Source organism: Dermacentor andersoni, chromosome 3 (assembly GCF_023375885.2).
Source record: "Dermacentor andersoni chromosome 3, qqDerAnde1_hic_scaffold, whole genome shotgun sequence".
NCBI lineage: Eukaryota > Metazoa > Arthropoda > Arachnida > Ixodida > Ixodidae > Dermacentor > Dermacentor andersoni.
Window position 1 is genome coordinate 106,334,963 of NC_092816.1, and position 242,560 is coordinate 106,577,522.

A 242,560-nucleotide genomic window follows, 5' to 3' on the forward strand; every position below is an offset into this window, starting at 1 on the left:
CCGAGTGGTGTAGCCTACAGGACGTTTATAGCGCCCTGCATTCTCTCTCTCTCTTTCTCTTTGTGTGTGTGTGTACGTGTGTGTGTGTGAACAAGCAGCTGGTGTCTAGTCATTGCTTATATATGTGATGATTGATAGCTTATGCTAATGCTAATGCTAATGTGGGTTAGGCGATCGGCGGCACGCATAGAAATGTACACGCCGGCGCTTCTCTGTGAACAATTTGGCCCGATATTATAGCAATGAAACGCGCTGACTGCAGTGAACTTACCATATATTGTCCTCCTGTGCCGCACATTTGCCCGAAATGTGCCGAAAGCTTATTTTCACCAGAAATAAACGCAATCTGTCATTCAGCGGGGTAGATGGCACTCATCCAGACAATTTGCTTCGGCACTCGCTTCGGGCTTTTTGCGCGTTTCACCATGGCGTTCCGTCTGCTCTGCTAAAAATTGTTGCGCAACTTAATTAATACCGCATCATCTGCGACTCTTGCACTGGTTATAACAAAGTCAGTATCTCTGTACAACGAAGTTAAGGTATTAATAGTTAATACGCACTTTGCATCAGCCGTTGTAGGTATACATCTGCGTTTCTTATACTTTCTTTTTGTTTATATTCGCTTCGGAATCCAAACAAGCAATCAGTTCAAGTTAACAAGCTAGGCCACTGTGAGACAACACGTTAGCAGGATCGCCAGGTTGCTTCAGACGAGATTACAGTTTTATGGCAACAACACTAAAAACGCGTCGTTTAGCATAAAGCTGCCCTTGCATTGTTGCGCGCAAGATCATGATTATTTGAGAGTCTAAAACCATTAGGTTTTAGTTCAGCTAATAAGTGTCGCTGTTCTTCGGCAAGCTAACCACTCCACACTGAAGAGCGAAATTAAATTTTAGCAACCGCCTTTGAATTCAGTGTAATGACATCCTGCGACATAGCGACTGCTGACATAGCGACTAATGACATAGCGACTGCTGTCACGCATGATCGTCACACTTAATACCCTATTCTAACTTTACTTCATAGCATCGAATCAACACGCAAAAGCCCACGATTTACTTGCAAGGCAAAAATAAATTCGCCCTCGTGGCTTCAGAACTAGACCCGCTACCCACAGTGGGCTACCTTGGGCGCACCTTTCCCAAGTGACCCCCAGGGTGATTTCCTCAACCGCAAGAAGATTCCCCGTCGCACCAAACGAGATTTAATCCCACCGTGTGCATGGTTCAAACCTCCTATATAGGCAGCCTTATCCACCAGGAAGGAGGTGGTGGTTTGCCTCATCGTTCACCAACTCCTGGCAACATCTCCGTGGAAAGCTTGATGCATACCTGCCCACATTGCTCAACTTCAGCGTCCGCGGCTACAATCAAACACCTACAGCGTAGATGACTTGGCATAAGACAGATCCGGCAGCGGTAGCTGTCAATAGTGCGCTCTCATCCCACGAGACCGCCAGGCTATGGTTATTGGCTCCATCGGACCAACCATCGAGCACTACTGATGCACTACATCGCCGAAATCGGCCTACATTTATACATTTATCGTCTATGTCGTTGGTAAAAACTTTCAAATAAGAAAAACAAAAGAAGAAACACCTCAGCCGGTCGCGATGCGAGAGTTGCAGTTATCGCGATTATCATGATACAGTTATTGTAATATGGAGTGATAAGGTGTATGCCACTTCTCAAGGATACTCCCGCCACCTCGTTCACGTTGCGTGGTATCGCAGAGATGGCGGAGTGATAACACATCGCGAAAAGTCGTCAAAGCGCCGCCTTCCCGTATAGCTGCGACCACATCATTTGTTTAAAACGAGGTAAAAGTGCCTTATGTAAAAACGAGGTAAAATGCCTTACTCCACGCTGTGGAAGAGGTTTGGGGGAATAACAGAGATAGGATGTGAAGAGGAAAGAGGGTGGAAGTATGGTGAATATGACGAGGGCTGCATCGCATACCGTTTCCGTGCAACGCGCACGTGCACACTTCACAGCACAGCATAGTCATCCTCGCGGGCAGAGGTAGAAGTTACTGCAGTGGTAGCTAGGAGACTGTCTGTAGCCGTCATGGTTTTTCCCGCTGTTAGCGCCACTGGCATATTTAAACCAGACAGTATCAGCTGCAGGGCGTCGATTGTTTGTCGCAGCATGGCTTTGATGACAGAGTCCGATGGTCGATATCTGAGTGCACTGTCCTTGATGGCGCTGTCAGTCAAATGCCCGTGTGCGCGGCGGCAAGCGTGACCGTACATTCAATTCCGGGCTTGCGCGGCTGGCTTGAAGCAATGATTTGGAGAGATCTACCGATGCCGATTCAACTACCTTCTGCTGGACCTGACGAATTGTAAACAGGGAGCACTCGTTTGGACCTACACCTTGTCTACGCCGACGACGCTTCTTATTTTTTTTTATTTACAAGTACTGCTGTCTCAGTATCTGAGACATAGCAGGAGTGAGTACAGAATAATAATAATAATAATAATAAAAATACAATTAGAAATACTTTCAACAAAATTCACCAGAATACAAGAAAACATTAACAGAATACATAATTACGCAATTCTTTTTCAATATGCTCAGTACCGAGTCTGCGCAGAGACCCATCAAGTTTATTCCATAAATCCACCGTCCGCGGAAAAAAGGAAAACTTAAAGGAATCAAGATTCGACCTGAAGGGCACAATGTTCAGGGGATCAGATCGTCGAGTACAGCGTGCAGAAGCTGCAACAAAAGAAATCGGCGCCAGAACACTCAAGCCGGTGTGAATTATCTTATGAAGAAGATAACACGATCAGAAGTACGCCGATGTTCGAGAGATTGCAACGTTAAAACGTGCGCATGCGAAGTAGGCGAGAATTTCCGGTCATAGCGACAAAAAATGAACCTGATTGCGTTTTTTTGGACAGATTCTAACATCATAGCTATGTCGTGCTTGAGGTGAGGTGACCAAACAACCGATGCATATTCTAGTATGGGCCTGACCAAAGTTTTGTACGCAGTCAATTTGCATTTTCTTGATGAGTTGCTTAACGTGCGCTGGAGATACCGAAGTTTTCGCGAGCCTTACTGCAGATTATTTCAACATGCTTGCGCCATTTTAAATTTGATGTTAGAGTTACACCGAGGTACTTAAACTCCGTAACATGTATTAGACTGACCCCGTCATTAGTATAAGGAAAAGAAAGGGGCTGTTTCTTGTTTGAAAAGGTCATAGCTACAGTCTTTTTTAAGTTAATAAACATTTGCCAGGTTTCACTCCAGTTACAAAACAATGAAGAAAACGTTATTTAGCGCAACCTGATTATTATCATCAGAGATGGTGTAGATAACGCAGTCGTCTGCATACATTCTAAGTTTAACTTGAGTATCGCCAATGATTTCTGCTACGTCATTTATGAAAATAATGAACAAAAGCGGCCCCAGCACCGAGCCTTGCGGCACCCCAGATGTAATCTGTACCTCTGACGACTTCGCGCGGTTATACGTAACAAATTGAGAGCGCAACCGTAAGTAATCAGCTATCCAATCAACCAGCTTGCTGTCACCAAAAAATGTATGAAGTTTAACTAAAAGCTTAGCGTGGCAAACCAAATCGAAGGCCTTAGAATAGTCAATAAATATGACATCAAGGTGTCCTCGGCTCATAAGGGAAGAAGAAATGTCGTGTTAAATTCAAGCAACTGCGTAACAGTGGAATAGCCAGCACGAAAACCGTTCTGCGATCGGGAAAGAATATTGTGGGCATTTAGGTATTCCACTTCTCCGGTGTTGCACTGACGCTGCCACCTCCTTGTGGGACATACTTGTCTTGCTCATTTGGGTTCAGCATTTTTATCTCCCTTTTCTGTTTGGGACAATCCTTAGAATTGGCCTCGTGCGGTCCATCGCAATTCGAGCGCTTCATTTCTTTTACTGTGCATGAGTGTACGTCATGGCTGCCGGCACAGCGGAGGCCTGTCTGGCCTGTCCGTACAGCGCTTACGTAACTTAGCTTTAGGCACTTGTGACATTGTAGTGGTCGGGACACATGAGGACGCACCGAGTGTCTCATGTATCCCACCTTGACAGGATGAGGTGGCGTGTCTCCCTCGAAAAGAAGCTTGACGCTTGTCGAGCGACCGAAAATCGACGACCTTCACTGTTGAAGACAGATGCCTTTGTAGCTCTTCGTCGTGGATATTAATCACGACATCGGAAATAACACCTGCCCTAGTGCGGCCACCGTGCACGATGAACGACCTGATTTCTATGTGTCCTAGTATGCGCACGGTTATAAATTTTTCCAGGGGCGGTCTGCGTCGTATACTTCTACTGTGTCTACGCTTTTCTTGGTGTTGAAACGCACTTCGTTAATTCCTTTTGGAACCACATTACCAAGGTCTGTGAGTGGTGCCGCCAAGGTCCGCCGTCCGCCGCCAAGGTCTGTGAGTGGTGGCGCTGGCTAACACTCCCAGGGATCTACTAGTACACATAAATACCCAAGAAAGTGGATGGGGAAACAGCGCCGCGGTAGCTCAACTGGTAGAGCATCGCACGCGAAATGCGAAGGTTGTGGGTTCGGTTCCCACCTAAGCAAGTTGTTTTTCATCCACTTTAATTTCCATTAATCTATCGTTTCTGTATTTCATTTATTAAGCACAAGTAATTTCCCCTATGTTGTCCTTGGTGTCTGTGTTTGTTGGCTTCTTATGATATGACTAATAAAAATCGGGACCCTCGGTTAACCCTCTCTCTTCTCGTTTATTACATAACGAGGGTCTCGAATCCGGCAACATTGATGCCTTCAGGTAGCATGTGTGGGTTTATTGACCAGTTGCCTTCACCCAAAAAGATCACGTTCTCGTGACGCCTGCGGCAAGAAGACGTTCCACGTCCACCGTCAAGGTCTTTGAGTGGTGGCGCTGGCTAACACTCCCAGGGATCTACTAGTACACATAAATACCCAAGAAAGTGGATGGGGAAACAGCGCCGTGGTAGCTACACTGGTAGAGCATCGCACGCGAAATGCGAAGGTTGTGGGTTCGGTTCCCACCTGCGGCAAGTTGTTTTTTCATCCACTTTAATTTCCATTAATCTATCGTTTCTGTATTTCATTTATTAAGCACAAGTAATTTCCCCTATGTTGTCCTTGGTGTCTGTGTTTGTTGGCTTCTTATGATATGACTAATAAAAATCGGGACCCTCGGTTAACCCTCTCTCTTCTCGTTTATTACATAACGAGGGTCTCGAATCCGGCAACATTGATGCCTTCAGGTAGCATGTGTGGGTTTATTGACCAGTTGCCTTCACCCAAAAAGATCACGTTCTCGTGACGCCTGCGGCAAGAAGACGTTCCACGTCCACCGTCAAGGTCTTTGAGTGGTGGCGCTGGCTAACACTCCCAGGGATCTACTAGTACACATAAATACCCAAGAAAGTGGATGGGGAAACAGCGCCGCGGTAGCTCAACTGGTAGAGCATCGCACGCGAAATGCGAAGGTTGTGGGTTCGGTTCCCACCTGCGGCAAGTTGTTTTTTCATCCACTTTAATTTCCATTAATCTATCGTTTCTGTATTTCATTTATTAAGCACAAGTAATTTCCCCTATGTTGTCCTTGGTGTCTGTGTTTGTTGGCTTCTTATGATATGACTAATAAAAATCGGGACCCTCGGTTAACCCTCTCTCTTCTCGTTTATTACATAACGAGGGTCTCGAATCCGGCAACATTGATGCCTTCAGGTAGCATGTGTGGGTTTATTGACCAGTTGCCTTCACCCAAAAAGATCACGTTCTCGTGACGCCTGCGGCAAGAAGACGTTCCACGTCCACCGCCAAGGTCTGTGAGTGGTGGCGCTGGCTAACACTCCCAGGGATCTACTAGTACACATAAATACCCAAGAAAGTGGATGGGGAAACAGCGCCGCGGTAGCTCAACTGGTAGAGCATCGCACGCGAAATGCGAAGGTTATGGGTTCGGTTCCCACCTGCGGCAAGTTGTTTTTTCATCCACTTTAATTTCCATTAATCTATCGTTTCTGTATTTCATTTATTAAGCACAAGTAATTTCCCCTATGTTGTCCTTGGTGTCTGTGTTTGTTGGCTTCTTATGATATGACTAATAAAAATCGGGACCCTCGGTTAACCCTCTCTCTTCTCGTTTATTACATAACGAGGGTCTCGAATCCGGCAACATTGATGCCTTCAGGTAGCATGTGTGGGTTTATTGACCAGTTGCCTTCACCCAAAAAGATCACGTTCTCGTGACGCCTGCGGCAAGAAGACGTTCCACGTCCGCCGCCAAGGTCTGTGAGTGGTGGCGCTGGCTAACACTCCCAGGGATCTACTAGTACACATAAATACCCAAGAAAGTGGATGGGGAAACAGCGCCGCGGTAGCTCAACTGGTAGAGCATCGCACGCGAAATGCGAAGGTTGTGGGTTCGGTTCCCACCTGCGGCAAGTTGTTTTTTCATCCACTTTAATTTCCATTAATCTATCGTTTCTGTATTTCATTTATTAAGCACAAGTAATTTCCCCTATGTTGTCCTTGGTGTCTGTGTTTGTTGGCTTCTTATGATATGACTAATAAAAATCGGGACCCTCGGTTAACCCTCTCTCTTCTCGTTTATTACATAACGAGGGTCTCGAATCCGGCAACATTGATGCCTTCAGGTAGCATGTGTGGGTTTATTGACCAGTTGCCTTCACCCAAAAAGATCACGTTCTCGTGACGCCTGCGGCAAGAAGACGTTCCACGTCCGCCGCCAAGGTCTGTGAGTGGTGGCGCTGGCTAACACTCCCAGGGATCTACTAGTACACATAAATACCCAAGAAAGTGGATGGGGAAACAGCGCCGCGGTAGCTCAACTGGTAGAGCATCGCACGCGAAATGCGAAGGTTGTGGGTTCGGTTCCCACCTGCGGCAAGTTGTTTTTTCATCCACTTTAATTTCCATTAATCTATCGTTTCTGTATTTCATTTATTAAGCACAAGTAATTTCCCCTATGTTGTCCTTGGTGTCTGTGTTTGTTGGCTTCTTATGATATGACTAATAAAAATCGGGACCCTCGGTTAACCCTCTCTCTTCTCGTTTATTACATAACGAGGGTCTCGAATCCGGCAACATTGATGCCTTCAGGTAGCATGTGTGGGTTTATTGACCAGTTGCCTTCACCCAAAAAGATCACGTTCTCGTGACGCCTGCGGCAAGAAGACGTTCCACGTCCACCGTCAAGGTCTTTGAGTGGTGGCGCTGGCTAACACTCCCAGGGATCTACTAGTACACATAAATACCCAAGAAAGTGGATGGGGAAACAGCGCCGCGGTAGCTCAACTGGTAGAGCATCGCACGCGAAATGCGAAGGTTGTGGGTTCGGTTCCCACCTGCGGCAAGTTGTTTTTTCATCCACTTTAATTTACATTAATCTATCGTTTCTGTATTTCATTTATTAAGCACAAGTAATTTCCCCTATGTTGTCCTTGGTGTCTGTGTTTGTTGGCTTCTTATGATATGACTAATAAAAATCGGGACCCTCGGTTAACCCTCTCTCTTCTCGTTTATTACATAACGAGGGTCTCGAATCCGGCAACATTGATGCCTTCAGGTAGCATGTGTGGGTTTATTGACCAGTTGCCTTCACCCAAAAAGATCACGTTCTCGTGACGCCTGCGGCAAGAAGACGTTCCACGTCCGCCGCCAAGGTCTGTGAGTGGTGGCGCTGGCTAACACTCCCAGGGATCTACTAGTACACATAAATACCCAAGAAAGTGGATGGGGAAACAGCGCCGCGGTAGCTCAACTGGTAGAGCATCGCACGCGAAATGCGAAGGTTGTGGGTTCGGTTCCCACCTGCGGCAAGTTGTTTTTTCATCCACTTTATTTCCATTATTCTATCGTTTCTGTATTTCATTTATTAAGCACAAGTAATTTCCCCTATGTTGTCCTTGGTGTCTGTGTTTGTTGGCTTCTTATGATATGACTAATAAAAATCGGGACCCTCGGTTAACCCTCTCTCTTCTCGTTTATTACATAACGAGGGTCTCGAATCCGGCAACATTGATGCCTTCAGGTAGCATGTGTGGGTTTATTGACCAGTTGCCTTCACCCAAAAAGATCACGTTCTCGTGACGCCTGCGGCAAGAAGACGTTCCACGTCCGCCGCCAAGGTCTGTGAGTGGTGGCGCTTTCTAACACTCCCAGGGATCTACTAGTACACATAAATACCCAAGAAAGTGGATGGGGAAACAGCGCCGCGGTAGCTCAACTGGTAGAGCATCGCACGCGAAATGCGAAGGTTGTGGGTTCGGTTCCCACCTGCGGCAAGTTGTTTTTTCATCCACTTTAATTTCCATTAATCTATCGTTTCTGTATTTCATTTATTAATCACAAGTAATTTCCCCTATGTTGTCCTTGGTGTCTGTGTTTGTTGGCTTCTTATGATATGACTAATAAAAATCGGGACCCTCGGTTAACCCTCTCTCTTCTCGTTTATTACATAACGAGGGTCTCGAATCCGGCAACATTGATGCCTTCAGGTAGCATGTGTGGGTTTATTGACCAGTTGCCTTCACCCAAAAAGATCACGTTCTCGTGACGCCTGCGGCAAGAAGACGTTCCACGTCCGCCGCCAAGGTCTGTGAGTGGTGGCGCTGGCTAACACTCCCAGGGATCTACTAGTACACATAAATACCCAAGAAAGTGGATGGGGAAACAGCGCCGCGGTAGCTCAACTGGTAGAGCATCGCACGCGAAATGCGAAGGTTGTGGGTTCGGTTCCCACCTAAGCAAGTTGTTTTTTCATCCACTTTAATTTCCATTAATCTATCGTTTCTGTATTTCATTTATTAAGCACAAGTAATTTCCCCTATGTTGTCCTTGGTGTCTGTGTTTGTTGGCTTCTTATGATATGACTAATAAAAATCGGGACCCTCGGTTAACCCTCTCTCTTCTCGTTTATTACATAACGAGGGTCTCGAATCCGGCAACATTGATGCCTTCAGGTAGCATGTGTGGGTTTATTGACCAGTTGCCTTCACCCAAAAAGATCACGTTCTCGTGACGCCTGCGGCAAGAAGACGTTCCACGTCCGCCGCCAAGGTCTGTGAGTGGTGGCGCTGGCTAACACTCCCAGGGATCTACTAGTACACATAAATACCCAAGAAAGTGGATGGGGAAACAGCGCCGCGGTAGCTCAACTGGTAGAGCATCGCACGCGAAATGCGAAGGTTGTGGGTTCGGTTCCCACCTGCGGCAAGTTGTTTTTTCATCCACTTTAATTTCCATTAATCTATCGTTTCTGTATTTCATTTATTAATCACAAGTAATTTCCCCTATGTTGTCCTTGGTGTCTGTGTTTGTTGGCTTCTTATGATATGACTAATAAAAATCGGGACCCTCGGTTAACCCTCTCTCTTCTCGTTTATTACATAACGAGGGTCTCGAATCCGGCAACATTGATGCCTTCAGGTAGCATGTGTGGGTTTATTGACCAGTTGCCTTCACCCAAAAAGATCACGTTCTCGTGACGCCTGCGGCAAGAAGACATTCCACGTCCGCCGCCAAGGTCTGTGAGTGGTGGCGCTGGCTAACACTCCCAGGGATCTACTAGTACACATAAATACCCAAGAAAGTGGATGGGGAAACAGCGCCGCGGTAGCTCAACTGGTAGAGCATCGCACGCGAAATGCGAAGGTTGTGGGTTCGGTTCCCACCTAAGCAAGTTGTTTTTTCATCCACTTTAATTTCCATTAATCTATCGTTTCTGTATTTCATTTATTAAGCACAAGTAATTTCCCCTATGTTGTCCTTGGTGTCTGTGTTTGTTGGCTTCTTATGATATGACTAATAAAAATCGGGACCCTCGGTTAACCCTCTCTCTTCTCGTTTATTACATAACGAGGGTCTCGAATCCGGCAACATTGATGCCTTCAGGTAGCATGTGTGGGTTTATTGACCAGTTGCCTTCACCCAAAAAGATCACGTTCTCGTGACGCCTGCGGCAAGAAGACGTTCCACGTCCGCCGCCAAGGTCTGTGAGTGGTGGCGCTGGCTAACACTCCCAGGTATCTACTAGTACACATAAATACCCAAGAAAGTGGATGGGGAAACAGCGCCGCGGTAGCTCAACTGGTAGAGCATCGCACGCGAAATGCGAAGGTTGTGGGTTCGGTTCCCACCTGCGGCAAGTTGTTTTTTCATCCACTTTAATTTCCATTAATCTACCGTTTCTGTATTTCATTTATTAATCACAAGTAATTTCCCCTATGTTTTTCTTGGTGTCTGTGTTTGTTGGCTTCTTATGATATGACTAATAAAAATCGGGACCCTCGGTTAATCCTCTCTCTTCTCGTTTATTACATAACGAGGGTCTCGAATCCGGCAACATTGATGCCTTCAGGTAGCATGTGTGGGTTTATTGACCAGTTGCCTTCACCCAAAAAGATCACGTTCTCGTGACGCCTGCGGCAAGAAGACGTTCCACGTCCGCCGCCAAGGTCTGTGAGTGGTGGCGCTGGCTAACACTCCCAGGGATCTACTAGTACACATAAATACCCAAGAAAGTGGATGGGGAAACAGCGCCGCAGTAGCTCAACTGGTAGAGCATCGCACGCGAAATGCGAAGGTTGTGGGTTCGGTTCCCACCTAAGCAAGTTGTTTTTTCATCCACTTTAATTTCCATTAATCTATCGTTTCTGTATTTCATTTATTAAGCACAAGTAATTTCCCCTATGTTGTCCTTGGTGTCTGTGTTTGTTGGCTTCTTATGATATGACTAATAAAAATCGGGACCCTCGGTTAACCCTCTCTCTTCTCGTTTATTACATAACGAGGGTCTCGAATCCGGCAACATTGATGCCTTCAGGTAGCATGTGTGGGTTTATTGACCAGTTGCCTTCACCCAAAAAGATCACGTTCTCTTGACGCCTGCGGCAAGAAGACGTTCCACGTCCGCCGCCAAGGTCTGTGAGTGGTGGCGCTGGCTAACACTCCCAGGGATCTACTAGTACACATAAATACCCAAGAAAGTGGATGGGGAAACAGCGCCGCGGTAGCTCAACTGGTAGAGCATCGCACGCGAAATGCGAAGGTTGTGGGTTCGGTTCCCACCTGCGGCAAGTTGTTTTTTCATCCACTTTAATTTCCATTAATCTATCGTTTCTGTATTTCATTTATTAAGCACAAGTAATTTCCCCTATGTTGTCCTTGGTGTCTGTGTTTGTTGGCTTCTTATGATATGACTAATAAAAATCGGGACCCTCGGTTAACCCTCTCTCTTCTCGTTTATTACATAACGAGGGTCTCGAATCCGGCAACATTGATGCCTTCAGGTAGCATGTGTGGGTTTATTGACCAGTTGCCTTCACCCAAAAAGATCACGTTCTCGTGACGCCTGCGGCAAGAAGACGTTCCACGTCCGCCGCCAAGGTCTGTGAGTGGTGGCGCTGGCTAACACTCCCAGGGATCTACTAGTACACATAAATACCCAAGAAAGTGGATGGGGAAACAGCGCCGCGGTAGCTCAACTGGTAGAGCATCGCACGCGAAATGCGAAGGTTGTGGGTTCGGTTCCCACCTGCGGCAAGTTGTTTTTTCATCCACTTTAATTTCCATTAATCTATCGTTTCTGTATTTCATTTATTAAGCACAAGTAATTTCCCCTATGTTGTCCTTGGTGTCTGTGTTTGTTGGCTTCTTATGATATGACTAATAAAAATCGGGACCCTCGGTTAACCCTCTCTCTTCTCGTTTATTACATAACGAGGGTCTCGAATCCGGCAACATTGATGCCTTCAGGTAGCATGTGTGGGTTTATTGACCAGTTGCCTTCACCCAAAAAGATCACGTTCTCGTGACGCCTGCGGCAAGAAGACGTTCCACGTCCGCCGCCAAGGTCTGTGAGTGGTGGCGCTGGCTAACACTCCCAGGGATCTACTAGTACACATAAATACCCAAGAAAGTGGATGGGGAAACAGCGCCGCGGTAGCTCAACTGGTAGAGCATCGCACGCGAAATGCGAAGGTTGTGGGTTCGGTTCCCACCTAAGCAAGTTGTTTTTTCATCCACTTTAATTTCCATTAATCTATCGTTTCTGTATTTCATTTATTAAGCACAAGTAATTTCCCCTATGTTGTCCTTGGTGTCTGTGTTTGTTGGCTTCTTATGATATGACTAATAAAAATCGGGACCCTCGGTTAACCCTCTCTCTTCTCGTTTATTACATAACGAGGGTCTCGAATCCGGCAACATTGATACCTTCAGGTAGCATGTGTGGGTTTATTGACCAGTTGCCTTCACCCAAAAAGATCACGTTCTCGTGACGCCTGCGGCAAGAAGACGTTCCACGTCCGCCGCCAAGGTCTGTGAGTGGTGGCGCTGGCTAACACTCCCAGGGATCTACTAGTACACATAAATACCCAAGAAAGTGGATGGGGAAACAGCGCCGCGGTAGCTCAACTGGTAGAGCATCGCACGCGAAATGCGAAGGTTGTGGGTTCGGTTCCCACCTAAGCAAGTTGTTTTTTCATCCACTTTAATTTCCATTAATCTATCGTTTCTGTATTTCATTTATTAAGCACAAGTAATTTCCCCTATGTTGTCCTTGGTGTCTGTGTTTGTTGGCTTCTTATGATATGACTAATAAAAATCGGGACCCTCGGTTAACCCTCTCTCTTCTCGTTTATTACATAACGAGGGTCTCGAATCCGGCAACATTGATGCCTTCAGGTAGCATGTGTGGGTTTATTGACCAGTTGCCTTCACCCAAAAAGATCACGTTCTCGTGACGCCTGCGGCAAGAAGACGTTCCACGTCCGCCGCCAAGGTCTGTGAGTGGTGGCGCTGGCTAACACTCCCAGGGATCTACTAGTACACATAAATACCCAAGAAAGTGGATGGGGAAACAGCGCCGCGGTAGCTCAACTGGTAGAGCATCGCACGCGAAATGCGAAGGTTGTGGGTTCGGTTCCCACCTGCGGCAAGTTGTTTTTTCATCCACTTTAATTTCCATTAATCTATCGTTTCTGTATTTCATTTATTAATCACAAGTAATTTCCCCTATGTTGTCCTTGGTGTCTGTGTTTGTTGGCTTCTTATGATATGACTAATAAAAATCGGGACCCTCGGTTAACCCTCTCTCTTCTCGTTTATTACATAACGAGGGTCTCGAATCCGGCAACATTGATGCCTTCAGGTAGCATGTGTGGGTTTATTGACCAGTTGCCTTCACCCAAAAAGATCACGTTCTCGTGACGCCTGCGGCAAGAAGACGTTCCACGTCCGCCGCCAAGGTCTGTGAGTGGTGGCGCTGGCTAACACTCCCAGGGATCTACTAGTACACATAAATACCCAAGAAAGTGGATGGGGAAACAGCGCCGCAGTAGCTCAACTGGTAGAGCATCGCACGCGAAATGCGAAGGTTGTGGGTTCGGTTCCCACCTAAGCAAGTTGTTTTTTCATCCACTTTAATTTCCATTAATCTATCGTTTCTGTATTTCATTTATTAAGCACAAGTAATTTCCCCTATGTTGTCCTTGGTGTCTGTGTTTGTTGGCTTCTTATGATATGACTAATAAAAATCGGGACCCTCGGTTAACCCTCTCTCTTCTCGTTTATTACATAACGAGGGTCTCGAATCCGGCAACATTGATGCCTTCAGGTAGCATGTGTGGGTTTATTGACCAGTTGCCTTCACCCAAAAAGATCACGTTCTCTTGACGCCTGCGGCAAGAAGACGTTCCACGTCCGCCGCCAAGGTCTGTGAGTGGTGGCGCTGGCTAACACTCCCAGGGATCTACTAGTACACATAAATACCCAAGAAAGTGGATGGGGAAACAGCGCCGCGGTAGCTCAACTGGTAGAGCATCGCACGCGAAATGCGAAGGTTGTGGGTTCGGTTCCCACCTGCGGCAAGTTGTTTTTTCATCCACTTTAATTTCCATTAATCTATCGTTTCTGTATTTCATTTATTAAGCACAAGTAATTTCCCCTATGTTGTCCTTGGTGTCTGTGTTTGTTGGCTTCTTATGATATGACTAATAAAAATCGGGACCCTCGGTTAACCCTCTCTCTTCTCGTTTATTACATAACGAGGGTCTCGAATCCGGCAACATTGATGCCTTCAGGTAGCATGTGTGGGTTTATTGACCAGTTGCCTTCACCCAAAAAGATCACGTTCTCGTGACGCCTGCGGCAAGAAGACGTTCCACGTCCGCCGCCAAGGTCTGTGAGTGGTGGCGCTGGCTAACACTCCCAGGGATCTACTAGTACACATAAATACCCAAGAAAGTGGATGGGGAAACAGCGCCGCGGTAGCTCAACTGGTAGAGCATCGCACGCGAAATGCGAAGGTTGTGGGTTCGGTTCCCACCTGCGGCAAGTTGTTTTTTCATCCACTTTAATTTCCATTAATCTATCGTTTCTGTATTTCATTTATTAAGCACAAGTAATTTCCCCTATGTTGTCCTTGGTGTCTGTGTTTGTTGGCTTCTTATGATATGACTAATAAAAATCGGGACCCTCGGTTAACCCTCTCTCTTCTCGTTTATTACATAACGAGGGTCTCGAATCCGGCAACATTTATGCCTTCAGGTAGCATGTGTGGGTTTATTGACCAGTTGCCTTCACCCAAAAAGATCACGTTCTCGTGACGCCTGCGGCAAGAAGACGTTCCACGTCCGCCGCCAAGGTCTGTGAGTGGTGGCGCTGGCTAACACTCCCAGGGATCTACTAGTACACATAAATACCCAAGAAAGTGGATGGGGAAACAGCGCCGCGGTAGCTCAACTGGTAGAGCATCGCACGCGAAATGCGAAGGTTATGGGTTCGGTTCCCACCTGCGGCAAGTTGTTTTTTCATCCACTTTAATTTCCATTAATCTATCGTTTCTGTATTTCATTTATTAAGCACAAGTAATTTCCCCTATGTTGTCCTTGGTGTCTGTGTTTGTTGGCTTCTTATGATATGACTAATAAAAATCGGGACCCTCGGTTAACCCTCTCTCTTCTCGTTTATTACATAACGAGGGTCTCGAATCCGGCAACATTGATGCCTTCAGGTAGCATGTGTGGGTTTATTGACCAGTTGCCTTCACCCAAAAAGATCACGTTCTCGTGACGCCTGCGGCAAGAAGACGTTCCACGTCCGCCGCCAAGGTCTGTGAGTGGTGGCGCTGGCTAACACTCCCAGGGATCTACTAGTACACATAAATACCCAAGAAAGTGGATGGGGAAACAGCGCCGCGGTAGCTCAACTGGTAGAGCATCGCACGCGAAATGCGAAGGTTGTGGGTTCGGTTCCCACCTGCGGCAAGTTGTTTTTTCATCCACTTTAATTTCCATTAATCTATCGTTTCTGTATTTCATTTATTAAGCACAAGTAATTTCCCCTATGTTGTCCTTGGTGTCTGTGTTTGTTGGCTTCTTATGATATGACTAATAAAAATCGGGACCCTCGGTTAACCCTCTCTCTTCTCGTTTATTACATAACGAGGGTCTCGAATCCGGCAACATTGATGCCTTCAGGTAGCATGTGTGGGTTTATTGACCAGTTGCCTTCACCCAAAAAGATCACGTTCTCTTGACGCCTGCGGCAAGACGTTCCACGTCCGCCGCCAAGGTCTGTGAGTGGTGGCGCTGGCTAACACTCCCAGGGATCTACTAGTACACATAAATACCCAAGAAAGTGGATGGGGAAACAGCGCCGCGGTAGCTCAACTGGTAGAGCATCGCACGCGAAATGCGAAGGTTGTGGGTTCGGTTCCCACCTGCGGCAAGTTGTTTTTTCATCCACTTTAATTTCCATTAATCTATCGTTTCTGTATTTCATTTATTAAGCACAAGTAATTTCCCCTATGTTGTCCTTGGTGTCTGTGTTTGTTGGCTTCTTATGATATGACTAATAAAAATCGGGACCCTCGGTTAACCCTCTCTCTTCTCGTTTATTACCAAGGTAGGTGTTAAGAATCTGTCTGTGTACAGAATTTAAATTCTTAGAGACGTCGAGCGGCACAAAAGCAATCTTGTAAGTCGGAGTAGGCGGTCCGTTGGGGCCCTGCTCACTCACGTCTTTGGTTGCCTTGTGGTATTTTCTCTTCAGTCGATTGCCCTCCGCGACAGTGTAGCCGTTGTCGGAGTACATTGGCTCGCTGTTGGAAAAGGGGGAGCCGGGCGCATCTCCATGTTTCACGTGGAAAGCCTTACACTATATCCCTGCGGGACACAGTGCGAAGAGGCGTGCCCGACGCAAGCCATGGCGTGCCGTCTGTCATCGTCTCGGACGCTTCTCGTCCAAGAAGCGCAATTAAGCCTCCACTATGACAACTATCGCAGCAAGGCCAAGAAGCTACGGTTGCTCAGATCACTTCCGGTGCAGCTCCGAAACACAAAGCGACAATAAAATTGGTATGATTGTGTCGAATGAAGGGCGGGCGACGGTCACACATCGCGCGCTTGACATGGGCAGTCACTGATCGTACTAGCGCAAAGACGACAGTGCAAATTATAAAAGATTTTCTATGCCCGGCGACAAAATATTGCGGGGCAGGAGATCTGGGAAAAAGCTGAACATCTCCGCAACCTCACAACGCAGTCTGGTATTTGCTTTTCGGGCCTCGACTAGAATATGCTAACAACATTGTCGAATACAGTTTTACTGGCTACTGCTACAGGCTGCTCGGAAATTGAACGTTCTCTGAGATCCCGTGGTCCGTAAACGTTTGTCGCCGGATGCACATTATAAAAAAAGAAAGTCGCAGTTTCGCCCGAAAGGCGAAACGTCGATTGCGATAGCAAATTTGTAGACAGCCATACGAAGTAAGGATACTAGTTTCATCGGCCGTATAAATTTGGAAACATTCGCTTACTGTAACTAAATTAACAAGCATGGTGTCAACGCACACAGGCAAACATGAACACATCAGATTCGATGAACGCGGACACTCGCTGCCAAAATGCTGACGTGAGGAGGCGCGGCAGCAGCAATGAGCGAAGTGACCTTCGTGCTGCCTATCGCTTCAACGCGCACTGAGCGGCGAAAACACAGCACGCACATACGTATGTAGGATGTCCCACGTAACTCTAGCCAGACTTTAAATATGTCCAAATGCAACGTAGCTGGACAGAACCAAGGTAGTATTTGCCGTCTCTTGGAAATACTCAGATTATTTTTTACATTCCACCTAATTACATAATCAATCTTAATTAATGAACTTCTCAAATATTATAATTTGATGAAAAGTGTCAATGAGAAAATTGTAGAGCAAGATGAAAAACTCCCAATACAGCTTTCTGTTGCTCTATACATGCTACAAAAAAGTGTTTTTCCGAGCGTGAAACAAGCCCGCTAATACACGTAAAGTGCCTCGAGCGGCCAGTCGAGCGGCAGTGTTGAGGGTAATTGCAATCACAAGATTGTCTGTGATAATGTGACTGTTGTCGCCAAGGAAAACAACATGTCATCCCGGCGGGCTGCTAGAATCGCTAATCATTCAGTCGACGCCAGTTACGATGAACTGCACAGCGGGGCCTACACCTGCCATTTACGCACGCTCGTTACGTCACGTGCTGGCTACATAAGTGACCACAATTTCATGTTCAATTCAGTGAACAAGGAACCCGCATGTGGTTTCGAAACGTCAGATATTTTATCAGACTTGGTCAGGGACCGTGATTTTCCTCATTCCATGCCTGACCAGATGAACTCTCGTCGAACCCTTGATTACGTTATGGTGTACTACAGGTTTTCTCGCTCAATTCAATCCAAGCGCCAGTCAATTTAATCCGAGAGCCAGTCAATTTAATCCAAGCGCCAGTGATTTTAATCCGAGAGCCATTCAATTTAACCCAAGCACCACTCAATTTAATCCAAACGCCAGCCGAAATAATCCAAACGCCAGTGAATTTAATCCAGGCATAACGGAATTCAAGAATCTTTGCATTTCAAGACTTCTGAAAATTTGCGAACATATTATGAGTTAATACCTTGCAAATGAAAGAGCGAGGTGAGAGACCAGTAGCTATCCTGCCACGTGACTAACGACAACTTTTGGAAGTTTTTATTTCTACTTCGTTATGAAAGCGACACAGCAGATGACAATTCTCGAAATAGATTTAGAGGAAACGTCAGCATGAGTACGTTGAGTTAATGATACACATGTGATTTGGTCATGGCTATCAAACGAAACAATAACGAGTGATTCGATGATAATTACTAGGCCCTCGCCGGGAAGCTTCTGTCGCTAGCGGATACGATTCACTATTCTACTGCGATATACGCAGCCTCTAATCGAACACCTTGTCATCGATACCACTAAAACACTTATGAATAACATTTATTTGCATAATACACCCAACTGATGTGGTCGAGCCACTAGTGAGAACAAGCGAAATATAATGCGCAGTTCAGGGTTCTCGGTGCTTTGCACAACATAACTCCATATATAGCCAATGAAATGCAATGAAACGAGTGACTCACAATGCCTACTATAAACTCGTATGCTTAAGTCACTGGTGAATATTATTCACCTATTTTAATATCACTGAGGCAGCTTTCACTCGTGAGTGCCATCAGTAGTATCAATCAAGCTGTAGCAAGATGATCACTTTTGTGTTACCACTGTTAACTGATACAGCCGAGTTTTTAGTAATCACTAGTGATGCGCTCACTGCGATGTTCTCCAATTTTCATGCAGAATAGCGTCATAGATATGAAATGAAATGTCATTCAGAAAACGATTCAATAACTATTGTTCCTTTACTATAGGAGATACTAATGGCGTTTTTCACTGGTCGATTCGGAGCAGGATTTCTTGCCCCGCGGAAACGAATCCGAATTTCACTGGTCGGTCTGGAGCGGGTTCGCGCGTTCCACTGGTCGTTTCGGATCAACACGCTCCGCGCCGGATCGCTCTCACATGCTCCGCCGCCGAGGCGCGGATTCGGGCGGAAAGAGCTCGCGTCACTTCCGTCTTCATGCGAAATCGGTACCCGGTTGGTACGCACAACATTGCGTTGCTTCGCAAAATGGCTGCGTTCGGTGCTGCTGCAGCCCTCGCGTTTAGCGATAAGAGCGCGGACGACAGCGATTACGAAGTGACGCAGGTGCTGTACGAAGACTTCTATGCACGTTGTCCATGCACAATCCTTGCGGGCGTGACATGAAAATGACGGACTATGCGACTGCCACGGTCAAATTACACACGGGGGACGGCGAGTTTGGTTGCCGTGGAAACGTACAGAACGGAAGTAGGGCATGGTTTTCGGAACCGGTTCGTGCGATGTGTACGCAGACTTCCTGTGTGATCCGCCGCGGAGCGTTTTTGCGCTCCGCTGGCTGATTCGGATTTGTGAAACCCGAGCGCTCGCTCGAAGATTTCGGCGGCCGCTCCAGATCGACCAGTGAAAAACGCCATAAGATTGATTCACTAGTGATGAAGAATAACTTTGTGTAATGTGATGGTCACAGCGATCATTCATGCCCGGCATGAATGGTATAAATGAATATGTCAATAAATGAGAGTTTTAATCAGTCAACGTTGCTAATTGGCATCACAGAGCCATTTTCAGGGTGTTAACTCATAATGTGTTCGCAAATTTTCAGAAGCCTTGAAATTCAAATGTTCCTGAATTCCGTTATGCCTGGATTAAGTTCACTGGCCTTTGGATTATTTCGGCTGGCGTTTGGATTAAATTGAGTGGTGCTTGGATTAAATTCAGTGGCGCTCGGATTAAAATCACTGGCACTTGGATTAAATTGACTGGCGCTCGGATTAATTGACTGGCGCTTGGATTGAATTGAGCGGGAAAACCTGTGGTATGGGGCAGTGTGTCGACCGTATAGCAAAGCAATGGGAGAACCGGGGAAGCTTCTGCGATGACGGCACCAAATCGGCGCTCCGATCGACCAGAGTGCCTAGCGCGCTGAGTTTAAGTATGTTGTGCAGAACCTTCTGCATTTATAAACTCAAACACTCTCAAAACACAATTGAAATTATTATAATTTGCAAAAAAATAAATAATAAAGATTGTTAGGATACATCAATAACGCCATCCAGGCTTGCACGCTTGCAACCACAGATGACGCAGTGTTTCTGATCTTCTGCTCAGTGTTAGGGTTGCGGAAGACAAACACAGGCTCGTCTCCTCGTTCCATTCGGTTAGAACGCATTTGCCTTTGCTGTCAAAGTATTTCGAAACATGCGAGGATGAAAAGCGCGCAAGCAGCACCTGCACTGTGCCTGGTGGTTGCATGGAATTCCTTTCATGTTGACGCAGCCAGAAAAGCCGTCGCCGGGTTTTACCGAAGAAAAATGTGAGAATGCTGTGTGACGGATGCAGTTACCATCGTTTGCATATTTCGCTCCGCAAAAGGGTGCCAAAGGGCAAGAATACAACCACTTGTTGTAATCGTTGTGTAGGAACCGCGGCGCGCACGCACGCACGCACGCACGCACACGCACACACACACACACACACACACACACACACACACACACACACACACACACACACACACACACACACACACACACAAACAAGACATTTACAAATCCAGCGCTTGCCGTGCGCGTAATTAATGCTAACGCGGAAGGAAAAACCGCAGCAAGCAATCGGCGAGCTCCGCTGGGACATGCACCGAGACACCTATAATTGCCAATCCCAGAGGCCCTGTATTGCATCATTGTGGTTCCGCTTGCCAGCAATGATTTGATGCTACAGCGACAGATGACGCTGCAGTAGATCGGAGCAGTTCAGCACCCCAGGCCGTCATCGCAAAAAGAGCCGCGTTTACGCTTCCGGACGACACACTGCCCCATTCCAGTACACCATACAACCACCATACTCACGTTTCAGTAACGCCCCAGTCACGGTTGCCGATGGTTGCCTATGAGTATTAGATCTCGAAGGCTATGATTTTGAGCCTGCTTGCACCGAAAGTGATTGTGGTGCCAGAAGCACGTCATGGTTATTCATGGTCGTATGTTCTTTGCAGCCATTCTTGAGCATCTTTGTTTTTATAAAACTCGTATATCTATGTTATCTTTGTTACAGGAACAAGAAAACTATGAAGAAAGTAGGAAACCATATCAAAAATTTTTTACTGTGGGTAGTCAAAATAACCATTTACGTCGCTGCCGCCATAAGTTAGCCTTGTCGTGGCTAGTTAAGGCAACTTTGGCTACAGCTCTGGCCATTACTTCACAGATGCTGCACTGCTTCACAACAACCCCATAATCATCGACATCGCTTCACAAATAAAAAATGGCGTTCCCGAATGTGTTGGGTCATTCTTCGTTTCCTCAAATCGGCACAGATATGAATTTATTCGCTCCCCCTGACTTGAGTGACGTTGTTCCCGACTGGATGAGATCTGAACATTCAACAGGGGTGAGCGTCTCTCAGCCTATGTGATCGAGCGTGAGCGTATTTGCTTTCACGTGTGTTGGTTGCATGAGACGACCGGCGCTCGCAGTGACATGCAATTCTGTCAGAGCTTATCTCCCAAGCTCAGGCACCTTCTTTCTTTTTCTCGAACTTTTCTATAAGCGTGTTGTTTCTGCGTTTCAGACAACTGTTATTGCGGTGGAGTTTGATGGCGGCGTCGTGATCGGTGCGGATTCTCGGACGAGCACAGGGTACGGTTTCTCAATCATGCTTGTTTTGCTCTTGCTGTGTGATCGGTTAGACTAGACGTGTGTAAAAAGGTTTTTGTGTGTGTATGGTATATGTTGTAGCTTAAATTAATTTGCGTGACAAGTTGAGTAGTGCTGCCATATGTGTCGCAAAAACAAACCTTAGTGGCAACACAAACCGAGCGTAGTCGCGTTGATGTTGCTTTGCTTTTGCTCGTGAGCTTCAGCACTCGCCGAGGAGAGCTATCTCTCGAAAGGACGGAAGAAGTGTAGAAGGTAGAATTACTGCTTGGCTGCCGACTTCGCATTTTATTCGGATAGACTACTTATAGCAGCTACCACACAGGTCGCATAGTCTGAAGGCGGTTTGGTGTGCGTGACACTGCAGGAGCTACGCGCGGCAGAGCATGCTGGTCGCAATCGCTGGTCTTACTGCTTAAGTAGAATATGATAGAGGATTGGGCAAGCCTGTGTGTTAGCTTGCTTCATCATCATCTTCATCATCATCAGCTGCTTTGAATTTGCTGCAGCAGCACAGGGACCTCTTTCACAGAACACCAATTACTGTCGTCCTCGATCAGTCGAACCCACCCTATGCTTGTAAATTTTCTCGACCATATCACTCCATCTATCACTCGACTATTATGTGTCTGTTCCCTTGAGACCCACTCTGTTACTGTATCAGACAATCGGTTACATATTCATTGCATGACGTAACCTGCCGAACTCTACTACTCCATAATGTCTACTAGAATTTCACCTTTCTGCTTTTTATATCTATGCCACAGTGCCATCTTCCTGTCTCTTCATTTTTGGGCGCTCATTGCATGGTCCTTGGGTTGCTTTCGAACTTCTTTCTTGGCCCCTAATTTTTGGCCTTATGGGTTGGTACCAGGTGAATACATTGACTGCATATTTTCCATTGCAGTGATATCAATCAGCTCTCATGACTTCTGTTTGCCAACCCTCAATTGCCTATAAAAGTACTTTTGTCCTGATGTGGGTCCTTTTTTACCGATTAATTTTTATCTTTAAATGTTCCTTAGGCATGTCTTTAATCTAAATCGGTCTCTTGCAGTGCTTACGTGGCCAACCGTGTCTCTGACAAGCTGACACGTGTGACAGACCGAATCTACTGCTGCCGCTCGGGTTCCGCTGCAGACACACAGGCCATTGCGGACATAGTGACTTACCACCTCAGCTTCTACGAGTGAGTCACAATTCATTCTTCAGACTACATTGAGGCTTTGTTTACAGATGAAAACAGACAGCAACATTTGACTTGAATGCAGAATGAAGCTTGAATTATGCTTTAATCCTTTTCTTTTTTCGCTGTCCTCATGTCGTTTTAAAGGGACCCCGAAATGATTTTGACAGTATCATACAAACGTACTGAGTCATTAGGGTAGGTCCTTCTGATCATTAACGGAGACATTTAAGCACTTCGTGTAAAACATGTAATTCATTACAAGGTTTTAAAAATGTGCATAGCTACTGATCACAGCTGCGCTGCTCGAGTTTTCAGCCACCCCGTCACCATTTACATAGCGGGCACGTGCCACTTCAGTTGGGCGAGCTATCCAATTGGCTACCCATGTTGTGTTACTGATCATTTTTCCAATCAACTTTATGGTGAATAAATGTTGTTTGTAATAGTTGGAATGTTGGTTAATCTCTCTCTACAAAAGGAAAGTAACAGATAGAGAATACACGACAGTTTATCGCTACACTTAGGCACTTTCGGCATACAGCAAGTGTCGTCTGCATGTTTTACATGCTTCACATTGATGCAAGCTGTGCAGTCAAAGTTGGTCTCAAAGTTCCTTTTCATGAGGGCCATGAATCTTTCTAATCTCGTTGTGGGCTGCAAATCTAGCAATTGTAGACAGGTCAAGCTGCAACATCACTTCCCTCTGCAAGGCAACAGGTAAGCGGAGTCGCTGCAGTGCATTGGGCTGCTGATATCCGATATATGCTAGGATCTATGCGTTTGCGGCTGTCACTTCATGGTGGAAGATTACTACCTCAATAGAAAATTTTAGGTAAACGCAGGCAAACTGAGCGTTCTGCAAGATAGGCGGAGGCGCAAACATGAGTGGCCTGTAGGCCCCTCACATTTGGTCCTTTGTTTCAGGTCCTTCGTTTAACACAAGAAAATGAAGTCGAAAATATCATATCAGTACTCCTGTTTGCACAGCTTTAGCAATATGGTTTTTGAGCCATGCTTGAGTTTTGGAATGTTGTACAGCAGTTCGTTTTCTAATTTGAATAATAGTGACAATTCTATTCTCATGTCACAGCTTTTACAATCCCTGTGTGCATAATTACTGTATATACTCGTGTATAAGCTGCTCCCATGTATAATCCGCACCCCCCACTTCCGGATGCAAAAATTTGAAAAGAAAGATACCAAAACATGCCAGAAATGTGCCTAGTCCCAAAAAGTGCTACAAGATGGTGCCAGTTAGTTTTTCCCACTCACCACATGCCATTATCATCATCGTTGCCAGTCTGCCTAACAGACCGAGTGAAGGCTTGTCGAGCCGACTGCCGAACGGACTTGGCCGTGATTCCTGGTGGCTTGACAAATATGCTGCAACCGCTCAATTTTTTAAAGTCACGGGGATATCAAACGCCATGGACAGTGCAGGACGACCAGCTTTGGTAGCGCGCCGATGAGACGAGCTCGTCCGACAGTGGCGAGAGTACCGATGAGCTGAGCTTGTTTGAGAGTGATTAGCTTGAAAGTGGCAATAAATAGTGAAATAAAATGTTGGTATCTGTCACCACTTTTTTGATTATCCAACCCAGTAGTCACAGTGCACTACAGTGTGTTAATATGTAGCACTGCACTGCACTACTGCAAGTAGTACAAACCTGTCGTTGAAGGCATTTTGGGAATGAAGAAGCATGTTTCGGAGCAGGACTTGAGGCGGGGTAAATAGTCAGTACAGCGCCAGGCTTATGCACATAGTCATTGTGGAAGATTGGACTGCGCTAAGCACGGTGAGTTTTGTTTATAGCAGGCATGCTCTAAATGAAGCAAGAAAATCTGGCTGCTCTTCAGTGAGGTCCACTTCTGCAGCTTATTGACGCCAATGGTAGTGAATGAGCACACTAGGCAAGCTGGTGGTCACTAAGAAATACCGTATTTACACGAATGTAAGTCGACTCGAATGTAAGTATCAACGATATCACGAGACAGGAAAAAAAAAGGAGAGCATGCCTGAGGGCGCATTCGATAACAAAAATTTATTAGTAGCCGACATGGTCACTGGACTACTCGTTTTCACTAGTGCCGTCATCGTCGCTACGGTCCCACAGCACGTTGTCGTCCAGCGAAATTTCACATTTGGCAAACGACCGCACCACAACATCTTGTGGAACAGCAGCCCAGGCCGAATGCACCCAACCACACGCAGCCGTCAGGGAGGCTCTTTTGGCAGGTCCGGTCGGCATAATTTCGCGGTCTTCTGCCGCCAGCCACTCGTTGTACTCATGGCGGAGAAGGTCCTTAAAAGGCGAAGATGCGGGCTTGTTTCATGACCATGCCGCACTTCAGTGCCAGGGACCGATCACGCAGTTTAACGACGTACGCCGCAAGCTTAGCCTACAGCTCTGGAAAGCGTCCAGACTTCGGCATGTGGGAAATTCCTCACTTTCCGGCACAGGTGAAAATTTCGCTTCGCTGCAGGCGCCACTCGCACCACCCGTTCAGAAAGATCGAACTTGCGGCCCGCTGCACAGTGATTTGTTTCTTAAGCATAAAGGATGGCAGCCCTCTTGAACGCTGCTGTGAACCAGTGCCAAATGATTAGTGGGCCTGGAGCACTCATGACGACTGAGGAGCATAGAAGTAGCACATGCAAGGCGCAGAAGACCTTTTTTTTTTTTTGAAAGAAAGGGCCCAATGTAGAAGAAATATGCTAAAGTAAAGCTCTTGCTTGGGCTAGTTGGTTCATGCTTGAAGTAGTAAAGACAAGGCGCAGAAGACTTCAAGCATGAACCAACTAGCCCAAGCAAGAGTTTTACTTAAGTAGCACATAGCCTGCAGTCAAGTGGAACGCGTCAAACCAGTGCCTTTTGTCAAACTATAGAGAAAGGTAAGCGCAACAGGGAAAGAGAAACCCGCGAGCGGTGTCTGCTCCTCTATGAACTACCGATACTCCCCGCAAGCGCAGCCGTTCTGAGGGTGCCGCCGCGCATAGAACAGCGACGCTTCCATCAACTATCGACACCCCCCCATGAGTGCTGTGTCAATGCCTCCTTTACTAGATGCCTGCCGCGTTGTCCGGTAAACTCGGTCCCGTGTCCTCTCCCTTTTCTCGTCTCCGTGAAAAGGCAACGAGCGCCTCTCATGGCGAATGCCTGCAACTTAGATCACGTGCTTCGGCCTCTGAGATTACCATGGCATCTGTTACCGTCTCAAAGGCCTGCGATAACGCTCGCTAACAGACGCCTGCGCATATAACGCGCCGGCGGAAGCATTCAGGCGCCGCTGCCACATCCGCCGGAAGTTGAAAAGGCAACGAGCACCACCTCACAGAATTTACGCTGAACTAAGGGAACCACCGCTACAATGGGAAAGCGAGCAACGCGGCGGGCATATAGTAAAGGAAGCATTGGTTGTGTGCACTGTAAAACTCTCAAAAATGTGGAAAAATTCTTCCGAAAAGCGAACAAACACGTGGGATAGCGAACAGCTACGGGTAGGGCCATAGAGCAAACATAAAATTGTAACTACCTTGTAGCTCCCGTTCTTTTCACTTTTTTGGCCGTGCCATGTTTTGGTTTCGATTGTAAGTCAACCACCCCACTTCAGATTTTCAAATTTAAAAAAAGTGGTCGACTTACAATCGTGTAAATACGGTAGTATAGGCCTAGGTCGCTGGCAGTCGGATCTAGGACCGACGGCCTTTGTAATCTGTCTGCAGCTCCTAATAAAGTGCCTATATTCATCAACATCTGCACAATTATGGCATTTATAAGTGACAATGCAATTCATTTTCCCAACACCATTGGTAATAATGAAAAAACATGCTAACCAGGTGAGCCGCTTCACATAGATGATTGCTACGTGGGCTGCACTGATCACTTGCAAGTCGAAATCGCGCCAACGATTTTATTTTACGCAATGTTTTATAACACGCACACTTTTTGAGGTCACTTTATTTTATAAGTTATTTCAGGCCAGAAACAAATCGTAGCCGATTTTTGTGCCGCCGTCAATGGCGAAAGAGGCCAGCATTGCCTGCAGCTGTCTGACTGATGCGGCAGTTGTGTGACCTGGTGCGGCCACATCCAGCGAGTTGGTCACGCATGTGGCATGCAATCCAACACCGCATGCTGTTGGAACCTGTTCCCCTTATCGTGGAAAAAATTATGCATCACTCTGCCCATTCCTGAATGTGTTAGGCACAAGTCAACGACGTTAGTATACATGCGGCATTGTACTGTATTTGCACTTCATTGGTAGTCAGTGCAGCACAGCCAAGCACATAGTGATAGTGCTGGAAATCTTCCAGTGGACATGACAAAACTGTTGCAGAAACAGGGAGAGCATCCCAGTATGAGCAACAACTGAGAAGAGCACATGCAAGAAGCATGGTAGCCAATGCAAACTCGTGATGTAGCGTTGTCTCGGTTGTTTACAGACCCAGTGTATTGATATCAATGTTGCGAGGTGCTGCGCAGTTGGCTCCGCGCATGTACCTTAAAATTTATGTTCTTAAGTCACATTTGCCCATTATATTTCGTTGCACATGTGTGTGTGTCCCATAACTTGATCTCACAAGTTATCTCGACTTCAAGATGTTGTGTCAGTACTCCTTCAACCTCTAAAGCACACAGGCCTCTTCATGCAGAATGCATCATGCTCAACAGACTCCTTGATTTACTTGGTTTGATTTGGCCATTGCGCATGTGCCATTGTGACAAAATGTTTAGAATACTCAAGTATCGATATATATATCTTTCGTACCTTTCTGTGCACTTTGGGGTCTCAAACATGCTCTTTGGATAAAGAAATGAGAACATAATAGTGCAATCAAAACACTTTTTATTGTACCTCTTATGCAGCAATGCCAGCTAGTTGAATTACAGCAAATGGAACATGCCGACATGCACTCATTAATCAAGTCTGACTCACTGCAACAGGATATTGAGTAAATGTTTGCCCCATGTTATACACCAATGCCTAATCGTTAGCATGTGCAGTCACGCGAATGACAGCATGTTTGAACGATCGTGTTTGTCCATCCCAGTGCCCTGCTCCAAAGCCTCTCACGGGACAGTCTCATGAAGCATGTCAGATGGCCACGTGTGACCCAGACCCTAAGCCAAAGAATAGAAGGCTCGTTCCCTTTGCGCCCGAGTATCCACACCACCAAGTAGCACTAGCAACAGAATGCTAGCGGCATCTCTTGTACTGCTGCACAGCTACCGACTACTGGCGGCACACAGCTACACCGAGAAGCCAGATTACAGGAGACATGAGAGCCATTCGGATAAAACAACATCAGGGGACGCATGACAGTCGAGCATCCCCACATTCCCCCAACCCTAAATTGCATACATACTCCGGCAAAACATGATACACTAACACAATGTGTGCATCCCAATAACACAATGTGTTATTATTGTGTTATGTTACATCACACAACACAATGTGTGGGCAGGTTGTGAGCCGACAGAGGTGGACCAGACCTGCCGCACGCATCCCCATTGCTTGGGGTGGCTCAATCATTGTCCGGCGCAGCAGGTGGCAGTGCAGACGATGTGCAGATGGCAGCAAGCCAGGGATGACTCCGCTCACACTGCCTACACTCCACAAACACTGAAACAAGGGAGGGCAATTCTGCATGCACATCATCCATGTGGTACAATGTTCAATTAAACTAGCAAAATATTGAGCGGCTACTTCTCGTGAACAAAGCTTGCTTTCTTTAGCTGAACTAGTAAATTCAAATTATGCAAGGCTAACAGAATGAGCAAAGCAAAGGGTGACACCTCAATGCCACAGTTCACCTAGTTGTGTCGCTCCACATGCGAATTGAAGCTCAGAAAAGCCTCTTGCTTAATGAGTCACTACTTGACAACGACCTGCATCCAGAAATAACGCCCAAAATGGATGTAAAACAGGCATCTCTAAGAAGACGTCAGCTTTGTGAGGTGGCCCTACCCCATTGTCTGCACACGGCATTTGAGCAGACGGCACCCAGTGTCCCAACCAGTGTCAGGTTGCAATTCTAGATGGCCCATAGTGGCATCCGTGGCCTGCGATCAACCGGCTTCCAGATTCAAAAAGATAGAAGAAGCTATTTACATAAAAAACTCAGACCACCCACGAGACTTCCTTGCTTACTCACTTCAAGCTTGCCAATGCTCTCCGGGTGCTAGGCCTCGCTCTCTCAGAATGCAGACCATGTGGCTCCTGTAACGACCAATATTGACACACATGTACTTGTTTATCTTTATCGGGTGACCACGTTTCACCGCCTAACAAATGTTATTGCACAGCGCAGGATGCGCCTGCATGTATCGGAAGTTTCTGGAATGTTATCGATGGTTCCATCTACTGTCTGTCACGGAACCTTGTGTAATATGATTGCATGTATATGCGATGTGAATAGTGTAGAACTTTGTGGAAGACACGTGGGTCCCAGCACTTACTCTGGAACATTCGACGACTGATGTATAAAAGCCTACGTGCTTGAACCACAGATCAGATTTTAGACGATCGCTGAGTGTGTTCGCCGCTATCGTTGTTCTTTGAGTGTAGCCTGCTTTTGAGGGCACAAGTTTGCCCAATAAAACGCTAGTTTCGTTAATCACAATTTTGCTGCCTTCTTCACTGTCACTACTACGTGACAATATCTTCCTAGAACTGTGGAGAAGGCTTAGCATAACGACAAGTTCAAACGTGCTACAGCAACCATCGCCTCACTCCCAAAAAAGCGTGCCACCAATGGTAGCGATCAACGTCCATGGGAGGCCTATGTATCGGTTTAAACAGAAGTTTTTTTCGAACCGAGCAAAACCGTCAAAACTATCATCTGATGCCCCAAGAGCTCCACATTTAGCAGCAATTGTTGGGTCTCAAATGTGCTTTTGGGACAAAGTAACGACAGCACAGTAGCACAAACAATCAAAAGGGTATCTATTATGCTTTTTATACACAAATTGCAGATAGCCTTACAACCAATGGAACATTGCAACGGGTGCTGACGAATCGAGGAAGTCCGACTCACTTGAACAGGATATCAAGCGAGTATGTTCACCCCATGCCAGACACCACTGCCTAATGATTCGCGTGTACAGTCACACGAATCGTGGCATGTTTAAACAATTGTGTTTGTCCATCTCGGTGCCCCGCTCCGAAACCTTTCGCTGGGCAGTTCCATGAAGCGTGTCAGCAAGCATGCGACAGCAAGCTAAGGAGGAGAATGGTCGTTCCCTATGCGCCTGAGTATTCATGCCACCAGTTATCAGAACACTAGTGCCATCTCTCGTATGGCTATGCAACTATGTACCGACTACTGGCGGCAAACGTGCAGCATGAAGAAGCCGAATTCAAGGAGACATGGGAGCCATGCAGAGAAAACATCATGGGGTGCAAGTGAGTGGAGCGTCCCCGCAGCACACATCTGTCATTGCCAATTTTCCCTCAGCAAGCATCACGCATCGCCATGAGACATATCCCTCTGTGCATCCACCAGATTCGGTCTTTGCATTTCGGCATATCTTGTAAATGGTGTAGTGCATAAATATAAATATAGAATTGGCATGAAGTTACATGTTGCATAGGATGAAAATAAACAAAATAGTGTGCATCTTCATTAGTTATATAGTGTTCATTTACCACTTCACTAAAGCTTCATTTCAAATACATGTGTATTGGTTCTGCACATTTTTTTTTTCTAGTATCGTATCCTTGTGTTGGCTTTCTAACAATAATGTTCATGGTTTTGCTTAACAATTTGGTGCACTGGCTTTCCAATGCTACAGGATGGAAACTGGCCAACCAGCCAAGGTGGAGACGGCCGCCAACATTTTCCGGGAGCTTTGCTACAACTATCGTGATCAGCTGGTGGCTGGGATAATCTGCGCGGGTTGGGACCGTCAGAATGGTGGCCAGGTAAGAAGCTTATTGGTGTATTTGTCAAGGATTGATGGTGAGCTAGTCGCACTCTCCGAACCGGAGGGGATGGGGCGACAACAAACCCACCCCGCGTGCGTTTACTGATGGTTCGACTGCTGACCGGCGATAAGGTCCACGCCTGATCGACCGTGAACCAGAGGCATGAGACGGAGGGCGATGTGCAACACACACATTCAATTTAATAAAACAAAATCATGCGCGAGACATAATGAAAGGAAAAGAACATACAACTACAGGTAGTGGGTCCTAGCTCGCGGAAGGCGTGCGGGTCACACAACACACGCCCTGACGCCACTCGCGCGACACTAAGCCCACCACGTGGGAACCATTAACACTCGCGAAATAACAAAAAATACGCGACAAAAGTGAAAAATACACGTGACAATAAACGCGGCAAACCCTACACTAACAGAACATACAATAATTAACACGCGATGGATAAATAAATGAAAGATGAAACGCGATTAAAAAAATACAGTCCGGCGGAAAGTTCTGAGAGATGTTGAACACGTGGCGTGGGCTTATCTGCGGAGTGTCGAGTAGGGCATGCCTGACCCCAGTAAATGTGTCTAACACACATCATCTCCCACTGAAAATGCCTATTTTCGGCCTGCCTCAGGAACATCTTAATTTAGGAAATGGTAGCTCACAATGAATTATTACAGTATTTGCCCGATCCTAATTCATCTTTTTTTCTTTTTCAAGAAAATTCGGCAAAAGCTTTCTTGCACAGTGTAAGCCGATCTGAAACCAACCAAAACAGCATTAGTAAGGCCTTATTGGCACCTGTAGGGGTGAGCACTAAGGTATATATTGCACTAAGCTATATCTTGTCTCTCTGTACGTCCAGGTATACATGGTTCCACTGGGAGGCATGCTGTTGCGTCAGCCTGTGGCAATGGGTGGCTCAGGCAGCACCTATGTGTATGGCTACGTCGATGCCAACTACAAGCCTGGCATGACCAAGGAAGAGTGCGTCAAGTTTGTCACAAACAGTAAGTTTGCTGAGCATACAGAGACGTGCGTTTTTCCCTTAATAGAGAGGTTTAGAATAGGGGCCCCAAACATTTGGGGCACCAGAAAAATAGTGTCGAAGCTGCTGCGTATGCGCGAGACACAAACTGTATGTGGGCTTTGCATCGGGCAAGCTATTTCACTGATTTAGAGGGAGCCCCAAAAGCTGCCGCAAAAGATTTGCATAAACAAACATGGCGGCACCCATCGAAGCAACGTCTCTAATCTAGCACCAAACTGGGCTCGATTTGTGGTACTGCATGAAGTTCGCAAGCTAGAAGTGACTGCAGTTATTGCTTTCTCTCAACTAGCGTGCGTTATGAAGATTAATTCATTAGATGCTACTGATTCGGAATTCGATTGTGGATTTCATGGCTCAAAAGCCTAACACGACTTAGCTTGGCTGGTGAAGGCACGTAAAGTTTGTTACTCAAAACTAAGTGCAACTAATTGTTTGCTGCTAAAGAATAACGTCTAAATTGTAATTAAATGCTAAAACATGAAAGTCATAATTACTATTATAAAATGGTATATTTTATTTAATTATTTCTAATAGCTTTTCTTTGACGCCGTAGTGGTGCTGTCAGTGCAAGACGCTATCCGCAAATGCAAAGCCCTATTCTAAAACTCTTCACTCCTGCATGCCTCACCGCTAACACCCGCAAAGCTCTTTGGGGCCCCAAACTATTGGGGCCCCTATTCTAAAGTTCTCGATGTAAAAAAAGAATCACTTTCGCTGCTGCTTGTGCTTGCTTGAATTTTCAGCAAATTGCATGTTATGGTCCGAATAGTTCAGTATGAGAATGTGCACTGTTACATGCCTGATTGGTCAAAATAAAAACATCTCAGTGCCCTTCCACTCTATGAAGTAGGATGACCAGCGAAGCTGTGTATGTGGGGCCCTTAATGGCGAACTGCACCTCCGCCACGGGTCGGCCCGGAATTGCACCATCTTCGGGATCGGTCCACATATGGGGAATGCTTAATGCCGGCTTCACCTTCGCCGCGAGTCGGCCCGGCATCGCGCTATCTTCGGGATTGGCCCGCGTACAGGGAGTGCTTAACGCCTGCTTCACCTCTGCCGAGGGTTGGCACGGCATGGCACTATCTTCGGGATGGGCCCACGTATGGGGAGTGCTTAACGCCTGCTTCACCTCCGCCATGGGTCGGCCCGGCATTGCACTATCTTCGGGGTCAGCCTGCGTACAGGGAGTGCTTAACGCCTGCTTCACCTCCGCCAAGGGTTGGCCCGGCATGGCACTATCTTCGGGATCGGCCCAAGTATGGGGAGTGCTTAACGCCTGCTTCACCTCTGCCGGGGGTCGACGGGCATGGCACTATCTTCGGGGTCGGCACACGTATGGGGAGTGCTTAACGCCTGCTTCACCTCCGCCGAGGGTCGGCCTGGCATGGCAATATCTTTGCGATCGGCCCAAGTATGGGGAGTTTTTTGCTTACAACACGAAAATTTTTTTGGAGGGTAAAGTATACAGCTTCGCTGTAAAAAGTGCGAATGACTGTTGCAAAGAAACCCACAATCATTCGACATTGCAGTGCAGTTGACTTCTGTGCTGTTGTCAATAGTTGGATATTTGGTGCATGCTTTGGCCATACTTTTGTGTACATGTAGTGACAGCATGACAATAGTCGCAATACATACTGACCAGGGCAGAGATAATGCAGCGATTTCATTCCGATACTTCTCTTTATGCACTTTGTCAGTGGTCTGAAAGGCGATCCACTCCCATTATCAGCATAACTGGCCAGATGTGAACGGTGGATGATAATAAATATATAGAATCCTTATACTAATTCTGGTCGAACGCAACCATTTGTATGCATAGCACTGCATCGGCAAACTTAGGCTATATTCTGAAACAATCGCTTTCGCAGATAATTTCACTTTCACAAGATTTGGCGACTAGTAATGAATGCGTCGTCGGGCTACTGCATTCCTGGCTTCTGGCACTGATAAAATGGTGGACGTTGTGCATAGTATGTTGTCACTTGTAGGTGCCACTGCATCTGGGCTTTAGTCACAAGAAATTATTTCAAAATATGATGGATTACGATGTCTTTTTTGTGGCCACTCATCAAATAAAACTTATTTTTTGGTGAATCCATATTTAAGAGTCTGGAGTATTCAGACCCTATCGAGTCTAAGTTATCAGTCCGCGATTGTATGTTAGCATAGTGGCAAACTTCTCACGACAGTTTGCTGCCTGTGACTACGTTGGTCAGCAGCGAATGTTCATCATGGCTGCACAGTCATGTCTGTTAGGCCTAACCAGCACTGCTTCGCCAGATGGCAGTCGAGTTAGCTTTGCACCTAGTCAACACATATTTATTCGGAATACCCATACGGCTCTCATAAAGCTGAAAAACCACCCTGCCAATGAAAGTAAGAAAGTTGGAAACAACCTGAAAAATTCAAGGGCACTTAAGTATTCCTAAATAGATGAATGCGAAAGCATTGTGACATCTTTTTGATTATGCCTCAACCTCGTTCGTGTACTTGCGTGGTTGTCCAAATAAGCCGGGCACAGCTAGCGACTGAGAAGTCGAAGTGAAAAGTTTGTCCATCGGAGCGCACAACAGAAGTCATTGAAATCACTTGCACCGACTGGCAGCACCATGACACAGGGCGCTATATATAGACTAGCCACACAGTTGCTGCTTCCTGGCAACTGCAGCTTATGCAGCCGTAATTTTTACCGGGAAACGCTTGCAGCGAACAGAATGCGCAATGGCCAGCTTACTGGTTATTTTTCTTTCTGTCCCCCGCAATGACGCTGCCATGGATGAGCGGAGGTATGCACCACCTGGTGGTGCTCCAAGGAACCCAGCAGCCCAAGCGGCTCGTACCTCCCTTTGATTGGCTGTGACCACGACTTTTTGCAGCATCTCCAGCCATGCCGCCAGATTTTCCACTTCATGAGCCATATAAATGCTAACTTCCTTTGCAGCTGCCACATCTCTGACATCGTGCGTGCAAATCATGTCTCATTCGTTGTTATACATTCGTTCTATAAAAAACATTGAAGGATCGTGGGGATGTTCTAATAATCAAGCAAGTCCAAAAATTTGGTTGTTGACTGTAATGAAATTCATCTTTAGATTGTCTTGGCTTTGAGCCATGTAAATGGCAATGCACTTTGCTCACCAAAATTGAGGCTGTCGATAGTTCATGTTTTGATATCTATATTTGTTTGTTTGAAACACTTAAAAATTCTGAATACCGAAATTCGAGTAAAAGCAATTACGAAATAAAATAATACAGTCGAACCTCATTATAACAAATCTGAAGAAAGAGCGAAAATTACTTCTTTGCTTCCATCAATGCACTTTTCTATAGTATATGCTCAATGGTGTGCACAACTTTAAACATGCAAAAAGACAGCTTTGCAGCCTTCTGAACCACTATGCGGCCACGTATGAGATTAAATTTTAATAAAACTATGGCAAAAGAATATTCAGCCTGTGCAACGACTTCTTAGTGCCTGACGCAATGGCCTTTACAATAGTGGCCTTCTGTTCTTATGTGATGGTCTTTCGCTTCTGCTTTCCACCTGGCTTGTTCATATAGGCTGTGTTCCAGTACTCGCTGTACTTTGTGTGCTTTTCTCAACTTTTTCTTGTCGCCGTTAGGTGGCGTCGCATTGCAGTAGCATCTTCCATACGTCTTCCAGACAGTTCGAAATATGTTCCGTTACATGACCTCAAAGCTGTCTCCTTAACTGTTTACGTAGACTGTCTTCGATGCTTTACAGCACATAAGCTGGGTGAGTCATTGCGACGGGCTGAAAAAACAAGTGCTGTTTCATTCCAATATCAAAAGTTTGTGAAGTTTCACATGTGCAGTGTCGGCTCGTTGTGTGTCAAGTGTCACGTAACATGTTCGCAATATTGAAGTTTTCCGCAGCTCAGAATCGGAACACCCCCGTTGTCTTGAAATCAGCAAAACAGCAGTGGACACTGCCAAGGGGGGTACCACCTGTGAGGGAGATAGCAAATTTCTCTTTCAATTGCAGTCATGCTTGCATTTGGCTTGTCTGTTTTCAGCGATTGCCCTGGCCATTGCTCGTGATGGCAGCAGTGGAGGTGTCGTACGGCTAGGAGTGATCACCAAGGACGGAGTGGAGCGCATGGTTCTCACAGGAGAGGAGATTCCGCAGTTTTACCAGGGATGAGCTACCCCTTTTCTTTGTATCTGCTGCTCTCGTGGAGTTCAATAAACCTGTTGTGCTGGCCATTGTCTAACTCCTGAGCGAGCATTCTCGCAGGCTTAAAATTGCTGCTTCAGAGTCACTCCTCGTCTTCACACCTACACTCACGAATAGCCTGGCCATTGAATAAGAGTAATCCCAAAATAAAGATTTCTTTTTCCCAGACAATTTGCATGACCAGAGGCTTTGTGTATGTGCAGACTTCACTTCTGTATTATTGTGTTAGGTAACGTGCAAATCCTATGGACAGCTGTCAATGTCCTGTGGTGTGCTTTACAACTACCGTACAGACTCGTGTAAGGTCCACACTTCCTTTTCACAATTTTGACAAGGAGCGGCCCTTACACGGAACCGAACCTTTTAGTCAGAATGGTGTCGGCGCAGCAGGTGACTTGTGCACAACCCGGATCCAGTGCATCAGAGGTCAACGCGGAGCTAGTAGTGGCATGCGGAAGTACGCAGCATGAAAAAATTTACCAACTTGTGCGTGGCATCGGGGCACTGAATGCGATTGCTTCTCCTGGAAATTTTTTTCTCTCCAAATTTTGGGCTGACAAGTTAGGGGTGTGTCCCTTACATGAGTCTATACAGAACACAAATCCTGTGTATGGAGCACTGGCGACAAGACTACATCAGTGCAGACCCAGCCATCATGAGCAGTAATGTTGAGATAATCTGTCAACCTCAACTAGCAAACTTGTGCATTTGCTTACCTCGGAAAACAGATCTGCAGACAGGATCAGCTTTCACCTCGCTTTAGCTGCATAACAGCTTGTGCTTCCTGACTGCATGGATAATTTCATTGATATATATTTTAATATATATTTTATGGGACCATGGGAATACATTTAAACGAACAAGATGAATAGTGCCAGTGTTGTGGTACATTCGGCTGGTCCCTACTGCGCTCCAACTCTAATCGCAACACTGCGGAGCGTGCTGTTGCGGTCAGTTGGTGTGTGGTAAGCGAGGGAACTACCGTATTTACTCGATTCTAACGCGCACCTGTTTTTCGCAACCAAAAAAAGGAGAAAAAGCTCTTGATTGTATTGCGCACCCGTTTGCTGTGACCTAAAAAAAAAAAAAGAGTCATTTAGAGTACCGTGCACCTCATTCTTTCGTACAAAAATACAACTTTCTTTCATTTGGAAAAAAACAGATTTACTCCCAGTGCCACTAAATTTGCGATAAATTAAAGAAGTTGCAGTTTCGCCCAAACGGCGAAGCATCGATTACGACAGCAATTAGTGGACAGCTATACGAAAAGTAAGGATAGTAGCTTTATCGGCCGTATGAACTTTTAAACATTCGCTTACTAGCTAAATTAACAAGCTTGGTGTCATGCGCACATAAGCAAACATGAATACGTCTCACTCAATGACCGCGGAAACTTTTTATCAAAACGCTGGAGCGAGCAAATGCCGTAGCAGGAGCGAGGGAATTGACCTTTGTGCAGCCTCTCGCTTCAATGTGAACTAAGCCACGAGAATACAGCATGGTGCTCCTAGATGCGTAGGCTTTTGTCTCCGTCGCAGATCGCTTTCAAGATAGGGGCCGTGTGGCCGCGCCGTACTTAGCAGCCGCCGGTGTAGAATGCCTCTCCTGTTTGCGCCAGTCCCACATGCAAGTTTCGAGAACTCCGAATGCCCGTGATGCGGCCCTATTTCCGTCCGTCTCCGTACATGTGATAGCTTTCCTTTTAATTGCAGCATCGTGATGAACTCTGCATGTCTTTGCAGTCGGTACTTCCATGCTGATAGGGCAAGTAGAAAATGGAAAGACGGACGGTGCACTAACTTAAGCCGAAGGAAGCATTGCCTAAGCACCCGTACTGCAGCACATGGAGAAAGCTATGGCAGCTAGGCTCGAAGCACGTAGGAGGCAGGCGCCCATATTGAAATGCCGATGACCGATATGGTAACGCAGATTTAGGGTCGTTCTTGATTTTAACACACACACAATGTTTGGACCCGTTTTATCGGAAAAAAGAAAAGTGCACGTTAGACTCGAGTAAATACGGTACTCTCGGGGTTTGCCGGCACCAGTGCACCAGGCTTCTAGTTTGGAGGCCATGTGCAGACTTCTCTGCAGCACCAGGTGGCACAGCGTTTCCAAAAAGAAGCACGAGAGAGCAACCAGGGCACGTTTCTCAGCATTCACATGCACCGGCGCACCGTAAATTTTTTTAGTCATGCACGGGTTTTGCAGTAGTGCTGCTAGATGCCGCCAAATGTTATCGGGGAAGCACAACAGAGAGTTCTGCTGCAGCACATGCCTAATACATAACTCTTTTCAGCGGTAGCAACATGTGTCACTATATTGATTTAATGCTAAATGCACTACTATCGACAGTCATGTGATGGGTTTTACGGATCTTTATTTGCATAGATTGCCTTGCGGCATGTTTGAACGAAATTTGGCACATCTGAATACATTTGTCGCAATAGCACATAACAACCACATATGTGCTCTGGCAGGTTCGCCAGAGAGAGAGAAACTTTAATGGTACAAAAACGCACCGGTGTGCTCCCCGCAGGGAGGTCTCAGTCATGGGTGGAGCCCTCATTCCAGGACCACGTGAGCCGTAGCCACCCGGCATGCTCTTTTGACCTGATAAAGCTGATCCCCGGAGTTGACACGGGACAGCAAAGCTTCCCACAGTTTTTCGTTCAGGTGTAGGTTACACTGCACTGCACTGCACTGAACTGGCATGCTCGTGCAGCATGGCCGGTTTATTGCATTCCACAACACCGCCTCGTTTTGTGTGAGTGGCTAAGAATGGGTGCACACCCAGTGGCAAAAATATTTAAAAAAAGCCATTGAATGTCGTGCACTATTCCATTTGGAAATCTGTGTACTTTAGAGACACTGTACCTATTGGCTGACATTACATCTACATACAGTGCCCAGCGACGCAAACGCAATATTCTGAGAACATGGTGACCAGCGCTTGTTACACCTAAAGTCCTTTAAACTTTGTAAAGTAGTGCCACATTTTGACGAATGCCGCCTCCTCCTCGCGCACTCTGGCCGAGGCCGCTGCCGCGTCGCTATTGGTCTAATAGCATCACGTGGGCCCTTGCGCCTTGCTTCAGCGCCATTTTTGCTCGAGAAGCGTCTATGTAGTGGTGAGGAGTGCATGTTGGTGCCGTTGCTATGCTCAAGCAATGTAGGTGGCGCCATGGTCGAGGAGAGAGCGCAAAAGAGAGGAGAAACGAGGAGGAGTGAAAGCGGAGGAGGAGAGTGTCACTACTTTACGAAGTTTAAGGGGCTTTAGTTGAGCCACCGTTGGGTGCCAGGAAAACGGAGCTGATGCACTGTGGCATGTGAAGAGGGCAAGAACATTTGTGAGGAATGGTGGCTGCATTCGACACCCCAGCACTTGCCACTGGTGCAACAAGTGCCAACATCCCCCTGCTTGGAGTGTTGCGTTTGAATTGCTGAGAACTGTATTGGTTTTATGTTGCTATGTAATGCTTGATTACACAAAAAACATGCCTGCGATGGCACTGCGCTGCGAGTCAACATTCATTGCTACATAAGCCAGTTTGATGGAGCTTACTTTTATTTTTATTTATATATTTTTGTTTAGAGAATACTGCAGGCCCATGCAGGAGGGGCTACAGTACAATAGTAAAATCCAAGCAGGACAGTGATTACACACCCACACACACAAAAAAAAGGACAAGTACAACAATGTCATCACTTGAATACAAGGCCTACAAATGGAAATGAAAATGGCCTAGTTCATTCGCAAAATCCGGGGACAGAAAAATACTTTGGGTAAGACAATTCCATTCTGATACTGTTCGTGGGAAAAAAGTGTGCTTCTGTAAATTTGTTCTAGCAAACAACGGCGCTAGAGAAAAATCATGCGTGTGGCATGTTCTCCTCGTAGAAATATACTGGATGCAAGAAGGTAACGTAAATTTGTTTTTCCCAGAAAGACAATTGTGAAGAAACGTGATGCGATTAAATTTTCTGCATGCTTGCAACGTTTGGATATTATTTTGTATCATTATAATGGAGGGACAATCTTGCTGTCAATATTTTCCATAAGTGAATCTGACTGCATTACGCTGAACCAGTTCCCAGTTGGCTGACATCTTTTTTAGTGAAAGGGTCCCATATTATTGAGGCAAATTCCAATTCGGACCTAACGCAACTGTTATAAGCTAGGAGTATGACTTTTATTATGCATATAACGTATAACCATATAGTATCTGGCAATATACTGGCCCAGCAGGAGCAGCCACATCAAACCCAGGTGTAGGCAAAGAAAGTGTCGCTTTAGATCTAGATAAAGCTATTCTTTTAATCTCTTAGTAAAATCTTGCCCTTTGCTACATGGATGGTGTAGGGCGCTCAAGTAATTGCCTATTGAGTAAGGGTGCCTGAATAGTGAAATTTCCAGGTGCCTGAATAGTGAAATTTCCAAATTAAATGCAAATATTCAAGTAAAATTACTATTTAATCGAACATAGAATATTTTCTCATTTCTTAAGCAACATGAAATATTAAATTTGCATGAAGTCAGTACGGCAAAAAAGAAATCGGGCTTGTACAGGTTGTCTCAACTATCCTGCACCAAGTTCTGAAATAACAGATTATTATACGCAAGTAATAGCATGTGCGTATTGTTTAGTGTCTTATTGAGAAACTGCAAAAAATGTTGAAGTCCTTCACATCAAATTATGTAATCAAAAGCAATTATCTAACATTGTAATTGCTCTTATTGTCAAGGTGTCAACTACGTGTTTGTAAAGGATCGTAAGACAAGTCACAATGAGGTGTTTCCGGCAAGGTACAACGTTATGTTTACTTTTTTTGAGCATGCAGAGACAGACCATGACATGAAAAAAACAAAAGTTGGAGGACGCTTAACCTTTGCCTTTAAGAGTGGAATGCGATAGCATTCAGAGACCCCCCCAACTGCTTTTCATGCTTCCCGGCAATTGTAGCTTGTGTAACAGTAATGTTTACTAGGAAACGCTGGCGGCGAACGCTATGCTCGAAGGCAAGCTTTCTCTTAGAAACGTAGCCTCTTGCGTGGGTTGATCTGTTATCGTTTCGCACTTTTAATACATGTAATATAAAAGATATGCGCTATGTTTTTTCTTTTTCATTACATTTGTTTGTGGGCTGCGTTTCTCAGAATTCTCAGGAACGACTGTGAGGAATGAAAGACAAAGTATGAGCAACTTTGGTGATAGAAGAGTGGCTGGGTATGCGTGGTTTAAAATGATCTTTACGGAAAAGATGGTCGACACCGGATGGGGCTCACTGGATTTTCTGTGACATGGGACCTATAACGCTATCGCATTAGTACCATGTGACTGCACCCCCGTGTGCATGGGATAGCAGCACCATCAAACAGTCTCAATGGGAAACCAAGTTGCTCAATTCACTCACCATTCAGGGCAGCACATTTCCTTGATCGTGATCTTGCCGGGAGCTGTTCACATGTTGCGGAAAGAACATGCGTGCTGCCATTACTGCAACTCGGCCCAGTAAAGGATAAACAGCTTCTTTTCGCAATGGGACAGCTTGATGGCACTGCTATCTCGTACGCATCGGTGCGCAGTCACATGGTAGTTTTATTAGTCTGTGGGCTTTCTCTATTTGCTGGAAAAAGTAAACGCATGGTGTGTACCCTGCTGGAAGCAACTCATTTTGACTCGTCTTAATGATTCTCTAAACTGTCTCATTGACATCTTGACAACTGAAACAAAAAGTTAGATCATTACTTTTGATTAAATAATTGGATGTCAAGGACAAAACATTACAGGCAGTTCCTCAACAAGACACTCAAGAATATGCACTTCATCTTATTTGCATAGAACGATCCGTGTTTGTTTTAGAACTTGGCACATGATAATTGGCGCAACCTGTACATGGCACATGCATGTAATGCCGTACACAACTGCCTGCATGTCTGGACAACCGACAAGCCTGTATGTGATAAACACCTGCTTTCAATTATCTAGAGCACCATGGCATTTAGGGTAATGAAACAAGAGAACAGCCTTTTACCAAGTGAATGTAGTGTTCTCTTCACTGAAAGGGGAAAGGTGAGATACCACAGCAACCACACATTGCTTTAAGGGATGCAAACATGCTGAAACTTGCCAAATAATAACGTTGAACAAATTCACATAAAGTCTGCCTAAAGGCAAGCCATTTTTTTTTAATGACCAGAAATTATTGAGCACAAGTTATCAGTCCCATGCATCTGCTCAGGAACTGGTGTCCCTACGCAACAGTGACAGCTATCCCCGCAGCAAAATAATTTGGAACAGTTGTCCCATCGATCATTTTATCTTCCTGGAGACACAAAAAAGTGCTTTTATCTCTTATATATTCAAGAGAACCAAATATTCGACAACTACAAATAGTGAATTCTCTAATCAAGTAGCAGGGACTATTCAATTTGTATTCAATATTTATAATATTCACACACCTCTACCATTGAGCTAGCACGAGGAAGCGGGCAAGTGCTATTAAAGACAGACCAAATGCCAATTCCTAGAGCCCATTACACTTCATGTTTACTGATACGCTACTGTTTTTATTATTGAGTAAAGGGAAAATCAGACATCCACCCGTTCGTAGCAATTGCTACAAAGGAAACCCATACGGGTTCCTCGAAAGAAAAACCTCAGAGTTGAAGTTTATTATTCCTTACATAAAGCTAACAAACTCTGCATAAAAATTTTGAGCATGGTGCAATGCTCCTTCTGCCTCAAAGCAACACCTGAGTGTATAACCAGCGACAACGGTTCACACAACAAACCGTTTGGACAATAAAGTTCATCTCTCTTTCTCCCAAGTTTGTGTAAAATCCTGCATGTAACACAGCTCGAAGAATAAAGGGACCTGAGGGGCTTGATTCCTTTTTAGTTAGAACATACAAAGCAGAAATCGTTCCACATAGTAGCATGTACCACACGGTGTTCTCATTGACTTGAGCAAGTTGGATCTGCTTCTATGAATGCCCAATACCAAGGTGTTCTTTTGTCTTGCTCGACCCTGCACAACTTTAACTGACCAAGTGCTATTTAGTTAACCTTTCTCAGTGGTGTTGGTTCATAGTCCTAAAATTCTCATATTAATCTTATACACTGCATTTTATCATACAAAAGCAACCAATTTAACTTTGTGTGTTGCCAACTACATTTAACTAAACCAGAAATAATTAGTTGCGTTTATGAGTGTCTAGTCATTTTGCTCGTTTCACTGTTCGCACAGGTACAATCTCTCACTTTAACTTAGGAAATCACATTCTTAGTGAACACACGTTTCCACCCAGCTGGAGTTAATACCGCCGAGTATCTGCATATATTTTCCATAAAACTTATTCGTCCTATCAACGTCGGAGGTCATCGTGGTTGTCGGTGTGTGGCTGCGTGTTCTGTGCGCCGACCCCGTGCTTGTTTGGCGTCCGACGACCTGCACCGCATTTCGCATCCGAAATAGCCGGGTATGACAACGCACGTTCACGGGCTGCGATGCGGCAGTCAATATTTGCGCAGTGCGGGCACAAAAATTGCAGGAAAAGAAATCACTGCCATCGACGACAGCTGCGCAGAAAGGTTCATTCCAGTTGCGCGTGTCGCACTTCAGAAACGGCAGGGCAAGAGTGCGCCGCTAATTACGAGCACAACACGTCGCAGGCTTTGTCGAGAGGCACACTCTCCATCAGTTCTCTTATGTCCTCCACTTTCTTTGTGACTAAGTCCATGAACTCGGGCGCACCCCTGCTCCGCACGGCAATACGTGTAGGATGCACCGCGAAGTCGTCGTACCACAGTTCCAGCCGAAGAACGCCGCTGTACATTTCGACGGTGAGCGCTAGGTCCATCCTCACGAACGTGTAGCTGCCGGCGGTCTGCAGTTTGCGGCCGACTAGGCTCGACGCATGCTTGCGTTCGGTGTCTTCGATCTGCTGTCGGCGCAGTACGTGCGCCTTGAGTCGCTTCGGCAGCTTTGCCAGGGCTTCCTCCAGAGATGACCTCACGATGTCTTCCCATACTGCCCAGGCGATGGCCAGTGGCAGGCGGGTCGCTCGGACTCTGTGATGCTTGTCGATCGTGCACTCGAACTCGTGGCCGCCCATGTCGCACTTTACCTCCAGCACGCCGTCTGAAAATGCGCGCAGTCTCAAGCCATGTACCCGTTCCTCGGGGATATACGGCTTTTTCAGCTGACTTGTGCTAGCCATGCCTGCGCTCGAGACGAGTAGACTCGCTGAAGATCAGCGCTGGGCCGACGTTACAGGTATGTGCGCGAATGCGAGAAGCAAGCATGGCAGTACGAGTCGATTCACGACGATCATGTTCACTTTATAACATCCGCAAGTGCACTGCGACAGAGAAATGTAGGAGTACCGGTGAATTTCACAAAAAACCTTGTTTTGTTGTTTTTCCCGGTGCGATTTGTTCTTTGGAGCGGCTCCATGCGATGGATGGATGGCGGCTACACCCTTTGTAACGAGCGGCAGCTGGCGCCACCTAGCCTTTTACTCCCTCTCCAATTTTTTTTTTATATCTCCTTCCCCTTGAACTTTATTTTCACTTCCTCCTCCCCCCAAAATAAATATCTAACATAGCATAGAAAACATTAGCTCCCCGATTTATGGTATTATCTCTCCCTTGACTTCCTCCACCAATCCTCTAGCCTCCGCTTCGTTACTGCCGTGCACGCTTTTCTCGTCTATTTGCCCTCGTTCCCTGGGAAAACCTAATGCCCCTTCCATATCTGTCACTGTTCCCTCAGCCAGAGTATGGCGAAGTTCTGCGCATCTCAGCACTATATGCTCTGTGGTCTCGATTTCGGCTCCGCAAAGTGCATAAAAGGTCCACGTCTTCAAATTTAGCTCTGTATGTTTTCGTTTTCGAAACCCCCGTCCTAGCTTCGAATTACTGAGCTGCCCCGCGACTTATCAAATAAGAGCTCTCTTTTTATTTCCTGTTTTTTTTTGTCCTATACATAGCTAGTGCTGGCTTTCCGAGCATTCTTTCATCCCACCTTTTTCTTTCCGTCTCCTTCACCTCCTTTCCCACACTAGAACTAGTGGCACAGTAATCTTGGCTTGGCACAGTTATCTTGTGGTGGTACCGCAGCTCGGATAATCACGTTTGTCCGTATAGCAGCAAATAAAAACGAGGCTTTATTGATCAGAATGAAGAGAACTCGTAATTGTCATAGCATTGGCGCCCGCCCGCAGGGAGGCAGGTGGCGTTTTCTTATAGGGTGGGGAGATCAGCGTCACTGACACACAGTTTAATTTTCGTTTTCGTTCAGGGCTGCCCACAGCCAAAATACTGCACGCCATAGTACCCACGACGATTTTTGTGTTGTTGTTGTTGGGCAAGATATGAATGTCGGGCTTCAGTTTTGCAAATGCAATACTGCCGCTTAAATTAGTAATTAAAACTTTATAAAGCTATCTTTTGTTACTTGGGACGTCAGTCATATTTTCCACGAAGCCTTACAGTCTGACAGAAGATGTGCACATGCGCTTATCACAAGTTATCAGTGCAGCACCCTGTGCTACTTGGTACAGAAAAAACAGCGTGTATACGTGCTGCATTCGCGATCTCTGGGAAAGAAAGCAAAGGAGAGGGGGACCCGGGGAACGTGCGCGGTATCCAAGGCGGCTGTACTGGTGCTGAAACCCGGAAATTGTCGATGTCCTCGCCTTCCTTACACCTGGGGGGGGGGGGGGGGGACGACAGAAGACCTATGGGCCCTGGGTGCCAGACGACCTAGCTACGCCACTGGCAGCACAATACGACTGCGCAAGCGCTCAGTCACGTGGCTTCTTCATATTTCGCCGGCTTTCTTTGCAACCCGAAAAAAATGACTACGTGAGACATTCCATAAAGGAAACAACTCTATCCATGGTTTCTGCAGGAGCTCTACAAATCTGCGTATCGTACTTGGGGTCCTCAGCCAATAATTAAAAAGTTGGGCAATTAAACTTAATTAACGAGTCATGGGGAAAACAAAAGATTGTCTGAGTTACTATAGGCTATTGCGAATAGTATGCGTTCGGTTTAATTCGCTTCCGATGCGCCTTCAATATTTAAATTCTTGGCTCAAGTTATGCACATACACACTAAAACCACTCATATCTAATAGTCTTGCCACATCCAAACTACTAAAAGCTATAAAGACTTAACGTCCGGCGCGGTTGCACGTGTTGAAACACGTGGCGCGAAAGGACGCTCTGACTATCCTGCAAAAACAAATATACGCGAAACACACCCGCGCACATGGAAGAAAGAAAACTAGCCAATTACTATTTAAAGGCAAAAAAATCACCAAGTTAAAAACAGAAGCAAGCTCAAAGCATGCAGAAAAAAAAAACATGTTTTCATCGCTGCCACGGTGCCCAGGCGAAACACGTCCGTCAGCCACGAACATCACCACAAACCTTCTTTTGCGCCACGCTGCACCATCTAGTGGCACGAGAAGCCCGCGCGTTGCCTCTGAGCCAAGGAGCATGGCGAGCCGGTGCCTGCAAACTTTGCAAACTGTGAGAATTGTTCCTTCACTTGCTGCACACTCAGTGGCACATACTCATGAGACCCAAGTTGTCGAGAGGTTCATTGAAGTGCGCCACTGGCGTAGCGCGATCGCTAAGGTGTTGGCATTAAAGGCGTTCACTGAAACGCAGCGCATACCTACACTGCATCTGTGACGCAGCCTTGATACGATCTCGACCGGGTGAGGTGGGTCTTTCACTGCAAGAATCGGGACACGACGACGAAGGCGTGCATCGTGATGATGAAAAAAACTAGAATGTACTCACTTCATCGGTACATGGCTGTGTCTCTATACGAGTCTCGAGCAGTTCTGATTAACTTGGGGGCCAGGACGGTCTTAAATAACCCCTCGCGATCTTGTGGTCGTTGATGTCTTCTGGGAAAACTTGGGGAACTTGTGGAAGTATCAACGCCTTTGTCAGGTTGTGAAGTCGACAAGCTCTTCCCCTTCGTGTCTTCTCCTTTTGGTCCTCCCCTTCGTGTCTGCTCAGGGCATTAAAGGGCAACGCTTTTTCGGGGAAGAGGACAATTATGTTGACGTGGGAACGCCAGCTTGAATCTTTGCCACGCTTGAGAGGCCGAAGTCCAGGCTTATCCTAACATCCTTTTCTGGGATGAGGGAAATCATCTCGTCATGGGAACGCACGCCTGAACGTTTCTCACACTTGACAGGTCGATCAAAACAGCCTGCTAATGTGTAGGGTTGCTGTCCTTGAGGAATCCTTGGGACGTGGGTTTGATTCTGCTCAGTATTGGAGAAACTTCAAGGATCTTTCTCGTCATTGTAGGCTGGCACATACCTAGTGTCAAAGACATTCCTTCAAGAGCAGCACACACCTACTGGCAACCCAGCAACTCAAATTGGCATCAGAGGTTCTTTGGAGAACAGCACGGACTGAGTGGCACATATTCCGTACTCCAAGGCGGCGTCAAAGAGTTTCCTCGAACAGCGGTACCGGAACGACTCATGTCCCCACAAAAGAGGTTCATTGAAGAGCATCATGTACGTATACATTGCCACATACTCGGCAGCCTAAGTCGGTTCAAGGGTTCGTTTTGAACACTATTTCCTCAGCATTGCAGCTCGATGCACTACCCTTTCGACTACGGACTGCCCATTGACCTTGGTAGGTGGGAAAATGGTTAGATAGATAGATACATAGCCCTCAGGAAGTGAGTGCAGTGCCCCAGAGCATTTTTAGCTGCGACAAAACAATATTTGTTAACGTTTTAGAAAAAAGTTCAGTGCCCTTCCACTCTGTGAAGAAGGATGACCAGTGAAGCTCTGTATGTGGGCCCCTTAATGGCAAACTGTACCTCCGCCGCTGGTTGGCCCAGTATTGCGCAATCTGCGGGATCGGCCCAATGTATGGGGAGTGCTCAACACCTGCTTCATCTTCGCCGCCAGTCGGCCCGGCATTGCACTATCTTTGGGATCGGACCATGCATGGGTAATTCTGAGTCTACACATGGACACGACCCTGGGGAAACTAGCCCTTAAGAGCTTCGCTGTAAAATTTGTTACGTCTTTGTATTTTTTAATTAATTATTGACAATGACGAATGCGGGAGCAGTGGCACGAGCGTGTTCACCCGGTAGCACCAACGAGCCAGCTGTGGAAGACGACGACGACGCTGGAGCCAATCCTGATGATGATAGTTTTGTTTCTACACATGGACACGATCCTGGGGGAACTATCCCTTCACAGCTTCGCTGTAAAAAAGTGCAGGCTACAGAATGTGTCCAACAGCAGTAAGAAATTTTGAGGCATCTTCTACTTCCCGTTGTAACACATTGCATGCAGTAATGATGCAATGATGAAAAACACGGAATACTTAAATGTGTTAATGTGACATTGCACGTATGGCCGATCAATCCTTTAAGAGTACTGCGAGAGTGTCGACTGGTCGGCCAGTCAGGCCTTGAAACGGCGCAAAGCCACAACTCTTTATGACCTCTCTTGGTCTTGCTGATGTGGTTGCTTCGAGTCATTATAAGGCACTGACTGCCCAACAAGCAGTTGCTTGCGCGGTGCTGTTAAAGAATTAGATGACTGCACATATTTTTTTTTCACATTAGATTACAAAGATTTGGTGGTTCAGCACTTTTTTGATCAAGTTTCACAGCAAGACGGCATTTTTAAGTCTGTGTCATGATACGCCTTGTGGCACCTTTGTGAAAGGACAAATCACACTTGTCGCAGCCCTCACCATTGGAGAAGCCAGCCACCACATAAGCTATATTTACATGGACTTGACAAAGGTAGGTCGAACCTGCTTATTGGGGTGAAAACTGGTCATTGGGTTCATGTAAACGCTAGCAGGTTGAGCTGAGCGAGCATCAAGCAGAGTCCAATCAACTGCAAGGGGTGGATTGACATGTCCAACCCACTAGGCAAGATGCATGTAAAATGGAGTTGGGTCTAGAAACTAGACTCCTGACTTGACCCACTTGTGTAAGGTTCATGTAAACAAACCTATAGATATGGAGAGATTCTTCTGCTTCTCAGCAACTAAAGATATTGAAAAACGAGATGAATAAGTATGTCACTTGTTTTATCAAACAATATGGACCAAAATGTGCATTTCTTCACTGAATTGTAGTGAAAACAAAGCCGCCACAAGGGCTTAATCCTCTTTCAAACTTCTCAGAACATAACACAGATCACTGTACACTGTACATGAGGCTCACAACTTAACTGACACGGCACACCTTCACAGGTTAGCAAGTGTAACCAGTGATGCACAAAAGATCAAACCCGAGGCGTTGTTGTTGAGTTAAAAAAATCTTTATTAAAGAAAGAACTCTGCTGCGCACATCCTATCCAAAAAGACGTTTGTGTGAGTATAAAAGCCTAGCTCGTCATTGTCTTGTGCATACTGCATCCGGCGCAGTCAAAGAACTGCAGAGCAACACAGCCACTTATTCAAGCCGAGCCAGCACCTCGCTGCACGTCAGTGAGGACAACTGTTCAAGACACTTTGTTGCGGCAAATGTGCATGCCAGTCAAGCATCACAGTATGGAAAACTCGCATGCATAGCCCTTGGTGCACTAGAAACCATTGTTTAGTAGTGTGCTGGCAAAGCGAGCTCATCAACAAAAGCAGAGCGGTGCAACTTGTCTTTTTTTTTTTTTTGCCTCAGTTGCGCGCTCTACCCGTACACCTTGCAAGCATGAGCGACTTCAAATGCGGTGTAATGTAGTGTTACAAGCTCAAGTGTTGTTTCATTTCAGGCAATCGAAACGGTCTTTCTGTAAAAAATATTTGTCGTTACATTTGAGAAACAATACAATACAGCTTGGACAGTTCACTGGCAATTGCCTTTTCTTTACTTACTGAACAACTTTTTATTTGTGAAATCAACGTTCTCATCCTAATCTTGTGCTTCAGAGACACTTGCATGTGTCTAAATTTTGCAATAAAGGCAAGGACTGAATGTGCATAGTGATGCAAGTGTGAATTATTCGCGGCACTCTTTCTGCAAATTGCAGACCATTTGTGAAAATTAGGTCCCGATAAAAATTAAGTCGTTTACTTCAGGGCTTTCAACATTGTTTCATAAAAAGAGATTTGCCCTTGCTTAATCCACTAAGTGAACATAGCAAGCACAGGACAGCTGAAATCGCTCGCACAGGCTATGGGTGCAACTTCCACGCTCAGCTCTCTATATTATGGCCTGTAATTAACTGTGTGTGTGCAAAACGTTATATATTGCTTTGAACTACCATTAAAACAAACAAAAAGAATCCAGTAGACGGGACTCGTGGAAAAAATGTGGAAGATAAAAATTATGTAACCAAGATCACAGACACAGCTTGCATTGCTGACTAAAGTGGAATGTATGCCCCCACCCAGGATGGATGTTTCAATGGTTAGCAAGATTCATCCTCCTGTCTTCCAGGGGCAAACCTCCAGAACAGGCAACTCATGTGTTCCTCAAGCGGAAACTGCTTGCAAACTCTGACAGTCAGACAAAATCAACATCAACCTGTTCAGCTGACCAGCAAGACCTAAGATTGGGTCATATTGTGAAATTAGTCATGTTTCATTATTCTGAAACCAGGTAACTTGGCTCGCCTGCAACACTGTTTTAAAGCTCTCTAAAGGCACCTGTCATTTTTTGTAGGCGTCTACATCTGAGCACTAGGTAATCTGAGCCAATTTTCAATGCACCATCGGGGTTAAACAAAGTTTATATAGTATTAAAGCAAAGCATTTTTTAGAGGAAGAGCCTTTGCTTGGAAGAGCCTCAGCGTACATCTGCTTTAATGTCGCCACTAACATCCTTTGTTAGCAGCTGTCTCAGCAACACGGCTCAGTGACAATTTGGTGTTTTTCTCTCTTTCTTTTGCTTATTTGAAATTAGTTCTGGATCTGAATACCAACAACTATCTTACGCATGACAGGAGGCACAGCAAGGTCTAGAGCAATAACTTCATGGACGCAAGAAAATATATCCGAAGTGCCCCCTCAAAGTGCACTAATGAGCAACACTAAATTAGTATGGTCTGGTAAACTACTGTCTTTTCTCATAATTATGGGAGCAAATTAAAGTCCAGCAGCCCCTTTCAGAAGTTTGCGCTGTAATTTCAGCCATGGTAAGTTAGTATGACATATCAGATTTCAAAGTATTTTCTCGTGGTTGCACCGTTTAGGTGCCGGAAATGTTTTTGAAAATTGCTGAGTAGAGGCTTTGGCTCATTTGAAGTGCAATGTGGTCCTTCTTTAACAAAATACTTTTAACTAGGCCCGTGTAGATGCCATCAAAATCAATAGGTGCGAGAACTTCAAGGTGGCAGTGCCACTGGTTCTTTTTGTTGTTCCATCTTTTCTGGCTTACCAAGCCTCTGTTCACAATAAGAGTGTCCGTTTCTCCATTGTAGGAGCATAACTCACTAATACAGCTTAACAGGGTAGTTCCCTAGTTTCCCTTTAACAGCAACAACAACCACATGGGGATATGAAAATAATGCAAATTAATGAGTATGCCGACTCACTAACTTCCTTTGATGCAGCCATATCTGCTGATTTAGTAAAGTGGAGCACAGTAGAAGCGACAGTCCTGAAGGTAAACTGAAAACCCCCATGCCTCAAATAATAGCAGACATTCAAGCAGTAAACGTCTGTTGAGTGTCCCAAGTGCTCGCACAAGAGTTCTCGCATGGAAGAACCTGACATATAATCAATACTGGCTCAGAAGGTCAGCTCCTCAGAAGGCAAGCAGTTGCTGCTTTCACTTGCAAGCCAGGACCAATTCAAACAAATGAATTGGAATGCAATGTGGGAATACTGCATGCTTCTGCAGAACCAAAAGAAAAAAAAAAGAAGAAATAAAGAAAGAAAGGAAAGACATTGTAATACACTTCATAACCACTGACCAAACTCGCTTTGGAAGCAGCACAAATATATCGCTAAGGTATTGCTATAACATGCACACAGCCCCTAAATAACAACGAAAAAAGCTTGGGGGGTGGGGGGGGACCTTGAATGAACACAATGTAGCCTACATACTCTATCTGCGTAAACGAAACTAAATGTAATCCGTTTGTTCAACAGACGGCATGAAATGTGTGTGCACCAAAGCTTAACAGCAGCAAGTGCTGGTAAAGGGGTTGTATTCTGGAACGATCACCGCTTGGCTATATTTTCGCTTTCAAGTGGTGCAACTCTCAAAAGGAATGCCTGCGTGTTTACCGGGTGCACACCCCGACATTGCCACGCTTGTTGTGGCCATCATGTGGAAAGCGATGGAGGTGGAGCAAACGTGAGAATAATGTGGGCAGGAACCACTATTGCCCAACGATTTCCTTTTCTTTATCGGTCAATTTAGCCACGCAGTGCAAACTGAAAACGGTACCTTATTGAGCAATCGTTCCAGAAGGCGGATCCGAGTCTTGTACAGTGGGAAAAAACAACCACACGGAATAACAAAAAGAACACATCTAAGGGAATATGACGTGAAAGAAAATAAGGGACAGCAGGGAACACTGAAAGGGGAGGCAAGATGGGTATTTTGTGCAGTCAAGGTTGCACTGACTAGCCTGGCACTGAATTCCAGCAGGTTGCTAAAACTAATGTATGGCTCAAAAACACAGGATATGTATGTGCAAACAACCTATACATGTGGGTAAACTAGTGACGATACAGCTGACTAATGTAGACATAAAAAGTCCCGCTGCTTCTGCAATGCCAGTAGCCAGGGTGTTTCTTTACCCTACTAGATTATCAAACAAAGCTCTGTTTTACCATGCTCCAACTGTTTTTTTCCGTGTTGATCATCAAATTGCTGGGTTGCCGCCCAAAAAAGAGACAACATATGTCAACAGGATGACCCTGCAGGCTGGCTAGAGTTGGCAATTTGCTCCTCGCAAAGTGATGACATGCGCACTGTATCTGCAACAGCAGAATGGTGCTTAACGACGACCAATTCAAGCTGCACATTCCAAAACACCATACCGCTGATTACCCTTCACACTTGCTACAAATCAGGCTAACTATCATTGTTGGCTGCCTCAATGCTGATGATGTCAGGTTCACCAAAACAATGAATGAAGCCGCTTTTATGAAAGACTCGTCCAGGTACAACCAATCTGGATGTAATTGGCAAGAACCTAGTTAGCTGCAAACATATGAAATGGTAGTTTAAATGGAAGTGCTCAGTAGCGTTTTGTTCTTTGTAACTGCTAAGTCACGCCCGGTTCTCAGAGCTTCTGATAGCCTTCATTTCCCGGTTAAAGCATTACCATCGTGCACCAATTAGCACTGGTAATACAAGCATGCATTGAGCTCTCATGCAATCTGGTGGTGCTAAATGTAATGGTGGCAGTCACCACATGCGACTTTAGCGTTGGCACACAGATAGAAAGCCAAGAAGACTTTTTTTTAGAACAATAACAACGGCATGTTCAAACTTCAACAGAAACGAAAACAAACCACAGCACGCTCCATCTGTCTCGAGACGGGCTTACAACGCTAAGCAGCATATTGTCCGTGCTAGGCATATTGTTCTTGAGCTGTGAAATAAAGCAAGACGACTCCACTACATGCAACAAAAATAAAAGATTTGGGCAGCGGAAAATGTGTCCATCACCAGATCTGCTCATGGAGCATCCAGCTGCAAGAACATGGCAGCTCGCGAAATTTCCTTGCTGAACAAAAAAAATCGATGCAAAAGCAGCACCTGGATTATAGATTTTGACCCCAATTTGAATTACGTTTTCTCAAACAGCTAAACCACGTACTTCTCCCAAAGGGCATGGAATTGATATAAACGAAGGCTTATATCAATTGGGGAGTTGGGGAGACTGACGTGACATTTTCAAAATGTCCCAATTCCTAATTTGGCCAGTGCAGGCACCTGGCCCGTGCGCATTACCTCGGGGCTGATGGCGAGCACACTCACCATTCAATGAGTGTGCATCTTAGGCACACAGCCATACATCACCTGTCAAAACAAAGTATGACAGCCAGCAAACGGAGAAGTGGATGCAAGACAACTGCTGCAAGTTTGCCTCAATGCGATCGAGCAAGCTCCTACTCAGTCTGACAATGGAAGCCATAAGAGAATCAACAATAAAATTTCACTGGTGAAGCACCGTTAGATCACCTCTTGACCCATGACAATCAATGTGGGGGGGGGCCAACGATGGTGCAACTTCTTTACTCTGTATACTATCTTATCTCAACGCTAGCCTGAACCCACATCGATTGCCACGTGCATGCATCCCTAGAATTTAAGATTCGAATGCTCTAACCTGCAAGCGTTTTCCAGTGCCTCAGCAATATGGAAGAAACAACTCGAGAAGACAAACTCGGTGCTGGCTAAAAAGCGGGCAACAGCAGTTGCACGCACAAGCTGCGGAGGACTGCCATCTGTGCCGGAATTCGTCGTGGCAGCAGAGGCAGCAGCAGCAGCAGCAAGGTGTGCGCAAAATTGTCCAGCGCCTGGAGGACGAGTGTGCCACCATCATCGGGTGGTCGAGCGGTTGGCTGTGCTGTTGGCCTCGGGCTGACCGGACAGTGGCATGTCGCTGCCGTCCACGATCCTCCGGAAGAAGTGGTCCTCGTCTTGAAAGACGTACGGCTGCCGGTTGTTCTCGTAGAGCAGGCCCAGGATAATGTTTAAAGCCGATACATCGTACCTGAGAGAGGAAAGTGCAACAAAGTGATCAGCAGGTGTATCTGTATGCATTTAACCCCTCATGTGCCGTGAGAATTAAAAAAAGAGTGTGAAAAATGCTTAGTCTTTTTCTAAAATCTGCACTTACATCTGTTATTTAAAAAGAAATACGATATGAAGGATACTTATAGAGCTTTTCCTGGTCTTGTTGCAAAATATAGCAAAGGACATTGTGTATTATTTATTCATGTGGCAAAACTGCCAAGGTAGTTCAACCATTGTCATGACGAGTTAGCTTGTTATTGGCAATAGGGTTTAAAGGCCAACTGCAACAAAATTTTGGACAGTGTAAAGTGCGTAGTTTTAGACAGTGTAGACAGATAGATAGACAGCGCACTGAGAACTAGCGTGGCTTCCCGATGTGGCCTTGGAAGTGAGGTGGCGCCCATGGCAGGCTGAAAATCTTGTAAGCCATGGTCTGAGATATGCACCACATCCGCTAACTGTCGTCTGCTTAGGCGCTATTTAAAGGGTGTTGAAGAAAATTTGACAATTACCAGGCCTGCAGTTATGCCAAGATTGTTTTGATAGCACAACCATTTCTAACGAATTTAGACAAAGTAAAAGTTTATTGCAGTTAACCTTTTGTTGTTTTCAAAGCAAACTGTGATAATGTGCATACAGTTAAACCTCGACATAACGAAGTCGGTAAAGATGGCAATTTGATTTGTTATATCAAAATTTCGTTATACTATTGAAATATGATTTTTTAAAAATGCAATTAAGTACAGTTGTCAGTGAACTTATATTATACGGAAGCGGCTACAAAATTTTCGAATTAACAGGCAATTGAAAACAGCAAATTTGAATGAGAAAATAAATCTTTTATGTTGAACTCGAGAGTCGGCAACGAAAGGTGTGGTTTCATGCCGTATCGACAATATCTTCGTATCGGCGGTACATTGCGAAGCCAACCATGCTTTCCTGTCCATTCCTTACCAATGCTGATAGTGTTGCGCGCAGTGGGACGACCCCATTGCGAAAAGCACCGGCAGTGGAGAGTGAATGCTTCGTCTGCCTCTTGCTTCAATGCATCTCCGAATCTCGAGATTATGCAACCTCCAGCACTAAACACGCTGGAAGAATGCACATGATGCATAAGTCTTTGCACGCGTGGCAGATTACCGTATTTAATCGAATCTAGGCCGACCCCCTAAAGTCCGAAGCCAACAAAAAAATATATATTACCTCGAATGTAGGCCGAACACGAAAAGCGAGGACAGCGTTCACAAAATGCAAACAGCATTTATTGAATCTAAACGTGCAGAGCTTATTGAACGTTGTCGTTGCTGCTAGACTTGTCGCTGTGTTCCTTGCCACTGTCACCTTCAAACAGTGCACTATCTTCGGTACCGTCAAGCGCATTAGATATGCTGCACTTTTTAAAGGCGCGCATGATCAAAGTACCTGGGATATCGCCCCACGCTGCAGCTACCCAGCCCGCCAGCTGTGACAGCGATGCACGTTTGATGCGGCTTGTTGCCGTTAGCATGTGGTCTTCGTCAGTCAACTAGTCCGTGTAACATTTCCGCAGACGATCCTTGAAAGTTTTGTTGATGCAGACATCAAGTGGCTGCAACTGGCTCGTCATGCCGCTCAGTATGACAGCGAGGCCCGTGTTCGCTTGGGCGAGCGCAGCCTTCACGTTGTCGGTCAAGTGCCCACGGTAAGAGTCGACGACAAGGAGCGAGTTCTTTGTCAAAAGGGCTCCTGGACGCCGTTTCCACACAATCTTAACCCGCTCTTCCACCATCGCACCTGTCATCCACCCATTCTCATTTGCCCGCACAATGACATTTCTTCGGAAAGTTTCTCAAGCAGGTAGTGTCTTCCTTTTAAACATCATACAAGGAGGGCGTTTATGTCCATCCGCTGTGCAGCACAGCATCACAGTTGCGCACTGCTTCTCGTAGCCCGCGGAGCGCACCTTCACCTTCTTGGCACCCTTTTCATTCACGGTGTACGCCACTGGCATATCAAAGTACACAGCTGTCTGGTCGGCGTTGCCGATTTGCCCAAGGTTGTAGCTTGCCGCTTTTCTCTTTTGCAGCACATAGCGCTGAAAAGCTATCAGCATTTCTTCGAAATCACTTGGCAGCTTCTGGGTGATTGAAGTGCGACGTCGGAGGCTGAAGCTGAAGCGCTTGATGAATTTCTGAAGCCAGCCCCAGCTGGCTTTGAAATCCTTTGACGTTAGGCCTCGCTCCCTCGAAAGTTCCCTAGCTTTCGCTTGGAGCATTTAGCAGACCAAAGAAAGGCCGTCACCACGAAGTGGTGACGGCCTTTCTTTGGTTTGCTAAATGCCATCCTCGTTGCGGCACACGCAAAAAGCTGCTGTCGTTGTCCCCTCCAACGACGGATGTTTTTCTCGTCGACGCCGTAGTCCCACCTGGCTTGAAGGTTCGACGATGCCTCTCTGGCTATCACAACTTTTTGCTTGAAAGCGGCACTGTAGTGGCATCTCCTGCTTGTTGCCATCGCGATAACACCAAGCCGCACACCGGTACGGCCGACATGACACAGGTCAAAATGGCGACCTCGCTTGTGTAGGGTTGGCTACTGGCATGGCCAGTAGCGGCTGCGATACTGACTTTTCTAGATGGCGCTAGCTATGCACCATATTTAGCAGTTTCAATGAAAAACTGCTGCGATGTTTAATATCCTCGAATCTAAGCCGACCTTAGAGTTTGGAATATGATTATGTGAAAAAAAACTATCGGCCTACATTTGAATAAATACGGTACCTCTAAAACAAGGCGCACAGGCTGCGTATGCATTCAGCCCCACTGGTAGCCATGCGCAGCCATGGCCGCGTTAGAAAAGCAGATGCACGAATCTATCGTTTCGCAGGTCCCTTCGTTCTAGAGGCATTTGCTCTGCAGGTGTTCGACTGTATTCTGAAAGAACAGAAATCTGTATACTGGCGGTTGTTGGAATCCGGTGCTGTCTGTGTTCTCATTCATTTCCTATGTTGTGCTGTTCAAATTCAAGATGATCAAGCCTGAATTCTGATATTATCATATTAATTTCTTGACAGATGTGCACATGACGCCTTGGTGAAGAAAAATGTTCCAGCTAAGGGAGTGATTGAGTGTCCTAATATAGGATACCTGGAAGATGCCTAGCCATTTTGAAAACTTGCCACAACAATGATGACAACTATCGCCTGTACAGCGACAGTAGTGAATGCACTGTGCCACATTGCCTATTTTTTAACCCTTTCGCTGTCACCGACGTACCGGTACGTCATCGCGCTTCCCCCCAACGGTGTCAGTGACGTACCGGTACGTTCTCTATCGTGCGTTCAAAATTTCGCGCCTGAGCGCAAAGCAGGCGCTCCTGGATTGGCCACGCCATCTGTTGACTCTTTCTACAAGTTCGTATATTCGCCCCGACCTGTGTTAGTCCATGTATTGAAGAGTACAGTGCGACTGCCACTACCCACTTTCTCTTTGCTGAGTGGCGCGGTGGCTCCGCGTTCGCTGGATCATGCGTCGCGCGCGTGTGGTTATGGGTTCAAGGGTTGTTCTGTAATCTCCGCTGGTTTGAAGGTTTTTATTTTTCTTCTGTTGGTGTGCATGCTACAGGGCGTCAAGTTCAGGCGCACGTGCCGTTGCCTCCCCAAAAAGGGTGACTCGATTGCTGCTTTCGCTCTCTCGCCGCACCCTCGCTTCCGACTTGCAGCAGTAAACGTAAAGCCCTTCGAACTTTGTTTAGCCTTTTTCCATCTCCCTCTGTCTTATTGATCACGCAACGTCCCATTTCTCTCCGTTGCGCGGGCGACTGAAAGCGCATCCTCCCTGCGCGCGGTTACTTTCGGATGGCTCGGCGCGCGGGACCTTCGTCTGCTCATGGGAGCGGTGGCTGAATTCCGATTCAGAATACGAGCCGAGCTCGGATTCGGACTCGGACAAAGTCGCATGAGAGGAAGAGGGTTCCGCATCGTCAGATTCGGATGTTGAACGGATTTTATAGTCAGGCTGATGATGATGATGATGTTTACTAACAACAGCTGCAGAACACTGAAATGTGCATATTGCGTTGACTATGTTATTTGTATACCAATCATAATCAAAAATAAATTGCTATGTTCATTCCCTGTTATGCTCGTTCCCTGAAACCAAGCCGACACTGGGGGTGCGTCACGGCCAGAAACGCCCGACAGCGAAAGGGTTAATCCTTTAAAAGCTCTGAGCTATCTTCATGCAGGATAAGCCCTCGAAAGCTTCAATAACACAGTGTGATTATTATTGCGATAGCAATCATATGGACACTCCAATCGAGTTTTTGCCATCGCCATTGCCATGGGGTTTCGCATATATTTTAGTATGTGTATGCTACATGCTTATCCCTGCCGTATATGCGGGTTATATTGCTATACTATTCAATCACTAACATTGCTAATACCAGTTCTTAAGTCTTTGGCTAATTGGCTAAATTATTTGTCAGAAATTTGAGAATGGCAGCCCGCAAGCAAATTTCACGAGACATAACATTCACAGTGCATGCCTTTTATCGTAAATCTTCTCAGACTATTAAATATTGAAGTTCAAAACTATATCAGTGCTAAAATCTGAAAGCGATGCAATTTTACTGGCTCAACTATTAACGGGCAGCATAGTAGCACCTGTACAATGTCATTACAGGCCCTACATGGCATATTAAACCTTTTAACGGTGCCAGAAGTTTTGGCACACTTGCGTATGCCACGTCCACATTAGTTGGACCTGCGTATAGTTAGAACAACGTCCGGGAAGTTCAAGAGCAACGCTACACCTTGCTATCGCAGCCAGTGCTTCTCCCTTTAAGCGAAACTGCCAATTTCTTTTTTTTCCTTTCGTTGATTGACAATGACTAGCCTTGGCTAGGCAATGCATCAGCCCTAACATAAATTATAGGGCATCGAAAATTCCAAGCATGCTGTCTTAACTCAAATTCTACATTTACTCTGTTTTCTGGCACGCCAAACTCTCACTCTATGGAAAAGTAATCTTTTCGCTAACTCAAAGTGCTATTCTACTGATGTAGCTCAAATGACATGCTTTTTTCCAGTGTACATTGCAGAAATCCTGCTGCTTTGACTTACCTATGGCATCCGGAGTACCGGTAGAGAGGTTTCTTGTCAAAGCGACAGCCCGTACTCTGGGCCCCCACAGGAGTGATGCAGTCTGCCACCAGGGCGCACCGCACCCACGGCAGCATCAGCCGACCCCGCACCTGCACACCGCAAAAGTGCAACATTTCGATTGGTGTGGGAGGAGGACATAACATTTATTAGACCCGCAGGAACTAAGACCCCCAGCCCGGGCCTCCTTGGTAGGCTCAGGCCTCCTGGCTTAGCACATTTTTAATGCGCTGCAACAAAAACAGCCACCACAATCTTTCAAACTTCCGTAGGGGGAGTGGTCCACTCCTCTCAGCTGCCGGTATGCTCGTTTGGAGGTAAGCTTGAAAGAAATATGTGTTTGAAAGTGGAGGTCATAGTGAGGTGTTACAACCCCAGGCTGTACACCAGAAGGAGGCACCATAATGTAGGGTTCAGAATTTAAATTTTGACCACTCGGGATGCTCTAAAGTGCACCGGGACCTCAGCGCGCTGGTCTTTATGAATTCCACATCTATCGGAATGCAGCTGTCATGTCAGGGAATAAAAGCCCCGACCTTGTGCACCCCCGGCATACTCATGAAACGGCATCCTAGCTATGAGTTTATGCCACAACAATAAACTGACACGTACACACTCTTTGTTTCTTTCATAGTTCATTCCTGGCTAATGCATCTGCTTCGCCTAACTTGATGGCCCACCCGCACCCCTTGGCAATGCCACTAAGCGTTTTCAGTTTCCACTTCAACTTGACTATATTGATGGTTTACCATACTTTCCCTTTTGCGTGACTGGCATCCAGTCCACTGGCCTTAGCAACACGCATGGACTGACAGTGATATCTTCGAAAGTGATCTAATGACAATGCAGCCTCAGGGCGACTTTGGAATTTATATAAGAGTTTTTAGCTTCACAGCACGACACCACCATCAAGGACATTACGAGCACCATTAACCAGACTAATGGTTTTGCACCACCTGCACCGGCTGCTGCTATTAAAGTGCCGGAACTGAGCACAGCTGCCTCTTAAGGCCTGCTCATGGGTTTTCACTTGAAAGCATTTCCTGGCCTTAAAGAATGCAACAAGCCCCCAATCCACTCCCCGCGAGTGACCCAAGAGAAGGTGAGGGTAGAAGGGGAGCGTACCTGTGGTGAGTCGAACAGAAGAAGCACAGAGGGATCAACCATGCGCTGGAAGAAGAAGTGCTCGCGGGGCGCTCTAAGGAACTCAAACATGCCCAGGTGGGTGAGGGCCGAGGTTGGTTGTGGCTGGGAGGCCCAGGGCGCAGCCAGCCCCTCGCGCAGTGCCCGGCCCACCACCCGGCGTGGGTCAGGTGCGCTCGTCAGCTGGTAGTCCGGCTCCACCCACAGCACGCCACCAGACTCGCGAACCAGCTCCTGTTTGCACATAATTGTGGCATGCATATACAGTCAAATCTCGACATAACGACTCACGTGGGACTGCCAAAAATCGTTATTTTGAAATATCATTGTAATGAAAAACTTGCGGTTATAAGCCAGTGGACAAACCTAGGAATGAAAAACCTTGGCAGTAGATGCGTGTGCACACAAGCATACTCTCAAATAAAAATGTTTCACTCACTTCGACACTGCTTTATTTGAAGGAATCTGACTTTCCTCTGGCGCATGCAGCATGCATGACCGATTAGGAATGCGTCTACATCTTCCACTTTGTGCAATACCTCATCGGGTACGTCACTGCACCGGGCGATGAAAATGCAAGCTTTGTTCATGTGCACTAAAACATTAATGTTCGACACAGTATCATCTTCTGTGTTCTGTGACCCACAGTCGTCTTCCTTCGGGTCATCGTCGTCACTGAAGACGTCGCGAATGCAGTTAATCCCTCCGCTTATCAGGTCCACCGCCGTTAGTGCTGCACTGTCGCTCCCCAAGTAGTTGTCGAAGGAAGAGACAGCGGGCAGCAGTTCCGCAACCACGGTCCACAGGTCTCCTAGGTCGTCGGTCACCTCTGGGTCATCATCAAGTTGCACAGGCGCTTTGACAAGCCCTGCTTTTCGCCAGCAGTTGCTAATGATGGATGCCTTCAAGTTCCACCAAGCTCCTGTGAGCATTTCCGCTGCTGACAAATATTGATTGCAGTCGGCTGCTTTAGGCGGAGGTTAATAATCAACCGCTGCACAAGGCGCTTATGAAATTCTGCTTTCAGATTCTTTATAATGCCCTGGTCTAGAGACTGCAGCAAGGACGTGTTGTTTGGGGGCAGAAACTGCAAGTGAACATGCGTCAAGCGAACATTCACAATGTGAGCAGAGCAGTTGTCGACAACAAGTAGAATTCTTCGGTCATCCCTACTCATTTGGTCATCGAGTTTGGTGAGCCACTCGTAAAAGAGTTCTCTGGTCATCCAGGCTTGTTTGTTGGTGCAATAGTCGTACGATGACGTTTTTCATGCAGCGAAGCTTCGCGTACTTGCTGATGACGAGCAGTTTAATTTTCTTTGTGCCTGTTGCATTGCAGCCGAGCAGGACTGTCACACGAAGATGCGACTTCTTCCCTCCTTTGCACTGCTGCCCTTTGAAGTGCATCATCCGGTCTGGCAAGAGCCGATAAAAACATGCGGTCTCACCCGCATTGAAAATATCTTCAGAGTACGATTCAGCCACCTCTACAAAACTATCATTGTGCCAGGAATCCGCGCCTTCTCTGTCAGCAGCCTTTTCCTTGCCCTAGACTACCTGTCAAGTTATTCCGTTCCTTTAGTGGAAACGAAAAAGTCAACCCGCACTGGTGTCGAAACCAGTTATTTCAGGTGCATCGGCAAATTTATGGGTTTTTTCTTGGAGTTTTGGGCCAGACACGGGAACGTTTTGCAGTCTGGCATCTTTGAACTATGTGAGAACAGCTTAGTCCACATATTAAAGTCCTCGGAGTGAGCTGCGATTCCTGGTGAAGCTTGACAATCTTGCCTCAGTCTTTCAACATGGTCACCACGGTCGATGGGGAAATGCCACGCTGTCTGCACACATCGATTTGCTTTTTCCCTGCGTCGATTTCCTGCAACACATCCAATTTGCCATGCAGTGAAAACTGCTTTCGCTCCTTCTTGGTGCCGTCGCTAGCTGCATTCATCATTGGACCTCGCGTGAACATTGCCAAACCTTTGTTGTGAAGTTCTTGGTGAAGCTTATAGTGAAGCTGTTGGCACTCGACATGGTGATGATGATTGCTACTGCACTCGCGGTTTCTGTTTCATGTGAGAGTTGTGGCACTGTTACTTTTAGCTGAATTCGTAATACTGATGTTCCTCAATTATAAAGGGGAAAATAAACTATGTGCGTTATTCTGAAATATGCGCTGTATTAAAATTCATAGTTCTGAAATATTTTACACTGAAAATATAGGCAATCTGGTGGGGATTTTTAAAATATTCATAAATTTGAGAAATTTGTTAATGTGGGGTTTGTAGTAACGAGATTTGACTGTACATATACCAAATTTTGCGCAGAAAGAATTCATTATGCAGCATAACCTCATTCATACATTTTGGGGTAAAAAAAAAATAGAAGAAATATGTACTAACTGGGAAAATGTATATGATCTGAAGTCACTAAATAATTTGGAAGTAGCTCTTCGTGAACCAATGACAAAGGGAAAGAGGGTTGGATAATGAGAAGAATCATAAGATACAGCTATAGGATGCTTTCTCACGACTTTGGCAAGGAGAGCAGCATTTGACTCATCACATTAACCTTGCAGAAGTATCCTGAGATTACTGCACACAGAAAGACATGCCCAATAAGTGAATTAATTCTATCATATTCAAAATTATAGAAGGCAAATATTGACCTACACGACAAGCCTGGGAGTGGTGATGCGATACTTTCAAACACTTTTTTGATTACTACATGTTTTCTTTAATACAGCTGACTCATTATAGATTATTATAGCACATAATTGAAGAATCTAGTTTGTCATCCCATATACAGTAGAACCTCGTTGACACAATCCTGTTCCGTATGATTTCTCGGTTCCAATGTTTGCAATTGAGAACACACAAAAAAAATGATGAAATACAGTTACGCTTCTTTTTTTACTGCTTAATACGTTCTTGGAAAACATGATTTCTCGGCACCAATGTTCAGTGCATTACCAAACTGTGACCATATGATACGTTTCCCAGCTGCTGGATCCCATGTGAACAAGAAACAGCACAAGGCATGCGTAATCTAGAGTAATAGATAGATAGTTGCTAGGGCAGTTTTCTCGCAGTACTCGCCTGCCCCTGTCACGTGAAAATACCAGCACGTAATCAGTTTTATCTTCTGGTACCAGCAAATCTCGCGAGTCGCCGCATATCACATTCACAGCTATTGCCGCCAACTCTATTGTGATAAGCATCCTCACTTATCTGTTTTACAGCGCTTGTAACATAGTGCTGTTGGAAGGGATACTGCACGCTTTTAACAGGCAATAACCCAAACAAGGCTCCTTTACCTGCTGCAGGCAGCGCGGTGTGAGTGCCATGTTTCACTCACTCTGGCGGCATTGTATTGTGGTGGCGCTCACCAACTCGATTTCACTCGTTTTTACAACGCCATCTTAAAACACTACATGGTGGTGTTTAAAAGATGGCAACTATGACGTGTTTCCAGCTCCTGAATCGCTTCTGGTGCATGCAGCCAGCAATAGCATAGCTATCGAGATCTGTTTCCGTCGTCCATAGAGAGCCGTCGCTGGAGCGTGGATTTGGACAGCACCTATAATAAAAGGACAACATGCGCCTCTGGCTGCTTGGGCCCCACCAGCTTGGTCCATGTCAGTGTTGATTCATGCAATGCTTTGTGTTGCATATATGTATGTCAACTGCAGTTGAGCTTGCAATATCTTTTAGTGACTTCAGGTCACACGTTTTCTTGGTTAGTATGTTCTTTCTCAAAATTTTTTTCAGAGACATATGAATGAGGTTCTACTGTATTATGTTACGTGACAATGGTCAATTTGCTTGTGCTCTCACTGCTACGAACTCTAGCAATTAATATGGTCAAGTAGGATGCACTTATTGGCTACTTGTGCAGGTTCCACACAAGGCACATCACCTCGTTCATGCATAAGATCCTTTCAAATGTCCAGAGTTTTAACGAAGCACTGGAATGCCATCATCTCTGGCTGTTTACATGATGTCTTGGACTGTACTGCCCCTGTGCAGCTTACGTGCTAAAGTTGCATGCCAATTTGGAAGTATGTCTGACATTTCACAAGCACATAAAACTTGCTGTCACTACATGTACTATAAATGGGAAAATGTTGGCGCTATGTACTTACTAAAGGGGTCCTAAAACACTTTTCCAACTAATCATAGAATAACAACACTATCAAATTATGTTGGCTCACAAACCTCCTACTGCAAGATTTTTTTTCATCGTTCAAACACAAGCGAAGTTAGACATAGTCTTTGTCTCTTTTTTCATTTCTACTAGAGCACTGGAAGTTACACAGGGGAGTAAGCAAGGGGGTGCAGGGAAGCAATTCCATGCTGGCCCAGCCCAAAGGTTGAACGTGAGACAGCTTGTGGTGGCACCCCGTGATGGCCGCAGTATCTACGCTACCCTTTTCAACCTCGAAGGTTATGCACGGCAGATGCAGCAATGCACAACTGTCGTATTTAGAGCGGCAATAAAAAGATTAAATGGTTTTTCTGTCTTTCTGAGATTGCAGACATACTAGACATCTTCAATTGCTTTAACTCATCCAAATCATCATCATCAGCCTATTTTATGTCTACTACAGGACGAAGGCCTCTCCCTGCGATCTCCAATTACTCCTGCCCTGCGACAACAGATCCCAACTAGTGCCCACAAATTTCCTACATCACTTCACCTAGTCTTCTGCCGTCTTCGACTGCTTTTCCCTTCTCTTGGTACCCACTCTGTAACCCTAATGGTTCAACTATTATCTAACCTGCGCATTACATGACCTGCCCAGCTCCATTTTTTTTCTCTTAATGTCAATCAGAATATCGGCTACACCCGTTTGCTCTCTGATCCAGACCGCTCTCTTTTTGTCTCTTAACGCTACGTCCCTTTTTGTTTTTACCGCAAGTGAGCGATAATTGTATCACACAGAATGTTCTCGCGATCACGAAATCAGCGAATAGCTGTTGTGGGGCCCAGCTGCTTGCGATGACGCCACATGACACCACTGCGGAAGTGACAGCAAGCAATTTTTAACTGATTTTGGCACAGTGCAATAATATTTGGCTCAAATGTTTACAGAAGCCTTAATAACAAATCGGCAATGTTTTATTACATGTTCAAAAAGTGTTTGAGGGTCCCTTTAAGGAGACTATGGGTAATCACTAGATAAGCCTGCATGGGCAGATAAATCTTTAGTAATTCTACATTTGCTTGATGCAATGAGATGGATAACTACTTAAAAAGAAAAGATGAAAACCAAAGAATCTTTTCTTTTTGAATTTTGCTGATAAGCAGCTGCCATCTTAGGAAGCCAGCAGTATGGTGCAGCATGCCCGTGTCAACACACAGCCCACTCAATACAGTGCTTCCAACAAGGTGCATAATGTGAGGATTCATAAATGAAACTTATGGACAGCAACTCTAAGTGTAACTATTTTAATGGGCAATTGCACAACAAAAATTTAACAATATGGAATGGGCTCAGAGAATGACAGAGGGATTCTAACCAACAGTAGTTGAGCAAGGAATGTCGCTGTGGCAAACGTTTCAACAAGGGGACTTGTCTCCGTCAAGACTCAAACAGGACAAATACCTTAATCAAAACGTTGGCTACAGTGACATTCTGTGTGCAATCAGAGTTGATCACATTTAAGTCTCCGTCTTCCTGTGAACATCTGCCTAGTTTAGACTGATTCTTCCTCATAAATGTATGCTCGAAATGCAGTAATTGAAAAGCGGATTAATGATTTCTTTTTGTCATAATCATTTGCTATGCAACTTGAGCCGGCACACGTGTAAACCTAGATGTAAAGGTGGAAATGCACTGTCTGTCCAGTGCAAGAGATTTCCTTGAAAAATCCGTTTGTGTAAAAAAAAAAAAAAAAAAAACACACACACACTTTATGTATGTGTTTGGGTGCACATGCATGCCATGTATACCACACGCTTGCCAGTATACTACTTTTCCAGTTTTTAGATAAGACAACTAAGTACACACACCTTCTGGATAGATACGGCACATGGAATCAAGTCTTAGGACACAGCATAGGACCAGCTGCTTTTCGCATTCAGAGTGTAATGGAAACAAGGCATACCTATAAAGCCACTTCAGTAAATGACAAATTGATATTTACAAGAGACAGGGACGGAATAAAGAAGGAATGTGCCTCACCTGAATTATGATTGGCCGGTAGGCATAAATTTTGAGGTTGCTCACATGAGGTGGGTAGAAGTCAAAGTTGAGTGTGCGCAAGGTGCAGTTACTAGAGTTACACATGTTTTGTGCCTGCACAGAGGAAGAAGGAAAACAAGTGCCAACATGAGCAGCTTATACTGTGGAAAAAAAGAAACAGCAGCAATGAGGCAGCACGAAAGGCAGGAGAACAAGAAAAATGTTTGGTCTATTCATTAACAAATTACAACGGCTTGTTTAAAACAAGAACACAGAATAAAGAAAACATGACATAAAGCTTTTAGGCACAGTCCTTGCTTTTTACTGCAATAGCAATTATATAGCCACTCAGGACACATTCACGCCATCTGCTTTGCAGCAGCCGTCATGCTCTTACAGGATTGACGATGCAAGCTTGGCATGCATACGAAAGGTTAGAAGGTCTCCAGAGGCACGAGCGATGTGCAGTGTACTTGGCTGTAGAAACAACCTAGCCAAGAGGACGCACCATCGCAGTCCACTCAATCGGTGGAGACAACTATGTCGGGGCAGCATTTTGCCTAATGCTGCTGGCACGAGCATTATGCAGAGGCACACTAGCATTCCAAGTCACTATGTGCCTACCGCACGATGGTGCACACACTGTCCTGAGTGGAATGAACAGTAACCATCAAGTTAAAGCTATCTAATCCTTTCATTGGGTACTGACAACATTGTCAAACATTGTCAGTTTTCTGTTGGTCTCGTCTTGTGCATCGACAAGTTTCAATGCGTACAGCATCACTGGCAGTGCTCCTCATCATGCCAGTGTTAAGACACCTGGAAGCTGCCAGGACATAGTTAATGCTCTGCGGCAGCAGCTAACTCGCATTATTGTTACAACACCATCCAAGGAGCAATGCTAGACCCTGCTATCTGCTTTCAATGCTTCGGCCCTACGGCAAAACTACCAATTTTTCATTCTTGCCCAAATGCACAGTTATATGTACGTACATCATGTATGTACATACATACTCAGCACAACAAGCATGGCAAAAGCTATGATCAGCACAGGGGAAACAGCATGGAGAGGATGAACCACGAGAAAATGCAAGTAATGACCACTGGCTGCCAGTACGCAGACAGTGCCTGTGTTGTGCTGCTTATTCTCGTCGCTTACGCTGTCTGCCGGTACTGTTTTTCTTGCCTCGGTAAGAATGACCAAATCCCATAATTTCAAGATTTAGAGTATGAACAGCAACAAGTGCACATGGCAGTAGTGTGACGACAGAAGGCAGGTTTCCTTCATATTCAAGAGGTGATCTCCAGTGATGAAACAGGAGAAAAATGTTGACGAGTCACAAAACACCGTGCTGCTTTCATATAGTGAAAATATTTACTTGCACTCATGCTTGCAATCATGCACAGCTGTTTCTCACTCTTGCCAGAAATATGCCATTTCAATGCTGTGCACCCAACAATACAGCTGCTTATGCTAATAAAACTGCTGACGTCACTCCTACACAAACTAAAGAGTACATCAGAATCAACAATAAGTAATAGCGGAAAAACTGTGGAAAATACTGACTGTGAGCAGCTCAGCAGTGCCAAAGTCCAGAGCATAGACGACCACAGAGTGGTCAGGGAAGTGTGCCTGGCAGGCCTCGAGGAAGCCTGGCAGCCGTCCCAGCTGGTCGACACCCATGGCGGTGCCTACAACAGGTGGTAGTGGACCACTCTCGTTCGCCATGAGGGCAGCTGAGGAGGGGCCCCCCTCTGAAGGTGTGGCTGGAGACAGCCCCAGGTGCAACAGGTACCGCTCGAGCTCCTGAGGATCACGCTGCTCAGGAACAACCTGAGTGCATACCACACAAAAGAATTGACTCATTACTGACTGACGAAGCAGGGTACATCTCAATTATGAATATATAATTGGACAAGGACTTCTTTCACATACACTGACACCTCAAAGAAAAAAGAAAAGGTAGAAGAGGGGCTGGAGGGACATCTGCTGTGGACAACTGAACCGTTCATAGTTATGACCTTCCATACACAAAGACAAACCAGAGAATGAAAGTCAAACAAGTGCGCAGCACGAGGGTTCAACACACAGCAGATAGCACCAACTGAACGCCCAGCATTTGTCAGGCTCAGTCCCACAGATATGACCGATTCATTAAATCCAGCGGTTTCACTAGTTCAGAAATAAACAAGGGTCCCGAGTTTGATGAGAAAGCACCTGCTGGAGTTCAACATCAAATCTGTTTACAAATTGTGTTACTAAAACCGGTTACTAGAACATATCAAAGTAAAGCTCTCTTTGCCTCCTACTCCAACTTTATGGGTACTGGATGCTGTTTTGCCAATCACACAACATGGGGCTTTGGGTATGTGCCACTGCGTATGTGCCCAAATAGACAACTGGGGTCATTGGACATGTGTAATCAGGCATTTGTCACTGGGTATACATCTGCATAGACAAACTTGGGCCACTGGTTAAAGTGCAACTTGGGTATGTGAACATTCTTGGCCAATCCCCCAGAATGGGTGTGCGTCACTGGGCAGGTGTCCAACGACACAAGAAGAAAAAGAGGCAAGAAGTGAGGACGTCGACAACAGTAAATTGAAGAACTTTGCTCCAGAAAAGCGATGAAGTCTGTCTCAAAAGTAGCTGAGGTGGAGAAGGAAGGGAACAAAATGAGACCAAGGAATGCACTGAGTAAAAAATGCTGAGCTACACAGAAGTGAAGAAGGAGAAGTGAATACATTTCAGTAAACATCAAGAAGCTTCGATTATTACCAATTCTCACGTATGCGTGGAATCAGCTGATTTTTCTTAGATTGTATTACAAACTTAAGATTACAATATTATAACCTGCGTCATTGGTTCTAATCTTGCACACAGCTCTCACCTTGAGGTTTTTGAGGTTGCTGAGCTGCCGGTGGGTCTCTGAGACGAGCCCGTCCAGGGCGGGTTTTGGGTCCCCATAGAGGCAAATGAGGGTGCTGGTCACCACAATGCAGGCCAGCAAAAGAAGGAAGCTCTTCGCCCGCATAAGGCTGCATCCGCAGGCGCTCGCCGCCTGACGCCAGCGCTCAGCTCCAGGGCACCAAATGATGTGTTCTCCCTAACTAGGCACCAGTACGTTGCAGGGGCTTCTACCACTGCCCCTCAGCCGCACATCCTGCACATCCGGGCAGTCACTATCAGTCTGCTGCCCGAGGAAAAGAAGGAGGTCCCACACACTTATTTATGGACACAAACAGCGCTTCATGCTCTGGTGAAACTTGGCTGCAACTCTGCCAAATACCTGTGCAATTTCTAGGCAAGGCATGCTGTCTCTACTACGGAGTTTCTCTTGGCATACTACCACGGATTCTTTACGAGCAACACGAAACGTGCATTGCATTTTCAAATTTGTCAAGGAGAGCCAAATCGAACACACTACAGTGTCAAATATGACGCCTATGACAAAGGGAGCAATTACCCAAACTCCTGAAGGACGACTCTGCAATTTCAGGTGCCAAAAGTCCTACATAGAAGAAAGAGGGTGATCCCACTACTACAGTTCCTTGTAAACGTATTGGTCTTATATATTCATCCTCAGATCAAGCGTCTGCTGCAAGCTACACAAATGTATTGGGAAAGTCAAGCTGACAAGCCAAGGTCAATGCTAACGACCGTGCACCTGGCGTTCGTCAGGCTGTTCTTATACTAAGACAGCGAACACACCTTTGGCAAGTAAAAACCGAAAACAATGACGATGCGCCAACTGCCTTTCCTGCTAGCCCGTTGCAGGCCGATTGAGAAGAGAATATGAAGCAGCTTGATAACGAAGAAACAAGGAGGCTGACAGGGGAATTCACGAAGGCAAGGTGAACCTTACTTGGAGCGCTGAGCTCGCAGCTTTTCCAACGGGCACCGGTGCTAGTAGTTTAGGCGGCGCAACGCACGATCCGAGGAAAAGTGATATGGGCAGAGCGCCTGTTCAGCGCGACCGATACGACCGACCGGAACACCTGCTGAGCTCCGAGGTGTGCCGCCGACACACTTGAAAGAGCCGCTCCCCACGCAGCTGCGCGCTCTCGCTCGCGCTAAAGACGCAAGGCACCCGCGTTCGCGCACGGCCGCGCTCTGCCTCGCGGTCACAGTAACCGTCATTCGCTTGGCCCTACGAATTCTGGCGGTCTCCCAAATTCTTGCCGCAGCATGCCAGGCGCGATATTCAAGCCAATACGCGCTTTCGTAAATGCAGAAAGAAAAGCTTACATTCAGATCTCTGGAGCGGCGCCCTAGTTGTGAAGAGAAATTTTCTTCGCGCCTGGCCCTCGCTGTACTGTCCTCGGTTAGGTTATAAATAGCTGTTTTCTGCAACATCTGTCACCCTGCTAATCGGGTCCGAGGAGCTGGTGGCGCGCTCGGACAGTGATGCAAAGTATAAATAGAATCCGCGCTGCAAGCACCGTCCCTGCTCCAGAAATCCGGTCGCTCTAAACAGGGCACTACAGGGTTGAGAAGTTTCGTGACTGACGTTTTCGTGCTTCTATCCGTGCGCAGGGAAGCCACTGTAAGCCGTGGAATGTTTGAGCCACAATGAAGCTTTGGTCCAGATCCTAATCGATGTGTTTGCACGCATTTCCTGTCAGCGGAAGTAGGCGCGCGATCGAGGAACGAACGCCGAGGTCGATCGGCGTGCTTTTACGACACAGCCACACGACACATACTACTCACTGGAGGTCAAAGCTAGTGAAATTGTGCCATCGTATGCGGCAAAAAAATGTAAACATGGGCCGATGTTTGCGAAGTGATACGAAACATGAAAGTTGGTTGCGCCGAGAAACAAGCAACGCGTAGTTGTAAATCGAATGGCTCACGAGTCACCTTTCAGCGCGAACGAAGCAGACTGGTGGTCAGGAAATTCTGTCCGGACGCTTGAGGCCAGGATGCATCGGTTTAAAGGCGCCACAGCTGACTTGAGCACAAGTCCAACAACGCCAGAAGTCACGCCTTTTTCGCCAACGTGAAAATTTTACGAGCACGGGTTGCTCGACGCACCGGCAAGACACAAACCAGCGCCTCACAAAACGCCCACAAAGCGATCCCGCAGTTGGTGTCTCCCAAAATAGGTGCCGCCACAACCGCGGCAGAAAGCGCCTCGGTGCAGTAAGCTGTTGCGCAGAAAAATATGTGGCCTCCGAAATTACAAACATCATGTCGCGCGCAAAGTGACAGTCCCGGAGGCCTCATCACAGTTTCTGGGCAGGGTGGTGACACGTCCGGTTGTGTCGCCATGTTGTGTCGAAACACGTAAGGGAGCGCTATTACGAACAACGGAAGATTAGGTTCTGCGCTCGCTGACTGTTTCAAAATTTCTCACTTTCGGCGGTGAACTTCCGTGAACAACAGATCGGCACATTCCCGCACGGCACCCTGCTACAAGCCATATATAGTGCGATCTACACTTACAAGTGTATGGGAGTGTGCGCACAGCCCATCGACACCACACATAACCGGACCAACCGTTGAGCAGTGGGAGACCCAGCTGTTAAGCCTGAGCCGTGACAAGCAGCACTGTCTGGCGAGCAAGGCCAAGCTATCGGCTCAGGCCCACGGCATCCTGAACTAGGGACGCCGCCCACTTCGGACGACTCCACCAGCTTATTTTTGCAAATAAAGTTTGTACGATTACGTGCATAGCAATATTGACATATAACTTTAAAAACGGAGGTGGAGCGCTTACCGTAAAACAAAACCAAAATAAGTTTTGAGCCGAGCGGATGGCTAGTTGTTATTACCGCGCTTTCACTTGCGTTCACCCAATTAGTTTCCCCCCCCCCCCCCAAAAAAAAAAGTTGACGCATATGGTGTGTACTTAAGGATGTAGAGGTTCTCCTACGGAACGAATGACACAAATTTTGACCGTGAAGTTGCAGCTGCGTGCTGGCGTAAAATATATAGGACCAAACAAGGTGAATAAATACGGCAACATTACCTATAACTCAAGATACTGTAAGTTCATCGAGATACAAGTCATGCGTGTGAAACGTAAGAATTATAAAGAGCACGTGGCCACAAACAGTCTTACATTAGCAGAGATACACTCTGCGAATGTCAAAAAGCAACATGGAGGTCGCTGTTTCCATCACTGTTGTGACTGCCGAATTTCAAACGGGGCAAAATGCAAGAACGCTTGTGTTCTTAGATTTAGGTGCGCATGGAAGAACCCCAAATGGTAAGAATAATTTCGAAGTCCCTTACTGAGCCTAATAATCAGATCGTGGCTTTGGCACGTAAAAATACGGAATTTATTATTTTTAATAAGTGAGAAACAAGAGCAAGGCACAATGTACGTTCTTAAAAGACTGATAAATGGATACCGTCATTGCAGCCATCTAGCCTAAAGTAAAAGCCAATGAATTCGGCTAGTGAATCTTTCCTGCCTGTAGTATAGTACAATATTTTCTGCCTGTGTAAGTATACAGCACCTAAATATTTAGCTAAAAAGCCCATTTGCCTCACGTTCTTTTATACAACGACCCATGATGAGGACAGCAATGTGAGAAAGAGAAGCGTCGTGACAGATTTCAGTAAAAGAAAGGGAATGTTTATTGCAAAAATATGTAGCTGTCGCTTGAAATTAGGAAGGCCCACTAAGCTTCAACAAAAGACACTCCCTCATTAGAACAGGAATTGGCCTCCCTGGTGCAGTATTCAGCCACTACCTCCCTCATGACTCCTTCAATAAACCCATGGCCCTTAGCCCCCAGCAACTGCGGAGCATCTGACCAAGGCGGCGGTCAGACATGCAACGCAGCAGAGGGTGCTAAGAATCTCTGGACCTGGATAGACTGCCACTGGAAACTGAACCTGGCAACATTCAACACATCAACACTCTCCAGTGAAGCTAACTCAGCAGGACTCTTTGAGGAACTATCAGGCATTATAGGGGATATTACTGGCCTTAGTGAGGTTAAAAGAACTGGTGAGGCTTATACAGTGCTGAATAACGGCCACGCCCTCTGCTATAGAGGACTCACAGATAAGAAACAATACGGGATAGGATTCCCAATCCATAAGGACATAGCGGGCAACATTGACGAATTCTACAGCATTAATGAGAGTGTAGCAGTAGTCGTAATAAAGGTAAATAGGAGGTATAGAAAACAGGTAGTACAAGCCTACGCTCCAACTTCCACTCAATATGATTAAGAAATAGAACAGTTCTATGAAGATGTTGAATTAGCGATGAGAGGCAAACTTAGTATAATGTAATCATGGACGACTTCAATGCAAAAGTGGGCAAAATGCAGGCTGGTGAACAAGTAGTTGGCAACTAAGACATCGATTCTAGGAACACTAGAGGAGAGATGTTGGTAGAATTCGAGGAGAGGAATACGCTCTGAATAATGAATACGTTCTTCAGGAAGCGGAGCAACAGAAAGTGGACCTGGAAAAGACCTAATGGAGAAACAGCTTAGTGCAGGATGTAGAAGTGTTAGGTAGGGTAAACTGCAGTGATCATAGGTTAGGGAGGTCTAGGATTTACCTCAATACGGAAAGAGAAAGAGTAAAATTAGTAAAGAAGAAATAGGCCGAACTAGACGCAGTAAGGGCAAAACCAGATCAATTCAGGCTGGTGCTTGCAAACAAATATAGGGATGAAGATAACATAGAGATAATGAACAAAGCCGTAACTAGACTGGCTTCAGAAGCAGCAATTGAAGTAGGAGGTAAGGCACCAAGGCCACCAGTAGGCAAGCTCTCCCAAGTAACGAAGGACCTCCTAAAGAAACGACAAAGAATGAAAGTGTCCAACTCAAGAGGTCAGATAGAATTCACGGAACTGTCAAAACTGATCAACAAGGAGAGAGTAAGGGATGTTCGAAATTATAGCGTAAGAATGACTGACGAAGCAGTAAAAAAGAGCCCCAGTATGAAAACCGCGAGAAGAAAACTTGGCATAGGACAAACCAAGATGTATGCACTGACCATTAGCAGGGTACTACCATCAGCAATTTCGATGATATAGTAAAAGCAGCAGAATAGTTCTATACTGGCCTGTACAGTACCCAGAGCAGCCACGCTACTTCCATTCGATGTAGTAATGAACAGGATACAGAGATCCCTTCTATAGCTAGCGACAAATTTAGAAGGCTCTTGCAAGACATCAACCGGGGAAAAGCGGCAGAAGAAGATGGAATAACAGTCGATTTAATCAAAGATGGAGGAGATATCATGCTTGAAAAGCTTGCGGCCGTTTATACGAAATATCTCACGACATTAAGGGTCCCAAAGAACTGGAACAATGCCAACATTATACTAATACACAGAAATGGAGGCGTTAAAGAATTGAAAAATTACAGGCCCATTAGCTTACTCCCAGTATTGTATAAAATATTCACCAAGGAAAGTTCCAATAGAAAAAGGGCAAGACCTGACTTCAGTCAACCAAGAGAACAGGCGGGCTTCAAGAAGAGATACTCTACAATGGATCCCATCCATGTCATCAATTAGGTAATCGAGAAATCCGCAGAGTACAATCAGCCTCTATATATGACTTTCATAGATTATGAAAAGGCATTTGATTCAGTAGAAATACCAGTAGTCATAGAGGCATTACGTAATCAATGAGCACAGGAGCCATACGTGAATATGTTGGAAAATATCTACAAATATTCCACAGCTACCCTGGTTCTCCACAAGAAAAGTAGAAATATACCTATAAAGAAAGCGGTCAGACAAGGAGACACAATCTCTCCACTGCTATTCACTGCATGCGTGGAAGAAGTATTGAAGCTATTAAACTGGGAAGGCTTAGGAGTGAGGATCAATGACGGATATTTCAGCAACCTTCGATTTGCAGATGACATTGTCCTGTTCAGCAACACTGGGGACAAACTGCAACAAATGATTGATCGAGTGTGAGTGGGGTTGAAGGTTAATATGCATAAGACAAAGATAATGCTCAATAATAGCCTTGCAAGGGAGCAAGAGTTAAGGATCGCCAGTCAGCCTTTACAGTGTGTGAAAGCATAAGTTTACCTAGATCAATTACTCACAGGGGATTCTGATCATGAGAAAGAAATTTACAGAAGAATAAATATGGGTTGGAGTGCATACGGCAGACATTGTCAGATACTGACTGGAAGCTTACCACTGGCTATCATTGAAAAGAAAGGTGTACAATCAATGCATTCTACCGGTGCTAACATATGAGGCAGAAACTTGGAGGTTGATAAAGAAGCTTGAAAACAAGAACCGCGCAAAGAGCGATGGGACGAAGAATGTAAGGCGTCAAGGGTAAGAGACAGGAAGAGAGCGGTGTGGATCAGAGAGCAAACGGGAATAGCCGATATGCTAACTGACATTAAGATAAAAAAAATGGAGCTGGGCAGGCCATGTAATGTGTAGGATATATAAATGGTGGACCATTAGAGTCACAGTATGGGTGCCAAGAGTCGGGAAGCGAAGTCGAGGACAGCAGAAAACTAGGTGGGGTGATGAAATGAGGAAATTTGCCGGCGCAAGTTGGAATCGGTTGGCGCGGGACAGAGATCGCAGGGAGAGGCCTTCGTCCTGCAGTTGGTGGACATAAAATAGGCTGATTTTAATAAAAAATAGGCTGGTGATTCTGATGATAAGTGAAACCGGATGAAAACAGCCCTGAAACCGAAAATGTAGTTCAAGGCCGCTCACCAACACGTCAACCCGCCTGAAGCCACAGGACGCCATGCACACAAGCATGGGAACATTGACAAAGTGAAGCTTAAGTTATAAGCTTTTCAACACGATAGCGTTAACGATCGAGCCCGTGTGGCAGAACATCCGGCGTTTCGCGTCGGCGCTGGACGTCGCTTCGACAAAAAGAATTTCGAACCACGCATACCCAACAAATTCTCTACCACCAAAGTTGCTCATATCTTGTCTTTCATTCTTTACAAAGTTATTCCTCGGAATTTCGAAAACGGCAGCCCACAAACAAATGTAATGGAAAAAAACACCGACAGTGCATGTCCTTTTGTTAGTTCTTCTCAAACTGAAATATTAAAAGTGCGAAACAATAACTGCAGATCGATCCACGCAAGAGGCCGCATTTCTACCAGAAAGCTCGCCTTCGTGCATAGCGTTCGCAGCCAGCGTTTCCCAGTAAACGTTAAGCTGCAGTAGCCGGGAAGCATGATGATGAGAAGATGTATTTATTGAGGGATGGCTGGAAGGCCTATAATGGGGAATAGGAAGAGGAGGGGGGAGGCCTATTCAGAGCCGTCCTAGGAGCTGCGCGTCCTTGGCGAAAGCCAAGAGCGAGTCCAGAATGACTCTGTCGGAATCCATCGAGCCAGTTGCCGGTCTAACCCACTCCTCGTAGGACGACACTCGCACCGCCCTCAGGTGGTGGTCCCGCTGCTGAGCGCGTCGCTGGCACTCCCAAAGCAGATGGGCTGCAGATGGCCTTGTGGCCATCTCACAGTCAGGGCACCTGTTTGGGGCCTGGGGTGCTTCTTGGTCCGCGGAGGCTGTGGGAGGGCCGGGTTCCTGCGATGGAAGGGAGTTGGGAGACGGAGATGAAGGGTGTCTTTGCCGGCGTGGCCGGTACTGCCGCCACCGCTCCAGCACATCCGGTGTGAGGACGAAGCCGGAACGAGCCTATGCAGCAGCACGTGCCCCGACCTGGGAAGAGCCGCGGGAAGTGGGTCTGGATCTGAGGGCATAGTCGCACGGAGTTCCTCTTGCGTCGGTTGGCTGCTGCTCTCAGAGCTCTGTCTGGGTCATATGGGGCTCCATTTGTCGTGCTGCTTGTGCTGGTTGTTAGGGTTTCGGAAGGATCCCGGGAGACGACACGGTTGGAAAGAAGGGCGCGCGCCGCCTCGTGGGCTCTCTTATTTCCCTCGATGTCCTGGTGACCAGGGATCCAATGAAGTGTTGCAGTGACACCGCGGGCCTCCGCACGCCTGAAGGCTTGCTTGACTAGGAGTACTTCCGATGATGCTGTGTGGCGCGGCTTGCAGGCATGCAGCGCATACTGAGAGTCGGTGTATATATCGATGTGGTTTGCTTGAGTGCGTGTGTTTGAAACTCTATCTAATGCCCAGACTATTGCGCGGAGTTGAAGTTCCGTTGGGTCGTCGGCATCAGCAGTTGTAAAGGTAGAATGTGTCGCACAAGAACCCACTACGTGGTAGGCGACTGCTTCCTCGCTGGTGCGTGGGTCGAATTAAAGCTGCGTCAGTGTACACTTGTTCATAGATTGGCGGTGCGCCTGCCAGTTTCTGCGCATGACGCGCAACGAATGCTGCCCGGCGGCGCGCATGTCGGGCGCCCATGTTTCGGGCCGTTGGTGTAGTGTGGACGACAGCAATGTCATGCCACGGTGAAATGTCGGATGGCAGTTGTAGTAAAGTTGATATATCCTTTCCCATGTAGGCCAGTAGAGTCCTGCCTTGTCTGGTGTGCTTCAGGCGTTTCTCGTGTCCTGCCTTCGATGCTTCGATGATTGCATGGAGGGTAGGCAACTTCGCATAGCGATGTAGCTCCTCGACACGTGTGTGTTTCGGGAGCTCTGTGATAACACGGAGAGCTGATCTGTGGAGTACATCTAGCTGTACCCAATGCCGAGCAAGCAGGTCATAAGAGCGTGCTCCGTATATCGCTCGGGATGTCAGCAAACCACTAACAAGTTTTCGGCATACGTCGGTACCAGCACCGCCCATGCGGAAGCAGATTCGTTTTATGAGGTGCATAGTGTTATGCCATGTCCGACGAAGGTCTGCGAGCGACGCATCCGCTGTGCCTAGCTGTGTGGTCAATGGGTATCCCGAGAACGCGCGTTAATTTTTCCGCTCGCTGCAGCGTTTAGCCTCCGAGAGTGAGCGTGAGGGCTGCTTCGTCCTGCGTTGAACGTCTGATCACCACATAGGTTGTCTTCTCTGGAGACCGCCGCATGCCGCATGCCACTTTGTGGCAGGTAGTGGTGAATAACATCAAGTGCCGCCTGCAGGGTCTCCTGCTGGTCGTCAATTGGTCGTGACACAGTCCATAACATAATGTCATCTGCGTAAATTGTGAAGCCCAGTTCGGAAATAGCCTCCAGTCACTCAGGCCTATCATAGTCAAATTGAAGAAGAGGGGTGAGAGCCTGGAGCCTTGCGGGACTCCCGCCATGCATGGGTAAACCTTCCCGACGTCTACCCATATGGAAAAAGTGCGATCTTGAAGGAAGGAACGCACAAAGTTTAGGGGGCGGCTTGTGATTCCGTGTCTCTCAGGTGCCTCGATGATTGCCTCATGCGTCACAGTGTCAAAAGCTTTACGGAGCTCCACCGCCACGAGGATGCTCGGGTGGCGGTTTGCGCGACCGACTGTCTTTAGACGCAGTGCACCTTCCCTCACTACGAGGGAGGGAAGAGGAAAGGTGGGCCGGTCTAGAGGGCCAATGCAGTAACACAGCGTCTCAATAGCGCTGGCTACCACGAGGAAAGAATGGCAGAAACTGGCACGCTTCGCTTTTGTAAGTATAACTTGTTGCTATGCGACAAGACGCACGCGAAAAGCAGGGCGTGGGCATAGCACGCGCGTGCGCTCGTGCTATTTGACGTGTCGCACGCGCTGATCATCTCGAAGAAATCGTTGCCGTTTGGCGTGAAAGAAGTATATGCGTGCCATAAAATAAAATTGTGGCCTAATAATTACAACATCGGGATGTTGTGCTGGAAGAGCTAGGTTTGATCCCATCATCGGAGACAAATTATTTTTTAAGACATGGTGCTCTTTGCTGACTTCGCACTGGTTTAGGGTATCTTAAATCTGGGTATACTGTAACAACTTTCACTAAAACAAACAGCCCTTTCGCGGTGTAGAGGGTCGTAAAAGTTATCAAAATGAGGCATCAACGATGCAAGAAGCGAAAATCACTCGCGGAGTAGATAAAAAGAATGGTGCGGGCATGATTAGTGATGATATAGTCGACAGTTAACTTCACTGCACCATAGACTACCTATCTTTGGGATCGGCCCACCTGGCCCTTTGGTAATAAAAAAAAGAGAAAGAAAGCGTCAATTATGTGTCAGCGCTTAAGGAGGCAACGTCGACGTCATCATCGTCATCATCATCAGCCTACTTATATGACCGCTGCAGAACAAAGGCATCTCCCTGCGACCTCTAATTACCCCTGTCTTGCGCGATCTGATTCCAACTTGCGCCTGCAAATTTCCTAATTTCATCACCCCACCTAGCGTCCTGCCGCCCTCGACTGCGTTTCCCTTCCCTTGGCACCCATTCTGTAACTCTAATGGTTCGCCGGTTATCTATCCTACGCATTACAGGGCCTGCCCACCTCCATTTTGGTGCGAAAGCGTCAAACGCCCCATTGAGCAAGAAATCCTGCGTCTATAGTCTGCAGCAGTGAAACGGCACCTAAAGTCGCATTGGCTGCGACGCCACGTCACGAGCACGCCTCGACGAAGCAGAGTGGGCGAAAGAGTGCAGATTTTTGGGTTAGTTGGTTCGTTGCATCAATTGAAGCCATAGCGCTGGATTGACACGGGCAATAAAGACGACAGGACACATTGTCGTCTTTCGCGCACGTCCTGTCGTCTTTCTTGCCCGTGTCAATCCAGCGCTATGACTTAAATACATGGGCGAAAGAGACACCAGCAGGCGCGCTAGCGCCCCAAGCGTTGTGTGAGGGGAGAGGGCATCATCACCGCGACGCCACGTCACCCTCGCTCTCGGAAGCTGGCGGGCGGTGTTCTAACCAGCATCACAGACTGCTGTTGCTTGCTGGCTCGGGAAGCACGTATACCGCTATGGTACATTACTTGCCGCGCAAAGGACCGCTCAACGGCGTTCAATCGGACATTAATGCTTTCGCATTCACAACTCGTAAGAAGTGCTTAGGTGTCCTCGGATATTTTTTCTCGTCGTCGACATAATTGTGCGTAAAATACTGTGCAAATAAGATACGAAATTAGTGAATATTGAGCAGGAGAAAGAGACAGACTTGAGAGATATCATCAACATTTATTGATCGAATGATTTGAACCACACTGTACGTCGACCTTGCCTTCTTTAGCGTCGACACTTGGTTGACTCTTTTTTACGCGTAGACCGGTCTGTGAAATCGGCGAGATTAGGTTTGAAGCTGCGTGGGAAGAGGCTGCCGGAGGAGAAAGGTGCCTAAAGCCCCTTGATTATATCAAGGGATCTTAAAGGTGCCTGGAGGTGCAGAAGAGAATCCGCGCGTTACTGCCCTTTCCGTTTGTGCATCGGTGCCGCGGTGCTCACTGTGCATGTTCGCGGCGTCCCTTCTTTGCATGAGTAGCACTTGCGCTTTCCCTGTAGCCCACCAGGCGTCGAATCGTCGAGAACGACGTATAGCGTCACCCGCGACCGCGTTCGCGCCCTTTCCGTTTGTGCTTCGACACCGTGGTGCTCGCTGTGCATGTTCGCAGCGTCCGTACGCTTGCACGTAACTCGCGTTCATGATGTGAAACGTCACTGAAACTTTTCAGTGGCACTGGCATCGAGTGACACTCTTGTTTCTTGCGCAGCGCTCCCGGTTCATCTCCTGAGACGACCGGGGACGAAATTAAAAATAAATCAGAAAAAAAGAAAAAGTGGTACAGTACAAAATCCATGGGTTTCATTATAGATATATCAGAGCAGAATTTTAGTTACGAGTTACTGAAGTGTCTGGAATAATTCGATTAACTAGAAATCACTGGTTACCGCACACTTAACGCGCAGAATCGCTCGCTTGCTCGCAACAGCTGCGCGCCCACGCTTGTTACATGCACCGACGTCAGCTCTGGAGAGGGCACGTGAGGTGCGCTTTGTGCGCCGCTCGCTAGGGGGCTACGCCCCGCCAGGTGGCGCGCGCTGCGCTTCCTCCTCGCTCTCCCTCGCTCATCGCCCGCATATCGTGCCAAGGGAAAGATGTTCGCTCGCTTAAGTTAAGCAACACCAACCTCGAGGTGCGAGATCAGGGTCGCCCACCATTTCTTATCGAATAAGTCTGGAATGATGCGAGACACGAAGCGACCTATATGACACACGCACCTACCGTAAAGCGCTCAAGAACACTAAACATGTGCCAACCCGATGACCCAGACATGCTGTTAATGGACTGAAACCATCGCCAACCTGTTTTATGGGTCGAAAGCTGCACTGCGTATTATGAAACCTCCAATGTACCTCCGATTACCTGTTTGGCTCCCGTCTCATTTGTTTTTAAGATAATACGGTCATTTATATGCAAAAGCAACCGAATAAACAATCTGCGGACATCGCATATGCTCTTTATGCTACCACCGGTTACTACGGACAGCCACAAAGTACAGGGTGATATTTGCGCGCAAAAAAATGTTCGGCCGCTGCCGCTGTGAGAAAGATACGAAGGAGTATCCACGTTCAGGGTCGACATCGATGTATTTCAAAGCGAATAGCTCGTGGTTGGTGGTTGGGAGGTGTGTGGTCTTTCACGGTCGATGCAAAGGGCGCGTGATCTCGCGCAACTGAGCTGCGAGGCGTGTTCGTCGGCGAAAGCCCAACTATAGCCCTTTGAGACGCAAGTCCGGCCGCACGAGTTGTTTGTGGCCTCTGAAGGTTTAGAAGGTTTATATACTGTGGTGGAGTGCTTGGGAAGGACAGCCCCCTCTCCCCCCTCCGTGCTCTTTCCCGGTGGCGGCTGCGAGAGAGGACTCCGTCGCGAGAGGAGTATGAAGAGAAGGAAAGGAGGTTCTCCAACGGTGCTCGCGCCGCTGAAGGCACACACATGTACGGGTATCGGCTTACATGAATAGCCACCTATACTATCGCTATAGGTGCACTCGATAAAACATGCAACTTGGATATCCTTACTGCAACTAAATATACGCCATCCAGTGCATCATTCCTTCAAGAAAGTATTAGCCTTCTAGAAGCGTTCGGCGATTCGCTTGCATTGACAACCACCGTGGATGGTTTGTGCTCAATTTTCCCATAGCTCCATTCTGTCGTTATCTCTGTATATGATATGTACCTTCTTGTGAATTTGCCGGGGACACTGAGCATGCGCGGCGTCGTACAGCAGGTGCTCAACTCGTTGTATTATTTCACCATAATTTACCATAATACTTTACTATCTTTTTCCCTTCGTTCCCATTTACCCCAGTGTGGAGTAGCAGGACAGAGACACGTTCCTAAAGTCGACCTCTTCGCCTTTGGTGCCAGTAAACTTTCGTCTATCTATCTATCTATCTATCTATCTATCTATCTATCTATCTATCTATCTATCTATCTATCTATCTATCTATCTATCTATCTATCTATCTATCTATCTATCTATCTATCTATCTATCTATCTATCTATCTATCTATCTATCTATCTATCTATCTATCTATCTATCTATCTATCTATCTATCTATCTATCTATCTATCTATCTATCTCAACTTCTGCTTGCGGTACCGCGCAAGTGTTAGTGTTTCCTCTTAGAGTAATTAAGTTAGACAAGTATACCTTTGCGGAGGAAACGTCAGTTCCAGTGACATTTCTTGTCGCATTTAATCACTTCAAGCCTCCATCTTGTTAACTGTTGTCTTTTTTGAAGTATTTAATCGTTGTATTTTTTTCAGCGCTGCCAATGATAGGACACATAGCCAGGATTCACCATGCCATATTTCGCTAAATCGTAAAATAACACTTCACCGAGGTTTCACAGCTTAATTTTCAGGCCATGACGTTAGGAATGACGTTGGTTAGTAGTGCAGGAAAACGTATTTACGAAGTGCGTTGACCATATTTTAACAAATTAGGGCTTCGTCTTTCATCGCTTTCATTACATTCTCAGATTATGTGCACTAACACTGAATAAGGAACAAGATCGCCTGTTTTCGTCCTCTAAAACAGTGCAAATTGGAACAGCGGACGCGCGCAACTTCCATTATATACATCCAATTTTTTTTTCTAAAAACAAAAAGAGCGTAGTATGTTAAGGTGCAACCAAGATCTAATTATGCCACTCACCCACGCCATCCACTCACCCACGCCATCATTATGCCACTCACCCACGCGTGCCACTCACCCACGCCATCAGCGAACGGGCCACGCCCTTTCCCGCAGTGTGACCAATGAATTCTCCGTAAGCCTATGCCTTGAAGATAGCTCACAAAACATCAACATGATCGGAAATTACAGCTATCCCTGAGGCGCTCCGACTCACCTGTATTGACGAACCACGGCGGTGGACAGCATTTTCAGATTCTAAGTCAGCTCTGCAAGGAAGTCGGATATCCATTGAAGAGAGTAAGGAACGGGCAACTCATGGCACTGGCATATAGACGTGGCTCTGTTGTACGTGGAAGCACATGAGAAGAGTCACTTCATAATGCTCCGGTGGACACCCAGCAATGGAAAAATCTTGGCAATGAGTCAGCACATAGAGAAACAAAGCTTACGCATACCGACGCCAACTCAGTAACCATCGAGCCACCCAGACACGACGTTACGGCACTATACACTTCTCTGCAGTGGGCTAATTCAGACTCGCACCAAGATCGCCTTTTAACGCTAGACCCAGACTTCGGGAATTCACCCAAAGCAAAGCAAGGTTATACAACTCTGCCACACAGACTCAGGCTTGGGGTGGCGTTCAAGCGACATTATCTTCGCAATGTAGGTCGCGAAAATGACCCAAACTGCCAGGCATAGGATAACACAGACACGATCTAGCACATCCTTTGCGACAGCCCTGCTTACCGCACAGGACGCCAGACGGTCATTAAAGTCACATTGTCTAGGTTGGACGACAAACCACTAGTTCGGAGCTGAAGATACTAAGGCCATAGAACAGGAGTCACTGCGAGCAACAAGAGCGCGCTTGCAATTTTTAACGGACAGCAGCCCCACCTCCATGCTCTAGAACAGCGTGACAGATGCCTAAACATTGGGACGTGGATGATGTGCGTCTTCAGAACACGTATGCATGTCGCACGTGCACATTGTTCACTGCGCACTATCATCGTCATCTACATGCCCTCCCTCTACTTTCCCTTTCTTCCTTTCCTCTAATTAGAGTAGCAGGTCAGAGACAAAGCTCCTCCGGCCGATCTCATTGGTCTTCACATATTAAAATTCTCTCTCTCTCTCTCTTTCTCTGTCGCACGTGCCCCTGCTGCACCTCAACTGCGTTTGCAAGTATAGTATAAAGGGTGAAACAGACTCTCGCTTTGCCTCATCTCGACTAGACCAGGCCATTTTAGCGATCAAGTGGCTCCGTATTTGTTGTTGCAAGTCGAATTTGAACGTGCTCCTAGAGACTTGGAAACACGACGCCGTTATAAGATGCGGCACATTCAGTTATACGTCATACTGATATGATAACAATCGCACGTATACCCTAGCGTGAGGCATTATTCCTCGTGATTATCGCGTACAACTACATGTAACGCCGGTGTAAGCGAGTGACGGCCACTTCTATATCAAGGCATTTTCGGATCCTGATGAGAAAAAACTGGTACGGACACACGAAGATGACAACGTGCGCATGAATACACTTTAACGACAACACGAACGTAAGAGACGGATCGCGGAAGAAAGCAAACATCACACTAGCGCTGACATAAAATACACAACGGCTCGCACGCTATCAACTATTGTCCGCAAACACAACCACCACGTAAGCCAAAGAAAGAAAAAGCACCAAGTTATGAAACAAAGCCAAACAAGAAGTGCGTGTTAGGTCTCCTCCAAGATGATATCAGGAAACTCGCTATCATGGGATGGAGTCGGCGCACGCAAGACAGCACAAGCTGGGATAAACTATGGGGTGAGGTTACGAGGCCTTCTTTCTTCATTGGGCATGAGCTAACCTAGTGATGACGACACTCCGCGTAGAGTCTGCAACTTGGCGTGCCAGTTGGCAGCGTCGGGTTCCCGTACACTCTCTGTACGCCTGTATTAATTCTCGTCCTCCAGTCGACTGCATTTAGAGAGGGCTAATTCGAGTTTGGACTGGCGCCACCTAAACTACCCAGAGTTCTTGTATGAGCAAGCAAGGATGCGCATATATGGATAGATCTTATGGAGCTCGCGGCGAAAGGTCAAAAGGCTACCGCCGTCGTATGTCAGCCGGGAGAGAATGCGAGCAGACGACAGGGAGAGCAGCATCCTAGTGTGCACGCCAACCAACGCCGCTGCGATTCTTCGCAGAACTGCTGCCTGTAAATAAATAAATGAAAAACAAATAGAAACTCTCTCTCTCTCTCTGTTTTTTTCTACTACTACTCGGCATCACTTCACTTTGCATAGTGGGGCTATAGCAGTGTGAAAGCTGCCCACGCCAACTGGGCCATTTTCACGACAGGCCGTATCACGGTCTTGCGCCTCGTCCCGCACACTCGGTGTGCACACACGCACACACCCACTCGATCGCGCCTTTGTGACGACAAGCCAAGGAAAATGGACGTCGTAGGACAATAAGTCGACGAGGGAGGAAGTGGGAAGAGCAGCGACCTGCTGCCTCTGAGAGAGGAAAGGTGCGGAGTTGAACGGAAGAGCAGTGGAGGGTGGGAAGGAGCTTGTGGGTATAGGCGACGAGGGGATGCAGTCGCCTATAGCTGTCCTTCGAGGCGAAGACTTTCCAGAGCTCGATCAAGACCGCGCACGCGACTAGTTAGCGCGCAGAGCCGCCGTGGGATGTGCCGTCGTGGTCCCCCATTCCAATTGCCATTCTCTTCCCCAAAACACTTCTCCAACCCATCAACTTCGCGACGCATCGGTGGCGGTATCCCTCATAGCTGCGGTGCCTCGCGTACCCCCCTCCCTTTCTTTTTCCTATACACGGCTGTGTCCACAGTGAAGAGACAGGGAGCAGTGGGCAGAAGGGGGAGAGGGAGACGATGATGAACGTGGGCACCGGTGCATTTATAGTTTACCACGTCTTTTTTTCTCTCCCGAACCCACCCTTTCCTTTTACCATAGCATCTTCCGTGCCCACGCTGTATGGCCTCTGCCCCTTTCCAAACCACTCTCCGCAACGCAGCATCGTTCCACAAGACCGAGAAGCCCAAGTCCACCGCGCGTACCATGGCCGTCGGGGGCCCCCTTCTTTTTTTCTTCCAGAACCCCCCTCCCTTCAGGCGCTCCTCTTCCCTCTCACATTTGCACTCACTCCGAAGGGGGGCCCGTCCGTCCCTCGTCGTCCAATAGCGGGCCCCGGAGGGCCCTTCGAATGCGCCCCGGGCTCCGCCCGCCTTTTATAGAGCCCTGTACACCGCGCGCTCTGTTTTCGGTCGCTCATCTTGCGAATGTTTTGCAGCTTTGACAAACGCTTGCCTTCACACTTCCTTTCCCTTTCAATGCGAGTGTCGAGGCGAAGGAGAGGAATGCCCTCGACTTGCGTGCGAGGAAGAAAAAGGAACAAGAGCGTATTGGAAATAATAAAAAATAAGCGAGGAGGTTTGGAAAAGGAGGAGGGTGGCGGAATACGAAGGAGGAAATGTGTTCGGAGCGACCTGCTGCTGTGGTCCTAACTCTCTTAATTTCTCGCGTGCCCGCGCCGCCAGAGACCGGAACCCTACATAGAGGCCGCGGTGGCGTCGTCGTCTCACCCGGGGGAACTTGCGGCAGCTTCTTCGGCAGCGGTAAGCGAGTGCCTCCCCAACGTGCCGCCATATAGCAGCTGTGCGTGTACAACACGGCGCTTCCAATTGTTTTCGACAGCTGTTTGAACCTGTCGGCGCGGATGTCGTGCTCGTGTTGTCGAGGAGAAAGAAAAAAACTAAATGGAAAGCGAACGCGGATATAGACGGGGTCTGATACGTCTAGATCGCTCGGGCTTTTGACTCGCTTCGTGACATCTAAAAAAAAAAGATTCGTGGCCCCAAAATTGACAGCAAGCGATCCTCCCAACTTGTGCGTGCTAAATAAGTGAAAAAGAACAGATCAGAAATGAGACAGCAATAAAAAGCAATATGTTTCGCTGTCTATGGCTAAGCAGTCATTATTTGGTGGTGGCGATGGTGCATCCTGTATTATGGATGAGTATGACCACGGCAGGGAATAGGCCTCTGTATTCAAGTGAAGCTCCCTTATGAAGTCACGTCTAAAGCATACCTTAAGTATTTAAAAAATTAAGGAACAAACTGAAAAGTTAAGCGATATCGGTGGTCTTTCTCGCGTTCTCGACAGATCTCAGGAGCTTAGAACCGCACTACTCGCATCTTGGCGAAAGAGAACCTCAACTTCAGGCCGCAGAATAATTCAGGAGCGAGGCGGCCGTGATGTCAAGAGCAGGACGCCGCGATTTCCAGTGCTTCACGATTCCAGGCCTACGCGGTGTCAGGGGATCGCAGACGCAGGCGACGGCATTCCCCATTGTTGATGCGTTCAAGTGCGGGGCCTCTAGAACGCTGGACAACGCAGAGTATACGGTCTTATGTGGCAGGGAGCGCTGTCTGGGGGCCCGCGAAACTGCCATTGAATGAGCGTATACATGCGGGAAACCTCATATTTCAATTTCTTTATTTTTCCCAGTCTAAAGATCGCATCAGTGCAACATTCGAATTCGCGTGATATGTGGGCCTGTACCGTTCAAATGTGAACCTGAAATGCAAACGTTTCTCGCAACTTTTCTTTTAACGGCCAGCATACGACCCATACTGGTCCTGTGGCGGCGCGACTATCGGCTCCAAAGCATCCGAAGAAGAAGATGGGCTCCCGCGCAGCTAGCGCGAGAATAGAACACGCTATAGCGCGCTCGACCTGAGCGGCCGAGGTCGCTCCCGAAATCCCACGGCACCATGCCTGGCCGGCCTAAATAAACCGTGGCCACGGCGGTTACCTCTCCTCGCCGTCTCCCGCAAACTGATGACCCGGATGGCAGAGCCCAGCCATACCAGCGTCAGCGCACCGACTCTATATACCAAGGCGAGTGACATGGCCTCACATAGTCCGGCAGACGGCCCGCGTTTGTAGGAGGTCCGGGGATTCTACATAGACATGCCGGACATCTGGTTCATCCAGATGGACAGCCACTTCCTTCTCAACAAGGTTCCATGCTCCGGCTGCGTTCCAGGCTCCGGTTGCCAGCACCCGACCCCGACTTCTACGACAACTTGCGGGCAGCCATGCTTGCTCACTGTGTCACCTCGAGCGCCCATTCAAAACCGATCTCGCCATTTGAACCATCGCGTCATTTCGCGTCTTGTCGTCCCACATAGCATGCGTGCGCCCGTGCCGATCGTCTGCACGCGCAGACGTGGCCCCAGCGTCAGACCTCTACTCGGTTCATGAGTCTCCTCCCCAGCTCAAGGGCAGCTGCGCGACGACTCTTTACATGGAATTCACTGGGCCAAAAGTAAGCACTTTCGGCTATGCCTTCCTTGGGCTTTCCCACAAGCTGTCCGCTTTCCGTTCGGGGGCACCTCACTCATCACCGATACAGAGGCTCTCCCACCGGCTCCACTAGGAGGAAATTTCACTCTCGCAGGCACGGCGACGCCACAAGCACAACATTCGCGATGCATTCAGCGACCACCGCAACTCTGATGTAAGCATTCGAAATGTCACTGCAAGCAGCAGAGGCGAGCATTCCAATGTTCTGTGCTCACACGTTCTGCGGATGAATGGCCTACCGCAGTTTTGCAGGAGCAGCTCTGCTATTTGGTTTCTTCAGCTCGAGAATCACTTCCACGTAAGTCCTCAGCAGCCAGACGGTATGCTTTTGGAGTTCCGACTTTACAGGGCCGGGCATCAACGAGAACCTGCGGCAGGTCGCCATTTTGTACTATGGTATCACCGTGGTTGCGCTTCGCTCACAACCTACGCTGCCGGTGTTGCGTTGTCTACCTCTCCCGGATTGCGTGAATCCGACACTGCCAACGGCTACACCATCTGCACAATTTACATGGACTTTACCATTGGGCTTTATTTCAATCGTGCTTCGCACTAGGAGCGGGGCCCTGTAGCGGTGCGACTGTCGCTTCCAAAGCAGGCGAAAAAGAAAATGGGCTCAAGTGCAGGTAGGTATCGCGAGAATAGAACACACTAGCTTGCACGACCTGAGCGGCCGCGGTGTCGGCCGCTCCCGAAATCCCGCGGCACCATGGCTGGCCGGCCTAAATAAATCGTGGCCACGGCGGCTACCTCTCCGCGCCGCCTCCCACAAATTGGTGACACCGGACGACCAAGCCCACCCAGCCTTCCCACAGCACTATACACGCTTCAATGCACGTTGTCCATATGGCACTTGTGTTCCGTCAAGCTTGTTTCCTGTGGTTTGGATAACCAGCGATTCCAGACGTCTTGTTGATACATTCCTTTCCATGGTAATGGCATTTGTCTCATCTAAGTCTATTACGTGGCGCGTGCTTTGAACGTGCTCAGCGATGACGTGTGATGCCACATGGTTCTGGGAAATCGACGATGGTGGCGATTGTATCCAGGAAACGGAGTTCCCTGCAGCAGTGACCTAATGTCTTCTTTGGGCACATGCTTGACTGTTCTTGCATTTTGAAAAAGTAGGACGTGTAAAATTTTCTTGCGCATCTGAGCAGCATGGAGCCTTCCAGCAAGTTCACCGCAAACGAAGAAGCCGACGGAAGGATTCCTTCCTTGGACGTTGATTACGCTCTCAGATGCTGGCCTGAAGTTTACCGTCCGTAGAAAACTGGCTCATTCTTGTGGGTAGGTAAACTTCCAACCTATATGTACCCGTGTGCGCACAGCGTTCAGTCGTTACGGCGCTAGTCGACCAAGCAAGAAACACTTGTTACACGGCAACAGATTTGAAAGACGAGCTAGAAGCAGCCAAGAAGGACTCGAAGCTGAATGGCTACCCGACGCGCTTCACGAAGATGATGCGGCAAGTCATGATCTGCCAGCGTCCAAGACAACAGGCAGAGGACGCTTCAGGATGCTCGAAACTAGAACACGCATGCGATACCTATATTCAATAAATTAGCGAACCGCTCTCTCAAATATCCAGCCATGGCATGCATGTTGCTCATAGGCACGTCGGCATACGCGCAATCTAATTAAAGGTAATTATTGACTTTGCCAACGTAAAAGGACCCCTTGGCCCCGCTCAAAGTATCCGGGAGTGATTTACAAGATTTCTTGAGCAGATTGTCTACATCGCAGAAGCGGGAAGCTTTCAAAGGTGACGGAAACAACATAAAAACGATGTCGCCAAGAGCCACGTTGCTTAAATGTCATATCTGGGCACGTTCGAAACGCGCGTCGGATTATGAACTGGAACGGGACAAATGCCATTATCACGGAAAACAACATATCAGCAAAAATACATTTGCAATCGCTAAAAAAAACCTCTAGGTAAGTTTCTGAAGCTCAGTGTCGAAAAACAGACAACGCGCTGAGCAGGACGCAATGCAATCTGGGCAGCGCGTATTTTTGAACCCTGAGACGAATGATCAAGCGCATAATAAACGAATCGTACGACAATCGGTGCATTCTGAGCAAGGGATCTGTACAGACACCGAAATATCAATTTTTGTTTTTTCATATTGTTCCGTGACCTCTTCTACTATAGTGATGCTTTCCCCTGACAAAACGTGCTCCGTCGAACTCTTAATTGCTCAAGTAGAACTCTTGCTTGGGCTAATTGGTTCATGCTTGAGTGAGTAAAGGCAAGGCGCAAAAGACCAGGACTGAAGAAGGACACAAACGACAGGACCGGCGCCTGAAGAAGGACACGAACGACAGGACGAATTGCAACGGCGAGCTTTCGTGGGGCTTTAGCGCGGAGAACACAACCTTCGGTTGTGCGCTGGCTTACTCCACAGGTACAGTGCCCCGCGTAGAGACCCGACGAGCGCCAAGGGAGATGGTGGTGCCAGCCAGTTGAACGAACCAGCTCCTTGGCACGCGGCGGGTGGAGTGCCTGCGCGTGTGGCTTTCCTGCTTGTCCCGACGCAGCACTAAGATTAGTCATTAAGGAGGTTGTGAATGGCTCCGATCTCAACGCGGGCGAATATATATGCCCATGCGCACGACTGGTCCGGGTGATGTCATTCTTATTTTCTACGTGTGCCGTCGCTTGCCTGAAAGGCACGCCAACCCTGGGAAGTCGCTCGAGGCACAAATGGTTTCCACGCTGAGCCCATGCCGAGCCCGGGTGTACTTTATCGCCGCACACTTGAGAGGCAAGGCTGCCGATTACACAGCGAAGGCTTGTCTCGTGGCGCCTCGCTGACAGGCTCGGTGACGGGTGGTCAGAGTTTTACAGCGAAGCTGCTAGCCTCTAGCAGGTAGGAATTTCTCGTGGCGTGCTCACCAAAAAAAAAAAAAAAAAAAAACTGGAAAAGGGGGTTTCTGTTTGAGTTTCTGCATAACAGAATTATGTTTTCTCGTATATTCAAATTACAATTCGATGCTACCATGCCTGCAGCTTGTGCGTAAGTCGTACTTTGCGCATTTTCTGACGCAATTGACTTTTAAGCATTAATTTAGTTCAATAAGGCACTTGCGCTTCGCGGACGGCCTGCCACAATGAGGATATATGATGCACTTCCACACACGCGTGTACGCGTGTGCCGTGCGTCGCTTGGGGTGGCGGTGCTTGTGTGACATCATCTGACGTCAGTTGGGGCGGTGGTATTTGTCTAACGCACGCACCAGCTTCGCTGTACCTGAATTATCACAGGGTGGAATGGCGGCAGATTTTTTTTTTTTTTTTGCGGTACCGAGCATTTCCTTTCTTGGGACATCTTAATCTTGAGCACTATTTCGAGAACACCTGCCACAATTTTGTATCCTCTTTCGTCCCCACTTTGCAAGTGAATGTGAACTTAAAATCAGCTTTGCTTTCGTACTTTCTTTTTCAGAAATGGCTATAAATATAGAACAATTGTGACTGTTTCCAGCGTTGTAGTCGTTATAGTGTATTTGTGGTGAGCTTCCGGCACTGAAAGCAGCGTTTAAAAAAAGAAAGCGCGGCCTTAGACCAAGCTGAATGATTGTTCACCTGGCGGTTCAGACGCGCAACGAACACATAACAAATTGATTGGATAATTGGCGAACTGATGGCTCATTCTCACAGCTAATCACCAGTGATTGGAATGAAAACGTTTAGGGTGGGGCATGGGCGAGCTACAAATTGCGGTTCCCGCGGTACCGATTAATTTTTCTACGCTAGACCTCACGTCCTAGGCTGCGTCTGCTTTACCGAGATGTGGTTGATCTATAATACGCAGATCCGATTTGTAACTTTGCGCAGACTAGATAACCATTGGACCATTAGGGTGACAGAATGGGTACCAAGAGAAGGGAAGCGCAGTAGAGGATGGCAGAAGACTAGATGGTGCGACGAAATTAGGAAATTGGTGGGTGCTGGTTGGAATCGGTTGGCGAAGACAGGGATAATTGGAGATCGCAGGGAGAGGCCTTCGTCCTGCAGTGGACATGAATATGATGATGATGATGATGATGAAGAACGCATATATGAAAAGTCCATAAACTTTGTGCGGATCCCACGCACTGTGCGAATCAGTGCATGAACGAGAAGCTTCCTTGATGATACTGTGTTGATACTAAATGCGTTGATTATATGAGATGTTACATTAATGCAGACACAGTTACGATATATAAAGGCTACATTGATTCCATTTGATGAATGCATGTGATGGCATTTGTTATGTTGAAGCAAAACATTATCATGTTTTTCAGCGAATTATCATTATCATTATCAGCGAATTAAGAACGAAGTGAATGGTCGTCGCTGCTTCACATCCGAGTATGTCCATACTAGCGACGGCTGCCATTACATCGAGACGCTGCTGGTCTCGATGTGCAGAGGAGATTGCAAGTACGGGTGCATATCTACTGAGCAGTACTAAACGTAACGGTTGACGTCCAGCGCATCTACATCCCTTGCAAGGACACCTCCCAAATGAGACGTTGGTAAATATGTACGTAATATGTATGTAAAATGCACCTGAGAAAGAGGAACCGAGGGGAGCTAGCTTTTGTTAGTCACAATAGCTTTTCGTCTGCGTCTTCCTACGTAACAATATGAAGCCAAGAATTGAGAGCATAGGGGACATAAACTGTAGCTTTAATTTCAGCGTAGAAATTCTAAACGAAAGATAAATGAAAGTGGACGAAAAAACAACTTGCGAGCCGTGGGAGCCGTGCCCACATATAAACCACACATAAACCCACACGTAAACCATAGCTACTACGCAAGTGCTTCCTTTTCATACGTCTCCACGCTAACGTCACAGCTTTTGTGCAAACACGTTCGTGACGGTGGATACATTATTAGCGAAAGCGGGCCAGCAAATAGCAGACAGCACTGCACCTTCCATATGAGAAAAAAGGGAATGGCAGAGGGTTTCGCCGACAGTAAGCTTAAATGGCAGACAAAGCTAGTCTTACAAACTTACTGTGATAAGTTATTTACGCCAGAGCTGCTATATATTTTGGCGTGGCTGACAGGATTGTCGGACCGCGAAGTGAGCCTCCTCGAGAAGCTTAGTGAAGTCAATAACAGTGTAAGACAAAGAAGACGTCTACAGGCAGAGCTTAAGTAAGAACTTCGACGAGAGGCGTAGCAACGACATGCCAGACATGTAGGCTTAACACCACGTCCCAATCTGGAAAGTAAATGAAACTGTCAAAGCGAAGTTTGACCCAGAGTTCGGTTTCACGAGCCATTTCTTGCAACCAAAACGGCCCCTCACATGGTGCATTGAAAACTATTTGGTACTATGTGGTCCGGGGAACCTCCTACCAAAGTGCACCTCAAGTGGAAATGCATTCAAGTTTTACACCAGGAGGTGCAAACAAAAGACGCCCGACATGACGACGCAGACGTACTGTAACTGGTACATGTAGGAAGAGCAAGACGAGTCGGAAAAAAGAAAGAAAGAAAGGAATCAGTAAAGGAAAACAAAAAAATAAGTTCGTGGAGAATATGGCGGATTGACGGAAAGTGCGGTGGTTCCCTATGCGCCCCAAGACCGCTACGGAATAGCCAAGTAGTAGCCATAGGCTGCATTGCCTAGGGACGTAGCGTGTAGTCGGGTGAGGCATGACGCCTCGCGTTGCCGAGAACTCGCATTGGGCTCCGGCCTGTGACGTCGGGTGGTTTGCGCCACGCGGCCCTTTCATTTTACGGGCGCACGCAGTGTATATGTGCCTGTATATCCCTCGGTGGGGCGCTCTGCGGCTCCCGCGATCGATTATGGAATGCCGGCTTCGCGCCCTACTTCTGCGCATCCAAACTCCCCGTCAGACGCAATTACTCTCAATGCTGTTCGCCCCTTCCCCTGCGTCTTCCCACTCTTTTTTTATTTTCTTCTTTTGTCAAAGGGAAAAAACAAATATACACAGAAAAGGAAGAACTTGGGTATTGTCGCTCAGGCCTTTAGGACCCTCAGTGGGTTTTTCCAGCTCTTTTCACGAAAGGCACGCCCCCCCCCCCCCCCCCCCTTTTTTTTCCCCGGTCATGTATGAGGACACGTGTGAACATCGCCTGAGATGCTTGTAAATTTATGGAAGACACAGTGCGCTGAAGCTTCGTTGTGACACCGCTTACCTGAACGGGGTATTATGCAAGGTTCATCCCTTTTGTTCTTTGCTTTTTTGTCGACACCCTCACTTGACATCTTGTGACCATAGTCTAACCACAAAGCAACTCTTGGGCAGGATAATAGCAGGCCGAAATGCAATGAGCATGTTGTAAAACAATTTTCTCCTGAACTCAGCTGCTCCAAAAGGTACGAAGCCTCATATCCCACAAGAGCCACAGACAGCGGACAACCATAGTCTGAAGGAGGTTGGTGTTCACAGCACATGAAGCAAAGCTGGTGTGTTGCGATCCCATAGTGCGGTAAAGAAAATGGATTCAACTATGGGACAGAAAGCATGACTATTGTGAGCGAAGGTGAGGATTTAGCTTCTAAACTTTCACGAGTCAGAAGTAATACAAATTCAAGGGCTACTTAGTTATCCCTACTTGGATTAATGTGAAAGCAATGCGACCACCGCGCGATGCTTATACATTATGCCACAACTCAAGGTCGTGGGTTCCACTGCCCCCAAAGGTCGAGGGTTCGACTCTTAACAAAAGTCGGAGGTTCGAGTGACTTAATTAATTCTACCATAATTCAGTGCGCCCTAATTAACTTCGCCTTAATTAACATAAATGATCGTGGGCTTGTCTCCCACCAAAGATATTGGGTTCGAGTGCATCAAATAACTATATCACAATTAACTATAAATTAATTACCTTGGACTTAATTGGCACCACAGTTCGTGGACTCGACTCGCACCAAAGGTCGAGGGTTCGCAGCCTTTTTGTACCATCGTGCGGTCCCGCCGCCAACGCCGGATTTTCCGCTTCATGAACCATTTAATGCTTTCGCAATAAAACGCGTGCGTCCCACAAAGGCCTGTTTACTAGACTTCCTGTTTGGGTTAGACTGACCATCTCCGACAGCACCATGTTTAATCGGTTGACAATTAAGTGAAGTTGGTACAAAGTAGCTAATGTACATTCAGGAACGTTACCGGGTGCCAAGAATGTGGATCTGATAACAGCGATATGACTGACCCTCCTGGAAAGAGCTGGGACGAATGCCATAGAACCGGAAGGTGTTCACAATGGACAGAAATATACTTTTCTTCTGTCTCATATAAAAAAAAGTGTGATAAAGATCGTCTCGTATACCGTCTGGGCCAAATATCGAAGCCGTAGCCCGTATGCCTCGTATCATCGTGTAAAGGTCCTCGACTGAGGCTGGCACGCACAGCAAGCGATGAAATTCTTCAGGCCACATTCGATCAGCGAGGACTGCGCCACGAGTAGGAGCACATGCAGACGAGACTAAAGCGAGATACTTGCCCCACAAACTCGGAGAAAGATGTCGCCAGCCCTCGCACTTCTTGCGCTACTGGAAATCGTCGCGAATGGCACCGTCCCACAGTCGGCTGCTTCAGAGCGGCCAGCACGCACATGCCAGGGAGTTGAGCGGTCGACAAATGGTAGACCTCGAGCTGTAGCACGGCTCGATCTTCGCACGAGGCGACTGCCTCAGGAACACAAGATACCGGGCACTCAGTTGGTTCATGTAAAACGGCGTGACAAAGGAATGCGAAGGGTTACACCACGTTTCGCAATACGTATACGTGGGAACGTGTCACTCAAGCGGCTTAGGATGCGAGCCATAGGCATGCGCTCCCCTCTTGCACCAGAAGGTTGTGCCACCTGTGCAGCTGTGCAGCTTTCACTTTTCTGGTGCTTTAGTGGCAAGTGCCGGCCGAAGCCATGTATGTGAATGCACTGCACAGGTATGAAGAAAAGTGCCAGCAGTGTCAACTATAAGTCATCTGCGGCAAAGCAGGGCGATTATAAACTTCCCAGAGGAAAAATAATTTGGACGTGCTCAAAAACTCATGTGCAAACCCTTTTACAGCGGGCCGCACTGTACATTATACGACACCGGAGTTGAACTACATCGCAGAAAACGAATGTACAAGGCACAAGCGGGGAGCAGCAGCATGTCGAAATGGCCCAACGGTTGTGTATTCACACGCGCCACGTCCCACCGCGTTATTCTCCAGTCAAAATACCTTTGGGCAGAGACCAGATCAGGCGGAAACCTCTGTTATATTAAACGTTTCGAAGTTTCAGCCAGCAGAAATGTAGAAGCGGTCAATACTACTATTAGAAACCCGGCACACCTACGTAGCAGTAAGCACGTTACTACGTAACTGAATCCATGTGTAGCCGGGTCTGTTCATTTCTCAATGCAGGTGGACCAGTCTAAGGCCAGCCTTGCCTTGTCTCACAAAAGGGGTGGATTGGATAGAGCACACATTTCAAATACCCAGCCAAGAAAGTGCGATAACTCTCGAATAAATAACTGGTGATTAAAAAATAAACCACTCCAGAGGAAGCAGTGGCATAGCTAGGTCGTCCGGCATCCGGAGCCCATAGGCCTACTGTTCCTAGTTCCTAGTGGTCACAAAGACACATAACCTGCTAAAATACCGGGAGATATCCTCACAAAACTCATCTTTTTGTAAAATTCTGTGCAGTTGAAACAGGACACTATTTGTGACATGAAGTCACACAACAACAACAACAGCAACAGAAGGAGGAGGTGTAGGAGGCGGAAAAGAAGGAAGGTTAGGTAGGAAGGTCAACCAGACGCACTACCCTAGACAGGGGGAAGTGTTTAAGGGAAGAAAAGAAAGGAGAGGGTGGGAAGAAGGTACTATCAGTGCGAATACGTGCGGATGTCCATAACTTCACGCCTATAATCGGTTACTGAGGCCAGTCGATTTCACGAAACGTAGCAGTGCCCGCGTCCCTTTGTGAGCCTGCGACGCGTGGGGCCATGGTCCGAGAATCATAGTCTCTGAAAGCAGTCTGTTATCTAATCGGTTTAACACGCTCCGAAGAACGTCGCGTTTGATCTCATAGAGATTACAGAAACGCAACACGCGCTCAATCGTCTCTTCACATTTGCACGAGTCAGAAATCGGCGTGTCGGTCATTCCAATAAAAAATAAGTACGCTTTCGTAAAAGCCCCCCCTAACCAGAGGCGGTACAGTAAAGCTGCGTCACGACGGGAGAAGTTCGATGGAATCTGCAGCGTCAGTGTAGGATCCAGCTGATGGAGACGGCATTTCGGGGTGTTCCACAAAGTTTTAGTCTAGGTTTGAGCAAGTAAACGACCCCTCACAGCGTCTGTCCTTGATAAGGGTATATGAAGGGTGAAGGTTTCTTTATGGGCTGTTGCATGATCAGCAAGGTCATTTCCGATGATGCCACAGTGCCCCGGAAACCATTGGAAGATGATGTCATGTCCGTTTATGAGGGCTTGATGGAGAACGTCTCTGGTCTCAAACACCAGTTGTTCATGGGTCTTGCGTCGTAAGGCTGACTGCAGACTCTGAAGGAATGCTTTGGAGTTACAAAAAACGACCCACTTTAGAGGTTTGGCTTGTGCGATGTAATTAACAGTGGCACGTAGAGCGGCAAGTTCGGTTGCCGTAGAGGTCGTTATATGAGACACTTTAAACGCAATTGTGACTTGTAAGGCCGCGATGATAACAGTGCCTAAGGAGCTGGTGGCTGAGACAGATCCATCAGTGTAAATGTGCGTTTTTTGTTCATACGCCTCGTTCAGTAATGACAGTGTGAACTGACGTAGAGCCACTGTTGCTTGACGGGTCTTCTTCGTAATTCCCGGAACCGTGAGGCATACTTGTGGCTGTCGTAGGCACCAGAGAGGTAACAGTGGTCTTGCTGCTAGGTAAAGCCCGGCGGAAGGTAGCCTTGATGTATCGCAACACGTTTGGAAAATGTGGCCTGAGGTCTGTGTGCTGGCAAAGCAGCAAATTTAGTGCGTGCTCTAATGTTGTCAATCGTTATATGTTGGAATCAAATAGTCTCTAGCAATCATGATTGTTGCATGAGTTGAGGCGCATCGGGGTAGTCCAAGACATGTCCGTATATCCTGGCCTTAAAAACTTTCAAGGGTACGAATGTTTGTTTTACATGTGTTCTCCAATACCGGCAAGCTGTACTGTAAAGAGTCTCAAAACAGGGCTCTGTACAGCAGCAGCATGGACCATACCGACGTGCCCCAGGTTTTTCCGAACAGGAACCTCATTATATGTACAATCGAAGTTAGTCTCCGCTTCAAGTGGATGCAGTGGGGGCTCCATGAAAGGTCCCTGTCAATAATCCCATATAAGAAGCGGTGATACTTCTGGTGTTTGATACCACGGCCACTGAGAGAAGCAGCTGTACTGTGCCATGAGTTTGCGCGCAAACGCGATTAATGTTCATTTTTTGGTGGGCACACTAAGGCCTTGTTTGCGGAGATACGAACAAGATCGGCTGGCTGCCCGCTGAATTCTGGCGCGCACTTGAAGGCGAGTCACCGCAGAAGACCAACGACAAATACCATCAGCATACATTGATAGGTGACTTGTCTTGTCTGTCTTCAGCAAGGCCAACCATAGTTAAGTTAAAGAGAATAAGGCTCGACACCCCGCCCTGTGGGGCGCCTCCGTGACAACAAAAAACAAAATGACAAAAAGATGGTTAGCTATGACTAGGAGACAGTGTTTTTACTCAACACCACGAAACTGTGCAAAACTAATACAAACGATACAATATTGATAAATTGAACTCTGTGTACGTACGGACGACGCGCAAACCATGGTGGGACATGAGTGCACCGCACGTTCCGCCACCATTTACGCCCATTCAAGCCAGCGGAAAGAGGGAGGGGGGGTTCTTCAGACATATATGACACCACCCCCCCTCCCACTTGGCACCTGGCACCCGGGGCCCACGCCCCCCCCCCCCCCTCCCCCGCTACTACGCCACTGAGAGGAACTATGCTCCGCCGGAGCATACTTCCATTTCCACAGCCTTAACACGTCTCTTTTTGAAGCAAGATCAACCGCTAACACGTGGACTTGTTTTCTAAAAGCGCAATGTGTTTTTCGCCGATATGCTTATATAATAAAAGACAACGTTCCTTTTCAGCATAAAAAAAGCAATGAAATTGCAAACAGAAAAACCATCATAGCAAATTTGAGCGTCGTGAACTGCAAGACAATTGCGTCCCCCCTTCATTCCTGCAAGAAAACGTCAACAACTTGAGCGCAAGCATATTGTAGGTATTCATAGGTACTCAAGCATAGGTACTCATAGGTACTCAAGCATATTGTATGTCGGTATTCCAAAAATGTTAAACGTCGAGAGAAAGAAAACACGGTACGGCGAAATGAGAAAATGATGGGAGAACATCCCGTTAGAGAATAAGTACTTGGCCCTGAGGAGGCACGCGCAGCTTTTTGACAGAAAGATTATTACTGTGATCTTAAAATTCGCCATCTCAGATGAGACGAAAGATATGTTTTGCCGTTGACAGGGCCTAATGTATAAACGTCTGCACTTACCCAGAGAGCAAGCAGGAGCGCAACTTGGCTGATTGAGTTGACCAGTCTAGTATCGCACTGCTAGGTGGCGCTCCAGTCGATTGTCGATCGGTCTGATCAACTCTTTTTTCTATTGTCCAGGTTTCTTGCGCCAGCGTACCCTTTTGAAAGGTGTGTCACGTTGATCACATGCTGCATAACTTGTCAGACTGATCATGTCATACGGCTCATCCGACTGCTTCCGAAGAACAACATGAACGCCCTTAACATCGTCGCTAGCACTTCAGTTGAATGAACCTTATGACGAGCTTGGCAATGCCGCAATGACTTCAGACGACGACCCTGCCACGGCCGCATGCAGTCGTTGGGTGGTCTTCCTTAGCTGACGCAAGAGGCGTGTTCAAATGATGATTAAGAGTCTCCCAGCTCATTCGAAGCAAACTCTGTCACTGGACTCTTCAACACGAGCTGTGTTACAGCCCCTGGACGCGACGCTGGATGCAGCCCCTGGATGACGCCACAACCACCGCTACGCACGAGCGCGTCCTGAGACAGTCCACATTTGCACTGTCATCGCCCCAACCTCTACAGCGAGCTTAAAATGCGTTCATTAATTAGCCGAGTAGGCTGGAACAGTCGAACCGGTGCGTCTGGCCGTCTTTGAAGACAACGCGGCGCTCTAAACTGCACCGGAAACACAAAACGCCACACATGAAGTGGGGCATCTGCTTTGACATTTCGATGCGAGTTACCACCACCCTGTTTCTTATATGAGAGCTGTTCTGATAGGTACTCCCAAATCAACAGCACCTTCCTGATAAAAGGGAATTGCTACACACAGCACTGCCCCCCACGATCAGTGAAGCACGGAAGCTCAGCGCCACATGAACAGTCGGATTTTCAAGCTGGACAGCAAAGACTTGCTCACCATTGCCAAGAATGACTTCTCGAGAAGCAACGTTTTCAGCTGTGCTATAGATTTCCGAATGACCGCGATAGGCGTCGTACAACCCTGGTGCTGAAAGCTCGGGAATCCGCGACGTCCTCGACGGCATCAATGACATCGTCGGCAGTAGCCTCTTCACGCACAATGAACAGGGAACATTGCTGCTTGGTTGGTGTGGCTCGATAGTCGGTTCTTGAAAAGACGAAATCTCCATCCACTGCTATCACACCGCGATGTCCTTGGGCTGCCGAGCAAGGATTTACGAGCCTTCTTGGCGAGTGGTTCAGTATAAGGCGTCGCCAAACTGAAAGCAACACGCGTAGATGTAGATGTAGAAGCTAGACGTTAATGGCACATACCCACTCTGGGGGATTGGCCAAGAACCGGGTATACTTCAATATAAATCAAGGTAAAGAAAAAAAAATGAAACAAAGCTGGTCGCATCAACTTTGTCTTCCACAAAACCATAATGCATTATTTTGGATACTTAAATTGAACCCGTTACACTTACAAGGGTGAAATTCGCTGTAAAATTTTGATCAGGCTCTTTTTCAAAGGGCCCCACCGTGTTGTTCAGGTCGCCATAAACGGGAAGTACTCGTGGAAGACATCCTCAATGTATTAGGCTGAGTAGGTGTTCTAGTTGGGCAAGTAAGTGCATCTTTTACGTTTAACGTTTAACGCGATGCGAACGAATACACCACAAATACGTAACGCCTTACTTCCACAGATGACCCACTGCAAGCAGGCAGCGAATCGGGAAGATGTATCGATGATTTTCCCGGCGCACAAGACCCTCTTGAAGCGGTGCAGTACCATCTAGCGCCATGACTACCAGCCCTAGAAAGGCTGCGAAATTAAGTATAGGAGGCCACAGGCGAAATGCTCGGTTGATGTAATATGCGAATTGCTTGGAACATGTGGGAATAACTTGCGTCGGGGCCAACAAGTGCATGCGGGAACATGCGCTTAGTGCAGCTGTCGCTGCTTGCGAATGCGAGCCACGACTTGACGGCTTGCGGATTTTACGCAGCAGCAGCAGAAGAGAGAGAGAGAGAGAGAGATTGTGAAGAGGAAGAGGCGCTATTTTCTGCAACTGCAGCACCTGAAGTTTCAGAAGTCGTCAATTTTTTTTTAAACATAAAGGGAACACGCGCGTTAGTGACATGTCATTTTCAATACGGGGCGATCATTTTTAAGTCTTTCAGAATTTTTGAGAAATCGCCTAACAGATAGCAGAATCCTATTCCTTGAGCTTGTTTATTCAAAGAAGCGCACATATCACTCGCACTAAAGCTTGAAACACATGTTCAGCTAATTAACAAAATATCACTAATCAAAATATTAATTAATTAATGGCACATATTGCAATTCAGAAATTGTAGCCGGTGAGCTTGCAAGGCGTAACCACTAAGAATCCATTTTCAGGACGACGCCAGTTTCGAGATTTTCATTGCCGAAATGTATGGCTAAACATATGGGTGTTTCAATTACTTTTGTGTATCAATGCATAAATATGCATTTCGCTAAGCAAGTAAGTGGAACAACAGTGCATTTTCACCGCGAGTTTGATGACGCGTATCTCGGAACACATGCCATCCTCAAAATGTGTTCCAAATACATGGGAACTTACCAGTTATAATTCGTAGGCTGCAATACGGGCCGTGAATTAATTAATTAGGAAGTTAATGAGAAAATGTTTGTCTATTAGTTCATTATGTGTTTTGATTTCTTGTACAAGTAATATCCGCCTCTGAATAATCCAACTCAAGGACTAGGATTATGCTATCTGTCACAGGCAGGCAATTTTAGAGTGAAGTTGTATGGCTTTACACCACAATGCATTTATTGTGTCGACGCGGGCAAAAATATGGGTCGATCGCGGAGGTAGAGAAATACCGGGCCGACCCGCGGCAGCGGTGAAGGAGGCTTCAAACACTCCGCCAATAATAATAATAATAATAATAATAATAATAATAATAATAATAATAATAATAATAATAATAATAATAATAATAATAATGATGATGATGATGATGATGATTATGATGATGATGATGATGATGCTTGGGATGTAGCGTGTAGTAGGGTGAGGCATGGCGCGTGCATTGCCGAGAACCCGTCCCTCCTCCCCCTGTGCAGAGTAGCAGGCTAGAGCGCCTTAGCTCAGGCCGACCTCTCTGCCTTCTTTCAATTAAATTATCTCGCGCCACGCCGCCCTTTCATTTTACGGGCGCTATGCCTTCGAGCTGTTGCGTACTCCAGGGTAGCGTATCGTACTGCTCCCGAGTTGTAGCGACGCCTGCCTATCGAAGCTTGACCGACGTTACTTATTGGGTAGCATGGCGTTGTCGGTGGGCTGCAGGCATCCGGTAGACCATGGCGACCAAGCATGGGCGAGACGTTTTCTAGTGCGAAACTTGCTCGGTTTATTCAAAGGTAGATGAAAGAAAATGAGAAGAGCATGAAGTGATCAAAAGCACATTTTGAAGCCCCTTAGATAGGCTCTCTACAATCGTGGGTGGGATCTTGCTTCCGTCGATGTTACGTGACCGGCACAGAAAGAGGGCCCCTCCTCCTCTGGTTATACCGAGCCTGCTGCAAGGAGGAGGTCGTCCCGCCTCCTGGGATTGTAGACGCCTGTCCGTCTCTTCTGCGCGTTGCGGGTTCATGGAATTTCTGTAGTTTGTTCGAGGAAAGGGGCTCTCTAAACTCGCACACACACCCACACACACACACACAAAAGAGGCCGGTACACTGCGGGGCTTCCGCCAGACCGGCAGACACTCGAAATGGTCATTGCGAATTAGGCAGTCACGCTTCATTTCGACGAGGCTTGGTGGAAGGTCGGGTGAGAGAAAGTTCTTTCTGCACGTGGTGCGGGACGCCAGCCATCGCAGGAGAAGTCATGCCTCATTTCGACGAACAAGGTCGCGTGAGAGAAAAGTCCTTTCGGTACGTGGTGCGGGACGCCAACCATCGCAGGAGAAGTCACGCCTCATTTCGACGAACAAGGTCGGGTGAGAGAAAGTTCTTTCTGCACGTGGTGCGGGACGCCAGCCATCGCAGGAGAAGTCATGCCTCATTTCGACGAACAAGGTCGCGTGAGAGAAAAGTCCTTTCGGCACGTGGTGCGGGACGCCAACCATCGCAGGAGAAGTCACGCCTCATTTCGACGAACAAGGTCGCGTGAGAGAAAAGTCCTTTCGGCACGTGGTGCGGGACGCCAATCATCGCAGGAGAAGTCACGCCTCATTTCGACGAAGTTGGTGGGATGAAATTCCTTTCTGCACGTGGTGCCAGACGCCAACCCTAATGGTGTATCCACACGACGGACGGCTCCGCGCAAATCTCTGCCGCGGACGCTTATTCCGCCGCCCGTCCGGCTGCGAAGCGCATCCAGACGACGGACGGACTGAGTAGACGACCGCGCCGGAAAAATAAAGATGGCGGCTACGCCCGAAGCGACTGCCGTCCACCTCGAACCTGTTAAGTCGTCGTCGTCCACTGTGTGGCCCGTAACTTTCAAACTGAGGATTGTATTTGGTTTAAATTTGTGTCCAGAAGCTTCGACAGCAATGTATTCGTGATGAGTGGACACCGTTTCCGAAAGCGATACTCAGATTCTCGGCGTGTAGGCTTAGAGTGGCTGTATTGGCTGAACATGGCCTCGAAGATGTTGCGGCGGCCCGGGCGGATCTCAGTGGCCGTAAGTTAATATAATTGCTTGTTTTTACTCACTCTAGATGGCGCCATCGGTGTAACAAAGACTTTGTCATAGGTGTTTTCACTTTGAATGAAAATGGAGATCGAAAGGAAACGACGGTTGGCCGCAACGGCTTTTGTTTTGTCTGAATTGGACACAAATGGTGTCAGCAGCGATGAAGCTGTTTCAGAAAGATCCCAAAGCCGCGCTTGTCCGCAGCATTCGACCCCCAAAAGCCGGATGCGAAAAATAGCTCGGCATTTTCCGTCCGTGGGGGTCGCGGACGGCACAAATCCGTGACGCGTAGTCACGTGATGCGCAGTCCGTCGCGAAAAAGACGGATTTCGTCCGTCGTGTGGATCCACCATAACAGAGCATAATGTTCCCCGCCAGCGTTTCTCGGTAAATATTGGGGTTACATTAGCCGCAGTTGCCGGGAAGCGCGAGAAACGGTCAGATATCTTTGAATGCTATCGCGTTCCACTCTTAAAGGCGAAGCTTAAGCGTCCTCCAAATATTTAGGTTGTGTGGCGCTTGCTGCGAGATACAGATGTTGCGTCATGGTGTTAATAAATCAGTCTACAGCGAACAAACGATTAGTCATACTACAGCGATCAAAATTTCTTAACTCTTTCAGCTCACCTTTATCGTTGTTGCTGTGGCCTGTGATCTTGCTTTTTCATTCCTCATTCCTTCTTTCTATCTTCAATTTCTATCCCCTCCTTCCTAAAAAGTAGGCAGGCATGCCCGTTTTGATGGCAGTTTACAGCCTGCTTCTTCCTTTATATTCGTCTCTCTCCATTGTATTTGTTTTCAAATCGATGAACAATAATTCGTCTTTATAAGGGACTGTGAACACACATATGGAAAAAATGAGTGCTGGGTTCTCCATTAACACCGCAGCTCCCCTTCCCGGTATTAAAAGTCGTGCTGACAAGCCGCTGAGGTTAGCCCCCAACGTTGAATCCTTGCAGCTGTCATATGAGTAATTGGTCTGTCTGGACGTAACAAATCAGTTAGAGGCATGTGATCGATCATCAGAGTGGTTCTGTTGCCGCACAGATAATCCCAAAACATTGTGACGCCGCAAACAAGCGCCGGTGCCTCCTCCTCTAGTTGCGAATAATTGCGTTCTTCTGGCGTCAGCGTTCTTGAGCGATTACTTATGGCATCACCTACTCCGCTGATGTGGCGAAACAGAATCGTGCCTAGCCACTTTGCAGACGCGACGTACTGTAGACGCAGTCGTTTCTGGGGATCATAATGGGCGAAAACGTTGGCCTTGCACAGGGCGCGCTTTGTTCTCTCAAATTCCGTCCCCTGAGCGGAACAGCCCCATAACGCCCCATTAGACAGTAGGAGGTGCAATGGAGCCAATGGAGCCATGATTTCACTTAGCTTACCGAACGAAGTAGGTGTCGGTGCCGCTAGCACTGCCTCCAAATTGTTGCAGTTGTTGCCTCAAAACACGGCTCGTACACACGATGGGGATTGGCTACACTGGGCAGATTGAAAAGCACCCCCAACAAAGTACCAAAGGAACTAAATGGTAAACATTCGAAACGAAGTGTGAGACCACTAGAGGATAAAACAAGCTTTGAGGCGGCCTATTCATAAACTTAGAAAAATACTGACCTCTCTGCCTTCATTCAAACAAATTATATCTCTATGATATCTAGAAAAATCCTGTAGAGGGTGAAGGCCTCTTGTTCTTGTTTCCAAACACTGGGGCCAAAAAGCAGGCCTCTCGCATTGATTTGGTGTCCCCCAAAAAATGATGCTTCTTTTTCATGGAACCGGCACTTCTCCCGGTATAGCTTGAGACCATTGTGCCATAGTGGGTGGAACACTTGCCGCTGGACCATGGTGTCGTGCGATTTTTATGCTGCTATAATATCGTCCAGGTAAACTTTCATCCCTGGTAGACCTTGAAGCACAGCCTCCACACGATTCTGCAACAGCACTGGGGCCGAAGCAATGCCGAATGCCAAACGGTTGTAGCGGAAGAGGCCTTTGCGCGCGTTCGGCGCAGCTATCTTTTTGGGTTCTTCATCAAGGGGAAGCTGGTTGTATGCGTTGCGCAAGTCGAGCGTGCTAAACACTTCGCCTACGGACAGTGTTCCAGATATGTCCTAGAATTTTGGTAGAGGCTACAACTTAACCTGTGTCGCTGGATTGACAGTTACTTTAACACCCCCATAACACCATATGTCCCCGTTCTTCTTGGCTACAGGCAGTGCTGGCGTTGCCCATTCAGCCAGGCTGACAGGTGACAGCGCTCCATCACTCAGGAGTCAGTCGATTTCGGCGGACACTTGTGCTCTCATGGCATGCGGGACTGTTCGAGCCAAACAAAATCGCGGCTGAACTTCTTCCTTAAGGCACCGTTTCACTGGTAGCCCCTCGCAGAACCCGAGCTTCTCCAAAGGTCCGGATATTTATCGTGGAGTGCGTCTACCTGGATATCCTCGTGGAATACATTTACGGACGAAGACGTTCCTCCCACCAAAAGGGACATGCCTGCTTTGCGAAATACCCGCCGTGATGGCTTATATAAAGATTATGGCGTTGCCCTCCTAAGCACGAGGTCGCGGGATCAAATCCCGGCTGCTACGACCGCATTTTGATGGGAACGAAATGCAAAAACATCCGTGCCCCGTGCACTTGTGGCACGTGAAAGAGTCCCAGGTGGTCAAAATTAATCCGGCGTCCTCTACTACGGCCTGCCTTATGACCACGTCTTGGTTTTTGCCCGTAAAACGCCAGAATTCAATTCAATTGCATTGCGAAATGCCTCTATCGTATTTCTTCCACCGAGCAGAGGCCCTTGACAGTCTACCACCTACCAGCGACCGGCTCACTGTCGCTGATTCAAAGTACTCTTTCATACCAGTTCGCCAAAGAGCGGCAACGACCACTGGAAACAGGAAAAACGTAGTGGGTTTTCCTGTAAAGTAGGCTACTGCCTGTGGTAATTCTTGTACGGCCTCTTGGGAATTACACTAACCGGTAATCCTGTATCGACAATCATTTGCACCTCGTGATTCAATTAGCTGCACCGTGTCCCTGTTGGTAGAGCGATGCGAGACGAGGGCGTACAACATTTCTTCTCTGCTTTCGCATTCCGTTCCCTTGGCAGCAAAAGCCGCCGCCGCTCCGGAGTGGCCTCCGTTGCAAGCTCTGGCACTAAATGCCCTCTTCTGCCACATTGGTGGCAGACGGAATTGCGATGTCCACACGATGCCATTTCGTGAGTGTCATTGTGTCTGTTGTACAGAAGACAGGTTGGGCGGGTCGTAGCTCTTCCCCAAAGGCCTCCTTTGCTGCTGTACAGCGTTGATGCCACCGCGCTGGGTCAGTGCGTAAGACCCGCGCATGCTACGAGCATCTTCATTCGCTCAGAAGCTAGGGCGAACTCTTCGGCTTCTTCCCGGGTCATCTTCTTACGGGCCAGTAAACAACCGCGAGTTCCTTCGTTCCAGATTCCGCAAACGATGCTGTCCAGCGTCAGTCCGAAAGCTGCTATTTTCGGCAAGCCTTCTGAGGTCAGCGATGCAGTCCCGACGCTTTCTTGGTCTTCCTATATGCGTATAAAAAATTCACCGCCGATTAGAATACTCCCTAACGTGAAATTTGAGCGCAGCTGTATACGTGTTTTCATTTCGCTAGATATTAGCTGGTGCGGACAATCTGTCTCATGCGGAAAGTTGCAAACGGAGCGATTTGTGGCGCGACTGCCTCGCAAATCGGGAAATCGCGAGAGGCGGCGCGTGGGTGACGCGTGGGCGCTATTCACAACAGCCACCGCAGACAGACCTCCGCTCATGCAGCTCTTTTGATTCCATACAGACGACGCGCGCTGGTCTGGTGCCACCTCGTAGCCATCGTCGCCACCAAGTCCATCTTGCGCGGCACTACGCTTTTACAGTGGAGCTGTTATAACCTCGCTGGGTTTTTCTTGACGTCCGCAGCTTCGCCGAGCTGGGGGAGAGAGAACTGAAAGAGAGTGAAAGCAGAGTATAAAAATAGCATCGTGCAGCATAGCGACGCGGCGAGGTAGGGTGGAGCCTAGCGGGGGAGAAGGAGCGGCGCGGCCGGGACGCAGGCGGTATGAGGTCGTTGCTCTCCGATAAAAACCCGCCCGCTCGCTTCGGCGGTCCTCTTTCTCGCAGTGGAAGAAATTGGAACTACTTTACTGGCCTGCCCCCAGCTCCGCTGGTCTCTGGTGTTTGCGATAGCAAAGCCACGCATAACTTCTTTCGCGCGCTTTCACTATACCCTCCTCTTCCGCTTTCCGCGTCATGATTCCACTCCACCCTCTTCCTGCGCTTTCCGCCTCGCGCTTTCTTCGCTATCGACATCTTTCATTTGCCGCTGCGGTCCGCATTCGCTTTAATCTTTCGTTGTGTCCGTTCGCTCGGTTACTAAGGACAACACCGACGCTCGCCGCAGGAACGGGCGCCTAAGCGCTTCGCTGTAAATACAAATAGATCGCTGCTATTTCGTTGGTCTGAGGGTTGTAGTGCTCCTCCAGGCATTTCACAACGTTGTTATATGTCAGGGAGTTGATGGGGACTGGCGGTTGGGGCCGGGTGACACTGCCGCTCAAGGAAAAAACCAGCAGGGCACAATGTTTGCCCCTGTCTGTAAACTCGTTGCCTTCAAGATACGCTTATAGCCGAACTCGATACGTGCTCCTGGTGCTCACGGCGTCGTCAAAGGCATAGGTTGGAGATACCATCTTTCCGGTCTCAAAATTGGACTGCGCCCAACCGAAATCCCGTCCTCATCGGCACCGTAGCAGCTCAAAGATGCGTGCACGGCAGAACGCTCGATTATCAGGAACAAGAAAGAACGTTTACTGAAAGACTGTCTTGACACTTACATACTCTGGCCATGAGGGCGGCGCATGCCCCGTTATGAAGCTTGTAGCCACGTGGCATAATTGTAGTGTTCACCGCGCGTGCATCTGCCGATGTGTGATACAGCACCCACGACGAGAAGTGCTTGTGGCCCCAAACGGTTGAAATGTGGCGTACGGTACATCTGTGGCTCTGCAGATGCACAGGTACCACTTGTCTTCAGTGCTAACTTAAAATCATGAACCTTGACAGACACCTCTGTGTACCTTCATTGGGTGGAGAAGGACGTGCATGACTGGCAGAGGGAGCCCGTGAGATAATGAAGGTGACTCCCTCACATATGGTACGAGCCCACGAGGGCGACTGACCACACATGTAAAAGTGAAATTAATAGCAACAATAATACAGTAATAGAATAACTGATCTTTTCTGCCTTCTCCTTGGGCCAGCAGCAATCACCGATCGTCTCGTGAAATTTTTCGCCCCAAAGCTGCATACCCTAGAAGGGGAAGGGGGAGGTGAAGGGTATTCTTTAAGTACGAAACTAGTGGACTGTCCACATCCACTGCTGGCTATGTGCTGTATGGATGGATGGATGGATGGATGGATGCCATGAGCGTCCCCTTTGGGACGGGGCGGTGGGTTGCGCCACCAAGCTCTTGTTATTATATTGCCTAATGTCCTGTCTATGTTAAAGAAAGAAAAAGAAAAGAAAAACAAAATAACCCACGAAGAGTTCCAAACACTCTGAACCCTTATCGGGAACATTGTTTTTGGACGCCTCCGTTGTTTGTCATTTCCCTACCTTTAAAAGGCAGACGCCTCCAGCCGGCCTCCTCTTCACTGGTGCAGCTCCACTTGCAAAATGCATGCGGCGTTGTGCTGCCAAGTCGCACCCGCGTATTCTTTGCCGCCTGAGGAGTTCTAACGCAACACTAAAATTTGCAATCGCTGTCAGTAGCAAGTGCCATTTTCTTTCTTTCTTTCTTTCTTTCTTTCTTTCTTTCTTTCTTTCTTTCTTTCTTTCTTTCTTTCTTTCTTTCTTTCTTTCTTTCTTTCTTTCGTTCTTGCACTTCGCTTCATCGGAATGCAGCCGTTGTATTGATGAACTGATCTCGCGGCTTCAAGATCGATAGGCGAACACACTAACTGCTGAGCCACGGAGGCTTTTGTGTTGAAAGCTCTCAATTTATTTCACTTGCCTACGAGGAAGACCCGACTACTGAGACTTCAGACAGCCTGCATGGGTTGAGCCTTCGTTTGGAAAGTAGCGCGTCGTCGTAATTGAATGAATGAATAAATTTTATATTCAAGGGTGCCGACAATGCCGAGCATCGAAGAGAAACTGATGTAGTCAATTTCATTAATATTCGTTCACGTTGTGTGAACGCATTACAGGCATGTGTGACAGGCTGCGCAATTTTAAGAATGCAACAAAAATATGAAATGCACTGCATCACTGTTTGTTGCTGGGCTATAATGGATCGCCAGGTATAGTTGACTCATACTTATCCCCATATGTTAGGACACGAACCAAAGAAATATACGGCAAGGACTCGTCAAGGAAAACACGAAAGGACAAAGACACATCCACAAAACATGAATACTAGATTATCGGCGCGCGTACAAAACAGTAAGTGAGACGTAATAATAAAGGCCGAGGAAAAAAGAAAGAAATCAGCATGAGCAGCAAAGCTAAGGAAAAGATAAACAATACCGAAATAGCGGTACTTTTGGTACCCGTACGTCATGGCTCATCAAACACGTAAGTCGACGTATTCAACGATTTCCGTTCGCTATAGATTCCGATCAAGAAAGGGTATGTTAAGAGAAATAAGGAAAACAGCAGAAGAACTTAGATCGCGCACAATAGGCAGAAAACACCCGCAGTTGTCACAGACTATCTTTTACCCACGTCCATTGGGCATTTCCTAATTAGTGTAGGCGTCCATTGGGCGAAAGAAAGAACGTGAAACGCCGCCGTTGCATTCAAGTATTGGTTTGACATCCGTGGAAGTATGGAACGCCGGCGGACAAGGCCTGTAGGTCGAATTTCTTTCGGCAAAACAGACAGCGCGCTATAACACAGCTGTCACGGTGCTGGCGCGACTGTCTGTAAGCCGAATGACGAATGACCGTCAACAGCGTCGACTCGTCGCAGCACTGGCGTTGTAACGCGGTACTGGGATGCGGAACATTGATATTCACCCGTATGGCGACCCAAAACTCTCAGTGAACACTACGTGGTTCTCAGGCTTAAGCGGCTGTGGCGCGTATTTGGAACCACTGTGCGACTTCAGTCTCGGAAAGAACGGTGACCAGATTTTCTTATCCCAACTACGTGACTCGGAGTCCCGAACCTGTGCCGAGCAGGAATCCCTCCTAGGCCACAACTCGGATCCGGGTGAGTGCGTGGTATCAGTGTGTTGTTCACAACCCTCTCCTCCCCACCTTCCCTTTCCTTATCGCCTTTGAAATCGGGGTTGTTTGGAAGAAATTATTTTTTTGGTCGCAACGAGGAGAAAGGTTGATGCTGAAGAAAGCACTGCCGGCTTATATCTCGCCTAGGAAAGAGTTTGCCGTGATGTGCGAAGCGACTAAGTGCGTTGGAGAACGTTGGAATGTCGGTCACAGGTCACGGTTCAACGACGACGTTTTCTGCGCTGAAATTTCTCAGCGAATGGCTATAGTGCTTCTCCGACAACTATATTAAAGCGAAGCTTTCTTTGCCCATAACCCCCCCCCCCCCTTCCCCAGGGTTCGACGTCGCTGCTGTTCGGTTGGTCGGTTCCTCGCTGGACATATTTGCGGATATATGTAAATGTTATGTATGCGTGCCAGATGCTAGCTCCGGCAAACGGGCTTGTATGATCCCTGTATGCTGACTGAGAGTGTATTATAGCCAGTGAGTGCTGCTTCAATTCTGCGCAATTAAACAATAAATGACCGCATAGAACTTCTACGTACAAATTCGGCTAAGGTGTTTCTGACGATGTATTAGCGCTCGCCTGTTGTTAAAACGAAGCTTTGCGAACTCTCCCAGACCATGGCTGCTGCGTTGCTGAAGAGCTCACAACTTGTGTGGTGGTCAGTGGTCCAACGGGTATAGCATCGGGCTGCACTGCTGAGAAAATGAGGTTCGAAACCAAACGTCGGACTAATTTGGGTTACTGGGGATGTAAGTGGTCCCCACCAACCACCGGCAGCAGGCTGACGCTACCTAATGTAAAATAAAAAAAAAAAATGAATTGCTTTCCCGATGCAGGATTCGAAACTCGGTCCCTCAACATAGCAGCGCATTTCTTCATTATTTCCATCACGTTTACACACACACACACACGCACGCACACACGCACACACGCACGCACGCACACACACACGCACGCACGCACACGCGCACGCACACACGCACGCACGCACACACACATGCACGCACGCACGCACACACACACGCACGCACGCGCACACACGAAAAAACACATTATATACATCACGTTTAGACGCACACGTGCTACACAGTCCAACGAAAGTTCAAAAATCAAGCAAACACGAGTGTCCAGATGGGAAAGCCACTGAGGAACGCGACTAAAAATAATTTCTTTTCGCTCTTCATTGCGACGCTGTTTGCTGGACACAAGTAGCCACTTCCAAACGAAATGAAAACAACCTGACGATTTTAACTGCTCAAATTTTAAATTTGCTGCATCGCTGTTGTGCGCGTAACCGTGCAAGGGCGATAAAGATAAGCTCGTCTGAAGCAACCTGACCATTCTAGTAACGCACTGTCACTCACAGTGGCCTAGCTTGGTTTATTGAACTGATTAACTGTTTGCATTTCACAGCGAACAAATAAATAAAGAAAAAAACGGAGATGTATGCGTAAATTTAGTGATATAGAATGCTCATTAACTTGCTTCTTCAAGTTCGTTGTACAGGAATATAGAACTTTTCTAAACTACTGCGAGATTCGCAGACAATGCTGCAATAAAAAAAAATTACACACGGAATCTCCTCTGGAAGTTACCTAAATGATGCATATGCATTTGGTACTAATCACCTGCTGTTTCATCATCGCATGCTGCTGTGTTTAGCACAATTGCAAGAAACAGCGCGAAATGATCGTGAAACCGAGAAGCGTGGTTGCAACACCGAAATGTTAACTGAGACCAGCATGAGACGATGAAAAGGCGAGTAGTAGCAATGTTTTTAGACAGCAACAACAGCAATCACTGATGTCATATGATGGCGCGTTTGAATGATGCCGCTGTTTCGTGGAAAACGAGCACTGGCCGACGCGTGTTGTAGCACGTGACGTAATTGAACAGCGTCACGTTTGGCAGACCTCGTGCGTAGACATGGTCGATGACGCCGCATCCTCTCGATGTGAATCATTATCTACCATGATCAACCGCACTCCGGCGGCGGATGCGCATGGCGAGGTCGCGCGGCCCCTACCTTGAAGATCATCTGCGATGGGGACGATGTGCGCTGAGTGATGATCGCTTCGTGTGCGCTGTGTTCTCGGCGCTTGGTTTGCGTTGAAGCGAGAGGCAGCACGAAGGTCAATTCGCTCGGTGCTGGGGGCCCTATGTTGAAAGTGATCGTCTTACGTGATGGGCGGAGGGGTGGGTTTCCTCGTTGGGTAGGCACATGAATGCTTGCGCATTTAATAACTTCCACAAAAGTGTTAACTGAGTGGGCGGAACGCAACTGAAGCATACAGAAAAAGCCCTAAGAAAGTGATGAAACAGAGACCGTGTGGCTGTGTCCCCCCGTCAAATGGCCGTTTGCGCTTCTTCCAAGTAGAAAGATTCTGCGCGTTTCGTGCAAAATATTTTGCATTGGAGCGCGAAGATTTGCTCACCTCATTGAAACGTTACATGTGCTCCGACAGCAGGTACGTCTCGTCACGCCTATTCCGCGGCGATTATGAGGCGGACTTTTGCTTCTCAGCCGCCACTGCCTTCGCACGCTCAACCAAAACAACGGAAACACAACGAAAGTGACTTCCTTAGCACTCCACGTGTAGCGCGGGAGCAGCCCGAACTGCTCTCGACTGCTCTCGCGGCGTGGTCAAGTGCTCCTGTTTCCTCGTTGGGATGGAGCTATTCTTAGAAGAGCGCTTTGGGCACGCTTTTGAGTGCTCCTGTTCGCCCAACGGAATGCGCCATCGAATGAATGAACAGATCATTTATTCACAGGATGAGCTTAAGTGGGGAAGGGGAGGGCAACACATAAAGAGCAGGAACAAACAAATAATGATAAAAATAATAATAAATATGATAGCTAAAAGGGGGAAGTACAAAAATATATAAATATGGCGGGATGGGAAAGGGGAGGGGAACCGGCCATGCAGTATCAAATCATACGCACTATTCCAGTCTCTTTTGTGAACCCGTAGAGCGCTAGGAGATGCTCGCAGGTCTCTACTGGCAGAATGAATGAATGAAACCACGTTTATTCTATATTAAAATGCGTCGAAGACGCTGCGGTGGAAAGAGGAGGGGTGTTATTGGAAAAGGGTAAGGGTAAGGCTGCCTCCGTTTTATTAATGAACGTCCTGGAGGCAGCTAAGTGGGGGCGGCATGACGCTTGTGGCTGTCGCGGAGCCGATCGCCGACGGGTGGTGCCGCCGGGTCCTGAAGGAACAGCAGCAGTGCTCGCCAGAGCTCGATGGCATGGTCCGGAGACGTGGTATCCGGGCAAGCCCAAGTCCGGAGAAAAGAAGGCCAGGGTCCCCGCTGTATGGTGGCCAGGGCACTCCCAACAAAGGTGGTTTAGATCAGCACGACATGAGCAGATGGAACAGAACCCACTTACGGGTGGTGGTGTGCCACCCTTGTGGAAACGGTTCAACAAGTGAGGAGTAAGAAGTGTGCTTGTCTGGATTCTCCGAAGTAAGACTGACTCTCGCCGTGTGAATACCTTCGGTGGAAGTGACGGAAGTGAAGTTGTCCATTCAGCCACCTTCGGTATCCTGCCGGCGTACTTTTGGAGTTTGTATGAAATGCAGAACATTTGGCTCGATGCTTGTCAGACGAAAACCAGTAAGCACCATCAAAAACGTACCGCTATGCCAGTGCTGATGCCCCAGTTTCTTCAAAAAAAAAAAAAAAAAACGTTTCGTGAACTTCTATGATAGGGGCACTTAGGCCGCCTCATATGCTTTTTCACTGCCTGATGCGCCGCAGTGAGATGTCATACTCTGCAAGGTTATGACATGACCAGTTAAACAAACGACGTGTTAATCCGGTGGCAACGAAAACTTGCAGGTATACGAATGTCTTGCAGATGTATTCATAATGAAATATTTTGCGCGCACAATCGACAAGGACACAGTGAAGGGAGACACACGAGCGCTTTGTGTGTCCCTCTTCACTGTGTCCTTGTCGATTGTGCGTGCAAAATATTTCACTATGAATTGGTACCAACTCGCCCAATTATCATTTCTGCTGCAGAGGTAAAAATTTTGCGTCCGCAGACAAAGTTTATCCGACATTGAAGGCGGCGCTGTTTTCCGTGAAAGAGTTTGAGAGGCTCTTACAAGCACATAAAGAGAACATTCAGTGGCGATATAGCGATAAGTGCGAGATAAATGTGTTAGCACTGCGTCGCACCTCTTTGAGGTCCCGGATCCATGATTTGAACTCTGTACACTTTATCGCAAAGTTTTGTGTGTTCAGGAGCTCATTCGACACACGTCCTGCCTCTTCGAGGAGCGAAGTGCAACTGACGGTGTTCCCAAGCATATATATATATATATATATATATATATATATATATATATGTTGTAGTGAACCCAGAGAATCAGGTGAAGAAGGTGATGAAGAAGCAGCAGCTCCGGAGGAAAAAAAATAGCTATGAATATGAACACCTCCTAATAAATGGCTGAAGGCGTAGTGTTTTTTGCCGGTACATTATATCTATATGTGATAATTTGCCGGGATCCGGTAGTTGAACAGGCACTTGTCAGTTGAGGACGCACGTATACGTAAAAAACGACGCGTCATTTCCAACGTTTCGGCCGGTGTCCGGCCGTCGTCAGGGAAACCAGGCGTAGGTAGTTCCGGTCCACAAAACCGGAGGACGCTTGCCCTGCGTGACAGCTGGGCACGTGATCGGCCCCGTCAGCTGCTTTCCGGAAGCACAGCTGTTTTCCGGAAGCACAGCCGTTTAATGTGGCTCGTCATCAGCGCAACGCCCTCAAAACTCGGTGAAGTCCGTTTGCCGCGAGGACGCGTGCCGACGAAAAACCAATCCATGTCAGAATCACAGTCGGTTTTTATTGAGATGATTACGAAGATTACAAGAAGTTAGTATACAATATACAAGGAAGAACACGTGTCGCGAGCGACAGCAGAAGCTGCTTAGACGGCTGTTGAAATCGCACGCCTCACGGTTAAAGCGGCGGATGAACGCTTCATTACGACTGCCGTGACGGCGGCTGGCACAACGGGGAAGGAACAGGCTAGCGTGTATTTTGCGTGTCTCGGGACGATTCTTGTACTTTCGCAACGTTACACGTCCGTTGTTGCGAGCTAAATCATTTCATCCTACTCGAAGTATGAGAATCGCGACTGATGAGGGCACAAAGTCTAGAAGTCCGCGCGCGTCGCTTATCAGCGGAACACATTGCGCGATGAACGTTGGAGACTACAGTCTCGGAAAAGGTCAAAGTGTCAAAAGAGATACTTGGTTTGCGAGTCTCATGCGACAACCGTTGAAACGGTCGTCTCGGGGAAGTTCCCCTCGATCGTTTTCGTCGTCGTCCAGCGAGAGTCCATAGGGATTTCGTATAAAGTAAGAGACTGCCGCAATACGGTAGTTGAACAGGCCCTTGTAAGTTGAGGGCGCACATAAAAAGGAAACGATGCTTTATTTGCTATATATATGTACATATATATGAGATGAGTAGCACAACTTCGTGGTTATATTTGGTTTATTTACCCAACAGTTTCGGTCGGTGGACCGACCTTTCTCTACAGGGATACAGTAAATTCTCTATATATTTCGGTAGAGAAAGAAAAACTCGAAAAAAAAAAGAACGAAAAGACAGAAAGAAAGAGAGAGAGAGAGAGAGAGGAAAAAGAAAGTAAGAGGCACGAGGGTGAGAGCCTATAGGGTCAGAGAGATGACTCGGTAACGGGGTTATGCATGGCACATTCGTCACCCCCCTCATCATTGACAGAGTACAGGTCGTTGGCACTGTCCCGGTTACGCGTGCTTGTTTTTTTACATGATCGACGAACGCGCAAGCCATCTTGTGGTGTCCTGATCAACTTGAGTAGAATACGGTAGAAAAAAAAAACAGAGGGCTAAGGACCTCAATGCCTTACAGGCAAGTTTTGGTGTTCCGTGAGTGTTCTTGTCAACAACAACAAAAAACATTTGAAAAGATAACATGTTCGCAATTATGCAACTGCCGAATGTTTACATCGGTGGCGAAGCAGAATACACTTGGTAACTGCAATAATGTGTTTGTCTTGTCGAGCTCTGCGCCACCATGGAGTTCGTTCCACCCCTCAGCTTGCGGCTCCAGTAACACGATAATCTGCTATCGCCATTGCGTATACCGGAACATCGGACCCGCTAGAACTTTCTGTTATTAGCGTTGGCGGGAGGTAAATGGTAAAGGGCATTTATGATCGAAAATCTTTGTGGATATGACTCCTGAAACTTCCACATTCCGCGTTGCCGTCATTAATATGCTTACGAAATTACGTGCTACACGGCAAATATACTCCACTACTGGTTTAAACACGGATATAGAAACAAAGGAACCCAATACGTATTTCTCAGCAGAAAAGGCCTCAGAGTTGAAGACAAATTTGTTCTGGTCAGTGGATCGAAGCCGGTATCAGTTTTCCCGCGGCGCTCGCTCTTAGTTTGAGTTAAGAGAGAGTCTAGCAAGTCGCAGGGTGAGGCCGAGTTCATCGACAACTCAAATTACAGGGACATGAATGCGGCCACTCAGTTTGACCACGATTCGATCCCATCTATGCAGGGCGTATGTTCTCTTTTTCTTTAAACTGCGAAACTTGCTTTCTCAGACACCCGCATGCATTGTATCTGTGGCTTCGGGCTCTATACTTTCAGCAGGGCCGCTTCTTTTTTTCCTTCCGTAATATTTCTGCCACTTTGCGGATTTCAGTAGAAACGATTTGCTATGACGATCCGAGCCCGGTTGGGCCTTAAAAGGAAAGCAAGAGAAAAAAAAAACATCGCAGTTTCGCCAGAAAGGCGGAAGCATCGATTGCGATAGCAAAATAGTAGACAGTTACACGAAGTAAGAATAGTAGTTTTATCGACTGGCCGTATGAACCTGGAAACATTCGATTATTAAGTGACCTAACCAGCATGGTTTCAGCGCGCACAGGCGAACACGAATACATCCCACTGGATGACCGCGGACACTCGCTGTCAAAACGCTAGCGTGAGTAAGCGCGGCAGCAGCCACGAGCGAAGTGACCTTCGTGCTGAGCGTGGTTTCAACGCAAACAGCGGCGAGACAGCAGCACGCACAAAGGTATGAGCCGTCTGCAGATCGCTTTCAAGATATGGCACGCCGCCGCGCAATGGACGCATTGCTTTGCTCGGACAACTTTCTGTGGCTATAAAGGGAAAGCAAATGAGCAGCATGCAGCAAGCATGCACAAGTGAGAGCACTTGTGAAAATAGTCCCGCGTTTTAATCCACGGCGGCGTAGGCTGGGTATAGGCTGGCTGGCAGTATATATATATAGACCGAGCACGCCACTGAGTGTAAAAGTTTACTTATATTTTGCACCATTTCCCTACCGCGTTTGGGGAAACGCGAAACCGTCGCAGGTGGAAGCTGGGTGTCGATTCAGCGTCTGTTCCGAGCAACCAAAAGCACAGGCAAAGGCTGCCGGACTACTTGGCGCGGTAACACATGTGCAGCGCCCACGCGCCCGTTGCTATCCCTTCATAGCCGCAGAAAGTTGTCCGCGAGTACAGCCAAGTATAATGTCTATATATCCGCGAGTATAACAATCTACAACGAAGCAAAAGAAGGCATATATGCGAAAAGATATACACTTGGCTGAAAGTATGAGGAAAAGGAATAGCTGCCGCGCTCCGCAACGTCCGATGCAATCACTTACGCTTGGCGCTGGGGCCGGCAACAATCGATTGGCTCCTGCTATCACTTGCCGTGAATTTTTGGTATACTACCTGTACTTTCTTGTCATGGTGCACCAGTGGTCACCTCCAGCTAGCTGCTAGGTTCGCAGGTCTTCGCACAGGACAAATGAAAACTGACTGACGACCACATGTTCCGCTGTTTCAGTTTACAGTAAACATACGCTCGACACTCCAAGATGTTATTAAATAGACGCCCTCAAATGTCAAGCAGCGACATCACGTCCCAGCAAAACATCGCTGCGACAGACTTACTGTCCAGTTTCGCAAATTTAGCGATTTTGACACTAGATTTAGCGACTTTTTGGTCTGTTCAATGACATTTTTTTTTCTCTCTAGCGACCAGCGACTCGTTTTTAGCGACGTAAATGTACACTTGCGACATTTTAGCAACTTCGAAGATAAAGATTTGCTTCAGAAGTAACTTTCTTGAACGCGCTTCAGTATTGTAAAGCTAAAAGATAAAGCTTCAAATTGTACTTACGAAATGATCGAATTTTTTTTTTTTTTTTGCAACCCGTTAGAAAGGCTCTTAACGCTGCGGGTGCTGCACTTTCAGTTTCACTAAGTGAGTTAGATTAGGGGTGTAAGAATTGGGGTCAGGCATGTCAAAAGGGGTAGCATGCCCTCGTCCGATTCATTCACGCTAAGGACGTTGTTGAAGAGTGGAACATATTCTAATCGAGAACCGAGGAGCACTGGGTTTACTTACAGCATCTACAGGAGGAGCGGAGAACGTTATGTCACATCAGTCTAGTATGACTGAACTGAAGCACCATGAGGAGCCAAAAAAGTCTGCTTATACCCCCTCTGCCCTCCCTAGATCCCTAGGCCAGGGAAAACTGCCGCCCCACCTTCGCCCATTCGGAGCGCCCAAAGTCGTCGAAGGACCCGCGTTGAGGGCGACGGTTCACCAAATCACTGCCGCACCTTTGTTCGCTGAACACACAGAAAGGAAGGGAGCTTCGTAGGCGGGATTGCTACGCTTGATTCAAGCTGGCGCGTGTTGCTTCCTGACATGACCCCACAGTTAGCTGGAGCGTCTGTCAAGCGACCGACGCGGTTGCCGGAGTCCGTGAGGCGAAGGCCTTAGAACACCCTTTTCCAAAAGTTTTCTTGCTCCCATTGGTCCGGGAAGGCGACAGTGAACCAGCATACACTACTCAGTCCGCCAAACGTGTCTTACCTCGCTGGCGCCGCAGGCCTGTCCTAGTCGGGACGCATTGTTAACTTCACGAAGCGATTCGTCGCAGTGGGACGGGAGAGGCTAGAAGATCACTATTCCCGCTGGCCGATCGTAACAACATACGTATTGATTCGTAAACGTTATGGGCGTGGTGTACGTTCGCACACGCACACGCATATTGGTGCGAAAACAAAGACAAAAGATGTACTGAAGCAGAATAGATTGTCCTACGTTATGAACAAGAGAACCTGGCTTGATCTTCGTACAATTTTTCATGGTAACAACCGCTTTCTGGTGCTCTTTAGGAGCGACGAAATGAACGAGGACTAGCTCCCAGGAGCCGCTCTGGGCGCGCCCGCTTACATGCACAAAAGCACGCACGCATGAACACTTTAATTAAACCCACATGCCAAGTGAAACGTGGGATCCTTCCTCTGCGTGGAGCAAACAGTCCTTATTTGTGCTTTCGTGGTGTATCTAACATTCTCTGTCAGCCATGACAGGCTGTGGGAGCCGCTGAAACGTGGAAAACATTCGCAACAAGTGTCAACCGGCTCTCCATGGCAGACAGCTTCGCTCATATACTGCAGCATTGTCAATTTTACAGCGAAACCATTAGTACAGTATTCAAGCGCTCGGCAACGTTATACGCGTGCTTTCAAGATGTCCAGGACAAACTAGACTTATCACGGAGTTTCTATTCCGGGAAATTGCTGATGTGTATTCGTAGTCTATTGCGCGTGGATAAATTACGGTTTTTTGTCAAGAAAATAAAATTCTTTAGAGAAAGCTTTAGCTCTGGAGCTCTCTGAATGCTTGAAAATGAAGAGATGATTTTTCTCGGCAGGCACTGCGCCGAATTTGACAAGGTTTGCTGCATTTAGAAGAAAAAGAAAGTAAAATCTAGTAGGTCTATAGGAAGGATATCTTGTTATGCGGCCCGTCACCTTTTACAAGAATTCTTGATAATTAAAAAAATTGAAAAAGAAAACTCGAATATCATGTTTTCAGCTATGTAACTATGTATTAAATGATGATACTACATTTTTGTAAACACCTATGAGAGACATCTAAAAGCGGATAAAATGTACGTAATATGCACTGTCCTGCAGTATAGCACTTATTTCCGAGTAGGATGTTCATAATATACTTGTAAGCGCTAAAATAATTTCACGTAAGCTGTAAATTCATATGTCAGATTTGTCCGCTCTAGATGCTCTAACAGGTGCAGTTGATCGATTTCCGATATATATTTATTTTGGGGTGTTATGGTTCATCCTGCAGTTTTTCTTGCTTGCTTTCTAACACACCGACTTTCGTCAATTTTCGTAAAATATACAAGGTCCTGAATCAAAATATTGCTTCCTATAGTTGCTAGGACATAACTTTTTTCTATCAAATGCAACAAATTGTTGTTGTTTCATGAAAGCGTTTCTATGTTTTTTGTGGATGTGAATATGGAAATTGGGGTTAGCTCCGAGATAAAGGAAGCTAGACTTATTTTGAATAAAATTTCTTGCATTTGAGATAGAAAGAGATAATGCGTTACCCGGCCGTTTTCCGCCTTGTTTTCCAGTTCTCTGAAAAAAAAACAAAAAAAAACGCTGCTTCATACCGAATCTATATGTAGGGAAAATGGAGGGGGGGGGATGCTAAGTGTATAATGTGTGGTGAAAATTTAACGTTGTTGGCATAATTATAGGCTTGGGAAATAATGAGGGAATACTCGTTCTCTCCCTGTGTTCATACGATAGACGAGGTGCGCACAGTGTCCTTTGTGAACTAAGTAACACCTTGTTTATATCTCGTGAAAATAGGCGAAAGGTACGACTGATGTGTAAGCAGAGTTCAAAGCGTTTGGAATAATTGAAGCGTTTGCAGGGAATTACTTGCCCAAGCGCTCCCGGGCGCTGTAAATGTTTTACGAATCGCGTGAAATTTAGTCTGCGGCCCTTAGGTACAGCTATAACAACCACTGAAACCAAATTTGTTGAGAAGTGGGAAAACATTATCGCTGATGCGCGCACATGTGAAGCTAAATGCCTGTTGGCGAATTAGAGCCTTTGTAAAAGCTTCCTTAAGAGGAAGCTTTAGCTTTAGCTCGGGCTCAACTCTGGCGCGGCCTATTCAACTACATGTAAAACGCAAAAATGCTTTTTTGAGGTAACCCCTGGGACCGATTTTAATAAAATTTGTTGCATTTGAGAGATAAGTGTAAATTTTAGTCATTGTTGGAAGCGGAATTTCAATTTAGGGCCTTAATTTCGTAAAAAAATTTCGGAAATTCGTAAGTTCCACCTCCAAGAGTCACTAGAACTTACCTTTACTTCTCAAATACAACAAATGTCATTAAAATCGGTCCAGGGGTTACTTCAGAAAAGAGTTTTTGTGTTTTACATGCATTTGAATTGGCCGCGTCGGAGCTGGGCTCGAGCTAAAACTCCCAAGCAATACGAGGGCGTTATCCGCTATGCTTTCCAGTGTTCCGAAAAAAAGTGCACGTGACACCGAGTGCTTGCCCACTGAGTGCTTCGCCACGGGCTTGAGCGTGGGGCCAACTCCATATTTGTGGGAGATAGGAGGGGCGAAGGAGTGGTGGGGCGTGGGGAAAGGGCACGTTATATCTGATGTTAATGGACAGTTTAACGTGTACACATTAGTTATTCACAGCAATACACAAGTGCTATACGTATGTTTTCCTGGTGTCAATATAGACAATGACCTGTGACGCAAACTAATCCATTGTGAGTTTTATCAAACGCCACCCCGCAACTCGAATGGGCAAGCGCGCAAGCCCCATATGCGTCGGAGCCAAGTCGGTCGGCGCAAAGTCCAACCAGGTTCAACCGCCAACAACCGACCACGAAAACGAGCGAAAGAGACAAGACTGCGCCACAACCCATCAACGGTAATGCGCCACTGTCAACTGTAATGAGTTAGCATTGAATAAATATAGCGAATTAACATATTGCCACCGTCGAAAGGAGTTATGCATGAGACGTGTACTGCAGCCAGGTTCCTCTTTCGCGCTTCCCTAGTAGAATGTCTCGATGTCCTCCTCGCCCGCCGCTCCGTACAGAGTGGAGACAACTACGGCGTCTACTACGGCGTTGGACACGCGAATGGCGGACGCCGTAGTAGACGCCTTTGGCGGTCGCCGTAGGGAGGCGTTGCCGGCGCTCGCGTGTATCCGCCATTCGCGTGCCCAATGCCGTAGCAGACGCCGCGGTTGTCTCCACTCTGTATGCAGAGTGGCGGGCTAGGAGGACATCGAGGCTCTCTATTCCCTAACACTCTGCGCCATCTATAGCGCCACCGCTTCCGCGAAAGCTTGCGCGTGGCCTCCGAGATGCACGGAGCGCCAGTGCGTGCAAACGCTGAGAAGCGCTTCGTGCAGCAACCGAAGGATCCTCTCTCAATACTGTTTCACATGATGCCATTTTCGTCGCGCCGGAAGTGCGATTTTCGTCGCAAAACGACGAAAATCGCAGTCGCAGTGCCGACCCCCCGGTTTTCGGCTGCGACCAACCGGTTGGTCGCACAGTCGCACCGTCGCAGCGATCGCTGCGATTTTCCGTCGTAATTGCGCGGAGAGCTACCATGAAGCTATTTCACCGGTTTGTTTTGGAAAATGGCGTCTCGCACAACAAATGCAGTGCGCGGAGACGTGGATTGCCGAATTCGGTACGTACGCGAAGGGAGAATAAAAACTTGTACTACAGATTCCATTCTCCCATTTCAATGCGTTTGTTGACACGCTACGCAGCAAATGAAGTGCATTTTCACGTTTGCTTCGTACGCCTTTGCGAGTTGTCAGTACTAGGAGGTGTTCGATCCCCACAGAAAGATCCCCACAGAAAGAAAATACAGAAAGATTCCAAGGGCAGGAAAAAATCATTAAAATTGCTAATCCTGCATGCCAGCATCTTTCAAGAAACACTGTTGTTATTCCAATAGACAGACTGACAGCTTGCTTATGCAAGCACACTCTTCCAGTTCCATGTCGTTGGAATAAAAAAGGAATTTCTTGGAAGGTAGCGACATGCGCACTTGGTGATCACAATGTTTTTTTCCCCTGGACTTGTATATTTATATGTATTTTCTTCCTTTCCCGCTTTTATGTTTGGTTTCACCATGCACTAGTTTTTAACAGGTTTTATTGCTGTACTACTTTCTGGTAACCTTTACGGATCACTGCATTTTCACGATAAACCTTTTAATTAGAAGTTATAGCGTACCCTGTTCTTACTGCTTCACACTATACGTTCTTGCTACATTGGCCAAATAAAAAATTCTATAAGGTACACAGAAGCATCATAAGGGCCATTAAAGTGACTTGTTGAAGTCTAAAAAAATAAAGAATAGCCTGGCTGCAAATGGCACCAGAGAACAAACAGGGCGATCAAGAAAACCGAGATGATCTAAAAACCAAAAGTTTAATGTACACACCGAGTAAATGCTGGCTGACAAGCAATAAACCAAACATACACTACACCAAAAGGAGAAGCAAAAATTAATGTGTGTTTCCTGACAGGAAATGCATCCATTTCTAACGGAAGCCGTGCTGACAAGATTCTCCCAGCATTTTTAGATCTACAGCTTCCGTAATTTCTCTAGGCAGCCGATCTGCACAGAATGCTAGATTCTTCCTCTACAATGCACGCTCAGATGTCGAGAGTGCATTGTAGAGGAAGAAGCTAGCATTCTGTGGGGATCCGCTGCCTAGAGAAATTATGGATGCTGTAGATGCAAAGGCACTGGGAGAATCTTGTGTCAGCATGGCGATTGTTACACTTTCAGAGATGGATGCGTCTTCTGTTGCGATCTGTATGGACACATATCAGTTTTTGCTTCTGCTTTTTGTGTAACTTCGATTTATTGCTTGTCAACCAGCATTTACTCGGCATGTCCGATAAACTTTCATTTGTTAGTACGTCTCATGATCGTCTTGGTCTCCAGCAGAAAGGTGTTCATTCTTTTTACAGTGAAGCTGCATATGCCTAGGCAAAGCACTCATGGTCAGATCACAAAAACCCTAGTCTAGGGGTATGAGCCATTGTTTAGGGGGGTGTGAGCCATTGTATTCGTCTTGCATGCTGGGCGGATAAATTTCTTGTTGGGTAGGCATAGAAATGCTTATGCATTTAAAACATGTACATTTATCTACGTATTATTGCAGGGAAGGGACACAGAGGGGGACGGGGTTAAGACAAGATCATGATGTCATAATTATCTCGCAGCAAAGGTGTGGTGGGGCCATTGGCTAGACCGATAGTGACGTCGTTTCTCTCTCGCAGCAGAGCGCACGTGCAGCAGTCTCTCTCCGACTTCCCGATAGGTTCAAAAATGTGTCCCTGTATTTAATTAAATAAAATTTGCAGTCCCAATGTGTCACTTTGTAACTACAGTGCATAACCGAGTCATAAATACTATGATTAAGGCATTACAAAATACAAATGCGTAACATAATTCAGAAAGACTTTGATGGACCCGCTGGATTAACACAATGAACCACTCATTGCACTTTATATGATGGTGATCTTGCGAAGCGCGATATGTGGCATTCCAAATAATGTGATAAACCCTAGCCAAACGTGTGCGTAACCTCAACACAGACATAACCAATAATATAGAAAGACTTGAATAAATCGTCGGAATTAACCCAGTGATAAACACCGGGGCCGCACATTTCAGCTTCGCTGGTTTACCATCTGTACAGGGTGCATGGGCAGTAATTTTTTCTCTTATTGTTTGTTAAGTATTGTATAACGTTGTGCCAGTAAAATTCGTTAGGCTAGATGGCGCATTGTATTGGTACTGCTTTTTTGCTGTTTTTTTTAATGTTGTGCCTTTCTTCCTTTTGTAACTACTTTATTCCCCCTCGCATAATACTCCAACCTTGCAGCCTGCGAAATATATAAATAAATAAGTATATAAGCACATGTCTAATTCATCTGCATACACCTAGCACCATTCCTTGCTCAACAACCGTCACTGTGTTGATGTCTCGCAGTGTACATCTACATTAACTGCCGTTTGCATTTCGGTATAGTTTGTGAACAGTGTAGTGCATAAAGATTACATGCCATTAAGGTTGTGACCATAAGCAAACCTTGCAAAAGATGGCATGTTGGATTGTTGAAAATAAGACAAATTGTATATATCGCACTTACTTTAACATCATTTAATTGACCACTTGACAAAAACCTCACTTCGCATAGATTCCAACACGCACACTGAATCTGCAGTTCTTTCTTGCTTATTAATGTGGTCGTTACTGCATGGCCACATTGTACATTTGAAAACAAATTTCAATAAATTTGTTTGTTACAATATAAAAATTTGCGTAGATCACTGCGATTGCAACACCAGAACTTGATACAAGCATGCACACTATAGGATGCAGACAAATGCTCAGGACAAACTCCAGAATGTTTGCATCCTGATACTTATAAAAGTGAACAGTTTCATTCCATGGCTCTCAATATAGTCCTTTATATAGGATATAGTCCTTTCCATGTTCCTGCCTGTTGTCACCAACATTCCACCGTCCACAGGATAGCCCTTATGTATATATAGACGCTTATTTTCATGATCTTGACATATTTCGTAACTCGCTCTCAGTGTTCTCTTCCGAACTTTGCGTTGTTGTGTCATAATTTCACATATCTTTAAATTGCCTTTCTCCTCCCTTTTGTATTCTCCTTTGCCCTTGTTGAATGTACACTCTTCCTTTCAGGATTGTTCTTTTCCTTCATTGTTTTTTTTTGTTGTTGTTTACTCATATTCCCCTGCCGTCTTTCTTTTTTATGTATGCGTGCGCCAGCATGTATACCTCATGGTTGTTCCTGGGCACATTAAATAAATTATTGATTATTATTAATATTATTATTGATCACATTATCAGAATGAATTTCAATGCTCTGCATATACTGAATGGTTTTTTGGAAGGTGACGAAATGTAGCTGCCTTACCACTACACAAGTCAGGGAAGAAAGACAATATTGAAAACTATCGGCCAATTTCTATTTTGCCGGTTATTGCTCGGGTCTTAGAAATAACTTCTTTTCTACATTATGTCTTCTTTTCTTAACAAATTTTTTATGCTGACTGATCGACAGTTTGGCTTTGTTTCTGGGCGCGGTACTGTGGCATTGCTTGAGGAATCTCCAGATGAACTGTTCTCGGCATTCGACCAGAATCTTTTTACGTGTGCTCTCCTCTTAGATGCAGCGAAAGCGTTTGATACCATGAATCACCAAATCTTGTTAAGTAAACTGTATTTTTGGGTATCTCGTGGGCCTTTTTACAACATTCTCGAAGGTAACTTGAGCAACAGATTTCAACTGGTCGCTGCCAATTATTAGTTCTAAGCTGCCGTTTTTAGTTCTAAGCTGTCGCTGAAAGCTAGAGTTCCTCAGTGATCCATTTTTGCACCAGTTGTTTAACGGCTTCGTTAAGGTCATTGGCAATTTCTAAATGTTTGGTGTTACAGTATGCTGATGACACTGTGTTGCTGGCAAAACATCTTTCTTACTGAGCATCCACTGAAATGTTGCAAAATGACGTGTACAATGCAATGCTTTGGTTCACTAACAATGTAGTTGTTGTCAATGTCCAAAAAACACAACTTGCTTTATTTCGCTCTCCACTCAAGAGTACTGTAATTAACATACCTCTCTACTTACATGAGTCGAATTGTGTTTCTTGCAAATTTGCGCCTATTCTATACGTGGATTGTGTGAACTATCTTGGTAGCATCACTTATCACGAATTTCTTCTAAACTGGGGTCAGTCGCTTGACTGTTGTTTAATATCAAATGTTTTGCACCGCTTTCTGTAAAAAAGTTATCGTACTTGCACTGGGTTACAGTGTGTTAAGATACAGCATTAGACTTCGGCTTCTGTTCGGATCGTTGGAGATGCAGGGTATACAAAGGATTATAAAAAATATTCTCAAAAATGTTGCCTACAATTACCCAATAATAACAGCTGTCAATATCTGCCGTGAACTTGGTCTACCGACTTTACAATCGTTGCTTATCGAGACAGTTGTCGTCAAACATTTTTGGAATTGCGCATTCAAACAAAAAAATGCCGCCACAAGAGAATTTAGAAAGCACGCCCGTTATGTAGTTCGTCGTTCAGCCACAGGGTATTGTGCGGCCAGACGCTGTGCGTATGAGCCTGAAATATTTAACAAGTTACCAGATGAAATCTTTAACACGACTTCGAAAAGCATGCTGAAAGAATGATTAAAGGAGCTATAGTGAAATTAACTTCCAGAACATTTTTGCATCGTAACATTTATTTCTTCAATTTCCTTATTTATGTAGAATAACCAAACGTTATCTTGATCTTTCCCATTTTCGTCATTTCTTTTCTTTTCTTTGTTCTACATGTCTCATCAACTTGTGTATTTTTTTCACCATGTGTATCATGTTCGTAGGTACGGTCCTACACGCTAACTGAGGCTTAGACCGGCCTGTTCGTGTTGTTTTGCAATTCTGGTGGCAATAAACATTATTATTATTATAGTCATGTGGACCATGTCCCACAAGCCCTTGTAGGCTTAGACAGGCCTGATGATAATTCTGTATACCTGTTATGGCAATGAAGATATTATAATAATAATTATTATTATTGTCGTCGTCGTCGTTGTTGTTGGTGGTGGTGGTGGTGTTGTTTCAAGGTATGCGCGGAAAACACAACATGCGCAAAATCCGTACACTCTTTGTGATGCTCTATTGCTTAGGGTCCGTGAAATAGAAGTTATTGATGTGTACTTCGACAAAAAAGCTATGCATCTTCACATACGCTACATATGTGAAACAACGCGTCCTTCGCGCTCTACTGTTTTTAGTATATCGCATGACTTCCACTCTCGTGCTTTTTTAATCAGATTGTATTCTAATGTGTGCGTTCCACTAGTGGAGTGTGCCTCTGTAGTTTGGGGCGAAACGTGCAAATTTATTGTGATGAAGACGAACACCACCAACAGCACTGCCGCTAGGCTTAGAAGATTAAAAATGATGGAGTTATATAAATCTAGCCTGGCTTCGGATTCCGACTACCACTACCTTGGTGCTGCAAATTTGGCCCAACAGGAAAATTGGAGGTAACGAGGCTATGCATCCTGACACTAAATCTTTATACACACGGGGCTGGTTTGGCGGCGCCTCCTTAGTAAGAAGGGCGCTCGAGGTCCCTCTAAACAAGCTTAGGCTCAGCATGAACGTCCCAGTCTTGCTTTCGTTTGGAGCTCCCACGTCAGGATGCAGCCACCAGAATGTATGCACAGCGATGAAAGGCTTCATTCTTGACCCCAATCGGATCCACTGTCTTCCTGAAGCAGTTAATTACAATAATTAATTGCCTATGTTTTGATTCGATTTAGCATAATGAATGTTCCACTTGGAACAGCGAGAAGAATACATCTACCCCCAGATTTGTTTTTCTAAACGCGTTTCATCCATTTTCGCCAAACCAATCCTCCACCGTGGGTATGTGCCAGTTGTGCAGAGATAGAGAGAGTAAAACTTTATTCAATATAAATAAAATAAGGCGCGATGGTTGGAGCCCCTCTTCCAGGGCCCCACTGGCACGAGCGGCTCGCTGGGCTTGGTCCAGAAGAGCCAACTGGCTCTCCCGACCCTCGTCCGCAAGCCATGCCTCCCACTGCCTATTTCTCATTAGTGAATGTTGGTGTAATATGGGGCTGTCTATATGCGGAGGCCTCCTGGGGCACTTCCATGTGATGTGTTTTAGTGTGGGTGTGTCTGTGCACCACGGGCACTCGTCAGTGAACCTCGTGGGGTGTATTCTGTGTAGGTGGTGCAGGTTGGGGTATGTATTCGTCTGAATACGACGCCCCATTTGTGCAGCGAGAAAACAAACAAAGACAAAAAGAAAAAAACAAGCAGCAGCATCGTCAACGCTTCACACAAGACGACGCCGAAGTTACGGCTCAGAGCGCTGCCCGACGTTACTGCTGCTATGTTTAAAAGTTTCATTACCGAAGGATAATTATGATGAAAAATACCATAACCTTTTTTATCGAAAAGTGGTAATGAAAAGAGTACTGTTTAGGTTTCTCCGCTATTGCGAGACCGTTCCAGTGGTATTAACTATTGACCCAGTTGTTCTGTCACCAAAAGAATTGTTAGCTTAATTAGATGAAATTGCTAAAGGTTTAGTGCAGCGTTTTACAACTCAACTGCAGGTAAACTTCGAGGGGCTCTGTCAGGGGATGATTTCTTAGAGGTAACAATGGAAGAGCTTCAGGACGTTGTTCGGCTGCTTCCTGGCACAGCTCCGGGCCCAGATGGCATTGCATCAGGCACGTTGAAAATATTGTTACGGAAGGATGAACGAAGGAAGGAAGAAGAAGATCGCGAGACGCTGGCTTCTGCGGGTTGTTGATGGTCAGCCATTTTAGTTACTCGGACTCATTTTGTATATAAATATTGTAAATATAATCTTGTACACTCCCAACATCCCCGTAACCTATTGGTGACAGGTGCGGGGTACCACGGGGGAAACGGAGCTCCGCAGTGGACGTCGCATCACCGTCCGCACCATGAATGACGTCATTGCCGCCTCCTACGTCACCATCGCATGCTACGTCGTTGTCACCTTCGGTTGTCGTTGTGCAACCCAAGGATCCTGGAACTTTCTGCGGGACCGACAGCGCCGACGTTGAAGAGTGGGTGACCATGTACGAACGCGTGAGTGGAATCAACAGATGGGACCCTACGCTTATACTAGCTAACCTGTTGTTCTACCTAAGAGGCACGGCAAAGGTGTGGTACGAAAATCACGAAGAGGAGTTAACCAGCTAGGACAAATGCAAAGAGAAATTGACAGAGTTGTTTGGCAAATCAGCCGGCCGTAAAATTACCGCAAAGCAGGAACTGGCCTCCCGTGCCCAATCCCCCACGGAGTCTTATGTCTCGTGCATCCAGGACGTGTTGGCACTTTGTCGTAAGGCCGATCACGACATGACAGAAGCTCAGAAGGTCGAGCACGTGCTTAAGGGCATTGCTGACGACGCGTTTAATCTTCTCATGTGCAAAAGCTGCTCTACATTTGATGAAATTATTAAAGAGTGTCGACAATTCGAGCAGGCCAAAAGCCGACGCGTCTTGCAACCATTCGCCATACTTCCCAATACTGCCGCAATGTCGACGTGTGAAGATCAACCCACACAGCAGTATGCGTCGCCATCAGAGCACGTGGTGTGAATCGTTAGACGTGAACTGGATGCTATGGCGCCCGCAGCTTTCTGTTCGCGTAGCCCTGATGCTACCACATTTTCAGTTCCTCTCGTACAAGCCATCGTTCGCCAGGAACTTGAAAACATTGGTTTACATTCTGTGTGTGCTGTCGCCCATCCCAGAGCTAACGAACGCCCTCCTACTATTTTCACTCCACCCCGACGCTTCTCTCCACGTTGCCGCAACCTGACTGAGTGGAGAACTGCGGACGACTAGCCGATATGTTTCACCTGTCGCTGAATTGGTCTTGTCGCCCGATACTGTCGAAACTCGTGGCGCTGAACACCTCGCACGCCCGCCAACCTGAGCCGTTTTGATGGAAATGCCCGCAATGTTTCGCCCACCGCCGAGTCTAACAGCGCCGACAACTCCGCAAGGAACACGTGGTACAGCCGCTCAGCATCGCCGCGCGGACACCAGTCTCGTTCACCGCAAGCACGTCGCCCATCTTCCCGTTCACCGCAGCCACGTCGCCATTCATCCCATGTGGCTTTTGGCCGCACCCTTCCGGAAAACTAACAAATACAGCCCTCGGAGGTGGTGCTGCATTGCCTACTACCGCAGCAAATCCTCTGTCTGTGCCCACAAGGAGATGTGTAATAGACGTTAAAATAGACGGCGTACCTGTCCAAACACTCGTCGACACTAGAGCCCACGTATCTGTGATGAGTGCTAGCCTACGTAGACGTTTAAAAAAGGTCCTCATCCCAGCAGTTGCCCGAGTGCTTCGTGTGGCCGACGGCGGCGTGCTGGTTGTTCTTGGAATATATACTGCGCGCTTAATTATAGCCGGCCGCCCTACTTCTGTTCTCTTTGCTGTGATCGACAACTACCCTCACGACATTATCCTTGGATTAGACTTTTTATCCACTCATTCTGCTCTCATCGACTGCGCGACCGGCGTTCTTCAGTTGGAACTGCCTCAACTCGCCGATGCTCCGAGCACGGCCCCACCGCACTTGTGCTCGCTTCACGATGTGCGTCTGTCACCCAAGGCAGTTACTTACGTTACTTTGACCGCCCAGCCACGGGTTCCTGACGGTGGATACGTCCTTCGCCCCATCATCGACGTGCTTTTGAACCGGAACGTTGCTGTTCCGCATACGTTGGTCACGGTTACTAACAACGACGTCGTTCTACCGCTTCTGAATTTCAGCCTGTGCCCTCAAGCGATTCCGGCCGGCATGTTCTTGGCCAGCGTTTCTAGTGTTTCCGAATTTGACATTGAGGGTCTGAATGCTGAGAGTGGCTTATTAGCGCCAATTGCAGCTCACAGCTCTATTTCTTAACGGATGACTTCACAAAAATGATTGCGGCTGACGTCACCTCTGCACAGGCCACGGACATACGTCACCTGCTTGAATCGTACAGTGACATCTTTGATTTCGGCGACAGGCCTTTAGGCCAAACACCTGTCGTTCACCACCGTATAAACACCGGAGACACGAATCCTATTCGTCGGCGTCCCTATCGGGTATCGCTTGTTGAACGTCGAGTTATCCAATCAGAAGTGGACAAAATGCTCCGCAAAGGGGTCATCGAGCCATCAGCCAGCCCTTGGGCTTCGTCTGTCGTCCTTGTGAAAAAGAAAGATGGTACCTGGCGTTTTTGCGTCGATTATCGCCACTTAAACAAGATCACGCGAAAAGACATCTACGCACTACCACGCATCGAGTACGCCTTGGAGTGCTTGCACGGAGTTAAATACTTCTCGTCCATCAATGTTCGATCTGGCTACTGGCAGATTTCAGTTGATGAAATGGGCCGCGAGAGGACGGCCTTCATCACGCCGGATGGCTTATATCAGTTCAAAGTCATGCCCTTTGGCTTATGCAATGCTCCTGCGACATTTGAACGTATGATGTTACCTTGACGACGTTGTTTTCTCCCACGCTCGGCACTCACCTTACCCGACTCGCTGCAATTCTTGCGGTCTGCTGAAAAGCCGGCCTTCAACTGAAGTCCACGAAGTGTCAATTCGGGCGCCGTCAGATTACAGTGTTGGGACACCTCCAGCAAGGTTGGGGTAACGATCTGACGGTTTGAGTGATGATTCATACCATGGGACACCTCGTTGACGCTTCCGGTGTCCAACCAGATTCGGAAAAAGTTCGCGCCGTACGCAGTTTCCCTGTGCCACGTTCTGCTTCTGACGTGCGCTGCTTCGTCGGCCTGTGTTCTTACTTTCTCCGTCTCGTCAAAAACTTCGCCGACGTCGCTCTGCCTTTGACAGATCTTCCAAAGAAGAAGACGCCATTCTCATGGGGCCCAGAGCAGGCTCACGCGTTCGCCGCTCTCATCGGGTTTCTGACCACCCCTCCCGTACTTGCCCACTTTGATCCTTCTCCACCGACCGCAGTGCACACTGACGCAAGCGGCATCGGCGCTCTTCTCGCCCAACACCAGAACGGTACCGAATGCGTGATAACTTATGCCAGCCGCCTGCTGTCACCTGCCGAGAGAAATTACTCCATCACCGAGCGGGAGTGCTTGGCTTTAGTTTGGGCTGTCGCCAAGTACCGGCCATATTTGTACGGCCGCACGTTTTCGGTCGTTAAAGACCACCACGCCCTCTGTGGGCTGTCTTCCCTCCGGGACCCCACAGGATGACTTGGTCGCTGGGCTTTGCGGCTCCAGAAATTTTCATTTGTTGTAAATTATAAGTCTGGACGTCTGCAAAAGGACACTGACTGCCTCTCGCGTCACCCCGTGGATCCCCCCGGTGCTGTTGCGCATGATCCGGTGACCTGCGTGATGGCTTTGACTGAGATGGCCGACATGCGCGTTGAACAACAACGCGACGCATCCTTACAGTCCATCATCGCCAGAGTGCAATCTGGCAGCACCGACGGCACGTGCCGCATGTTCGTGCTGCATGACGGCATCCTCTACCGCCGGCATATGACCCCTGACGGCCCTGAGTTGCTCCTTGTCCTTCCTCATCACCTGCGATCCGTCGTTCTCGAACAACTTCACGATGCACCGACGGCGGGATACCTTGTAGTTTTGCGTACATACGACCGCGTACGACACCGGTTCTTCTGGCCGGGTCTCTACCGCTCTGTGCGTCGTTATGTCGCAATTTGCGAATTGTGTCAGCGCCGGAAGAAACCTCCCCTGCCACCTGTCGGCTGACTCCATCCAATTGAAGTTCCCTCTGAACCATTCTTTCGCGTAGGCCTTGACCTGCTTGGCCCTTTTCCGACGACGACTACAGGGAATAAGTGGATCGCCGTCGCTACTGGTTACGCGACACGCTACGCGATAACAAAGGCGTTGCCGACTAGTTGCGCAACAGTCGTCACTGATTTTCTCATTTCCGACGTCATTCTCCAGCACGGTGCACCTCGACAGTTACAGACCGCGGCCGCTCATTCTTGTCTCGAGTTGCTGACGACCTCCTCCGCTCTTGTGCCACTGAGCACAAGCTGTCCACCGCTTACCACCGACAAACGAACAGTCTTACGGAACGTCTCAACCAAACAATCACAGAGATGCTGTCGATGTACGTTTCTAACGATCACCGCGACTCGGACGCCACGCTGGCCTACGTGACATTCGCATATAACTCGTCCAGACCTGACACCGCAGTATATTCCCCCTTTTATCGTTTGTATGGCTGCGACCCCACATTGCCATTTGATACCATCCTACCACCTTCTGTGCCCCGCGTTGCTACTGAGTACGCTCTCGAAGTCATCGATCGCGCTCACATGGCGCGTCAAATCGCCCGATCTCGCTTATTAGCCTCGCAGCATATACAAAAAGAGCGTTATGATCGGTGCCATCGCGATGTCAAGTTCGCGCCAGGTGCTTAGGTGCTCCTTTGGTCACCATGTCGTCGGCTCGGCCTCTCCCAGAAGCTTCTCTCTCGCTACACAGGGCCTTATGAAGTTCTTCGTCAAGTTAACGACGTCAATTACGAGATCGCACCGTTACAGTTTGATCCATCTTCAAGTCCGCCGCCTGTTGACGTCGTCCACGTTTCGCGGCTGAAGCCATACTTCGCTCGCAGTTCTTCGGCTACCATGCGCCGAGACGGCGCTTTACCACCCGGGGATCCTGTTACGGAAGGATGAACGAAGAGAGGAAGAAGAAGATCGCGAGACGATGGCTGCTGCGGGTTGTTGGTGGTCAGCCATTTTAATACTCGAACTCATTTTGTATATATATAGTAAATATAATCTTGTACACTCCTAACATCCCCGTAACAATATTGTTTGTCCTCTCTCCCCAAGGCTTCTGCAATATACTTAATTACACCCTCATGAAAATATGGATACCTCCTGACTGGAAACTCGCAAACATAATCCCCCTGCTTAAAAAGTAAGGAGCTGGGATGAATATATATTATATAAGGCCAATCGCACTGACTTCGAATGTTATGAAATTAATAGCACGGCTGTTGCACTTTCGTATTGTGAATTTTTTTTAATGGATAATACATTGTTGAGCCCATGCCAGATTGTATTTAGACCCGGATGCTCGACATGGTGCGCACATGTGGATTTAGAGGAACGCATTAAGCTTGCTCAACACAGGCGGCAGTATGCAGCTTTAGTGACGCTTCATTTAGCTAAAGCATACGACAGCGTAGAGCATGTCGTACTCCTTAACATATTGAATATTATAAGTTCTCCTCGGTATATCATAAATTGGATATATGAATTTTTAAAGGATAGGAAATTGTATTGTTCCCAACGTGCCTTGTTCACGCAAAAATATCACCAATCAAGAGGAGTTTCCCGGGGATCTATCATTTCTCCTATATCGTTTAACGTTTTATTAAGCTCAATTTCATAGCCGACATAGCATTCTTTGCACCTGCGAGTGATATTCGCTAATTACAGAGACCACTGCAGTCACACTTAGGAACGCTTGAAGCTTGGTTTGCGGATATTCGAATGTCGCTTCATGTCAACAAAAGTTCCTTGATTGCAGTTCCACTGATTGTACCGGTTGATATCTCTATCCAGTACCGTCAGGAAATAATTCCGCAAGGTGACTTTATGAAATACGTAGGTGCGATATACGACGCCAAACTGGGCTGGTAAAATCACATTAATCGTGTTTAATATTTTAAGCAACACGCGCTATTTACATGATAAGCAAGCTTGGCCGACATCACTCTGGGATACGCAGTGAAACTCTGATAACGATTTATCGCGTGTTCGTTCGACCGATACTGCATGGAATTTGGATGCGTGCTCTCTCCTGGTGGACCTGCACACAGGATTAACCTCCTGGTTAGTCTAGGTTCATGGCAGGCATTCTCAGATCATGAACAGCAGGTTGCCATTATCCCTCAAGAGAAAAGTGTATAATAGCTGCGTCTTACCAGTACTCACCTACGGGGCAGAAACCTGGAGGCTTGCGAAAAGGGTTATTTAAATTGAGGGCGAATGATGGGTGTAACGTTAAGGGATAAGAAAAGAGCAGATTGGGTGAGGGAACAAACGCGAGTTAATGACATCTTAGTTGAAATCAAGAAAAAGAAATGGGCATGGGCAGGACATGTAATGAGGAGGGAAGATAACCGATGGTCATTAAGGGTTACGGACTAGATTCCAAGGGAAGGGAAGCGTAGCAGGTCATATGCCTTGTCATATGCCTTGTCATATGCAACCTGGTCATGTGCATTACGCATTCCGGATTTCACACCCATATTTCTGGATGAACTATCAGCCGTTATCTTAACTCCTCGAGAACTTCCTTAAAATTATTCAACAGCGGTTATAGTGACTGATTAACGGTCAGTACGCACATCACTCAGCTCATCTTCAGACACTATACTGCAGCCAATACATTTATATCATTAACCCCTCCAAACTTAAGCCTGGTGCGGTTGGTATGGGTTCCAGGCCATCGTGGCATATTCTTAAATGATATGGCAGACACACTTGCGCGGATGTCTCTTGATGGACCAGCTATGTCCGTTATGCCTACTTCAGCTTATGTCACTGCGGCTAGGTTTAGAAAATGTTCTCTTTTCCAAGATTCTACAAAACTGGAAATCTAAACGTCCGAATTTTAATAATTTATCCTTTTCATGCGACAGTAAATGGTGTCCCAGACGTAAACTAGAAACCTCCATAAAAAGATACGATGCCTTATCCCACCATTAATTTTTTACCTATACAGGTTTGGTCTGGTGCCGTCCCCTCTGTGTGCTATCTGCCAGGAAACCAAAAACATTGATCTCTTTCTACTAACATGCCGTCGATTTAGAGATAAGAAGAAGAAATTCGAATTTTCGTTCCGGAGTTTGGGTATTTCTATAATTACCCAAGATATCGTCTCCTTCGGGGCTTCTGCATTGGGCTTTAGCCGCAGGAACATCTGCGTGACCATTTGCGACTATACGACACAAGAAGGCTGCCATGTTAACTCTCGAAATCAATAATTGCATAGCGCATTAAATCGCTGATTCTGTGTACGAAATTATTCTAATACCACCAAAAACACATAAACAAGATTTGCTGTTTATGCATAATTACAAGTATATTTATTTCTGTATCCGCCAGGTAAATTTATTTCCTATAATTATCATAAACGTTATACTTCACTCTGATTTGCATTTCCGTTTAGTTTTTTTCCTCTTTCCTCTTCCCTTTAACCTTTAACCGCCGCCTGCAGGGCCAATCTCTCGTACTGGGTAAGCGTCACAGGTGAGGAGCAAGCAAGCACGTAACTGCTTTATCCGCCTGTTTAGGACAATAAACCTCATTTTAATTGGCGGAGGTGCCGGGATCAACTGCCAAGCATCCGTCCTCGAACTCCACACCAGTACGCTACGACCCGGTATGCCTGAAGACGCCTCCGCCTTCCACGCCTCCTCCGGCCGTCATCTGCCAATTCAGACTGGCTGACCACCAGAGGGATCCAGTGGTCTTCAGCGGCACCGACGACAGTAACGTAGAGGGCTGGATATCGTCTTACGCTAGGGTAAGCGTCCACAACCGATGGGATGACGCGCTAAACTCAACAATTACAACTCCCGTCTTTCCTATGTGGCTAACCTCCGGTTTAAAAACCACGAGGCATATTTCCAACCTGGTCTGAATTCAAGGCCGCCCTCACGGAAGTGCTTGGGCATCCCGCCGTGCGTCAGCTGTGCGCCGAACAGCGCTTGCGCTAGACAGCAGCCGGGCGAGTGTTCAGAAGTTATATTGAAGACGTTCTCGACCTCTTGAACTGCGTCAATGCCTCCATACCCCAACCTGTCGAAATCAAGCACGTTTGATGAATGCCGGGGTTTTACGTGCCAAAACGATGATCTGATTATGAGGCATGCCATAGTGGGGGACTCCGGACTAATTTTGACCACCTTGGGAGTCTTTAACGTGCCCCCAGTGTACGGGACATGGGCGTTTTTGCATTTCGCCCCCATCGAAATGCGGCTGCCGCGGCCGGGATTTGATCCCCTGACCTCGTTCGTGGCAGCGCGCCGCCATAACCGTCGTGGGTCCAAAATCAAGCAAAATATGAAAGGCACGGACGATGACGTCTTTCAGATGCTGATTGCATAAAACTTGAGCAGCGTAGCGGAGCTCATCAAGTTGTGTCAGAGCTACGACGAGCTCGGCAAACAGCGGGCCTTGACTCGTCGCCTGGTTACAAGCGACGAGAACCTCGCAGGTCTGACCGTCATTCCGGACCAGTCAGCATTGCTATACCGCAGGTCAAGGCGTTCATACGCGAGGAAGTAGCTGGGCAGCTCTCGCCGGTGCAGTTTGCTCAGCAACAACCTCAGCCGTGTCCCGCTCCTTACCTATCGCCTACTATTTGGCAGGCGATCGAAGAAGAAATTGCCGACGTTGTGCCAGTTTCCCCTCGGCGGCATCCTGTAGCGCTGCTCCTCTCACGTACGTTAACGTCGTCGCAAGGGCTCGAGCGCACGCTGCTTTCACACCGCGTCAACAAATGCAGGTGCAGACTCCTCCCCGCGACCCTTGAGCCAGTCCCGTAGCCGAAAACCCTTGGTGTACTACGAACGACAAACAAATTTGCTTTGCTTGTGGACGTCCCGGGCATATCGCCCTCTGCTGTCGCCGCCGCATGCCGTATGGCGTCTCACATGGCTGTCAACTGACGACTCGCTATGCCGATCGGCAACCGCTCCGCTACACACCAGGATTACTTCCAAGCCTTCCTGATCGTCATGCCTCCTTCGACCAACGCTCTCCGTCACCACGTCTGTGGTCTCTCTCCCCAGTGCATCGTCGTTCCCTGCCTACAGAAGAAAAATAAACGCCGCAGTTCATGAGACAAGAGCTGCGCCGCCTTTACAACGTCCAAGTCCTCACTTTTCTGCGTCTAACAACATTGCTATTTCTGTCGGAGGTGTCCTAATGCTTGCACTTAATGGACATTAGAGCCGCCGTTTGTGTTATGAATGAAAGGCTTTGTCGCTCCATCCAGAAAGTGACGACGCCAGTTGCTGGCATAGCCCTTCGAACAGCAACAACGAAGTATGTCCAGCCGTTAGCCGCTGCTACGGCCAGAGTTGTAACTGAGGACGTTTTGTACACCGCTGAGTTCATTGTGTACGCATTATCGCATTGTCCAGCCCAAGCCTTCGGTGAATTATCTCATCGAACTACTGACAACCTCTGACCACCGTTGTCGTGGACGTGACATTGTTCACGTAGATTGCTTGAAGCATTAGCGTGAGCTGCTCGTTCTCACTGCTGCTTGAGACGCCAGGATGGATGTTTGTTCTCCCTGAGATGATTGTGATGAAGACGAACACCACGAACTGAAGATGGCGTATGCCACTAACAGCGGCCGCATCGTCAACGCTTCACGCAAGACTAGCGTTGGTCGTCGTATTCTTCCACAGCTGCTTTCGACACTGCTCATCATGCCAAAAAGAAGCAAAGTTAATTAAGATAGAGTTAATTCAGAGGGCTGACAGGCGTAACTGCTCTAGCCATCTGTTCCGGACAATAAACCTCATTTTATTATATATTAAGGCGAAAGCCTTAAGTGACTCGTACCCCCGATGGCCTGGAAAACGTGGCTTGCGGTACATAAAGTCATGTAAGCTTGCCTCGTGCAGACACGTGCTCGTGCACACTGCTCGCGCGTTCGTCGTCGTCTTCCTCCTCAGCTGGCTCCGATGCTGCTCATCGCGCCGAAAAAAAAGGCAAGCTTAATTAAGATAGAGTTAACTCAGGCACTCGAACCCACGACCTTCGATCGGAGCCGAACCCTCGAGCTTATGCGGAAGTCGAACCTACGACGTTTGGTGTTAAGGTAAAGTTTATTAAGGCACTGTTAATTAATATATAGTTAATTAAGGTACTCTAACCCCCGACCTTTGGTTACGAGTCACACCTTCGACCTTCGGTGGCAGTAAAACCCATGACCTTCGATCGGAGTCGAACCCTCGAGCTTATGTGGAAGTCGAACCCACAACGTTTGGTGTTAAGGCTAAGTTAACTTTAATTAATACAGAGTTAATTAAGGCACTCGAACCTACGACCTTTGGTCGGAATCCCACCTTCGGCCTTTGGTGGCAGTAGAACCCACGACCTCTGGTGCTAACTAGGGCGAAGTTAATTAAGCAGCAGTTAATTAAGGTAGCGTCAATTACGACTCTCGCACCCACGACCTCCGGTGGGAGAAAACAAGCAATAAGTAACAACGCATTCCAATGAGAATCTCAAGTAAATTAATGAATGTCTCTTGAGCGCGCATACTTTCGCCTTCAACCTCTTTGGCGTATGCTAAAGCGACTGTCAATTTGTAAATATATATATATCTTAAGCATCACTTTCTATGTACTGGTGGACCATTTTCCAGCTATTAGAGATGTACAGTCGACAGATTCTTTAACAGAACCGCGCGATCGTCGACTGGCCGGCCGGTCAGCGCCTTCTAACAGCGCCAAGCGACGAGACCAGCAAGTGCAAGAGAGATCAGTTAGGTCTTGCTGATCTCGTCGCTTCGTCGACTGACCGGCCGGGCAGTCGACGCCCGCGCGGTACTGCTAAGCAATCGGTTCCCTGTACCTCTAAAATTAAGGCGTATTAGTCCTTTGGTTCCTTTACATAATGGTTCACGGTGCCAAAAAACGTGCACTCGCCAAGAATGAAATGCACGTTTTTTGGCACCATTATGTTTCCTCGCCAGACGAGTTTTCGTCGAACACTTGACTATAATGGTTCATGCCACTATACATTGCCCGAAGCTTCAAAAGCATGCGAGGAAGTGTTGCGCGTTTTCTGCGTGGCCTTGTTGCAGTGGTCGCTGTACTACGGCTCGACTTCAAAAAATATTTGGTGAGTACTTTGCCTTTGTTGACATATCTTAAAGTTCCTTCTCTGTGTTCTGTACATGTGCAGATAATCATGTTGTGTGATGGACTCCCGTTTACGTCCGCCTCTTCGTTTTATTTTTTCTATTTGTTTCTCTACCGCACATTGTTTTTTCTATCATATTTGTCTTTTCAGTAGATTGTGCTTTGTGTACTACTTTTTAAGGGCAGTCAGTACGAAGGCTCCTTAACTGTTTCTGGGCACTATAACATACGATTGTGTGATTTATTATTATTATTATTATTATTATTATTATTATTATTATTATTATTATTATTACTACTACTACTACTACTACTATATACGAAAACACAGATATACAGCGGACAAAGAGGGAGATAAGGAGGGAGCAGCCTGGAAACAGCCACGGAGAGGGGCGCAGCGACTGCCTACTGTTTCCGGAAAAGTGTATAAAAATTCACCTACTATTACAATACTCCCTAATGCGAAACTTGAGCGGTGCTCTATACTTGTTTTCATTTCGCGTGCAAATATTTTGTATTATGATTATATAGTTACATGGTTTATATTAAGAGAACGCTGGGAGTAGCGTGGCCGGAGCGGAACATCTGTCTCGTGAGGCACGTTGCAAACGGACCGAAGTGTGGCGCGACTGCCTCGCTAATCGAAAGATCGTGACAGGAAGCGCATGGTTGACGCGTGGGTGACGTGTGGGCGCGATTCACAGCAGCAGCCGCAGATGGATCTCTGCTCATGCAGCGCTTTGTTTCCATATGTCTGACGCGGGCTACTCTGGCGCCATCTCGTAGCCATCGTCGCCGCAGAGCCCGTCTGGCGCGGTATTACACTTTTCCTCTCAATCTCACGCCATATGCTCCTCCTTTTGTTTCCGCTTCATAGTTACGCTGCACCCACCTTCTCCGCATTCCTGCTTGCGTTCTCTTCGCTTTCGGTGTCTATCATCACCAGCTGCGCTCCGCGTACGCTCTTTCACCCTTCGCTGTGCTCCATAGAGAGGTTTAGTTTAGGGGACGCAAGCGGCTTGCGTACGCAAGAGCTAGGGGCGACGGTACTGCGCATGCGCAAACGGTTCTGCGCATGCGGAGTACCGTGGCCCCTAGTTCTTGCGTACGCAAGCCGCTTGCGTCCCCTAAACTAAAGCTCTCTAATAAAGGGAAAATCAGACATCCACCGCTCGTTCGCTCGGTTACGAGGGACGCCGAGGGAGGTCGAGGCACGTCGACGCTAAGCGCAAGTTCGGGCGTCTAAGACCTGTGCTCTAAAAAGAAGTTGCAAATAGGAAGAATGGAAGAGGAAAAAAAAAAGATGACAAGCCACAAACACTAATGCAAAGCAACTAATCTTTGTTGCTTTCTAAAGAACAATATATGCAGCAATATTTTACCAAGAAACTTTCAATACAACAATGACAAAAAACAAAAACATAAATACAGCGCTAGTAATAACCAAGTGATATATATAAAAAAAAAACTACCACTAAGCATACAACGAGCACGATGACAGTAAAAAAGAAGCACTCGTATGAGCAAGACTTCTTTTTTTTTTTTTTTTTGAAGAGGAACACGTAGTGCACCTACATCTCCTGAAAGCGCTGGTGTCGTAACATATTTTTAACATATTTCTCACCCTTACTTTCTTCCTTTTTCCGCCCTCTTCTTTCTCCTATGGTGCCTCTCTGTCCACCATCTTTGTCCCTGCGCACAGTAGCACGTCGGAAATTGTACCGGCAGATTTTTATGATGATAACACATTTAGAAAGAAGTGAGTTAAACAGTACAAGGGCGCTTTCTTCTCTACTTGTCCTTTAATTGCAGTGATTACAAACCGCAGTCCGTTCATTTATTAACTACAATTGTTAGTTAAGTACTGGTTTTAAGATCCACGTCCCTGGGATGCTTGTCCTTTGTATCATGGCGGCGACATTTGTCGCATACCTTGTCACGATGAATAATGTTAATTGTATTTGCTTCTGTACCTAAGAGATCTATGCTGTGCGAATGATTCCCATAATGGCCTATTCGGTGTGGAAGCGTATAGGTAGGATCTAGAGAATCGGAAACTGGACAGGCGAACGGGTCTGCGATGGCTGTAGGAGGGAAAGTGCCATAAAAATGTGGGGCGCAAGCAAAAAGAAAAAGATATTGAGAAGTGCACAATTCGATTTGAATAAAATGAGAAGGAAAAGAATGAAGGAAGAAAATGGGAAGGAAGGCAGCAGGATGCTTGCAAGGCAGACTGTGATGAAGAATCGTCTTACCGCACTTCCCCCATTCGCATATCCGGCCTTGAAGCCGCCGCATCTCTACTTCCCCTCCCCCCCCCCCCCCCAAAAAAAAAGAAAGCAAGAAAAGAAAGAAAGAGAACGTGGACTTTACAGAAGGCGCACAGTGCTCGACTTCATGACTCGTGGCCGTCGCGTGACAAATCAAGTCGGCGACAGCAGACGACAGCCACCCCGCCGACATACTTCATACTTCATACATACTTCTACGGGAGGAAAACGGGACAGCAGACAACCGTCTGAAGTGGGACAGACGACGTGCTGTAGGGACCCGGGTACTTCCTTATTTCACTTCGGCGAGCTATAACGGACAACCAAATTTAGCGCTGAAAGAAAAAGAAAAGGAGAGAGGGGGAGGGAGGGTGGAAGAAAGAGGGGCAACGATGTGCGAAGGCGGCTGTAATACAAATACGACAGACAGGAAGGTTGACTTAGCACGCAGGCGAGGGCGACAATGAGGCGCTCACAGAAAAGGAGAAAAAGAACGAAAGAAAAGTGGCATCGAGAGTAAGACTAGTGGTACACTCGAAGGCGTCTCGGACGCTATAAGGTGCTGCCGGAATGTAGAGCACGCTGGCGTCCTTAGCCCTTTCTGCCTTACATGGACCTTGCCCTCGGTTTCGACGCGTTTCATTGGACTTTGTTTACTTACTTTTGCTCCACGCCCACGGCTAACCCCGGTTATTCTGCAGTGTGGCGGCGTGTGCGATGTTTGCGCCCGTTATATATATATATATATATATATATATATATATATATATATATATATATATATATATATATATTCCTTTGTCGCTCCCGTCCCAGCAGGTCTCGCACAACTGTGCGGGAGTCTCGGGAAGTCGGGTCGGGCAGCAGGAAAGAAAAGAAAGGGTGCATCGGTTGTCAGAGATGAGCCATCATATATAGAGGTGGTGGCGTGCAGTTTAATTGAAAGCGCTGCGTTTTTAATTATGTCTACGCCGTTGCCAGGGGCAACCCCCGTCAACACGCCAAAGGGTGGCTTGGTCGGGCTCTAGGGGTTCCGCGCGTTATCGGATTGGCATTGCCCCCTTCACCCCTCCTCCCCCCTTCCTTTTCTGTCCTTTCCCCGAGCAGGCTGACGATGGTGGCTGGTCCTTATTCCTTACTTTCCCTCTTGCTCGCGCCCTTTCCCCAGGGCGCCGGGTGCCCAGGAATGCGGTGTGGGGACGGTGTGGACTGCCTCGGGTCGCCCGGGCTGACGTACTTTGCGCACTTGGTATATACGAAATATGAAAACTTGTTCTGACCCCCGCCGCCTCTTCGAGGCCCCGTTTCCTCGAACGCCATTTGGGTCAGCGGCAGGCAGACTTCGAGGCAGACGACAATGGAAAAAAAGGCGATAGAAGGCGTTCATGGAGACGCAGTGGGACTAAAAGAAAGGAATAAAGAAATGTAAACGACAAAAAGAAAAGAAATGAAGGAAAAAAGAAGAGATAGAATACAGAAAACCAGTCGAACACGCCTTTAAAGAGAAATTTGGGCGCTGAAGGTTGCGCAAAAAGGAGCGAGTCACTTTCGTAAATTCCCACCGAAGGACGACATTTTGTGGATTTTAATTTCGGCAGCAAGGGGATAGAGCTTCTGTGCTTCTGAGTTAGATGGCGTAAATTTTGAAGAAACTGCACTGCGGTTAAAATAATTCTACGTGCGCATTGCAGTGGCCGTAGAGTGGCAGTAAGGCACCGTGATTTAACGTTCACCCCCGTCAGGAATGTCCCCACGACTGGAGACATTTGTGACAATACAAGGCGTGCTACACCTCACGGTTTCGGGCTGCCCTGTTCTTCCCGTGCATCGAGACAAACTACGCTCTTCTCCCGTGCCGTTGGCTTTACTGCTCGATTAGGCTGCTCGCAGCAAAGCCACCTTTGGCGAAGAGGAGCGTCGTTTCTGGGATCGAAATGTTCAGGCGGCAAAATCGGATCAAATGACGTGTGGTGAAAACGTACATCGGTAGAGCATATAGTAAAACGATAAAGAAAGAAAGAGAGATAACCTATTAAATGGAAGGGCACATTAGTTCATCTGTGCTAATGATATAAACAACAATATTTGCGGTAGAACCGTTCTACGATGGTTGCCTCTAAGTTCTGCGAGTAGCATTCGCGAGGCGCACGTGCTTCTTTCGACTTGCATTACACTCGACTGAACGGAGGGTGATGGCGCGCCGTCTGGCTTCGTCTCTTTTGAAGCCAGACGCACTGCTCATCTCGAACCCCGCGTGCGTCGATGTAGGGATACCATGATGGTGGCAGTGTTGCTTCCCTCTACCGGCGTACGTATATCGCGCCACTTTTCAACTGTTGACACGGAGCCGGGGGTGTGTAGTCGCGTACCATGCTTATGGCCCGCGTTCGATTCCTAGTTGGGGCTAGATTTTCTTCATTCTTTTTATGCGGTCATCGAATCGAGGCTGATCGTAGAAAGATGGGTGTGGTGTTAGGGTTGGCTAAAAAAATACTGTCGCATTTAGAGGAACGGTTTGAAGTCGCTTAGCTCTCGATTGCTTTTGATTATTTCAGTGGTAAGCAGTGGCGGTACAAATAATATGCGTAGTCAGCGACACAATATAAGAGAAAAGGTGAAACAAAAAAAAAGAGCATCTCTTCCGTCACAGAGAAAAACGCGATGCTTCCAAAAACGTATGTAAGCTAAACAAAATGGGTAGGCCTCTTTTGTATACCGCACGTCATACTGCACAAACTCACCAAGGAAACAAAGCAGTAAACTTCCTATAGTACAGGTATGATTTGTTATCTTCACGTACTTTCGGGAGATAAGCCAGTCTCGCTGACCCAATCAAGAGTGGCCAAACAGCCCGCGAGAAAGTCTATCGATGACGCGCTGATCCAAGAAAAACATTTTCTGTATTCTGAGCAAAAATGTAAACCCGTCGTAGTTGCTTAGTGGCTAATCTCAGGGCTGCTGAGCACGAGGTCGCGGGATTAAATCCCGGCCACGGCGGCCGCATTTCGACGGGGTCGAAATGCGAAAACACCCGTGTACTTAGATTTAGCTGCACGTTAAGGAAGCACAGGTGGTCGAAATTTCCGGAGTCCTCCACTACGGAGTGCCTCATAATCAGGAAGTGGTTTTGGCACGTAAAACCCCATAATTTAATTTTTTAACAAGAATGAAAGTTCGCACTAATTGACTGAAAACCGACACATCGAAAAAAAAAAACAAGACAAAAGAACAGTGCAAACAACAGGACAATGACAAGATGACCGCCCGGCGCTGTCTATCAATCGGTGTATTTTATTGTTGTTGTTCATATCGAGGAACGGAAATATCCACACACAAAAAAAGGTGCGAAGCAAGAAAAATAGTCACAGCGTCACAAGCATGCACGCACGCTAAAAAAAGAACTAAGACAGCGACTTATCAGGTGTAGAATAAGGCAAGAGCTTTGAGCTCTTTTGAGTGCTTCAAACACGACGACGCTACCGAATTGCTATAGTTCAAGCTATAGTTACGAAGCAAATATTGTGGTGCGTCAGTTGTGATTCGTTGATCGCGAAAAACTCGATCCACGACATTTAAATAACAGAAATATGCTTCTTCCCACTAGTTATAGTTTTCCAATCACGCTGCAACGATGCAATTTCTACTAGCTTTTGTCATATATATTTTTTCTGCAGGCTACCTGGACCTGTAGAATATATACAGTCAACGAAAGAAAGATATAGCTTTTCTCGAGGCACAAAATGAAAAGAAAAATTAAGGAGTCCTTCAGAAACCGCACAGAGGAAATTAGACTCACCGCAATTCGGCTCACAGGTTTCGTGGCCAGAATTCGTACGTCATTTAATTGCAAATGAGCCCGGTGCACCCGCTGGAAGGAGTCCTCCACTTGCTTGACCACTGCTAGAAGTCGAAGACGGAGCCGAAGCCAAAGAACTCCGCCATCACCGCGGGCGTTAGGGAAGAAAGCGATCGTAGAAAAAGAAAAAAGAAAGAAGAAAGCTGAAAGAAGCAATCGGGTTCGAAGCTATAATACCTGACGCGCGAAGGCAGCCACGGCATCAGAAGTGTTCCCGATCAAAGGACGTAATACGAGGTGGTTGGAAGTGGGGAACCGCAAAGCAGAAAAAAAAAACAAATAAAGAAACCTGCGCGAATGGTGGTGAAATTACTGATTGCGCCACACGTGGCCTGCGTGCGGAAAGATTAATGTGAATGGCGCGCACTTCGAAGAGTGCATGAAAGAACAAAGATGCACGAGAAACTAAAGCAAGGAGGTACACTCGACCACAAAATTTTACGGAACACGAAATTTGAGGGAAAAAAACTGAATATCTGCACAGCCTCTTAGCTTAGCCTCTAGCAACCACAACGCAGCTTAGGTATTCGTGCTTGCAGCCTCTGCCGGTATATGTGAACAACATCGTAATGTTCGCTTTTACTGACTACTGTTACAGTCTGCTCAAAAATTGAGCGTTTTCTGAGATCCTGTGGTCCGTAAACTTTTGCGGCTGACTGTACTTTGAGCGCCACAGAGTAAACGCGATAGTGTTAAATGAAACCAGCTTTTTGCGCAATTCTTGTGGCGTAGATCGTTTCCTTTTAATTAAAACCTCAACGCGCATGACTGTGCGAAATACACGAGCGTTTTTATCGCGTTCTTACAACCACCGTTGGCAGGCGAGGGTCTTGTGAGCTTTCTCCATGGAATGTACCTCTTAAATACTAAAATTCCGGACGCCGTATTTTGGTAACGCAACTGTTTGGTAACGCAACATTTAATGTTATTAGAATCATCGTCCACAAAGAAGGGTATCGTCGTTTGTATTTTTTTCTTAATATGTTGTTCGTGAATCCGGATATTCTCGAAACCATCGAGCTGTGACAACCGTGAAAGTTAAAGAAGAATCGTTCGCAGATAAGGGTCTCAGAATTATTTTTCGTTTAATGTTCGTAAATCCTGAAATTTTTGAAGTCGTCAAGCTGTTATGACAACACAACTTGTTAAGGTAATTCAAATCGTTTGTTGCGATGCCAAGCGGATGCATAGTTCACTGAAATTGTGTTGCAATATGGATCAGGAAAACGTACAATGGAAAAATCCACGTCACCTGAATGCCGAGACTCAGGTGAATTAAATAATCGCAGTAAACAGAGAAATGTCTTAAAAATTTTAGGGCGGGTTTAAATCCTTGGGTTTCATCTGCCAAAATCCCGATATGATTACGAAGCACGCCGTTGTGGGGGGCTCGGGATAAACGTCAACCACCTGGGGTTCTTTAACATGCCCGAATGCACGGGACAACGGCGTTCTTACATTTCGCCCCTATCGAAATGCGGCCACCGCGATCGGGATTCGATCGCGCGACAGCTCAACACCATAGCCGCTAAGCCACCACGGCCAGTAGGGCCGGTTTAAAGAGCTTGTTCAGTACTTCTGTCATTGGCAGAAACCCATTCGCGTTGTAGAACTCGCTTTCACATAACGATCATAGCTCGTTCTTGGAAAGATGTTTTCCCGAAGCGATATCTTGAAGTTCTCGATGCATTTTTTTTTGTGTGTGTGTCAATTAGACACTCCGAAATGTTTCTTCTCGAGAACTTTATGCCAGTTAAAACACTGTTATTTTTTTACTGTATTTTCTTGTATATTTTATGTACGTTCTTGTATAAATATGTATTTCTTTGTTTTGTATATCTTTACACAAATGCCAGTTCCTTTTCTGTATGCTGTTTAGTGACTGCTTAAAAGGAGTGCTTAAAAATAATAAGCCATTCGACCCATATTGAGGACACTAGCAACGTGGACATGAAGACATCAAGCCACGTAACCTTTCATATTGTGTGAAGAAGCTCAGTGCCCAACCACTCTGTGAAGAAGGATGACCAATGAAGCTGTGTATGCGCCGCGGGTGGGCCCGGCATTGCAGTATCTTCGGGATCGGCCCACGTATGGGGAGTTTTGTGTCTACACACGGACACGATCCTGGGGAAACTAGCCCTTAACAGCTTCGCTGTAATTTGCTGTAAAATTGGTTACGTCTTTGTGTTTCTTAATTAATTAATTTATTTATTAATGACTGAGACGAACTGGGCAGCAGTGGCTCGAGCGCGTTCGCGCGGTAGCGCCGACGGTCGCCAACGAGCCAGCTGTGGAAGGAGACGACGACGCTGGAGCCAATCCTGATGATGATAGTTTTGTGTCTACACACGGACATGATCCTGGGGGAACTAGCCCTTACCAGCTTCGCTGTAAAATGGTCTATTATGACAACGTGCACTCTCGAGCAGGCCACTGGGCTGTTGACAGGCACGGAGATAAAGTACCCAAGTGTCCCATTAAACCATGAGGATTTGTGCGCGTATGGGACGTCTATTCGTAAGCATTCGCAATTCTTTGTCCACGCGAAATGTTTGGAGCGTTAAATTTTAACAATATTGAGTAAGGATGAACAAGATAACATTGCACTGTACAGTGCGCTACAGACGATCGACCGAAAACAGATGAACCGGAAGACACGACCGCTCAGCTTTAAGATTCAGCAGGTAAAAGGGTTGGCGACATTTACTGAGCCCCATGGAATATTCAACGAGTGCACTTACTTCTTGACTAAGTAGCCACAGCGAGCGTCGAGTAGGAAAGAAGATTTTCTTGGTGAACTAGAACTGTGACCAGTGGCAAGGTCATCAAGAATATTGTTGATACGCATGCGCAAGCCTGGTCTGCCTGTGTATAAATACACTTGCTTCTCGCAATGAAGTTTTCCTTCATTTCCTGCTGCTCGGCAATTTACATGGTGGCAGCGGGGGGGATGGCGGTTCGTTTTGTTACCGCCGCCAGTTGGCAACGAATAAATCTATGGACCGATCACAAACGGCCATTGCAAGAGTGGCATCGACTCTGCTACAGCCACCAAGACCGCTCGATAAGAATGGAGACACGTTTCATAACTGGACCGTATGGAAAAGTGAGTTTCACCTTTTTGCTACGGCGACGGGACTGACCCAGCAGCCTAAGGAAGATCAAGCCGCAACTTTTCTGATGACAATAGGCGAAGACGCGAGACGAACGTACGAAGTTCGATAGCGAAGGTGAGAATAAAGACCTCGAAATCCTTTTAGCAAAGTTCGAGGCCCATTACAAGCCATCTGAGAACCTAACCTTTAAAGGGGCCCGACGATATGCTTTACCTCTTGCTAAATTTTTGGTTATTATTTTTCGCACTTCTTTGCTGACTTCACCACTACCCAGTGGTTGGAGGACAGCCCGATTTGTACCCGTCTTTAAAAAGGGAGACCACCTGACACTAGAAAATTACCGTCTTATTTCACTAACTTCGCAATGCTGTAAAATTATTGAACATATAATAGCTACTAGTATAACAAACTTCCTCGAGGAACGCTGCATATTGACCAAATATCAGCACGGATTTCGGAAAGGGCTATCAACCGTAACTCAACTCGTCACACTATTTCATTCTCTGGCATTGGCCCTCGATAAACACGGTAGGATAGACATGCTTTTCTTAGATTTTTGCAAAGCCTTCGATGAAGTTCCCCATAGTAAACTCATTTTCAAACTTGAAGCAATAGGCATTCCACAAATACCTGTTGAATGGATTTCAGCCTATTTGAGTAATCGCGAACAATACGTGTTAGGCCCTTTGCTCTTTGTCTTTATACTGTATATTAATGATATTGTTGATGTTCGCCCTGGTGTAGAAATAAGATTGTTTGCTGATGATTGTGTTTTGTTTAAAGAAATTAGTTCCACTAACGATTACAATGATCTCAAAACTAGTCTGGACAATATACATGAGTTGTGTATAAAATGGGGAATGACCCTTAACACGAGCAAATGTATCTCCCTTCCTGCAACTCGCCAGAAAAATCCGCTGTCATATACCTGCATATTAGGTTCTCCACAATTACAAAACGTAAATTTCTATAAATATCTCGGTGTAACACTCACTTCAAACTTTTCTTGGAATCTTCATATTGATAATATTTGTTCATCCGCCTTCCGCAAGCTTTGTGTTCTTAAACATAAACTTAAAACTGCTCCCACTAATGTTAAGCTGCTCTGCTATACTGCTCTTGTACGGCCAAGACTGGAATATGCGTGCATTACATGGGATCCTCATACTAAGGGCAACATTGATTGTCTTGAACTTATTCAGAGAAAGGCCGTAAGGCTTATTTTTAACAAATTTTCAGCGTTATATTCACCTTCTGATTTAATACAAGTAAATGGCATTCCAGTATTACACGCACGAATGCGAAAATTTAGATTAGAATTTCTTTCCCAACTTTTGGAAAACAAACTAGCGATAGATGCATCAACATATTTGTCACCCTTAACTAGCAGGCCCACCCGACACCACAATGAAAACGCCCTAACCCCATATTTTTCTCGCACAGACATATTTGTTTTCTTATTTCCCGAGAACCATTAGTGAATGGAACTGCCTTATCAAAACAAGTAGTCAAACTGTGAAATAACTTTCTGAGCCTGTGTTATTGTTGCTTTTTGTGTTGCTGTTTCTTTTGTATTCCTTGTATCTGTATCGACCACCCTGCTTGGACCATGAGTCCGCACTATTCTATAAATAAATAAATAAAATAAAAAAAACACTTTTTATCGAAGTGTAGAAAGACATTTGAAGTGAAGATAAGCTATTTCAGAATCACTTTGCCGCAAAAAGTGCTTCAATGCGTTCAGCAGAAGCGGAGTTATCGCAATCAAACACGGCCTCAGCTGTGCTCCCCTTCCTCCTCCAATGCCTTGCACTGCGAAGGCTACGGTGGAGACGTCACAGTGGTGCGCAGTTCAAATTTCCGATTTGGTGCCTATGCTGCGCTAAACGTAAGAAAAACGCGGCTGTCCTCAGAGAGCCGCAGTGCGCTTAGCCACTGGACTCGAGGCGGCACCTCGCGGCGGCGCGGTTTAGCCGCGTATTGGAGTGTTCTTTATGACGAAATAAAGCACACAAAAAAGAGCGAGGATCATGGGGTTTTTGAAACGAGAGCGTTTGAGAAAAAGGTGACTTCGCGCTTCGCTTGCGAGCTCCACGGACCGCGTAGGACAACTTGGCTGAGATGTTCACAACAGCGTATGCTACCCGGGGACTATGTTATTTCACCAAGCCCGAGGGGTGGTCCAGGGCCCCTTTAACGAATCCCGATTTGGCTCCAGGGAACAACAAGAGGGAGAGTCCTTTAATGAGTGGCTCACGAAACTGCGAATTCTCGCGAGCGGATGCGAATTAGGTGAGCTCGAGGAACGGTTGATACGAAGCAGAATAATTCTCGGCATCAGAGATAAAGACTTCCAGTAGAAGCTTCTCCCGGAAAACCCCTCGTTTTCAATAGCAGTAGAAATGTGCTGCGCATGAGAACAAGCACAACTTCGACAAATGCGAGCCAGAACGGCCCACGCGACAGTCACCGCAATCACAGCGAGTGCAACGCCTTGCTCCAACTGCGGTGTTGAGATGCACACAAATGGGAAATATGCGGCTCAGGGCAAACGCTGCAACAACTGTGGTAGAAGCAATCACTTCGCTCGAATGTGCCGTCGCACACAACAAAGATCAAGGTCGATGGCACGCCAAGTCAAGCAGGTTGTTTTAGGAACTGAAGAAGAATACTTTCTGCGCACGCTAGATGCATATGCTGTCGCCAGTGAGGACCGCTGGTCGGCGGCAATTATTATCGCAGGAGCAGCGGTTGATTGCAAAATCGACACGGGAGGCAACTGCTACATCATGCCCGAGACGGTGCTCCGAAAACTAACTACACAGTCGGCACAGCTGTGCTCGACCACTTTGCGAGCCTTCTTCGGCCACAAGCAAACTGGTATGCAGAAAATCACCTTTCCTACATCTTACAAGGCTCAGAGTTGCCTAGCGGAATTTTTTATCGTACCCCAGACCATGCCAGTAATAATCAGTGAAAATATTGCAGTTTGGACTGATATCGCGCGTACGCTCAGTCGACGCGCTTCCAAGCTAGGACCCAAGCGCCGGTTTTGGAGATGTATTCCAAGGCCTCGGAGAACTGAAGGGTGTTTTGTACCACATTGAGCTCAAGCCAGGAGCATGAGGCAGCGTCAAGCCAGCCCGAAGGGTGGCGGTTGCTCTTCAAGAACGCGTGAAACAGGAACTCGATAAAATGTAGCACGACCTCGTCATTGCCAAGGTAACTGAACCTACTGTCTGGTCAAGTCACATGGTCGTAGTGGTTAGAAACGACAAAGTACGCATTTGTTTAGATCCCTCGGATTTGAACAAGGCCTTTCTGAGAGAGCACTACCGTATGCCAACATCAGATGATGTTGTTCCGCGCCTGCATGGGGCAAAGTACTTTTCAACTTTAGATGCATCGTCAGGGTTTTGGAAAATTAGGCTAGGCTAAGGAAGTTTATTAATATACACTATGAACACTCCCTACGGCGGCAGCTACAAATTTCTGCGCATGCCCTTTGGGATTGCCTCTGCCGCGGACGGTTTTCAACCGGCAATGCAAGAAGTAGTAGAAGGCTTGATTGGCGTCGCCGTTGTAATGGATGAGATTCTAGTCTGGAGAAAGTCTCGAAGAGCATGACAATAGCCTAGCAGCTTTACTTGCACGCTGCAGGGAGCACAGTCTAAAGCTCAATAAAAAGAAGTGCCATTTTGTGCAGCCGCAAGTTGGCTACATGGGACATATCCTCATACAAGGACTTTGCCTGGATCCCGGTAGAGTGGGAGACATTTTGCAAGTGCCGCCACCGAAAAACTGTTAGGAACTGCAAGTATTTCTTGGCATGATTAACTTCGTGGCGCGCTTCATCTCCAACATGTCTTCACTGTCCGCGCCCCTCCGGGAACAATTGAAGAACACGGCATGGCTCTGTACAGAAGAGGCTGAAGGAAGCTTCCAGGGCATTCGCGCCTGTTTAACAAAGGCACCTATTCTTGCCTATTTTGAGAAAGGAATACCGCTGACGTTGTCAGTAAATGCAAGCCAGAAAGCGATGGGGGCAGTTCTTTTGCAAAACGGACACCCAATTACCTACACTTCGCGGTCGCTTACCGAAGCGCAAAAGACATATGCGCAAATCGAGAAAGATATGCTAGCCATTGTTCACGGGTGCGCAAGGTTTGAAGACAACGTGCCAGGGCAGCCATGGGTCATCATAGTCTGATCATCGCCCCCTAGAGTCAATATTTAGGAAACAGCTGTGTGAGTGCCCGCTACGCTTGCAACGTACGAGAGTCCCTCTTCAGAGGTTCCCTATAAGAGTGACCTACAAGCCAGGAAAAGAACTGTTCCTAGCAGATGCGCTGTCATGCTTTCCGAACAAGACTGAGCTGAAAGAAGAATCACTAGATCTTAAAGTACATTCTCTTTCTTCACTTCCAGTCTCGGACCGGCAACTGCAGTGAATCCGTGAAGATCTGAAAGATGCAACGATGACTGAATTGTTCAGCTACTCAAGCAACGAATGGCCTGATAGCAAGTAACAGGTATCCGAGGCCGTACGCGCGTACTGGGATTACCGCGACGAGCTCCACGTCAAAGACGGTGTCCTCCTAAGAAGCAACAAACTCTTCATTCCCCCCACAAAACGACAAGAGGTACTTCGCCTACTCCACGCGGCACACGGGATTGAAGAAAAAATGAAGGCAAGAGCCAAAGAAGTAATGTACTGGCCTGGCATGTCGGCGGATATTGCAGCTCTCGCGAAGACGTGTCTACTTTGTGAAAGGTACAAGATCAGGAACGCCAGGTTACCCATGCTTAGTCACGATATACCTACGTTGCCGTGGAAAGTAATCGAAGTCGACCTTTTCTACCACGAGTGCGATGAGTACCTTGTTATGGTAGATTTCTATTCTGCTTTTTATTCAATATCAAGCAGATGCGTCGAACAACAGCAGAAGCAGTGACAAACGTGTGCAAGCAGATTTTCGCCACTCATGACATACCAGCTAAGATATGCACTGATAATGCCCCCCCCCCCCCCCCCTTTCTATAGTGCATGCTTCCGCGTTTTTTTCCCCACACAGTTGGGCATCGTTCACGAGACTTCCAGTCCGCATTACCCTCGCGGCAACGACATGGCTGAAAGGGTCGTCCAAGAAGCAAAGAAACTGCACAGGAAGTGCCGGTATGGAACGCTGGACTTCTACAGTGCCTTGCTACAATGGAGGAACATGCCAAGGGACGACCGCCTTAAGTCGCCCGCGCAACGACTCATGGGCCGTCAGACGAGGACTAAACTGCCAGTACTTGCCTGCCAACTCAAACCACAAACCGTGCCAACCGAAATTGTCCAAAAGCGACTCGACGAAAGCAAACAACGCGCCTTCTACAACAGAACGCGAAGTCTACCGGATATTCACAGGGGCTCCTCGGCGACTGTTTATGATGCGACACACAGGACATGGGCGCCAGCAGTTGTCATAGGCCCGGCACGTACACCGCGCTCATATGTCGTTGCGACAGAGAATGGGAAGCATCTACGACGCACGAGGGAGCACCTGAGATCAACAGCAGGACATGCTTTCTCGCAGCAGAACGAGTGTACGATGGCACCGCTCAGTGCTCCCCTCAACCACGCGCCACCGAGCGACAAGCACCTCAAGAAGTGCTCCGTTGAAGCACACGACAGCGTAGAGAACCGCAACGGTATCCTCTCCCAGATCGCCGCACATAGACAGTTCAGTGGAAGCTGTGCAAATTGACTGTTGTACAATCTTTCGTACAATCTTGTGTCCTCTTTCTTTCCTCAAAGGAAGAAAGATGTGACCAGTGGCAACGTCGTCACTAATATTGATACGCATGCGCAAGCCTCGTGTGCCATTGTATAAATACACCTGTTTCTCGCAATAAAGTCTTCATTCGTTTCCTGCTGCTCGGCAGTTTAGAAGAACGAACTAGACTGCATTTTGCAAGTGTTTCCAATTCTTCAATAGCGTGCATGATGCCTATTCTCTTGAAAATAAGCATGTACTGTCAATATGTTCTGCCAGTACGGGGCCGTAACCCGGAGTAACGTTCGAAGCAAGCTGAAAGCGCACAGATAATTGGGAAGGAAAATCGCAGCCATATATAGTGAAGGGATAGAACTATTTGTCGCAGTTGTTGAAGAGCGAAATCAGTGGTTCACATATTTTAGTTTCCTGAGATTTCTTGGCATCATGACGATTTCCTCTATCCGTTCAAAAAACGATGCGAGGTGAATATAACTCTGACGGAGAAGGGCGCCTTTGCACAAGTCCCGAAGGTCCCGCAGAAATTGATCTCCGGGAGCAATTGATTGACAATGCGGTGCTTTTCGTTTTCTGTTTTTGTTTAGAGCAAGATCGTTAACGCCGCTACCAACGTATGGTGGCCAAACTGGCTGATGTTTGAATTCTAAGTTATCTGCGCACGAGTTCAACGTGTAGAGAAGTGCAAGCAATGCAATCTGGGTCATCACTGTTCACGGTGCGGCTGCGTTCTGATGTTTGAAAAATGCAACTGCATTGTTAAAAAACACAAGAAACAGACGAGAGGAATAATTATCGAAGCAGATTTGATTTACAGACTTCGCGAGCAATGTGTGAGCTCACCTTTTATTTTTCTTCTTGGCAAGGAAAGGAGGTTGTAAACAAGGAATGTAAACTGTCTAATTCGTGCTGTGTCGACTATAAAAGTGTGCGCCATCTGAAAAAAAAAAAAAGAACGTGTTTAAGTCACCGCCCTGCAATCACCTACTATGCTCGCCCCCTCGCGTTGTTATTGTGCTCTGTTATTATATGATCCGTAACGAACAGCGTAATTACTGGTCGGGTAGTAACGAACGATCAGTCAATTTGAAAGCGTTGCTTGCGCTTATACTTTTAGCCTTGGCTTGTATCGCAGTGACTAGATTCTTCTTTTTTTTTCTTACACTTGCATGCATGCCATAGGCACAGGATAAATGTACAGAACAGTCCTACTGAGGAAGTCCCTTGCCCCGTCCCTAAATACGTTGGTGTGACAAAGGTAATTTAATAAATCCAATCTATATACTTTTTTGCGGGCTTGAATCCCGGCCACGGCAGCCACATTTCGATGGGGGCAAAATGCGAAAACACCCGTGTACTTAGATTTAGGTGCACGTAAAAGAACCGAGGTGGTCCGAATTACCGGAGTTCGGCGTGCCTCATAATCCGATCGTGGTTTTTGCACGTAAAACCATATACTTTAATTTTCTTTAATCTGTATTTTCGCACTTATAAATATCACTGGAAACTGTTTCCCCCCACTCGGAGGGCTGTTACATCGCTGCTGTTGGCATGCGGAGTTTCAGCGCTGGTTGCCCATGGCGTTCACGCAGAGCGACTTGCCCGTATACGCGTGCCTAGAACGGGCAGCGAGCATTGAGCTGGACCGAGTTAAGGCGCTCTATTCAGTTGGCCGACTTGCTAGAAGGGAGCACGTGTATACCGATAGATGCATGTACGCCGACCCGTCCAAATGATGAACAGTGTGCACCTTCTTGCCGTCAAGGCAGAACTGCTGCTCAGTTGGGCTAAACTTGCGCGCGGTCAGCGTGCCGCAACGAGACACACTGACCACTTTCGCGACAGAAGTTAGGTTTTGCGAGCCGAACGCCTTTGAAGTGCGTGTTCGGTACAGGACGAAGCAATCTGTATACCTTTTTTTTTCTCTCTCTCTCTAAAGATATCGCTGCTCTTCCCGTCCGTCCCGCTGACGGCAGTGTTCCAGGGGACCAGCCGTGACTGCCTCGCTTATCGTCGCAGGCGTAGCCGTCGGGGCGAGGCCCTGGTCGGCGTCAGGCGAGCCGGCCATGTCCGGGCAGTTGGTCAGCTGGATGCACCGCGTGCTGCCGTTCAGCAAGAACGCCCGCAGCCCCCAACACTGCAACGCTGCCTACGACCACGCCTCGTCCAACGCCTCGTCGCGGAACGCCTCGCCGCTGCACTGCGCGTCCTCACGTGAGTAGACCCCGACCGCCTCTGTGGATCCGCGTAGCCCACAGCGTTTCCCACAAAACAAACAAACAAACAAACAAACAAACAAACAAACAAACAAACAAACAAACAAACAAACAAACAAACAAACAAACAAACTACTAGAGCAAATTTTGGCTCTGTAGTGCCTACGAGAGCTACAAGAGTGGCGATTTAGCCCGCATAGCAACGGCGGTTGGTACTTGCGTTTGCCTAAGCTTCGTCCTTCTGGCCTCGAACGTCTTCGTGACCTTTGCCGAATTGATCGTACTCGTCAAACTATTACGTTAAGTGTACAGTTGATCACGATGATTGCGCGTGTGCGGAGAGTGTAATTGCCTTGCAGTGTTAGAAAAAAAGAAACGTTAGCGCTTGTAAATTTAGGAAGACAAAGCATATTAACTTCGCGAGAACGTTGGCAGCCCCAACAAGTGCGAAGATTAGATATATCGATTGATCTACTATACCACGCGTTTTCGGCTGCCAGGGCAGCTTGACCGTAGCAGCGCGAGAGTTCCGTTTACAGTAGGAATATTAGTAAAAGACCTCGTGGTGTGAGCTTTCGCTTGGATGCCCGTTGTCCTGCGACATTTGTAGGTGACTGCAGCGGGTATCTGAAGAAAAAAAAAATTACAGGGTCTTTCAAGATCTCTCTTAAGAGGTGAACGGCGAAAGCCTACTTACTCTCTCTGTTCTTATCATTCCCCTGTTACTCATTGCCTCTTCTCTTTCTCTTCTTTCTTTTAGTCATTACTGCTCACTACTAAACATTTTTAGTCATTTGTAATCAATTGTGGTCATTACATCATTACAAGCCGTCGTTAGACATGTTGGTCATATCATAGGGATTAATAGTCATTCCAAGTCATTCCAGTCATTATTAGTCTTTGCTGGTCATTACTAAGCATTTTTAGTCATTTATAATCAATTGTAGTCGTTATAAGTTGTCGTTCGACATATTGGTCATTTCATAGTCGTTACTATTTGTTGCAAGTCATTTCAGTCATTATTAGTCATTACTGTTCACTAGTAAGCATTTTAGTCCTTTGTAATCTATTGTGGTCATTACAAGCCGTCGTTAGACATATTGGTCATTTCGTAGTTATTAGTAATCATTTTAGTCATTACTTCTCATTACTAGATATTTCTAGTCATTTCAATTATGTGTGGTCATTACAAGCCATCGTTAGACATATGGGTCATTTCGGAGTCATTAGTAGTCATTACAAGTCATTAGTAGTCATTATCCGCCATTACTAGTCATTATTAAGCTCTACCAATCTCTATTATAACGTTATCATTCGCTAATTGTCACTATCAATCATTTTTCATTCTTTAATCTGTCTTTAATATGTCTTCATACGGCGTGATGACGCATCGGCGCACACTCCGGCGGTCAGGTCTGCTGACACAAACTTCACCATGAGCCTAGAAAGGCTTTCGCCTTAAAATTGAGTTCGTGATCACTTTAGTCAAACTTCAAAGGAACAACACCGTTGTTTATTTTTACCTCAATAAAAAATAATAATTTGGCTTATTCAGGACATTTTTTTTTCATCGACAACGAGGAAATAACGATGCGCATAGTAACAAAGTTGGTAAAATGGAAAGATAAATACGGTCGGCAACGGCAGTGACCCAGGAAAGAACGTTAACAGTTCCATGTCATAGTACGGGCGACCATGCTGGATGCGATTTATTTATTTATTTATTTATTTATTTATTTATTTATTTATTTATTTATTTATTTATTTATTTATACTTCTAGCCCGCCTCAAGAGGACCACTACAAGAGTGTTAATACTCTCGTAGCGAGACATATTCCTCTTCGATCTAGAGTCTAGAACTTAACATAACTTATCACAGCAGACAACAGGGTGCATGCCCTTAGCACAAACAAAAAAGGAAACGCTCACAATGCAAAAAAATATGCTCCCATTCATAGTAAAGACATGATAGTGAACGCTTATAATTTTTCACATAAGAGGAAATGTAAACTTCCCTTCCTTTTTGTCTCTCTCTTTCTATCTAGATATATGACAGATATGATGATGATAGCGTTTGTTTTATTATTTAGTTATTTTTCTTGTCTCAGAAACCCCAACTATGGGATAGTAAATCGTAAATGATGGGCAATCAAATGATGATGGCTTTGATTATAGAACTTTTGAAGCGGATTTCAGCGGGGCATGGCGTCGGCTGGCAGGGTACGTTGTGCGGTAGCCGGAAATGCGATGCAATGTGCTAGAACATGTCAGAAATTCACATAAGAGGCACGTACGGAGTGGTTGTAAAAGGCACGTTATAGTTGCCAGATGGACATCGTGCTTTCCTGTCCGGTATATCTGAGCGACATATCTGATTCAACACAAGTCAATCAATTAAATCAGTGAAATAATAATAAGAAACACAAATAGAGAAACTATCACGCACAAGGCATTGGTAAATTTTATATGTATCTGTGTGCTAATATATAGACGACATCACAGTCGATAAATGAGGTAATTGAGGCTTTTAAAGCGGGTCAGTTGAACAGTTCGGTAACGGGTCTTGCCATCTGTCGACACGCGCATGCGGTTGTAGGTTTCGCCGCGTAAATTTGAAGTCGTTAAATGCTGGTCGCGGGAAATTTCGGCATTAGAGAACAGCTCGGCTTCTCTGGTCAGCTGTTATCACATAACGGTGCGCCTGATCGCACAGATGCGCAGTTGACAGAGTGCTTTGATGCTTGACTGTGCTCAGTCGCTGCTCTACATTTGTTATAACTTAGACGCAGCGATTTACACTTTTTCGCAAGAGCTGTTGTTGCTTCATAAAAAAGGGAAAGCGAAATTTACCTAGCGAAAAAGAAATTACAATTGCTGATGTAAGTGGTGTTCCTGCGAATACAGTAAGTAATTTTCAAGTATCACAAGTGGCACATAGCACCGTCCTAGGCTAGTCCCTGAACTGGTCCTCTCAAATAGGCGTACGTTACCTGCACGATAAATCGAAAGGCCTAATCGAATAATTAACAAGAATTATCTAATTAATATTTTATCTAATTACCTTTCGGCGCAGATTGCAATTTACTGATTGAGGCCGGTGTGAATGCAAGGGATATCTACTTGAAAAGAATTCTGTGGATGCACCATTTTCGAGATATGCGCCATCGAACTTGCGGTAAAAATGCAGCCATTCCACTTGTCTAACGAAACGCCGTTTTATGTACTGAAGCACAAAAGTAACTGGGACGCTCATGTATTTCGTCGCTAAATTCGGTAATTAATATGTTGAAACTGGCGTCACCCTGAATATTCATTCCTATTAAGTGGATGCGCCCTTCGAACTACCCGGCCACAATTTGCAAATTGAATATGAGTCGTAAGGTGATTAGTTCAAAACTAAATGAGCAAATTTTTGTGAATTAGGCGACTATGGATTTCGATTTCTCTTGCAAATAATGTCCGCCTGTTTGAGCAATTCAGCTCAAAGATTAGGAAGAGAGAGCAAATGATAAATGAAAGGCAGGGAGGTTAACCAGGACTGGGCCCGGTTGGCTACCCTACACTGGGGAAAGGGAAAAGGGAAGAAGAGATTAAAAGAACAATAGAAAGTCAACTGGGGATATCGATCGGTCACTCAGTGCGGATCACGGACGGTGACTCAATCCGGCAGTTTTAAAATATCGCAGCAGCACTTTTGTGGCCTTTTGTGGCTGCGATATGCGAGGCCATGATCCCAAGATCTTGTTCAAGGGGAACGATTTTCTATCTAACTGATTTGGAGCTGTGCAGAGGTCCTGTCTTTCATATTCAAAAGGTGTGCAGTAGCACAGTACATGTTCAATAGTCTCGTCGACACCACAGGCATTGCAGTCGGCGCTACGAGCCGTTCCAATAAAACACGTATATGCATTGGTGAATCCGACGCCCAAGAGTAAGCTGCACAACATTGGTTTCTCATTTCGCGGAAGCCCAGGTAACAGCTGCAGTTGCATAGATGGGTCGAGGGAATGCAATCGATGCTGGGTGAATTCAGGTGTGCGTCACTTCGATGTGATAACGGTGTGCTAGGTTGTTTAAGAGGAAGCTTTAGCTCGGGTGCCCCTAGCTAAATACATGTAAAAGGAGGATTCGTTCTTCTCGACAACCACTGCACCAAATTTGACGAGGTTGGTTGCATTTAAAATAAAAACTTAAACTATAGTGACTGTTGGATTCGAATTTTTTATTTAGGCTGTGAATTTCTTATTAGAAATTGGCAAGGTTTGACGTAGTAGTTCTGCGGAAACCCGCAAGGTGGAGAGAAGTAATGAATAAAGGGAAAATCAGACATCCACCCGTTCGTAGCAATTGCTACAAAGGAAACCCATACGGGTTCCTCAAAGAAAAGCCTCATAGTTGAAGAAAAATTCGTCCTGGTGCAAAGGCAAGGTTTGACGTAGTCAAACCTTGCCTTTGCCTCGTGTGTTGTCGACAAATTCGACTTCGCCCTGCCATCTGCTAGCCGCCTGGTTAGCTCAGGTGGTAGAGCGGCTGCCCCGGAAAGGCGGTGGTCCCGGGTTCGAGTCCCGGACCAGGACGAATTTTTCTTCAACTACGAGGCTTTTCTTTGAGGAACCCGTATGGGTTTCCTTTGTAGCAATTGCTACGAACGGGTGGATGTCTGATTTTCCCTTTATTCAGAAATTGGCAAATATCTAAAATGCCCAGTAAACGAAGCTATCAAGTTTACAACTCTCTAACTCAGCAAGTAAGAATGATATCTTAATTTTGTGAATTGCATAAAATAGTACATCTAAAGCGGACAAAATTGATATGTTACACATGAATCTGAAAAAAATTAGTAATGTAGAAATACAGCTTTTTTAGAACCCTTGTACACAACGTAACAAATTCACATATAATGTAAATTGGCGTACCGAATTCGTCCGCTTCGCATGATTTAATGGATGCCGTTTACAGAACCGCGATATCTGTTCTTGTCGCAGAGCTATTAATTTATAATGTTCGAGCGTTTATTTTTTTTCTAACCTGCGAATCCTTTAAAATAATTTTAAGAAAATTCAGGCCCTTAATCGAAATTCCGCTTCGAGAACCACTAGAATTTAGCTTTCTCTCTCAAGTACAACAAATTTTATTAAAATCGGTCCAGGGATTATCTCAGGAAAGCGTTTGTGCGTTTTACATGTATTTGAATTGGCTGCATCGTAGTTGGGCCCGAGCTAAAGCTGTTTCTGTACCGCGATAAAGGTACAGAAACAAGGGTTGCTCCTTCGTGTGCTTTCCTAGCAGCTTCGTCAGCGAGGACGTTTCCGGAGATACAGCAATAGTCCGGCAGCCACTGAAACACGACGTCGTGTCCTTTCGCGATCATATGACGGTGCACTTCTCGTATCTCCGACACGAGTTGTTCACAGGACCCGTGAAGATGAGCTGACAGAAGACATTGTATGGCCGCCTGCGAGTCGTAGAACCACCGATTAGCCGGTTGGTGGTTAATATAATCAACGGCACCTCGTGGGGCAACACGTTCCTAACCGGTAGATGTCACGTGAGAAATCTTGTATTGGATGCTTATTGATCGTGATGGTATAACCACTGTGCCGGTGGAGCTGATCTGAGTGGAAGAGCCATCCTATATGTATGTGGACTTGGTCAACGTAGAAATTGTGCAACCAATCCAGAGCTGCTATCTTCAAGGCTAAGGTAGGCAGGTCAGTCTCTCATCCCTGGAACCGTAAGACATCCTTGGGGTTGTTTTAAACACCACAAATCCAAGGTTGAAGGTGACGAGGTTGTGAAGTCCGATGGTAGAGGGGCACGATGGATGTTGACCCCGTTGGAGAATGATGCCTGTAGTCGTCGTTCTGGCAGACAGGCAAGAGAGCTTGATTGCATCCGTGAAACATGAGGAATATGGGCCCTAGGCGTGTCGGTGCTAATGTAAATCGTGATCGGATGGTCTTGAGCCATTATAACGGTTAGCTCAACGATTAGAATTGTGCTATCTGTCACAGGGGATTTTTAAACATTGGTTAAAGTATTCGGAGAAACACCCCCTATAGGACGCAATAGCAAAGTGAACTAGGAGTGAGTGAGTGAAAACTTTATTCGAAATGCCCGGCGATTTGGGCGGCGTGGGGCCATAAGCACCCCAGCCTAGGTGACGGCCTCGATTCCTTGAACTAAAGCGAAAAATATTCCTGATGTAGGATGATGATCCTGCTGCTCCTACTCATGACGTTTGGAACAGATTTCGTCACCTTTAAAAAAAAAAACGCAGTTCGCAGGTTAATGCCGTCATGTTTACTCTCTTTTGGACCTATTTTGAGGCCTGACATATAGGTACTGTACAAGTTTACCCACACATGACTTTGAAGCGCTTGTACCTGTATGTACCTGTATGTACCTATATGTACCTATATGTACCTATATTCGAGTAATTGGCCTCGGGCTATGATCGCCTTTCTGTAGCTGCTTTGCATTAAAGTTACCAGCTCAACGTAGCTTAGTCTTAAACATTCGAAGGAATAGTGCATTCTGTCGCAATGTACGCATTTGTGTACACGACTTGTCTTTGAGAGCTTTTTGTATTGGGTATGACGAGAAAAATAACAAAGGTTAGGGATTGAGCTGTCGTAAATCTAACCTGTTGCTTGCTTAATGTCGCTCCACATTTTATTTCAGTGCGTTGAGTACCGCTGCGAAAGATCACTTTGGTGAAGGCACTGTCATGTTCGACGCGATGTTTGACGCGCCGCATTCCGTTAGCATTTGAGAAAGAATAATTTCTCTCTGGTTGTAACACTTGTGGCACATAACTTGTTTATGAGCAACGCGAGAACGAGGTAAGAGCAGGAGCCAACGTTTCGACAAGTGTACTTGTCTTTTTCAAGGCGACATATCACAAAAGACAAGTCCACTTGTCGAAACGTCGGCTCCTGCTCTCACCTTGTTCTCGTGTTACTCATCGTCTTGAATTTTCATATCCCGCACTCCCGTGTTTTCCCTGGATAACTTGTTTATGCGCTTCGAGCCCGACATTCACTTCCGTTTTTGAAAATAAAAAGAAACGACAGAAAAGCTTGCACACTAAATCGCTACATAATTATTCTGCAGTTCTGAACACTGACTATATCAGTCCACCAAGCACCATCCTGCCATCTTGATTTTCTATCAATGAAGAGAGCCCGCTTGGAAAACTTTCACACATTTATTCACAACCCAAGAGAATAGGTCACTTAAGGGGTTTATATCCAGTTCCATTTCGCCGCTATTAGCGCTGCAAAGGGTCAGCAGTAGCCGGCATACTTTTTTTTTTTTCAAAACGAGACCAGCGTTTTATTACAGAGGTGACTCCGCTAAACACGTGTGCTTATGCAAGGTGATACAATAAAGGAAAGTGGAACGAACGTGCGTTGCTCTAGCGCTGACACAATCATGCGATCCAGTGCAAAAGGCGTTCGATTAGATAGCTACAGAAGTCGAGAGCACAACCCCATTTTGCATGAGGACGGTGACCCGCTATTTTCTTGCACGCTTTTCTTTTCGACTGGATGTCGACACACTTTCGCTCGATGATACAGAATGCCGCCACTCGAGAGTGGTGTGTGCCTGCATCGCGCGCGGATGCGCAAACCGACCCGAAGTTGTTACACCGATGTTTACCTCGCGTGCTTGACTTCGTCTCACTGTACGAGTGTTCTTACGGAGTTCGAAGTCTTATGTTTTTGTCTGTTTGATTCATTTTTTTTTGTCGTTGTTATTAGTGACGAAGACACGTGACATTATTGTAGCACAAGCGCGTGAAGAGGAATTCGGCGGAGTACGGCGCGCTTCTGCCGATCTCTCGTTTCACGCTGTATAGTTAAAATTACACACCCGCCTTGGTCGCTCAGTGGCTGTGGTGTCGGGCTGCTGAGCACGAGGTCGCGGGATCGAATCCCGGCCACGGCGGCCGCATTTCGATGGGGGCGAAATGCGATCACACCCGCGTACTTATGTTTAGGTGCACGTTAAAGAACCTCAGGTGGTCGAAATTCCCAGAGTCCCCCACTACGGCTTGCCTCATAATCAGAAAGTGGTTTTGGCACCTAAAACCACATAATTTAGTTTTAATTATTTTGATAACCCACTGGCTTTCACGTCCCGAAGTCCGTTCACTTGTCAAAGAGGTACGCGCCGTAGTGGACGCTTTCGAATTACATTAAACAACCTCGGCTCCTTCAACCATCTGCGTACTTTCGGCGAGCACGCTCTAGATCTGAGCCGGAGAAAGTGTACCCGAGTCTAAGGGGCTGCCGTTCGCCAGAGCGATCGGAGGGCGGTAAACACGTCAGCGCTTCTTCTGTTGTAAACGAAGAAGGCGCGCAGGCGCAGAAGCACTCGCCCTGCTACCGCGGAGGCAGATTCCACGTAAGCAACGGAAGCTGCGGGAGTCACGTGACCGGAACGCTACCAGACGTCGGTTCCGCTCTCAGTTTGAAGTTGCTCGAGAGCTCCTGCGAACTCTCTGGCTACTTTGGGCTGGAGCACGGCGCTATCGAAGAAAGCAGACAAATGTATTCCGAGCGCTCGATTACGGCCAGCCAAATGTACTGCGTCACATGCTTTGTGTTGCAGGCCAAACTATCGAATAAAAAGATATAACGCGCGCCACCAGAGCCGTATGGTGCACTCGAAAACGACAAACCGAGTGTATACCAGAGTTTCCCACAATAATTACTTGAAGGAACTCTGGCGCTGCAATCGTTCAGCCACCATGGGAATGATGCGTAGCACATGGATTTGTCTGACCGTCATGCTTGTGGATTCAGACGTTCTTGTGGCTTTGTTTACTACGCGTTATACGCCTTCATCGTCGTCAATTTCAGAACAATTTATACCTCTCGAAGTGCAGAAGACGCTGCGAACTAATTGCAGCGGCTCAGCTTGTTGAGCTGGCCAAATTGAAACACGCCAAGCCTCTCAAGGCACTGGCCAGCGACTCCTCTATTTTAATGGTATCGCGTTAATGCCCCCGTGTCGATGAAAATCCGACATCGGCGTCTCGCGTTCGGTGTCAGCCGTCGTTTCGGCAAAGCTCCTTTCGATCCTGAAATCCAACCACGCATTCCCTCCATGTAGCACAAGGAAGTTGCTGAACTAGTTGAATTTCTCACGGTAGGATACCTCAGAAAAATCGTTAAGTATGACTTAAACACGACCTACCGACATGATAACGTAGGACTGTAATTTGAATATGCGAGAAAACATTATTCTGTTACGCGGAAACTCAAAACACAAGCCCCTTTTCCAGCGTTTATACCATACATAGAGTGGTCACTGCCTCCGATATTTGCGCGCCCCGTCAAGCGCATATCTCAAAGGACATAAAGCAGCGCTCCCAGTTCCTTGCAACACCTCCAGATGGCGCTCGCCTCTGCCGAATCACGGCCCACGCCAGAGGCAGCGTTTCTACTAGAAAGCTCGCCTTCGTGCCTAGTGTTCGCCGCCAGCGTTTCCCAGTAAACACTACAATTACATAAGCTACAGTTACCGGGAAGCGTGAAGAGTAAGGTGAAGCTTGAGCGTCCCACAAATTTTTTATGCTGGCTTGCCCGTGATAAATTCATAAAAGTGTTTCATTTTGTTTGTCAATGCATGCGTCCGTGGCGGAATAGTTTCAATATCGGCGTCGGTGCTAGAAGTGCGTTAAAATCTTGCCATCTGACAATTTTATTAATCTTTTTTTATTGCGCATTCTCTTATTGAAGATGACTAGTTTACAATATCATGAAGCCGTTTGAAGCCGTTTAAAGCCAGAAGGACGAAGTTTAGGCAAATCCATGTACTTCCCATATTTAATTTTCATGCGTGCTGAACCATCCCTATTGCAGCTCTTCCCTCTAGCAATTATTGTATGAGATTGTATGATGCATGCCATGGAGGCAGGAAAACGTTAGGAAGGAGCATCGCGCAAAGCGATTGAAGCCAAACCTGTAGGCACAACACGTGATCGCACCTCAAAGTGAGCGGTTGGTTTTAGTGTTCCCGTTCTGCAGGCGGAGCCGGCAGCTGAACAGAATAAAAACTACTGGTATAACTACTGGGAACCGAACGCTTCCGGAAATCTCGATTCTTGTTCCGTGATTTCGATGCAAGAGGTCACGTGTTGGGCCACCACTGAGCAAATGTGTGGGCCTCACGGTGCGTTCGCTTGCCAAGGCTGGCTGCAGGACGTAATGCTCGCTCTTAACTTTTTCCTTGCTCCATGGTGTATACCATAAGTAAAGGAGCATTCATCGCTCTCATTTCTTTTTATTATTATAGCAATCATACCGGCACCCCATGCGCGGAAGCGCCGTCGGCGGCGCAGTAGATCGATACACGCAAGAAGTCGCGTTTCTACCAGTATGCTTGCCTTCGTGCATAGCGTTTGCCGCCAGCGTTCCCGGTAAACGTTGCGGTTATACAACCTGCAGTGGCCAGGAAGCACGGAAAGCACTGAGTGGTCTTTGAATGCTCGCGCGTTCTACTCTTAAAAGCGAAGCTTAAGCGTCCTCCAAATTTTCCTCGGACTTTTTAAAGAGTAGCTTTCTTGCCGAGTTCCGCGCGCTTTTCCGTATATGTATCTGGCCTGTAACCGCGAACGCCACGGACGCAATGCTTCAACGAACGCCATATAATGCCCTTTCTCTCGGGCGGGAAAGCGCGTTGAGACGCTTGGCGCGTATCGATGTGCAGTTGCACTAGAGGAAACGGACGCATCGTAAACGCCACGGGTGGGAGGAGGAGCGCGGAAGGAGAAGCGTTCTTCTCCGGCGACTGCTAGGGTGCCTCGATGTCCTCCTTGCCCGCCGCTCCGTACAGAGTGGAGACAACCGCGGCGTCTAGACGGTGTTGGCAACAGAAATCGTGGACGCCGTAGTAGACGCCTTTGGCGGACGCCGTAGGTACGCGTTGCCGGCGTTCGTGTGCCTTGAAACCAATCTGCGACGTGGCCAAAGTGCGCGCCTGCGCAGACCTCACCTTCAAAGCGATATGCGATGTTTGCAGAGTGCGCGTATTGCCGGTAGCTTCGAATGCGCTGTGCTTTCGACATTTCGTTCGCATTGAATCGAGAATGCATGAAGGTCAATTCGCAAGATGCTGCCGCGATTCCTCACTCCAGTATTTCGATAGCGAGTTTCCGCGCTCATCGAGCGAGATATGTTCGTGTTTACCTGTGCGTGCTTGACACCGTGCTGATTAATTTAGTTAAAACATGTTGGCGGGCCAGTTGGTTTGAATCCAGGATAGCATGTGTAAGCGCGACTGAACAAGGGCGTAGAAGCAGACACACAGTGACAGTGCTGTCTCTGTGTATCTGTTTCTTTCTACGTACTCGTTGAGTCACGCTTACAGATTCTATCGTTGTTAATTTAGTTAGTAAGCGAATGTTTACAAGTTTCATCATCATCAGCCTGGTTATGCCCACTGCAGGGCAAAGGCCTCTCCCATACTTCTCCAACTACCCCAGTCATGTACTAATTGTGGCCATGTTGTCCCTGCAAACTTCTTATTCGCATCCACCCACCTAACTTTCTGCCACCCTCTGCTACGCTTTCCTTCCCTTGGAATCCATTCCGTAACTCTTAATGACCATCGGTTATCTTCCCTCCTCATTACGTGTCCTGCCCATGCCCATTTCTTTTTCTTGATTTCAACTAAGATATCATTAACTCGCGTTTGTTCCCTCACCCAATCTGCTCTTTTCTTATCCCTTAACGTTACACCTATCATTCTTCTTTCCATAGCTCGTTGCGTCGTCCTCAACTCAATTTAAGTAGAACCCTTTTCGTAAGCTTCCAGGTTTCTGCCCCGTACGTGAGTACTGGTAAGACACAGCTGTTATAAGCTTTTCTCTTGAGGGATAATGGCAAGCTGCTGTTCATGATCTGAGAATGTCTGCCAAACGCACTCCAGCCCATTCTTATTCTTCTGATTATTTCAGTCTCATGATCCGGATCCGCAGTCACTACCTGTCCTAAGTAGATGTATTCCCTTGCCACTTCCAGGGCTTCACTACCTATTGTAAACTGCTGTTCCCTTCCGAGACTGTTAAACATTACTTTAGTTTACTGCAGATTAATTTTTAGTCCCACCCTTCTGCTCCGCCTCTCCAGGTGAGTCAGCATGCATTGCAGTTGGTCCCCTAAGTTACTAAGCAAGGCAATATCATCAGCGAATCGCAAGTTACTAAGGTATTCTCCATTAACTCTTATCCCCAATTCTTCCCAAACCAGGTCTCTGAATACCTCCTGTAAACACGCTGTGAATAGCATTGGAGAGATCGTATCTCCCTGCCTGACGCCTTTCTTTATTGGGATTTTGTTGCTTTCTTTATGGAGGACTACGGTGGCTGTGGAGCCGCTATAGATATCTTTAAGTATATTTACATACGGCTCGTCTACACCCTGATTCCGCAATGCCTCCATGACTGCTGAGGTTTCGACTGAATCAAACGCTTTCTCGTAATCAATGAAAGCTATATATAAAGGTTGGTTATATTCCGCACATTTTTCTACACAAGTTTACACGGCCGATAACACTACTATCCTTACTTCGTATAGCTATTTACTAATTTGCTATCGCAATCGGTGATTCGCCTTTCGGGCGGAACTCCGAATTTTTGAACCACTGCTTTGATTTTAACCTTGTTGTTTTCGATCTACAGCATTGTTAGGAGAGTGCGTATGTGCCACTTGATGCTGAAGCTTATATAGCATGACATTTTTATCTCATTTACGCGTAATAAAACAATAAACCATGACATAAAATCTGTACATGTAGTGATTGACTGTGGTGGAACAAAGAAAACTTCGGAAAGCATGTTAAACTCCTGTAGCACGTGAAGGCGAAAGCCTGATGCACGCTTGGTAATGCCTTAATTTATACGATCGGAGGCGTCGGACTTGCAAGATCTAACGAGCCGCCATGTGAAGTGGACGTGTGGCAAGCCGTTGTCTGCGAGCTTCGGCCTCCTCTCTACGTTGCCGTCTCGCATCGTCGCGTTGCTGCTTTCGCAGTTTCGTCTTCTACGGTTCGTTTACGACGCTTAGCTGCAGCCTCGCGCTCTCTTGTAGCGGTGCCGTACTCGCGCCAACGAGGTTTCTCTTCGACTTTACGTTGCATCTTCTCGGCAGTGGAAAGCAGCACTCGTGGTCGAACGCCTTGCTCCCGCCGCTTCGCACCTCGTTTCTCTATTAGCGAACATTCTCGGCCGTAGCGTACTTCCGAGAGGGGTATTATGCAATAATTTATTGACCGTTCGGATGCTTGTTTTTGGATCGTTCTTTAGTGAAACGTACCATGTTCTGCGTGTTGTATGGTTGATTTCAACCTGTGTGTAAGCCATTGCGTTTTTGCTTGCTTACAGGGGTATGCATGAGTCATTGCTGCTGATGATAATTTTTGTGCCCCTCGACTAGACTCCCCCGTAAAGGGGCATGAGCAGTTGCAACAAGCCACCTAAGGCTCTCACCCTAATATCGTTGGAGCCCGCGTTTCAACAAGAACATTTGTCCTCGCCACGGCAGCAAGTTCCCTGAGGAAGTTTTTGTTGCGAAAGCAGTTGCGTGGACGCTCGCGACGCGTTCTCGCCTTAGCCGTGCCGCCGTGGTGCGTTCACGGCTCGCGCGCGGGAGACGCGAACGATGCGCAGCGCGTGTGGCTGCAAAGACGACTGCCACGCTCCCCTCAATCGGCTTTGCATGGGGCACAAACGTTGTGCGCACGCCGCCCAACCATTAGCGTTACTGCCGATCCGTCGTGTGCATGCCACACCATGCATATGCCGGCCTGAGCGAAGCGCGCACCAAACTTCTCGATAAAACGTCCTAATACTTTCTTCGGTGCTTACAAGCGCTAATGCTGTTCCGTCGCTCTCCTCGCGTGCACAAGCGGGCTGTGACGCCTCGAACTCCTCTCGCGGTGCTCCTAATCGCGGCAGCGTTGTGAGACGCCTGGCAGCTGCCAGGGTGATGTTTCTGTGCTGGGCGGCAGCAGTTGCCTGTGTCGCCTCTGCGTGCTGTTAGAACAACGTCCGACAAGCTCGAGCACGACACTCAATATTTGTATTCCTTTTCGTGCTCCGCCCTTCGGGTGAAGCTACCAAACTACGTTTTCCTCCTGTTTCCCCATCGGTGTTTTGGTCAGTAGACGAAGGGAGCTTTTGCCACACAACTTCGTGGTGGGAAGGAAAAGTACAAAGGACAGTTGCAGGACGAAGTACATTTCCAAAAGCCAAAAAGTCTTCCCGGCGGATAGACTCGGCGGGATGTCTTCGTGGTCGTGTGGGTCGTGTGGTGTGGATGATTGACCACGGGAGGTGTTCGTCACCAGAAGCGATAAAGCGCCGGTATGTTTCACAATTTTCAGTATGTAGGGCTCCATTTACGGTGCTTCCTTCGCTAGTCGCAAGACGTTGCATTAGCCTGCAAGTCGTCGCTACATCCACGTCTCATGCCATGATTCTATGTGGACTTGTGTTTGAGATCAAGCAGAAGGTGTAATTTAAAAAGCTTGGAAATAAAGTGCAGAAGCACGTATAAGGTATCTTATTGTTTAGCCTTAAATTGAGACCATTCAAGAAACCTCCGCCTAACGTGAATGCTAACCAGTGCGTTAGATGTGCAAAATAATTGTTTTTTGTTTAGACACAATTTTAATCTCAAATTGGTCTACATATAGTTAAGAAGCGGTCATCTCTTAGAGAAGCATTGCGCCCTAGTAGCGCTCCATGCCTTGGGCCCGGGTCGCAGGCCACAACTAGCTCCGCGTGCAGCAGCCGTCAAGTAGGAGGAAGTTAGCTCCCGGTCGCGAAGCGTGTGCAGAGCGATATAAAAATAATAATAATAACAAAAAAATTAAAATAAACAGATCACCCCCCCCCCCCTAAAAAGAAGCAGCCCTCTTGCAAATGGAGACGCATTATTCATCTTCCTATTTCCGTATTACTTTCGAAACCCAAACTACTGTGTTTAGAAAAAGCTTATTTCAACAAGAGGTAAATCAAACAGTCACAATCACGGCACAATTCCACCAGGACGAGAACACATACAAGAAACGAAGCATTTTACACACGACACTTTCTCAAAGTAGTGTCCGAGTCCTCACTCACTAACATTAACCACGTAGACCCACGGAAAAGCGCAGTTACACACAAACTAATTGTCACATGTATAAAATGGTGTTCTATGTATACAGTGTACGCAATGGTTATGTACAATGATGATGGGACAGAGACACTGCAAACATAGCTTCGGTTAATTATTATATTCTGATTCCACGATCTGATCAGTGAACGTCTTTCACACAAGCGTTTTTGCGAGCTGCACCATGGACGCATTGGCTATGTGTCGCTGTTCAAAAATCCTCTCGCCAACTTGGGTTGCTGATATGCCAGTGGGTATACGGCAACTTAGGGCACAATTCTCAGCGTTCGCAGGCACCGGCGCGTCACGCTTCTCGTCTCGGAGTCCCCGCGCGGACTTCTCAGCCACTCCACTAGATGGCGCGCTGCATCCAGAAAGAAGCACAAGAGGCGGAGCCCAGTTGCTGCATGACGCGTTTCTCAGGGTATGCACGAACCAGCGCGCCATGTATTTCGGATGCCGTGCGCCGGCTTCGCGACGATGTCGCTAGATGGCACCGAGTGTTCTCAGAGAAGCGGGAAAGTACGGCAGTACACGCCTCGTACATAACTCGTCCCGATTGGGGCAATACGTGATCGAATGCTAGACGCGTCGACAGTCATCGGGAGATGGGTTCTGCTGAATTTTTTCGCATGCGGCCGCCGCAGCCCCGATCGAACCCGCGACCTCGTGCTCCGCAAGGCAGCGCGACGCCATAGCCACTGAGCTACCGCGGCGAGGGCGCTTCGATCCGTGCAAGTGCGACTCTCGTGCACATTGACGTGGTCTTTCCTGTATACGTGATTGTTATTGTTCCCTCTCCGATAGCGCACTATATTCAGAGTCCCTTGAGTGCACTCGGCACGTTTCCGCAAATCGCGCATGAATGGTGGCCAGACGTCTCTGCTGCTGACTTGCCTACAACTTAATCGACTGTCCTTGGTGGTAAGGGGCCCGATACGGGCACTGTTCTACGCGCCACAGTGGCTCTTGTCTAGCGGGATATCGACGCGAGGAAACGTCCTTGCTTACTTCCTCTAGAGCAGCGTGCAGGAGTACCTCGTGGCAAAGTGCCGTGAGGTCGCCCACCGCATTACGCGATGTCCTTCGGCTGCGGTTTTTGGAACGTGAGCATCGGCGCACGCTTGACAATGGCCACCTGCGGCCGCCGAACAGCTTCGCACTGCGTGTTGCGCCGATATTATTGCACGTTTCAACAAAAACGATTGCGCGGGCGCTGCTGTTTTTCGCCGCGTGTTGGCTGACCTTGCAGATAGCTCGGCAGCAGCTATTCACCAAAGCTTGCTCGGGTCCTTGAGGAACCCGTGTGACGCACTCGGTGACCCCAAAAGCTCCTCGACGACAATAGAATACTAGCTATGACGCGGGCAGACAGCACTGACACCGCTAGCGCCGTTGCTATAGTTATGGCAGGTCTGTTCCAAGGTCTAGGTAAAGACGGCTTGCTTGCATTCGATTAGCTTGTTTTCATGCATCGGAATGTTCTAGTGCGTCCACTTGCGCGTGACGTTCAGTGGTCAAGGTCGCAAGAAATGTGAGAAGGCACTATGCGAAACGGGATGGTTTCATGATAAACAGCGAGAACATGCCCGTGAAATACACCAGCGATGTCCGTCTACGCGGTTGTTGTTTTGATCTGTGCAGATAAAGTATGTTTCTTTTCCATCTTCGAAGGAGTCTGAACCCCAATCGTTATCGCCGTTGGTCATAAGAGAAAAGTCAAGGAAGTTGGTCGAGAAGCACTCAGACCGCGCGACCCAGAGTAATGAAGAAAGGTGCGGCAGGCGTTTCCCTCGTTGCAGATAATAACACTGGCTCTCAACGCAGAACTATGCAATCCTGTAGGTCGACCGAGAGGCATAGCATTGGCTGAACACATGTAAGCGCTTTCGTTGTGACGACCAAACCGCACCAACGGCAGCGCAGATTGTAGTCAGTTTGATTCATACACATCAACAGCCCAATTTCTGTACCTTAGCGGCGAGCCTTCTGTTCTGATTTTTGCTCACGAAGATCACTGGACGGTGGTAATTCCGAGCGGCCCCTGTATCGGCCGAGTCTCTTATTGCCGGACCAGCGGAGCCCGTCTGAATCAAAAATGAGAAATCGCTTTCATACAAAAAATAAAACCGCTGTTCCGTAGCCTTCTCCATAATGTCTGAAAATAGTTTCGGAAGATAAAGTGAAGGTTCCCTAATGCCGGTGTGCTTGGGAACATTCAGTCTGTGGCTTTTTCTTTTCTGCATACCTGGGTTGCCGTACGACATCCTATAGTAAAATAAATGCTTGCAGACGTATTTTTTTTATTTTTTTGCTAAAGGAGCTGCATAAGGAGCCTGTGTGAGTCTCCATAATTAATCACTCGTAGTCTACGCTGGTCTCTCCGCATCCCAGAAACTTTGTCCATGTACACAGCCACAGCAGCTGACGATCATCCGCTGCATATACGGGACCGGGGCACTTTGGTGACATCAGAGGATCTTATGTGCATGGCCCTAGGCTCAGGTTGTGGAAGGTTGGAGGGCCACCCCAGGTCAAAGTCTCCAGAGAGAGACTTTCGCCACCCGAGTGAGATTCTGGCGAAAGGAGCAGACATGCAGGGGGATTCAAGCACTTTTGCCGCATCGCTGAAGAGATCTTCGTGCGGCAAAGATAAAGCAGGGGTCGTTGGGAAGGGCAGTCGGCTTGTTGCCAGGTGAACGAGAGGGAAAGATTTCATCTGCTACATTAATATAATGGTCGTGCACACAGTGTGCTTTGACAGTTAGTTGGTACACGTGAAGTCTATGAATATCTTCAGAGATACGCGTTGTTCTTGTAACTCATTTCATCTGTTTCACGGCATTGAGCGAGTCGAACGACGTCAATGTTCCTCAAGTTGCGAACAGCTATGATCACGTCGTGTATTTTCTGTATAGCTTAAGCCATAAAGGATCTAGTTTTGTTACGTAGCTGGAGCGATTTGAGTACCGACGTGCTCGGGCTGGGGAAGATTGTCCTCTGAATAGGTGCACCAGCTTGTATCACACATAGTTTCCTAGGGACCCTATCCTTTGGTGCAAGAGGTGACTACTTACTTGTGCGAAGCTTTGTTGTCTTATTGTTGGTATATAGCAAGCACAGCCCCATGGCGAAAGATTCGTGGGGGAATCTTCGTTCTCCTAAATGGGAACAGATGATGTTTTTATGTGGCAGACGGGTTAGTCGACGTGCTAACCACGTGACTTTCGCAGAGGGCAAAATTTGCCAAGATCATAGGCCTAACAGTGCTGCGAAACGAGGCCAAGGCGTGTGCCCGAAATGCAAACGTAAGTTTCCACATTTCCGCAGCGCGAGAAGCGATCTCTAGCACATTTCCTGCACAACTTAGTTTATAAAGTTAAGCCAAAATTACAAAATTCACGTACGAGAATCATACACGTAATGATTTCTGTAAGCAGGTATTGGACAACTTATGCTGATTCGGGTTAGTAAAATCCCCACCAGTACGCAGAGGTATGTAGCATGCTGGATGTTTAGAACACTGCCACTTCAGAGTGTTGACAAGTGTTGAGCCCAGACCACACATACGCTTGCGGACGCACGCAAGCTCGCGCCCGCGCATGCGCAGACAGTGCGGCACGGCTCGTATACGCGTCGAAACGCGGCACGATCTCGGTGAACCAGTTCCTCCCTGTTATCGCGCGCTTGGGCTGCCTCCCGTCGGCGCGCCTGGCTGCGCAGCTACGGCGCGGCGCATTCAACTCTCAGCGAAGTAGATCTACATCATGCAAGAAAGTGCTTAACCTTTCCTTTCTGTGATGATCTAACAGCTCTAAAAATATAACAGCTACTTTTATAGATATCGAAGCATTTTGCAACTCTAACAAAGTACGAAGTGGCGTCTTCCAAGGCGTCTAAATATATATGAACGAACGTGAGCGCGCGCTCTCGCGCGTATTTGTGGATGCAAACCGCCCTTCCGTTCGAGAGGCGACAGCAGCAAGGCGCGTGTACGCAGGCTTGCGCACGTCCACAAGCGTCCACAAGCGTACGCGTAGTCTGCGCTTTAGGCTTAGCGGTGAGATTAGGACTAATTATGCATGAGGCCATTACGGTAATCGGCGCAGGCGTTGCGAGCAAAATACCGCTCTTATATTTATAACTTTATGTTCGTGCGCCGTAAATGTCGCACGAGAAATGACCCAATTCACTGGGCGAAGTCTCCTCTAAGAGCCCTTTTTGGAACTTCGCTGCACGAGTTCCAATAACCTTATATCTGTTCAAATGCCGCCTTTAAGGAATTTAATCTCGCATGATGGTCTCATCACTTTCGCAGGTATTATAATACTTAAGCATAGTCTGAAAGATGTATCGAATTATTCGGCCACGTACGGAAACGTTTCAGTAAAGCAGCACTTTTATAGGAAGCAGTTTTATGGAAATTCCGTCAATATCCGAGAAGAAAGGCATAATGCTAGCCATACCAAATGTTAGCCAAGAAATCCAAGGCAAAAATTCTAGCAGATCCGACGCCGATATTAAAATCCATGTGAAGAGAAGCATCAGTCTAGCGTGTGTTTAATTCTATACAATTACTGTAGTGATTACTTTCATAATATGCAGCGTCCTACCTCACGTAATCTTTGTTCGAGCGAAAGAACCGTGCGCGCGAGCCGTTGCGAAGTGATTGGCCGCGGCTCTAGGCATCGACTTCACAGTGCGTGAGCACCTTTGACGGTGGCACACGGAGAGGGAGCGCCGTCGTCCCTGATAAGCGATAGGCGACTCGAAGCACGGTTGAGAGCGCTGCAATGCGATCGCGTATAAGCGCAATCACGTGATTTTATTTCATATTACGAGGGCTTTCTTTAAACGCCCAAAAAATTGACACGCAGCATGTAGTACGTTGTCACAAAAAAAAAAATAGATCGGTTGTTTCTGAACCCCCTCTACAAAGTAACGAACCGCGCTTGGCACTAAAATGAATACAAGAGAAGAGAAGAGAGAAAGAAACGTTTATTGTACGAAAGAGTGTCCCGAGCGAGGACGGGTATCACCCTAAGGTGGGAAGGCTCCTTAGTCCAGGAACCCTCTGGCTTCGACTGCCCTCTTGGCCCTGGCGACGAGTTGTCGTTGGTCTTCCAGGTCCCCGAGGGTTAGCTTGGCCTCCCACGTTTCGAATAGGTTGTTTGCTTCTATTGCTCGTTTTGCGTGCGTCTCTGGTTGCATTTCGCTGCCTTCCTGCCACGGGCATTCCAGGAGCAAGTGTGCCAGAGTGTCGGGTACGTTGCAGAGCGGGCAGAGGTATCCGTAGAGCGCCGGGTAGAGGCGATGCATTATCATTCCATGCGTGTACGTATTACTTTGCAGGCGTCTGAGGATCAGGCTTTCTTCTCTGTCGAGTTTAGGGTGCGGTGGAGGGTACACTCGACGCTCGAGCCTGTAATGTTGCAATATGGCCGAATAGTTGGTGGGTACGGCCTCCGTCTCTTCTGTCGCGGGTCCGAGAGCGCGTGGGGAGAGGGGAGCCCGGCTGACGTACTCGCGGGCAGCGGCGTGGGCCGCTTCGTTCCCCTCTAGTCCCTCGTGTCCGGGTACCCACGTTACGGAGGTGTACGGGAGCGGAGTGCTCCGTCTTTGCAGTATCTTGAGTGCATCGGCCGAGATGCGGCCCCTCAAGAAGTTTCTGCAGGCGGCCTGAGAGTCGGTGAATATAACCGCTGAGTCTGTGCATGTAGTGGTGGCGAGAGCGATTGCCGCTTCTTCAGCCGTTTCCGGGTTGCGTGCCTTGATGGTTGCCGATGCTAGCTCGGAGCCTTGGGAGTCTACGACGCTGAGAGCGTACATATACAATTTTTTTTTAATAATTGATCTCGGTTGATTAACTAAACAAGCGGAATATAAATATATTTTGAGGACCGCCCCATGACGGCAAACCATATGTCGTTGGTTTGACCCAGCTGCGGTTAACTATTTTGTTTTTAATCCTTGGTCACAATTGCGGGAAAACAGGCTATATATATATATATATATATATATATATATAGTCGACTGAGTTAGTGACCGACGCTCTAGCAGCACCCACACGAAACCCGGGAAGGTAAGCGAAGAATGATCTCCTGGGGGTGCACTAAAAAGCCAGAAAACCTAGCGTACTTCCTAGGGAATAACATAAGTTCTAACATGGAGCAGTGGGAGGCACAACCCACCATCTTGCACCTAGAGGTGAAGCTAGCAGTTCTGGATCAAGTCCGGCGGGCGGCTAAGGCCAGTGGGACACTGGATATAGGGCCCCACAAATAATAATGCTCCTCGCCACTCCCCCCCCCCCCCCTCCCACCCTTTTTAATGAAGTTTTCTTCTTCTCCTTCGCTTTAAATGTAATATTAAAACAATAAAACACTGTCAAAATAAGACCATCTGTCAGAAAAAGCAGAGAGGAACAAAAATATTTTCAGAGTAATGCAACACAAGCTTGAACATCTGTCTTATTAATGTCGTTTTCATATCGGAAATCACAGCGTTGCATTGGTAACACATCTGCCACCGTCGTAACTGCAACACTTCACGCGGTGCTCTCTGTCATATTGAAAAGTGCATGTCCGCTGTTCGAAGAGCACTAGATTAGAGATAGAAAGATGTAGAATAACAATTCAGCTCATCAAATAACTATACTGGCATTCTTTTTGCATGTACAACAGACCAGGTAAGTTTGCACCGGCTTTCTTGTAACCGCGTGGAATCCGATCAATTACAAGCGCCACTCGAGAGTCGCGCCCCAGTAACAAAGGACACGAATCTCGCGTTCCAAAGACTACGCGACGCGTATAGTGCCGTCCTCAATCTTACAAGCAAAAGCACGAGCATACGGTCTTGTAGTGATATCATTGTTATCTTAAGCGCACATCATGCGACCACTCGAGACTTTGTTTGAGAAGGGTCCCACGAAAACGGTGGCCTCGAACAGAGCACATTGAGTAGGCATATTGTGTCATCCTACCTGAAATATCTGTACGGAAGTGAAAAGATTGTAAGAAGCAGCATTGCTCACTTATCAGCTGCCATCGCTACAAAGCTGCTGCGATGTTGGATTTTGACTGGCCGATGAAGAAATGAATATCAGAAGTAAACAAAAAACGAGTAAAACAAATGAAGTGTGACAACCAATGAAAACGAGTCTTCTAGGAAGCTATTCGCACATCTCAATAATATCAGTGAATCCCGACGCTATCGTGAATGCGTTGTTCAAATACTGTGTCCCAACAAACGATAAAAAAAACTGCTTTGCAGTAATCAGCATTGTTCTCTTACAATAAGAACGCTCTCGCATTACAATCACACGATATGTGCAGCAAACTGTCCCAGGTTTGCTTAGTGCCTCATACTCTAAGTGTGCTTCTACGAAGCGACCACTTCGACGCCTGGTGCCTTCATTGGGCTCATCCCAGTGCTAAAGTAATGTAGCCAAATGTATGGCGCGTACGGGCAAATGACGGCACCCTTCTTTCTTTCACAAGCATTTCCGTGAACCAAAAGGGCTCACGAGAGAGATAGCCACTTATGTACTCATAACAAAAGCCTGAAGAACTGGCCCTGTGTTAGTGTCGTGTGAGATTTTATTCCCTCTCCGCTGTACACCTAGTAGACGACCGCAACATCGATTACCACTAAGCCACTCACCTGTCCCACCTGTAGCGTCCTGAGCATTTCTTCGCGCAATGCGCCTGCTGGCCTCGTGGCGACGGAAAAGTAGCTGAAAAGCGGTGCGCACCCTCGAAGTGGTGGAAAACGCAATTATTCACTAGTTCACTAGTCGCGCCTAGTTCACTCTGCGTAGTATCGCATTGCATTGTTTTTCTTGGCTTTGTTTGCATTGTTTTCCCCTTCACTAACAGCTAAAGATTGGCTGACCGAGCCAGCCAGTAACGTTTTCCAGGGACCACTGACTGTAATAGAAAAACGCATTCCACGTGCCATTTTTTCTTCCTCGTGACTGCTGGGACGCTTCATGTGAGGAAAGTTGGCAAGCGGGCATCGACTGGCTGTGCGCAGGCGACTAAATTTGTGTGCTGCAGGCACGCCATGACAGTGCTTTGAATGCTGAAATATGATTCCAAACCACTATATAATAAATTCTTTATAGAAACCACAATTACTTACGAAGGGGATGTACGAATTTCACACATCATTTCGTCAACCCGCTTCCTCGATTCCTGCACATAGTGGGTGCACTTGTCTCCTTAGCTCTTCGGTATCTCCTACGAGGCGACTAAGGCCGTGTAAGCATTACAGTCTACTGTGATCTCCCAGCTTGTGCAAACGCCTACAGCAGTTCCTGTTTTAAGCTTCCTTTGCCTATGTCCCCGGGAATTGGCGTGGCTGGTCAGTGTTAGGTGTCTCGCCCACTAAACTAGGTTCCGTTGGCAGTGTAATAGTAAACTGGGTCGTCCCCGGCAGACAATGTAATCAAAGTGGCGCCGATCCCGGAGACTGTGCAATCAAAGTTGGCGACTTGGCCCAATTCTGACCCACAGTAGGCGATATGTTCCCTCGCAAGATATTTATTGTGGTTATTAATGCCAGCTCATGATGTGTGCACTGCAGTAATAGTAATTTTATTGCATAATAATCGCTAAGGTGTAGAATATGAACCTAGATTATTTTCCTCTTTCTCCAGGTTTGGCATCGGTGTCTCCCTGAGTAAAAGTAGCGCGTTGTCGAGATTCGGCGGTAGTTGCATGAGCTGGAAATAAAATAGTTGCCCGCATCACGCGTCTCCTTGCGCAGTATTTAACTGAAATGATCCAAGAAAGCTTCGCCTAACATAGACTCCAACAAATGCGCTAGATCTGCCGTAATTTTTTTAGGTAAGTTGTATTAAATGTGCTTTAACTGGAGAGGTTGGAAGTAGTACGCCTTCGACTACTGAATTTCACTTATCCGAAAAAATATTTGCTCTAAAATAAATAAATAGTAAAAATACTAATAAAAAATCAAAGGAATACCTTAGCGCATATACACTCACACTTACGGGAGTGAACTAAAAAAATGACCAAGTCTTTCCCTACCGCAAAAGGGGGGTAAGCGAAGCTTGTCCTGCGTGCACCTGACCTTCGCCATGGTTAAGTAACCCACAGGTAACGGTGCCGGATTGCTTAGGCCTCCCGCTCCCTCAGCTCGGTATCTTCTTCTCGTTGCTTTAACAGCTGGATCGGCGCGTCGATGGCGAGCCCTTTCAAAGGCGAGTTTTCGCCGCCGCTCGTCGAAGGCTGCCAGTGTCTCGGGGGACGAACAACACGTGGACGTCCAATTCGTGTTCTGAGAATGAACTGAACGGAAATGAAGCCGGCGCAGCTGCGTGCATGAAACCCTTTCCTGCCCTTTCCCTCACCGGCAAAGCGAAACGGCTCTGATCGGTTGCGCGCCTGGCGTGAGCGCGCGCCTATGCAGCTGGAATCCCGGCTAATGACTCACGCTCCGGCGCCGGCGCAGCTGTCAACTCATCAAACCGCCCTTTCCCACAGCTGCTCTGCTCTGGGAGCATCTGGGTTTTTGCGTGACCACAACGCCACCGAAACTTCTGAGCCAATACAAGCTTCGCTTGAAAACAAACGAAACATAACAACGAAGGCGACTCACCGCACAAAATTGTTCCTATTTTTCTTTCTTTTTTACCTCGCGTTTTGTTTACGTCCATTCTGTGCCACCTCCGTCCAGAGTATCAAATAGTAGCTCACATCTGGTTTACCTCCCAGGCTTTTATTTTTCTCTCCATCTCTCCTATAAAATGACTAATACCAGAGTCGCCTGGTAACGTTGAAGTTATAAAATCACTGTGATAATTAGCGCTACGTTTTGTAACAGTGATCGAACTAGGCACTAACATCTCAGCAAACGCGCCATGATCTCCTACCGGTGTTTGTGGTTGCTGAAGGGCTCATTCTGTCAGGTGTTGCTCCAGATATGAAGAGGCTTTGGATCCTTGCAGTGGTCGAAAGCTGGTACGGTGGTTTGTATAGACAGCATCTATCGCCTGCGTATCCGAATAGGGAGAGATCGAGAGCACCGGTATGTCTATCATAGCAGATGAATAGGGTGAAATTGTGACTGCTGATATAAGCACCTAAGTTTTATACGCTTTACTATAGTATGGCTGTGTCGTTACCAGTCCATGCGTAATCGCCGTTCCACTTAGCTACACGCGTCGAAGCACCATGTGGTTTGTGACTGACAGCTTTTCTCTCTTTTCTTTCCTACCATCTCTTTGAAAGCTCCTGCAGAAAGGTTTTCGTTTTTTTTTACTGAGTCTGCGGCTGGTGAATAGTCGGCCAACATTATTTTATCCATTGTGTTGAGTAACCATGCCAGCCGGCCAGATGAAGTGGCCCGTCGTGCCGCTGTCCAGGTTGGTATTGATGATGTTTCCTTTTTTTTTCAGCGTTATACGTCCCCAGCTCGCACTAGCACAGCATTCATCATAGTCCTTATCCTTGTCAGTGACGCGGGTGACCGTATCGCCACCACAGAAGCTCCAGCTTTGGTTTGCAGCGCCATCAAAAAAAGAAAAAAAAAATGTTGACGAGTGCCACCTCTCATACACTCTTAAAAATCTTTACACCATTTGGGGTGTACCTCGTCCCACAACAATAATCGCAATCTGCCTTACTTCGGTTTCCTTTCTTGAAAACTGTGCGCTCGCTATATTTCTGTCGAAAATGATATGTCATGCTGATAACGCGCATGCCGTTCGTGACCTGGAGGTGCTGGGCGCGCAGCGCTAACGAAAGGAAATGCGGGCAAGATAGATGACGATTACTGTTGTATGACAATTATACACCCCAAAGGGTGCAACTGTGTTAAGTGCGTATCTAAATTTATACTCTACATTTTATAGTGTCCCTCATATTGAATCTGTACTTTCACACCTGGTGATCTCTCCTCTGGGAGAGATCACCAGGTCATTTTATGCAGGAAAACTGAGTTTGTTCATTCCAAACATTTTTATTTATGCTGTCGCTGTCTTATTACAAAAAGAAGTGTTCTTGAAGGCCCGCTTCGCACGTTTTGTTCGAACTTAAGAATTTTAGCGTTACTCTCCCTTCGAGCCTTGGCACTAGGTTTTAGCAACAGTGATGTATTTGACGTTGTTTGTGAGGTTCTTCAAGCTACAAAGCGTTTGCCACGTTTTTAGATTGCAACTCCTAAGCGCCCGTTTCTGCTTTGAGAGTCGGCGTTCCTCTGCGTCGGCGGCGTAACCGAGCGAACGCGCAGAGCGAAGGGTGAAAGAGTGAACGCGGAGCGCAGCGTGGGTGAAAAAATTCACTGACGATTACGATACTCCCTAGTGCGAAATTGGAGCCCAGCTGTATAAGTGTTTTCATTTCGCGGTATATTGAGGCAAGCGATTTGAGAGAGACATGTAGCAGAGCCGATCGGTGATCGTCGAAAATCATATCTGTGGGTCAAGCGCGTCGGCTTTTATACATGACTCGGCGAAGGTTCCAGTGTAATCGCTGGTGCCGCGTGGCTTCCAGAAAGTACTAAACAATTCGTGTCGAGCATGCAGTCAGATTGCAAAACGATCGCAAACCATGACAATCGAAACAAGCGTGAACGAGACCAAACCAAGCAAACCAAACAAGCATGAGTGAGAGCTCACGCGAGCAGACGATAGTACGAAACGAGCGGTCGGGCTGAGACCAGTTACGAGTACGCATCATGCGGTTGGTCGGGTCCGTATGACACTAGCTTTCCACGCGCACGTCACTGAAGGGGCTGCTCTCATTCGTCTCCGCCGTTCGCGGCTCGCGTCTTTCATATTCCGCTCCGCGTTCGCTCTTTCATCTTTCGCTGTGCTCGTTTGCTCGGTTACGCCGCCGACGCCGACGCTGCCGATGTGTGCCGCAGGAGCGGGCGCCTAAGAGCTGCGCTCTAAACAGTAACCTCTCGCGGCCGCGAGAGCGAGGATAACGCGAGGAGGAAAGCGGGTGAGGAAGCTGCAGTGAAAGCATGAGGCGGAAAGCGGACGAGGAGTGGATAGGAAACGGCCTGCGCGTGCGCTGAGTTGCCGGAGGCCACGGTACCGGAAGGCGCGTGGGGGATCTCATATGCGCTTCCCAGAGGGGACCAGGGTGGCATGAGGTCGGGAGGACTGCGCTCGTCCGTGGCGTCAGCCGTTGAGGTCAGTCCGCGGCACCAGCGTGTGGCACGGGGATCACTGCTCCTGCAAGGGGCGATGGTAAGCGGCTACGAGTAAGGCTCGATGTGACGCTCCCTTGGGTGTTGTCACCGCTTACACTGGTGGCACGACTTCCCTACGACGAAAGGCCGCTCTCGTGGTTGGTGGAACGAAAGCGTGAGAAAAGAAAGCGTAGTGCCGTGCAAGACGGGCTGTGCGACGACGATGGCTACGATATGGCGCGAGAGTAGTGCGCATCGTCTGTATGTAAACACAGCGCTGCATGCGGGGAGGCCTGTCTGCGGCGGCTGCTGTGAATCGCGCCCACGCGTCACCCACGCGCTGCCTCTAGCGATCTCCCAATTAGCGAGGCAGTGACGCCAGACTTCGCTCCGTTTGCAATGTGCGGCACAAAACAGATTGTCCGCGGCAGCTAAGCTACTCACAGCGTTCTCTTCCTAATATAAACCGTGAACCTATATAATCATAATACAAAATATTGACGCGCGGAATCAAAACACGTATAGAGCTGCGTTCAAATTTCGCATGAGGGGGTATCCCAATCATTGGCGATTCTTTTTCTGCTTTCTTCACTATCCTTCTTATACATTTCTAAATAATTTTTGGAAGGAATTGTTAAAAGAACCTGCTTACTATCTCTGAAATCTAATTGTCCAGTCATTAGACTATTAATTTGTTTTTCGTTCTCTTCGTTTCATTCCTGTGCTTAATATTATCACGGTGTTTTCTACTACACCACAATTCTCGGCCCATCCGCTACTGCAGGTACGTGTCGCGGTTGATCATCACCTCTATATTCATCAGCGCTCATAATAAAGTTGTGTATACAGTCTTTGATGTATTACGTGATAGTGAGGGTGCTTGGGCGATGGGAAATTAGCAGAAGGTATATACAGTGTATGGAACGTGCGACAATATGGCATGTATTCAATGTGGCAACACGAGGCGTAAGTGCAGACGTTAGAGTTTACGGGTCCGCAGAAGCAAGGTCGTTTTCAACGAGCCGGTCCATCGCGCAACCAGCTTTTCTGGCGGGCAGCCTGCATCCACTGGCGGCCTACAGAGGTGTAAATTCGTCCTGACCAAGGACCACGCAGCGAATCTGGGTCCTCGTTTTCCTTTGTGCGTTTCGCGAACAACTTAAGAAGTGAAGCTGACCGCCGAAGCTTACGAACCACACCTTACGTAACGCGGACGAAGCGCAGTGTAATCTGTCGATGGCGATTACGAAGCGACCGACGCCGCGCGAACGATGGGAAGGGAGAGGGAGAGTGGCCCTCGAGCTGAGGGACGATTACTTGTTTATTTTTTGCCTCATTACCTGTTTAGATCGGATGTCGTTGAGTCTCGGAGAGGAGTCCCCCTTATCCGAATCGCACGTGGCTGTCCACTCGGAGCCGCGATCCGCGGTGTATTCGTTCTCGGCGTGGGAGGAGAGGTTGCTTCCTCTATCGGCTGCCTTCGCGCGCGCGTATCGGCCCTTGGGAAGGAGGAGCACCTGCGATTATCTGAGGGGCAAAAACCTCGCGTCCGCCTGCGCGCGGTCTCAGCTGTCTCCGGGTGACGCCAGCGCACGTGCTAGCGCCATGAAGCCCCTGGAGCTCCTCTTCAACCGGCTGCACTGCCTGATCAAGATCGACGCCCGAAATGAGGAGGCACCGCCGGACGTTCTCGGTGAGCCGAAGCCCGCCGCGAGTTCGCGGCAGGCTGCTTGAGTCGGGGAGAGGCGGCAATAGTCGCCTTTTCAGCCACCGAGACCGTTATACGCACCATGTCCCACCCTCACAATTCTTGCAGTAACGGCTGCGTCAGAACAGTCTGCTCTGGCACCCATAAACTTAAGATCCGGTCACTCCAGTTCGAGGAGCAACATAAATCGTTCCTACGTTTGTCGCACTCGTATCAAAATCGGCTTATTCCGTAGCTCCAAAAAGGCCCCCAACAATCTCGAGACACCGCAAGGATTTCGCTGCTTCCAGTGAATTGCTCCAACACCACGCACCCCTACTCACGACCTGGCAACCCCTGTCTTACGACGCATGGGTGTTTGCAGAAGTAACGCTCAAGGTGGGTCGCCTTTTAAATGCCACTGTGCACTGCTCATTCAAAGGGAACACCCGCAAATATGTCTGGCATTTTCGTGTGGATCCCAACAGGCAATTTCATGAATATTCCTCCAAGTTGCGGGTTTCCGAATGACTCACTTGTTCAATCAGTGTTTTAGCGCTTCAAGTTCGCGATTAACTGGCCCTTGCGCAGCAGCCACATGCTTAAATTTTGGTCGGCTCATACGGTAAGGCGAAAGACGCGGGGAGGCATTAGCGCCGGACTTCGATCCCGGGACCAGAGCGACAGTTTCTTCAAGGGCGCTGCTTTATGGCTGATGAACCAGTTCGCACCTAGACGTGTGCTACTTCCGCTGCATTCCAACATTCTCTCTCATCGCATTGGTACTGCTTTGTGCAACGATGCTCATTGGCGACACGAGCGACGTAACGTACTCTCTGGTGCTCCCTAGAGAAACAAGTCATCGTGTGCTGCGTGTGCATGAATCTTTTGTAAGGATCGCATTGGGCCATATCACTGGATTCTTCTTGCAAGGCAGAGTAGGCACAGCAAATTATTCCGACCTTTTAGCGGCCCTGCAGAAAGGAGAGTCAATGTGTGTTGCTTTAGAACTTGTTTTCATGCCATGAACTGTAAAAAGTAATGGCCAGGGTGTTCTCTGGTGGAACTTTTTCTACGGTACATGCACCCATTCTGCTCACTTTCATCTGCAGAATCTAAGGCGCGTATTTCACTTAGAGCTTATTTTACTTCTTGCTCTAAGTGAGCTCGTCAAACATTCCTGACTGCACTGAACCTTACATGTGCTGCCTGGGCCCGCCGTCGGGCGTAAATATGGCGCGTGACTAAAGTGGGCGTTATAACGTCAGTTCCCTACGTGTAGACATCATCGAAGTCACGCCGGTACTAGACTTTCGACGAGGAGATCTCTCTTGTCAGCGCAGGCACGCGGGATCACGGCAAGTAAATGTGGCGTACTGATTTAATTGGGTCCATCCTACTTTCGCCCAAAATTGGAGCTCCATATAAGCCCTCAACAAAAAATACCAAAACTTCCACTGTGTAGTCCGCACCAAATGGGTCTTTCGCATGGCAGATGCCAGCCCACTCAACTAACTCAAATGTTTCAAGTTTAACATGTTATTCATCTCTTGGGCCGACGACACTGACGTTGGTGGTAATGACGATGTTGTATCTGTTGGCAAATATAACGACGACAGTTTTATCACCGTTATTTACAACTAATGCCCGCGAAAATGTAATGACAGTTCTTGTTACTAAAGAAATAAGCGCCGCGAATGGTAACAAGGACTTCTTGGGATCAAATTTCATAAAAAGCCCATAGTGCTTCTGTTTGAGTCTGTTTCTCATTATGCTCAAGTAGGTCGTATCTTCACGATCTAGATGCCAATATTTTGTTGCGTCACTAACGGCCTTGTGATCAACCATCTTGTGTCACAATCTTAAGGTCCCTTAAAACAAATACAGTCGACATACATACGCGTTTAGTGTATACACCATAGCGACCGAAGAGAAAGCTGGTGTACGTTCATGTCTCATTCAAACGCGTGTTCTGTGACCTCTTTATCGGAACGAGTCAACAGCGATATCCGACGTCCTTAGACGAGTGCCGAACAACCCAGTGAAAGGAGCTGCCTTGTACGTATCCACGTTTTTGTGTGTGTGTGATTTACTGCGCCCCGATTGTCAGACTACTTAAGCTCGAGCAAGTCCTTGTGAGGGAGATGTTGCCAGACAGGCTTGCAGCAAAACTTTGTGGACAAATCCTACATTACATACTCGCACCCGATTACGACATGCCACGACGGTAGGCTCTTGCGCACAAACTGCAAAACGAAGACAAGATACTTGACAAACACAAGCGCAATCTTTCGCCTGAATTGCATTCGCGAAAAAAGGGAGAAGTTACATACACAGACGATGTATGACGTGCATCTGGGTGGTGTAAAGAAAAAAAAAGGGATCTTTAAACAAATAAGTGGAAAATGGAACCGGTCAAATCATTGAATTGAAGATTAATTTATTGGAGAGAGAAATTATTTAGGTGGTACAAATTAATCGCCTGGTGTTTAAATGTGTCAGTGCGGCTTCGATAAGGCTCTCGCAAGAAGAGCTGGAATAATTACGGCACAATCCACGGTAAGATAAAAAAAAGTATAGAATCTCTAGGCACACGTTACGCATAGATAGGTCCTTCGCTAGGTCCTTCTGTTTTTATATTCTACTTGTTTGTTTAAAGATTTCTTGCTGTTGTTTTCATCCACCAGATGCACGTCATACATCGTCTGCGTACATAACTACACCCTTTCCCCCAAAAAATTTTGATGAAACTTCGGGATTTTTGGTCAAGTCTTCTTTCTCTAGTTTCTGCTATAAATCCTACAGTCATGAAATACTGCCAACTCACCCAAACCAGTAACCTATTCCAATATGAGTTAATAAATGTTCACAATGGATGCTGAGCGGCAACTTCAAGCGTTTTCGCAGAAATTCGTATATTCTTTATCAATGTTCCTACTATGAAAACCTTCACTTACATCCGCACTGATACGCGAGAACCAATATTCACACACACCTGCACCGTTACATAGTCTCAGTTACATAGTCTAAACAACACGCATTTCTTCACGACACTCATATCGAAAAGTCTGTCGAACTGCGCATTTTCTTCTTCGTGCAGTTCGAAGTACATTTTCGCTGTTTCTCCAAACTTATCGCGTGAGAGCCAGCAGACACCATAGAAGACACCAAAGTAACACCAACAAGTAACACGCAAGCTGTTCTGAAACGTCGTCATTAAATCAATAATTTGGTCAACTCGCTTGGGCGTCACATTTCCGAATGTTCATTCATTCCTCCTTGGAATACCCGACAGCTCCTCGTGCAATTCTTGCGGGTGTGACGACAAAGTAGGGCCCCTTTTTTGTCATTGCCCATCCTTCAACGGTCAGCGATGTGCTCTGCGAGACAGTCTCAGCCGCTTCGATCGCTTCGATGGCAGACTGCGCTCGGAATAAAAAAAATCCTGGGATCTCGTTCGAAGCACTTCAGTTATATTGCACGTTCTTGAAGCCGGATGGAGAGTAAGACTGCCTGTGAATCTCAGTGAACATTAAAATGCGTTCGCACGGAATTTCTTTTTTTTTAATTCTTCCTGCTATCATTCCCGGCTACCTTAGTGTATCGTAGCCAAGCAGATACTACTTTGGTTAACCTGCCTGCCTTTTCTCCGTCTCTCCCTCGTGTCATTGACTCTAACTTACCTCTCTATCTATTTTTACTGTCTTTTACTGTCTATTACCAGAACTTTCGCAAAGCACTAGGCTATACGAAAATGAGCAAGAGTGTGCGCGCGCATCCAAGGCGTGTATCAGAGTCGAGTAGGATCTGTTTTTAGTGCGCCATGATGCGTATTATGGCGGTAGCAATTGTATTGACACTCCGTGCACAATTTCTTCCGTCGCCGTCGCCGTGAGGTTCCGTGTAAAGTCCAAGGGCCACGCGCCATATGCTGTATGTGCGAGTGAACGCGTGCAAGGGGGAGTCGACTATCGCAGCTCAATGTCGCGCACGCAAGCGAGGAAAGCGGGGACGAAGCGCGCCGTCTTCCGTTGCGCGCAAGACTCCGAGGGGAGCGTAGGGAATCGGGAGGGGCGCATTCTACTCCGGGCGGCGCGGGCGGCTGCACGCGCGCGCGCCCGGGCTGCTGTATCTTGAAAGCCATTTGCAACAGGGACAGAGTCCACCGCGCACTGTGTTTTCGAGGCTTAGTTAGCGTTGATGCGAGACGCAGCACGAAGGTCAGTTCGCTCGCTGCTGCTTCCGCGCTTCCTCACTCCAGCGTTCTGACAGCGAGTTTCCGCGGTCATCGAGTAAGATGTGTTCGTATTCGCTCGCGCGCGCGTGACACCGTGCTTGATAATTTAGTCAGTATGCCTATGTTTGCAAGTTATACTCTGCGGAAGCTTTACACCGACTGGACTTAAGACCGTTCACCGAGTCAAAGATACTCGGACCGTGGCCGCACCCGTCACTGGCACGAAAAGAGAATCGTGCATTAGTGCAATACTTGAAGTGCACCGGCTTAAGAGACCGTTTATAGTGTCCCGCCCACACGCACTCAGTGCTCACTTTCTCCCCGTTTCCTCTTTCTCTCCCCGTTCCCCCACTCCCAGTGCAGGGTAGCAAACCGGATGCTCTTCTGGTTGACCTCCCTGCCTTTCCGGTCCTTGCTTTCTCTCTCTCTCTCTCTCTCTTATACGGCCGGCAAAACTACTGTCCTTATTTCGCTGTCCACTAATTTGCTATCGCAATCGATGCTTCGCCTTTCGGGCGAAACTGCGACTTTTGTATTCGTAATGTCACAGCAGTACTCCCCCTATTTGAGCCAACACGCAAGATCTAGCCGATGACCACTGCGGTACTCTGTGGTTACGATGGAACGAAGTGGAACGATGTGTGGCTAACTCATGTCTTGTGTTGAATTGTATTTATTTATTTATTTATTTATTTATTTATTTATTTATTTATTTATTTATTTATTTATTTACACAATGAACATTCTGCACAGGCTCATACAGAGAGATAAAGCTTTATTGTGTCCTCAATTGATGGGGTCCAGGGGTGGCGGAAGTTGGGAGACTAAACCCCAATGCCCCCTCTTCCGCGGACGGCGGCCAGTCCTTGCTTTCTGGCGACGTCTTCAGTATACTGAAGTCGTAATATGAACATAAGTAGCAAACAGGTTATAGATGTATATATAGTAATAAAACAGGTGTTTATTAAGAGATGATTACATAAAGCGTCACAAAATTGTCTTTGGGAGCTGATCGTGGCAGTGTTCCCGGAAAGAAGCCCGCGAATACACGCAAAGTGCCTCGAGCGGCCAGTCGTGCGGAAATATTGCGTGCATTTGCAGGCTTCTATCACACTCGGAAAAACAATTTTATATAGCACGTATTGAGCAACAGAAACTTGTATCGGGAGTTTTCCGTGTTGCTCTACAATTTTCTCATTGACACTTTTCATCTAATTACAATATTTGAGAAGATGATTAACGAATTAGAAATAATTATTTAATTAGGTAGAACGAAAAAGATAATATGAGTAGCTCCAAGGGACGGCAAACAACCATTATCTTGGTTCTGTCCAGCTACGTGGCATTCGGATATTTTTAAACTCTGGCTAAAGTTAGCTGGGGCACCCTCTACTTGCATGACGGGGGTGTGCGCGCGATAAGGTGACGAGTGACAGAACTCGTGGAGCAGTGCCAGAGTAGTAGTGCGGCGACGATGGCAAAGAAGGGAGAGGTCTGACTGTACTTTTAGTGACGTAACACTGATACGAAAGATGAAGGGTAGACGAATCTCGCGGCACGATTCTGAACCGACTCAAGTGCACTCATTAGGTATGTTTGGTGTGGATCCCAAATGGGAGATGCGTACTCCAGATCAGTTCTTCCGAGCGATGTGTGTGCGAGCAATTTTACGTGTGGCGATGCATGCCGCCACAAATGTCGTTTTGGGAACGCGCGAATTCGGCTAGCTGATGAAAATTATACTGTTAACGTGCGGACGCCAAGACAAGTTACTACAGAAGGTGACACCGGGACATCCAAAGGAGTTGACTAGTTCCACAGTGACATTTGCGATTGTATAAGAAAAAGAAAGAGGACCATGGTGACGAGTAAATGACGCAGCTTTGCATTCAATAAGGTTGAGCGTCGTTAGCCAGTGTTCACTACCTCCCTGTACGTGATTAAGATCAGTTTGAAGGGCCAATTGGTCAGACACATTAGTGATAGAGTGTTAGATTACACAATCATTGGCGAACATACGAGTAGAACAAAAAACGTGCAGCGGTAGGTAGTTAATATAAATTAGGAAAAGAAGGGGACCAATAACAGAACCTTGTTGGACGTCCGATGTTGCCGGAACCGGAAGGGAATTATATGTTTGATAACCTATAACGACAGATTGGAAGCATCTGGTTAAGAATGATCTTATCCAGTTTAGTACATTAGGGTGTAATTTTAACTGAAAGAGCTTTTAATATTAGACGTTTGTGTGGTACCTTATCGAAGGCTTTCGCGTAGTCCAGAAAAATGGAATCGGTTTGGAGGTTGTGATCAAGATTGGTATGTCTGTCATGCACGAAAATGGCGAGTTGCATTTCGCAAGCACAAACCCTTGCGAAAGCCATGCTGTGATGGATGAAAAAAAAATATTTGAATCTATAAAGTTGACTATTTGAGAGTGAATACGATGTTCCACGATTTTAGTACGGTTTGACTGATATGTATGTTGGTATCCATTCCGCTCTATTGTGTTCATCTGAAGAACCTGATTTTTCTCGATGAGCTTACGGTGCACTACACGATCATAAGCACTCGAAAAATCGATAAATAGGGCATTATCTTTAAACATGGAAGTAAAAACTGTGCGAAATAGTGCTTATCTCTAACGTGTTATAGTAGACAACATTTTTCTAATATCTTCTTGCATAGTATATAACAAGTTAGTTTCTTTCAAGTATACGTCATGGCTGCTTTACATACTACGGGCTGCATTAATTTGCAAGGACACCTTGTCAGCAATATAGGTCTGTATGTTTCTACGTGTAATCTATTGCCTTCTTTATGGACGTGGATTACTTTAGCGCATAGTTAGTTCGCAGGGAGGGTAGCTGTATTTAGCGATTCGGAGAATATAATCTGAAAAAGGAGAGAACATATGATTTCAGAAATAAGGTTGATAAATTATCGTGCCCGGCGCTTTCTTGGTGTCTAGAGCAGGTGCAGAATCCCCGACTCTGGTTCGCGATTTCATCCATCCGTGCTCGTCAGCATAGGCCATCGGCGTATTAGAGGTCGGAAGGCTCGTGTGGGCACATTAGAAATAGGCATTTAATGTATTTGCAACAGCGCGCATTGCTTCTACAAAGACGAAACCAGCAACTTCTATTTTACTAATCAAGCTTCGATATGCGGCGCCCTAGGATTTGCGGCTTACACCTTACGAAATTTGTTAAATTATTTAAAAAGTAATTCTCCTTTGCAGCTTTCGCTTATAACTTGAATTTGCGCGTGAAATCTTATCTCTGCGGAATTGATTTTTTTTCTTTGTCGTGTTCTCGCTTTTCATTACGGGTGAATTACGCTCCGAGTGATCGACGGTGTTTCCCACTCTGTTATCTTCAGTTTTGTTGGTATACAGTTGTTTATACAATGCAGAAACCCCTTTTAGCTTTAACTAAGGACAGTTAACGCCTCAGCAGGAATGAGGTGAGAAACCATCCAAGATTCCTTCTACGTAGTCGATCACACTCACATTACTAGCTCGGCTATAATAATTGAAAACGGTTCGTGATGGTTTGGCCTTGTGGCTAGCGCTCTTATTCAAAGTGCAACTATTCAAAGTGTTAAAGCTAGCATCTCTTGATCCAAAATACCTTCTTCAATACTAATATGTGGCGTTATCGACTGCGGTAGTAAACAAAAAGTGTGCACTGAGGAGGCATTTCTTTGAATACGCTTAGGTTCTTAAACAATCTGTGACAAAAAACTCTAGACGTTATATTAAGCAGGTGCTTACAGTTTTTAACTCTCTATTACCGATAGTCAACTTATCCCAGTCTCCAAGTAACGTAAAATCACCACTTAACAACAGCTTTGTACATTTATTGATTTTGCTGTGTATAGGGGATGACGGGAGGGCATTGACGCCACACAGTACCTTTCGCGTTGTGCAAGCTCTCTTTTTTTTTTTGCTGCTTTAAACAGCAGTAAATGCACACAGACATGTGCTAACGTGCTTTCATTAATAAGAAAACCTAGGAACAAGTCGCGCCGTTTGGCGCATGTCAACTTCTTAAAGCACGCTGAATCATTAATAAGAACATGAATAACAGTGACGAAAACAATGTTCGCGCTTCGTCCTCTGTACTTGTACGTTCAAGTAAAACTCTTGCTTGGGCTAGTTGGTTCATGCTTGAATTAGTAAAGGCAACGCGCAGAAGACCAGGACTCACGAAGAAGAACACAAACGAAAGGACCGGCGCCTTTTTTGTGCGATAGCTTTGTTGAAAGAAAGGGCCCAATGTAGAAGAAATATGCTCAAGTAAAACTCTTGCTTGGGCTAGTTGGTTCATGCTTGAATTAGTAAAGGCAACGCGCAGAAGACCAGGACTCAAGAAGAAGAACACAAACGACAGGACCGGCGCCTTTTCTTGTGCGAAAGCTTGGTTGAAAGAAAGGGCCCAATGTAGACGAAATATGCTCAAGTAAAACTCTTGCTTGGGCTAGTTGGTTCGTGCTTAAATTAGTAAAGGCAACGCGCAGAAGACCAGGACTCAAGAAGAACACAAACGACAGGACCGGCGCCTTTTTTTGTGCGAAAGCTTTGTTGAAAGAAAGGGCCCAATCTAGAAGAAATATGCTCAAGTAAAACTCTTGCTTGGGCTAGTTGGTTCGTGCTTAAATTAGTAAAGGCAACGCGCAGAAGACCAGGACTCAAGAAGAAGAACACAAACGACAGGACCGGCGCCTTTTTTTGTGCGAAAGCTTTGTTGAAAGAAAGGGCCCAATCTAGAAGAAATATGCTCAAGTAAAACTCTTGCTTGGGCTAGTTGGTTCGTGCTTGAATTAGTAAAGGCAACGCGCAGAAGACCAGGACTCAAGAAGAAGAACACAAACGACAGGACCGGCGCCTTTTCTTGTGCGAAAGCTTGGTTGAAAGAAAGGGCCCAATGTAGAAGAAATATGCTCAAGTAAAACTCTTGCTTGGGCTAGTTGGTTCATGCTTGAATTAGTAAAGGCAACGCGCAGAAGACCAGGACTCAAGAAGAAGAACACAAATGACAGGACCGGCGCCTTTTCTTGTGCGAAAGCTTGGTTGAAAGAAAGGGCCCAATGTAGACGAAATATGCTCAAGTAAAACTCTTGCTTGGGCTAGTTGGTTCGTGCTTAAATTAGTAAAGGCAACGCGCAGAAGACCAGGACTCAAGAAGAACACAAACGACAGGACCGGCGCCTTTTTTTGTGCGAAAGCTTTGTTGAAAGAAAGGGCCCAATCTAGAAGAAATATGCTCAAGTAAAACTCTTGCTTGGGCTAGTTGGTTCATGCTTGAATTAGTAAAGGCAACGCGCAGAAGACCAGGACTCAAGAAGAAGAACACAAACGACAGGACCGGCGCCTTTTCTTGTGCGAAAGCTTGGTTGAAAGAAAGGGCCCAATGTAGACGAAATATGCTCAAGTAAAACTCTTGCTTGGGCTAGTTGGTTCGTGCTTAAATTAGTAAAGGCAACGCGCAGAAGACCAGGACTCAAGAAGAACACAAACGACAGGACCGGCGCCTTTTTTTGTGCGAAAGCTTTGTTGAAAGAAAGGGCCCAATCTAGAAGAAATATGCTCAAGTAAAACTCTTGCTTGGGCTAGTTGGTTCGTGCTTAAATTAGTAAAGGCAACGCGCAGAAGACTAGTACTCAAGAAGAACACAAACGACAGGACCGGCGCCTTTTTTGTGCGGAAGCTTTGTTGAAAGAAAGCGCCCAATGTTGAAGAAATATGCTCAAGTAAAACTCTTGCTTGGGCTAGTTGGTTCATGCTTGAATTAGTAAAGGCAAGGCGCAGAAGACCAGGACTCAAAAAGAACACATGCGCCGGTCCTGTCGTTTGTGTTCTTCTTCTTGAGTCCTGGTCTTCTGCGCCTTGCCTTGACTAATTCAAGTACTTCTACGTGTTTCTGTCACTGCTAATCGTGCCCTGATTAAGAATCAGCGCTATTTAAAGAATTTTCAGTGACAGCCATGACTTCAACAACTTTCCTCCTTGATTGATTCCAACGAGACCTAGGCCTTATTCAGATTGGCCCCACGTCAACAGTCGTTGTGATGCATTTTATGAGAACACTCGTTTATGCGTTTACTTTCTGAGCAAACGGTCGCCGTAACGCGGGTCTCCAGAGAAAGGAGACCGTCTGAACACTTCTCCAGTGGCTGCCTCGCTTTTCCTTATTTTTTTCCTGCTAGTGTTAACAAAAAAAAAATTCCGACCTTTGCTTGGAGATACGTATCAGTACAGTAATCGCGTCGTTACACAGTTCCTGGCTCTTCCAGGTAAACACGCAATCGAGCAAGCCCTGTGGTCGAGTTTGGTCCGAGAGGAACAAACCCTTCACGCATCCTCGAAAGAGGACGATAATCGCTTAAAATTGGTTTTCTTTAAGCTCGAGGGAAGATTACTCCGCACCGCCAGCGTGTTGACAGGGGACACTGACGAAACCGCAGCCACTCGCGGCATGAAAGTCACGTGAACGCGAGTCCTCGAAGTCCACGTACGACCAAGCCAAGGTGAAGCGTCCTAGGCAAACACGTGGACCGAAACTGACGATACTCGCCTGAGGCGCCTTCGCCAAACAGAAGGCCAATTGTCGGGGATACATTTTTATTTTTTCCTGAATATCAGTTAAAAAAAGGAGCCTCCTCCTTATCATACATGAGTGCTGTTGCGTTATTGCCGATAAGCCGAGAGCCTCTCACTGCAGTTTCGAGCGTGCTTCGTACGCACCATCCAGCCCGGAAGCGACCGACGAGTGCGTCCGGTGCGCGTTCTTTTGTCTATAGCGGAGCACGCGTTATCTTTCGTCTTCGTGTCAGGCCGCGGTAGTACGGCACTTTCTTTCATATCCCCGAAATAGGGCTTTCGTTAGCGTCCCGCTACGCTTCTTTTGCAGTGCCAGATGTTGTTCCAAGTTCAAATACGGTTGGTAACCGCCTTGCAGGGTCATTCCCTCACAATCAGGCGAATAGAGGTACCGGATTAAACTTTGCGAATAGTCATTAGAATACGTGTAGGTAGTATGCGGATGCTTGAGGCGCCATAACGCCGCCATTGTTGGGCGGTTCTGCTGACGAAGTCTGATACCCTTAGACTGTGTTTGGTGAAATCTTGAAGCTGGGTATTGATTTTAGAATTTGGAAGTAACGTAAGCATGGGCGGGCGAACTGTGGTAAGTATAACCTCTGGTTACGTTCCACCCCTCACGTCATAGATAGAAGATTATGTTCAATAAAGCATTTACGGCAAATTTTCTCTGGCAGGGCAGCAGATATATACATATGAAATGTTGAGCAAGCAATAAGATTAAATTGCAGTGAATTTTAGCAGAATGGGCTGCAACTGTGGTGGCTGGTGAAGAGCTCTCTCGAAGCTTTGAATGCTCTTATCAACTCCACCATCTGTGACTATTAATGCTATTTCTGTAAGACCACACGCGTCAGCGAACTCGCCGCAATTTCCTTCTTTCCTTCCCTCCTCTCTCTCCCTGTGGTCTTTGTTTTCCCCTTTCCCATTCCCCCGGTGTAGGGTAGCCAACCGGACGTTATTCTGGTTAGCCTCCCTGCCTTCTACTTTTCTCTTTCCTCCTCCTCCTCTTTATCAACTCCTTAAAACGTGAGTTATCTGAGTAGATAACTGAAAAATCGAAGACAATAGAAGAATCGAATATTGCATGCATTGGGAAAACCTGTTTTCATCTGGTTTTCCTCGATGTATTCTCGTAATAGTTCGCGTAAAACTGTTAAGGTTTTCCTTATTAATATTGGGCGCAAGAAAACTTAAGCATCTGAATAAGGTTCACGGGGCACGCTGCACGCTGCACACCAACATAAAACGGAACACTTGAACTTTATGTAAACAGCGATTTCTGCTACTTTGTAAGCCAGAAGGTCGCTTACCGCTACTTGGCATGTAGTTCTACACGTCAGTCCCATCGTGGAGTTCCTTCTTAGCCCAGGAACAAGAAAAATTACTGGCTTTGAACACAAATCTTCGGTTACTTTTCATTGTTAAAAAAAATTATATTATAGGGTTTTACGTGCCAAAACCACTTTTCTGATTATGAGGCACGTCGTAGTGGAGGACTCCGGAAATTTTGACCACCAGGGGTTCTTTAACGTGCACCTAAAGCTAAGTACACGGGTGTTTTCGCATTTCGCCCCCATCGAAATGCGGCCGCCGTGTCTTTTCGTAGTGTGGCACCATGTAACTCTACTGCACGCTGCCAAGAATTACTTGAAATAACAGTTGTTCAAGACCATCGCCCGCCACACTTTTGAAAGCTCGTGAATTAAGTGGTTATCGAGTCGTAATCTCGTTACGGCTGACACGATGATGGACTTTAGGGCATCCTGACAATGTCTCCCGGGGATAGCAAAGTACCGACCGAACGGTTGCAACGTTATGCTGCAAAGATTACCACTTCGAGGCAGCTGCGCAGTTCTCGCGATTGCCTGCAGCGCCGGTTTGTGCCAGTCGCAGTATACTTTCTCGAAGACCGCGCGGGTCCTGCGGGAGGAAAAAAAGGGCAGTCGACGGCTCGCACGCGGATAGTGTGCTTAGCCTTGCAAAACTCATCGGCGCGCGAAGCTCGACAAAACGAAGGGAGCATCGATTCGAGGTCGCACGTTTTATCGCCGCTATACACCGCAAGTGATTCGCAAGGATCTAGCCCGAGCGCTGATAAAATGCGATTCCCTGAAGAGATACGGTCCGCCGCGTTACCGGATTTCTGGCACCTGGAGAAATTCAGTAGCAGCGTGCGAGGAGCAACGCTTGGCAGGCAAACGTTTGACAAGTGCGTCTCGTCTATCAGCGCTGCAAGAAGCCCTTGAAAGGCTAACGATATGGACAGAGAGGCGAAGCAAGCAAGCAAAAAAAAGAAAAGATCTGCCGTCTTCCTTCCGATAACTTGTGTATTCGTAGCTGATGCCCAATGAACTGCTCGAAGTGTGAAGAGGACACTGCATGTGCCTTTTGTCACTCGCGAGTTCCTCGGCACAACACAGTCACATTATTATTTTTTTTTTCCTCGAACGCTTATAGCGAGAATATCTTGTTTCAAGGACTGCGAGGCAGCAGATATCACTTCAGATTCTTCGTGTTGTCGTGGTCTTTCATGTTCTTTCTGTAGTTCCGAAGAGTAACTCTGATGACGTGCTGACGGCACGGTCGCTTGCCAACACCGGATGTAACGAAAACATGTTACACTGTATTGTCGCTTATATCTTTGCGTCTGCACAGCCGACGCGCCTTACTTTGATACTGTTGTGTGGAGGAGGAGGAGGAAACAACATCAATTTGTCAATTTTGTCTGGAGGAAAGAATTGCCATCACTCGATCATCTAAATTGTGTCCCACGTAACTCGAGCCAAACTTTACAGATACGCGAATGCCACGTAGCTGGACAGAACCAAAGTAAAGTTGTTTGTCGTCGCTTGTAGATACTCGGATTATTCTTATGCATTTCGCCTAATTACACAATAGTTCTTAATTAATTAATCAGCTTCTCTAATGGTATAATTAGATTAAAGGTGTCAACGAGAAAGTTGTAGAGCAACACGAAAAACTCCCGACACAGCTTTCTGAATTGCTCAATACGTGCTATAAAGGTGTGTTTCCAAGCTGAAAATAGGCCGCGAATACCCGCAAAGTGCCTCGAGCGGGCCAGTCGCGCGGTAACTTGCTTCGTGCCTATATATATATATATATATATATATATATATATATATATATATATATATATATATATATATATATATATATATATATATATATATATATATATTACGAAGAGGGCCTGCGTACGGGTGGTTCGAAAATCTTCTTGCCGAAACGACGCCCGACACCCGCCTAAGAGCTGCGCTCTTAAGCGGGTGTCGGATGTCGTTTCGGCAAAAAGATTTTCGAACCACCCATACGCAGGCCCTCCTTGTAAGTCAGAATTCCGCTCACTGCTACTTGTCATATAGTTCTACAGGTTATACCATCGTGCAGTTCTTTAGTTGTGTCGCAAGGCCGCAATGTGTCGCAATGAAGCTACTGAAATAATAGAATTTCTCAAGCTAAGGTAAGTAGAAAAACCGTAAAGTACAACTCACACACAACCTACATGCATGATAGCGTCGGATTTTGACTACACGAGAAAAGGCAATCCTGCTGCGCGAAACAAACGCCATTCCAGCGTTTATACTACACATAGACCGGCCACGGAGCGGTGCGCCCAGTTCCTTATAATAGCTCCAGATGGCGCTCGCTTCCGCTGGATCGCGGTCCACGCTGGAGACCGTATTTCTACCAGAAAGCCCCACTTCCTGCATAGCGTTCGCGGCCAGCGTTTCCCGGTAAACATTACGGTTACATAGGCTCCAGTTGCCTGGAAGCCTGAGCAGCAGTCAGGGATCTTTGAATGCTATCGCGTTGCACTCTTAAAGGCAAAGCTTAAGCATCCCCTGTCTTTTTCTTCCACAGCTGGCTGCACTGCCACTCATCATGCCAGCGTTCCCATACTGTCCCTCCTTCTGCGAAGGCGCTGACGGCACAGCACACTGCCAGTCGGTGCACTGCTTTCGGGCTCAAATTCTTTAGCTCAGATATCGCTAAAGGAAAACACGTGTACAGCTGCGCTCAAATTTTACATTAGGGAGCATCGTAATGGTCGAAATTTCTTTCGCAATTTCATATTGTTTTTTATTCTTTTCGCTATTGCTATATTCTTGTAACAGTTTGTATGCTGCCTTTCACGCTATGCCATTCAAGCCCATTGTCGGTTTGGCAGGCCTGATGAATGTAATGTTTTCTAAATATAATAAAAGAATTATTATTATTATTATTATTATTATTATTATTATTATTATTATAGGTAGTTAGGCAATTAAAATGAGGCAGAAAAAGTTACGTCTTAAATATGAACACTCAGAAAAGGCTTACTCATGGAACCTTTGTACATCTTTTGCGTCCAGGCTCGCGCAAGTCGCTTTCTATACAGAGACCGCTCTGCAAGGACAGTTTCACTGTTTTCCAGCGACAGCATCGAATGCTCTTCACACCACCCTGTTAGACGCAGTACGAATAACTACGACGACTTTCGGAAGTTATCTGTCTGTTTGTACACTCGAACTCTACACCACCGTCTGAAGAGGTACTCAAGAATATTGCACACAACATCATCTTGCTGTAATATTGCGCTTCGTCTTCTACCCTGTCAAGAAGGGATGCGGCGCGATAGCGCTTTTGGCTCGGCAGATACAGTTGTGTGCGATACGCGGACAATGATTCCGGAAACATTTCCCCAGACTCGAGCTCTATTTATTACGAGCGTATTCGCCACCTATACGCCACCGCATTCCTCAAGCTGCTAACAATGGCGCGAATCGGAGGACCGCTCGAGTACGTCACGCCTGTGCAGAAGCCAGTAGCGCTATAGGATGACTCTCCTGCAGTTCGCATGTGTAAAGCAGAACGCTGGCGACGCTTGGCGCACTCAGGGTTCCCATGCATGGCAGCGTCAACCGTCCTGACGACGCCATACCACTTGGCGCACAGGCTTATTGGAGCTTATCTGGGAGTTCAGGCCAAGTGCGGCCAAGTGTCCCACGTGAAGTCCCGTGAGGTGGAACGTGCGGCCGTGAAAGGCAAGTTGCCTGGAAGGTGGCGGAGCGCTGCCACACTATCAGTTGCTAGCCTATAGTTCTGTAGATGTGCCGCATTCTCAAGTTGTCCGGCCATTGCTCGTGAGTAGTAAACTAAGGACAGCAGCTGTAATCAGTTAAGCCATGACCAAAAGGACATTCTCAATATGTCCGGTCATTGCTAGTGGGTAGTAAACAAACTAAGGACAGCAGCTGCAATCAGCTAAGCTATGACCAATAAGAATGCCTTCGTTTCTGCTAGATGATCACGAGGGCTGCAATTGGTGCCCAAATACGAGACGAGACTTTTCACTGTGGCTGACGAAACAACATGCACAACTTAGAAACGCAGCCACTTTTGCTTCGAATCTCTATGCAATAGGCTGAAAAATAAAGTATGGCCAAGTGCATTTTGTACAGGATTCCTAGATCGTCGGTGCAATGAGTGGGGGTGTTTAAGTTGCGTAACAAAATGTTGTGACGCAAATGCTCGCGTAGCGATGTCTTATCACACAGTCGTGTAACAGCGCATGATATACGGCTTACCGCAATGCGCTGTGATTACGTTTTGTTCTCTGAACGCTGTGCCGTGTCAACCGCAGTCACGTAGCCCAACGTTGTTTACGAAGTAAATGTCAAGCTATAAATGTCCACGTCGAGCCTAAGAAAGTTCTCAGACAGGCGCAATCTTAACCACAGTAGTAGTAGTAGTAGTAGGCGCTTCTGGAAATAATGTTCATAAGGAACAGCGACAGCTGAGAAACCCTTCTAGAAAAAGGCTTTCAAGCTGGGGAAGAACCTCTGCCGGTATCTGCGGCAGGGCAAGTACCGGAGAAAGTGTTCTCAGACGACTGCACTTCCATGAATATGTGAGAACAGAAATATCTCGTTCGCAGTTATCAGGATGGACACGGCGTTCGAGGCTTATCGCGCCACTCGCGCAGCCGTACCAACCACAAGAAGTGGCTGCGGTATTGTACAACACACAAGGTTGTGTCAGGCACTGTCCTCTTTGGTGGCTGCGGCAGGCTCGTACCTGCGCAAAAGTTTCGCCCCCTTTGCATTGTAACTGGCGACACGGGCTCTACTGCTTAAGTGGACAGCCTGCGGAATTATTCGTCCATCCGTATCTCTCGGCGTCGATATCAGAATGAATTTGAGTTGCACTGCTGCAGAGAAGTGTGCCGGAAAGCCTTATCAGCACCTAAGGACCCGTAGTGGAGAAGAGATCGATTGTGAAACTGGCGATTGGAAGCGTTTTTTTTTTTTTTTCAATATCACTCCATGGCAACTGCTGGGTGCAGTAGTGGCGCACGCACGGACAAGCACAGAGACACACACAACGTAACTTTATCATACTTTAACTTTTGATATTACTAATTTAGCAGGGAAAACGAAGGAACCGGTGCTCCGTTGCCAGTTTTTTTTTTTTTTTTTACCACCTATATTGAACAAGACTATTCAACGCCTGCACAATAGAGGAATGCCACACCACATCCATTCCCCGTGATATGACGCAGCCTTTTCAACGCGCCTTCGCAGCCGCACGTGTTATACAGCGCAAGATAGCCATAAAGGTAAAAACAATGTGGAGAATGCTTGAGCTTCGCCTTTAAGAGTGGGACGTCCCGATTTCATTCAAAGATTCCTGACTGCTTCTCAAGCTTCGCGGCAACTGCAGCGTATGTAACCGTTGACCGGGAAACGCTCGCGGCGAGCGCTATGCACGAAGGCGAGCTTTCGGTTAAAACGCCGCCTCTTGCGTGGGCCGCGATGGATGGATGGATAGATGGATTTTATGAGCGTCCCCTTTGGAACGGGGCGGTGGGTGGCGCCACCAAGCTCTTGCTATGCGCGATGCGGCCAAGGCGAGCGCCATCTGGAAGTGTTTCAAGGAAGCGGGCGCGCCGCTATGTGAAGACGCCGTCGGGGGTCTCTGAATTGTAGAAACGCTGGAAAAGGGGTTTGTTTGAGTTTTCGCGTAACAGAATTATGTTTTCTCGTATAATCAAATCACAATCCGAGAGCTATCATTTCTGTATGTTTTTTGTAAGTCGTACTTTAGGATTTTTCTACGAATGTAGCTTGAGAAATCAAATTAGTTCAGTAAGTTTCTTGTGCCACATGTCTTTCTTTCCTTAACTACGTCCGACGCCGATACCAGATTTCCTGCCGCACGAGCTCGTTAACGCTGTCGCGTTAAACACAAGCGCTCATGCGGCGGATTCTGGCTTAAAGTCTTGCAAGGTCCTTTAAATTACATTCAATTGGAGGCCACAGCTTAAAAAAATCTTTCCTGCTCTTGTAACTTGTCAATGCTTTTGTTCTGTTTAATGTTGCCTTCTCCGTGCTGAGAGACCGCTATCCAAGAAGCAGGTGATATATGAACTGTGCCATATTTGCCCGACGTCGCGTCAACATTGGCCAACCTTTCTCTGCTGTTATAGAAGTTTGTTTACTTGTCAGGGTTTCCGTGCCCAGGCACCGTGTCCTAAGCTGCACGTATCGAAAGCAACGTTCTTATCGGCTACGACAGCGTCTTCAGTCAACAACCCTTCGGGCATCGAGCCTATAGGCAAATTCCACTGCGTTCGATGAAGGTGTCAGTTTGAACAGAAGAATGTGAACGATTGTTAAATGTCCGGCGCTTTCTTTTGCAGTTCCTTGACTTTCAGTACATACTATATTGCAAGAGAAATTCGACATGAAGTTTACAGTGGACCTGCACGGAGCGCCATGCTAGCACATCCCAAAAATAGCGTGCAATTTGAGCATTTTTTCTTCTTCCTTTCTTTCTTCCTTTCTTTCTTTCTTTCTTTCTTTCCTTCTTTCTTTCTTTTTTTCTTTCTTTTTTCCACCTGTAGACAAAAATCGACAGAAATAAATCGCCAGATTACTCGTAGCAAAGAATTATTCCCTTTGGTTCTCGTCGTCGGGTCAATCAGAGGCGCTTTGCGTGGCACTTGGGGATGTTCTTGAGTGGCCCTTCAGCTTTTGTTGGCTCCGTTCAGCCTGACACGAGCGAATGAACTTTGCGAATAACAATATCGTGTCGCGCGTATTCGGAAGATCCAGACGCCGCGTCCTCAAGCACCCGTGCGATACGCCCTTCCAGTCGGATGGCCATATGCGTCCGGTCTGCACCCGCAGCCCTTGCCTTCTCGCCTGCGTCCTGAAGAGTAGCTTTCATTACCTGTTTGCACAGCGCAGCCGTGAGCTCTTTTCCAGCCACTCCTTGTGAGCAGGAGAGCGTTATCTCTAGAACTTAGGCAAAGACGATATGCCGGGCGGCTTTGAAGGATCAGACTTAGTACAGTGAAGCGTTTTGTCTCTGTGTGCGTCTAAAAAGCCATTTTTTTCTTCCTCGAGCTTTTTTTACGACGTAGGAGAGGTTGGCGTCTTTATGTGGCACCGTCTGCTCGGCTTCGCATGGAAAACAAAATGAAATTCCAATGAGCACTGAATGCACTTTAGCAGCGCGAACGCATAGAAAGTTCTGCCCTATAGTCTATGAAGCCGCAGAAGATAATACAGGGACACGCACTAACATATAAATACATGCACAAACAAGCACAGTTCAAGAAAGGAATAACAGTACTTGAAGTTGTCCGCGAAACACACACAGTTCAGTTTTGCAGCTAAGCGGGCCATAATAGCACAGCATGTCACGAATAACAGTACATGTGCATCCGATAAACTTTCATGATACATGACATGAACATTTAGTATAAACATACGATATTCGTACTTTCTAGGAAAATTTCCCGAATAACAAGCATTTTTTTTTCCGCAACCCCACTGTTGAACGTCGGCCAAGTTTTTTTTTTTTTTTTTTTTTTTGTTCTCACGGTGAATGGTCCACGACTTAGTGTCTTCAAATCGGTCCTCAGCCGTGCGGTTTCCTGTTTTGAGCACTCGAAAAGGAGGGAGTGTACACTCGCCCACAAAATTTTACGGACCAAAGAATATGAGAAAACGCTTGATATCTCAGCAGCCTCAAAACGGAGCATTGGTGTTGGTATTTCCAGCTGCTGCTATAGTATATGCGAACTGGTTATTGTTACAGGCTACACGGAAATTAAACGTTTTACGAGATCCTGTGGTCCGCAAACTTTTGTAGTTGACTGCTCATCTTCGTCTACGTGGCCACAAATGCACTACGGTCTTTGAGTTTTTTTATCCTGCAGAAAAAATTCCACGTATGTGCTATAGCCAGCCGCACACGGTGCAATTAAGTCTCAAATATTATGTTATCGCGCAGATTTGAAGAGATTAACATTCTGCTCTTTTGTTGTGTTCCGCTTGTGTGTTTCAGTGTTACATTCATTTCAGCAGCGGTGGGAGTGAAACGTACAAAGCACGCGCACGCTGCTGTGCAAGCACACGTCAGACTTTGTCTGAATTGTATGAATATGATTGACAACGTTGCAGGCCAATTGTTGCGTCATAATTCACTCATTTTGACGACAGCGGAGCATGGCAGTCGTTGTGGTTACAAAAGAGAGGAGGAGAGAAAGCGAGAAGAGAGGAAAGGCAGGAAAGTCTACCAGACGAGCGACACGTTTACTACCCTGTACACGCGGTAAGGAAAAGAGCGAATGCAGAGAGGAAATTGGGAGAGAATGAACCCTGCGATTACAAGAACCATGTTACTCATTTGAGGAGTGCGAAGGACTGCGTGAAGAAACACGCGTGTCTCTCTGCACTCTAAGCTGATTCTGGCAACTCTGCGGTTGAAGGACCACTCTATGCAAAATTAAAACAAGAAAGTGCACAGCCTTTGCGAAATGTCACCGACCAGAATGAACGTGCATGTCATGGCCAGCAGCTTTTCCAAACTCGGTGCACGCTGTCGCGTTACCTACTTGCGACACATCAGATAACCTGCACTTGCCTTTGAATATTTTGGCTCGTCTAATTGTCCAATGTAGAGATGCTATGTAGAGACAGCGTCCCTGTGCATCCTCCCACACGCACTCAGTGATTACTCGATCCCTTTCTTCCTCTTTCTATTCCCCTGTCCCCCATCCCCAGCGTAGAGAAGCAAACCGGGTGTTCATCTGGTTGACATCCCTGCCTTTCCTGTCCTTGCTCTCTCTCTCTCTCTCTCTCTCTCTCTGTCTCTCTCTCTCTGTGCGTGGTCTAGAGAAAAGAAAGTCACCTGCGCAAACTGTGGCCACATTTACGTACGTATGTAGCGGTCTTTATCAAGGCTAAGCAAGACCCACTTATCGAGCAAACTAGTGCGAGAAATGGGACAAAGCAGTGTGTGGGATGACCAGTACACCCTTTGAGCAAACACTCTTTTCCATAAGTCACTTTTCCTAGCAGTCTTGTCAAGTGCATCTTCCGCGGAACATGAAAAATGTAATGTTTACTGACTGTTAACACTTCATGTGTCACCAATTTATATTTTCTTTCCCGCACGCAATCGTCAAGCGAGTTGAACTATTCCTGAGGCAGCGCTTGGACGCTGTGACGTAATTATTTGCGTTAAGCCGTCGGCATGCCATTCTGACTGTAGTAGCGCGTATACTTTATTCTCCTGCCCTCCGGGATGCATCGTAATCTGATCTTGTCGTCTTACTGATTTTACTCTTTATCCTCGCACTTATGCAATTATAAGGCATTCAGCGGCGCAAAGAACGAAGCACTGAACACACGATTACAAGGCGAGATATTAAAATGTGCTTTGGTTTTACCGTCGAGAAATACCAGTTCGGCAAGCTTCAGGTCCTGTCTTGCAGATACAATCAATTCACAATTCGCTCATCAACGATGCCCACACTTTGACAAGTCAGTTCACACGCCGACCGCAAAGATGGTTCAGCGGCACCGTCACCTTGCTTCTGGCCGCATGGTATAGTGACGTGTTCACATCCACCTCCGACTGCCGTGTTGTTACAATAGGATGCCAAATTTGGTAACGTCAGTCTGCTAAGATTTCCGTGGACGTTAGCTGAGTTGGGGTACGGGGAAATATGTCAAAAAACGGCTAACTGCAGTGCTTTTTATCGATCACAAATTTGCAATATCGATGCGTTAAAATTAAATCAACGCTTTTGCATTTCGAAAAGAATACCGGGTCTCCTGTTCTTGCTCCCGTAAATCAGGACAAACTAGCTTCCTGTTGCCATTAAAAGTCAATTCATCGTTTATTTTTCTTGCTAGCGCGCCGATGCCAGCTACAGTTCTCGAAATGCTCAAGTGGCCAAAAGGTCCAAACACTTCATGGCCTAAGCAGGCAGTTTGAAGTCATTAAGTGCACTATGCAGGCGTTCTCAAGTGCCGAACGCTCCCGTCACATAGAAGCCGCATGCTTAAAGGTATTTGACCTTATTAGCGGCTTCCGCATTCTGAGAACGTTTGTGAATACTTGTACAGCCTGTCTCAAAAATTAAAGCCCATACAGCGCTTTCGTTGCTAGAGAATGTAAGCTCTTGACGGTTAGCGTTGCGCTCGCGGGAATTTACTTCGACTCGACTGAACTTTACCAATGCTCATAGCCGAATTAACATATAAAATTGCCAAAATTCACACGAAAAGCAGCGTCCGCAGCTCAAAGCACGGGACCTGAAACGCCGCAGCGAAGGGATGAGACCTTTTGGGGAGGTACCGTTTCTGTATTCTGACAACATTGTCGAGTCATTTAAGTATATGTCCTTTTGACTCTCGGCAGTGATGTAGCTTTGAGATGTAAAACGAACTATTCAGTCAGCGGCGGGCCGTGGAAGACAGCGGGATAGTCCCAAGGAGTTCTGACAGCGAAACGAAATGCATGGCCAGAATGGAAGCTTGGGCAATTTGGTCCTGCATTAGGAAGGGTATAAAGAGAACACGTGAGGCATGCAGCGCCTGCGTGCGCCTTACGTCTTCATTTCTTTCGTGCACGCATTTCGCGTTGCTTTACCATTAGCCGTACGTGGTCGTTCCGCTGCCGTCCCCACGCTGCTTGTTCTCCGACGCATTTTGCAACCCTTGTCAAAAGCAACCGTCCCAAAAGTACGTTTCGACACACACCCCCCTCTTTTTTTCCCTCCGCAGCGGCGCGGAGCCGAGCAGCGGAGGAGGCGGCGAGTGCGAGCGCCGGCCCGGAGCACCCGGCGCCTCAGCACGAGATCAAGGACTCGCTCGAGGCTGAGCGAGGCGAGGACGACTCGGGCGTTCGCGCGTACGAGCCATGCGTAGCGCAGGAGGACGAGCTCCCGCCGCCGCCCCCGCCGGTCTCGTCGGCCGAGCAGCGGCGGTACGGCCCGTCGTCGCGCGGCATGGACTCGGTCGAGTTCCGTCAGCGCGGCCGCGAGATGGTCGAGTACATCGCGCGCTACATGGAGACCATCGGCGACCGGCGCGTGACCCCGCAGTGCGAGCCGGGCTACCTCAAGGAGCTGCTGCCGGACAAGGCGCCCGAACAGCCCGAGGACTGGGACAACATCATGGCCGACGTGGAGCGCTTCATCATGCCCGGAGTACGCTGACGATGCAGTTTACGTTTTAGAGTAGCGGGCCAAAGACTTTTGCATCGGACGCGGCGGAATGCCGGGGGCGTATAGGCTCAACGAAAACTTTAGGCGGGTCGCCTTGGGCACTTTGTGAGACTGCACGGTCGGATGAGCTTCCACGCAAGACTTTCTTTGTTTTGCTCCTCGTGATATTGTCGCATGTCTATTAGAGCCAGTCTAATGAGCCCTGCTCAGTGTCCAGAAATAGTCGCGGTAAAAATGGAACAACCACTCGCCTTAGATTGAAAAAAGAAAGTTAACCACATAGCTCACGTTTCGGCAGCACTGCGGGTCCCTTGTGCAAGAAATTCAGGCATATCTAATCTACGATGGCCATCCCAGTACGGGACGAGGAGGAACAAACTGCATTCGATTTCGCAGAATGTCCCTTCTCCCCCTCGCAGGAGAGGGGGTGACCCAACCTAGACGTCGGCCATGATGCCATGGGAACAGCATTCTTTTGAGTCTAAAATAAATACAGGGAAAAATTAAATGATTTTTTGAAGAGCACTGTGAATGAGGTTAGGACCACATGTTTAGACTGCGCAATCTTCAGGATCGACCTACGAAAACGGTTAGACAGATCGACAGAAGGAAACCTGGTCCGACAATGCTAAGAATGCTATTCGCATTAAAAGAATGGGAGAATAGGCCCACCTTTAAAAAATATGACTGCACTATCTTCGAGATAGGCCTCTAAAACGTCTAGAAACTAGTCTGAGAATGTCAAGCATGTATTCACATTAAGAAAACAAAACAAATATTGTGCGGGTATATATCTGTTTATCGCGTATGCGGTCGACAGGTTGAATACTAACTGATAGGCACGACGTTAAGATAAACCTTCCTCTGCTAAGATAACAGTAGTGGGATAAATCAGTGTTGTGGTTAGTGTTTACATGATGTTTCACCAATGTGCAGGAGCACGCCTTGTCCATTGTAATTGCGACGTGTTTGATTTAATTTTCCCGGCTGTATAAATCTAGAAGGAACGTCGCATTCTGCCAATGTAACGATCTCCAGGGGGCCAGTTAAGCTGCCTAGAGCGGCTTTTAGTCCTGAAGTTCGTCCAGATTTTCTGGATAGATAAGAATTTATTTATTGACATATTGATTGATTGATTGATTGATTGATTGATTGATTGATTGATTGATTGATTGATTGATTGATTGATTGATTGATTGATTGATTGATTGATTGATTGATTGATTTCTTAAAACTTTCTGCTTTCGCCAATGTAAGACACATTCCACTCGTTGCGCAGCATCTTGTAAGTTACCTCTGGGTACCTTGGCATTCCAAAGGGCATTTCACTCACACGAAATGTTGTTTCAATGTTCTTGTCGGCAAGCGGGGCAAAAAGACAAAATTACGAACAAGAGATCCGCCAATAATATGTTTATCTTCTTTCTTTTGAACATTGTAATAATTTTATTTCTACACTTCATACATCGGAAAGGGAAAAAACAGTGACGAGAAGCTTTGTCATTAGACAAGCTTGACGGGACCCCTGTACCCTTACACACAATCAATGGCGGCGCGACAGTGGTTGTTATCAGTGGAAGAGCGTTATACAAAAGCATGAAGACTTCGATTCTAGCGAGAATGCAAAAAATCATCGCTTGTGGGATGCAAGGAAATGTGAACAGGTAAACAACATACATATAATGAAGTATAAAAGAAAGAAAAACGTGCCACATTTAATTAATTCAGAACAAATTAGTAGTTATACGAGTGCTCATTTGATTCTGTCTGCGTACGTTTACCCTCGCCTTACGCGCTTAAGTTCAATGTCACGCTAAATTTCTTGAAAGGAAAGCGCGGCAGGTGGCCTGCGTTTTTACTTTATAATAATGTGAAACTTATATTTTGCGCTTATCGTTACTTTGTTTTCGATCAAACTGCCTATCAAGATTTCGCATTTTGTTTACTTGCTTGGTTTGTCCGGACTTGTAGGCGGTGCTGAAGCAAGGCATCTGGCAGCAGCTTGCGTCTCCGATGACGACGTGCGCATACAACGGTGTCTTTCTTTTATATTCTTCAGTATTTACCGATGAACCAGGCAGGCATAATTTTCAAATCTTTTATCAACGATGTGGGCAAAAAAAAATGGACTGGCGATATTTCGCAGAAAACAAAGTAGCGGTAATCGTGAAACTGTATTTTCACGTTGTTAGAATGAAGCCAAGTCCCTGTATTTAGCAAAAAACAGGAAGTTAAGCAGTACCGTCTTTTTATTCAACTCTATTATGAGGCGGGGCTTTAAATATGTGCAATGAACCAAAAAGGTTATGCGTGCGCGCTTGCCATAAAAAACCAGGCTGGTCGTTCACAGACGTCCTGGCATGAATCGTAAAGTTTAGAGCAGTAGGCGAAGACGCGTAAATTGTTCTCTGATGGCATATTTAAGACAAAGGAATAGGCGGCGCGTGTATATAGGGCTTTTGGAATGCTAGCAGCAAAACAAAAATTCTTCGGGTATTGATATTCCTGAGCCGGCGACGTAGTCCAGTGCGGTTTGCTTGCTGGAACTATTTCAGTCGTGACAAATTATCGTACTCGCAGGTGACCCATTGGCAGCACCCCCACTTTCATGCCTACTTCCCCGCTGGGAATTCCTACCCTTCTATCCTGGCGGACATGCTCTCTGATGGCATCGGCTGCGTCGGGTTCTCCTGGGTGAGTACCGGCGCGACTATGGTGTGGCTTCTCTTGCGTAGAGTATACCCTCTGTCACCGCCTCTTGTGAATGTTCAGACGTTGCTGTGCTGGTAAACCTTGCGGAACTGTGGATTTCGTTAGTGCGCTTCGCCGAAGAACACAAACTGGTCATGACGTGTGAATGGAACACCAACTTGTAAAAGTGAAAACTGCGACGCCTCTCGCACAGCGCATGCGCAGTTTGCGGCGATTCCGTAGAAGCGTCGTCGAAGGGATACTTTCTCACAGCGGGTTCGTATGCGAGGCAAAACGTGCGACCTTCATCATACCAGAATGTTGCGCCACAGTTGGTTGCTTTCACTTTGCGGAATCCATTGGCACGCGTCATTTCTTGAGGCAGTAGGCAGAAATACGTGCTTCCCCCCCCACCCCTCACCCTCCCTCCGGTGACTAGGGGCGGCCGCTTCTCTGCTTGATGCAGGCCACTAGTCGTAGCCGGCGTGGCTTCTTGCAAGACGCAGGGCCACTGCACGCGCTGGGCCGGGAGCGTGGTTCGGCCGGTGCTCGTGGCAAGGTACACACACAGCCTGCCCACGCTTCGTTTCTTTATCTGCCTTGGCCGGGGGGCTCGCTGGGCACTTTTGATGGCTGGCACTGCTGGCTGCTTTGCGTGGCTTCCACCTGTCTGTTTACTTTTCTTTGTTGTTTCTGTGTGTGTGAGAGAGAGAGAGAGATAAATGAGATGCGAAAGACATGCAGGTTAACCGGAAGATAGATATCCAGCTTGCTACCCTGAAATGGGGAACGGGTAAGGGGACACAGAAAGATAAAGAGAAAATGCACACACACACACACACACACACACATAAAGAGAGGGAAATGAAAAAAGGAGAAGAAAAACACACACACACAATGGAGCGCAGGAGTGTCACAGTCGTTCAAACAGGTCGCTTGGCCGAAGGAACTTCGATAGCGCCTTTTTCGCCTTCTGGTGTGAAGACCGCATCAGCCGGCACTCTGAGATCGTCTGCTCAGAAAGCGGCCGGTCGTCAAGGCGTGCCAACGCCGTCGCGAACAGTGACAAAGGTTATGTTCGATTGTTTCCGCGCTGCCACAGCTATCGTAGGCAGCAGCACTGTCAGCCATTCATGTGCGGCAAGCAAATGCATTCGTATACGGTGCTCCAAGCCACAGTTGACAGAGGACAGTTGTCTCAACTCCGGATAGTCCAGATAAAATGCGTAATCGTAGGGATGGGTTCAGGCAGTGCAGCCGAGTATGCCGGACACCTGGCGTGTTCCACATGGATCGTGTGGCATCACGGGCGAGTATGCGAAGATTTGTTGCTACATAGGTTCTTGAGAGCGGGATGGGTTCTTTCACGGTATTTTTTCGAGCCCTCCTAGCAGCTTCATCGGCATGTTCGTTGCCCGTGATGCCGCAGTGGCCTGGGAGCCACAGAAAAGTGATGCTATGTCCCTTTTCTGCTGGTGATATAGCTGCCTTATTTCCAGCACAAGTTGGTCTTGTGGTCCACGATGTAGATGGGCTATCAGACAATGCAGGGCTGCCTTCGGATCGGTGAATGTGCTCCATCTCCATAATTGATCTTCATGAATCATGCGAAGTGCGCTGCGAAGTGCGGCAAGCTCCAGAGCAGTCGACGTTGTCCGGTGAGAAGTCTTAAACTGGATGGTCACGCATTTTTTCAGGGAAGATCACAGCCTCGGCATATCCGTCCACAGTTGTCGAGCTATCAGTGTAAATGTGAGGATGGTTCTTGTATGTCTCGTGCAGCATGAGTACAGATTGCTGCTCCAGAGCTGGCGATGGGAATCCTACTTTCGTTTGAATTATGGCTGCTGAGGGTCGTACTTGCGGGCGAGCCAAACACCAAGGCGGTGATAGCAGCCTCTCGGCAGGTGTAGAATCTCGAGGGAGGCAGTCACGGTACTCCGAGATCTCCTTGCGAAAGGAGGCACTGGGTCGGTCTTTCGGCAATGCGGCGACGTGGTGGAAAAGGGCGCGGACAATGTGCCTGATGTGTGCTCTGAGCACTTCCAATGTGATGTGAGTTGTGAGTGGGTAATCTTGAGCTATCGCGATTGTTTCCGTTGTCGATGTGCAACGCGGCGATCCAAGACAAATCCTGAGTGCCTGCGCCTGAGCACTCTCGATTGTGCGGATGCTGCTTCCGCAGGTATTGCTCAGTACTGGTAAGCTGTACCTCAGGTACCCCAGAAACAGCGCCCTGTAGAGTGTACATCGCGTGTACTGACTTATCCCACGTTTTCCCTCCATGAAATTCCAAAAGGTGTGAAATGGCCATTAGACGTTTGTTCAGGTTCAGTACCTCAGCTGGAGCTGGAGCCTCCTGTGGGGGCTCCAGCTGAGATCTCGATCAATGATCACCCCTGAGAATCTGCGCGTCTTGGCGCAACAGAGGCTTTGCCCATTGATTTCTGTGGCTGCCTGCAAACATGGGCGCCTTGTTTCGCCTCTAAGTCGAGTCCGGTGGAAAACGAAATCTCAGCGCAATCAATGCCCACCGTACAAAGTGTGTTTAGCCGATGGAACAATTGTCGTAAGTATGGGCTGCCGAAATATCCATATATCGCGCACCTATCGTCTACTTACCTCGCTACCATCGGACGTCTCCGATAAGGTAAAGCTTTGCCAAAATTATCACTGCAAGTGTCGAGCGTCAGCTTCAATAAAGGACGCAACCGATATAAAAGGGAGGAACTGCCATCACTTTGTCTAACTGTGCTTTTTTTACTTTAAATTGATGGTGTTTAAATGACACACCCACTCCTTTCATCAGAAGCGAACGAACAATGACACCAAGGACAACACAGGGGAAATTACTTCTATCTACTAAGTGAAATAAAGAAATTATACAGTGAAGTGGATGAAAAAACAACTTGCCGCAGGTGGGGAACGATACCACATTTTCGCATTACGCGTGCTATGCTATACCGGGCCTCTCGTTTAACCCCTTTCCTTCTCGTTCATTACATAACGAGGGTCTCGTATCCGGCAACATTGATGCCTTCAGGTAGCACGTGTGGGTTTATTGACCAGTTGCCTTCACCCAAAAAGATCACGTACTCGTGACGCCTGCGGCAGAAAGGATGTTCCACATCCGCCGCCAAGGTTTGTGAGTGGTGTCGCTGGCTAACACTCCCAGGGTCAGTTCTAGCAATGACACATAAATGCCCAAGAAAGTGTATGGGGAGACGGCGCCGGCGGTAGCTCAATTGGTAGAGCATCGCACGCGTAACGCGAAAGACGTGGGATCGTTCCCCACCTACGGCAAGTTGTTTTTTTCATCCATTTTCATTAATTTATAACTTCTTTAATTCAATTACTAAGTACAAGTAATTTCCCCTGTGTTGTCCTTGGTGTCTTTGTTTGTTGGCTTCTTATGTTTTGACTATAACTGTGCAACTTAAGCTATAAAGCCAGAAATGTTGTGTTCCTTGCCGAGAATCAACCCTCGTAATGAAAAAGAAGCAGATCATTTTCACTCCTACCAGCTAAAACTGCCTCGATTATTGAATCATGATATCCCTGTTCATCGAATCCGGTCAACAGCGTCTCTGATTCGTAAGTTTTTATTACCCCTGCTAATTGTACTGTACAAGCAATCATTGCTTGAAGAAGTCGGAGCGATTAATAGGGGACAATACTGAATCTTCTTTCCGCGAGCGTTTCTTGGACAATAAATCCTACACTGCTGTCATACGCTGCTGTCACAAGCACAGCCACTTGACGCGACGGTGCATGCCTGCACGCGCTTGCGCCAATAGCATGAGCGCAGACCCGAAGTATCGAAACCCACTTTAGCTCTGGCGCATGGCCACGTATAAGTAATGATCTGCTTTGCGGCTCGCTCAGACTGTGATGAGTTTAATGCGTTCGACCTTAATATCTTAATTATTGCCTCTTCTTCTATTTCCGTTTCTCTCTCCGCAGGCAGCCAGCCCGGCTTGCACAGAACTGGAGGTGATCATGCTGGACTGGATCGGTACGTCATCGATCGACATCTCTTGCATGTACCTGCGCGGTCTTAAAGGCAAACATATGTTGTGTTGAGTACTAGCCGGCTTCATTAATCGTCGTTTCCCGTAAGCTTAGATAACTGCAGTGTATGGCGCTAGAATTCACTTCAAGGCGCCGTGGTACAGTGATTTATCGTTCTCTGATTTGCAGGAAAGATGATTAACCTTCCCGAGGAATTTCTCTGCCTGTCAGGAAACAGCAGTGGAGGAGGTGTTATTCAGGTACGCCAGGAAAACGTTTCTGCTTCGTCACCTGGCAGTCAAGTGTTGTGGAACCCGCCGCGGTGGCTTAGCTGCTATGGTGATGCGCTGCTATAAGCACGAGGTTGCGGAATCAAATCCCGGTCGCAGCGGCCGAATTTCGATGGGGGCGAAATGCAAAAACGACCGTGTTCCGTGCACTGGGGGCACGGTAAAGATACCCTGGTGGTCAAAATTAATCCGGAGTCTCCCACTACGGCGTGCTTCATAATCAAATCGTGGAGTCAGCATGTAAACCCCCAGAAAACAATTCGATTCAATTATTGTGGAGAGGCTGGAGGGACAAGTTCCCAACATCTCCAAGATCATCAATATATTACACAGTGTGATGAATATTCATTATTATCATGCCTATCAATCGATACATTTATCTCTCGAGTGACAAGAGCTATTGTATATTAATAGAAACACGGGTACCTGTTTCTGTCGCCAGCACACATATATATATATTTTTCGCTTACGCTGTCATCTGTGGGGTTCTCACCCGTGCTCTTGGGACAAGGGATCGACAACACAGTAGTGCAAACAATCACAAGGGCATTTATTGCACATTTCATAGACTAATGCCTGCTAGCCGAGTTGCAATCCACAAAATATGCCGATGGGCGCGCGACAAATCGCGGAAGTCCGACTCACCGCGACCGGATAACGAGCGAATATGTTCGCCCCATGCTGGACACCAACGTCTGGTCGCTCACGCGTACGGTCACGCGAACTGTGGCGCGTTCGAACGATCGTGTTCGTCCATTCCGGGGTAGGCCTCGCGAGACGGTCTGGCAGTAGCATGGATCGGCGCACGCGCAGAACGTCCACGCCGCTTGCCGATCCCAAGCCAAAGAGAAAGAGCCATCTCCTTTTTGCGTCCAAGTAATCCCGCCGTTAGGTGGCGTTAGCAGAGCAACACTCGCGCCATCTCTCGTACTACCCTGCAAGCATACCGACCACCGCAGTAAAGCCACGCGGCGAAGCCGGATTACAGGAGACGGGAGCTATGCGAGAAAACAACATATCAGGGGACGCGTGAAAGTCGCGCATCCCCACACATCCAGGCAACCGTGTTTGCTTGTTCTTTTTTTTTTTCTTTATGTGAAATACCATGCATGATTGCTGGTTTACGTTTGGCTTTCAGCACAGAGAGAACGGCGAGAAGGCAGAGAAAATATAAGGATGGGCTCGCTCGATTACTTGACGCTATTCATTTGCGTCGCAATGTCTTACAAGTCGATAACGCTTTACTTTGTCCTAACATGCGTGCGTTATACGAGAGGTATCATGACAAACAACACCACAGCGAATTACGGTGTCAAGTTGTACGCTTTTACTGATATTTTTTTTTTAAATTCGCCCTTTCTTTCTTACAGTCAAGCGCAAGCGAGTGCATTCTGAACACTCTGCTGGCAGCCAGGTACGCAACGATCAAGAAACTCAAGGAGGAACAGCCTTTCGTCGATGAGGGCGTGCTCCTCTCAAAGCTCATGGCCTACTGTTCCAAGGAGGTACACGTGCTTTCTGTGCTAGACAGCGCTGACGTGGTCCTAAGGTGATACTGGGCCCAAAAAAATAACGCGCGAAATTGATGTAATTAATGCATTAAAGAAACTGAAGGCAAATATCAGGACAGGTTGCGCTATTTACACTGCTCTTTTGAAACCTTCTCGGCGATTGCTCTACTATACAACGGGGCCTGTTGCAGAGAAAATTGTGAGTGATGACCCAACTTCTCTTTCCCAATTTCTCAACGTAGTCCTATGGCGTCGCCGATTTCGCGGTCCTTAAGTCAGTATTGGCCCTTTTTTCTGCATATAAAGCTAGTACAGCTTGAAAAAGTTCAAATTTTGCTTGTGTTCAGGCGTGACATAAGCCTATTCGGGTGTAGCCTACACTTTATATTCCCTAGGCCAGGTTTCTGCAGCTCTGCCGTCCCTTGAAAGGGCTTTAGAACTCTGCAATGTTGGCATTACACGTGTCTCATTATTAAGGCGTCTTAGTCTAATCTAAATTTATATTTTCTGTGGTTGTTTTCTAAGTTGATCAAAATGCGCGCTTTTATGCTGTGTGACTGTGACGTGCGATAGCGACTGTGCAAAAATGACCGTGAATGGTTCACTGGAACTGACCTGCAGTTGCGATGACTGTTCGCTGTGAACCTCTGCACGTGTGTTCGGACACTCCCAAAACAGGCAGAGTCGATAAACAGCGCTTCAGCTTAAAGGTCTGAAACCGTTGATGTCGAAACACTAATAAATGCAACGACGAATTTTTCTGCAAATATATATCGTCATGGTTGCAGTGATCGGCAGAAAACAAGAACCCTGTCGCAAAGAAATTTTGAAGGATCGAGTGTTTCTATCGGGCGACCTTGTGTCCACAATGCAAAACGAAATTCGAAGTGACAACGGTATCGGCGAGCACATGCATTCGTCGAATCAAACCTCGAGCTTCAAATCTGAATCGTCGAATCAAATCTGAATCAACGTTTACTGACAACCTGTGACCAAGCGACGAATATTTGCGAAGGAATTTGAAGATAGGAGCGTGGAATGGGGAATGGACACTCTAGTGTGGCGGCAAAAGCAACGGCTCGAGGATACGTTCGTCGCTGCGGTGATGGCCCAGGTAACGCGAAAGCTTGTGCTTCGATACACAACGCGGCGAAACGGCAATGAGAAAACCAAGTAAAAACATCGCAGTGCAATAGCTATAACGATGCGTAAGCCATTCTCATGTCGCGGCGAAGGGTCACTTACGCTATACAATATGTGCGAAACACTGCCGGACACTTCAGCGAACTCAGTGGTGAAACGCAATGGTTTCGACCTGTTGCGTTTGCTTTCCCGCAGGCCCACTCATCGGTGGAGAAAGCAGCAATGATTGGATTCGTGAAGCTTCGCATTCTTGACACGGACGAGAACTTCAGCCTGCGCGGCTCGATGCTTGCCGCGGCCATGGAGGAAGACCGCAAGGCCGGATTCGTCCCCTTTTTTGTAAGCGTCACTCCGCTTGTTCGGCGCATGCGCTGCAACGTCGCGTAAACTATTACAGTTTTGGTTGCTTCGTGCTCACTTTCTGTCATGCGCGGGTGTTCTTGGTCGTTCTAACCTTAATTTTGAGAGCTCGCAATGCACTCTGCAGTGCGAAGCTCGAATCATATTAAGATACAATAAAGAGATTGAAGAAAATGCGCATCTAATTGTCTCTGTAACGAGCAACTAAGGGTGGCCAAAACGGAAACATCGTTATTTGTTTGAAGCAATAATAAAGCAGCTGCGGCGCTCATTCAACAAAGCGGGTTGGCATGCTATAAATGAAGACGCAATATACAGTGCGAAGTGCAAGAAACCAAGCGGATACAAGGGGAGGGGGTCCGGAGATGGTAACTCAGAAACCAAGTGTTTAGAATTTCTGCAAGAGATCAAGCACCGCACTACTGGATAAAAAGTGTCCGCAGCAGTAATAGTGCCAGCTCCTTGTTTGTCTTCACTGACTCACGCGGCATCCCGACCTGTCTCGAACGTTCACAATGAGCCTCCTGCCAAACGATAAAGACAGCGCTAATTAGCCCGCCTCATAAGAAAGTATGGTTTATGTAAGAACACATTCACCAGGCGTGCGATTCGAAAACGCTCATTGCCTCGCGTGACGTATATGTGTTTAACTGTGCAGGTAAGCGCAACACTGGGAACGACGTCTTGCTGCTCCTTCGACGCTCTGGCGGAGATTGGTCCACTCTGTCAAAAAGAAGGCATCTGGCTTCACGTGGACGCCGCCTACGCGGGAAGCGCTTTCATCTGCCCCGAGTTCCAGTACCTGCACAAGGGACTCGAGGTACATGGCGCTGCGAAACGTCGTCTCAGTGCCATCGAATGCGCTGCTCTCTCAAACTGCTTTCGCAACTTATAAAAAGATTAAAACAAAAACAAAACAAGCATGTAACTTTGAAAATGCAGCTTTAATACAGGCAGCCAGATTTTGCTAGTGTATATGTATGTCATTGTACAAAAAAGAATAAAAAAAGCTTGAACACATGCCCTACGCCGAAACTTGGCGTCACCTTTGAATGCTCTTTTTTCTTACCTTTATTATTTTTTTTCTCTTCCAGTACGCGATGTCTTTCAACATTAACCCTAACAAATGGATGCTTGTAAACTTTGACTGCTCCTTGATGTGGTGAGTATCATTGCAACCTTTCCTTAGTATTTATCGGCGACAGGTCCGGCTGGACCAAGGAAAAGATATATAACAGCCGTTTACATTACTTATAATTTTTCTTTCTGTGAAGGCTTGCATGTTAAGTAATTTTTGACGGTTCCCAAACCAAACAAAGAAAAGCAGTGTATACAATGGAACGGAAAGGCACAATGCAAAAAGATAACTTCAGTGTAAATAAATTCAGAACACCTACATGGCAGCGGCTGCGTATACGAGGAGGAGGAAGAGGATTGTTGTTTCCTGGAGGCGGGCTTACGTCTGTTACGGGCAAGTGTGCCGCGCGAGCGCCATTTTTGAAATGCGGTAGAGTTACAGTACATCTGGTAACACAAGGGTATTTGGTAACACAGAGGAATAGCTATAGCGGGGATGGATCGGAATTATAGGGCAACAGGCTTCGCATCATCCATACCACGTCGGCCGCCACACTGCTCCTCGTCATTCACATTCAAGCTCTGTATACCGAAGGAATTTTAGGACGAGCCGAAGCGACTGCTCAGGTGTCGAGAAACCAGGCGTACACGAAACTATTAGCGAGTTTAAAAGCACGTGATTGCGCGGTTTTTCAACGCTGCAAAAAAAAAAAGTTAAGTGGGATAATAGAGCAAATAATGGCTACTGCCTGCGGTTGTTGCTGCTGCTCAGCGGTGTAATAATTGCCCGACGAGCTTCAGCCGAACTTGCTGGACTTTCAATACCTTCAACGTGTTACAAAGTGTGTCACTCTTCCAGGGTAAAGGACAGGTTCAAGTTGACGCAAGCTTTGGTCGTTGACCCGCTGTACCTACAGCACAGCTATTCAGGTGAGCGTGAAGGGCTTTCGCAATACGTGCGTCTTTTGAACAAGCAGCAGAGACCGCACGTGTACTCTTGAGTGGGTTTCTTTCGTACAAAAGTGTACTTTTGCATGCGTAAGTGATTCATGTCTCTTGCTCTTCCTTTCAGATAAGGCGATTGATTACAGGGTGAGTCCGTTTTTGCCATGTCACCTTTTTCGGCTCTCTTAACACCTTTGTGAAACAGAGGGCAACACCCGAACAAAGCGTAGGCTCTTGAACGTACCTTTACGTTGTCCCTGCCGATAAAGTAGTTTAGAGAGTTGGAAAAGGTGTGAGAGGGGGGGAGGGTAATGAGAAGAGACTTCTGGTTTGCTACCCTACACTGAGGAAGGAGGAAGGAAAGAAAGAATACAGCAGAAAGAAGGTAAACGGGCGAAAATAGAAAGAAGCGAGTGCGGTACGCCCAGGCATGTTAAGGGTATCTGTAACGAGCTACTTGAACGTGGAAACTTCAATAGTGCCTTGACCGACTTTCTCTGTGACGACCGTACAGGCTGGCACTCCGAGATATAGTCTGCCGCTCGTCGAGCGAAGACGACGGCAAAGATTGTGTTCGATAGTTTCAAACACCGTGTATAAACAATTTGCTCAATCGACGTTCTGTGCTCACAAATGTTAGTTATATTGCAGAGCAACTTGTAATGGTTCAGTCGTGTCGGCTTCACTCGTCCTAGCGGAGGCAGATTACAAAAGTGTTATATCTATCGCTATCGTGGATCTACTGAGAAGCGCCAATTTCATTTTATTTCCTTGCGTTTCAGCACTGGGGCATCCCCCTTAGTCGGAGGTTCCGGTCACTCAAACTGTGGTTCGTAGTGAGGAGGTACGGCATCGCCGGACTACAGCACTACATCCGAGAGGTTCGGAGTCTTTTCATTCATTCATTCATTCATTCATTCATTCATTCATTCATTCATTCATTCATTCATTCATTCATTCATTCTGTGCAGCACGTTCGACTGGCAAAGAAATTTGAGCTGCTGGTGCGAAGCGACTCCCGGTTCGAAGTGGTTAGTCAAGTGATCTTCGGTCTCGTCTGCTTCCGGCTCAAGGTGAGAGTCTGGCTTTCAGAAAAGCGCACTGGCTAAGCAAGCTCTCCGAGCAGCCACCGCGCTGCTGTTGCGGATGTTTTGCCAGTGTCTTCATTTCCCGTACACTCACTGAAAAAAAATTGCACCCTTTAGGTTCTGCCTTGTCCCTCAACAGTAGTCGTCATCTATCTAGCATTCATTCTCTATAACGATGCACGCTTCTGGTACTTTCTGGTCACAAATGACGTGCGCATTCAGCGTGACATATAATGTTCCTGACAGGAAAGAATTCGCGAGCGCGCATTATTAGCAAAGGAACTGAACGCAAGATTGACGATGGTTATTGCCGGGGGACACGATGAACCCCGAAAAGCGTCGCAATTTTCTGGGTGTACCCCACCTCTCTTCTTTTTCTGAGCCATTTTTGCGCCTATTCCTCTGAGGCATGTGCAAGGTCACTTACAAAAATAAGTATGCGTAGCCTACAGTTTGTCTGTACCCATCATTAGTCTATTTTGCATGCAATGTATGATTTTCCATTGTGTCCATAGATAAACTATACACACTACAAGTAACAGTTGATCAAGCATGCAGGACCTTAAATTGCTAATTAAGTTAATCAAGCGTGCAAGGCCTTAAATTGCTAATTAATGCAAAGTTATATAAAGTTTACCCCTTCACGGATGTATACCGACGAGCTATGCACAAGCTATCGTTTTGCTGTCGTGGGCTACATTCGATAGGTCTTTGCAAATTGTGAACAATCTTTCTGCAATCTGGTAATTAAACTGCAATTGTCTAATGTTCGTGCCCGTTTCTAGAGGCGTGGCATTCAGCCTGTGTTGAAATCCCTCTGTTTTTTCCCTCCTCCGTTCCGTAACGTTGCCACGCAGGGCTCGAACCAGCTGAACGAAAAGCTGCTGTCGAGCATCAACGCGTCGGGCAAGCTGCACATGGTGCCGGCGTCGCTCAACGACCGCTACGTCATCCGCTTCTGCGTGTGCGCGCCCAACGCGTGCGACGCGGACATCGTCTACGCCTGGCACATCGTCAGCCAGTTCACCACCGAGCTGCTGCAGCTGCTCGGCCACGAAATCGACAAGAAGGAAGAGGAGAAGGTGAGCGGCCGGCGGGCGTGTTCGATGTTTAAAGAAATTAGATTCGAGATCCTCGCAGTCCAAACGTATCTAAAAAAATATTTGCGATTCTCCTCAAAGAAAATCAATGTGCGTTTTCATTAATGAACCAAGTTCACTTTTTTTTTAATTATCATTGGCCGCGACTACGCGCACCTCAGATTGCATTCGCACAGGCACAGCGAAAACCATCGAATGTGCAAATTCAACGCATTCAACCAACAGGCCAGACCAAGATAAGTCTCCAGATATAATCTGACGATATTTTCCCCTCGAATGCTAAACTAATGCCGTAACAATATTTAAATGGCCAATTACTAGATTACCTTTCTCGCCTGGAAACAAGCAATATGATGGCCACTGATGCTTCACTGTCTCAAGAGAAGGCCTGGCGTAGGCATTTTCTCTCCTTCTCTCTGTTGGTCCTTTTCAATACTTCTTCCAGATTACACGCCTATTTTCATAGCAGAATTATTGACCATTGTTCTAGCACTGCGCAAACTTCCCGCTAATCAATCGTCAGCTGTCGTAGTTCCAGATTCTGGGTCGGTATGTGTGTCGCTTTCCACGGCAGCGAATACAGCTATCTTATGTTTCAAAATTTAGTCCCTACAACTTTACAAAAAAATTAACTTGCTGTGGGTTCCTGGCCGTTCAGTTTATGCTTAAATGAAATGCCAAATGTATTAGCCAGAACGTCTTTAAGTAGACATTTGATTCCTGTTTTACCCGATATATCACTGCATCGAGATACAGAAAATTTTGTTTGCAAAATGATTTATGTAAATTATGGGTGATACCATCTCCAGACTTTCAGCAACTAGGTTTTCTGCTGGAATAAACAGTGGTGTCTTTCTAGGCAATTGGAAGTTACATACACCAGACTACCCTGTCGCATCCCGCAATTGAATTTTTGGTTACATAGAGCTGGTCTAGCGATGTTCCCTCTATGACACAATTGTAAGGAAATTGAATCAATAGACCACTATTTTTTATCATGTAGACGATATTCACACCAGAGAACGATATTACTCGAAGCTGCACTCTGCGAAATTGGATTAGGATTAATTATACCAGTATTGTCATCGCTTGGGGCCTTGACAATCACAGAAACGTCTGTTCTGCAGTATTTTATTGTTTAACTGAAACGAAAAGGTTACCCTGCTAATTATTGTATCTTCATTCTAGATAACAAATCGGCATTCATTTCACCTTAGTTGGTTTCTCTAAATTCTTTATTAACATTAATCTCTCCTTGATTGTAGCCTCTTTGAACTTTCACCTTTCCGTTAGTCTGACTGCTCGCTCGCATACTAGTCTAGTTATTGCACCATCTCCTTTTTTTGTATTTCTTTTACTTTGCGTTTATCGTCTTCAAATAAGAATTTCGTTTAGCTACCTCCTGCCTCCCGATACTTGGCCTAACCCCCTTAGTGGATGCAAGCCATCACAGAGGGTAATAATAATAATAATAATAATAATAATAATAATAATAATAATAATAATAATCGATGGCCAAGCTTGCGGACGCACTCTTTCGGGGCTTCTGTGCTGAGACACTCCTACATGGATATAGGCGTCGCACCGAAAAGTTGCTTTGCTAATTGTATCTCGTTTGTCATCTTAATTTCTCATCTTTTCTTTTCAGGTATATTTATTTTCAGGTATATTTATTTTCGTTAATTCAGAGTGACTCTTGAGGAAAAAGATACTTCTGCTCTACTCGGCTTTCCTTTATTTATCATTATTCTTATAATTTTTTCCTAAATTCATCCTTCTAATACAATCGTACAATCCAACCGACTCTTCACCAATCCCCCTAAGTAAGTAGGTGCCCACTGGCTTTAAGGTTATCATCATCACCATCACCACCACTCTAGCGCAATGCTCCTCAAGCTCTCCCTCGTCAAGAACGCCTTGACAGACGCTTGGAGGCCATTCTGGAATCCCAACGAGTACATTTTTTTAAACATGCTGAGAAAGCCAGACGTCGAATTGTTCTGTAAAGATATACGTGCCATTATAACGTGTTATGAACTTCGTACGCTGCTGTCAATCCATACCTACACAAAAACTGTGGTCCGTATAGGACAGTGCTTACTTCGAGAGTCGATTTGAAGATTATAGAGTACAGTTAAAGATTATTGGAGTTCGTTTGCATAGTTTGACATAGATGTGAGCAACACGGTATTGCTTAGCTTTTGTGAAATGCTTCGTCAGGCCACCTGTTCACTCTTTTTTATTTGTATTCACTGGATAGTGCAGGCCAGAAAGCGCGAGCAGAAGGGACAAGAATTCAAAACACAGTAATAGTGTCAGCATCTCGGAATGCCAAAATAGAAAAGCACAAAATAGGCACTGATTTCTGCTACAGATCTGAGGCAAAGCTCAGGCAGACTGTGTGAGTCAGTAATTGTACCGGGATAGACGGAATACTTGAACAGGTTTGGCTTAGCAAAATGTGGAGCTACTGAAAATAAGTGCGAGTGCTAAGATTCTCAGGTTGATAAAGATAGAACGTATGGGGCAGTTACTTTTGCACATGGCACTGCGTTATACGCTCAGCTGTACTTCTTACCTATACCTTTCTGCAATTGGCCACTGTTTGCTAAGACTTTCTTTAAATTCGAGATTTCCTTAGATTTTATATGCGAGAAACGAGTCGCCGAAATTTCCTATATCATCAAATAAATCAATAATTAAACCAAAGCTCTTAACGATTTGTTCGCATTTTTCAATTAGTTCTCTGGGCATAACGCTTCTGCCGATCAGAAGACGCACCCCTTCTGCGCTTTGCGTGTTCATATCGCACAGCCGTTTGCTTTAGAATCTCACTTTTCGTTTGCACTGCACACCATTGCATGGGTTGACCACAGCGAGCATGAATGTGAACGGGTCGTTTCAGGAGCCTCACCACACTGTGCTCGACACAACGTACGACAGCTACATCAGCTGCTCGGACAGGATGACGCATGGATGAAGCGGCCGGGCATGTGCGCCTGGCCTTGCCACCACCACCCCACCTCCCGCAACTGAGTGCATCCCTTGAATGCGCACGTCATAGGATCCCGCTTGTCTACTTGCCGGCAACTGCTGAGACAACCTGCATGTTTGTGCTTTGCACCTGCCTGACTTCGTCACGCCCGCGCTGCATGGAATCCCCCCTGACGCCATTTCCAGCCAAATGTTCATCGACAAAAACCGTCCCTGTGCTGGCGAGAAACATAGGACTTGTTCCATAATGTGCGTGATAATTTGCATGATGTGCATAATCCGGTCGTTGTCTAGGGTTCTGTGTGGTGCTTGTGATTGCAGGCACGCCCGCTGATTAAACTGGCCTGTTATGAGCCCTAGACTTGAAACAGCCATCACCTGTTTGAGCTGCGGTCTATGACGCTCACAGCTTATGGGTTCGTCGCGATACAGGCCCTTCATGATGAACGACGCTCAAGCGTTGCCGCGTGCATGTTAAATATCTTAACCAGTTAAGGAAACTGTTTTAACCTGTCAATATTCCGAAGTACGTCACTGTAAAGCAAAATAATGACAATGAGAAAGGAATATATTTATGCAGAGGTTCACGCAAACGTCCTACAGTCTCATATCAACATTTATGTACGTCTTTTTCCCAGAAGTGTAGCCCACTGTGAGCGTTACCGGTGTGAGTCTGATGCCCTATTGCAGAGGCGCAGTTGCAATACTCTAAAAGGTCTAAAGCCGAGACTTTCTATGTACATCTTTTTTAATATCAGAGTAGGCTAGTACCCACAACTGCAGCTCCGCCACAGTAGAGCCAGTTCTAGAGGGTGCAGATACATCCATACTCTCAAAGCAGGGCAATGCCTGCAACCTGAGTTACGTGTTTTCGCTGCTCAGCGAAGGGTTACTACTGTATACGAAATTGAATTTGTGGCATATTAGCAAACGCATTTCTCTTTAGGTATAAGCATACGAAGTGTTTGTATACTTTTGCGAAAAACAGTGTGCATGAAGAGCTGGTCATTGCATTGGGACAGGTGCATGCTTTAGCCTTGAAGCTGCAAGTATGAATGTCGTGAAATTCACCACGTACTTTTGTATCTTGGCTTTTGTATGCATATGAATTGTCAAAAATAACGTAAGCTTAAACATTTTAAATACTGAATTATAATCAGTATAGTATAGCTACAGGAACTGTCGGACAAATCATTTGTATTCAATGTCTCCACGAAGCGCAAGTGAGGTTTCTTCCACTGCTTCTGACAGCATCAAGCACAATGTTAGAAAAAAATACTAGCTATTCTAAAGTGACCCTTGCTCAAGACTGCACAATGGTAACAGGAGCCTAACCGTCCTTCCCACTCATCGAGCTCAACAAAATATCAAAAACACAAACGCACGAAAGCTGTTCTAAAAATTGAGCTGAATGTGATTCGTTCCGTGCACTTCCACTTCTTCTGTCATTTCTGCTCCTCACGTTTTCGCATCAACTATATTTTTTTTTTTCTGTGTTATGCGCTGGAAGTGAAAAAGCCCAACATTGCCGCATTTCGAAAATAACTTTGTGAAAGTGTGTGCTAGCCGACATAAAAAAACAATAAAGAATGATTAAGCACTCTGATGTGTTAAGAGTGCATTAACGGTGATTTTTTTTTAACCTTGCACAAAGGATGCTGTTAAATTCGTAAAAGAGTTGAACTCTCGTTCTCGTGCATGCGAATGAGAACACAGCCTAGCGCAGATGCCTTGGTTGTGTACATTTCATTCTGCGGCCAAATTTTGTAGCAATTCTTCTCATTTTTTTTAATTTATTACCGCACTTGGCAAAGTGCTCGTACGCTGTCATGCCACCGCTATCACGTGTATCAGCCTCTCGGCATGGCACATGTGAGATGATCGGAAGCGAGTGAAAGGTACCCCTACAAAATATGATTTCTATTTTCCTCAGATTTTGCTTTTTCTTCTTATTCTTTTGCTGTAGAGCACTTACACTTGACGTTAAATGGAGTTTTGGTGTTGGCGTTTTCCTTGGGAATGTGAGTTGTGCATCGGATAAGAAATATATATATACCGCAGCAAAGTTTATGTTGCGACAAGAGAAATGTTTTGCTTATTAGCGCTTGTTGTCGTCCCTATACAACGAGAGCTCACGCTGTAACAGTGCAATTTGCTGTTGTATGACTTGACGTCCTGTCGTCGAAAGAACGTCGGTTTGGTCTCCTTGTCTTACCGACAAGGCATTCTACTCGGGAAGATAGGAAACGTCGGACCAACGACATGACTTTCTGTAGCACGTTACTAAGAAATCGTCTGTTGATCGTTTTCAGCTGAGTGAACTTAGTTTTGTTATTGTTTTTAGCGCACACGATAGCGTTGAGCCGAGATTTAGTTTCTTGTTTGTCGTCGTTGTCATGAACTCCCTCATCTTCGTTTTCCGTATCGTTTTGTTCTTGTTTTCCATATGCCCCTTTTTTTATAGCGAGAAGAGAATGATACTAGATTATTCGTTGCCTCGTACGAGCTATGCATGTATAGCTAATGCATGACTGCTTGTCGCGTAGGTAGGGGTATTTCTCTAGTGTGTCACAAAGGGTTCTGAGGAACAGCGATATATATACGCATAAAAGGCATGTACATTGGTGTTTCATATTCAAAGTGATGTCAATACATTTGTACATATACTGACAAGAGAAGAAATATTCTGTCTTTTATTCTTTGCGTGCGGTGTTGTTTTCTCGCAGTAGAGTCAAGTTTTCTCACATCACAACGACTGAAAGAAAAGTACACTTGAGCACAACAGTTTTCAAGGCGCTGAAGTCGCGAAAAGGAGGCGTATCACCGCGGCTTCGGCACGCACCCGGCCTGGATGCCATGAATGCGGTGTTGTGATGCATCCACGGAGAACTAGATGCACTGCAAGATTTCATTTTTAGCGTGGATGAAATCCGCGCTAAAAATGAAATCTTACAGGACACCGAATTCGAATTTAAGCGACAATCAATCGAGTTGTCTGGGTTCGAACCTGACATATGATAGCAAGTGGCCTCCCCGTTGAAAATTTAGTTTCACCGAACACTTTAACGTAAAGCGTGTGTGTTAACTCAGCCACTACGGCCTCTTGAAGGCAGTTATACCGTGTTCCCTGTGATGTTGTACGACAGCGTACGTACGACAATGAACAAAAAGAAAACGAAAAAGAAACGTAACAACACACCCACGCGATTACAACTTCGAGAAATCTGGTTTCAAAAAGTGGAAATCTTGATGAGATCCGTGTGCCGGTTATACTCGGCACACGGATCGCTGCAGCTGCAGCTATTGGTGAAACCAACGAAGGAATACTAAATGAACACCTAATTCCGCCATAACCACCACCACCATACCCAGAGCAGCCGGTACTTTCTCGTTTCTTCACAGATGCTGATATCACTCTTTATTTCCCCTTTTTTCTGCTTCCCAGTGCATGCTAGCAGGTTAGAGCGCAAAGGCTCAGGCTGACCCCTCTGCCTTTCTATTAGTAAATTCTCCTACTTCTAATACAAATAAATGTTATTCATCTCATGTCCCTCTTAACCGTTTCCTTTCCCTCTACCTTTTCCCTAGAGGCCTTGTGCGTTTGCAAGTAACTTACGATTTATTTGTCAATAAAGTTTTGTTTTTGTTTTCAATAACGAGGCGACCATGTGTTGATTTCGCATTCGGGTTCTTTTGCATGGCTTGACACAGACAAGAACCATCTGCAGAGGTCCCTTCGCGACGGCCAGCAGTAGTAGGCGAGGAATGTCCACTTCACTCTTTGCCATTGCATCGTGCTCTTTCCTCTCTACGGGGACAAAGAGATCCAATCTGCGACAACTCATCGGCCCGCATGATATCGCAAATATGACAACAAATACCTAGATTTCACAGAAGGAGCAGTTCACGCACGATAATGCACTATCACACATAACTGTTTCAACGGGTAAACGAAGTACTGTCGTTTCTGACCATGGCGCCAAGACGGCGAAATATTCGAGTGAAACAGGGGGCTTCGTAGTTCCTTGCGTATCTTGGTGAAGCCCAGGGCCCAACATTTCACGAAACATGCTCTTTCTACGCTAAATTCCGGGGGGAGGGGGGGGGGGGGGGTGCCATACAGGCTTCAAATTTTAAACTGCCCGAGAAAAGACACATGTCCAGGTAAAAATGTGTATAGATGCTCAAGGCTGTGGTCAATTTGGAGTAATGGTTCTACGACAACGATGGAGTTATTCTGGCACTACCTTCGCGGATATACAGATTCAAAGCAAAGGTTAACCTATGGGCACTCCTGAACATATATGTTTTATACATTACCTCGTTACTTAAACAAGCGTATGTCTGTGTACCTTTCCACATCCCGTTGGAGGTGTATGCAACCGCGTAAAGAAACTTTCCTTAGTAGAGTATTTCATCGAGGGCGTTCTTTTTTTGTCGTTGTTCTTGTTTTAGAGAAGTTTGCCTGCACGAAACATTAAGAGGCGAGCATGTAGTAAAATGCGTGACGTCACACTGAGGTCGTCAGCGCGGTGCACGGTTTGGTGCGTAATTGAAAAAGGTAAGTCCGGCCTTCATTTCCCGCGCTGATAACATTTTTTAGCCAAAGAAATTCAAAGATTATTTCAAAGAACACTTTACTGGTCTGAGCATGCTTAACATATCCGGTTAGTGCCATTTTCACGAACTGGATTAAATGACACTTCGGTGATATCCTGGACGCTCTTTGTCCATTTTCGTTTTGATGGTCTGTTTGTACTGACCGTCATAACCCACCTTTGTGTATAACTTTTCCATGAAGTAAATTCAACACGACAGTTTATGCGGCGTGCGCATTAGAGAATATTACAGCACATGTTCTCTGCATAACACCATCCCTACACCCAAAAAGGGTAGCGCCAGGGGCGAGTCCGCTAACGGCGATGCGCTCGTACGTTAACTTTAAGCGGAAATGCGCCGTCGTGCTAAATCAGGAGGGGGGGGGGGGGGGTATTTTATATTTGTCCACCTAGTGGACTGTTCATTTCGGCCGCTGCTGATTGACTAGGGCCGCTCGTCTCCTCATCTCTCGTAGAGCTGCATCCAATCAGCAGTGGCCGAAATGGACAGTCCACTAGGTGTATTGCACTGACTATGCCCTCGGCGAGATAGATCGTAACAAAATAACGGGGAAATGAATCGTTACGAATTGCGCTTCATAAACTGGTTTTTCGGGTGGCGAAACAGAGGATCGCCGGTTTCTGACGAGGCGGCGATCGATCTCACGCGCCCTTGCCGCCCGTCTTCGCAGGAGGCCAAGATATGCGAGGAGTCGGCGGACGAGGTGTTCGTGCTGGAGCGGAAGCAGCACAGCCTGCGCTACCGGCGCAGCTTCTTCGTGCGCATGGTGTCCGACCCGAAGCTGTACAACCCCAAGATCGTGCGCGCCCTGTCCGGCTCGACGAGCAGCGAGCCGCATCCGCGAGGCCAGCCCAGCGAGTCACCCCCGGGCGAGTCGCCCACGTACACGGGCGAGGTGGTCGCCCCGCTCTAGGCGCCGCCGCCGCCCATGCCGCCGCCGGCGCACCAGCACGCGTGTAGCGACCACCGCGAGCGTCTTCGCACGAGCAACTCCGCCGGGAACGCGTGCCACTGTCGTTCGCTGTGCTCGGAACAGCTGCCCGAGTAGAGAGAGAGAGAGAGAGAGAGAGAGAGAAAGCCTGTTACCCGAAGGGGATCGAGTGAGCGTAACGGGGGAGGGGGAGGCACGTTATGCGCTGCTACAAGTATGTGTGCTTCATTAGAGAGATTTAGATTAGAGGACCCAAGCGACTTGCGTACCCAAGAACTAGGGGACATGGTACTGCGCATGCGCAGACACTTACGTCGGGGTCTGCGCATGCGCAGTACCGTCGCCCCTAGTCCTTGCGTACGCAAACCCCTTGCGTTCCCTAACCTAAAATTCTCCATTGTCTGCGCGTCTTGCCGTTTGCGGAATGCTGGACAGGTTGACGGGTGCAACCGCTGATCAGATCAGTGGGTATAACTGGGGAGCACTGCAGCTGCTCTGGTGAGGACATCTTGCAAAGCTGTGTTCAACCTCAACACGCTTGAAGTGGATTGCCTGAGTGTTCTCGTTGAAGTGAAAAGAGCCAATTCGTATTCATACATGCGTGGATATTACGTTCTGCCGACGCGGGTTATGTCAGCAGACAAGTGAAACGGAGTCGGTCGTGGCAGTAGTAATTATGCATGCTGTGGTTGAATTCAGCGTCCCAAAGTGTCGCCATCAGTGGGCCATAGTTGCGTCTACGTTCCCGGTATTTGCAAACGGTAATGCGTATACGAACGGACAAAATTTAGAGCGTTTTAGCGCATCGCAGGCATATTGTCGTAAACGTGAAGGCACGTGAAGGCATGGACGCGAAGAGCGAGGTGCGGCGTCTTGTGACGACTGAAATGCATTCCACTTATCCGTGGAAAAAAAAAAAAAACATATCGGCAGCAAAAGGCTTATCATCGCGAATCTATTTTTGTACATTATTTTTTTTTTTTGGAGAGAAGATCGATGGGACGAGAGAACGTTTTCCGATGCGTTTTGGTTCATCACGGTGTCGCATAATGCCGTGATCTACCAAACGCGCATGTCTACGCTAGCGCGGCTTCGCGATGCTGAAGTAGCTATCTCTGGGCTCCCGCATTCGCAAAAATTCTCGTCTTTAAGCGGCTTCTGCGATTGGCCATCAGCGCGGTGGTCGTTTCATTATTATCACGACGATCGCTATTACTAACAGCTATATAGTGCCGGAACGCTGTCAAATGAGGAAGCTCCCTTACATAAGAGAAGTTTTGTGAATACGGGCCCCAAATTGGCGATATGCGCTATGACCCTTCTATGCCTCAGCGCATAAGGACTACAGGGATCTCAGATTCGGTGTCATATTCGGGACTATATGACGGAATTTGTCTGGGTGGCGCTATAGACCACCGTGTCATGCACACATAGGCCTAACGTTCAGTTCAGTACAGTTTATTTCCTTATAGAACGGCTAACTTACCGGCAGTGATTAGTTCACGTGTTCGCAAAGAGAGCACATTTCAAGGATAAACGAACTAAGGACTGCTATTTTGTTTTCTCATATTGAGCGTCCCGCGTTGCAGACTACAGTCGCGTAGCGGACGTCTCAAAGAGAAAGCGGATGCAGCAAAGGTCGGTTGTCCAGTCCCAACTAATGCATAACATACCGACGCAACTTCTTCGCGAAGGTGCGGTAGTTGACTGCGACCCTTGCGAACATCGCACATAGGGTGGACGCGCAGTCGTAACCGTGGGAGCGCGGCCATGCTATAAACCTTCCAAATTGTAAGGCTCGGATCATTGCCGCAACGTCTCGAATAGGCGTCACCGCACGTACGTTGTCCAATAAGGAGTCGCACAACGACGCGTTCGCTACGCGAGTAACGCGCAATATGACTGCTATATATTAGACTGTAGTCTGAAAGCATGAGCCGCTCACAAGCATCATAGCAAAAGGTGTGCGCCAGTGCGACCGCAAACGACGTCATGCGCGGGAGAACAAACAATTGCGCGCGGCCGCAGAGAAGACGGAGCGTGGGTGACCGCAGAGAAAGGGGGTGCAGTGGCTTGTGCGTAGTTCGCTCGCAGAGTCTCGCGCATCGGTGCTCGTTACGAAACGCGTGTTGCTGACACCTTTACGACTGTACCGCGAAAATAACTTTCGGTTGCGAGGAGGAGGATACAGTGGATGCCGGAATGAATGCATCGGACCGGGGCGCTCTCGAATCGTTCGTGAAAAGCTTATAGCTGAAGTTTAGCAGTCTCATAAAGCAACTTCAGCACTTAAATGGCGCAACTGCTTGGGTGAAACGATAATAATGATGTCATTATACTGTCAGCAAGCAAAACGAGGGGAAAGAAATGAAACGATAAAGAAATTTCAGTATGTTTCGTTGTGGTCTATGGTACATACAGGTAAATAGAACCAACCTTAAGTTCCGTTTCCATCAGTCAATCAAGTTGTTGCAGATCTGTCTTTATGGGCAAGCAATTTGATGCACGCGCGAGCCACAAAGTGATCAAAGCAAGAGCGTTATTGCAACAATATTTCACTACACTGGGATGCGGCCGCGATATCGGCAAATGTTAATCAGGCTAGACTTCGAACGACTCTGATGGAATTATACGAAAACGGAACTGCTTCGATGAGCGTGCGCCGTTTTGTCAATGAATCTGCCGTAGCGCTAATACATGCGAAATATGATTAGTCTTGGGCCATATGTATGGCCTTGTGACTCTTTCAATTCCTACTAATTTATTAAAAGGAGCCATAGAGATATTTTGAGAAAATTTAGCCGAATGTAATCAGTGAAAGCCCTCGGTCTTCCTCTGCGCGTGTCGTCCTAGTAGAATAACCTAACGTTCGAGTTGCAAAAGAGCGTACAAGCGCGACGAAACTGAAGAAAATCGTGCGTTCAAATAGGACGCTTTCATTTGGCTGCGCCGGAATAATGATGTCCTCATTGGGGGATATCCAGTGCTCACCGAATTCTGTCGGCCTTTTCCGTTACAGCTTATCGCACGTGTCCGTTGATCCGGATTAGGGGTGTGATATGTACAGGATGTCCCAACTATCATGCACCAAGATTTAAAAATATGCAAATGCCACGTAACTGGACAGAATCAGGTAATGTTGTTTTCTGTCACTTGGGGTGTAAGTGAGTGAGTGAGTGAGTGAGTGAGTGAGTGAGTGAGTGAGTGAGTGAGTGAGTGAGTGAGTGAGTGAGTGAGTGAGTGAGTGAGTGAGTGAGTGAGTGAGTGAGTGAGTGAGATAGCTTTATTTGTAATCCGTCGATTGGGAGGCCCCGGCCTGGGGCCGCCTATATAGATGGCCACTGGGAGCTGTTGTTCCCGTACGGCCTCCATGGCTCGCTGTACGGCTCAAAGTTGGTCTTGGAGTTCTGAGCTGAGCACGCGCGGCCGACCACCACGCCCGTAGATTTTCAGGGGAGACTGCCATTTTATCTTGATATATTTTACACCCCCACAACAAGTGTTGAAGGATGGATCTAGCAGACTTGCATAGATTGCATACATCGCTCTCGTATATCTCGGAGTATAAAGTCGTGAGTCGCACGAAATTCGTATAGGTTTGTGTTTGTAATCGCCTCCAATCAACGGACTCAGCTCTGTTCAATTTAGTGTGAGGCGTTTGGAGGTACTCAGATTTCTTTTTTTCTTTTTTTGCATTCCGCCTGATTACATAATTAGTCTTACTTAATTAAGAAACTTTTCAAATATTATAATTAGATGACAAGTGTCAATGAAAAAGAATGTACAGCAACATAAAAAACTCTCGCTAGAGCTTTCTGTTGCTCAATACGTGCTACATAAGAGTGTTTTTCCGAGTGTGAAAGAGCGTGAAAGTGCCTCGAGCGGCCAGTCACGCGGCAATTTTGCATGTATTCGCGGATTCTTTAACGTTTGGGAAAACACTTTTATGCAGCACATGTTGAGCATCAGAAAGCTGTATCGCGAGTTTTTCATGTCGCTCTACATTTCTTCCATTGACACTTTTCATCTAATTATAATATTTGAGAAGGTGATTAATTAATTCTGAGTAACGTAATCAGGCGGAATGCAAGAAAATAATCTGAGCGTCTCCAAGCGACGGCACACAACATTACCTTGGTTCTGTCCAGTTACGTGGTCATTTGCCTGCTTTCAAATCTTGGTGCATGATAGTTGGAAATCCCTGTATATTATTTCTTTTTTTTTTTTTTCATAGCGACTTGTAGCGCGCGTCTGCACAAAGAAACGAAAGTTTAGCGTTAGAATATCCACACCAAGAAACTGCGTGAGGCTTTGAAGATCGCTTCAGCTCCCGTTTAAGCTGGATTCACACGACAGGCCGGATCGACAATTCAGCAGGTGCAACGAAACTGAGGTGCAGCGAATCGCATCACTATGGCGACCCGTCTGCGATGCGATTCGGCGGAACTAAGCCACGTCATGCTCGTCCGCAGGAGTGGGTCCGTCGTGCGGATCCAGCTTTAACGCGTCCTTACGAACCCCCGAGTGCCAGGTTGAGTGGACGTGGGACACCGCGGAAGCTTAGTACAAGAAGCACATATTTCCAAGCGACCACGAAAAGAGGCAGCGGCACGGCCTGAATGTAGCAAAGAAAGAAGAAAAGAGAGAAAGAAAGCGAGCGCGCGGCATATGCAACGGCGGAGCACAGAGGATGCGGGTGTCGAGCTAATCTGCGTCCCGCGACGGAAGACGATCTGCGTGACGCTGCGGCTCTCTCCCCACAATCCCCACAAAAGGCCTCCCCCCTCTCGCCTACCCCCCCCCCCGCGTGTTCTCCCTAATCCTCGTGCTCACACGCCACGCGTGTCAAATGGCCGGAGGTCGCAGGTTCCATCCTCCGGCATCACTCCAGCCTCCGGTCCTGGTGTCAAGCCCAGCTGTTCTTTATTTTCCGCACTGTGTGAAGGGACCCTTGGGTTACCGCTATAACTGTTATATGCATGCGACACAAGCGTTGTGTACTAATAAAAGAGCCCCGTTTATTGCAGTCAGTGACGTCAATCGCTCTTCTTTCTGCACGGCCTTCGTAGAGGCCAGGGGCGGTATTCTCGAACGATCGCGTTTGGAGATATACGAGAGTCACCAGATGCGTCGCAGTATACTGCTGACGGCCGTCCGATTGACACTGCACCGAGCTTCCCCTTCCTCTCTTGCTCTTCTTTCCTTTTTTTTTTTTTTTGCAATATCTCTTTTATATTATTTTTTGTTCCCCTTACCGCATTTCTCAGAACAGGGCAGCCAGCTGGTATGAGAACTGGCTAACCTCCCTGTCTTCCCTTCTATTCCCGCTTCCTCCTCCTCCTCTATTCGCACAGCTCCAAGAACGCTGTCGGCTATGCACTTCTACGCGTTCGGGCCTGAGTCACGCAAAATTTGGCGAAAGTGATCGCATCCCCGAAAGTGGTCGGTCGAGAATACTGCCCTTGGTGTTTGCTTGGCTATTGCGCGAATCATTGTGGGTGACAATTAAAGGTTCATATTCTCCGTCGATCAGTTCTGAGGATACTATCATATTTGTGCGATGTTCTGCCCAACGCAGCATCTGACAGTAGCGACAGGCGTGCTGTCACTGGCTTAGCCAATCACTGCGTACGCCGAGAGTGATGTCACCGCCAGTGATCAGTCGAGAATACGGCCCCTGACCAGGCCATGACAGACCGCCATAAGTGGTCGCTGCACGATCTACAGAATATTCTGTAGTTTTGCAGTCTAACAGCTGTCGGGTGGCTCATTGACTGACGCTGTGCTGGTGAACACGAGGTTGTGGGTTCGACTCCCGGCCTCGCCGAACTCATTCTGACTGGCACAGACGCAATATTTTTCGTCACCGAGCCGTGAAACAATTGAATCAATTTATGAAACAATCCTACGAAACAATTTTATTACGGAAACTGACAATTCTTCCGGAGAGACTGACCATTCGGCTGAAGTAAATCTGGATACGTATAATAAACTTGTTCATTTTTTGTTCCATCCCGGTACGAATGTTCAGGACAGCCTTTGCGTCGTACACGCTTACAGCGATACGCTAATAAAAATCATAAAGAAACAAATGACCAACCCTTCCCCCACCGAAAAATGGAGGTAAGCGAAGCTTGTCCTACGTGCACTTGACCTTCGTCACGGTTAAGTGCCGTGACGGTTAAGTGATATCACGGTTAGGTCACAGGTGATGGCGCTGGATTGCTTCGGCCTCCCGCTCCCTCATTTCGGTATCTTCTCGTTGCTGTCGGATTGCCTGGGCTCGGGCGGCTCTAACGGCTGGACCGGCGCGCCGACGGTGAGCCCTTTCACGGGCGAGTTCTCACCGCCACTCGTCGAAGGCTACCCGTACCTCAGAGGAACGCACAACGCGTGGCCTTCCCACCCGTTTTCCGAGACTCAACTGAACGGAAACGAAGCCGGCGCAGCGTGCGCGAAACCCTTTCCTGCACTTTCCCTCCCTGGTGGAAGCGAAACGGCTCTTGTTGGTTGCGCGCGAAGCGTAAGCGCGCGCCTATGCAGCTGGAATCCTTGCTAATGACTAACGCCCCGGCGCCGGCGCACCTGCCACCTCTTAAAACCACTTTTTCCCGCAGCTGCTCTGCTCTGGGAGCAACTAATAGGA

The 242,560-nt window shown here is 47.0% G+C and overlaps 4 protein-coding genes and 1 non-coding gene across 10 annotated transcripts; 3 read left to right on the forward strand and 2 right to left on the reverse strand.

The window, feature by feature from the left end:
* The first annotated feature begins 21,211 nt into the window (after positions 1 to 21,211).
* Prosbeta1 (proteasome beta1 subunit) lies at positions 21,212 to 36,031 on the forward strand. Its single transcript, XM_050186831.3, has 6 exons — positions 21,212 to 21,362; positions 21,543 to 21,610; positions 22,686 to 22,817; positions 30,614 to 30,743; positions 31,618 to 31,762; positions 35,844 to 36,031. Exons 1-6 carry the CDS (start codon positions 21,237 to 21,239, stop codon positions 35,969 to 35,971), a joined length of 729 nt encoding a protein of 242 aa, XP_050042788.1. The 5' UTR covers positions 21,212 to 21,236; the 3' UTR covers positions 35,972 to 36,031.
* A 6,853-nt stretch (positions 36,032 to 42,884) lies between these two features.
* LOC129386875 (uncharacterized) lies at positions 42,885 to 44,495 on the reverse strand. Its single transcript, XM_055075201.2, has 2 exons — positions 44,395 to 44,495; positions 42,885 to 44,149 (listed from the first exon to the last, which is right to left on the reverse strand). Exons 1-2 carry the CDS (start codon positions 44,462 to 44,464, stop codon positions 43,659 to 43,661), a joined length of 561 nt encoding a protein of 186 aa, XP_054931176.1. The 5' UTR covers positions 44,465 to 44,495; the 3' UTR covers positions 42,885 to 43,658.
* A 4,828-nt stretch (positions 44,496 to 49,323) lies between these two features.
* LOC126539975 (uncharacterized) lies at positions 49,324 to 72,269 on the reverse strand. Of its 2 annotated transcripts, none has more exons than XM_050186804.3 (7): positions 72,054 to 72,269; positions 70,084 to 70,356; positions 68,760 to 69,026; positions 67,193 to 67,306; positions 60,989 to 61,240; positions 59,825 to 59,955; positions 49,324 to 54,700 (listed from the first exon to the last, which is right to left on the reverse strand). In XM_050186804.3, the coding sequence occupies exons 2-7, from the start codon at positions 70,225 to 70,227 to the stop codon at positions 54,526 to 54,528; spliced, it is 1,083 nt and encodes a 360-aa protein (XP_050042761.1). In that variant the 5' UTR covers positions 70,228 to 70,356; positions 72,054 to 72,269; the 3' UTR covers positions 49,324 to 54,525. The 2 variants fall into 2 exon arrangements, with proteins under 2 accessions (XP_050042761.1, XP_050042767.1); XM_050186810.3 differs by lacking the exon at positions 72,054 to 72,269 and adding an exon at positions 71,059 to 71,937.
* Positions 72,270 to 87,577: 15,308 nt separating this feature from the next.
* On the forward strand, positions 87,578 to 240,940 carry LOC126539861 (aromatic-L-amino-acid decarboxylase-like). 5 transcript variants are annotated; one of them, XM_050186684.3, is made up of 16 exons: positions 87,578 to 87,789; positions 160,562 to 160,756; positions 212,711 to 213,135; positions 215,734 to 215,847; positions 219,808 to 219,859; positions 220,045 to 220,115; positions 221,516 to 221,650; positions 222,995 to 223,138; positions 223,818 to 223,979; positions 224,254 to 224,321; positions 225,096 to 225,166; positions 225,309 to 225,328; positions 225,964 to 226,062; positions 226,153 to 226,254; positions 227,127 to 227,351; positions 235,654 to 240,940. In XM_050186684.3, exons 1-16 carry the CDS (start codon positions 87,645 to 87,647, stop codon positions 235,894 to 235,896), a joined length of 2,271 nt encoding a protein of 756 aa, XP_050042641.2. In that variant the 5' UTR covers positions 87,578 to 87,644; the 3' UTR covers positions 235,897 to 240,940. The 5 variants fall into 5 exon arrangements, with proteins under 5 accessions (XP_050042641.2, XP_054931159.1, XP_054931163.1 ...); XM_055075184.1 differs by having other exon boundaries at positions 87,701 to 87,789; positions 160,482 to 160,756; XM_055075188.2 differs by lacking the exon at positions 87,578 to 87,789 and adding an exon at positions 112,778 to 112,993 and having other exon boundaries at positions 160,482 to 160,756.
* On the forward strand, positions 165,262 to 165,336 carry TRNAS-GGA (transfer RNA serine (anticodon GGA)). The gene has a single exon. It is a non-coding gene; the product is annotated as a tRNA-Ser (tRNA).
* Positions 240,941 to 242,560: the final 1,620 nt, after the last annotated feature.

Excerpts from the sequence above, each read along its gene's own strand:
- Prosbeta1 (XM_050186831.3), top strand. The coding sequence starts at position 21,237 with ATGGCGTTCCCGAATGTGTTGGGTCATTCTTCGTTTCCTCAAATCGGC. Across the intron at positions 21,611-22,685 it reads GATTCTCGGACGAGCACAGG|TGCTTACGTGGCCAACCGTG; the intron begins GTACGGTTTCTC and ends GGTCTCTTGCAG. Across the intron at positions 31,763-35,843 it reads CGTCAAGTTTGTCACAAACA|CGATTGCCCTGGCCATTGCT; the intron begins GTAAGTTTGCTG and ends GTCTGTTTTCAG.
- LOC129386875 (XM_055075201.2), bottom strand. The coding sequence starts at position 44,464 with ATGGAGCCGCTCCAAAGAACAAATCGCACCGGGAAAAACAACAAAACA. Across the intron at positions 44,150-44,394 it reads GTTTTTTGTGAAATTCACCG|ACGGCGTGCTGGAGGTAAAG; the intron begins GTACTCCTACAT and ends GCGCATTTTCAG.
- LOC126539975 (XM_050186804.3), bottom strand. The coding sequence starts at position 70,227 with ATGCGGGCGAAGAGCTTCCTTCTTTTGCTGGCCTGCATTGTGGTGACC. Across the intron at positions 67,307-68,759 it reads GCACTGCTGAGCTGCTCACA|GCACAAAACATGTGTAACTC; the intron begins GTCAGTATTTTC and ends TCCTCTGTGCAG. Across the intron at positions 61,241-67,192 it reads ACCGGCCAATCATAATTCAG|GAGCTGGTTCGCGAGTCTGG; the intron begins GTGAGGCACATT and ends ATGTGCAAACAG.
- LOC126539861 (XM_050186684.3), top strand. The coding sequence starts at position 87,645 with ATGTGTTCGGAGCGACCTGCTGCTGTGGTCCTAACTCTCTTAATTTCT. Across the intron at positions 224,322-225,095 it reads TTTGACTGCTCCTTGATGTG|GGTAAAGGACAGGTTCAAGT; the intron begins GTGAGTATCATT and ends TCACTCTTCCAG. Across the intron at positions 226,255-227,126 it reads TCGTCTGCTTCCGGCTCAAG|GGCTCGAACCAGCTGAACGA; the intron begins GTGAGAGTCTGG and ends GTTGCCACGCAG.